This window comes from Chelon labrosus (genome assembly GCF_963514085.1).
Source record: "Chelon labrosus genome assembly, chromosome: 2".
NCBI lineage: Eukaryota > Metazoa > Chordata > Actinopteri > Mugiliformes > Mugilidae > Chelon > Chelon labrosus.
Window position 1 is genome coordinate 22317849 of NC_140338.1, and position 205515 is coordinate 22523363.

At 41.5% G+C, this 205515-nt stretch overlaps 13 protein-coding genes and 1 pseudogene across 18 annotated transcripts; 8 read left to right on the forward strand and 6 right to left on the reverse strand.

Moving 5' to 3' along the window:
• Positions 1–8932: 8932 nt before the first annotated feature.
• Positions 8933–24676, reverse strand: LOC311494620 (C-type mannose receptor 2-like; annotated as a pseudogene). The gene is made up of 8 exons: positions 24526–24676; positions 22859–22984; positions 22098–22197; positions 21756–21824; positions 21403–21494; positions 20681–20794; positions 19269–19368; positions 8933–9062 (listed from the first exon to the last, which is right to left on the reverse strand). The product of its transcript is annotated as a C-type mannose receptor 2-like (transcript).
• Positions 24677–31837: 7161 nt separating this feature from the next.
• On the reverse strand, positions 31838–43458 carry LOC311499983 (ribosomal protein S6 kinase beta-2-like). Its single transcript, XM_084561141.1, has 16 exons — positions 43271–43458; positions 41867–41921; positions 41694–41731; positions 41494–41608; positions 41312–41380; positions 41061–41208; positions 40687–40744; positions 40486–40586; positions 39079–39169; positions 38825–38915; positions 38263–38370; positions 37342–37404; positions 36852–36929; positions 36638–36745; positions 36298–36410; positions 31838–35460 (listed from the first exon to the last, which is right to left on the reverse strand). The coding sequence occupies exons 2-16, from the start codon at positions 41918–41920 to the stop codon at positions 35280–35282; spliced, it is 1416 nt and encodes a 471-aa protein (XP_084417267.1). The 5' UTR covers position 41921; positions 43271–43458; the 3' UTR covers positions 31838–35279.
• Positions 43459–54734: 11276 nt separating this feature from the next.
• kdm2aa (lysine (K)-specific demethylase 2Aa) lies at positions 54735–76748 on the reverse strand. 2 transcript variants are annotated; one of them, XM_084558770.1, is made up of 25 exons: positions 76532–76748; positions 73571–73709; positions 72374–72452; positions 71739–71785; positions 70101–70279; positions 69846–69952; positions 67797–67890; positions 67220–67373; positions 67025–67140; positions 66816–66942; positions 64992–65269; positions 64800–64877; positions 64559–64686; positions 64291–64414; positions 63354–63482; positions 62249–62332; positions 59675–59707; positions 59450–59552; positions 58721–59335; positions 58441–58603; positions 57458–57703; positions 57189–57352; positions 56937–57083; positions 55698–55916; positions 54735–55426 (listed from the first exon to the last, which is right to left on the reverse strand). In XM_084558770.1, exons 1-25 carry the CDS (start codon positions 76535–76537, stop codon positions 55245–55247), a joined length of 3741 nt encoding a protein of 1246 aa, XP_084414896.1. In that variant the 5' UTR covers positions 76538–76748; the 3' UTR covers positions 54735–55244. The 2 variants fall into 2 exon arrangements, with proteins under 2 accessions (XP_084414896.1, XP_084414895.1); XM_084558769.1 differs by lacking the exon at positions 76532–76748 and adding an exon at positions 75547–76415.
• A 1341-nt stretch (positions 76749–78089) lies between these two features.
• stx3a (syntaxin 3a) lies at positions 78090–84547 on the reverse strand (the record flags this gene model as incomplete). Its single annotated transcript, XM_084556462.1, has 10 exons — positions 78090–78693; positions 79323–79433; positions 80887–81021; positions 81425–81498; positions 82245–82353; positions 82823–82893; positions 83493–83567; positions 83674–83773; positions 83865–83939; positions 84518–84547. 10 exons carry the CDS (start codon positions 84545–84547, stop codon positions 78616–78618), a joined length of 858 nt encoding a protein of 285 aa, XP_084412588.1. The 3' UTR covers positions 78090–78615.
• A 1803-nt stretch (positions 84548–86350) lies between these two features.
• On the forward strand, positions 86351–106059 carry LOC311495321 (uncharacterized protein). Of its 2 annotated transcripts, XM_084554730.1 has the most exons (15): positions 86351–86391; positions 86941–87089; positions 90884–90929; positions 91611–91758; positions 91879–91936; positions 92314–92395; positions 94617–94732; positions 94842–95010; positions 100578–100708; positions 101342–101443; positions 101602–101631; positions 101791–101856; positions 102022–102156; positions 104013–104132; positions 105824–106059. In XM_084554730.1, exons 3-15 carry the CDS (start codon positions 90884–90886, stop codon positions 105941–105943), a joined length of 1323 nt encoding a protein of 440 aa, XP_084410856.1. In that variant the 5' UTR covers positions 86351–86391; positions 86941–87089; the 3' UTR covers positions 105944–106059. The 2 variants fall into 2 exon arrangements, with proteins under 2 accessions (XP_084410856.1, XP_084410857.1); XM_084554731.1 differs by lacking the exons at positions 86351–86391; positions 101602–101631 and having other exon boundaries at positions 86876–87089.
• Positions 106060–109841: 3782 nt separating this feature from the next.
• tmem109 (transmembrane protein 109) lies at positions 109842–113770 on the reverse strand. Its single transcript, XM_084556081.1, has 3 exons — positions 113396–113770; positions 112788–112890; positions 109842–111059 (listed from the first exon to the last, which is right to left on the reverse strand). Exons 1-3 carry the CDS (start codon positions 113603–113605, stop codon positions 110686–110688), a joined length of 687 nt encoding a protein of 228 aa, XP_084412207.1. The 5' UTR covers positions 113606–113770; the 3' UTR covers positions 109842–110685.
• A 2323-nt stretch (positions 113771–116093) lies between these two features.
• On the reverse strand, positions 116094–128234 carry LOC311503521 (uncharacterized protein). Its single transcript, XM_084566284.1, has 6 exons — positions 128023–128234; positions 120212–120296; positions 119996–120109; positions 119133–119189; positions 116825–116992; positions 116094–116651 (listed from the first exon to the last, which is right to left on the reverse strand). The coding sequence occupies exons 2-6, from the start codon at positions 120290–120292 to the stop codon at positions 116544–116546; spliced, it is 528 nt and encodes a 175-aa protein (XP_084422410.1). The 5' UTR covers positions 120293–120296; positions 128023–128234; the 3' UTR covers positions 116094–116543.
• Positions 128235–128309: 75 nt separating this feature from the next.
• tmem176 (transmembrane protein 176) lies at positions 128310–135452 on the forward strand. Its single transcript, XM_084555206.1, has 7 exons — positions 128310–128410; positions 129348–129476; positions 130076–130186; positions 130276–130332; positions 130627–130773; positions 132405–132521; positions 133271–135452. Exons 2-7 carry the CDS (start codon positions 129351–129353, stop codon positions 133325–133327), a joined length of 615 nt encoding a protein of 204 aa, XP_084411332.1. The 5' UTR covers positions 128310–128410; positions 129348–129350; the 3' UTR covers positions 133328–135452.
• A 3897-nt stretch (positions 135453–139349) lies between these two features.
• Positions 139350–149435, forward strand: vps37c (VPS37C subunit of ESCRT-I). The gene is made up of 5 exons (XM_084568771.1): positions 139350–139990; positions 140415–140524; positions 142615–142786; positions 143585–143667; positions 144542–149435. Exons 2-5 carry the CDS (start codon positions 140432–140434, stop codon positions 145268–145270), a joined length of 1077 nt encoding a protein of 358 aa, XP_084424897.1. The 5' UTR covers positions 139350–139990; positions 140415–140431; the 3' UTR covers positions 145271–149435.
• A 4145-nt stretch (positions 149436–153580) lies between these two features.
• cd5 (CD5 molecule) lies at positions 153581–165318 on the forward strand. 3 transcript variants are annotated; one of them, XM_084556542.1, is made up of 6 exons: positions 153581–153705; positions 160225–160593; positions 161096–161227; positions 162222–162272; positions 163572–163637; positions 163747–165318. In XM_084556542.1, exons 1-6 carry the CDS (start codon positions 153657–153659, stop codon positions 163815–163817), a joined length of 738 nt encoding a protein of 245 aa, XP_084412668.1. In that variant the 5' UTR covers positions 153581–153656; the 3' UTR covers positions 163818–165318. The 3 variants fall into 3 exon arrangements, with proteins under 3 accessions (XP_084412668.1, XP_084412667.1, XP_084412669.1); XM_084556541.1 differs by having other exon boundaries at positions 163572–165318; XM_084556543.1 differs by lacking the exon at positions 163572–163637.
• Positions 165319–170369: 5051 nt separating this feature from the next.
• Positions 170370–177756, forward strand: tmem132a (transmembrane protein 132A; the record flags this gene model as incomplete). Its single annotated transcript, XM_084570011.1, has 13 exons — positions 170370–170445; positions 171508–171734; positions 171820–172032; positions 172139–172323; positions 172585–172725; positions 172967–173224; positions 173321–173473; positions 174289–174484; positions 174570–174713; positions 174924–175126; positions 175497–175716; positions 175791–175982; positions 176824–177756. The coding sequence occupies 13 exons, from the start codon at positions 170370–170372 to the stop codon at positions 177754–177756; spliced, it is 3141 nt and encodes a 1046-aa protein (XP_084426137.1).
• Positions 177757–187701: 9945 nt separating this feature from the next.
• LOC311494627 (high affinity choline transporter 1-like) lies at positions 187702–190629 on the forward strand (the record flags this gene model as incomplete). The annotated part of the gene is made up of 2 exons (XM_084553769.1): positions 187702–187953; positions 189765–190629. Coding segments are annotated over 2 exons (795 nt in total), but the record flags the coding sequence as incomplete, so codon positions are not given.
• A 499-nt stretch (positions 190630–191128) lies between these two features.
• LOC311494632 (high affinity choline transporter 1-like) lies at positions 191129–192937 on the forward strand (the record flags this gene model as incomplete). The annotated part of the gene is made up of 3 exons (XM_084553777.1): positions 191129–191288; positions 191401–191660; positions 192034–192937. The coding sequence occupies 3 exons, from the start codon at positions 191129–191131 to the stop codon at positions 192613–192615; spliced, it is 1002 nt and encodes a 333-aa protein (XP_084409903.1). The 3' UTR covers positions 192616–192937.
• A 154-nt stretch (positions 192938–193091) lies between these two features.
• LOC311509259 (high affinity choline transporter 1-like) lies at positions 193092–195431 on the forward strand. The gene is made up of 3 exons (XM_084574385.1): positions 193092–193596; positions 193751–193968; positions 194381–195431. Exons 1-3 carry the CDS (start codon positions 193437–193439, stop codon positions 194921–194923), a joined length of 921 nt encoding a protein of 306 aa, XP_084430511.1. The 5' UTR covers positions 193092–193436; the 3' UTR covers positions 194924–195431.
• The last annotated feature ends 10084 nt before the right edge of the window (positions 195432–205515 follow it).

Below are 205515 nucleotides of genomic sequence, written 5' to 3' on the forward strand. Positions count from 1 at the left end.
AGCAGCGGTGCTTCAAAGTACGTTCACTCAAGCATATTTTACATCCACATAATGCTGCTGCAGCAGATTTTTATTAATTGAAAAGCATGAAGTGTTTTTATTGTACTGACAAACCAACAGAAAAGTTGTCCCCATGCTGCATTTTTAGTCTTTTTCCGAGATCTTTTTGGATTCATGTTGCACAACCTCACTGTGTGTGGGCCAAAAGGAGAAGTAAATAACATTGACCATCTTGTGACAATCCAATGTTCTGCTGGGAAACTTTTGGACCTGGCATTCATGTGGATGTTACTTAGACGTGTACCACCCACCTAGACCAGACCAGACACCCCCACCCCATAGCAATGACACTCCTTGATGGCAGCAGCCATCCCCAGCAGGATGCAGTCTGACACGGACTCAACTCAAAAAACATGAAGAACAGCACAAGGTGTTGTCCAAATTCACTAGATCCCAAACTAATCAAGTATCTGTGGGATGATCCACAGAGGCCCCTCCCCTCAACCCATAGGGCCCAAAGGCCTACACTAACAACATTCTGTTGCCAGACACCACAGGACACCCTCAGAATGCCCATGTCCATTCTCTGATGAGTCACAACTGTTTTGGAGGCGCAAAGGAGACCTACACAATATTGGAAAGGTGGTCATAATTTTATGCCTGATCGGTGTATCTTCTGCACCTGCATTAAAGCAAATCACTCTTTATACCAGCGGGTGGCAGTAGTCTGTATTTATTATTCAAAAGGGGAAACTGGAATATCTAGGACTAGCTAGAGCGACAAATCATTGTTCCTGAGGAGCCAATTAGACGAATCTCTCTCACCGACCACTGACTAAACGTGTCCAGTTGGCCAAGAAGCTTCCAACTGGAAATCTAACTAATGGGAATGGTGAAAAACTACACAGGACAGGCAGGAAGCTGTTTTCTTGAAAGAATGATAAATTCACAAAAAACAACCTACTCAACACGAAACAGCAGACGGAAGCGGCGACCTCAAGAACACATTGGACCACTAAAGAGTTTGACATTTCCCCTGAGAAGCTGGTGTACATCAAAGCAGAGTTAAACGCGTAGTAGTCAGATACCAGAAACACGACTCCAGCTGAATACTACCATTACTTTGTTTCTGCAAGAAAAATGCAAGAAAAAGAAACGCCTGCGCTGTAACATGTGTTCTGTGTTTACAGCCAGTTGCGTTGCCTGCGACAGGTCAGAACTAAAAACCAAGGCAGCTGCAGGTTTACTGAGTGCTGCAAAATAGCTAGTACAGTTCATACTATGGCAGTCACGCTGAGATGGACCTGTGCAGATCAACAATACAGCACTGTGCATTGTGAAATAATGAGCTCATACAAAGTAAATGGAGTATAACTGTTTTCTTTTGTCAGGAAGCATGAGTTGATCCAAACTAAAACCTGATAATCATCAGTAAATTCAGTGCATGCCTTGACTGGGGCCTGGTAGCCTGCAGCTATAGTCCTGAAACTGTCTTAAACTTCAGTTACTGCATTTCAGGAAGATGATTTGTAGTTTTTGCAATGGATTCTGGTGATATTACTGACTTCTAGCAGTATCCTCTGACACACTGCTCCTACTACCTGCAGCTATCTTTGACTCTGTTTCTTATTTAATGCCACACTTCAGCGTTTACACGTCACACAAACACTGACTCATCTCCCTCCTCTGGTACCTGGCAGCGTGTCTTGCTGTTTGCAGTAACTGAATCCTTTTCTACTTAATGAGTTTTGGAGAAGAGGCCATATCTGCACCTCCCCATCACCACAAATTCAGTGTCAAAGAAAAACTTAGCAGACTTCAGACCCTCCGCTGAAGCAGCACTTCACTGTTGCAATAACTGTTGCGCAATCTAAGTTCCTGCTCTGGCTACATGAGTCTTGTCTTATCTAAATCAGTAAAGTGCAAATCACGCATGACTTTCATGGCAAGTCTTTACAGTTCCGTTCAGTCACTGTCCTGTGGGATGCTTCGTGTTCATGGTTGACGTATGTTGAAAGATGTTTGAGTAATCTGGGGTCAGTCAGAATAAAACTATGAGGCCAGTTCAGTGGAAGCGTCTCCCGGGGGTTCACCGCTCCACTCCCCCTCTTGGCAAGAGACAGGCGATTCTTGCCAAGACCCAGCTGGAGACACTTTTCTCTCAATCACAGGACTTCAGGGAAAACGAAACTAAAAGTAGACGGTTGAATATGAAGCATGGCCCCGACAAGTCTGAAGAGACAGTCGAGGATGTTTACACGAAGAACTGAGTAACTGTTTAAACTTAGTGTTTTTCTCATTTTGTTTGAACAAAATGTCTTTCATAACACACAGTATGTCGGTACTGTGCACACATTAAGACTGTGCAGGGAAAATGAAGGTACTTTATTTTATAACCCACCTTGGGGCTTGCACATGTCTGGCTTTTAAATGAGATTTAAAATGTCTGAAATAAAACAAATCAAAGAAAGAACGAAATACAATATTTAAAACATCCTCGGTTTGGGGCTCTCAGGAGAGTCCGAGGGCAAAACTCGGGGAGGGAATCTGTGAATAGTTAAATTGGGAAGTCACATCTTCAGATTGTTCGGGGTCTCTGCGATAGCTGCGGGGCAAAATTTTGCAACCTAAAACCCATACAGAGTTCACAGTTGCAGCCGCTTGTTAATAGTTTATATTTTCAGGCCGGTCAGTGGAAAAAATCTGGAGTGTAACTTTAAATATTTCGGACGTGGATGGAAAACATTTTCAGTTTGCTCAGGAGACTATCAGCTCACTAAAACTCCAGGCGACTCTGCTCATTTGTTTGTCCTGTCCTTGATATTTTCCTCTTCTTATCGTTTGTTTCATGTGTTGCATCCATTTAGCACTTCAAAGAGAATCTGTATGACTTTTGGTTTCTTATGAATGATAGAACACAGCGCACTGCAGGGACGTGTGAGAGGAGGAAATCAGTCCACCTGTTCATCTCCTGGCTCACACCAGCCCTGCAAACAGAGACTGTTCAGCCAACATGTCCAGCAGCGTCTGTCCAAAACGCAGCGACATGTCACAGTTCGATTGGTCAGTTAAGGTGAACGACACGTCTGACAGGTCAACTGGAGTCCAGGGCACGTAAGACCTTGAGTAGTTTGGAAACATAGACGGAGTCAAAGGTGGAGCTCGGGGGGCTCGCGTACGGACCATCCACCGGCGATGGCCTCTGAGGGGACCGTGGAGCGGGAAGGGGGCCGGCTGGGAGAGCTCCTTGATGGAGTCCACGTACTCGTCCAGAGTGTGGTAGGTGAAGTCCGGGTCTCCGTCCTCCATGTCGCTTTCCTGCATTTCACTGATGGTCGGAAGTCTGTCCACAGTGGAGCGCAGACATCTGGGCTTCATCCTGCGGAGGAGAGTAGGTCCTTTAATGAATAAGAAAAAGAATAAGAAATTATTTATTGTCATTGTCAGGTAAAAAAACAACAAAATACAGCAGCAATAGCAGCAACACACAAGAAAATCTACTATATATACAAGTAAAAACACACAGTAGTGCACACATGAATGTACTTTAATGTATTTGTTTTTGCCTGTCACAGCTTGTGGCGTGAATTTCTGTAGGAACTCTTCTAGTCAGTTTTTTTTTTTAATGTATTTTGCACCCTCTGGACACCTTCGTCACAAAATGTACACATGCAAAAATCAGCCATAAAATCGTAACGCATACATTTTTTTCTTCTGCTTTTTGTCATAAATCACTTGAACAACTTCAGACATGTTCAAAACTACTACACTGTATTTCAATAGTTTTCAGGATTTTAACCCCTCAAATGCCAGTCTGAAAATATGAAGTATTAAATGTTTTTTACAAAACAAAAAAACACTTTTCCAAAAGAATAAATTAGTGGGTGGATGGGGCTTTGGTGGTGATTAAAGTCTTGGATGTGTCAAAGATTAACAATAAAACTGATTTGATTGCATTAGTATTTTTTATGTAGTGCCAGATACTCCCTCTGGACACCTCCGTGGCCTAAAATGCCCCATTGACTTCCATTCATACCACATTTTTTAACCTGACTGTCATTACAGTATAAAACCGTGCATTCTGCAATGTTAGCATTTCATTTAGAAGAAAACTAGTGATATGTGACATTTTTACTGTATTTGATCAGATTCAAACATTCACCTATCGTAAGCCGATGCATGAAATTCTTGTAAATTTCCCATTTATATTATGGAGCCGTGTGGCTACCAGGGGGCCCCAAGTGTGTGTGTGTGCGAGAGAGACTGTGTGTGTGAATCTGTAGCATGAACTGATCATTTCAGGGTTGATAAAAGGACATCTTCTTTTGAGGGATGTTTTTCACGAGTTTTTGAAGAGGTGTTGAGTAAAACCATGGCCTGTGTTCCACCAGATTCAACTGTTTTCCCATTGTTAGGCCAATGCATGAAATTCTTTTATTACATCTGATACATCTGATTCATCAGTGTGAATATTTAGTGTGCAAACTGCAACAACTTTGAAAAGACCAACAAAAGAGAACACAACAGAACATATGCCCTGTAAACAAAAGCTATATGTGATATGTGATGTATATGTGTTTTAGAGAAACAGATTTTTAACCTGTACTTCGCTGGCTTGCTGTGGACGTACTGTCTGAAATTAGAGGGGCCTCTGAAGGGTACCAGCTGCTGACCAACACAGATGTTGTCCCGCTGGATTGAACAGGACAGTGAGTAGACAGCGAAGAACGGGCAAATCTGGTCCATCCATCTCAAGCTGAGATGTTGCGCTACATTCAGGCATGATGGCAAATCTTGTAGTCCCTGGCATCATGCCAGTGGGTGCCTGAATGTAGCGTAGTGTCTCGGCATGAGGTGGAGACCAGACTTGTCCGTGCTATGCTGTCCACTCATTGTTAGGATGATTATGGTCCACAGTGTCCTCTCCACTTTCAGAGGAAGAATCAGAGGCACTCTCAGAAGTGAAGGACTCCAGTTAGTATTCCAGACTCCCCCTTGAAGTTTGTGGTTTCTTCAGATGAGTCCTGCAGCTCGCTGGCAGATAAAGGCTACATGGCCATTTTTAAAGCCTCTTCTGAACTGAAATGCTGCTTCATTCTTGCTCCTTCTCTTCGCTCAAAGTCTTTCACTGAAATGTCCTCCAGACAAACTGCATGTTTATCTTTGGCTGTGAAAGCACTTAGGTACATATACACACTAACAGTTGTTTTTGTTTTTGAGTACAGCAAAGGCAGGAGGCCATTATTTTACATAAGCACCTCTTCAAAAACTCATGAAAAAGATCCCTCAAGTGATGCCCTTTTATCAACCCTGAAATCATCCCTTCATGCTACAGATTCACACACACGGTCTCTCTTGCCCATGCAGGCACGCACGCATGCACACATTCACATACAAATGTGCACACTTGGGATCCCCCAAAATGGGAAATTTCTGAATTTCATGCATTGGCCTACAATAGGAAAATGTTTGAATCTGATCAAATACAGTAAAAATGTCAAATATGCCTACTTTTCTTCTAAATTAAATTCTAACGTTACAGAATGCATGGTTTTATACTGTAATGACAGTCAGGTTAAAAAATGTGGTATGAATGGAAGTCAATGGGGCATTTTAGGCCACGGAGGTGTCCAGAGGGAGTATCTGGCACTACATAAAAAATACTAATGCAATCAAATCAGTTTTATTGTTAATCTTTGACACATCCAAGACTTTAATCACCACCAAAGCCCCATCCCACTACTGTTTACTTTATGGAAAATAATTCAGTTTTTGTTTTAGAATCATTAGACTAGCATTAAAAGGTTGAAAACCTGAAAACTATTGAAATGTTGGTAGTTTTAAACAAGTCTGAAGTTGTTTAAGAGATTTATGAAAAAGATAGTAGAAAAAGGTGTCCAGAGAGTAGTAAATTTGAGTAGGGCATCTGATTTTTAATCCTTTAAACTTCACTGATGGTAATGATGATGAATGGGCCCTAAACTGTAGAAATGTCTTATTTTTGAATTTACACACAAAAAAATAGAGACTCAATCTGTACAAATGTATTTATTTAGTTATTAAAAAAACAAACAATGTTTGCTTTAAGTTTCTTTTCTTTATGGATGTATTATTAGTTATATATATATATTTAAATATAAGTATTTCGGTAGCATAAAAGGTCCTGGCTTTCGTTAGCTTACTATCAAAAGTAGAACAGGCAGAGAGGATGAGAAAGTGAAGAATATTATTTTCCACGTCCAGACAACAGGCAAAAGTCCAAGTGTTAAATAAACGGCAAATAAATACATTTAAAAAAACATAATAAATGTTGTTTTTGCCATATGTTTGGACACATCTCTAAATCTGAAGTTGGAAACAAGGTCTGCTTTCTGAAATAAATCAGCTTTATTTAGATGGAGCAAGACTTTTGTTCTTCTAAACAAATTAAAATCTCTCTCCCTCGCTAAGCACTGCCAGATTATGTAATGTTCTTTCTCAGAAAAGTCCAAGTGTTCGAGAAGATACAAACCTGTTCTTCTGCAACATGAAGGTGTAGATGCAGTTTTAAAGTCACCACCATGTTGTTTAGTTAAAACACTCTCCGTAATGGTTTCATCCAAACAAACTCACCTGTGTTTCCTCCTGATGTTCCTGTCTTTTTTCTTATAAAGCAGAGCCTACTTCTTCTACTTCTTCTTCTTCTTCTTCTCTCAGCCTTTAGCGAGGATGCCAGCAGTCTGTGGGAGTGAGCTGTGCTTTGCCGAGACTCTCAGCATTTACGGAATATGTTGCGCTTACATGGAGGTGATTGTGTGAGCACTGTGGGAGGATAAGCCAGGACAGGGGAGCTTTTACAATGCATTAGCCAGTGAGGCTAAGAGATCCAATTATAGCTGTTAGAGCTCAGATGGAAAGTCAGGCCTGGGGTGGAGGAAGTGGGTTTGGATGGACTGATCCTCAGGAGGCAGAGAGGGGGGTCAGAGGTGACGAGGTGATCAGTGAGTGGGTTATCGATGGTGGAAGTGACTGTTAGTGGCGTCACTACAGCTGGAAGTCTGGTATCGATTGGTTTCTCTGCCTCTGACAACCTCAACAGCATCTACTGCACATGGAAGGAAGAGCCGGTGAACTGTTGCCCCAGTGGACAAGACCAGGGGGCATATTCCTAAAGATTCTTATCACAAATAGTTGCTCCTAGCGCCCAAATTCAAAGTTAAGAGTAGATCCCATAAAAAGATAAAAGGTATTCCTAAAGAATCTTAGCTCTTAAGAGTGCTCCTAAGGTGAGATCTGTTAAGAGCAGAGAGGAGAACGTTTAAGAGGCTTAGGAGTTTCTTAAGCAGAGGAGAAAATGAGAGCAGAAAGGAGGCATTTATCTGTTGTGCTACATTTTCCCATGCCTGCTTTTTGGCTTGTAGTGTGACACTGGGGCCAAATCTACCTCTCAAAACACTTTTATGTGACCAGTTGAGCCAGAAGCAAACACTGGTCCTCTGTCCAGTTTCCTAATTCTTTTCTTCTCCATTGCTGTTCGGTTTGTGGAAATCTTGAACGCCAGCCAACACTGCTTATTATAGACCCGTTAGCAATCACAGGAACTGATGAAAGCTGAGCCATTTTACCCTTGTTAATACCAAATGGGTGAAAAATGACCAGCATGATAAATGAGTGTAAGCAGATAAATATAACTATGAGAAATATGTGAATATTGTCCAAGTGGGCCTGAGTTTTCACACAATTTGCAGGATAATTTTAAAGTATACCTTACTATTTATTTAACAGAGATTTTCATTTTATGTAAAATATTATTTATAATTACAGTCTTCATAGAGATTAGATTCTACACTGAACAAAAATATAAACGCAACACTTTTGTTTTTGCTCCCATTTTTCATGAGATGAACTCAAAGATCTAAAACATCTTCTATATACACAAAATAACCATTTCTCTCAAATATTGTTCACAAATCTGTGTAAATCTGTGATAGTGAGCACTTCTCCTTTGCCGAGATAATCCATCCCACCTCACAGGTGTGGCATATCAAGATGCTGATTAGACAGTATGAATATTGCACAGGTGTGCCTTAGGCTGGCCACAATAAAAGGCCACTCTGAAATGTTCAGTTTTATCACACAGCACAACGCCACAGATGTCGCAAGTAGTGATGGTGAGATGAAGCCTCATGAGGCATCGAACCACTTGAGCCAACTGGTTCGAGAAAGGGTTCATCTCTCGAAGCTTCATGTGCACACGAAACCACCTACTGGCCAGGTGTATAATCACAGGCAGCTGTAGCTATTAACCACATTATGTGTGATGCATTGAATATTTGTGTCTGTAATGGCTCTTGGGAATGACTATGAATTACAAAAAAAATAAATCTATGACCAAATAATTTCTCTACTTAAATTATCACATGTGTATGATAAAATATTTTTTGAATGTATTCTGTGTGTGTAAATTTTCTCAAGATGGTAGTATCATATGATATGGCAGGTTGTGTAATGTTTTTCTGTCACTTTAGGCAAATGGCATGGAAGAGGGCACTGAATATGTCTCTTCCGAGCTGGCTCCATCCTCTTACCTATCTTTCTCTCCTCACTCTCCTAAATCTTCAAACCATATCTCTCTCTCTAAACTATCTCCAAATTATATAAACGCTATCCAGACTCTGAATTGACCGCAACTCTCTATCAAAAACCCCGAGGGGTTTATATTGCTGTCAAACCTCGCGGCAAAATCCGAACCACTTTCAGTCACGTGGTACAGCCGGGCAGCGAGGCTTCGGACGTCAGGAGGCGCGTTCGACTTCATGCAGATCTGTGCAGATCTGACTTGACGTGATGCATGCTGGGTCGAACAAGTTCATTTTAACCAATCATATTCGAGGTCTATGAGCAGAACAACCCTGCATGCAAAGAATTTCTGCACAAACTGTCAGAAACCGTCTCAGGGAAGCTCATCTGCATGCTCGTCGTCCTCATCGGGGTCTCGACCTGACTCCAGTTCGTCGTCGTAACCGTCTTGAGTGGGAAAATGCTCACAGTCGATGGCGTCTGGCACGTTGGAGAGGTGTTCTCTTCAAGGATGAATCCCGGTTTTCACTGTTCAGGGCAGATGGCAGCCAGCGTGTGTGGCGTCGTGTGGGTGAGCGGTTTTCTGATGTCAGTGTTGTGGATCGAGCGGCCCATGGTGGCGGTGGGGTTATGGTATGGGCAGGCGTATGTTATGGACGACGAACACAGGTGCATTTTATTGATGGCATTGTGAATGCACAGAGGTACCGTGACGACATCCTGAGGCCCATTGTTGTGCCATTCATCCACGACCATCACCTCATGTTGCAGCATGATAATGCCCGGCCCCATGTTGCAAGGATTTGTACACAATTCCTGGAAGCCGAAAACATCCCAGTTCTTGCATGGCCAGCATACTCACCGGACATGTCACCCATTGAGCATGTTTGGGATGCTCTGGATCGGCGTATACGACAGCGTGTTCCGGTTCCTGCCAATATCCAGCAACTTCGCACAGCCATTGAAGAGGAGTGGACCAATATTCCACAGGCCACAATCAACAACCTGATCAACTCTATGCGAAGGAGATGTGTTGCTATACGTGAGGCAAATGGTGGTCACACCAGATACTGACTGGTTTTCTGACCCCCCCAAAAAAATAAAACTGCACGTTTCAGAGTGGCCTTTTATTGTGGCCAGCCTGAGGCACACCTGTGCAATAATCATGCTGTCTAATCAGCATCTTGATATGCCACAAGTGGGGTGGGATGGATTATCTCGGCAAAGGAGAAGTGCTCACTATCACAGATTTACAGATTTGTGAACAATATTTGAGAGAAATGGTTATTTTGTGTATATAGAAAATGTTTTAGATCTTTGAGTTCAGCTAATGAAAAATGGGAGCAAAAACAAAAGTGTTGCGTTTATATTTTTGTTCAGTGTATGATTAAGTCTACTGATTTGACAGTCCATTCTATGCCCATTAGAACCAAAAGTGTATATTTAGGATCAACCAATTACACCTTTTGAAAAGATGACTCATACCTAGCAACAGAGTCAACCTCACCTCCTCACTAAATTAAGAGTTTCTCTCCATTCCTTGCTCAGAGTTCTCTGGGAATGTCCTGGACTCACTCCTAAGCTAAGGCTCCTTGCTAGGCAGACCAGCACCTTCCCATCTCCATCAATGGCCAGATAGTGGAGTGGGTCCCCTCCTTCCGTTTCTTAGGCACCACTATCCATCAGTCCCTATCATGGAACCTGAACATTAGTCTCATTATTTCCAAAGCCCACCAGAGGTTACACTTTCTCCGTCAGCTGAGGAAATTTGGGGTCAGTAAAGCAGGCATGATCCACTTCTATCGGGCTACCATTGAAAGTGTACTCACCTTCTCCATCTTGGTCTGGTATGGTAGTGCCACCAGCCAGGACAAACAACGGCTTGAGAGGGTAGTGCGCAGAGCCTCAAAAATCATTGGCTGTGTTCTGCCTACCATAGCCTCACATTTCATCACCAGAATTTCAAGGAAAGCCAAAAACATCATTTCTGACATCTCCCATCCAGCACACCATCTATTCACACCGTTACCATCAGGGAGAAGGTTCAGGAGCATAACATGTAAAACATCACATTTTAGGGATAGTACCTATCCACAAGCTATTCGCCACCTGAACATGCACTAAGCACTAAGCACTTTATGAGTTAACTCCATAACCTGGTTTACCTCCAACCTTACTGCTGCTTCTGTACACCATGCACTTTTTCTATGTGTGTTAAGTGTTGTTACCTCTGCTATTTATGTGCCTATTCTTTTTTGGCTTTAGTACTGTGATGCTGTGTTGTCATTATGTGTGTTACATGTGAGCATACCAAAACACATTCCACTTTTAGCTCCGTGTTAGAAAGTTCCCAGGTAAGACATTCCTGGCATTTGGCTGTTGTGGAATGAACAAACAAATTCATTTATAATACACTTATAAAAACAAAGTGTCAGTGTCATTTATTTTAATTTAATGTAATTAATTTGTTCTTAATTTGAAGAACAAAGAAAAAAAATATATGCTAAATACTACTAAAGGAGGGTGGCACAGTAGCGAGGTGGTTAGCACTGATGCCTCACAGCGAGCAGGTCACCGGTTCGAATCCATGTGCCGACTGGGCCTTTCTGTGTGGAGTTTGCATGTTCTCCCTGTGTCTGCTGATCCTCCCACCATCCAAAGACATGCTCATTAGGTTAATTGATGATTCTAAATTGGCCGTAGGTGTGAGTGTGAATGGTTGTCTGTCCCTGTGTTAGCCCTGCGATGGACTGGCGCCCTGTCCAGGGTGTACCCCCGCCTCTCGCCCGATGACTGGGATAGGCTCCAGCAGACCCCCTCGACCCTTAACAGGACTAAGCGGGTATAGAAAATGAATGAATACTACTAAAGGACGTCATAGGCATAGGCTTCGTCAAAACTATAGCTGTGTTAAGAGGTGACTAGTCACCCTCTATTGGTTTGCTTTTGTGTTTGGTTTCTTTTTTTTGCCTCAGGTGTGCAGAGTTGAGCTGTGTCTGGTCGGTATGCTGGGGCTGGGCTGCCATCTCACCTAATTCTTATCATCCAGTCAAGCTGAACCATACTTGAGGACTTTCCACTCTTTACCCCCGTGGTACTAACACTTGAACCAGTTATTGTTGTTTAGCCTATTTCCTTTGTGCCCTATCCAACTGACCTGCTTTTCTTTGTTTGCTCCAGGTGCAGCCCACGCAGACACAGGGTAAACATGCAAACTCCGCACAGAAAGCCCCCAGTCGGCCTGGATTCTAACCCGGCCACTGTGGAAAGTGTGAGGCATCAGTGCTAACCAGCAGGCCACTGTTTGCCAGTGACTAAGACCCTGAAACTGTTTGCCTCAATTGCTTTGCAACTGAGGCAGTCCACCTCTGTTCAGTGTGTTTATTCAGTGTGTTCATTTAAGTGTAAATGTAAATGAGGGGCCTTCATGTTGAGGAAACGGAGATGACTGTGTGCAAGGAGGCAGGACTGTACAAGAAGCTTGGATAGTTTAGAAGATAGCTTATCTATCTAAATGAGCGTAGGGAAAGTCCGCAATTGCATCCAAGCTAGTTAATGAGATTGCCGTGCAACTCCGTTTAAACAAACTCTAGGGATTATTTACACTAGACGCTTTCTCCCAAGATAGTTTATTAGAACCATCTTGTTTTGGTCCCAATTTTTCTTTTTCTTTTTTTTTTTTTTTATTTTGAAATAAGTAATTTTTTGCCCTTTAAACTTATTTTTTCCTAAAACTGGATATACTCTTAGTTGTCTTGTTTTCTTACTCTCTCCTCTCTCCTCCATGCTGCTTCTGTTAGTTTAGTTTTCTCTTCATCTCAGGTGTGTCTAATTTATCTCCTCCCTTCAACCTCGTTTCACCGGTTAACTTTCAAACAGACGACATCGGCACCAACTGAGTTTGGAAGACACAGGGGTGTCTGTGAGCTTGAAATTTACAATGAACAGAAACATCTGGAAAACTGTGCGAGGCCTCTTTACCGTCAAACCACCAAAAGTCTCTGTGGTGTTTTCAGTCGAACACAGCGGCATTTTCTCTGTCTGACTGTTGCCTTCGAGAACTGATACGCCGGGCGACAACAACAAATGCGGCTGTAAAGGGTCTTAGTCACTGCTGCTGAATGGACTGTGGCTGCAGAGGAAAACATTCTTTAAGCGCTGACTAACTCTGATATGTGAATGCATCTCAGTTTTAACAGATCTGGACTGTGATGAATGCAGCACATTTAATTACGGGGTGTTTCAACTGATAAAAAAAATACATCCCACAACCAGTCATAAGAAAGAAGTATGTGACATTAAGTGATAGAGGGATTTTCCACAAATACGTGTGACGTGTATGGCTAAGTCGCTGTCACTCTTCAGTCCATCCATCGCTACATAAAGTCCGCCCAAATGATTTGATTGGCAGATCTTTGCGGAGCATGCTCTGGCTTCCAGGTTAAGGCCGTTGGTTTTATAGTGATTAAGCTAAATCAAATAAAACACTATTAAAGTGGTAAAATCACAAATCTGAATACGACGATAAATGCTAGGACATTTATAAACATCTCTCACAATACAATTACTATGCTGAGCTCAGGTTCGTTATTTATACATATGCAATTCTTGTATATTTCCTTTCTGCTTATACTATTGTATTTTATTTATGTCATTATTATTTTTATTTACATTTTTTCATTTTTTACTGTCTTACACATATTTTTGTTTTTACATTCGTACTTTTTTTTCAAGCGTGTTTTTTATGTTCAACTGTCTTTCCTGTTTTCATTATTTCTTCCTTCCTTCTTTACTATCTTCTTTCATCTTTTCTTCCTTTTCTTTCTTTCATTCCTTCCTTCCTTTATTCATTCTTTATTTATTTTCTTCCTTCTTTCCTTATTTACTTTCTTATTTCCTTTCTTCCTTTCTTCCTTGGTGGTGTATTTATGTTGGACCTCTGTGTTGGCCCTCTTAATTGTCACATTTCCAGTCATGTATTCCGGACATGTCTGAAAGCTGAGTCACTGTTCCGGCTCCCTTCTGTGAAATCCTGGATATGAATTCCTTCCATGTTACATGCGGAGACATCATTCACAGCGCATCCCTGGCTTCAACATTTGTCTGTGTTTCACTTTAATATGAGTTCAAGGATGTAAACCTGAATTTCAGTGGAACCGTTTCAGCTTCATACTGCAAAAATAAGTGTGTGAACAAGCACCCTTCACTTAGTCTTACATCTTAGTATGAGCCAAGCAAGTGTCAGTCCGCTTCGTGTTTTCAAAGCCTCTCCTCAGTTTGAACGTAATGCGAAGCAGCAGCTCAAACATTAATAGTGGTAATAGTGATTTGTTAATGCGGCGATTTGTCCTCATTAAAATGCGTTTCTTAGGTGGAAACTTTAATGAAAACAAATGGCTGTTCTGAATGTGTGGAAGAGGCTCAGACACAGCCCCACTGAGAACTGACCTCGGGGACTCACAGCTCACTGTAAAGAGGCATTCACTGAGCTTGCATGCTAATGTGCTATTTGAGGCACATTTCCTTGGCAGCATGGGCAGACGTAAACCCAGAGATTAAGGTCAGGACCGGAAATAGACGCTGCTGTGTTTAAAAGGGCCGGCACACAGATTGAAGGAAGACAGAAATAAATTCACCTGCTCTAATGGCAGTCCACTTTAAGGTTTGGTTCATCTGGTTAATTAGCGCTAGTCAGCATTAGTCAGCATTAGTTTATTGGCATATGTAATATAATCATAATTAGAGGAAATAACATAATTAAAGAATATGTAAATATCTTTGGATATACTGTAAATTGAGTTGCTTTCTTTGGCTGTAAAACTCTGGACACACCAAACACACATACAAAAAAAAAAAAAAAACCTGCAACAAAGGCCGACTGTGACGTCACCTCAGTCTGGACCAAAACATTGCACTTGAACACACCACAAATACTACAGTCAACAACCCGTATACACTCTTCAAATAGTGTATACGGAAAATAGCTCTTAATAACAGTAGATGACAGCAGTCTGGACTATTAGCAGCTATTTGTTCATGTCACTGCAACAGATTTTTTTTGCGAATAAAACTTTGTTGTCTTCATTGTAAATTATTTGAAGGCCAGTTCCTCTCCTTCCTCGGATCAAACATATGCTCAGTAAACATTAAATAAATATGATCCTTAAATTAATACTGAGATTCAGGGACTTGATCTGGAAGTGTCTCTAATGTAGTACTACCTACATGGAACAGAGTTAATTTGCGATTTGCACAGGTACGTTACAGTACAGGTACACTGGAATTCTTGTGCGTTTCCCTGAGTCAAGCTTACTAAAACATAAAAACGCCTATATTAGGAAATGTGCCTAATACGGGCACACAAATCCGTATCAGGACATGGTCTTGGGGTCACCTCACTGAACTTGTGCAGTGTAAACAGTTCGGAGTGGCCCATATTGCACACACACGATTGCACAATGTTATTGTATTGCACATTGTTCATTGTAGCTCATCTTTTAGCTGTGTTGTACGGTGAGTTGTGACATGGGGAGTCTCCTTCCCTCCTTAAAATCCTGTGCCACTATTCTGGCAGTGGCCGTGAAGAAAAGACTCACAACATTAGCGGATTTTCACACAAGCCCTGACAGTAGACAAAGAGAACCCAATCAAACAAATGAAACAGAAACATTATACTTGTGACATTTGTCTTACATTTGTGATATATTCATTTAAATAACTAAATTAAAGATATTTCAAGTTAACAAAAAAAAAAAAAGGGCGATTCTGTTTCACAGTACAAGTTTGCTCATAAAAGATGTGCAGCACTTCCCAGAAGGTGCCTGACGGTATTTCTGCAGAATTATTTAACAACTGGTGATTTAACTGAGTTCATTCTTTTAATGTGAGGCAAACTGCTTTTTAAAAAGCTGTTCACTTTCCAGTACAAAGTCTGCATTGTGGCACAATTAAGGGCCATGTACACTGACAGGTGCCGACAGGTGGGTGAACACAGATGTATTTACAGGAACAGTGACTAAGGAAGGACTGAGAGGGACAATGGAGGGATATCTGACGCAGAGGAAAAGATGACGGGGTGTACTTCTTTCTCACTTCCACTTAAAATGACTTCATAACAATTTAATTTTTGTATCTGTGACTTCACACAAGAAGAACATGTTTAATTTCTGCATAACTGCATAACTGCAGTGGCGGTGTAGTGCCCCCAGTTGGTCAGAAAGCGGTACAACACCCTATTCTGGTTCTTTCCTTGGGCCTCCTGCCCTCTGCAAACACATGGTTAAAAATAAAAGACCAAAATCATATGCACAAAAAAATAAGTCTGACAAGATCAAAGGGACATGCAGCATTCAGCGAGAAAGTGATGGTGCAGCTAAATGCTGCTGATTTTCTCAGCTGAGTGAAAAGTTTATTTCTTCCTCCTCAAATGTTGGCTCAGCTGTAAGGAACCAAAGACAGATGATGTGAAGCAGCTGTAGCTTCACGTCCAACACATTCCTCAGTGGAACAACTCTCCATTACACATTTAATATAACCAAGTCAGACTGCTGTTGCTCAATACTGATCTCCCTTTCTTTCCAGATGTTTTGTTAAGATGCAGGAACAGCTCTTATCTGGCACTGCAGCATCCTGGATCAGTTTTCAGGGTCATCTACAATCAAGACCCCACCGATACAAAAACAAAAAAACACAAAAGTTGCTGTGTGTTCCCAGTGAAGTTACTGTAAGCAGCTTAAACTGTTCTAACATTTGCGAGATGACATTTCATGGACCTGATCTACTCACTGATAATAGTATCAGGTTACGGAAGCCATTTTATGGCTCGTCAGCCACCATTTGTTTTGCAAATCTCCAAAACTTGACATTTGGACTCAATTCCCTGACAGTCAGAGAAGTCTGAACCAGCAAGTGGAGCACTGTGAATGCTTTACGACCGAGTCTTCTGGCATTGCTGATAATCTGAAAAGATCAGATGACACATTCTTTTCCAGCCCTCGTATTGACCTCCGGGTCAAATGCGACCCCTCTCGAATGTTTCTATAGAACATGTTTATATAAATGTAGTTTACTGCTCATGAATTCAGTAAACTACATTTACGGACTTAAGTTGCATGGTTGACGGAAAGACAGTACGATGACTAACACAACTGGAGGCGGTTTCCAGTGGTTGACTGGGGAGGATAGAGTCCTCACAGAGGTTTAGTCTTTTCACTATGTCTTTAGAGATGGTGTCGTGTCTGTTGGCTTGGTCTTTCTGCCATTTTGGTGCCACAAGTTTGGTTCGCACTGGGAAGATTACCTTAAAAAAAGGAAAAACTAGTCAATGAACTCATGGCAAGAGCACCCTTCTACTGAAATACAAACAGGATCATCAGAAGAAAGCCTCACCCATCTCCTCATCGCAAAATCTGACGTCTGCAAAGCATCATACGGATAAAACAGAGGTTTAAAAAATAAATAAAATGTTGACCAAAGTGTTACAAAAATCTGATACAAAATCCAAAAGAAGATGAAGGGGGTTGAGAGTTGTGACTGGGAAAACCAGGAGTAAGCTAGTCAGATCTGAGAGACCTTTGTGGGACGTGTGGTTGCACATTCACGCAAAATCAATCCTAAAACATACTGGAATATAAAAAGGTTTGCTTGATGAAAAGAATATTGGTTCAGTATGGAGGTGGACATATTCTGCTTGTGTCGCAGCCAGCAGACGATGCACAGATCAAAACCACGGGACAGATTTAGCATTCATCTGCAAATATCAGCATTGAGCGCAAAGCACCACAGAGCTGCTAGCATGTATCTTGTTTAACGACAAAAAGTCAAGTGAAATGTTAAGCTAAATATTTGAATTACGTTTATTCTGGTTGCCACAGGGATGCCCCATGACCTCTAATTCAGACAGGAAAACTCAACACACAATGCTTGTCCACCTCCAGTCACTTTTACAAGCTACCTAGCCGGCAGGTGTCTGGGACTGGTAATTAGTACAAATTAAGGTTTGAAACCTAGCAGTTGTGTAGCTGTGTTTGGTGCTTTGGCACCACAGTCACAGACATGAATTAGAGAGCAAAAGTCAGAGGATATGGTGTTTTTAAATAGAAATAAATTAAAATTAAACAAAGACTACACTTGGCCATCATCCCCTTTGGACTCAGGAACTGCCAAACCAGGCCACACCCATTAGGAGTCCATATATGGTCCAGTTCCTGGGGGAATGCGCCAAGTGTAGTATGGATGAGGGGGATTTTTGGGAGATGTCGGTATAAGTATTGATTTTGAGCAGTTGACGGTCATATTTACTCTTTAGAATTATGTCTCAAAGTTTTTTTCACTGTTAACTTATAGAAACGTTTTCAGGAGTATGAATTAATCACTGCCAAATGTTAATTGATTTACTAATTGTATTTCCCTTGTGTAGGCGGAGCCACTATCTATATAAGCAGGAGATGGCGCTTCTCCTGGGGGATTTTAGATGTGACTGGCCAGCAGGCCACAGTGGTCGCCATTGCCAGGGGCCCAGATTTGAAGGGGGCATAGCCTAGTGCAGATTTCTAGTTTGACCTTTAGATTTGTTTGTTTGTTTGTATCTTAGTTAAGTGGATTACAGTTATTTTCTTTTTCATTTCTATTTCTTTAGTCTAGTTTTTCTTCAGTTTGGCCAAGCTGACCTGCACTGTGTATATTGCACCATGCTCACTGCTGGAAGAAAAGGGGAAATAAAATAAATTGTTGAACAGTATAAAGTTCTCATCCTTTTTGCCTTCACCGCTCGACCAACCTTACACTGGTCAGTGATGATTTAGTTAATTCGACTTGGATAGAAAACAACCAGAGCTACTGCCATTATCAAGCAGAGTACAGCTGCATTTAGACAGTTAAAGAGTTCTGTGGGGACTTTTGTTTCCCGAATTTGATCCAAGTTTTGGTGAGGAGGAGGAGGAGGAGGAGGAGGAGGAGGAGGAGGAGGAGCAGCATGGGTGTTCCAGATTAGAACGTCATTATAATTCTGCAGAATTTTCCAACATGAAAAATAACCACCTCAAAACTGTGGAGTGATAAACAACTTTGGATTTATTTGGACACTTTGCACAATGCATTAATCCGGCGGCCCTGCGTGGATTTAAAGTGCAGTTCACACAGCTGCATTCTTCACACAAAATGAAGGAAGGCTCTGATCACAGGCATAATTACTCCAGCCGTCTGTAAAGAAAGAAATGGGATTAAGATCAAGCCATAGCTCAAAACTGCCAGAAAATGTTGAAACCTTTAAATCTGATTAAAAGATAAAGTTTTGAAGAGTTGCACAATGTTTGTGTAATTATTTTTATTTTATATCACCATTTTAAATGTTCTAAACCTGGAAATCGAACTGAGGCACTGGGAGAAAAGTGACAAATGTGATGCTCTGGAAAAGTTTTGGAAGAATATTGTAAAAAGACAAAGGTAAACATTTTAAAAGATTAGCAGACTTGCAAAACTTAATTTTTTTATTTATTTTTTTCTCTCAGTTTCAGCGTTTCAAGAAATATTTTTGGGAGTTTTGAATTATTGCGGGATGTCAGTCCCATAAAGAAAGAGAGAAAGATTTTATCAAGCACTTGCAGTATGATAGTATAAGTGGTTATATATTGGTCACAAAAATAAATCTATATGTGTTATGGTTTTTAAAAAAGACCAGCAGCACATCTTTTTTATGGAAGTCTTCTTACCTGAGGTGTATGTTGAAAGACATGGGCTGGTGCTGTCTGGAGACATCTGAGTAAAAAATCCCTGATAAAACCAGGAGCCATCGAGCCACATCCACTGGCCCTGCAACCAGACAGACGTACATCATCTCTGTTATTATTAAACAGCGAGAAGCAGCATGGAAATTATACACTGGAAGCAGGGGGAAACTGTCCACAGTTCAAAAATACACCCAGCAACTAAAGTTGACTAATCAGCATCCCGTGTCTTATTACGTCATGCACAAAAAGAAATGTAAAAACTACGATTTGGGGTTTTATTATGAGCTGTGCACTGGATTATTCCTTGGAGCCATTTGCAGTGACTTCCAGGGACACAGACTCAGAGAAACCACGTGGTAACTGGTGAGATTTTAGAATTTATCTGAACTTAGCTTGGCTAGCAGATACTTGGATCTTGCTTCAAAGCAGACTGTTCGAGGTGAGAGTTAAATAAATATTTCCTCTTCTCTTGTCGTATAGTTGTCATGAATGGAGAAATTAGCGATAGACGCTAAAACTGTTTTTGAACCAGGCTGTAAACGTGTTTATTTCTGCTATTAAGCTGGACATTTGAACACGGAGGTCAACGGGGATTGATTCACTGTTGGTGCCTCGAGGAGACTTTTACGGGCCTGGAGGTTGCTGTTTGGTTTTGGTTCAGTTGTGTTATAATGACTAGTTTGCTTGTTTGAATTAATTGTGACTTGTTTAATTAACTTAACGTTTTCTAATATTATTGCACATTATATGTATTTTTAGCATTAAGTAAATGTGCAATGTACCTTACCCTTTAGCTAAAATGCTGTTGATGTTGTAGGTGCACTACTCTCCATATTTGGAAGGTTTAACCAAAAAAGATGGTGTTGACCATATTCAGCATTAACATCAGTCGAGGGGAAACCGATCACAAGTGACCAGCGTAAAGTACAGGTGTGAACATAGATCCGATCTCTGACCACATTTGGAGCCAGTCTGGGTCACATGTGTCCTTATTCCTTTCGTAGTGTGAACACACAATGCGTCCTGAGTCGCATTAAAGGCCCTCTACTCAACAGAGGTTCTCCTACATTCAGAAATAAAAACACACAACCAGTTTGACCGTTTGGATTAAAAAATAAAATAAAATAAATAAATAATCCCCCAAGTGTGCCAAATTGAGTTTTTACATCTTGAAAATGGTATCTGGTTACAAAATCCTTCCCACTACAGGAGGCAATGTGCACACAATTCTAAGTCATCAAATCCCAATCACAAACGAGTTTCCAAGGAAAAATACACATCACTGCACTGAATCCTGTTCCGGGCTCACTGGGCGTAAGGGGTTCAATGCCTGTTCTTACACCATTACTTTAAGAATAAAGATGACAAGATAATGTATTGTTAATTATTCTCACCTCAAGGTAGAATCCACCGAGCCAGGTCGAAGTGGAGACTTGCTGATAGAGGAAGGAATACTCCTGAGGACCGTGGACGGACACCAGGCTGGCCTCGAGATCAGCGCAGGACGCCTAGTGCAGAGATAAAACCAAAGCCATCAGTGGAATGAGTAGCAAGCAGAGGAACAGAGGCTGAAAGGAAAACCAGGACAAATGAAGACAAAAGTGAAAATAGAAAGGGATAGTTGTATTAGACCTGGAGGGGCACATGAACCTTCAAATTTTAGACACCTTTTAAAGTCCCCATGAATTCTTATTTGGCGCTAAAGTGTTTCTAGATAGTATGTCTTGCACACACTAACAAAAAGGTTGTAAGAATTCTTAATTTCCTATAAAACCATTTGAAAAGGTTGATGACTCATCCCACACTTGGGGGTGTTTTTTTTTTTTCCAATTTCTGCAACTAGGCCGCTATCAGCTTGGTGAATTTGGTGGAATTTGGTAGGAATCAAAGTTGTGGATGGTGTCTCCTTCAGGTAAATGGTATGTCAATCAACTGTATCAGTAGCTCCCATTGGTCCTCAGAGTTGGGATTAGTTCAGCTTGATACTGCCTACTTCATGTCTCCAAAAGTTTTTTTTCTCCTGATATGAACTCCCCAACTTTCAAACTTACAGATTAGCATTAGCAAATTGCATTTGTAAACACTAATGCCAGTTACTGTATTGTGGTGTATTTACATCAGCTTCAGGCCAGGTCAGAGAGTTATGGTTGTGGTAATAGCATCGACCCTGGAACCCCGTCCAGCCTTCAGGACAAACCGCTCTGGACGCTATGAATATCAAACAAAAACTTAACAGCAGTCATCTGGAATCCACATCATCAGATTTCCATGTAACACAACAACTCAAATACCACACTAAATGTTTTCCAGATGTACTTTCAGTTTGCTGTTTTATCAATTATTAAACAAGAGGCTTAAATAATGTCTTCATTAAAATACAATACCATAAATGTCTTGGCATGCGTGTAACAATAATAATGTCTATTTCTGAATTCACTTGTCTTTTTTTTTCTTTTTTTTCGGACTTACATACGTGGGAGTTCTTTGCACAGATGGAGGCGAAGCCACTAGTGTCGCACGGGGTATTACCCCATGCCTCTGTGGAAAGAGAAAAATAGAAAAAGGCCATGAGAAGAAAGGAGCCTAGTCTTATATAACTGTACTAAAAAGTCACAAAGCTTTCTTTTTTTCCTAATCTGAATATTAAGTCCATGTGTGTGATGAGCTACAACATTCTCACAGAGTCACTTATTGTCCTCACTCTTCTGTTGGCTGCACGCCTTTGAGCATCTTGTTGCTGTGGTGTTTAAAACCCATTTATACAGTGTGTTATTGGGGTCCCTTGGCCACTGTGTGTGTTTGCCTTCCTACCATTAGAATAGAGCATTAGGCAGGGGTTCCTGCTGTCTGGGGACTCGCTGCCCCAGCTGTTGTTGTAGAACCAGGAACCATCAATCCATAGCCACTGGTCCTGCAGGAAAACACAGCTTCATTATCACAGACTTCACAGTTCACTAAATAAAAACTATTAAAATTTGACAAAAAAGGACACTCTACTGGCATGACATGGAGTTTTGCCCTTACTTTGTGACTTGGGTTTCTCCTCAGTGAATCTATCCTTGTTCCCTGTGATAATAAACACACTGAACCCCAGCAGTGTGAGCTGAACAGAGCCAGCAGGATGAACTGACTGAGCCAAGTCAACCTCTTTTAAAGAGTGCCCAAGCTTTGACTACTTGTTCTGTTTCTGAATGCATCCAACAAAAACCTTAATCCTTAAAAAACAAAAAGCCAAAGCTCTCGGCTGTTAATCAAAACAACGTGGTTAACTGTGACTGCGACTGGGCTGATGTAAAGCTTAAAAGCTCCAAATTAGGTTTTAGTATTATTTTCTTTTTAAAGATGAAAGGATAATATTCCATATCTCTCTGTAGAGTTATAACACAAATAAATCTGTTCAGGGTTCCACAGAGATGGGGTTAAAGCGTCATAAAGATAGAAATCAACTAAACATTGATTTCTGTACAAGAGTGTGTGCCCTCATTCCCTCAGTCTTCTCAATCACCTCAGCTGTAAACAGATATGTCTTCGGTCCGCTGCAGATTGTAACTAGCGTGGCTAATGGTCGGTACCTGCAGGTAGAAGCCGCCCAGCCAAGCTTCTTGGTTGCCAGCACTATTGGCAAGCTGCTGGAGGAAACCGTATTCCTGAGCACTGTGGACGGACACCAGCGTGGACCCCAGCATGGCGCAGTTTGACTGGTGGAAGAGAGGACAGGGGGACATAAGGAAAAGAATGTGTCCTGCTCATAAAGACAGACTGAGGTTAAAAAAAAAAACACACTCTACATTTCAACTCAAATGTAAGAAATCAAAGTATCAAGATTACTTTCATCAGTTGTCCTCAACTGTATCAGCCTGATTAAAATAACCACATGCTCTAGTAATTGCAACTTTGTTTTTTTAGTCCTAATAGACGTATGGATTAAAAGTATTCCATGAGTTCAAAAGTACGGACACACCAAACGGACATCAGATAATTAAAATAATCTAGATGTTTCTCATGTCTGAATTTGAATTATCAGAGCATGACAATCACAGGTGGAACACATGTGGTTAAAGGGCACTCAGTTCATTTAAGGATCCAATTAAAGGCCCAGGCACACCAAACCAACATCTAAGAACTACCAGCAACCGAAGACCACCTGTGACGTCTCCTTTGTCCAAAAAGTTCCACTTGAACACACCACAAAGACTACGGCCAAGGGCTTGTGGGTATATACATACGTTCTGCACCTGAGAATAAATAACTCTCCATACCAGCAGGTGGCAGTAGCCTGCATTCATGATTCAAAAGAGGAAACAGGAAGAGCTACGGTTAGGTGGGAGGCTAGGATGAGCTACAAATTGTCAATCAGAGAATCCTCTTTCTTTTTGCGTGCTCTGGTTTTCTAAGCGTATACGAGTGTCAGGTGTCAAATTTTTGACCTTCTGCCTAGAGATGGGCAGATGAAACCTTGTGAAGATTTTGGGGCTTCTTCCTGATTGCACCGAAAAAAGATTCCAAGCCTCAATGACAGAAATGACCAGAAGTGACGTCTAGTGGTCAGCTTCAATTGTAGCAGCCACAAACTTCCAAATGATTTACGCATCTTGTTGATTCCAGTTCCAAAAAAAAAAAAAAGGAAAGGAAAAACAATTAAGTCAGTCTTAAGCAGCTGTGTTTTCATTCTGTGAATCATTGTCTGGTGTCACCGCATTTTTAAATGTCAGATTAGTAGTTTAAATGTGTTTCCCTGTTACTATTACTTAAAACATGATTCAGATGGATATGAGATATGATGTGATAGATTTTTGTTTGCTGTGAAGTGAGATGACAGGTATTTCAGCATCAGTAATTGGAGGTATGACTAAAGGTTTCTGAGAAGTTCTTATGCAACGCTTTGAAGCCGGGAGCAAACACTGAGCGCTTTGCGTCTCCTTATAACAAATGAAGCGGTGCAAATTATTTGAACCAGTCACCTCACATCCTATGTTTCATTGCGACAGTGTAGGAAGCCTCAGACGTCATCAGTCATCACAGAGATCTGATAAGTCTCGACACAGTGTTTCTCAATCAAAGTGAAAACTCCTTCTGATCCGGCCAGTCTGTTCTGACTGAGGTGTTTTATTTATTTATTATTAGTTTAATAGTAGTGTCAATGGATACACAGCTGACTGATGAGGTTTAAAGATCATCCACAGATGAAACTTGTGTTTCAGAGTGTGTGTTTGGTGCTTTAGCCTTGTTCAGTGTTTACCTGAGCCTGAGGCCATGTCATGCCCACGTTCTCAAAGTAGTAGCAACGTCCCTGGAACACCTCCCATCCCTCAGGACACATTATCCGGCTCACCGAGCGAGTTGATTTCAAAGCTGCTGCTCCAACTCCTTTTGTTGCTATAGTTGTAGTAGTAGTAGTAGTAGTGGTGCTTGTTGTAGTTGGTATTGTTGTCGGCGTTGTGGTTGGTGTTGTTGTTTGTGGCGGTGGAGACGTAGTCATGCAACATGTAACAGTGGTGGTGGTGGTTGTTGTTGGAACTGTGGTCGGCGTTGGTGTTGGTGTTGTTGTTGGGGTTGTTGTTGGTGTTGTTGTTGTTTGTGGTGGTGGAGACGTAGTCATGCAACATGTAACTGTGGTGGTGGTTGTTGTAGTCGGAATTGTGGTCGGTGTCATGGTGGTGAGGTCGTAAATCTTCGTCAGTGCAGGGGTTTTCGTGGCTGTGACATTGACGACCTCTAGAGGAAGAGGCACTGTGAGGAAAAAACATCAAATCCTGTATTAGTTCAAAGAGATGATTAAGACCTTCACGACTGTCTTACACATGGCTGAGGGGGAAAAAAACAACACTGCGGAGCCCTCACTTCAAAGACTATCTCAGACCACTTCTGGTGTTGCACCTGTAACACCAACGAGCCCACCAACTGGCTGGGACTTTTCTGTGCGGAGTCTCCCTGTGTATGCGTGGGTTTTCTCCGGGTGCCTCATCTTCCTCCAGCTTCCTCCCACAGTCCACAGATATGCTTGTGAGAGGACTCTAAATTGGCCATAGTCCTCCGCCAGGACCTCCTAGAGGACAAGCGGTTGTAGTTCATGAATGACTGAATTGATTTAGCTCAGGAATTCTGTTTTAATTTCCTCTGCAGTGAATATTCCTGCTGCTCTTGTCAGTGTTCTCCCAGCGAATAAGATCCTGGTCTTTGAATTCTTCATAAATCTTTTGCTCTGCTTTCAGACAGTTTTTCAATCCTTCACCCCGTCGTCACCTCTTCCTGGTATCCTCCAAGTCTCCTAAGGTCCTGTCCCTATTGTATTTCTTTATGTGGGACTCTGCTCCATGATCCCATTCCTCTTTGGAGTCTAATTTCTACTTTCTGCACGCTCATGTTTCTGTAATTATGTTGTCTTTCCCATGTCATCTCTTGTTTAGGTAGCTAACTACAAATGAAACAAACACTCCTAAACTAGCAGATGTTTCCTTCATCTAAAACAATAGCATCTCTAAATCGGTTTGTATGTACTGTGTCTTTAAACAGATTCACCGATTTACTTCCATTCAATTTTATTTATATAGCATCCATAACAATCCAATTTATCTGAAAACACTTTACATAACCCAGAGTCCGAAAGCCCCAGAGCACCGAGGTGACTGTGGCAAGAAAAACTCCCTTTAACAGGAAAAAGTCGTGAGCAAAACCCAGCTCATATATGGGTACCCATCTGCTCGAAGCAGAGACACAAAAAAGAGAGAGAAGGGGGAAGAGCAGATAAATTCATACCTACGTAGGTTTTTAAAGTGTACTTAATTACCTTAAAGGACTCTGTGGTGGTGGTGGTGTTTTAAAGTGCTCACAGCGACAAACAGCACCCTCTTGTGGCCTTCACAGCCTTGTAAGAGGGAATTTAGTTTTAAGCTCAGAGTTCTTGCGTTGTGATATGTTTACTGTCGTCCTCAGAAATGGTCGAGGTGTTTAGTGACTTAATGCGTTCTAATTTAAGTGGCGTTTTTACCTCTGCGGGACATAGACGCCGTAACCTACGCACGTAGCCTACACCAGTGCGAGCGAGCCATTTACATTTATGTGCTCGTCAGTCTGGTTCGATCAGTAAAAACGCCACCCAAACGTTAGTCGTGGCTGTGTCTTTTTTGTCAGTCGGGTTCATTTTTGTTTCTACTTCCTGTCTCACTTTCCACTTCCCGCTTCACTTTCAACAATGACGACTGAAACTTTCACCGAAATCCCGCCAAAATTTTGCCAAAGACAAGTCATACAAATGTTTGTATCTCCAAACCTCCTCAGTTAACCTTTCCTCGATGTGTTCCATCATATCGCATCGTGAAGGAATACTAAAGCGGAAACACGCTACTACCGAGCAGACCAATCAAAGCTGTTGCACTCTGCGTCGCGGCGGCACATAGTTACATTTCTGGGGAGGCGCACGTTAGCTACGGCGCTAGGGTCTGTGTAGGGGTCTGCGTTGTCGCCGTAGCCTCTGCGTCAACTTAACGCAGAAGTATAAACCGCCTATAATTTAGTCGTATAGAGTTTTTCAATTTCAATTGAATTGAAAATGTTGACATTCACAACGGCTTCATCCTTTTGTTATGTCTTTATATTTTCTACATTAAGGTGTCTAATTGTTAGCTTCCATGGCTTCTAGATACACACAGTTGCCTGGCAGCTCAGCATCTACTGAGTTTAACTTCATTAATTCCCATGTTAACCACTTGCTGCAAAGTAACCACACATCACACAGACTCCTGTCTCTTTGTGACATCCAAATACTGTAAATGATTAATCACAGGATTCATTTATATTTCTTTTGCTATTGTACTAATTAAATGTTAATTAATTAATAATCACGGCCTCTGATTTTTCCTTCACCAGCTCCACCTGCATGAACCAAAATAGCTGGTGCACTTGGAGATGCGCCTCCTCTTGTAGGCTCAGTGGCTGTGTTTGTCACTGAGCCTACGTGGTTTAAAAATAATATATAAAACTAATTTCTACATCACTGCAAAGAGGCACCAATGAGATGTTCTTCAGCAGATTTTGGCTTTAGACTTTTGAACCAGGGGCAAAAAAAATTAAACGGAATAATCAGCTTAGTTTTATGCTGCAGGTCCAAAGGCTATATCAGCTTATTTTCTGCATAGCATGGCAGAACAGTCACCTCTAGATCCATTCAGCAGAGGAAAATGTCTTTAGCTGCTGACACAACAACCTAGTGGGTAGTTTTGCCAGTCTGTGGTGAGATACTAGCATACTGTGGGTTTATCTAAATTTTATCCAAAGAATGCTCACCAGAAAACCAAAACAATGAGCTGAATTTGTCTGTTATATGCCCTCAAATGCATTTTCTGTATAGACAGAACTGAAGCACGGTGACAGTTGTGGAGGTGGATGTGTGAAGCTCTACCTGCTGCAGCCCTGACAGAGAGGAGAACGCCCAGGAGAGCACAGAGGACAAGAGACGACTTCATGGCGGCAAACAGAGCGCTCCTGCAATTTAACAAAATGTTCATTGCTCAGCATTTAAGTGTCACTTGTTAAAGTTCTGATGGTGAGGACTGAATGTCTTACCTGGTTCTAGTGAGAGGGAGGTCTTTCATGAGGAGGATTCAAATTCCTCTAGAATTTATACTCTCTCATTATATATGGCCACGTTTCATTCTGATGTGTTCTTAACGTGCTTCTGATAAACTAATCGTCATATCTACATTCACATATCAGTTTATCAGCTTTTGTTCAAACTGTTCCCAGAGTACCTGGAATGAAATTGGTTCCAGGATGTCTCAAAGGAAACCCAAAGACATAATGCTTGCCAAGAGATTTAAGTTTAAACTATGAACATGAGCAGAACAGACTGAGGTGATGACGTGAGTCAGTGACCTGAAGTAGCACCTGCTGACTTCGGCTGCTGGGAAACGAAGTAAATATGAAGCTAATCAGTCGGTGAAGGTCACAGCAGAAGTCAGGTTGATTTAAAAGCTGCACTTTAAGGTGTTTACTGTAGATATTGTAGTCATTTCTCTCTGTGAAAAAAACAATGTCACTAAGTAGTCTTTGTTGCACAGCATGGTGTATGGTTGAAATACGGTCCCAGAACTCATTCCTGATGTTTATAATGTGACTCAACACGTTTGAATTCAAAAGTCAGTAAAGGAAATTCAAATTCTGATTTGAATCATTTAAAATCTTACCCATTTAATTATTTTATTTAATAGTAGTGAAAATGAACTAAATATGATTTCCATACAATATAACTTGGAGAAATCTCGCCCAATACTAACTCAAACGATAGATATCATATTAAAGTAATGTTGGCAGCCTGTAAAAACCTATGTATATTTGAAAAATAGATCTTTCTGAGCTAACTTCAATAACTACAGCATCTAAACCATCAACTTGTCTATTAGACCCCATCCCAAGTCAGAATTCTTCCCACAAATTAACACCTCCATATTAATACCAGATAAATGTATGCTTTATTAACAGAATATGTGCCTCAGTTTCAGTCAGATTCCAGTTTTTTCATGTGAACAATGATTCTTCCACTTATACAAAACTAACTTATGAGGAGTTCAACAGGGATCTGTGCTCGGACCAATAGTTTTCATATTATACATGCTTCCCTCAGGCAATATTATTAGAAAATACTGCATCATTAAATAAATTTGCAACCTATGAAGTCATATAAAACATATCATTTCTGGGTGACATTACATCGCACTACTGTGAGGTACCTCAGGGTGGTATTTGATATTTGGATATGTCCTTTAATTTGCACATAAAACAAGTACTGCTTCTTTCACTTGCATAATATAGTCAAATTAGGAACATCCTGTCCCAAAAACTAGCTGTTTTTTTTCCAGGCTGATTTACTGTAATGCTTTGTTATCAGCTTGTCCAAATAGGTCTCTAAAAAGCCTGCAATTGCTTTAAAATGCTGCAGCTAGAGCATTCACAGGAACTGGCAAGAGAGATCATATTGGCTCCAGAATAGAATTCAAAATCCGTCTTACGTACAAGGCCCTTAAAGCCCCAGCTCCATCTCATCTTAAAGACCTCTTCTTTCTTAAGATTCAGCTCACAGATACATGTCCTGACATTTTCTTTCAGAGTTCACTGGTATAATTCAGAATTCATTGGTCCATCAACGATGACAAACCATCCCAGATGCAGCAAAACAATGTCCAAATAAGGACATTACCACCCCCGTGTTTCACAGACGAGGTTCACATGCTGGAATGCAGTTTTGTCCCCAAACATGATGCCTCTCATTTAAACCAAACAATTCTACTTTGGTCTCATCTGTCCACAAAGGTTTGTGGCCTGTCCACATGATGTTTAGTAAACTGCAGACAGGCAGATTTTTTCTTTCTGGAGAGCAGTGGCTTCGTCCTTGCCACACACAACTACTATGCACCTTGCTTTTGGGGTGATTCTTGTCGGTTAACCGTCTTAAATCTCCATTTGTTCCCAATCTATCTGACTGTGGATTCCAGATTCTTAAGAAATGGTTATGTGGTTTTGTGATTGGTCCAGCCTTTCCAGCCAATGACAACTCTTTTTCTGAGGTCCTCAGACAGCTCCTTAGTCCTTGCCATTATACACATCCACAAACACGTGTTCTGAAAATCAGACTGTGTTTAATTCTTTATTTATTTTAACAAAACTGGCCACTGAACACCTCTGTTTTGTTACACTGATTGGACACACTTCTGAACAGATGGACTTTAATTTCACCTTGAACTTAACTTCCTGGAGGTGCTCTTACTTTTGCATCTCACAGATATGTAATATTGACTATTGATTTTTTTTACTGAATAAGCAAATATGCAAAAAAGTTTGTTTCATGTTTTGAGTCATTTTGGGGTGAGAAGTGCAAATACATTTAAGCGGTACAGTGGATTATGTCCTGCAGATGCTTTTAATGCCAATATTCTTACTTCTTTAACAGCTGTCGGAAGGATGCCTCACAGTTTTTTTCTATTGCCTACAATAATGTTGACAAAGAAAGTCATGAAGTCATTACTACTGAGTCTAAAGGAATAGATGGCTCAGTAGAGCTGTGACTCTTGTTTAGCCTGACTACAGTGCTGAAAAGAAATCTGGGGTTGTTGTTGTTTTCTTCCGTTAATGACGAATAATGTGGCATTTGAACATCAGTGAGGGCTTTCTTTCTTCTTCTTCTTTCCAGGCTGATTCAGCTGTGTCAACAAAATAATCAATTTGTGCTGGAGTAAACTTTGAGTAGCTTTTGCCGAGGATATTCTCAAAAGGCACTGAAGTAAATAATAAAGGAATTACCTCCTTATATCTATAGTGGCAGCATCATTAGAGAGCCATTTACGGTAAGGAAATGTCTTTGCAATTGCTATGGAATCCACTATTAGATCATAAGAACATAAGAGTTGTAGGGAAATACTATCAAATCCAGTTTCTATGCCATATGTCAGAACAAAATCTAAAGTGTGGGAAACCGGGCAAGTCAACTTTACACAGAGGCTCCTCTCCACTTATATTTATGAAAAAATTTTTAAAAAAATTAAACCTTATGTAACTTGTAAGTAAGGTACAGGGTTGTACAAGAGCCCCCTCTAATGAGCGCTGGAAAAATCAACAAGTGGACACCCGATGGAAGTGCTCTCTCAATGATTACTGCACAATCACAGAAAAAATAATTGTCTTTTATATAAATAAATTCATTCTGACCTATAAATAATTCATAAAAGCAGCAGAAACGGTCTGAATGAAACAACTGTTATCGTCACTTCTTTTTCTAACCTCACTGACCCAGTCTGTTAATGTTGTTTTATTTTCATTGGTTTCACTGTGCTCTTTATGTTCTTCTTTGTATGCAGTAATACAGTAACTATTAGTAAAATAAAATAATATAAACTCATTAATTACTTCAGCTTTATCCTTGGTATCTTGCACAGTAATTTGTTACCCTAACCCTAAGTTAAAAAGCTGCTGATTGTTTTAATGTTGGAGTAAGATGCAGTTCATTTATATTAAAAGTCAGTGAAATCCAATTTCAGTTCATCAGATCTGCATTGGCCTGTGGTTTTGTATCAGTGAAACAAGCTGAATAAAAAGTTTGAATATTTAAAGAGGCACCCATCCTGGATAATGACCCATTTCCTCTGTTTTCATCAACAGCTTCTTCTCTTTTTTTTTGGTTAATGATGCTTCCTGATAGCATGCTGCTTTAATTACTGCTGACTTTTTTTTAAATACCCGACACTGACTTTGCGAACGCACCTCCTGATTGCTGCACCTCTCCACTGACTGTCTCACGCGCCGGGTTTTCTTTCCCTCTACGTAATCACGGGTCCCTCTCGAAGCCTGCGTCAAAACACAGCAAAGTCTGCATTTCATTTGTCACGCTGTCACTTCCACCATCTGTGACGACAGTCGAAGTGAAGGAAAGTTTTTAAAAGATGGAAAAGATTTAGAGAGTGACAAATTCTAATGCCTTAACCCATTAAAAACTATATATCTTAGAAAGCGTTTTTTTTTGCGTAATAAGAAATTGATCTAGATGACATGAGAAACAATTGTGACACTGATTCCCGGTGATGCAACTCAACATGCTGTGCTCAACTGTCCGTATAACAGAAACCAGAGAATCGCAAACATGAATTAAGCTCACTTTTATTCTTAACACATTCATCAGTTAGAAGAAAAAGAAAATCACAAAAACAAGCAGTAAATCCACTCAGTCCAAATAAGAAGAAACAGAGATGAAGAATCCTTTTCATAAAGCTGCATATATCAGGCAGTAATAGTTATTAATTATGTAAATAAATCAAAACAACAACAACAACAAAACCTTTGCTTCAGAATATTTCATGAAATAAAAACAGCTTTGCAATACGACTGTGTGCAGTTTAAACAGTTCTTCAGAGTACAACAGTGTTAGCAGACTGTGAGTTCAGTGCTAATGAAGGAAGGCTGGTGGAGGTAGGGAGGAAGACTGTATGTGTCTTTTGAGCAAGAAAACAGGAATCTTCTTCCAAAAAAAAAAAAAAAAATGAATAAATAAAACAACAGCAGCGCAAATCTTTGGAGAACAAAGGAGTCCAGTCACATGAATAATAAATATAAAACCATGAAAACGGTGAAAATAATCCAATTCCCAGCCATGCTACAGGCCAAATGCTAACATCATGATGGCAATGTTTAGCGGGGAATGTTTACCAGATGTTTAGAGCGGTGTAGTTGAGGCTGATGGAAAATTTGAATTGAAATGGAAACCTGGATCAGAACCAGGAGTCTTTAGAGACCGAGGGGTTCCTGAGAACATGAATGTCGGTATCTGATTTATTGATCCATCCATCAGTCATTAACATTAATGAGATATTTCACTGCTAAAGCTCAAAAGTGAACCTCGCTATGGCACCAGAGAACAAAAGACAGAGGGATTCATCCTCTGAAGACCATGAATGTCTGAGCAAAGTTTTGTGACTATGCATCTGAAGAGATGGAGAAAAAAAAAAAGAAAACATATTAGAGTTCATCCTCCAGGAACCATAAATGACGTCTGTACTGAACGTGATTCCAGTACAGCAGTTGTATCCAGCCAAACATGTGTTGGGTGATTTCACAATTTCATGGATTGATTCGATATTATATCGTCATTTATTCACATGATAACTCATTTCATTATTAATTATTTATTGAGGTAACACTGATTCGATCCCTGTACAATGCAAAGGATTTATTTATTTATTTTTTAAAAACAGGTGGTGTAATACATTCTTTATTCTACATACAAACTGTTTAGCCTCGGACTGATATAAATCTGTTTGAGGTTTTCTCCTTTAAGTGGAGTAGACAGTTGTTGTTGTTGCCTGATGAGCAGCAACAACAACAACAACAACAACAACAACTCTTTTTCCGTGGTCTTCAGAAAGCTCCTTTGTCACTTCCACAAACATGTGTTGTGGAGGTCAAACTGTGACAAAGCCCTGATTTCTTTAAACAAAGCAGGGTACTGAAAGACACCTGAGTTTCATTACATCGATTGGAAACGCGTCTGAACAGATGCACTCTAATTTGGCCTTGAAATTAACTTGTAATTCCTCAAGTGCACTTTTACCCCTTATTTACACATGATTCATTTTCTTGATCAAACAAACACAAAAGCATAACATTTCAGTATCACTTGTTTGATTGGGTTCTCATTGTCTACTGTCAGGACGCTGAAGTCTTGAGTCATTTTTATGCAGAAATGTAGAAAATTCTGAAGGACGCAAACACCCAACACTGTCTGTTATCCTACGGGAATTTGTAATATTTGGAACTTATTCTGTCACCGTTTTTCTATTGAACAGACAGAGTGTCTGGATTTGAATTTTCTCAATCTATAAATACATTATAACCTTCCAGTGCTGAATTAGAGCCACTTTAAAATACTTTTTTTATTAAAACTAGTTGACCTATGTGCCATGTGTAAAAATAGCTTTTGTTTGGTAACAAAAAATAAATTTATAGCACCGCCGTGCATCGTACTGATTATATGGACTTATGTGAGCACATGTTTTCCTCTGCGAAAAGAATATTACAACCTGAACCAGGTGTGCAATATGAGGAGAGTCTGTGTAAACGGCTTTGGCAGTAGACATTCAGAGAAATAAGCAACGCTATGTAAGGCTATGTTTACATGGACAATATAGCTCCGACCAGATCAATCATTCTGATCATGGATGATACATAAAATGATCTGATCAGACATGTGTGTTTACGTGCCCCAAAACATTAATCACGGTAGAACTTTACTGATAACATGTGGAGCATCAAATCTGCTGGAAATATAGGGAGGTGGAGACAGAACGAGCAGAAGGAGAAATGGGGCAAGGAGAAGGAGGAACGGAAGGACGATACAGAAGGATGAGGAAGAGGAGGAAAGGAAGGAGGATACAGAAGGAGAAGGAGGAGGAGGAGAAGGAGATGAAGGATGGACTTCATCTCCACGTTTTCCAACATTGCTGTCCACATGGATTCTGGCTTTGTCCATCTTTTCAAGCACTTGTTTAAACTGTTTTTTTTTCTTCCTCCATGTTGACGCTCGTGACCTGATGTTTACCCTACGTGGAGCAAACATGCTCAGAAAGAATGGATTTACTCCAACCAGAGAGAAACCATCAGATCAAGTGTTTGCGTCATTATTAGGAGATCAGCGTTTTAGTTTTATTCAGTTTAGTGGAATACTTTCGTCCATGGAAACACAGCCTTTGATAAAGGTCCCTCGTTTCATATAAATTTTCACGTAAAATCTAATGCGACATTGATGAGTACGTTATCATAAGTGCGCTGTGGCATTTCATCCAGTAGATTTTGTCCTACCTCAAAGTACCTGACAAGCTGCCGCCTGAAGGTCAGCTCCACGCTTCCACCTTAATGGGACTGAATCAGGACTTCATCAGTTCTCTAATTAAAACGTCAGCCGGTGATAACAGACTTCTTTGCGAGGCTGATGAACTAATTAAACCCCCCAAACCATATCACGGCTTTCCTTGGCTTTAATTATACCGCCATGTTCATACAAGATGGAACTCTGTTACCAGTCAGTCAATCATTTACTTGACCTCGACTGCTCCTTTAGAGAGGTTGGTGGAGGAGAATCTGTGTTTCTGTTGGCGTCTGTCTACAAATATCTGGGGGAGTTATTTTATATAGGTTACTGTTCTCTATACATCAGTGCCACAGTGTGACAGAAGTATGGAGCTGTAAATTAAAGCTTTATGAAGTAAAGTGATCAAACAGAGGCTGTCCCTAAACATCCCCTGTTGATCCAGTGAAATCTGTATAAAGGCATGGATGTGGAGACAAACAGGAAATGCTGCCAACTTCCCACTGATGGTTTTGGCTTCTCATTAAACCACTTCAATAAGCATGATACCATCAAAAACACAACACTTCAAAGCCTCCGCACCTCAACGTCGAGTGTACACTATAGAATACAATAACCTGACTGAGGTTAGATCTCTGAAGATTTTCTCTTCATCTCCGGTGTCCCTTCTGCTTTTTATTCCTGGAAGGGGTCTTGATCGGCCGGCTGGCGCCTCCGTTCTCCAGCGCCACAGAGACCGGAGCCGCCGGTGTAGGAGAGGTGGGAGAGAAAAGGTCCGGCTCTCCGTCGATGCTGGACTTAAACAGTCCCGCAGGGGAAAACGTCAGAGGACTGAGAAGAAGAAAAAACAAGAAATACATGATGGAGGTAAAGGAAATAAATAAAAGGTATTTAATTTATCATTTCATCATTAATGACACATCTGATTGCCCTAAAGAGACATGCCTTCAGGAAGAGACTAGCAGTGATGTGCTCATGAGAATCCATGAATGTTAATGAAAAGTGTAGTGGCTCAAACTGATGACCAATGTTATTCACTTCTCCTATCAGTGGTTTTAATGTTGCGGCTGATCGGTGTACAACACCGTAATTTAGGCAGCCAGAGCCTGGAACATCCTCTAGAAACTGTCAGCCACTGAGATGGATGAGTAAGATATGTAGATGGAGTTTTACAGCTTGGAATAACATCTCTGTGTTAAGACAATATTTGCTGCTTTGTATCAAATTAAATATTTTTGGCCATTCTAGCTCTATAAATGAGATAATTCATTTAACACAGTCAAGTTGCTGCCTTATGGGTGAAGGTTCAAAAGTTTGGTTTTGAAATAAAGCTTTTTCTTTGCTATTCTGGGCAGCGTTACACAAATGGTCTCGTTATTAGTCGCTGGAGAACAGGATCATTTCAGGGCTGATTTTCTGGACCATCAACTGATTGTGAATGTTTCTCAATGATTTTATTTGGAGGATTTTTGCCTGTTTACATCTGTCTGGTAACCTGAGAGCCACTTGTTTGTTTCTATATATCTGAATAGCTTTTTTTGCCTAGTGACATGCGGCTTTAACAGCTTTGACTTTTTGCTGTGCTTTGCAGGATTTTGGTGTTTTGTGTCTTTTGTGGCACACATCATGCTCTGCTTTTGTCTTCAACACGCAGTGTGTTTGTGTTACCTGATGGGTGTGCGTGGGCTGCTGTTGTGTCGGCGTACAGGACGCGTCCGGGGCTCGAACGAGAAGCCTTCTTTTAGACTCTCTAGGACCGATGGAGCCACGTAGGTGAAACCCTGAAGGAAAAAGATCACTCTGCAGTCAGTAATAGATGGAGAACTTTTACCATGCTGCTGATAAACACATTGAAACAGATGTGTTTTCTTTCCAGTGATAACACAGAAGACCGTAAAAGAACCTTTGGAAAATAACCAGAAACAATACTAATGTTTTATTGCCAGTTAAGTGCAGTTTCTAGCCTTAATATAAACTTTAAGAAGTCGTATAAGAAAAAGAATCTCACAGCGAAGGCGAGCTCAGCACTGTGACTGAGCGTAGTGTCATCTGGACTGTCCACCGGCGTCTGTCGGGTAAACCTGGTGTCAAACTGACTCACATCCTCGTCCGAATGCTGCAGAAAGAAAACAACGATTTGAAGGGAAAGATTTATTCAATTTAAGATGCAATACAATGTAAGAAAATGTGTTTGAGTGAGGGCAAAAGGAAAACAGTGATACCAGCTGTGGTTTATACGGTGGCTCCACTCTCTTGTGCAGTAGGTCGTCCCAGTTGACGTGCTTGAAGAAGGGATGTTTCTGTAAAGAACACATCTTCTTTTATTACCTGCAAGTTCATGTCTCTTTTGTTTCTCTTACAGGAGGCGTGCAGCATTTTAATCCTAACCTTCAAAATTGAACATTTCCAGGCAATCTGCTAATCTCCCTCACCTAAAAGCAGGCCACCCATGAGATAATTGTTTCCATGGAGGCTAAACAGAATGATCTGATCAGATATATGTGTTTACTCGCCCCCAAACACAGTGGTGGTTACATGAGGCGGTTTTATTCTGATAAATAGAGGAATACCAGGGTCCATATAAACGCAGCCACTGTTCCCATTGTAAATCATGTTCATTGCCGTTAACACTCGCCAGCCGGCTTATTGAGTAACAGGAAAGCAGGTACACAGCGAACATGATGGGAGAATGTGTGTGAATGAAACGGTTACCTGGATATCAGCACAGTCTGCTTTACTAGAGCCCAGTCTTTGAGCTGGATTCTTCTTCAACAGCTGGAAAAACACGAGAGCGGAGCGCGTCAGTATAAAGACAGATGGTTGTGGGTTTTTGTTTCCAAATATAATAATCTGCAACCAATAACTCTAGTGAGCGGTCATATTAACCTGGAACAGACTAACTGATATTAAATAATTTTCTTTCAAGACAGATTTCTTATGAGATGACAAAATATCTGAAAAAAGTTACGTTTGTTTTTCTGGTTACTGATTTTGATGATTCTAAATTAATCTCCTAATTTGTAAATTTTAAGTTTAAATTGTGACAGCTGGGATTGGCTCCAGCAGACCCCGCGACCCTTCACATCAACTAGCGTTTACAGAAGATGAAGTTTAAGTTGTTTGATGTAAATGACTGAGGGTTAATTCCTGACTGTGTAACCAGAAACCTATCTCAACACAACTCCATTACTACCGTCATGGATTAGTAAACCGATAAAGTTTATTTAGATCATTTTTAGCTGACCTAATGTGATTTGGACCGATAGATCTGATAAGAAAATTACACCTAAGCACAAACATGTGTCTGACTTTAATGAACTGATTAAAACCAAGCACTTTTGGTGTGTGATTTATAAAGTTTCAGTTCATTATTTATGTGGTTTAAAACATCCAGAACCCGTTTATGTTAAAGACAAGCAACAAACACAAAACTCACTGAAGGCCGTAGTGAAGAAGAAAACACTGTCAGGGCGGTTAAACTGAAAATATGTGGAGCTATAAACTAACTCTTCATAGAGTTCAGGTCAGTTTATTCTATCCGATATAATACTGGATTATACTTCTATTAATGTTTTCTTTTTGCATAAACAAAATATTTTTCACAAAGACTTGCGATTGTGGTCCGTTACAGACCTTCTTGATCAGGTCTCTGGCGTCAATCGTCAGATATGGGGGAAGATTGAGTTTACATTTCAAGATCTTATCGATGGTCTTCTTCCTGTTTTCAGCCGTGAACGGAGGCTGGTGGAAAAAAAAAAAAAAAAAACAGCGAACACTGAGCAGTACTGATTTCTCTAATGTGTAACAAAGAATCTTAATGATAGAACAAAACTACAAGATTTGATTTAGTTTCTTAAGCACGCTCTGAGGCTTAACAAGCACCAACTCATTTGTGGGACCTATAAAAGGTCTATAAAAGACCTATAAAGTTTTGTTTCCATGTTCTCCCTGTGTCTGCTGTGTTTCCTCTCACATAGACATGCAAGTTAGGTTCATTGGTGATCCTCAACTGTCCGTGGGTGGGGTGCAAGTGTGAATGGTTAACCTCTACAGTATAATTAAATTCTCATTACACTTAAATCAGCCACAACTCAACAGAGATTATCCCAGGAAATATCAGAAAATAAGTGAAAAGGTCCACAGCCCATGACCATCTCCTGACACGGTTTCCTCGTAATTACTAGTTTCAGCTTACCGATCCAGTCATCATGTCGTACATCAGGGCTCCGAGGCTCCACCAGTCAACTGCTCTGTTATGACCCGACCTGGTCAGAATCTCTGGAGCCCTGGGACAGAGGACAGTGAAGACGTTAAAGGAGGAAAAAAGAAAAATACAGAATGCACACCAGATACTGAACACAAGGGTTCACTTACTTTTACAACTCACAGATACGTACCACGTACGTGACTTTAAATAAATGCACAAGTATAATATTTGATGTTACCCACATGTATTCTATGGTGCCGCAGAAGGTGTGCGTGACGGTTCCATCATGAATTGACTCCTTACAGAGGCCAAAGTCAGTCAGCTTGATGTGTCCTGAGAACAGACAAATGATACTGAAGTGACACAGAAAATAAGATGATATAAGATAATCCTTTATAAATCCCACACCGGGGAAGTTTGCAGCGTTGCAGCAGCAAACAGTTTAAGGACGGTACACACAGGAGGAAAAATAAAATATATTCAGATATTAATATTGTTGGGATTGCCCAGTGTGTGTGTGTGTGCATGTGTGTGTGTGTGTGTGTGTGTGTGTGTATGTGTGTGTGTGTCATCTACTGGGAGCAGGCTTGATTGTACCTCACAGCAGCAACATTATCAGCATCATCAGTGAGAGGCTGCAGCTTTATAATGAGTAATCATGATGTTTTAACCATGATGTAAATCAGGAACCAATCCAAACAAACCACTTGTACACAAAAATGGAAACATCCCAAAGTTAATGTCTTTTAAGAGCTAAATTTTAATTTAATAAATGTAGATGTTTCTGTTCCTATTCTTATTTCAAAGCCAACATCCAAGAACTAAGAGCTATGCTGGCCGACATCGCCTCACATCTCCAGTGTCTGGCCCAAAAAATTGCACACCACAAAAATTAAAGCCAACAACCATCTGGTACATAGGTTTAGCGCCTGTGAGGAAATAATTCTTGATACCAGCAGGAGGTAGTAGTCTCTATTCAGCAATCAAAATGGGAAACGGGAAAAGCTATTAGCTGGGGGGCTAGGAAACTAGAGAGTTTATATCAATCTAGGTCATCATGTTGTGGAAATATTTGTGGATTTGAACGTTTAGGTGAGATGAAGCCTCTGTATCTCTGTGTCTAAACCGTCCATTTGTTCACACAGCACTATGTACACTGTGTACAAGTGGGTTGCCACGTGTCTGGCCATCGTCTGGCAACACTTCCTTTGGAATCTGTTATGGGGCTTCAACAGACACACAGATTAAAAATAACTACATGCAATTGGGAGTCCTTCGACCAATCAGAGCCATTTTGTTTTAATTCCACAGCTCTCAGATGACATGTATGACTATAACGATGTTACTCTTCTGTCCATCTCCACATTAAGCCCACCCAAACGATTTGATTAGCCAGGAGATCTTTAGCGGAGCACAATCTTTCAGGCTATACTCAAGGCAGCTCACTGAGACGGACATGGAGGAATGAGAACCTGTAACCTTGCGGTCTCAAAGCTGCTTCTCTAACCACTAGTCCTCAGCCCCCCCCGATGAAAGATGATTGCCACCACATGCAATTAGCTCAGCAGCCCATCACACCTGACTGACTCGTTTACACAGTAACACAGCCCTGTCTGTAGAAAGCATTAGACAAACATGTGGTGTGTTACCTTGGTGACTGAGCATGATGTTTTCAGGCTTCAGGTCTCGATAAATGATCCCATTAGAGTGGAGGTGACCCAGGGCCAACGTGATCTCTCCTAAATAGAAACTACGCACACACAGTATTCATTCAGAGCCATGACCCAAATTACATGTTTGCCCTAACCCCACAGAAACCATTTAATTTCGTCATCACAGCAAATCCTTACCAGGCAGTGTCCTCCATGAATATGCCTTCCTTCTCCAGCTGCATGAACAGTTCCCCTCCTGGTGACAGAGGTGTTAGACATTATTCCTCTCACTCTCACTCATTCCTTACTTTCTCTTCAAACAAGGTTTGTCCACAAAAAAATAGATAAGTAGCGATGGGTCAACAAGAGACCATGAATGTTAATGAAATCTCAACTTCGACAAATAATGGAAGAAACAGACACTGCTGATTGACACATGACTCAATGATGCTGATGAGGCTTCACTCTAAAACTAAAGGGATGAAGGTAAGGCCTCACATCTGGCCATGCAGCCTAACCCTAACCCTAACCCTGTATTCTTCCTCCCTCCATCCACCAGTGCCACAGCTTACCACTCAGACACTCCAGGATGAGGTAGAGCTTTCCCCCAGTCTGGAAGGCGTAGAGCAGATCCACGATGAACGGGTGCCTCACCGTCTCCAGGATCTCCCGCTCTGCTCGTGTGTGTGCAGTGTCTTTAGCATTACAGACTATCTTCGCCTGCAAGAGACGCAGTGATAATGGGCACATTAAAATTCTGAGGGAGACAAAGCTGGGGAAAATATAAAAAAAAAAAAGGAGAACAAACAGAATAACTGAGCACCTTTTTCAGAACTTTCATGGCAAATATTTTCCCCGTCTGGGCACCCTGAACCTTCCTCACCTGGAAAACCTTGGCAAAAGAGAAAATGTATAAAATTAAGCGTAGTAAAAGGGATGTAAAAGAAGATTAGCTGGTCTGTCATAAAAACATTTAGAGGAAAGTGTACAACCACAACCACACACCTTGCCATAGGCTCCTTTTCCAAGCACAGTTAGCAGCTCAAAGCAGTCAGGTCCAACTTTCTCACTATCTCTGTTGACGCTTTCACTGGTCAGCTCCACCTCCTCTGTCTGAACACTGTGAGGAACAAAACACAGAAGAGCAGTGTGGGACACAGGGGGTTTTGTTTTGTTTTGTGTTGTTTGTAATAATTTTAACTTACTTCTCTGGTTCTGTCGCAGTGAACTCGCACACATCGTCCTACAGACACAAAACAGCAAATCAACAACACAAAGTCATGAATTCCTGTCTCACAGGTATTATGTCGTCTAAACCAGTAGAATAATAGTATAATTAAGCGATCAACTGTTGTCTTATCAATAATGTGATACAGACCTCTGTGTCGCTGAAGTCCTCATTCTCCAAATCGATATCGAACACTCCTGCCATCCTGAAACAGAGACTATGTGGTCAACAATCAGTCAAGTTTAATTTACCCATGAAACAATAAACCTGTGATCAGTTTTTCACTGCTGTAAATATCCATTTGAGTGATACAACAATATAAACTTTAAGATAATAGTAATAAGTTGACTGTTCATCACATTAAGATATATATACACACATATAAATATATACACACACATCTGTGAAGGTTCTCAGTCATCCAGGAAAAAAAAAAAAAAAGCATTTAAGAAAGGCCACTGGACTTTTTTTTGAGAAGGCGTGTATCGGGTGTATCTAGAGATTAATGGCCACTAGTCATGACAATTTCTGGTCGTTAAAAGAAACGAGTCAAGCAAGTTTATGATGGGCTACACCCATGAGATGTTCCCATTTAAACCTCATCTTTATGCCAGTCCCTTAGAACTGAAGAAGCTACTTGGATGAGTGGTGAAAAGTCTTCTCAAAAAAACTCCTGTTCTCCATGTTTCTGGCCTTTATGGAAACTCGTCAAGTCACCCGATGCCTGATGTTTACCCCATATTGGGCAAATGTCCGTTGAAAACACTGCCACTATTTTTTAACACTTCATCTGATCAAATCTAAAGGGAAAACCACTAAACTCTTATGTTGATAAGTTATCCAAGAAGAGCTGAATAGTATTAGTAGTAAAAAACATACTTATTTATGTAGTCTTATTCAGTGTGAGTCTACATTACAACATACATTTGGACTACAATAACAAGGGGAAGCCAATCAATTAATTCTGCTGCAGCTGGTTGTGTTTAATAATAAGACATCCACCCTAGCTGTACCTGGCCTGGCCTGGCCTAACCTCCATCAAGTGGCTGTTTTGGCAAAAGCATGGCAGATCTAACGTTACATGTCTGAGCTTAAACCATCTCTAACATCTTTTCAGAAATGCTTCAGGCTTAAGGTATTCCAGCAGACAGTTTAACTTAATATGTTTGTCACTAATGTTCAAAGAAGTCTATCACGCCAACGAAACTGCATTTTATTTATTTATTATTTTCTTATGTTCATTTATTTGTCTTTCTTTTCTTTAACTGGTACGTCAAATCAGAGGAGTCAGACGCTGTCAGACAGCTAGCTTAACTTCTAGCATCATTAGCATGCTACTTACTGCTGAGTAAACCAAAACAACATGACAGTAACTGTTGACTTGTGATGCTCACATACATGGTCTGTAAACATATTACGGAACCACGTTTATCTGGAAAACCCCGACTTAAAACAGATTACAATGTTAAATATTAGCTGTCACTACTCTGACAACTGGTTTGACAGGTAGCGAGCGAAAACAAACAACGTGCTAGCTGTTAGCTAGCGTCTCACCTGTAAACGCTCCCTCATCCGGCGGTCCCCTGGATATCTAGGTACAACGGAAAATAGTAACGCAGCTTTTATACACAACCAGCCACGGCGGTCATTCTTTGTGTGTCGTTAGCTAATCAGGAAGAGCACACAGGGATGTTTGGTTTGCCGTCATGCTCCGGCTTCTGACTTAACCTTTGACCCCTCCCCTTACGTCATCAGCGAGGGACGTAAACAAAATAAAAACATAACAGAGATAAATATTTAATTTATCCCAAGGGAAATTCAATATCCAGTAGTTTCATCCCATAAAAAAGCAGATATTTATTAATAATAATAATAATAATAATAATAATAATAATAATAATAATAATAATCCATTATCCATTATCCATGAGGTGAGGTGTTAGTCCACTCCCATCTCTGTTAGCTTGTCCTTCAGTAACAGGGGCTGGTAGGTGTTGAATACACTGGAAAAGTCAAAAAACATGGTCCTCACAGCAGCATTCCCCCTGTCCAAGTGTGAGAGAGTCCGATGGAGCAGGTAGAGTATGGCGCCTTCCACCCCAACCTTCTCCTGGTACACAAACTGCAGTGGGTCGAGAGCGTGGCGGACCTGGGGCCCTATGTGATGGAGCAGCAGCCTCTGCATGGTCTTGTGGCTTCTTAGGGAATGGCATGATGCAGGCTGTCTTCCACTGCAAGCTCAGGTTAAATACATGCTGTAGAGGCTCCACCGGCTCATAAGCACAGATCCTGAGTAATCATGGGGACACTCCGTCTGGGCCGGCTGCTTTTCTGGGATGGAACCTCCTTAGTTGTCCACTAACCTGAGCCGAAGTGATGGCGATGGTGGCGTGAGGGGCGGCTACAAGCCACTTGTCTACAAGCCACTGTTGTGACTGTGGAAGGTGGGAGTGATGGTGATGATGAGGATGAGGCGCTATCAAGTCTGTTTTTTAAAACAGAAGGAGCAGTAGAGGGGGCAGGACAGTCGAACCTGTTAAAAATGTCATTGAACTGGTCGGTCCTCTCCTCATCCCCCTCCTCCACAGTGCTCCTCTTCTTGGAGCTACTGCCGGTGATTGTCTTCATGCCGTCCCACACCTCTTTAGTGCAGCCATGCTTTTTTAACACAATGGTGATAACAAATCCACATTTTATAAAAGTGAAGAAGAAAGTATAACTTCATCTATTTTGAATTGCTTTTTGGAAGAATAATTATACCGTGAAAAAAAGACTATGCAGACTATACAGTCTATGCTTTGAATGTATACATAAGAATGTATGTAACCTCTTTATTATATTAGGAAAATTGCATATGCATAAATCTAAACGCTCGTGGTCAGTCCTATATACAGTCTATGGGTCAACCCAATCTTTAAGTTATATTTTATTGAAACAGACATGTTCTTTGGGTCTCATAAATGTGTAACTAATATGATTGGCATGTCTTTAATTAATATATATAAATAGTTATCATTTAATTTATTTTATTATTACATTTTTTTATTTTTTTTATTTATTACTCCAACCATTCTCAGTAGTATTAGTAGTAGTGGTACAGAATTATCTTTGAATTTTATAAATTTGGTATTTTACTTCACATCATCTTCCACATCTTCAGGTGTTGTCCACCCTCAGGTCTAATACTAACATGTGTGCTGGCCAACAATGAAGAAAATAGTTCAAATAATGAGCACCATCTAACCTCAAATGAGAAGGGAGGTTACAAAGAAACCTATGCTTTATCTCTGTCTGTGGTGAGAAAGCATAGTGAAAGTGAAGCTCTCTGCCGGATACTACAGGATGTTTTTTGACAAAGAGCTCAACACGTATGTATTTGTGATTTAACTCGTTAAATCCTCCAATGTCTCTGAAGCACTGAGTGTTGGCATTTGCTTCGATTCTGCAGGTGCTGGACAGCTTGGGCATATCAGGTGCATGTCTGTGGGGCAATGGACACCATCATTGTTTGTTTGCACCCTAAAATATTGCCTGTTTGTGTTGTTTGGCCTACACCAACTCAACATCAATGTTTATGTCAAAATCTAAAAATAAAAAGGTATAGTGAAAGTGGTAGAATGAAACTTGTTACATCCTGTTTCCTGAACGTTCACTTACATCCGAAAAACCTTATCACTTGTTAAAACTTTCTATTTCTATATTTCCGTTCATTTAGCTTCATTTTATAGCTTAATTCTCATTTGATGGGTCGGTGGTTACTTGAAACTCACTGATTCCTTCCTGCAGAAGGACAGCGAGCCCAGATTGTCAGCAAGGGTCACCAAGAACAAGAAGGGTCTTGCAACAGAGACTTGTTTCCTCATTTATACAAACATGTGTACAGAAATATCTCAATCTGTACTAAAGAAGGGCAAAGACTCCCTAGAATGCAGTGGGTATCGTCCAGTTAGTCTTCTTTTTTACGATTACAAAATTCTTACAAAAATTTTAGCACACCAACTAGAAACTGTCATCTCAGATCTCATCTCCCCTGATCAAACAGGCAATCCTTTTTTAATATGCGGCGTCTTCTGAGCATACTTCATTCCAATCATTCTTCAGACACACCAGAAGTACTCTCCCTAGATGCCGAAAAGGCTTTCGACCGCATCGAGTGGTCAAACCTTTTCGAAGTGCTTGGTAGATTTGGTTTTGGCCCAACATTTCTCACATGGATTAATCTAATTTACAGCACCCCACAGGCAGCTGTGCACACTAATTTTATAAATTCAAATTTCTTTTCTCTCCAACGTGGGGTGAGGCAGGGCTGCTGTTTGTCACCTTTTCTGTTTAATTTAGCAATAGAACCTTTGGCCATAGCTCTCAGAGCTGACAATAGAGTGCCTGGAATTGTTAGGGGGAGTTCTGCCCACAAGGTTTCACTTTACGCTGATGACCTTCTTTTGTATCTTTTTAACCCAACAGATTCCTTACTTTATATCATCCATCTGCTGGACGATGTTAAAAGGATATCCGGCTATAAGCTGAATCTCTCCAAAAGTGTTCTTTTTCCTATTAACAGTTTAGCACAGAATCTTAATTATAATGCTTACCCATTCAGACTGGACAGAGAATCCTTTACCTACCTTGGTACTGTGGTCACATGTTCTTACAAGACTTTATATGAGGCCAACTTTAAAAAGCTCCTTGAAAATATGAAACTCAATCTGAAGCGGTGGTCTACCTTGCCCATCTCCTTAGCAGGCTGTGTCAATACTGTGAAAATGACAATCTTACCTCAATTTTTGTATGCATTTAAAATGCTACCACTGTTTCTCCTCATCTCCTTTTTTAAGGATCTGCACTCACATCCCAAGAGCAAGTAGGGCTATTTTAGAGATGCCTAAATCAGCTGGTGGACTTGCACTTCCCAACTTCATGTTATACTACTGGGCAGCCAATCTCTCCAAATTGCCCTATTGGATTACATCATTCAGAACAGGGCAAAGCCCTACTTGGGTCGCCATGGAAACTGAAATATGCCCCTCTTTTTCACCGTTACCTAGCCTTTGTACTTCCTTCTCTAAGAAATCTAACTTTTCTTCTTCCAATCCTGTGACAAAACACTCTCTCAGAATATGGCGTCAATTTAGGAAACGCGTTAACCTCACTCATACAAGTGGCTTTATGCCCCTGATTCATAATGATATTTTTCCTGCTGCACAATCTGACCCAGTTTTTTGTTCTTGGTATGATAATGGCATAGTGTTTTTTTAAAGATTTATTTGTAGGCGGCACCTTCCTTTCATTTGAGACTTTGCGTAAGGATTTTACATTACCTCAGGTTCACTTCTTCAGGTACCTACAGGCCCGTAGTTTTGCTAGAGAACACTACCCATTCCCACAACTACCTGATAATGATTTGCTTGACAGAATATTGGGACGTGATCCAATCCTTAAGGGCAACATTTCTTTTATATATATTCTCAATTTCAGTATGCCTTCATCAGAGAAGATTAGATGCGCTTGGGAACAGGACCTTGGCGTCCAACTCTCAGTGCAGACCTGGGAAGATAGCCTAGATTTCATCCATACTTCCTCTTTGTGCCTTAGACACAATCTGATACAATTTAAGATCGTACACAGGCTTCACTTCTCTAGGGATCGGTTGGCTGTCATCTATCTAAACACTGACCCTCATTGTTTGCGATGTCATCAACGCATAGGTACTATTGGGCACATGTTCTGGTCTTGCCCAGCATTGACAAATTTCTGGATCCAGATTTTTGAGGCTTTTACACATATATGTGGCAGGCCCATCTCACCTGACCCTATCACCGCTGTCTTTGGTGTTACAGCTGGGGAGGCTCAGATCTCTATATCCCAAGCACGTGCCATTGCGTTTGCTTCACTTTTAGCTAGGAAACTTATTCTACGGCAATGGAAGTCTGCTAATCCACCATCTTTCCTTTGCTGGGTAAAGGAAGTCCTTGCTTTTCTACCCCTAGAAAAACTTAGATACTCTAGGGGCAAATCCTCTGACAAATTTCATAACACCTGGAGTCCTTTCATACAATTCACAGACAATCTACCCTTCTCCTGATCCTCGACTGCACACAGGACAGCCAGTGTGGCGGGAAGCTTGGTGCAGTACAATTACATTATGTATAAACAGTAACTAACAAAACTTACAGGGTGTCTTTCAGTATGTCAAATTTAGCCTCAAAGGTGGCAGACTTTTTTTTTTTTAATTTCCTTTCTCTTTAACCGTGTGTGTGTGTATTATGTGTACCCTTGGGTGGGTGGGTGGTATCGGGGCTGTGGTTTGTAAAATTGTATTGTGAAAACTTTCAAGTTTCAAAAAAAAAAAAAAAAAAATCTCAATCTGGGCATAAAGACAAAGTCCTGAATGTGTAACCGCAAAACCACAGAGCACAGAGTCACACACGGAGAACTGAAAGATCAATCCACTCAAAACACAGAACTGATAAAGCTTGTGTCTGCTTTAGGACTGACTGTGCCTCACTAATGGGAGGAGATCTACAGCCAGATCTACAGTTTCTAAAATGTTTTCTCTGTAAAGCCTCCATTTGCTAAACTTCAGCTAGCGTTGCTATTATTGCGTATGATCTTTTAGATTGATGCAAAGAAATGGCACAAGGTTGTGTGCTCAGCCCAGCCCTCTTCACCCTCTTTACTCACGACTGCTCTGCCACCCACCCCACAAATATGGTTGTGAAGTTTGCAGACGACACCACCATGGTGGGTCTCATATCCAACAACTATGAGACCCACTACAGAGGAGAGGTCCAGAATTTGACTCAGTGGTGCTCCAGGAATAATCTTATCCTGAACATCAGGGAGACCAAGGAGGTCATAGTGGACTACAGGAGGACCAGAAAGACTATCCTATGAAACCTTGTTGTCTGTGGTGATAACGCATAGTGAAAGTGACCTCTCTACCACACACTACAGGATGTTTTTGACAAAGAGCTCCAGACAGATGTATTAGTATTTAGAGTAGCATTTAGAATACCTATTGTTGGCGTGGTTTTACTTCCTGCATTCTCGCCACATTAGCTGGAACAAGTTAACATTTCCAGCTACCATCAGAGAGGCAGTTTCAGCAGAGGTGTTACTGTTCACAACACAACAAAGACCTGGTCAAAATTCAGAAGTGAGCCTTTAGTGGAAAAAGTGACTTGGCAGACAAAGGGAAGTCGGTGTGGTTAGATTATGTAGTGTCACTGACGGAAAAACAAAGACGCAAGAAGATGAAGTCTCACTGGGTTCACTTGATTCTTGTTGGTAAGTACAGCATTTGAAACAGTAACTTTTATATGTAGATGAGGAACATTTTGTTTTAAAAATGGTTAAAGTTGAATTTGGTGAGCGGGGAGACGGAGAAGATTATTACAATGACCACAGCTTATTGTGGTCTTCTTGTCCTTTTCAAATGTCAAACAGCAGCAAGTAAACTAACTACAGAAAGACCTTCAAGAATACATCGTAAAATGTGCCACTGAATTAACAAATTGAGGCAATAACAACAGAAACAGAAGATCCACAAATCTGGGAAAACATTAAGATGAAATCTCGGGACATCTGTGAATTAATCTTAACCCACTGAAAGAGAAAAAGTGGACACACGTTTCATCCCTGGGGGACAACGGAAGGGAGCGAGTCTGCTCCAGCAACCACCACAGAAAAATGTCTTCAGAATCGTTGATGCCAGAGAAGTGGATTGAATTAGATTAACAAGATGAATTTAGAAATGATTCAGAAATTAACAAGACTACCAACCGTAAATGAATCTATTCTTAATAACACATAGAGACAAAGTTGAAAACAAGTTTTTAAAAAAAATTAAAATAAAATGGAAAATATGTGCAGCCACCCGGGCTCTTCATAAAACTGATATAACCTCTTAAGCCTTATGGTGGTGGGAGTTGAAAGTCGCCTAAAAAGACATAAAAAAGACAAAGAAAGACAAAATAAATAAATAAATAAATAAATAAATAAAAATCAGGAATAGCTCCAAAACTATCGAGTCTTTATACATGACCCTGGTCTCTATGGTAAGGCCTTGAAGAATGGATTCCCAGTGTTCGTAATTGTGGCTGTTAGTAACACACTAACAGTGTTTATTTTGACAACCATTTTGATTTAGTCTTAGTTCATACATTCATTTTCCGTAACCGCTGGTCCTCAAGAAGGTCGTGGGTCCTTGCAGCCTACTACTACTCTTATAGAGGTATTCAACCTCTATAAGCCATTTTTGAGTGGGTTATACCAGGATCTACATTTCTACATTTAAGGACAATTTTAGCTTGCTAAATGTCAATCTATGATACACTGTGCACTGTTTAAATACATGTGTTAAATATGTACGGGCAGCAGAAGGAAATAACTTCATGTAGTACTTACACTGCCTGGCCAAAAAAAAAAAGTCGCCATCTGGATTTAACTAAGCAAATAGGTACGAGCCTCCTGTTGGATAATTACTGCATGGGTGATCATCTTTCAGCTGACAACAAGTTATTTAACCCCAACTGATGCAATGAGTAGCTTCTCATTTCTTAAACAACCATTTCGAAAGACACATCCCGTGGTCGTGGACAAGATGTTAGTGTTTGAGAAGGGTCAAACCATAGGCATGCATCAAGCAGAGAAAACATCTAAGGAGATTGTAGAAACTACTAAAATTGGGTTAAGAACTGTCCAACGCATTATTAAAAACTGGAAGGATAGTGGGGAACCATCGTCTTTGATGTGATGATGTGTTTGATTAAGTGATGATCACTTAAACGTTTGGTGAAATCAAATCAAAGAAAAACAACAGTAGAACTCAGGGCTATAGTGAAAGTAAGAGCATTTCCACATTTACAATGCAAAGGGAACTATTAAAGTGTGTGACCTTTTTTTTTTTTGGCCAGGCAGTGAAAATGAGACTTATTTAACTTCATAGTTTGCTTACTTACAGGAGGCTGCGTGGTTGCAGACTCAGAAGCTGTTGTTGCTGTTTCCTGTATTGAGTCAGACTGTTCTCCTGTCATCCGTTTCAGCATTTGGCGCCATGACCGGGCCTTGGATGCTGTTTGTGCCCGCTGCTGAGGTCCAACATGTCCAATTTGGGTCAACTGTCACTCTAAGTTGTAACATCTCTTATCTTTACGACACAACGTGGCTCAAAAACGACCCAGACCTCGCACCCACTGTGGTCCTCAGCTCCAGTCTTAAGGAGGGACGACCAACTCAAAGTAGGACATGATCTCGAATTTCAAATGAACTCAAGGTTCAGGTGTTATGTCTGGTTGAATGTGGAATGTTCTAAGTCGAGTGATTATTATCTGACGGCATCCCGTATGCCTACGGTGTGTTTTTTCAGTTTTTCAGCTTGACCCTCGTTATTCAGTGATCTTGATCAACCGGTCTCTGGCACTGGTGATCCCTGATGTCGAGGAGAAAGACCTGGGTCTGTACTACTGTATTGCCAATGTGAATGAACGTTTAATAGTCGGGACGGGAACCAAGATCCAAGGTAAGTGTTCTCTGGGATTTTAATTTGTAGTGTCTGGGTGGGGCTTTGTGATGTTATGTGATGGACACGAGCTCAACACACGCCAGTCCCATCCACGTAATTTTATTTAACGCAATTAAGGCAGTCAAGCCTTGAAAAGAGGCCTAGTTCTTGATCAGTTGATTTTTTTGCTGTAGATTTCTCTGCATGTTTCTTTCTCAACCCATCGCCCATACTCGCCCACGCAACCTCCTTCTGCATGGCTCGTCTTCATAGCAGCCATCTGGTTTGCAGGCATCTTCGAGCTTCAGCCAGCACATTGTTTTCTTGCGGTGTATTTTAAGTGCAGGATACGTGGATGGCAAAGCTCCCAAGCTGGTACAAATAACAAAACAACACGTTAAAAGTTGCCCTTTTTGGATTGTCACAGCAAATCAACACAGACACGTAATTAGTAGCAGGCACGAACTCCGAAAACTGAACAAAACCTTAAGTCAATGCAGAATATTCCAAAAGTCGCTACAATCCACGTGCCTTCAAGTCCCCCAAGCTGAAAGACAAATAGAGGATTTGTTTTCTGGAGACTCCCTGTGATTGTGTGGATTCATTAAATGCAGATTTTACTATTAGCTTAGAATTGATTTATCCTCAGCTTTCATTTGAGTCTCCGTGTATGTCCTCAGTTACAGATCCAGATTTCCCCTGGTATCCCGTTCAACAATGGTACTGCGTGGTTGTGAGTTTGGTGTTTGTGATCTTGGTGCTAGCTGTTGGCGTCACTCACTGGAAGGCCAAGACAAGGACGACCTCCAGCACGACCTACTGCTAACACCACCCTCAAGACTGCCTTTGGCAACGCACAAACAACACCTTCAACAGCAACAAATGAAACTAAACTGAGTGTGTGTCTGTCTGTGTGTCTGTTCTTCTCTGTGTTTTGTGGTTTGTGTCTGTGGAGTGGATGTTTTTTTATTGACTTATTTATTGCATTCTTCTGCACTTTCACCAGTATTTCATGAGAAGCTAAAGGAAAGCTCATGTGCAAGATGAAGCTAATAAATATTGAAGCCAATGACAAAATTTTCCACTCTAGACTTAACTAGTGGAAGTTATTTTATTCAAATGCCTCTCTCCCATAATTCTTCTTCAACTGCTTCACCCACAACTATCGTCACATCCTCTTTCCGTTCCTTTCTTTTTCACTCCCAGAGGGACCACTTCTTTTTATTTTGAATCGCTGACATATTTAACTACTTTAAAGAGTCATGCACATGAACTGAGTTGTGTCAGGCAGGGGCCCATTGAAAACTTGCCACTTGCATGTTGCCACTGCTGTAATTTAAAGATTGTTGGTCCTCAGGGGCCCCCTGTTGGCCTGGGACCCAAAGCGGGTTTCTTGCCTTGCCTGTTGTCAAACTGGTCCCCTCTTCATTTACAAAATGAAGACTGTTTTGAGAAGCCGAGCATGTGTTTTGGATTCATTAATGTGTGTTCTTATAAAATACCAACGATAAATACTATAAGGTATGCATTACAACATGTACTGTGAATTATAAAATGTACATTCTGGTAAATAAACCCATTCAAATCAGTGGCTGTTTTTGCTTACATCACAATTGTATCAGCATGTTTTAATTGTAATGCTATAAATCATCTTTCATTTGATTAGAGACATTTCAGTGATGTATATATTTCACTAGGATCTTGATTTTTTTTTTTAAATGCATCTGAAGTTATTTTATATGTCGAAACCATGGAATACACCACGAAAAGAAAAGAAAAGAAAAAAAACCGACGCCCGAACAGGGACTTGAACCCTGGACCCTCAGATTAAAAGTCTGATGCTCTACCGACTGAGCTATCCGGGCTCTGGCGTTGTCCTCAAGACCACTGAATATGAAGCAGTAAGCTGCAGTGTGAAACCTCAGTAGCGGTCTTTAATTTGGTCCGCGGCTCGTCCCTGTCGCAGCGACGTTCTTAGCGATTCTTTGCCAAACGTCAGTCGAAAAGTTCCTATCCATTCTCCGTGGCAATGCTAAACCACTGCAGGTGTAATATACTTTAAGCCACCACGTTCTTGTGGCGCTTTTCTGCGGTTTTTTGAAAGGCTTCTTGTGGGACCGAAAGTCAAAGTCAAAAGTGGTTTTATATTTTAGCAAGATTTTGTCCAACAGAATTGCACTATTACTGTAATTATCTAGAAAATGCCCACTATAGCAATTGGGTTACCAAGCTAAAGTTAAGTAACTGAGAGAATAAAAACAACAACTACAGTGTAGAAGTTGTGAAGGTCGATGAAACGATGGACATCACGAATATCACCAACAACACTGACAACTCCAAAAGAGTTTTGCAGGGTTCCTGTAGGTTATTTTAAACCATTGTTATTGTTTTGTAAGTGTATCTCTTTGATTTTCAGTGGTACCTCACAGGTAGAGGTGGCAAAAGTATTCACTTTCTGTACTTAAGTAAAAGTACGGATACTTGTGTAAAATAAATCTGGTAAAAGTAAAAGTACTGATTCAACTCCTTTACTCAAGTAAAAGTAAGAAAACAGGCTCTGAAATGTACTTAAGTAAGAAGTAAAAATAATTTTGCCATTAATCTAACAATTCATCCGTTGATAATTTTGCAAAACGAAAAATGTTTTAACAGAATAATCTAGACTGAATTGACCAGATCGAGGTCCTGCATGAACATCTGGATCATTTTTAATAATAAATTAAGTGTTATTGGGTTGTTGTTTTTAAACCGAGAGCTAGCTAGCGTTAGTTATAAACGATGTGTTCTCATAGCATTGCTAACATTGTAAACCTGCTTCCAAAAATGCTCAAAAAGCTAATGATAGCAACAGACACCACACCATACCTGAATCAGTTTACAGAGCTGATGGAGGGTATTGGAGGGTATTGTATTTTCCTTTATAACTGTAGGCATGTGCAAAGTTCGCGTTTTTACTAAATATGACGCGATTGGTCTAATTCTAGGCTCAGTTTGTCAGTCCCCTGTGAATTTCCATCGATTGATAACAGGCACCATCAGCATCAGGCCAACAGGTATCACCAACAGGCCGGTCATTTTATCATCGACTTTCCCTCTCTAGTCATGTCACGTCTTTTAACTCATGTCATCCGTGGAGGTTAAAAAAGTAACGAGCCTCTGCTCACAGGCAGTGAATGTAGTTCAGGGATGATTCATTTTGCTGTTTTACAAAAACTTCACACTTTATACTCACTCTAAATGTGTGAGTGTTGGAAAGACCTGTCACAAGACATATTTAATGTTTTTAACTGAAGCATATAACACCCATGAGCGCTTTCATTTTTTAAAAATAAAGTTTTGTCACTGTGGGAAGGGAAACGTCCGTATTTATTATATGTATGTAGTTTCATGAACAAATGATTATGTATTTATGTGATGTCAACATACTTTTGGTTTAGTTGTCCACATCACCCCTGAAGCCTTTTCCAAGAGTGGTGCAATTTCTGTCTAGATTTAAATACCCAGATGTACACATGAAAACTTCAACAATTCACATTTTATTTAGTATTCAAACTGTGAAATGCCACATGTCTAAGTGAAACAAAAACATGACATGGAATTCACTGCTCAGAAACAAAATACCATGATATTAATTACCGACATCCACTTGGTTAAAGTAAACAAGGTTGCCCCCCCAGTATTTTTACTACTAGATACAAGTCCTCTGGAAAGCAGTGCTCCCTCCTACCTCTGTGTACAGAAAAGTAAAGTATGTTCAATAGATGTAGAAAATGCAAACCTACAAGAAATTACAAAAAATTCTGGAGTCAGTTAACTTATTGATTTGAGATTCTGCTCAAGTTCTGCCAAACTGTCTTGCTGGATGAGAAGAGGTGCAAGTTTCAGTGTTTCTCCAAACTTGTCAGAAAGGGAGATTTCTTTATGTAATACTTACACTTGCCAGGACAAGCTGGACTGAGAATATAAAAATATATGTAACAACAAAGGTTCTTCTCTCTCATACAGTACTGTAACTGGGTAATTGTGTTAGTCCAGGCGCTGGATGAACTTCTCCTCCATCATACAGTAGAGTGCGACATGCGACAAGTCAGAGATGAAGGTGTCACAGGCTCGTCTGCTAATGCCCCTGCAACCTCTGAGGTCCAGCAAAGTCAGAGAAGAGAGACGCTTCAGGTAGGACAGACAACCGTCTGTTAACTCACTGCAACCTGGACACAAATACACACACACAATGTAAATTAAGAGTTTTTAGTTTAGCAGACTCAATAGCTACCAATAAGAATCACTAATGACCAGCTGTACTCTATGCTGCAGCCCTTTGAAAGGACTTCTAAGCTTAAGGAATGGTGGCAGGCATCATATAAGACGCCGTGTCATGAGGTAAACGCTACTGTGGAGACAAAGAAGCAACCCAAGAACAAGCAGAATAACAGGTCAGGTGATCATTCAACTGTACAGTAGCTGTGCTCAAACACCCACCTGCCAGAATGAGCTCAGTGAGGTTGTTACGAGTGTGAGTCCCTGCTGCTGCCAGCAGTGCAATGGAGGAATCCGTAATGTCTTTGCAGTGAGCCAGGTCCAGCCTTTCCAGCTGGTGCATGTGGCGCTGAATGAGCCTCAGAGTGGAGTCACTTATGTCCAGACCGGACAGACGCAGTGTCACCATGTTCTTCAGTCTGCTGCGGGATGACTCCAAACCTAAACATATTCAGACAATGGTCATCTGAATTGAACATTTCAGTATGGGAGAATATAGACTTTAGTTGGAGAACCCGCAGCATAGTGCAAACTGACATGTCAGTATGAGGTCCAAGATTTGAAGTTTAAAATAATGAAAACGATGACTCCTTCAGATATCACATGTTTTCTACGTTTCATAGTTCCCAGGTTTGTCCTTATAGTGATCAACAGTCTGCAGTTTAGCACAAAGTGTTGGGGGGAAAATCAGTTAAAGAAAGTAATTCATTTAAATTTTACATTTGTACTAAATTAAGAAAACAACAATGTTTCCAGGAATGTAAAATAAAATGTAACCTCATCGCAGTCATGTGCCTGACCAGTAATAAAAGTGCAATAAAAGTGCAGAGCTACACTGGTTACTCTGAGTTTTGAATGGAGACACTGGTGAGAGAACTAGCAGAGAGGGACATTACAGTTACTAGTGGAGAGAGAAATGTTTATTATGTTTTCAGTGCATTAGTCCGCAGCTCCCTCTGGCACAACTTGTCGAATCATTATCCAAAACAAGTTTGATGTGGCTGGACCTCTCTGTGGTTATTATTCTACAGTCTGGTGCTCATTTAAAACGAAACTAACAGAGTGATGTTTCACACTGTCGAACCACATGTACACACAGCAGATCTGATGGTCTGCAGATGGAACATATACCTTCTGCCTCCAGGTGGCAGTAAAGAGGCTGCAGTGTTGGCTGGATTAGACTCATTCATCCGACTAGCTGCCAAATTCAGAATAAAGTTTATATTTTGTGCTTCATATGGGTGTCCCTTCACCAAATAAAGTGACTAAAATGTTACAGGACACAAATCTGCTGAGTAGGCAGGCTGTGGTCAACAGCACACACACTATGTAACGGCACCAAGATGCTGCAGCACCTCTCCTTCCATTACGGAGATGTTTGTGTAGATAACTTCTACACAAACATCAAAGTAGAGCTAAGAGAATAGCTCACTGAGCCATCTCATTTCTGATGCTACTGACCAGGCACAGTGATGATCTCTTTAATCTGGGCATCTTTAAGGCCGTCACACCAGCGCAAGTCCAGCAGCCGCAGGTGGGGCAGAGTGGGAGAAACCAGCGCCGACAGACAGGACCAGGACAAGCCAGTCACCCTCAACTCCCTAAGACCTGGAGACATAAACACACGCAGAAATATGAGACGTGTAGGGACGCTTAGAAATGTGTGTGTGTGTGTGTGTGTGTGTGTGTTTGTGTGATAGTGTGTGTTTGTACCTGGGAGCCTAGTGAGCAAACAGTTAAGCTGCCTCTTGGCCAGGGGTGTCCAGGACAGGTCCAGAGAGGTGGGATGGCGTTTGATGATGCCTGCCAGGGCTTGGTTACTGAGCGGGCTGCACCGACTCACATCAATGTGGCTCCACAGACGTTTATCACAGCTCCTGCACAGGACAGTGAGGCAGGGTTGGTTAAATTACAAGCTGCGGAGCTCTGCAAATGGCTCCACATATAACGCATATTCATGAGTGTAAAACTGTTCAACGTACCACTTGTACCACGCCTTGCAGACGGTCATGCAGGCCAGCAACTCAGCTCTGGTCAAGTATCTGAACACAGACACCCACACCTCCTTTTCCCCTTCACGCTCATTGCCCACGTCTTTGAAGGATGGCAGATTCAGTAAGGGCAGAGGAGACAGACAGGAGGACGCAGGAGGAGCGGCAGCCTCCTCGTCTGAAGAAGATGATGAACGAGTTCTGCCTTTGTCACCATGGCTACCCCGCAGACGAGGCCTTTGAGATGACCAACAAACAAAATATCAACTGAGTTAAAGACGTCACACGACTACATACCACAGTCAGTCAGACTAAACAGAAATTTAACTGTTATGTCTGTATAAAGTCATTCCCAGTCATTAATTAAAACAGTGACCAAAAGCAGAGCTGACAGACATAATGTGTCGCTTAGCACATGTGTTTGGGGAAATGCTGCCCAACATCGGTTCTTAAATTTGCATTTTAGGTAGGCTGCAAAAGCAAATCAATTTTCACAGGCCTCATGCGAAATGCCCAACTTTACAGAAATAAAGACCAAACAACAATTCTTTATATACAGTCAATGCATTGTACACGGCTGTGATCAAAGGCATTACACAGGACCCACTGTGCTGCGCTTGAATGGGACTTTCCAGATCCAGAATGATTTCCAGAAAGTGGAAGATATAGACATAACCCCCATGTTTTCACGACTGGGTCGTTGTTCCAAAACCAGGACTGTTTGCCTGGTTGGTTCATTTGGACGGGTGTAAACAAAGCAATCACACTCCGTTTTGGGACAAATCAACCACGTTGAGATCAGTTACAGAGGGTGGTCTCAGTCCACTTGTAATTGCTCCTTGAAGGTTTGTTTGCAGTTTGCAAGTGCATAATATTGTGGCTGCGTCAGAACTTTTTCTGGACCGTCCTGGGAACACGAACATGAAACCAAGGTTAAATACACCAATGTTACAATATTGTTTCAGTCACTCTACCTGCCAGGACCTCTTGGGGATATGCCGTCAGATGTGGAGTCGTGTTTGAGTCGTGAAGGTTTGGACAGCGCTGTCTTTCTCTGGATGAAGCCATGCTGAACTCCACCACTGACTGAAGCGCTCCTCTGACCCATGGCTGCTTCTAGCTTTGGAACTATGGAGCCTGCGCAGAGAGTTGAAGTTATTTATGTTGGCTTCACAGATTATGAGAACATACAGTACAAATATTTAGTAGATATTCAAACTGGACACCCTGTGAATCTTTGGTTTGAAGTCTTACCTGATTGTCTCTTGGTCTTGTGGGGGCTCTGCAGAGTGACCGTCAGGTAGGAACCGCTCAGCAGATCGTCATTCAGATCAGACACCAGAAGCACTGGGGGTTCTGGGTCTGAATCCCAGTGCCCTTCGTCCTGGATGTCTTCCTCCTCTTCATCTTCCAGAGTGTCCATCTCCTCCTCCTCAGGGTCAAACTCCTGCCCCTCACTGTCTTCATCATCATCGTCCTCTTCATCGTCAGTCCTGTGTCTCCTCCTACGCCGTCGATGCTGTCGCTCTTTGTCTCCGTCTTCACTGTCCTCCTCTTCCTCCTCCTCCTCCTCTTCCTCGTCCTCCTCCTCGTCGTCGTCGTCATCATCGTCCGACTCCTCAAACTCGTCCCCCCTTCGCTGCATGCTGGAGCCCCCTCGCAGCCTCACGCCTCGCCCCCTCCGCCCAGCCTCCCTTATGCCCATCCCTCGCTTCAGCTTGAGGACAGAGGAGCTGCTAGTCACAAGCCCTCCTCTGCTTCCCCTGTGAGCCGAGCCTCTCAGCAGGCCTCTCCTGTTCGCGCCGAATGCCTTCCTGGATGAGTGGCTCCCCGCTCGGGCATGAAGGGGCATCCTTCTCCGATGAGATGCTGCAGAGATGCACAAATGAATGGGATAGATGATCAGATAAAAATTAAGTAATCACAATCAGATATTCGCATGTTAAAAGTGAACATTTTATTTAGCTTTTAACAAAGACAAACCATCATCGTCGTCACTGGCAGAGTCGTCTCCATCGCGGCTGTGTCGCTGTCGTCTGTAAATCTTAGCTATGCGCGCATCCAGCAGGGAGGTTGATTTTCTCTTCTGGACACGGGGAGGAAGGAAGAGTAGGCAGAATGATCAGAAAAAAATAAAGAAAAAACTATAGACAAGTGCATTTAAAAGTAAACTCAAAATCCTAAAGCAAAGACATGATAAACACTTACCACTGGAAGGCCGTCCCCTCTGTCGCCTTTTGACTGTTGCGGAAAGAGAAAAAAAATAGATTAACAGAAATAACCACTGGGTCTTTGAGATTCTTCTTCCGACCTATTTTGCTTTGCATGAATAAATATTTTGTCATTTACACGTCTGCAAACAACTGGAATGGAAAAGCCTCTCATGAAGCATCATACTGGACCCCACTGAAAGCCATGATAAAGTAAAAGCATAACTGCATGAACATTAAATGGAGTTCAACAGAGAATGACAAACGAGGCGAAGGGCAATGTTGTGAAGTCATGTTTTGTGACCTTTACTGACACTTACAATACACTGACCATCTCTGAATAAAAAAAAAAAAAAAACAACGTATAAACCTATAAAGAGAATTTCTGAAGTACTGATTAGTTTGTTCAAATGTAAAACACTGGTAGTATATACGCTATACTAGTATAGTTAGTAGTATAGTATATGATTGCAGTCAAAAAGTCACTTAATCTTTCAAACGTTCTGAAATACAATTACGCTATAATTCTGACAGACCAGTATTTGTCTGAAGATTACTACAAATTTTCACCTATTAAAATTTTAATTCAATATGTCTTGTTTGGGGTATTTTCACAAATCTTCCCTTGGAGAAGGCTTCTAGTTTTGTGAGGCTGTCTTCCATGTATTGCTCTTTTGAGGCCTACTTGGATTTCCAGTGTTGAGGGACTGTGGCAACAGTGGCGAAACCTGCAGTTTGCTCCTTTTGAGATAGATCCAAAATTCGCTAATTTTGATTTATACCCATTTGTCCTTCACACGGTGGAACATTTCCCGTACCACTGGCTGCAACACAAAACCCTGATTAATTCACCGCCCGGAAAGTAGGAGAGGTGTTCTTTTAAGAAACATCCTACGCCCAGTCCAACAAGTTGTACTGTCATTTATTATTAAAATGCATTAGGCTCATTTAGGTGTTCATTTGCAACCCTGTAGATCATAATTGTGCATGTGTACAATAATTTACCACTACTGAAAAGTCTGCAAAATATTTGATGTTTTTTTTTGTTGCAGCAGCAGCAATCCTACAAGCAGTTCTCAGAAAGTTTTCTTGGTTGTCAACACCTCAGCTTGCTCCACTGTTTAGTATCACAAAAAAATGAAGACCGCTGATTGCTGGGGCATATTTTTGAAACTTTGAAACTGTGCATGTTCCCTTTATGAATCAGCCCACCAAGAAAGGTGCGCATTTGGCTCATCCTTGTGTGCTGCCTGCTACACGGCCACATTCATCGTTTAACAGTCAAACCGAAGCAACTCGTGAATTTGATTCATAAAAATGAAGCCTGCTCAGGGTGAATCGTGGCAGCAACTGAAGAAGGAACGGGAAGGAAGAGAAGAAAAAGAAGGAGAAATTGAGGTGGAAGTTAGAAAGCATGTGTTTTTGGGTGGTGGTCAAAAACAAAAGAAGATGCAGTGGATAACAACATGCGGTCATAAAAATAGTATGGAATGCGGCGATTGTTTTATTTCTAAACTTTGCTAATTTACACAATCCATACGTACACGTGGTGAACATGTGACAGTGAAGCGTCTGGAGACAGCACAGCATGTGTAGCAGCCACTACAGTATCCCCGGTGTGAACTTGACAGCACAGTCATGTTCACAGCAGAGATTTAACACATAAAACTGAATAAAAAAATAAACTACTAATTGTCCATAAAATGACTTGTTTTCTTTGCAGGAACAAGCAACAGAACACCTCAAAGCCTGAGCATGTTCCCGGGGAAACTGGTTCTATTATCACATAAGAGCTACAATTTATTCTTACCTTGTTGTAACCAGTCTAGACAAGGTTGTTTGAGATTAGTCATGAAAAAAAAAGTATTTAGAAAGTATTTAGATATCTTATCTTTGGATATCTAAAGGCAGCTTAATAATTAAAAGAGCTAACAGTGTGGTTGAAGAGGAGCTGCTCTTGTTTAAAATATGAAAAACACAATTCTCAAACAGGAAATTATTATTTTTTTTCTCTATAGCATTTTGAAATTCAGATCAAGCATCCTAAAAACGACGAAAAGGGGGGAAAAAAGTGATGGGGTGCACGCAACAGACGGAAGGATGTACGCAGAGTAGCCGGCACCTCTCACCAGTCTCGAGCTGATTGGCTGAGAAGGCAGAGGGGCCGCCACCAACAGAAGTGAAGCGGAGGAGGAGGAAGAGCAGGATGGAAGAGGAGGAGAAGGGAAGAAACCACAGTGGACAACCTCCCCATCCTGCTGGGAGCCCACAGGACCCCCTACGGTAGCAGAGGGCCCAGGACCCAGCCTGAGGACCAGGGGGCCGTGGGGACGGATGTGCTGTTGGTGGCCAGCAGCCAACGATTCATCACTACCTGATGACTGACGGATTCAAATTAAAGTCAAAGAAAATGGAAAAAAAAAAAAAAGCAACCAAAGTACAAAAGAAAAAAATAAATAAATCATGAAAAACAAAAAGAAGACACACAATACCCATTAGCTTTGAAAGACTAGCCAAGTGTGTGTGAACACCGGGTTTATAGACTGTTGACCATTAATGAGATGTTGTATACCTCTGGATCAGTGATCCCCTGGACACACTTTGGGCACTCCCAACAGCTGGGCAGGTCTTTATTCACCACTCCTTCCCCTTGGACCTACAGGGACAGATGCAGGAAGTTAGGATAGCGATTAGTAATACAACCTTATTTGGAGAAAAAAACAAAAATAATGCGTAAAATGTAGGTAAAACAGAATGCAAATCACTAAATACTACATTTAATTACATTTTGCTTTATGTATATAGTTTTAAGATACTATAATTTTATAATAATAATTGAAAACATGGTTATATTACTGAATATGGTAGTAAAGGAAGCACATAATAAGTACTATAACATTAAGTAATGTACACATGCAACACACACACACACACACACACATATTTATATACAAGATACAGCATACAAAATGTTAATTTTGTGTTGAACATCATCAGTGACATTAGAATGACTCCTAGCGTGGCGGTCAGGTGGCAGACACCCATCCTACTGTAAAGCCCTTAGTTAAACTACTGTTGCTTGCATTTGTCCATTTAAACCAAACTGGTATACTTCTATGAGCAAACAGTATAGCCACTAAGCTATCCTTTACATATGACTTTGATGGCTGTCTCTGTCCATATTTTTTTGTCCTCTGTCGGCCTTGCACACAACAAACATCACCCATAAGTATGTAATTGCATTTTATTATGTACAGTGGAAAACAAAATAATAGACAAACTCTTCTATATTTTAGCCTTAAAATCACATTAGTTTGTGATGTGATCGTAACAAACAAGAATCCTATCAGAACTTTTGCACCGTCAATGTAAAACTTAAATTTGCTTTGGACATAGACTAAGAACGTGTTTTCTACTTTGTGATGCGTTGCCAGGCCAGTACTGTGTTTTACAAGCTGTATGGTTTGGATCATGAGCAGTTACAAGCCTTCTTCAAACTTCTTTATTCCAGTCATTCATGGACATTGTTTGGCCTCGGTCCAAACAATGCTATTTCAGCAGTGCTCTGTTTTTGTTTGTCAAGTCAACTGACAATTACCTTTGGTTATTTTTTTGTGCACATTTAAGAGTGACATACTGCGATACTGAAATATGAAATAGGTTAGTATATGCTGTACCGTGAGGCAGGCAGGATGGACTATCTGTGCACAGTTGGAGCACTCCATCAGAGTGAGGGACGGTTCTCCAGTTTCCTCCTGGTTGGGCTCCTTGCAGATCTCACACACTGCAGACAGAGGAAGGCCCGGCTGCACGAGAGAAGGAGTTAAGTTACACAGCAGGAATATTACACAACATACAAAGGCTTAATTTACAAAAACAAATATCTGTCACAATATCTGGTGTAGCCTGTTGGAAATGCATTGTAAGTTCAGAGAAACTAGACTGCAAATATGTGTCACTTCAACGTCATCTTCATAAGGACAATTTTGCAACAAATTGAGGAAACTGTAGAGTTCTCCGCCAAAAAGAATAACGACTTGTCACTAGTTTGTAGTTGTGATATAAACCTTGTTGCCTGTGAACTCAAGAAAATGTTTCTAGTGTCCACCAAGGAGTTGATAAACACTGAAAACAAGCATTTTATTCTCCTCCTGAATAACACTGAAATACTAGACACTGAATTATACAAGGAACACTAAAGAGAGAAGTCATTTGGACTCAGCATTCAATGAGAAATTACTTTAAGGTATGTCAGCAGTTTATGGTGAGGACAATGGGCATTAGTTATTGAAATTACAGTAAGGACTTTCTTTATCTCCTCACTTTCTATGACACAAAGTCTACCTGCTATGTCTATAAGCAGCAGGAGCAACAACACAACCAATTGCAGAAGTGCTTGCTCCCTGTCTGGTTTCCCCTGACCAGCATCATCTGAGAATATTGATTGGTTTTCAGCTGGTTCGCTTTTAATTTGTTTAATGGGATAGGGGATAGCTGTTTTGAATAAGTAAAAATAACTATGCACAACGGTTTGACAGTCCCTGGATTGCACTACGTAAATAAATGTCTGGTATTGCAAAGGGCTTGTGTGTAAAAATAAAGTGTGTTACTCACAGAGAGACACTGTCGTAGCACGCAGGTCTGCTTGAGCTTCCCTGGCCCTCCAAACTTTTTCATGTCTCTGCAGAAGTTACAGTCTCCACACTCTGGTCTCATACAAGCTTCACAGCGCTTACATCTGGAAAGGAAAACACTGATTTACTGGAGATAAACTGATACCAGCCTGGATGCAAACATAACTGAAAGTGACTTAAACAACACTCAAGCCCATCTTTATGTAAACTCTCTCTTTCTCCATTATTTTTTGTGCACATGTTGTTACCTGACCCTGCGTCGCCTCAGTACAGACATGGAAGAAGCTGGTTTCTGAGGCCGTGGAATGATGGGAGTGGAAGCCAGTTTAGGCCGAGGGGGTGGAGGTGGAGGAGGAGGAGGCTGGTACCATGACGGCTGGTAGAGGAGAGGAGAAAAATAAATGTTTTGGGGGAAGGAAGAAAAAAAAAATAACACAAGCACAACATGACTGCTAATGTAATATTTGTCTAACAGTGAAGACTGCTTACCCGCTTTGGCCACTTAACAATGGGTTTTCCCATATAGGACAGTTTGGGACTGTCATTGGCGTGTTCCTTTAGTAGTGCCTGCAGGAGAGCAGAGTGGCAGAAAAGGACAAATGTTGACATGACTGCATTAAATATCAAGAAAAGAGCTTCATTACACCGCCAGTAAGGTGACACAGACACAAATGGATATACCTTGATGTGTGTAATGAGAGCTGGCGCGTTGTGTATCCCTGCTGGAACACACTTTTTGTTGGAGGGCAGAGACTCCAGTTTACCCAGCAGGTTCCACAGCCCCTCCAGCTCAAAGGGAGTTACATAGACTTTAGGCGGAGGCTTGTCAGACTGCTGCCCTGAATCTTCTTCCTCACTACCACTACCACTACCACTACCCTCCTCCTCCTCCTCCTCCTCCTCCTCCTCCTCTTTCACCTGCTCACTGGACGGTCCTGGGCCAGTGAGTTTCTTCAAACCTTAAAGATGGAAAAAGGAGACATTTATTTGCAAATAAACTACAGAAAAGTGGTCTAATGGTAGATGTATTCATTTAAAAACAACTTTGTGTGTGACTTCTATCAGGCGTGTCCTGTAGCTACAACCTACAATAACATGAATCAGTTACATAGGCCACCAAGCGGTGCTTACACTGAATGTAAGCACCAACAAACCACTTGTTTTGTCCAGTGACAATTTCAATTAAATGTAATCAAACAAGATAGATGTGTTACTTCGTGCAACACTAAAGTTGATACTGAACTGATGGCTTTAATGCTGAATATGTTTCACTTATTAACATTTATTTGATTTGTTTTAGAGCTGAGTATACAGGTTAATCAGCTTTGGGTCATTTGAATCCCTCATCTAATGGCTTCAAGGTGAAAGGGGTTCAGGTTGAGTGGGTGTGAGGGTGGATTCTTTCTGTGACCCGCCCATTTATGTTTTAACAAGGATTAAAGTTATACATAACTGAGGGTGTGGCAGGTTGACACACTGTTCCTGTCAGAGGCTGCTACTGTTATGCCTAGGAGGCATCTGCTCCCCTCATTTCCTCTTACTCTGCACCTCTCTGCACATTTTTGGATTAGCCAGGAGTTGGCTGACTTTCTCCCTCTATTATCTGTCTTGCATGCAAAGATGTGCCGGTGCTTGTGTGGGTTGGTGATGAAGACTGACACCCACCATGGGAACGCACACCCACTATGGGAACCACTGGTGTAGGAGGTAATGCACGCAGTAACTGCTTGCGATTCTAGTTTTGCTTTGAGCGTTTTTCCTGTGAAATGTGTCACTTTGTTTTTTGTAATTTTTTAATATGATTCATCTTAATCAGACTGTTTTTACATCACAGAAATCTACACTTTTAACAGACGTGTATATTATAGATGATTTATATCCACTCTACCTGGCCTCTGAAATACAAACTGACCGAAATTTGTTGTAGCTATGTTGAAGTTTAAGTGTCACTAACTGTGTTAAAGCTATCAAAAAGTGTTTTCTAGTTTTTCTGGAGGATTTATGACTTGCTGACTAACTGTTCTGGCTGACAGCCCTTCCACCTGAACCTTTCTTTGGTACCACACTGTAACTAAGACAGTCAGGAATGGGACGACTACGCACAACACAATGGCATCAGTAATCTACTACAAAGGTCTAGGTTGTAGGAATCTATTAGCAGAAATTGAATATTGTATTCAAAGTAATATTTTCACAAGTCTATCATCCCACTAACAGTTACCTTTTCATCTTGAATGAGTCTTTCACATCTAGATAAGGCACTCTTCCACAGAGCCTACCGTGTTTTTAAAGCGACCGAGAACAGACAAGCTTAACACTGGCTCAGTAAATCCTTCACGCTAGTCCTTTCTCATGCCATGTCAATAGATAACATTCATAGATGTGAGAAGTTGGACACATAACAGTCTATATTGCTTCAGATATCATTAACTAGTCCTTGATTACTAAAAATTGCTTTCTGATAGAGATAACAGTGGCTGGGACGTAATATGTCTGTGTACATACCAATGCCCAGTGAGTGTTTCTGAAACTCTGGCGTCAGGTAGGAGGTCTTGGTAAGACTGAAGACGTAGCGCTCCAACACATACCAGCACATCTCGTAGTAGAAAGGGTAACGAAATTTCACTGGCACCTGAGGTAAAGGAGAAAGGTGCACTCTGACATCCATCCCCTGCTGTTATTTAAAGCTTATAAGAGAGTGTGTCTGCACCTACCCGCGTTCTGTCTTCTATGTTGCAGATATTGAGTTGCATAGGGATGTTGAAGCTGTGGAGGAAGTTTCCTCCAAACACCATAGAGTCCACAGGGGTGTAGACAGCATGAATCCAACCTGAATTTTTACACACAGATTAACATTGTCCTTCTGTCACATCATTAACATTCAGCATAATGGTGAGTTTAATGCACACCTGAGGGGATGAAGAAGGTGCAGCCCTGCTTCAGTTCAATCCTTTGACAGTCAGATGCTCTGTCTCCCAGGAAAAGGTCTCCCTGTTTTCCTGACAGCACCCACTCCTCATAGAGCTGCAGGTTCTGGGGGGTCGGAGGGATCAGCCAGAACACCTGCAAACACACACCTGCAGTTCAAAACACACGCCGCTCTCCGCACTTGGTTAGAGTATGATGTCTCTTTCTAGCTGAAAGACCGGTCAATTTCTAATCAATTACCAAAGTTTAACACGTAAAAACATGACTCATGTTTTAAGTTCAAATGTATACTGTAAATGGTCTTATAGTTATATAGCATTTTTCTACCTATTACTACTTAAATCGCTATACAGTCACAGTGACATATCTACCCATTCGCTCACACAAGTGCCAAGCATTCGGACTAACTAGGGGTTCCATGTCTTCCTCAACCCTTCAAGAAACCCTCTAACCCTCCGGTTTGTGGACAACTTGCTGAGCCACAGCTTTTTAATGAGCTTGAATGAGAATCTAATGGGCAGTAACAGAAAAGATATCTATAACAGCTTCAGTCCCCACCTTGCTCCCTCTCAGAATGTGGTACCACACCGAAGTCCCTCCAAAGTCAATGTGGAAGTCTGTGTAACAGCCCTCAACGCTCATCAGACAGTACCTGCAAAGACACAACTTAATTAGCAACAACACGGAAATTAATGTAAACTAAACTCAACTAACAAGATAAAATTCATTATTCTGACACCAAAATGAATAAATCAATGAAAAGTTAATCTGTGATCACTTGTTTACTTTTGTGGAATATGTTGACGTGTCGCAGTGTTTACTAAAGAAGTCAAGGCCACATATCAAATGTGAAGAAATTCATCACTTGGTCTTGTTAACAAGTTTATCCTGCAGAGGGCAGTAATTCAACAAGTATCTATGGAGCTGCTGTGTTTCCTCACACATAAACATGTACACTATATTACCAAAAGTATTCGCTCACCCATTCAAATGATCAGAATCAGGTGTTCTAATCACTTGGCCTGGCCCCAGGTGTATAAATTCAAGCACTCAGGCATGCAGACTGTGAAACAAGACATTTGTGAAAGAATGGGCCGCTCTCAGGAGCTCAGTGAATTCCAGCGTGGAACTGTCATAGGATGCCACTTGTGCAACAAATCCAGTCGTGAAATTTCCTCGCTCCTAAATATTCCACAGTCAACTGTCAGCTCTATTATAACAAAATGGAAGCGTTTGGGAAAAACAGCAACTCAGCCACGAAGTGGTAGGCCACGTAAAATGACGGAGAGGGGTCAGCGGATGCTGAAGCGCATAGTGCAAAGAGGTCGCCGACTTTCTGCACAGTCAATTGCTACAGAGCTACAAACTTCATGTGACCTTCAGATTAGCCCAAGTACAGTACGCAGAGAGCTTCATGGAATGGGTTTCCATGGCCGAGCAGCTGCAGCCAAGCCACACATCACCAAGTGCAATGCAAGGCGTCGGATGCAATGGTGTAAAGCACGCCGCCACTGGCCTCTAGAGCAGTGGAGACGCGTTCTCTGGAGTGATGAATCACGCTTTTCCATCTGGCAATCTGATGGACGAGTCTGGGTTTGGAGGTTGCCAGGAGAACGGTACATTTCAGATTGCATTGTGCCAACTGTGAAATTTGGTGGAGGAGGAATTATGGTATGGGGTTGTTTTTCAGGAGCTGGGCTTGGCCCCTTAGTTCCAGTGAAAGGAACATTGAATGCTTCAGGATACCAAAACATTTTGGACAATTCCATGCTCCCAACCTTGTGGGAACAGTTTGGAGCGGGCCCCTTCCTCTTCCAACATGACTGTGCACCAGTGCACAAAGCAAGGTCCATAAAGACGTGGATGACAGAGTCTGGTGTGGATGAACTTGACTGGCCTGCACAGAGTCCTGACCTGAACCCGATAGAACACCTTTGGGATGAATTAGAGCGGAGACTGAGAGCCAGGCCTTCTCGACCAACATCAGTGTGTGACCTCACCAATGCGCTTTTGGAAGAATGGTCAAAAATTCCTATAAACACTCTCCTCAACCTTGTGGACAGTCTTCCCAGAAGAGTTGAAGCTGTAATAGCTGCAAAAGGTGGACCGACATCATATTGAATTCTATGAGTTAGGAATGGGATGGCACTTCAGTTCATAGAATGAGTAAAGGCAGGTGAGCGAATACTTTTGGTAATATAGTGTATGTTAGGTTAACTGATCATCATTGACCATAGGTGCATGTGAGTGTGAATGGTGACCCTCTACGGGATAATACAGCTACATCTTTCCTAATTACACCGAATATATCTGAACTTCTGTGATGAATACAATCTAAGGTAAAAGTTCAAGTTTGAAATGGGTCCTTCATACTTGGATATTGTGTTAAAATATTTCACAATAGTAAAAGTTCTGTTATTTATTTAGTTTTTTAACAAAAGATTAATCAACTACTCAGAAATGATTGGACAGATTAATCTAAAAAAAAAAAAAAAAAAAAAAAACTTCAATAGATTAATCGTTTGATGCAGGCCGAGTAATCTTACAGCGATCTGGTATATGCTCGACTCCGAACAGTCAGGAATCAAGTCTCAATGAGGGACTTACTTCTGTACTTTGGGGTACTGCATGTCATTGATGGAATTGGTCGAGTCTCTCTGTCTCTCTTTCAAATGTCGAGGCCACATGTTGTCCACCCAGTCTATGAGATCTACCTACACACGAACATAGAAGACGGGACATTAAAACAGACGGTGAGAGAAAGAACTGCACACAGCTCAAAGACTTTATACTTTAAACTAGTGTAAAAGTTTAAGAGGTTTAATACACAGATACATATTCGTGAAGGGTGTATACACGTACTGTGGTTGGTCTCTTGACCAGGTTCTCCAGTTTGGTGTGGCTGAACTCCAGGCTGATAACATTATAGATCTTCTCTCTCTGAGACGGAAGGGTCTCATAGTAACGTGTCCACTGGGCCATGGACATCTCTGTCCCCTTCTGAGTGCTCACATCCATCACGTCTATCATGCGTCTGCTACCTGAAAGTGGGGGTTTTCTATTAGTGACGTCATGCTGTAAAAGTGCAGTCGAGAACACAGTTAGGGCGTATTCACACCAGGAAGGTCCGTTAGTTCACTTGCTTTGGTCCGGACCAATTTTTTTTTTCATTTTTTTTTTTTAGTGCGGTTCGCTTTCACACTGTGATTAATTGCAACCGGACCAGAATTTATAAACAAAAACACATGTGCTAAGGTCGTTCAGCCATTGGCTGGTAAACGTATAGACGGGGTAAAGAAGGAAGCCAAATGTCCCACATGAATAGGCTACAATGGAGACTTTGCGTACTGTAGGTCTACTTGTTATTATCCTAGCAATATGGTTTATAAACTTACAGCTTGTGCTCGAGCGTCAACACCGTTTGATGCAACATGAGTTTAACCATATCATGCTCGTTATTTTGCAACGACGAAGACGTGCAGCAAAACGGCTGAGAAGGAGAGCTCTCATGTGTGTCCAACATGCTACTCTAACAGCAGGCCTACTGTACAGAAGACGGAACAGGTACGCTATTTATTTATATCCTACATTTCCCATAATGCGCGAAAACTACGGGAGCTCGTCAAATCCAAAAAGGTAGATTTTTGCAACTTGGGTCGGATCGAGGTCGGGCTGCTTTCACACCATAAAGGAACCGCACCAGGGTTCGGTAGGAACCGCTCCGAGACCACCTCCTCAGCTGGGTCTCGGTCCGCTTGTTTGGTCCGCACCAGAGTTCGAGTGATTGTATTCACACCAGTCAAAAAGGTCCGAACCAAGCAGGGAAACGAACTTGAGTTCGTTTTAATCGAACTAAACAAGGCAGGTGTGAATACACCCTTAAAGAGCCTGGTCTTCAGTACATAAAAACCAGTCAGTCAGCCCACTGATGTGAGATCAGTAATTAAACTACATTTTGTAAGATAAATAATATGACAATACAAGGAGTTTAAAATGAAAAAGGTGGACATATGACAGATTCTACTGGAATTAAGTGGTTTAGTCCAACTACTGCTCAAGGCAACAGGATGAGCAGAAAACTCCCCCTGTCTTCTTTTAGCACTGTCATATGAGAGGCCACACCAATCTTAACATAATCACTTTATTCATAAAACAGTAATCCTATTGTGGATTCCCCAGTTTACTTTTTGTCTGGGGAACATAAACTTTTCTTGAATGCTTCATAGAGTCTATTTTATTCGTCCTGACCTCAATTCACAAACCTTACTCATTATACCTTACTTATATTTGTAACTTCTCTTCAGCTGTGGCAAACAATCATTGCTGGTTGACCTCAAACACCACAAACTAATTAAAAAATCCTGTATGCTGCAACGTGTTTTAGTGACTGCAGTGAAGACCACAGCCTCAGTTAAAGGGAACCCAGCTGAACAAGGCAGTGTCAGGGTCGACATCCATTTATATAGAATGAAAAGTAAAGGTTTATGTCTGGAGACTCACCAACAAACGTCTTGACGTCATTGACACTGAAGTCAGGATCTGGCATCCTACACAAAGAGAGGTTACTCATCACGAGGCTGAAGTTGTTGGGTCACATCAATTCAGTTCTTTATTTATACCGCGTCAAAAACTATTCAAACTGTCTCACGGTGCTTTACAGAAATTAAAAGCGATGACAAAAAAAATAAGCTATGATTAAAAAATAACTGTATGTTTACATCTGTGTTTATGCAACTCATATAATTTGTATGAAGACTTTCAAGGAATTTAATGAAAGTGTTTTTGCATGGCATGGTGTAGTTGACCTTGGAGCTTTTGGATATGCATTGTCTTCACTTCCTAGTTTATCCTTTTAGAAAGATTTGTGAAACTTTTATGTAGCATCTGAATTCTTTGGCCAAAAGCATATTTAGTTGTGTCAGTGACTTTTGGCCACCAAACTCTAGATCAGTTTATCCTTGAGTCCATTTTTGTAGCCATTTGTAGCAAATTTGAAGAAATTCCCTCAATGTCTTCCTGAGATTCTGGGACCGGCAACAGCTGTTACTAGTGTGTAGGCATAAATGAATGAACTAGTAAAGCACATGTAGCTGAGGAGACAAATGAAAGAACAGAAACAAGAAGAGAAAGCCTACTTGATTCCAAGTCCATCGGGCTTCTCAAAAAGGATTGGGTCCCTCAGGCCACCTCTCTGGACGAACTCATAGGAAAAGTCTGAGAAATACAGAAACACAAACAACTCAGTGTGGCAGAGAAAAGACATACAGTCGTATTATCCCTTTCTATCATGCACTGCGTGGCAGCATCATTTATGACTGAACATTTCTGACAGATGATTGTGACAGGCAGTGATACTACAACAGATATCATGGCATGTGGCACAGTTCACACTTCAGTCATGATGATCTGGAGTCAATAAGGGTCCTAGGTGATCCCATCACACATAGACGGCTCTAAGTACGTATGGTTACACCCAATATTAAAATGCATCTCCAGATGCTTCTTGGGTAACCATCTGAGATCAGATTACAGCTCTGTGCTATATGCAAGCAACACATGACCTACATGATGTGAGGGGCAGTAGAATATTGTGTGAACAGCAACACAATCCTACCACCTATAAATAGCACAGTTTGCTTTGTGTGTGGAAGAGCTGTGATGTCTCTCTCACCTAAAGAAAGCACACATGTTTAGTCACTAGTTCAATATGTTATATATGTATGTGTTATTTTAAAGACCCATACAAAGCTCAAATTATAACTTGAACCATGGAAGCACAGTTATACAGCCGTATGCTGCAGTGAAAATAGACAATGAAGTCATTATTTTTGTTTATTTATATCTGTTTATTATAGATAATAGATTATTAGATATTATAGTTTATTCTCCCAAGGTGGAAAAACTACTTGTGCATTTATATCAGCAGGTCCACGAAGAAATGAACTATCTAGACCACTATGCGGTGTAATACACTTACTTGCCAAAACATTAGGTACACCAGGGAAAATGAATCCCCCTTCATGACTGTCCTTTGATTCAGTTAATGGTGAAACCATTCAACTGGATGGTGATTCTGGAGGATGTACTTCTGCATTGACTTAAACACTGACTGGGGTTGTCAAAATAACAGGAACATGTGTCGGTAAAACACAGTTTAATTCAATTGTACTACAAACCACAGCCTCCACAATGACAACACACCGCTCAGTTATTGTAAACAAGTGTGACGGTGTAGTCCTTGGTTGCTCGTGACCTGAGGGTTAAATGGGCCTTTTCAGCTTTTACTAACTTTAGTAGAGTTACACAATTTTAGGTTCACAGTGACTGCCTACCTTTTCCCTCCATGCGAACAATCCGGTCAGAGCTGAACCTCTTACTGGTGACTTTTTCCTCCAGGTCAAACATTCTCCTTCCATCAATCTCCTCATCTGAAATGCCGTCATCATGGTAACGTCGCCGGGTACCAGACCGCTAGGGAGGGGGACAGAGAGGTGAACGGGTGAATACAAAAGTGAAGGGAAAGCACACATCAGGTGAGACTGACATGTTTACACTCTGCTCGCAAACAAGTGCAAGGGAGTTGGGGTGTGGAGGGGTGGGATCAAGACACATGGCTCAGGGCTAATCGTAGGCTGAGCCACCAACCCCCCTGGGTTCCCTAATCTCTTACACCTTGTTACTAGAGTCCGTGCTGCAATGAACCGTGCAATAAGCTTAAGTTAAAACAGTGTACAACAGGTATTATATGTGACCTTGTGTACATCAGGTCCTGCTTGCCGGTCAGTTACGATTTAAAATCTCAACGCACAATAGTTCATAAAGATATCAAGTCTCACAAAAACAAATCTCAAACTACAACGATGAATTAATGCCTGGCACTGCATGCTGGTACCGGATATAGTTACATCAATATATATTCTATACATGGTATAAGAATCAGACCATTTTTACAGGGGATCAAATGTAAATGAATAAATAAAACTTGTTATCAGAAAACTAACTGTTAAATCCACTGATAATCATCTGATGCAACCCTAAACAACAGCTTTCCTAATAGGGTCTGCACAGAATAAATCTGAAATTTACAGATGAAACAAAAGCAAAAGTCTGAAACGCTTCCTTCATTCAATTTTATGATAAAATATGAGAGTAAAAATATGAGAAAGAGGCTAATGACAGAACATACGGTTGTTATTTTGTGGTAAATTAACAAAAGGATTAATCAACTACCCAAAAAGTAACTGATAGATTAATCAAAACATTATTTATAGATCAAAAGGTTGGAAAAAATATTTGTTGCAGCCCTAGTTTAGAGTGTGTTCATAAGGTTATGTTATAAGTATAAATAACAGCCCTGAGGCTGACAGTAAGGAATGACTAACTCTGGGGAGGTTGGTTGGGCCTGGTCTGCAGATCAGTTCAACTCACGTGTATTTATAAAACGTTATTAACAATCTATTTCCTTATGCTTTACAGAACACAGGGCCTGAAACACCTAGACGAAGCATTACGATGACGGTGGAAGAAACCTTCAGCAGAGCCCAGCACATATCGACACATAAGAAATATGCGGCTTCAATAAATTACATTGGTGGGCTCCTGCTCCTTCGTCTTTACAATACAACCATTTAAATCATTTTTCGCTGACAGATTCTCCCAAACAGATGAAATAAAGTGAAATAAAGCATGTTGTTAATACATCCCAACATTCTTTGTAAATCCAACTCCAAACCCGTTGGATGTTAATCACAGAAAACATCCTGCTCTTTATTAGTGTTCATGTCTACAGCAACAGTGAACAACAACCATGAGAGCAGTGCCAACGACCTGGATCTGAAACCCTGGAAGTCCTGTGGACCCATTCCTTGCATACTCCTTTTTTTCCCCCTCCAATAACCTTAGTAGTAAAACTCTAGTTGAGTCACTCCCCTTCAGGACCAAAACCTCACTCCACTCACTCTCCGAAACTGGACACATGAATAATCACCCTATTACACGCACAAGCAGACTCTTATCCAGCCTCAATAATAAGTCAATACACATTACACTTAAGTGAGTCACTCACAGACCCGCTTCTGTTGTGAGTATTTGCAGTGCATCTATTGTCAAATTGTATCTTAATTTGCTTGTGTTTTGCAGATTTGCACGTGTTTTCTTTAAGTTGCAGTGCGTTGAGCCCTCTCGGCCACCGTACACCCACAGTTTAAAAGTGCGTGACAATGTACGTATCATATTATTACATACAATAAAAGCTGCGTATAGTGTGAGAATAAAATGACCAGATCGGTCACCTTCGCGTGAAACTTACCAGCCTTTTGCTGCACCGAGGTTTGGTATCATCCATTGTCACCGCAAAGAGTGAGATGTGTCCCACCGAGAACCAAAACACCAAGGCATTCAACGATGCAGAGTTTACATGGAGACCCACTAGAAAAGTCCACCTTAAACAACGCAGTGCCACATGGCCTCACTGGATAGTAAGCACAGAGCTGGAAGTAGTAGTTTTAGCGTTAGCTCTGATGTTAGCTTGAGTTGTAACAAAGTAGTGACCAACTCTAACACGCGTCTAACGTTAACGGGTCCATGTTTACATTTTCCACTAGCAGGTTTCACACAGGTATTGGTCAAAAAGCGACGCTTAGGATATGAAAAGATGAATGTGGAGCCTGCTGTGTTAAAATATGCTATTACTTCAATGTGGTGAAACGGTTCGTAACGTTATTAATGTCATAAAAATCAAGAGCGTCTCAATACTCAAACTGGGTTGCCTTCAACAACTACAGTCGTGCAAAGATAATGTTAGCTTTTGGGAAGGCGTCCTGTTATGCCCAAATTAAACCACAACATGCATGCAAGTTCTATTTTATTGTTCTAATAAATTACGAGAAGATTATTTATTACTGTGGTTATTACTCGCATAGTATAAAGTTAATACCATCTACGAACAGCCGCCATTTTCCATCTCGTCACAAAACATCACTACGTCCCGCCCACAAACCTAAATTGGACCAATCACGGGCAAGAGATGCCCTCACGTGACATATCAGTGAACTGTAATTGGACGAGAGTAACCAATACATATAAAGGAGTTGGCAAGCTACCAATAACATCACAAATCGAAAAGCATTGCATATGTGGTGTTTATCAGTGGATAATTATATAGATGCTGAATAGAAGTAGCCAATCGCGTGATTATAGATGACCCAAACCATCACCCAGTTTCCCAATACAATTCGTCATCACGCTGAAATAACCACGATCACCTCAAAAATGACGCGTTTCACAATGCTTACCCCCATAGGCACACGGAGTCGTCCACTTACAAACCCTCGCAGTAATACCGAATATCTTCTGTGCCTCTGTTTCCCCTCCAAGACACTCACATCGCTGGGGCACGTTTTGTATCCTTCATGTCAATGGGGAAGTGTCTGCTGCCCCATGAATGGAAGAGCACTTTGAACAAGCCCCTGCCGGTTGGCTGGAAAATGTTGCATGGTCCACGTGATTGGTGGCAGGAACCTGTCTTTCAAACACGCACAGCCTGAGTACGGCGAGCGAGAGGAAAACGCGAAGCCGTGACCAATCAGTACACAATGAAGACAAAACAATGCAAAGTAAGTAATAAGTTCATTTTATTATTGGAAATGGACAAAGCTACGAAACGCTACAAAAGATACAAATTACTGTTTGGGGTTTAAACCCAAGATTTGCTACAGAGTTTACACAGGCGTTTATTAAGATTTAAGCAGGAAAAGGAAAGCCACACAGAAATCACACAACTTGAATTAAGTGTCACACCAGCTAATAATAACAAAGAACTGAACGGCCAGTGATGACTGAACCATGGTTAACCATTTGTCTTGTCTGATTTCCTACCCTCCCCTTTTAATCCTCACTTCAAACCCAGGATTGTTATCTTTTCAACTACTGTAAAATCAGAAAGTTTAAGCTATCATATAGCCGATCCACGCTCTAACTGCAAAGATGACACGTTACTTTACAGTTAGGACACACATTTATCCTGGTAATTTTACCACTACCGTAGAAAACTGGTCGTTAAATCAAGTTGTATTTTAAATTTTGGATGCCAGATGAAACAAGCAAGGTGCACTCGATAGCGGCGTGAGCTGCTCTCCCAAATAATAAAGCAACACGTGACGTTTTTCATGATGATGACATGCATGTTCTGGGCTAAAATTTATAAAGATAAAATCTGAGAATTGGCCTGCAGTACAGCGCCATACTTCACCTACCCACTACGTGTCAATGTCCAACCATGGCATTAAACAAGAATGATTCATTTTTGTAAACACAGCTGTAGTCCTTTAAGAAATAGGAGGGAAGGACACATACACATTTGTAACAAATACACAAACAACGAAGACCCAAAGCAGTAAAACACCCTCAAGGCAGTGTCTGTGGAATCACATGAAACAGGGTCGTGTTTATTTCCAGGTCTAGTCTACCACATTCAAAATGATCTTCTAATCTTGGGTAGCACAACATCTAGAATCAATCCATTTTTAATCAGTTCAACACCCAGACTATACTATGTGAATTTTTAAACACATTTCCATTCATCATTAAATTAAGAGATCATTTGAATAAAGGCCCACTAGGGACTTATAGGGGGTGCGTATCCGCAATATGATATGAATTGTGTAATGAGATGCAGTCGATAGCATAAGTATTGGCACAGAAGTATGGTTGCACATAATAGCGCACATACAAATATACAAAAAAAAAAAAAAAAAAAAGAAATAATACAACAACAACAGCTGTTTCAATACTTACGATACTGACTTTGGAGATGTGCATCAGGATGCGGGACATCTGTTCTGAGGTTGGTTTCACTTACGTTAACAGCAACAACTTTTAATTCCTCGTGTATTCATAAAACATTTCAGTTGTTTCATGGATATGATATGACAGCCTTTTTTTATCATCTCATTCATGGTTTCATTGTGATAGTGAATCCTGACTGACTCCTCAGTGTCACTGAAATACTCTTTGATTATTGGACTCATTCATACGTTACACACCAGCAAGAGAAACTTTAACACCTAATACCATAAAAATACTGCAACAGGGTGGATGTGGGGCAGATATCCCTCAAAGCTCAGTTCCATTTGAATAGAACTGCAGTGATTCAGAAACTGTGCTGAATTTAAATCTGGAAAACCATGTAAAGGTTAAGAAGGTTGCCATAAAGAATTTGATAAGGAAAACTGATAATGAATGCAAAGATATGTGCAGCCTTTATTTCTATTGTTTTGAAATCACAGTAAACTGAGATTAGGATCGTGTGAGAGCACTTCTGCTCCAACTTATCCCGTACAGCGGAGACTCAGCCAGAGGGTACCCACATTCATGTTTTCTATTTGAAGAAGCTGTAGACAAACGAACCAAGGATGAGGGCCAAAATCGCGCAGCAGCAGAAGATCATCATTTGTTTCTGGAAAGTAGGTAGTGGAAGGGTTAGACAAGGTCAGTGGGTCAGTGTCAACACATGAAGAATTATGTGGGAGATACAGCATAACTCTTTTAAAAGGCCTAAAATAGTAGGGGTTAAAAAGCAACTGGACCATGTAAGTGAAGAAGGTTTGCTACAGTTAAACAATAGGGTTTGTTCATCAAAGGCAGGTGAGAAACAGCTGTTCTCTGGAATAGAGAAAATTATTTGCATGACTGAGAGAAATGAGAGAAATATTTATAACTGCAAGTCAAGATTGCTCTCTGGGAACGTGCGTCTTTGTCCAGCATTCAGAGAAGACTTCATGAGAAGGACACCAGGACTTAGCTAAAATGCAAGCCCGTTGTAAGAACATAAGCAAAAAAAAAAGGCCTTTTCTGTTATGGTCTGGACATATTGGACTGTGGCTGACAATGGAACTGGCATTTATTGAGGATTTTGAAGCAGAGCATTGCGTTTGCTCAGATTAAGCCGAATACTTAGAGGCCCACTGGACAAGGTTTCATTTTCCAAGAAAAGACTTGCCACATCCTCGTCCTAAGTCAGATGCACCACTGTGTTTGGTTAGACGAAAGACAGCTCATAAATGAGTTAAATTAGCTCCGACTCACCCTGCGTGCCTCCTGCTGGTATTTGGCTGCCTTCTTGGTGTCGGCCACTGCCCTCTCTACAAAGCCCACGGACTGGTCCATGTTGCTCTCAATTCTGTCAATCATGCCACCCTACCAGGGGCACAGCAAGAGGTGAGAGGAAAGAACACAAAAGACAGAAAGATCGACCCTGTGCATAAATATAAAAGTGGTCTGACTCATGTTTTTTTCTTTTATGGCCTTGTTACATAGGAGGAAGGAGTATGTCACAGGGCTACAACTTAGTAATAGCAGAAGAAGAAGAATATAAAGAAGAAGAAGAACAATACATCTCATTTGGGGGTACTGTTACCCTTAACAGTAATACAAAACAGCAAAATATAAAACAAAAATCAAACAATGTAATAGAATAAAAGTTAATTAAAAAGTATACTGAAATAAAGGCATAACAGCTTTAGACAGAGTAAGCAGGTCTAAAAATATATGTTTTGAGTTGTTGAGATGATTTGAAGTGTTTCAGTCAGTATGTTTTTTGTCCTTTACCAGAAAGTTTTAACTGGACGCAGCAAAAACAGAATAATCCTAACGGCACCATAAAGGGACCGCTTTATCCTGACCTCACCACCGGGATGGCAGATGTGGATGGATGCCAACACAGATGCTTGACATCGCTGACATGCTAGCCAGCTGATGGTGTAAAGCAAAGCTACAAAGTCTGATTTAGTTGGTTAGTTTCTGTTCATTTTCACTTGCATTAACAAATAAACCTGTTTAGAGTACCGCAGTTCAAGTGTGATAGAACTAAAAACGGCTGTAAAACCTGTTGTTTCCCCTGCACTGACCCTGTTCAAGCATGAGGCACTGCAGCGCGTGGCAGCCAGACACAGCTCGTTACCCTTTTACTGGTTTACTGTTAACTAGTTACCTTTTATGTCGCTGCATTTATATTTTATAGTTGTATTTGTTATAGAAAGGGTTCTGTAAATCGTAGTTTTTAGTTTTAGTTTAGATCCACTCCGATCAGCAGAGCCAGGGAACTTGACGTCACCCCAAAGGAGGATCTGGCAGGAGTGCTGGCAACTTTCTGACGTCTCCCAGGTGCTACAAAGGGTGGCCAAGCACTGAAAGACATCCTGCATAGTACCAGGGCCCAAGAATAAATATCCCACAATTTGTAGTGACTTTAGACCTTTGAGAGGCAGGCCATCAACCACCTCTGGCCTAGAGGCCCTAACTCTACTGTCGTCATAGACTTCAGACTTCTCAATTGCTGACTCTTTATCTTGTGCCACTGACTGCAAGCCGAGTTTCCATTCTGGATAATGAATGCCTGCATTGAACTATAGGCAACTGGAAAAAACAAGAACCTATACACCTAAACTCCGTACCAGTCATTTAGAACTAAAGAAGCCAATTAGATGAGTGGTAATACATCTTAAAGTAAGCCTTTCAAGGTTTGGCAGGTTTGACAGGACAATGAGCCCTTCTTCAGATTACAAGGAGAAATCTTCAGAGTGGACTATTCACGTGTTTGCAGGCTCACAGTGTAATGGTGTCATTGTGTGTCACTGCTGTATGCATGTACCTGGTTCTCCACCAGCATAGCGATATCGACAAACATGTCATGGAGCTCTTTTATGCTGCTTTCCAGCCTCATGATGTCTTTGTGGCGAGCCTCGATCTCATTCAGGGCCTGCTGGTTGATCTTAGAGTCCATAATCTGGGGGGCGGGGCAGATAACAGCAGCAAAATGACAAGATTACTTCTAATGGTTAATTATTGCCTTGTTATAAAGTAGTTGAGCGCATCATACAATTTTGTTTAGACAGTTCCTCGGAGTTACTAAGTTCCATATACCACAAATGTACATGTTTTGTTGTTTTAGTTCCTGCACATTCATTGCTCCATGTATATAATGTTCAAAAATAGTAAGAACGTTCACAATTTCTCTGACTCAACAACAGAGTTTGTTTTCCATCAAGTAAAACAAAGAAAAGTAGAAAATTCCACCATTTGAAAAGGTCAGGTTAACTGATTATAGAAATAGTTTCAGCTGTGGTTGTGTTATTTTTCATAGTGTTGCGTATGTATGTTGTATTGTATACAGATCCTCGCGGTCTTACCCCAGCAGTGAAGACAGCCGAGTTGCCCCCCTCCAGCATCTCTTCCAGTTCGTCGTCAGTTGTTGCTTTCCCCGCTGTTGCACGATAACAGAGTTATGCTGGTGTTTTAAATAATTCAACGTCAGCGGTCATGACACGGAAATCTGTTGCTGCCCATTCTGGTATAATATACATCATACTGTACTGTGGAGATGTACCCTGACCCTTTCAGTTTTCATTGGTTGTTCATTGTTTCTAATGAAAACACCACATGTCTTCACTTTGTTGTCTGTAGCATCCTCTAATCTATATAACCTACAATATGCCCTAATACTACAATAGACACCGATGTAAAATGTGATTGCATACCCATTTAGTGTTAATACCATTTGGCCCTTGGGAGATTTGGTTACAACCAAGCCTGCTCCCAGTAGACCACACATACTGTTGTATTTTATATACATATCAGGCTGTAGTTTCTTTAAAGCATCTTTAGATAATATGAATTGTTATTGATGCAACATAAAGAAAAGGGAAAGGGACTGAAAGATGAAATTCAATAAAAAACATATCAAACAATTTAAAAATGTGCATAGTTGCATGTTATAATACACCATGAAAATGGTAATAACTCTAAATTACTGTTGTACAGTGAGTAGAAGACCAATCAGACCACTATGTCTGATTGAAGATATAAAACCATTTCTGACTGTACGACTATGAATGTGTTGCTGTGATGGAGACGGGGACTGAAACTCCCCTGACTCCTAAAACTGTGTCCAAAATAAGCAAAGAAGTGTGTCCATGTTGAGGTTTTACAAAATAGTCAGCTGTAACTCACTGATCTCCAGCTGTCTTGCGATTCGTCCTTTGCTCTTGTCTCTGAAGTCAACTTGAGCCTCATTGTACTTTGTCATCACCTCTACAAACTTCTTGGCCAGGATCGCGTGCTGCGGGGAAAGAAACACAATTTATAACATGACAAATGTTTTAATTAATGCCATTTAAAAACAAGCTGACCATTTTATACCAACAATAAATAATATATAACAATGCTTTATACGCATTGCTTCTTACACTGCCAATAAAAAGTATCCCACCTCTTGAATAGTTTCCAGAGCTTTGGTACATTTACTCATATTCAATGTAATAGATGGAACAATATATGACGCTTGTGGACCAGTTTGACAGTAAACCAGCAAGCAGCAAAAAATACACCAAAAAATCATTTTTCTTTACAGCGGACATCATAGGAAGACAAAAAGCACAGATTACATTTCTTGGCACATTTGAATTTCCACCCTATTTAGAAATAAACAATATATGAACACTATAGGTGAACGGACACATCTTCATGTTTGAGCTCCACTTCTCTAGACTGTATAGGTTAGGTCAAACAAAGTGGATTTAATGTCTAACCTGTGACTTGCGTATCCTGAGGTCGGCTGAGGCCCTCTCATCTGTGTTTGACTCAAGCTGGCGTTCGATACCTGATGGATACACACACACACACACACACACACACACACACACAGTCCAGTTAACTACACATACTTGTCTGTTGTTGACTCAGAAATAAACTTCAACTGTTGATTCAACATAATGTTTTGACTGAGTAGGCTCTCCTGTGTTGTGCCATGTGCTCGTGAAGTGATTGTTTGTTTTCCCAGCGTTCTGAAGTCATCTGCTTTACAATTAGAGATGAAATGTCTTTAAGACACTGGTTACTTACATGTTTGCCAGCATTTAAATATCCAGTGTGTAAGATTTAGATGCAGCTAGTGCCTATAATCAGCTGAATACCCCTCCCTCAACTCTTCCTTTCCATCCTTTCACAGGAGAGTATAACAACCTGTGACTTAAATGAGATCCTATTGCACCACCAAGCACATGAATAAAAAACAAACAAACATGTGAATACATAATTATGAACCGTATTCCACTTATGCTGGCATAGCTCTCAAAGTTTTTCCTTGTCCACCATCACCTTAGTGCTTGATCTGATGGTTTTAGAGAATTTGGATTGTCTCAAGACGCACGAAAAAACAAAAAACATAAGCACAATAACATAAAAAGAATAAATACTGACTCTTAAGTTTGTTTCTTGCATTGTTGGCCGACTTTTTGATCTCATTGGTGAGGGCTTCAACATCATCCTGTGTTTCTAGAAGAGAAAGTGGGAACAAGAAAATTATTAAAGAGGTAAAAGAGGGCAACAGACATGAAAACAATAATTCCAACTTGTGTTTGTGAGTGTGGGAGACATTCACTCTGATCAGATGTGGGGGCCGATAAGATTGTGGAGTAGAGTTTTTTGATTTCTGTGACGCTCTCATCGATCTTGTCGATGCTCGTGCGGATATCTTCAATCTGAAAGACACACACACGCAGGTCAGTAAGCAAAAGCATCTGTTTTTTTAAAAAATGTGCAGTGCAATAGACAGACATAGTGTGTTATTACCTGAGCAAAGAAATCATCCATAAAAGCCTGGTTCTCTATGGGAACCTCAATATCCTCGCCAGCCGTGTCACTCTTCTGTTAAACACGTACACACATTTGTTAAAAACAGACACACGTTTGAAAAGAGGATCACCTCTGAACTTGAGAATTAGGAATTTTGACCACCTTATGTATTTTTGTAATAACACAGACACGGACCAGATCAAAACAATCCAGTTTGATCAGATCCCCACAAATCTCCACAGCCTTCGCTTCGAAGGCACTTTGGTTCATCTGCAGCTACATGTGTGCCACTGTCATGTGACACCTTTTGCAGGTTAAATGGATGTGTGCCTCACATGCACTCTTGCCATCCTTTGGCACACCTCTGATTATATTTTAAAGCTGTTCAGCTACGCCGTACGTGACTCCGGAAACCTCCCCAATATGTGAAAATGAATGTAGTCAATAAGAGAGTTACATAGCTTACTTACAAATACGTTTTATTTGTAGTATTCCCTAAGGTGTGGTCTTTAATAAGATTCTCTGTCAAATAGATTCCTTCAACCATTAGATTCACGTTACAGGCGAGGTAGGGCCTGTACTTGCAACAGGTGCTTCCACAGAGTAAATATGACAAATAAGTGGCCCAGGTTTAAATAAATGTTACCCACCTCCTTGAGCTGTGCCAGTCGGTCCTTCATTTTGAGAAGTGTTGGTTCAATAAAAAAAAATGTAAATAATTGATATATAGATAGAAGGAAAAGCCCTGGACTCAGAGAGCTATGTTTCCTCTAGCTGACACGGCTATTAAAATGGCCTCCAAATTAGCCCCGTGGAAAGAAAACGCTCCTTCAGTTACTCCAAGAGATTTGACCTGAAGAAAGTTGCCGGAGCCAGAAAACCAGCCGCAGACACGAAGGTGTGTTTATCTAAAAAAATAAATAATTCAACACCGTACTTGAAAGAAGAAAATAAAAAGGTCCTGGATGTTTGGATAGTTGTCTCTTAGACAAGTAGTGGTCAACACAACCTGAAGTCCCACTAAGCCTCTATCCTCTAAGAGCGGATTAGGACAACTGTGTTCAGGATGATAAAACCCCCACCCCCCACCCCCCAACGTCCAGTGTAAAACTCTGGGTGTAGCCCGCAGGATTTACTATTAGTCTGTCAAATAGAAATAGGAATGAACAAATGTCTCATTATTTACGGTGTTTTTATATAAGTATAAGCCAAGGTATTTAAATTAGGATACAATTCAAATGGCAGGTTCCCCTGTATTCTGACATTGTTAGTGTTTATAGATGAATGTTCCTGGAGGCCAGTCAAATAAAACTAAATGGTTTATTGTCCTTTCCAAAACTTTCTCCAGCCAGCTGATAGGGCACATATTCCAGTTAGAAACAGTTGCATTAATAGCTGCTGTAACTTTGGTCTTGAAACTGCTTCTCAAAAATTGACTCTACTAAAGACAGCCCAACTTTATTTGTGCACCAAAATATGAATAATCCATTGCTATATTTTTACTGTTTGGAAGTTGCTTTGAGCTCTTGGTTACAAAATATCTAATGCTCTGTGAAGTCCACTGTGTCACAGGTAATGCTTAATAGATTCACATAACTTGTCATGGATAATCTATGCGGTTTAAAAGTGACATGATTAACTGTGTCTTTGAGCTATTTGGTGATCAGAGGGTAGGCATCTATTTAATGTTTTTTGTCTGTCTATGGAGCATGATAAGGTTATGGTAAGGGCTTGGATTGTCCTCTGAAGTGGTTTGAACACAACTGCGTGTGTGTCAAGTTAGATATTGGACACGCCGTTGGTGACTGTCAGATCAGAAACACAAGAGAACAACATAATATAATAACGGTGAGAGAATGACAAGAGACTGTTCTTTGCTGCTCGTCTTTTATTACGTCAAAGCACACAAGAGTTAGACAGATCTGTCTACAACAAACCACCTTGTACCTTACACACCCGCCATCTTTTGGATTTTTTCACTCATGAAGTAAATACAACATGATGGTGAAAACACACAGACATTCTCGTGATCCTCTATTCCGAGGGTCACAGGAGGCTGGAGCCTATCCCAGCTGACACTGGACAAAAAACAGGGTACTCCCAAAACAGGCTGCTGTCATAGGACTAAAATAAAGAGACAGTTAAACATTCAGAGTCCCAACCACACCTACAGGCAATTATTTATTTGAAAGATGGGAGGAAGCCCATATAGAACATACAAACTATGCATAGAACGGTCCTAGTCAGTCTGCAAGTTATAAAATGCAATATTTTTATTATTATTAATAATAATAATAATAATAATAATGATGTTTTAGTGACATTTACAGGAATGTTGTGGGGGTTAAAAGAGGCAGTCCTACAGACTACAGTATGGCAGTCTAGTCTCGTCAGTACGTTCTTGCGCATATACTAACTTCAGTACGGTAATGCAGGCGAAGGTGGGGCCTGGGAAGACGGGCGGGTGTTTAGTTTGATGCTCACTTGCTGCTGGACGGTTTCAACAAATCTCTGTCTTAAATTTGTAAGTGCCTCATTCACTATCATTCATATACACTAGGTAAAATTACCTTAATGGAAAAAAGCATCCAGGCTTTCTACAGAGCCAGGCGATCCTTCTTGGTGCATGCCCAACCTTCAAAATAAAATCCTCAGTTAGAGCACGCTTACCATTCTTTTATATGCACTAGTCTGTGGGTTACCATGATGCTCAGCAGTGATTGCCGAATTGTCTTCCTCGGCCATGTTGTTTGTAGATGCGTTCATGTGCCTACATAGTGGCCGCGCTGCCTCAGCGCCATCTAGCGACGGTAGTCCGACCAGCACCAGAATCTGGTCGGGTTTTAATAATCTGCGTTGTGCAAGAACAGTTCAGATGAGAGGGAGGTGGAAAACGGTGATGAACATCATGATAAACATCATTTTACGATGCTTGATATCTATGTAGTGCTCTGGAATTCGTATCATAGTATTTTTTGATTATGTCCGTCCGAATGTTTGCAGTTTGTTTCACCTCCACCTGTTTTTCAGATTTGTAGTTTTTCACATAAATGCTTAATGTTTTTTTCTGTAGTCCTGAAGGTTGCACTTCTTGGCCGCGCCTCCACCCATCTCCACTCCATAGTGAGATCTGTCATTGGATCAGTCAGTCGGGTTGCTCTGACAGTCGAACCCTATCACGGTGAAAGGAGCTCCATATACGCACACTGTTCACAATAGAGGGTAAGTAGTCGACTGCTGGTGAATAAATGCTGCCTTTGCTTGTTCGGTTTTGCAACACTGCTGAATTGTTTTGCATGGCACAGTTTGTCCCTAAACAAACCAAAGCGCAAATGACCGGAGTGAGTGAGGCTATTCGGCATGAGAGAAGTCGTGTTACCGGCAGTCATAAAAGAAGTCCTATTGCACTGGAAACAAACTTATCATATAGGTCTGCATGTTGTGCAGGTGTGTGTAAAGGTTTTTCTTGAGCCTATAACGTGCACTCGGAGCAGACACATTTCTCTGCCGTGTGTCGCTGTCCGTCTCCAAGGTCTGCTGCTCCGGTTTCTAAAAAAAAAAACAAAAAAACATACGAAGCAAGATCACGCTGTTAAAGTTTGAGGGTGTTATTCGCAAAAGCCTTTAGGTGGTTTTGCCGCCCCTTCAGACCGGTTCTTCCCCCCGTGCCGCCTGCGCCCGGAGGGAATGCGTGAGGTTGTGATATGAAGGAATTGGACACAGATTTATATTGTGCCGGCGGCCACACCTCGCCGCTTTGTGACGGCGGCACATAGCGTTCAGTCTGGCAGATGCAACGCTGAAAAGAGTTGACACAACAGTCGTAAGAACGGAGCTTATTGCCTCCGCTCTTTGTTTCCTCTCACCATTGACGGGCACAGCTTTAGCTCTCAAAGGGAGGAGATCACCTCCCCCACCCATGGCTGCGGCCTGTGAGGCTGCCAGGTCACGCCAAAAATATATCGGCAGTGAGGAGAGGCCAGTTGTTGCATTAAAGGTTGCCCCACCATGCATTGCTCGACAGTGGTCGAACTAGGCTTTTTTTTTTTTTTTTTTTCATTGGATTAAATATTTGCTTTTAAATTTTGCGGTTCAGTCCAGGTAGGGGTACCATCGATATACGCACTGGATGGCTACATAACTCAAACATTTCTCCCTATTCTGCAAACTACATATTTGTGGAAAGCTTCATTTTCAATTTATGTAATAAGTGCCGTTATATGCAGTGATTTATTTATTTATTATGCATCAAAATCCATCTTCACTCGCGTCCCCAGCCTTCACCCGAGGCCCCGTTCAGACCTTGCATCAGCATCCGTCCGGGGAAATCCGATCGCAAAGTGACCAGTGCAAAGTACAGGTGTGAACAGGACACACTGAGATTGCATTTGATTGGTCCCATCTCTGACCTCATTTGGGGGGTGGTCTGGTTGGCATCTGTCTGCATGTGACCACATTCCTTTGGTAGTGTGAATGCACTATATCCCCGAAATCACATCAAAAGCCTCCTGCTCAGCAGAGTTTTGTCTCATTCATTCAGAAAAGAAACGCGCCACCGGTTATAACTCTAATCTTGGCAGCTTCCATTCGCATGGTAGTCTTCTGTGTTGAAGTTAAAGCGATTTAAGACATCAGTGATTGATTAACTCCACCCGGCTCCTTATACATCATGATCACATCAGTAATTAACTGCATGCTAATACGTTATTTAATGACAGAATCACAGACTGTGTACTTGTATTAAATACTTCCATTTGTTAATTCTTGATTAGATTATTTATTATTTGGTTACAAGCTACAAGGACAGAATATATTAAAAGGCTCTCATTACTAATGAACATGCTTTGCTTAAGAGGCTTTTTCCTTTTCAGGCGATCATTTCTAATAGAGGTTGGTGTTTTTTTTCTTCTGAATGAATAAGCGAAAACTCTGTTTACGCAAGAGAACCTTGTTGGGTAGGAGGTCTTTTGCAAAAACTTTTCCAAAGTTCCGTATGGCAGTGGAAAAGTTAAGTTAAAGCTTAGGAGCTACCATCCTGAATAGCTCTTATGACTTGTGTAACTTCTGTTTTGCTTCAGTTTAGAAGTAGAAAGTTACCAGTTATCCAGACTTTCTTTGTGTTTTCCTACAGTTAATCAGTTGGCCTTTGAAAAACTGATTTCATGGATGGCTTCACCTTCATATTTTTTTAAGATGAAATCCCAGCGTCTTTAAACTAGTTCATACCCGTGTAGTAAAATACTGTGTATATTGTCTAATGCAACGTCAAGATCTAGGAGAACAAGTATAGAGACAAGAAAGTTGTCTGAAACAATGAGACTATGAGTGGTAACTTTTACTTGAGCACATTATGTCTAGTAGATGGTCTAGTAGTAGTGCTAGAGCTTGCGAACTTCCAGTGTGTCTGTGATGTAAAAAAAAAAAAAAAAACCTGATCCAAAGTGAGGACTGTACAGAGTTGTACATTGGGGAAACAAAACAACCCATCCACAAACGCATGTCCCAACACAGGAGAACCAGCTCATCAGGAAATTATTCAGGAGTCCGCCTACACTGGACATTAGACAAAGGACACACCTTTGAAGATAATAACTTCCAAATCTTGGCAAGAGAAGACAAATGGTTTGAAGGAGGAGTGAAGGAAGCCATCTGTATCAGATTGGAAAAACCTTCTCTAAACAGAGGAGGTGGACTGAGATAAAGTCTGCCATCCATTTACAACACAATCTTAACCTCTGTTCCCAAGAAGTTTCAGCTCCATTCATACCTTCAGACTGGAGCCTCTGACTGATAATGGGTCCACTATCCATTAGTTCCATTGGTATTAGATTATAATTATGTTACTAATTTGCAAAACTGTCTGATAGCTAGGAAGATATATGACATATCAGCGACTTCCCAGTATAAATATCAGAGCAATGGTCAACTGTTGCCTGTAACATTATTAATACGGCAGCAGCAGCTCCTCTGGCCTGGTTCCACTACCAGCTCTAGTGCGCTGTTAAAATCGGTCTTTGTCCATTAAGAACTACTGTCTGAGTAGTTATTACATATTCTTCTTCTTCTTCTTGTCCCTGGAATAGTTTTAATTCATCTCAAGGCTGAGCACATGTCTCTGTGATTTATTTACTGAAGTGTTTTTCTACAATTAAGTCGTGTCTGACCTTTTCATTAATCTCCAACCTTTCTGCGGTTGTCCTGCCTTTCTTTCTCTGGAGGATGCGCTTCAAAGCTCTTGTTTCCCAGAATTTATTGTTTGGAAAAACTGTAAATTTCTTAGACTGTACCTATCCATCGCGCCACGAAAAAGAAGTTAATGACATTGACTTGTTGATGAATATCAAAGCCTGGCTCAACGAGCGCATACTACAGAATTATAGAATTATTTAATAATGCCTTTACACTTAATTATTTTCTTAATTATTTTAGGTCGGTAGGTCCTGTTGGAGACACGGCAGGCTCAAATCCAGAATCCGGAATCACTCGTGGATCTTATTACATTTTTGGTGTAGTCCCGAAGCACGACGTAAAGGATAGGATAGCCAGTGCAATGATATTATGCAGGCAACGCGTCATGCAGTGAACAGTGGTTCATGAAAGCCATTGTTTCTACAAATCACTGAATATGTTTGAGCATCACTGTTTAATCTAGAGCTTGCAACGAATGCATGTAGCATATCAAAAAGACACAAGCAATACTACGGTATCTGTATACCTATACACATGTATCTGCTATTGTTACTGCTGTAATTGCAGCCATTACAGTTGTGCATCACACGGGGCGACCTCCCTGTTAACGGCAACGGAGAGGCAACGGAGACAACAAGCACTTCCGGCCACTTGAAACGTTGTACACCACCACAGTGGAGTGCGGTCTGCTGAAGCTTGTGGTGGTGGCGACCATAATGGGTTGTTGACAGACAGACAGACTGAGCATGACTTACAAGGAGTGATTGCTCTGTATTGATGCCACTGTTGATTTCATCTTTAACAAAATCTCACTGACTTGCTTGCAGATGATTTGGAATGTTGTGATCCTGCTGTCGGCCGCCGTCGTCGTAGGTGAGTATCGTCTCACTGCTCCGTCACATTTTCTCCCGTGTGAAGTTTGGGATGTCAGTCCAACATACAGCTGGAGGAAGAACCTTTGTTTTGTATTGGCAACACTCCAATAGATATGCCAAAAAGGGTACCACACTGTAGACTTTAGCCCTATTCGTGATGGACTAGTTTAGCAATTTCTAATAACTGACCTGAATCCTGTGTGTATCGGCCATAATATCCGAAATTTGTGAAGTTTTCTGCCACTTTTTTTATAATTAAGGCTCTGTTATAGATTAAACTTTGGACAGCTGTCCAAAATGCATAGCATGCAGACCCATTCCCTGAAGGAGATGGATGACATGCGTAGTTAATGCATGCACCACTAAAAGATTCATTGATAAAACTATAAATAACTTACAACATTAGGTACACCAGTGAATGTATTCTTCTATTACACTATTCCTGCACCTAATCCCCTTTCATGTTATTCACAGAATTATTGTTTGTCTATAATGTTCCTGTTATTAAGCCTAGCCTGCTGACTAAAATGGGGATGTCATAATAATACATGTGTCAGTCCAGCACAATACAGTGGTGCTACAATACTTTGAAAGTATCGCTGCATACCATAAATTCCATTCCTGCGCTATATCCTAGCTTCAGCAGCTCATTGTCCTTCATGTCCTGCCTTTGTCTCAGAGCCTTATGCTGTCCACGACCTCCATGAGCGCTTGGCCCATGGCCGACAGCTGAAGATCTACATGCTCAAGAATGCGGAGAAGCTGGAGTTCAGCCCAGCCGATGAGTCCAGCAATACCTTTTTGTACTGGGAAAAGAGCTTCCACAGGTCAGAAACGCTAAGGAACAGCCAACGTCCTGGTTGTAGACAGGATAGCAAGATGTGAATTTCTTTCAGTACGGTTGCAGGAGCTGAACTTCTGTGTGGCCATTTTGCTGTCCCCTATAGGCTGAACAAAGGCAGGGTGTCTGGCACAGGAAGTGACCGACGCTGGTATATTGACAAGGTAATCAAGGTTTTATTTTTATCATCAGAATTACTCCTTTGATTGCTGCAGTGGTTAATGTTTATAGTAAAGGCATTGCACTTCTGTCCAAACCTAAATTAGTCCGTTTTCTTTCAGGTTATAGGTTCGATAAACGGTAAATGGACTTGTATATGTGAAGCACCTTTCAATCCACTGGTATCACAGTGCTATATAGTCACAGTGACATGTCTGCCCTTTTCGTTCACACACATTCACACACCAGTGCCAAGCACCTGGAGCAACTTGGAGTTGGGCGTATTGCTCAAGGACACTTACGCATGCAGCTCATACACCTGGGGATCGAACCACAACCTTCACTGTGCACTGATTTGGTCTGTATTTTGTTTTTCTCTTAGGTGACGTATGAGGACCAGGGGACGTACATCCAGAGAGACTTCTGGAATAAAGAGATAGCCAACGTGAAAGTGGCAGTAACACGTGAGTTAGTTACTTACTAAACACGAGCCTCTGTGATAAAAATCACTGTAGGTTTTTTTTTTTTCTTTGTATCTGCCCGCTTCATGCACATTTTTAATTTGTGGCACAGGGGAAACAGCAAAAAACACATGCAGAAATTGATGAAAAATGTGCATGAAGCTTGAATTCAGCGTCGACTGAAGCTTTCCTGGGAGCGAGGAGAGGAACTGATCATTTCACAGTGATCAGGAGCCTTAACCCTGTCTCAAAACACAGATGAAGCAAACTGAATTTTGTTGTTCAAATTATGAGGTTAAGTGTTGCCTCCTGTTTAGTTGCACCTTCTTCTCGACATCCATTTTTTTTTTTTTATTTCACAAACCCACAACAGCAGTGGAGTGAAACTGGCATTAACATTTTTCTTTATGTTATGCATTTGCACACATTTGGATAGAAACTCGGAAACTCAAAATTCCAGTGGGATTGTAAAGGTCTGCATCTTTTCCACATCTCTCAACATATTTAAAACTTTTGTTTTTTGATTCTGATCCTTTTGGGATCATCTGTATGAGGGCTCTCCTTCTGGGGTAACTTGTTAAGTGACATAATCAACAGCATAACCATCCACACATGCTGGGTTTTTCCAAGCTCTCAGTTTATTTATACGATTCGGATTTTGTTCTCTCCTTTGTCTTTTCCTCTGTTGTTCGCGAGAGAGAGAGAGAGAGAGAGAGGGTGCACAGATGTGGTAAGGCGAACAAGAGAGGGAAAGCCAGTGACGAGAAGAAAGCATTGAATCCTTCGTGGTTTAGGTCTAAAGCACAAATAAGCTAATCACCATTCTAATGTAAAGGCACATGGCTGTCACCTTCTGAGTTGTGAGGTAGGACCCAAATGCAGGAAACGGAATGACTTTAAATAATGGCAGCTGTGGACCAGACGAAATACAAAATCCTAGATCCAAAAACACGTGTAATCCAAATAACAAAACCATTACAAAACCCCAGGAACATGAGAAACTGTACAAGAACACAGGGGGACATACACAGGGGTGAATTCACAGAGGCACACAGGGAGAAACCAATCCAGCGGTCAAAGAAGGCGACCTCAGGAAGTGAAGCAGGATAAGAAAGACCGAGGACAAACAGGAAACACAAAAACAAACAAACAGGATTACAACAGAGGCCCATAAGAGAGGAAGAGAGCAGGGTACGGCACGGCCGCTCAGCCTTGCTGCTAATTTGTTCCCGTGTTCCAGATGTTTCGGCGTATGTGCCAGGCAAGTTATTTTCAGTAAAAAACTGTTTGTCCCATTTCTGAGGAAGGTCTTGTTCCTATTGCGCAACATTTGGACTCTTGACACTTAACACTTTACGGGGCACTCATTGAAATACTTGGACATTCTAAATGTCAACCCCAGAGTGTTATTGTAGGGTGTAAGAAGACTTTTTTTTTTATTTTTGTGACATTTTGCAAAATTTTTTATTTTCATGGAAAAAATCAAGATCAGTGAATTACCATATATAGTTCCTTGACCCCTTGAAGGGGTAAACAAACGTAAACATGTATTTAGACTATTAGAACATAAGTGCTGATTCAGGGACTTGTCAACATACACATTATCACATTAGACAACGTTAGGCCACTTCTTCATGGTCCCTAATAAAGCAGTTAAGCTCCGTGTTCGTGCAGAGGTGGACCTTGCAGACCACATTAGACCCTGAGAATGTTGCCTTGACCTTCACTGATTGGCTGGGTGAAAACCACATACCTCTAGACCTCACTACGTGGCACAGGGATGCAATTTAAAATGTGTGGAAGTTACCGTATATGGTTACTCGTCCCATGAAGGGTTAACAGAACTTCCATTTTCATTTAATTGTCTGTAACCGCTTGTCCTCTGGAGGGTCGCGGGGGTCTGAGCCTATCCCAGCTGTCACTGTACCCAACTGAGGGAGAGCATGTAAACTCCACACAGAAAGGCCCCAGTCGGCTGATGGATTCAGTGCTAACCACCACACCACTGTGCCGCCCAATCAACAGGTCTTGCGTTGTGACAGTCTGTCAACACTGTCAAGTTGATCATAAGGTGTTACGAGTCCCAACCGCTCATGATTACAACTGCAAATATACTGTGAAGGTTTTTTTGTCCAGATGATGATGCCTAGATGCCAAAGTGTCACTCCACAGAATAAGATTTGGCTTTGATCTCTCCTTTTCTTTATCCTTCTCTCCACTCAAGCCAGACATAACTATATGAGGTGTGTAGCAGGCGAGAGTCTCTACATCTCACTGGAGGGAGTCGACCTGGCCGACTCTACCCTCTCCTTCTCTGGGGCGAGTGCTAACGTTACGCTGGTGAGATGGAAGGCCTTTCATTGTTTTTTGCACAAAATTCTGAGTTGTCCAGACAGCGATGCAGCGGCGATCCAGTGATCCAGCCCAACATGTTTGTTGTTACCCAAAGGTGCGCGATGGTGCCAGGGTGTCCGAGGACCTTCCGGATTACTGGGACCGGGTTCACACTCACGCCACGAAAATTGAGATCAGGAACGTGAACTCCAGTGATGAGGGACGTTACACCTTGAAAGATCGCAGGGACCGGGTGGTGTCGATAACCAAGATGGACCTGACAGGTGGGTCCCCAACAGATTTCTGTATTTGTCACAGGTGTAGGGGAGAAAGGGAGGACCCAAATGCAGTATATTTATATATTATATATTATTATATACCGTAAATCCTCTAATATTGGCCTGTATTCCATTAGCGGCCGGGTCTCGCTGTCAGCGGAGGTAAATAAAGGCCGGTCTCTAATAGTGGCCGGGGCTATTATTAGAACCATCTCGGCGGGTCAGGGTTTCGGCGGCACGGTGTGCGAGGATCCCCTCAGCGGGACCTCTCCCCGGCGTCTGCCGGCCCCCGCCGGGCGCATTTCCTCCGTGGCGGTGCGCCGCGATTGGCTCTGGGTCGGCCTGGAAGTGCTCGGGGCGAAGGTGGCTCGCCGGCTCCGGCCGCGAGCTTTACAGCGACCCCCCGCATCTCACCTCGCCGCTTCCCTGGGGTCGTGGAATCAGTGCTCACTGCGCCCTCTCTCCCTGCGGGGAGGGACGGGGCCCCCTCGCTCCCGGCGCGACTGCCGACCGGCGGCGGACTGTCCTCAGTGCGCCCCGACCGCGTCGCTCCGCTCATTTGTTGTTAATGTTCTGTATGCATACCAGGTTATGGTAACTGTACGTTTTCAATAAATGAACCTAGTATTTTATAGGTTCAAATAGACACAAAATCTTGTTTTTATTCATTCTACTGGTAGTTCGTTTTGCTCAAATAGAAATTGAGGCCTGCCTCTAATTCTGGCCTCCTTCGAATAAAGGCCTGGACCGCGATGCGCTTGAGTAAAATAAAGGCCCGGGCCTGTATTAGAGGATTTACGGTATATATATTATATACACTACTCACAATAAGTTAGGGATATTGTTATTTACATGAGTGCTTTTGCTATTTGGTCTGAATTTTAATGAAATAAGTAAAAGTTCCCTTTAATATTACTAATAATGAATGAAAAGAAACACCATTTTCATTAGTTTAATATTTATTACCCCAAAAATTTAGACAATAACAAGGATAGCCCCAAATAACAAAAACTGACAATGTCAGTAGCGGGTGTTTCCACCATTTGCCGCAATGACAGCTTGACAGCGACGTCTCATGCTCCTCACTAGCCTCATGATGTTGTTCTGAGGCAATGCGTTCCACTCTTCCACAAGTGCTGCACGCAGTTCTGCCAGGTCACGTGGGGGTGGGGTACGATCATCCAGTCTCTGCTTCAGCTGGTCCCAGACGTGCTCTATGGGGTTCAGGTCAGGGGACATCGCTGGCCATACCATATGAGGCACTCCGACTTCCCGAAGTCGAGCTGTGACAATTCTGGCACGATGTGGTGGAGCATTATCATCCATGAACAGAAAGTTGGGGGTGTGCTGGCGGAACTGGGGGATGATGATGGGTTCTATGATGTCTCTGAGGTAAGAATGTGCAGTGACTGAGCCATCAACAATAACCAAATCTGTTTTGCACTGACTGGTGATGCCTGCCCAGACCCTGGGGACCCCGTTGACCTCGGCGTATCGCTCACCTCGCCTTCTCCAGCAACGCTGACGACCGTCAGTTCCGTGCAAGGTGACCCGACACTCATCAGTGAACAGGACGGTAGACCACTGCTGAATGTCCAATGATCTTGTGCCCACTGCAAGCTAGAGATGGACCGATTTATCGGCTGGTGACCGGAATCGGCCGATTTTCACGTGATCGGCCATGACCGGAGACCGGCCGGTCAGTCTGACATATGCCGATTTTGTGCCGGTCAAATGCACTCGGGCGCCGCATGATTTACATCGCGCAACATCATCATCACACGCAGGCCAGCTGACAGTCTTGCCTGGGCCCGGGACGAGATAATCATAAGATGCCCCCTCCGCGGTCCACTGTGACCTTCTCTCTCTTCTCTCAACGGTAGCCTGACTCCGTCCCTCCGCTCCGAGACAGCGGGCCCCTCCCGCATCACTCTCTCTGTCACCTGACTGCAGCCGGATCTCTCTCCTCTCTGTCTCATCCTCTCTGACGGAGCTACCAAACTCAACTGTTTCTGTCAAAGATAACGTGTTGTGTCGGGCTTTTATACAAGCTAATGGACGTTAACATTAGAGCTAGCCTGTTAGGTTACGTTACAAGGCGATATTTATATTATATATATTTTTTTTTGTTGTTGTTGTTTATATATTATTTTATTGCCATTACCTGTTTTCCCTGTTTTCATACAGAAGTTTAGTTTGCTAAATATATCACATTTCTTTAGTTGGATATTGGATATGAAAAGAAAGAAATGGTTCTTCTATAACACTGCACTTTAGATGTGTGTGAACTTCCCACACCAGGAGTAATTTATATAGTTCTATTTTTATAGTGATAGCGATTATCTGTTCAAAAAATGTTCTATTAAAGAAAAGATAATATTAATATTCTATTAAAGAAGAGAAAATAAATCTTTGTGTGTGTTGTAAAGTGGTTAGAAAAAATGAAATCGTAATCGGCTAAAATCGGTATCGGCAGGTCAAACTCAATGAAAAATCGGAAATCGGAATCGGCCGGGAAAATTGTAATCGGTGCATCTCTACTGCAAACGTTCACGGCGGTGTCTTGGTGTCAGTGACGTCGTGTGTTCATGGCTGTTTGAATGATGAACTTGGAATGACTTACTGACAATACCAGCTTTTTATACCCACAGAATGTTGAAGTTGATGCCACATTGAAAAGGGTTGTCTTTTAGTATTTTTTGGTATTGGCCCCAATATGTAAGGCACACTGTACACAGTGAGACCATTACGTGGAAAAAACAAAATGAGGTGTGTCTATCACCCCAATACAATTGCCTCCCTATCCCAAAAATCTCTGACGTGAAACAAACACCGTCTGTTCAGTGGTTGCTTTGTTCCTATTTGGCGTCATTGTATCTCCTTACAGTTCTTTGCATAGCTATTCAAACAGGTTTACGGTATTTCTCTCGAACTTGTTTCCTGTTTGATTTAGAAATTTTGTTTTTTTTGTCTGTTTGTTTGTTTGTTCTAGTCCTGTCCGTTTTGTTTTATCTGCTTTGTTGATGTTTACTTGCTATTCATTTTTGTCATTAGTCCTTTTTGTCAGGGTTTACCTTTCTCATCTTCTGTAAAAAACATGGAAACATAATTGTCAACTGTTAATTTCTCTGTAATGTGATCAGTTTCCTAATAAACATATTTGGAACGATTTAGAAATGAGTGGTCCGAATGCTTTTCACTTGGTCCTGTATCCCGTCATTGTGTATAGCTTCCAGACAGTTTTCCTCACTACCATGCCAGTTTCTCACCTCAGTGTATAATATACCTCTTGTAGATCACTAGTTAGTTGCAAGATTGTCTTTGTGCTACCCATTAGTCAGGCCTTTTTAAATTGTCCATCACCTTGTTTGTTATATTATATGCAGACTGACTATTCACTTTCAAGTAAAGATTTTGACATGGCACATTTTTTGAGACACACATACACCGATCAGGCATAACTTTATGACCACTGATAAGTGAAGTGAATAACATTGACCATGGCAGCAGGTCTTGACCTGGGGGGTATTCCAGAAAGCAGGTTTAACAAACACTGAGATAAAACTTAACCTCTGGGTTGTCTGAACCTGAGGCGACTAAACCCGAGCTGTCGGTTCCAAAACACCGGTTTGCAATCAGTTCAATCAACCCCGGATTGTTTAACCTAGAGTTGTGCGCGATCACGGCGAAGTTATAAAGGCATCATCTATTGAGAGTCGAAACCATGAGTAAAAATGGCAAAGCGCAGAGCAGCCTATTTTTCTGAAGCGGAGCAGCAAGTTCTGCTCGAGGCGTACGAGGAGGAAAGAGCGATAATCACGAAAAAAAGCAATACTTGCGCGTCTGCAAAGGAACGAGATCTTGCTTGGCAGAGAATTGCCGACCGCGTAAATGCGTAAGTTTAGTAGGCTATAGCACACTAATGTGTCAGAAGCACAATAATTCAGTAGATATTAGGCTACATATTAACTGCTTTGTATGAGACTTTCTTATACTATAGACTACCTTGTCATATATTGTATTATTTTTAATTAGATGTAACCCGACTGCCCTCAAGAGAACGTGGCCGCAGGTCAAAACAAAATATAAAAACATTGTCCAAGTTGGTAAGATATATCTGGGTGCATCATCTTAGACATCACTTATCCAGTATTATATTCTTGAATTGCCATATTGCAACAAGTTACATTCATTTCAAAGCCAATAGGAAGAAAGCAGAGGAGAGGAAGACCGGTTCTGGGCCAGCGGTGTCCCCCCTCACCCCTGTGGAGGAGTTGGCGATCAGTATCAATCGAGGGCGTCCGATGATGGAGGGGATTTCTGGGGGCACGTCATCGGAGCCCTCAACCTCCCAGGAGGAGCAAAATTAACAAGTGCAATGCATTTTCCCTAATAGGCCTACGCCTAAATCACTTATGTCTAATTTGTGTAGCCTTGCAAGTTCGAAAATGACCAATTTATGAACTTCTCAGTTGTAGGTGGAGGTGGAGTGGTGGAGCCCGCACGCGCAACAATTACGATGAGCGAATCCACGATGCGTAACGTTCGAAATGTGGGGATGGAGAATGTTGTTTAAATATATTAAAGATTCCGCAGAAAAACAGTAGCGCTCTGGCAAAAACTCATTAGGAAAAGAAAGGATATTAAGTCGTGGTCTTATCACCCTCTCACGGTGAATAGCCCGAATGATTTGTGCTTCAATGTCAATTGGATCTTCCTCAAAAGGAAACGTCATTGTGTGACAAGTGTGGAAACAGCGGTCTGGCTGAACGTGCACTTAAATACCCGAACATAACCTGAACAAAACCTACCCCTACCAGGTTAAGTTCAGAGCCTATGTTACTATAGTTACTTACATAGCCTGATCATATTTGAGCGTTCTGGAACCGAAATCCCAGGTTTACCGCTAACTCTGGGTTTACATACCCAGTTAAGTTCAGAGCCTATGTTACCATAGTTACTTACATAGCCTGATCATATTTGAGCGTTCTGGAACCGAAATCCCAGGTTTACCGCTAACTCTGGGTTTACATATCCAGTTAAGCCAGTAAACCTGCTTTCTGGAATACCCCCCTGGCCTCCAAATTCACTAGATCCCAAACTGATCAAGTATTTGTGGGATGATCCACAGAGGCCCCTCCCCTCAACCCATGGGACCCAAAGACCCCCACTGACAGCATTCTGTTACCAGACACCACAGGACACACAGGACGCCCTCAGAAGGCCCATGTCCATATATGCCTGATCAGTGTATAAACCTCTCTCAACTCTAGGGTATTTATAACTTGATCAGTCACTTCACCCTGGAAGTTTCCCTGGAACCCAAGTGTTTGAGAGAGGCCACTGTCATTTACTTTCTTTTAACTAGACTGAGCAAATGGTAACCTAGCAGTGGTAATGACAATAGGAGGAATCTGACTTTAGCTGAATGGCTAGCCAGAAGTGAAGAAAGAATTGTTCAAATGAGTAAACAAATACCCCAGTGCTGGTAAAAATAAGTTTGGCTCGTGAAGTTCTGCTGTAAAGTCTAACAATCTGTGTGTCCCCATCCCATCCTCTTGTTTCTTCTGCAGACCACCATGACGCCTCACAAGGAAACCCTCTCATGGCTCTGCTCTTACTGCTCGGCATCCCAGCTGGAATTTGCTGCTGCTGCCGGAAGAAGATTTTCAAAAAGAAACCCGCCACTGCTGCAATGCTACAGGTACAGCTGTTACACATGTAATGTAACAGTTGCAGATGTCAGGATTTTGTTTTATTTGGCAATTTATCACAGGAGAATGTTTAAAATGGCCAAAGCAAAAGGCACAAACATGAGCTATTAATTGTTAATGCAGTTTCACCAAGACGGCAGCACTTTTCAAAGGATGCCAAACGTTGCCGTACGCTGTCAAGTAATACGACAACTAAAATGAATGTATCCTTAGTTGTACTCGATATTTGTAGCATCGCATTTGCAATTACGGATTTTCCAAATGGCTTCAGCATCTTCATGACAAGCATATTTAATCTAATGTAGAGCCTTGATTGGTGAAGTTAAAGTCAGTTTTTATTCGTGTTTTTTAAATCTCACTCTTGCCTGGTGATAACAATAATTAGACTTAATAAAATGCCTAATATCAAAACATGATTTCAGTTTTGAAATGAAATTAAAATAATAGCAAGAGGAGTTATTTTCTTTTTCATTATAAATCTGCTTGAGCCTTCAGATCCCTTCTCCTTCAGCTATTTCAATAAATAGCTTGTGTTTTGCGTGTACAATGAACTTAACATTAAAACTAAAGAACTAAAATTAAAACTACCGTAGTAATCATTATGTGTGTGTATCTCTCTGTAGGCGTCCCCACAAACCGTCCATCCTCCTCCCGGTGGTCCCGTTGGACCTGCTGGACCCGTTGGACCGTGTCCTCCCTACAACCCCTCTGGACAACCAAATGCTGTGAGATTATACTAATAATTTAATCATGGATATAATTATATATTTTATAGCAGAGTTATCTGTTGCCTGCAGTAAACAGCGTGAATGCGTAGTATGCTTGTGTTAAAGTCAACCTGGTAATGACTTGTTGATGTTTACTGGTTGAACTCTGTTTGCAGGTGTACTACCATAGTCCCAACCCTGGCATGGTGCGTCACATGATATAACACACTTTACTACATAATACATGATCGTTATGCAAACACATCACTGTATTTACTGGATGTTTCTGATACATGGAGGAGAATTGCTGAACTAATTGTTCGATGGTAATCTGACAAGAATGTTTTTACATACATCCTGTACAGGATCCTACAGTACACCCCCCTCCTCCAACTACTGGCCCAGGACAATGGAATGGTAACGCCTCCTATGTGAGTATCATGAATTAAGCTGGCTTTCAGAAATACAAACACACTTGACTTACCTAGCCTCGTATCCTCCTGACTACTCTGAATAAAGACCTGTTGGAACCTGCAAGTTATTAAAGATATATAAAAACATTTCCTGGTTTAACTCCCGATTGTCTCCTTCCACAGGGTTTTAACCCAGCCTACCCACCCCAGAACCCTTCCTACCCTCCCGCTGGCCCAGCTATGATCCCCCCTCCCCAGGCTCCACAGTGGAATGGCCCACCACAGGGCCAGTACCCCCCCGGACCTGCAGCACCAATGGTACGATTTAGCTGTTTGATTGACTAGGGTTTAGATTCCTGAGAGGAGTGTTGATTTGAACGTCGATATTTAACTCCTGAGAGGAACCTGTGGTGAATGAGTGTATGAAAGAGTGATGACGACCCCATACTACTGACAGGCTCTACACATTTTCTCAATTCAAAATGAATATGTTTACAAAGGTCCTGGTGGCTTGTGGCTAGAAACCCTAATAGTAAGTCATCCCCCTCATCTGTCCTGTCTGATCTGATATTGTGGATCATACTGTGTTTTCTTGCCTGTATATTAAGAAAATGTACAGATGATAATACAGTTGTTCTCACTATACGAAGCTTTATCTTGATTGCAATTCAATGGAATAAGTCAAAACCATGTGTGTTGTGTGAGCAGACACAAGGCCGATTAATGAGGACCAAAGACGTGTCCCAACGCAGCTTTTTGATAACTTGAAAAACGAATTCTGCAAAGAGGAATCTGTTGGCTGACGATCACCCACTCTCATGTTGAATAGGGAATAGGAAGCAAAGTCAACATACACTATATTGCCAAAGGTATTTTCTCATCTGCCTTTACACGCATATGGACTTAAGTGACATCCGATTCTTAATCCATTGGGTTTAATATGACGTTGGCCCACTCTTTGCAGCTGTAACAGCTTCAACTCTTCTGGGAAGGCTTTCCACAAGGTTTAGGAGTGCGTTTATGGGAATTTGTGACCATTCTTCCAGAATTTGTGAGGTCAGACACTGATGTTGGACGGGAAGACCTGGCTCGCAGTCTTCACTCTGATCCATCCCAAAGGTGTTCAATCAGGTTGAGGTCAGGACTCTGTGCAGGCCAGTCAAGTTCTTCCACACCAAACGCTCTCATCCATGTCTTTATGGACCTATCTTTGTGCACTGGTGTGCAATCGTTTTGGAACAGGAAGGGGCCATCCTCAAACTGTTCCCACAAAGTTGGGAGCATGGAATTGTCCAAAATCTCTTGGTATGCTGAAGCATTCAGAGTTCCTTTCACTGGAACTAAGGGGCCAAGCCCAGCTCCTGAAAAACAACCCCTCACCATAATCCTTCCAAACTTCACACTTGGCACAGTGCAGTCAGAAAAGCACCGTTCTTCTGGCAACCACCAAACCCAGATTGGTCCATCAGATTGCCACGTCTCCACTGCTCCAGAGTCCAGTGGCGGTGTGCTTTACACCACTGCATCCGGCGCTTTGCATTGCACTTGGTGATGTATGGCTTGGATGTAGCTGCTTGGCCATGGAAACCCATTCGATGAAGCTCTCTACACACTGTTCTTGAGCTAATCTGAAGGCCACATGAAGTTTGGAGGTCTGTAGCGATTGACTCTGCAGAAAGTTGGCGGCTTCTGCGCACTATGTTCCTCGGCATCCGCTGACCCTGCTCTGTCATTTTATGTGGCCTCCAACTTCGTGACTGAGTTGCTGTTGTTCCCCGCTTCCACTTTGTTATAATACTACTGACGGTTGACTGTGGAATATTTAGTAACGAGGAAATTTCCCGACTGGACTTGTTGTACGGGTGGCATCCTATCACAGTACCACGCCAGTATCCACTGAGCTCCTGAGAGCGACCCATTCATACACAAATGTTTGTAGAAGCAGTCTGAATGCCTAGGTGCTTGATTTTATCCACCTGTGACCATGGAAGAGATTAGAACACCTGAATTCAATTATTTGCATGGGTGAGTGAATATTTTTGCCAATATAGTGTAGATGTTTTCATCCCCCAGAGTGAAGTGGCTAATGTAAGTGTTAATAGGATAAGGATAAGAGAGTGTAAATTTCCCAAAAGTGAGTTTTTTGTTTTTGTTTGTGTTGTGCGTGTGTGTAGGGCTACGCTCCAGTCATGTATAGCGCTCCACCACCATCAGGTGAACCGGTGAAAGAGTCGGTAACGATGGAGAATAAGGCTTCCTCACCTGCGGATCCACTGCTGACTGCAGCACCACAGGTATACACACACACAGTATGGAGAAATGAGTCATCTCACCGGCTTGTGGAGATAATATATTGTTTCAGACTAGTCTCTCTTAGAGTTTGTACAATCAGTGGGCGCTGTTTCTGATTGATTGTCTCGTTTGAATTTGCATGGCCTCTCACGCGCCAATCAAATTAAACTAAGCAACCTGATTTTTATGTATCTACAACTAGCACACCGTGTCAGTATGAGTAGAAATCTTGTTGGACAAAAACAACAAACAGTGAAATCAAAGAAGGACTCTAACATTTCTGTACTGTGCAGTTTAACTTGTTTAGAAGTTGTGAAAATGTCAACAACGAAATGGTCAGTAGACCTGAGGAAACATCCAGGATAAGTTAATATAAATACATCGGTCACATTAGCTCTATATTTAACTCTATAATTAACTCTATGCAATAGCCTAAATTATCTTAGTCTAGTCTTAATTCTGTTTATACTGAAGAACCATTATTAAAAGCTTGACAGTAACAGGTGTTGAGTACTGTTTAAATGTATATTTTTAGGAACATTTCAGCTTCAATGCCAGTTCAAAATGTTTTGCCAGAAAGCTGATGAAAAAAGTAATGGTAAATGGGTTTGTGTTTATATAGTGCCTTTCTACCTATTGGTATTCAAAACACTTTACAGTCATAGCGACACATTCAGATTCAGATTCAGAAAACTTTGTGTGTCCCCGGGGGGCAGTTTAAGGTCCATGTGAGCAGCATTACGTGCAAAACAAGACTCTTCTAAAGATAGAAAATAAAGAAAAATACGAAAACTATGCTAAAAATTCTTACCTCACCGTGTGGCACGTTCCAGAGATCAAACCGCTAACCCTCTGGTTCGTCGACAACCCGCTCTACCTACTGAGCCACAGCCGACCCCAGATGCAGTACATTACATTAATATCAGAATTCTCAAAAAAAAAAAAAATTCTTTGGTGACTCAAACCATAGACTGTAAATAAAGATGAACGGAAACAGCTCCTCAAAAGTGAAGCCAACGCAAGTACAGCTCCCCCTGGTGTCTGGCTGCAGTATAGGTCATAAGCTCCACCTCCTCCATAGTGGATGGGACTTAGGCCAAACTAAAACACTGAAATACATTTTTTTCAAGGATGGTTTCAGTCATTTTAATTAGTTTAGGTAGTAGTATTATATAATTTTTCTGATAAGTTTGTTATTTGACGCTATAGAAACAGGATATGACATCATGATGACTACCAGTTGCCATGCCAACCACTCCATGAAGCAGCCCTGTAGGACTGTGAGAGTTGGAAAAACTAAATAAATAAGTAAGTACAGTGTATAATCTAACATTTCCTTGTAAGTGGTGGAGGTGGAGCAGAGCGTAGTATTAATTAAACGAAAACGCGAGTGAGTCCGCAGGAAGTGTGGGTGGGTCATCAATAATTTAGCTCCGTGTGGCTCCACTCTCATACTGTACTGTGCAGACTCTAGTTCCAAACTTGGCGCCACTCGTCTCCCCGGCAAAGTAACATCAGTTTAGTCAAGGAAGTGGGGACGCCTTGTCCATTTTTATTTACAGTCTAAGAGTCAAACCTACATAACTTTAAAAACTCATTCAATTCCAGTGGTTCCAATGGTCTTATGCTCTCTCTCTCTCGCTTGTTGAATTCTGAACGTACAAAGTCAACATACATTTGTTTTTATCCCCAGGGTGAAGCTGCATCTTCTCCTGTAGCTCCTGACCCTTCCCACTCCACCAACGTCCTCAACTCCGCCGATGGTGCTTACAAGTTCCAAATTGAGGATGGGAAATCCTCCAGCTTCCTGTAGGAAATCGGACCCCTGGTGCAGTTTCTTACGTCTTCACCTTGATGTTACAGTGCCACCGTGTGCATTTAAAACATATATATATATATATATATATATATATATATATATATATATATATATATGTACGGTATAATGAATAAGTGGTGTAGACTCAGCTTTGATTTGATGAATGGTTTAGAGGGATGGGACAAAACCATTTTAGGAACTACAACCAATTGTATACAAAACCAAAATATTTTCAGGGCCTTAAATGTAATAGGACAAATGAAGAGAATGGTCAGGTTTAATACTATAAATTCTTGGCAGTCTGAATGCCATAGAAAGTGAGCAAAGAAAGGCTTTCCTCCTTTGTGACAATTTGCCGTAGCTGTCTTCATAATGTTTCCAGTTAACTTTGCCTTATTTGTCTGAATCTGAACGGACAGCATATCCCGATACAGTTCAGGATTCATCGGACTGTTTCTGTCTTCTCTCACCACATCATTAAACACTAGTTACCCAGTGTCACTGTAAGCCATGCATGCACCATGCTGCCCCCACTGTGTTTTACAGATAGTGTTCATATTTGATGTGTTTTTTGAGCCTTTTAGGACTAAATATTAAAGAGGAGTCATTTCTAAACCCGTCCTCCAATTTGGACATGAATATCCTCAAATTAGAACTGAGTCTGTACACATATTCTATATTCACATATTCATTTTCTGTTATGTAGTTTTAACTATGTTATACTTATGTTATATGGATGACAGCACTAATTTCAATATGTTTTGGTAACCAGCTGAAATAACAAAAATGGTCCCAGTGTCCTAAAATGTATGTTTTCCCACACTATATCATCATCACATATATATACAGTATATACATATATAGACTGATCAGGCATAACATTATGACCACTGACAGGAAAAGTGAATAACATTGACCATCTCGTGACAATACAATGTTCTGCTGGGAAACTTTTGGACCTGGCATTCATGTGGATGTTACTTAGACATGTAGCACCCACCTAGACCAGACCAGACACCCCCATCCCATAGCAATGACACTCCTTGATGACAGCAGCCATCCCCAACAGGATGTAGCCTGACACAGACACACACAAAAACAAGCCTCACCTCAACCTATAGGACCACATGCCTGATATTTTGGAGGCCTCCATTGTGCTAGTAACATCCACATGAATGCCAGGTCCAAAAGTTTCCCAGCAGAACATTGCATTGTCACAAGATGGTCAATGTTATTCACTTATCCAGTCAGTGGTTTTAATGTTGTGGCTGATTGGTATGAGACTTTCCTCAAGGTGCAGCTCAAAACGCCTGCTTGTATCGCAAACTAACTGTATGTGCCTTCCATATCCACACTGATTGGATATCCTGGAGTAGGACCGAGTTTCGGTGTCCTCAGGAATCTAAAGCAAGTCCAGTTACCTTAACAGTTGAAGACACAGATCAATCTGGAGTGATTTTGCAGACAAAATTGTTGTTTTTATTTTTATTTTTTTTACATGAATGTACACGCAAGGTGGTATTATGCATATTCACAACTTACCAATAATAATCAAACTGGAAAATACTGATCTTGGGGGTTTTGAGGTCCCTGGGATCAGCAGTCCTGATGTTTTCCTGGTCTGTAATCCAGCACAGGCACCGTGGAGTGAAGTTGGCATCACAAGTTTGTCAGCACTAGCAGAGAACTAAAAGATACAGGTGTGGTCCAGGATCAAGCAGAACTCCAGATATGATGGCTTTCCGTTTACAAAGGGGCTGTGGAAAACAGCATTGCTTAAACAATGTCTACCTCCTTTTTGGATTATATGCCTCTTCATAAAACAGTACTGTCCAGAATTATATTGGTCAGTACTATTAATCCAGCGGCAAACTGAATTTGATACAGAGCCCCTGGATTCTCTTTAAAGGAAGCATGTTTGATGTCAAGTCTGGCTTCTGTGAAAAGAAAAAAAAAAAAAAGCTTACAAACTTTACGATTGTAACTAGAAGAAGAACTTTAACTGCCTTTTACAGTGGCTTCATTTTCTGCTTTAACAGCAGAAAAGCAAAAATACAAACCATTATATCACTCATTCTCCATCTGAGACTTTGGTACCTCTGTCCCATCCATACAGCATCAAATCAGTCGGTCAGTCAGAATTCACACAGGGCAAACACATGCTTAGTGTGTAGTTACCCTGGTTTAATGGTTGTATTAACTTCTGTTTTAAACTTGAAAGTTGTTAAAACCAAATGCACCTTTTCAGCTGTGGTGCTTTATTGATGATACAGTGGTTTACATGAAACTATATAAATGTACAAACAGACTGACTGTACCTGTCTGATTGTTGCTTTGTCTGCCCTGTTGTCTATGATGGAGATGTGGAAATGTTCTCAAACCACTGACTTACTGACCTTGTACTGTAACTAGCATCCTGAATGCCTTTCTCTTTAGTTTGTCATTGGGGCAGCTGCATTTTTGGAATCTTGTCTGAAATTGTAACACATAAGCTCTGAACTCATCTCTTGCCATCAGCTCGTAAAATAAGCCGATGGAAGCCTTGGTTTAAATTTTAGTTTTCATGAACCTGACTCACACTCTGTCCTTAAACTCAACTACTCACATCCTCGCTGTCTGAACATGGAGTCATCTTTCAAAGTAAAGGTGAACATGGTCTCTTTTTTGCTTTGTCATTGTGTTTTTAGGTACATTTTAATATGATCTCCACACATTAAGATCGGTTTTTGACATTCTGTCCTAGACTTGTTCCTTACAAGTAGCAATGTTCAGTGTCTTAACTGTGGAGTGGAACTTGTAAATGTGACCAGTAATAGTCGTAGTTGATGGAACTCTCACATTGTTCTCCTACCTCTCATTTACCACCTCTTCATATTGTGTCTGTATGTCCAATTCTGTTCCAAACATGTTACACGTAAATAAAGTGAATTTCTTTTCATTTTCCTTTCATTTTACAAAGCAGAGCTGCAGTTGGCTGCTCAGGGACTGAGAACAAACAACAACTCTGCCCTGAGCAGCACTTGTGGGGAGGTAACACTTGCTTTCATTGGAACAGAAAATGATGGGGGGACTGATGTCTGCCTGGTCTGGTCGGGGTAAAGAGGAGAGCAGAGAGTGAGAGAGGAGAGCAGAGAGTGAGAGAGGATGAACATTAGGAAAGACTCTTTGCTATAACTATCCTGGAACTATAATAATCAGGAAGAACATTTTTCCTAAACTTCAGTGTTGTCAATCAGGACGGATATCTGCACCTTCAGGTTTTTACACAACAGGAGCAGGATTGTGTACTAGCATGTCCTGATCTGTGTCTAAATACACAGATGCAGTGGGGCATGTCTGTGTATAATTGACAAGACTGGCTTCCTTCCAAAGGGCATGCAGCTCATGCTCAAGCGAGCAGCCGACTTGGCATTCAACAATTAGTTAAGGTGAACGCAGTATCGTGTCCACCATGTCTAAAAGTCCAGTAGACAATCTTGTCTTCGTTCACATGCTTCAACGTGCTATTCATGTGTGGGCCTTGTAAATCCCACACAGATGAATGAGCCAGCAGTGTTTCAGGTAGGCTGAGAAATATCAGTGTTGCTGGCATGTTGGGATATATATCAGCACACATACAGACTTAGTGCTGCATATACTGTAATTAACTGGAGATGTCTTGTAGATGTTGTATGGTTGTATAGTATATTGCACCCTAAAGCAAAACAAAATTTACTTGGAAATGTGACCAACGCATCCTACCCAGCTAGGCGGATATTTATTCCCCCCAGCCTCACACTTCTAATTTTATTTTTATATACAAATGACACACGATACGAAATGCAAATTACTTGATGGATGTGTGCAGTATGTTTGGTGACCAGAGCAATAATGACTGGAACTTTATCTTTACGACAGACTGCAACTTTATTTATCTGCAAAACCAAATTTGAAATTGTACACGAACATGGTACGTCTAACTCAAGGAGCAATTCAAGCTCGACTTCTCGGAATGTAAAAAGTAAAAGAGTACTGTATAGGCCGGCACCAGCCAAAACGTAGTGACTAGACTCACCCTAAGAGACAGAGACAGGTAGCGGGGCTCAGAAAAGACAGGTACTACTTTGTATTGAAAGGTTGTAGCTGAGGTGGCACCACGATACGCAAGCCGCTACCTGCAGGGAGAGGCGTTGGGCGGAATGTAATCCAGGCGGCAGTCAAAGGCCGAGTCCTTGATGTGCACACCTTTGACATCACGTCTAAAGAATTCATTAATCAAGATGTTTAGGACCTTCAGCATTCTGCAAAAATGTCAAAAAGTGTTTATCGTTCTAGCAGTACATGTTCACGTCACAAGATTAAAAGTTATCTTGTCTTTGGCTTCATTGGTCTAAAAAGGCTTTTAAATAAGCCAGCTACATGTGAGGTATTTCCAACAGCATAGAGGATTACTAAGCACACATACAGTACATATCAGCATAGTTTATATAAATCCATCACAGACAGAAGATATATTGTGAATCAATAGCCTGGTACATTTCAAGGGGGAACTCGACCCCCTGCAATCTTAATCCGGTCCAAATATTGTGTTTTGTCAGTTAAAAATATTAAGTAAGCAAAACCTCTTTCAACACATTATGGAAAGTGGCTCAATTGTAAAAACCTATTCTTCCGCCAGTTTACAGAAACCCTGAAAGAGTAAGTCATCCGTCAAAGGATCAATGATGACAAACCCTTGATTTCTAGCGCTCCCTCCTTCACTCTTTTGTCCCCGTCCACTTCTCCATCTCTCTCAGCCGTCTCTCTAGGATGGTCACCTGCTCCTCCAGGCGAGCAGTCTTATCAGCGGCATTAGAACCCCCCGAGGTCCCTACTCCCAGAACGACGCAGATGCACACCAGGAGTGCTAGTCGCATCGCCATGGTCTCCGTGCCCGCCTGGTGGTCCCTCAGGATAAGTGCAAACAAAGCCAAAGCCAGGGCCCATTTCAGCACCCTCAGAGCCTGCCTCAGGGTGGAGGCAACCAACCGGAAAGCAAGGGAGATAAGCCAGTAGCCGATGAAAGCCACGAGAGCCCACTGAGCAACAAAGGTCAGCCCCTCTGGAGTTACTTTGTCGATGGGGAAGCCAACTGTTAAAAAAAATAAATAAATAAATATATTTGATATAATACTGCTAAATCTAATAATTTCACAATTTATTAAGGGTCACAAAGAAATGATAACTTAATTCTAAATACTAATAAACCTTTCTCATCTCTTTAATTATATGACATATGGTGAAAAGACAGGCTCTTCTGTTTCTTCTGTGGAAAAGCTAACATGAGTAACAGATTTTTCTGGGGATGCACAAAATCACACTGAGCTGATTTTTAAAGGTTGTCTTGTGTATTTATCGGTGCAATCAAATGAACTGCCATCGGTATACATCTCATTATAATCAATGACTGAATTTTTAATCCCCTGTCCAACAAAATGACGGGACAAAGTCTGACACAGCCTCTCCACAGAGAAGACTAGTTTGTATTTTCAATTTGTGCATAAAGACTCTTACACTTGGCTAAGGTGAAACAATTGGTGCATTAACACCAGCAAAATGTGACAAAGTACAGAGTGATTAAGCAAATAAGAACAAATTCATGAAGTGTGTGACATGAAACAAAGACATGCATGATTTCCACTGGATGACTAAATTCTGTTTTGCAGTTTCTGGTTTTACTATAGCCCTTTCATTCATGTCGTCTCATTGTTTCCTCTTTAACTGCACTGATTTAATGGTGTATCAACAACGAAAATCATTAACTACAATAACTGCATTTAAAAAAAATAATTATTAAAATCTCTTTACTTAAAACTTAATGACTGAATAAACTGATGAGGAAGGCTGGCTCTGTCATTGGCTGCAGACAGGAGACTTTTGAAGCGGTGGTGGAGAGGGGGACACTGAACAAACTGTTACTGATCACGGATAACCATGACCACCCTCTCCACCAAATAATGGACAGAAAACGGAGCACCTTCTCTAAAATGGCCACTACAGGAAGTCTTTCCTGCCACAAGCCATCAGTCTGCACAACTCCTCATATGGGTCGTTGTCATATTGTTATCTCATCTTACAACACAGTGTGGAGCACTATTGAAGGCTATTGATGGTGCTGACTTGCAGCCTGTTTTTATACAGGCTATAAATATCTGCAGCACAGTATGTAACACATAAGCTATCTGTTCTCAGCTTTTCTATGTATTCAAGTCAAGAATATAGATTCAATTTTTGTAAGCAACTTTCTACTGCAATTTTTATTAGTGACATAATCAGCAACTAGTTTGTGTCAACATGACTTTCATCACATAACAGTCTTTACTTTAAGATTTTAAAAAGTCTGAAGGTGTATAAACCCCTAGTAGCTAGCTGGAAAACCAGCGGTAACTCGTCATTTTCATTGAGAAGATGAGCATCCACCATAATACAAGGCACTTAATACTTGTGAATTTCAAGGTGTGTGCACTCATATTTGGGCTGAACAGTGATCTCGATAACACATCTATCATTCCTGAGCAGCCTCTAGATTTAAATGACCACCAGCAATAGGTTTCTGCTCCTATTTCCAACATATTTTAGCCTTACTTTAGTACAATGAGAGGAAGTGGTGACGCACCACACATTTTTATATACTGCACAGTCTATGCTTAGTATGCAGGGGCCTTCAATGCATCCATTCCTGAAGTTAGAACGGGTGACCCCCTGCACATGTGAGAGGGGGGCCAAGATTAACAGCACCACAGTGTGAGCAGACCTGATATTTATTCATAGGAACTTCTGGTTTCACTCTTTACCGGGCCGTTGGTGGGAACAGCCTTACCTTGGATCCCAGCGGCCTCCAGGAAGTGGGAGATATACTGGAGTAGTGTGTTCATACCAGCAGCCAGACTTTCAGCTAGAACTCCCAGAACCTGAGAGAACGCCTGGTGGTCAGGGTAGTAGTTAAAAAAAATAATAATAAAAAAAAAAAATAGAAGAAGAAGAAAAAAAGAGGTTTAAAGACAAGACAGTGAACAACAGCTTTGTTAGCCTGCAAGTTAACACTTAAAATGAATAGAGATAACCAGGAAGTTCTACTTATCAACATAAAGCACAGTTGTAAAGTTATAAAGTTACATGTCAATGTTATGCATTGACATGTAACTTTATAACTTTACATTTTATTAATATTTACAGTGATTAAGCCATGGTTTAGCCAGTGTTGCATATTAGCATACACAGGGGTCATAGGTTACAAGCAATGGTTACAAAAGTGAGTTAACACTTCCGGTTTGGAACACTCTATTGTTCTTAAAGTGTATAATGTGGCCTCCATACTTCTGTTCCCCTGTCAAACGGACAAAACAGCAAAAAAATAAAACTTTATTCAGAGAGAAAGAAGGCAAAAAAATAAACCGGCTACTAAACGAAATTACATATATATTTCACCTTCTGCACCGACAGCACCGTCTGCTCCCCCGCCAAACCGCTCAAGTAGGTCTTTCCCTCCCCGGTCAGGTGAGCCAGCGCCGCCCGGAGCTCCTGCATCACTCCAGGAGGTCCATCCTGGGACACTTTCTCCCCCGAAACAGAAAGCACGAAGACACCGAGGACACACAGCAGACCAAATGTAGCCCTCCCGTTTGAATGAGAGCACATTGTGAGAGCGAATTTGATGACGGCGACCTCCCTAGAGAAACACACTTACGAACAATATAACATTACAAACATATGGGCCTGTAGTCGAGGAGGAAGAACTACGTGAAGCTACATGTGAGTAGCCACGGAAGAACACGCAACAAAGTTTCTTCAGCAAAGACTGAGAGGAGCTTTTTGTGAATGAAAAGACGAAACTGCCACCTACTGGGCTGAGTGTGCAAGTTAGGTTTCCATGACGGATTTACTCCCTTTTCCTCATTTGTAGTGCTGCGTTCAAGTACCAATCCTTCAAGTCCGTGAGCTATATACAGTGCTGCTCAGGATTATTTGACTAAAAAATGACTTCAGACACAAGCGTGATTTCACACTTGTCCGGACAGTAGACAGAGAGAATCCGATCAAACAAATGAAGCAGAAATATTATGCTTTTGTGTTTGTTTATTCAAGAAAATGTTTCATTTGTTCGTATGTGAAGATCTGGTGTGACCCCCTTGTGCAGCAATAACAGCAACTAAACATAACTTCTGATCAGTCGACTACTGCGGCTCGGAGGAACATTAGCCACTTCCTCAGTACAGAACCACATGAACTGCTTTCTTCAGGTCCATTCACAGCATTTCTATTGGATTAAGGTCAGGACTCTGACTTGGCCGTTCCAAAACATTCATTTAGTTCTTCTAACCTTGCTTTTGTTGTGCAACATGTGCTTGGAGGCTTTGTCTTGCTGCAAGGCTCAATTTCTCTTAAGATTCATCTCACGTACAGATGTCCTGACATTTTCTTTTAGAATTCACTGGCATAAATAAGAATTCACTGGTCCATCAGTGATGGCAAGCCGCCCTGGCCCAGATGCAGTTAAACAGGCCCAAACAAAGACATTAACACCCCAGTGTTTCACGGGCGACATGAGTTCCTGATGCTGGAATGCAGTGTTGCTTTGTCACCAAACCTGACGTCTCTCATGTAAACCAAACAATTCTAGTTTGGTCTCATCAGTCCACAAAGCATTTTCCCAATTGTCTTCTGGCTTGTCCGCATGATGTTTAGCAAACTGCAGATGGGCAGAAATGTTCTTTTTGGGGAGCAGTGGGTTTGTCCTTGCCACTCTACCATGCACAACATTCATTCATGAACATTAACATTAGCCAATGTGAGAGAGACCTTTAGTTGCCTAGATTTTACCCTGGGTTCCATTGTGACCTCTCAGACTGTTACGTGTCTTGCTTTTGGGGTGATCTTTGCTGGTGGACCACTTCTGAGGAGGTTAACAGTCTTAAATCTCTTCCATTTCTTCACAATCTGTCTGACTGTGGATTTGTGGGTTCCAAACTCTTTTCCAGCCTGATGAGCAACACCAACTCTTTTTCTAAGGTCACCAGAAAGCTCCTTTGTCCATGCCATCATACACTTCCATAAGCATGTGTTGTGAAGATCAGACTGTGACAAACACCAGATTTTTATTTATTTATGAGCAAAACAGGGCACTGAACGACACCCGGATCTCATTACACTGATTGGAAACACTTCTGAACAGATAGACTCTAATTTGGCCTTGAAATGAACTTGTAATCCTAGAAGTGCACTTACCTTTGCACCTCGCAGATGTGTAATATTGGCTCCTGCATAAACAAATACAAAAACACGATATTTCTTTATTTGGGTTCTCTTTCTCTACTGCCATGACTTGTGTGAAAATCTGCCGATGTTTTGATCACATCATCACACACCATAACAATAAAGGGCCGATGCAGCAATGTAGAAAATTTCACATACTTGTAAGTGTCACTGTATATTGGTCGCAATACTATTACCAAAGGATAAATAATCTTTTATTCATATGGCAAAAGACGAGCAGTAAACGATGAGAAAATTCTGTAATCGTCTTTGAAACTTAGACACGCCTGATAGGACAGGTTCTAGACGGTATTTTCTTAAAATGGTGCTCCGTATTAAAATTAATTCCATATTTAAAATTAGCATTGACACGTTGACCACACGACAAGACGCTGAACCTTATATTATCCTTGTGTGTGAATGTGTGTGTGCTTGGGTGAACGAGTGGGTAAATGTGACTTTAAGTAAAAAGGTAGAAAGCGCCAAATAAATACACAACCATTTACATCTCTGGCAAAGAAACTGTAAATAACCGTTTTTGTTATTCTTCATGAAGTACTACACTTGTGGATCATAGTTGTTAGTTTTTAGGATAGATTTCTTTTCATGTGACTCTTTTCTGGTGACGCTTTTTATGTGTGTTCTGAAGCCTATGACTCAAATACACAGAAAGAACTAAAAGTGTTATTTCAATGTGTGTTGCTCCAGCAGGATATTTCCCTCAACCGACGTTTTCATTTTATCCCTTGTCTGTCAAGAGGCTAATGTAATCTTAGTCCTGCCTATACATGTTTTAGAACAACATATTTTTGGAAGCAGTTTTAGTAAACAGTGTTATATTGAGGGGAGCACACGATTTATCAGACAACAAAGCTACAGAGCATCTTTATTTCCTTCACTGATTTGCATGAGCAATGTACTGCTGTGATCCAATCTACCGATTATTCCAAACGCGTTGTCATGCTGCTGATTGTGTGTTTGTGAAATAAAGAATTGCGGAACATTTGATTTGAGCATTTTGCGGCCCGCTCTGTAAGAAATTAAAGTTATTTAGTTGTGTTCAATTTTATTTATGTAGCGCCAATAACAATCCAAACTGTCTCAAGACGCTTTATAGAACCCCAGAGATGCATAAACACTGTTTCGGTCATAACATGTTAAGCCCAACACAACAACATTTAACATTTAAGCATTATTCAAGGAATGTTCAGGCACCTGTATCCATTGCATTATTCATCCATACAGATAGAGATTACAAATGCATTAATTCCTCTCACCCCAACCCCCATCGTTCTGTGTGTGTGCATGAGTGGGTGCATGTGTATTAGTCAGTTTTAAGTGTTTTGAAGGCAGAGACCGACAGGAGGCAGTGCAGGACGGCAGCTCCGGTGTCATAGAGCAGCAACAGCAGTATCACACTTGAGGACAAGTTCTGCAGAAGTCAAGAAAACACATCAAACAATTACACACGTTGCTGTGACTGAAAATACGTTCTATATATTACCGTATGAGAATCTGTATGAGGTAAAGAAGCAAAAACAAAAGAAGGAAAACAAATGAAAGCAAAAGAAATGATAGACAGAAGACAGCTTTGATGACACTAACCACCAGGCGTTGTTGTGGACAGCCGTAACGTGAGTAGACGTAGCGGTCCATTGAATCGGACGAACACAGGTTTTCACTGTGTTGATTGCTCAAGGTGTAGCAGTAAATGCAGAAGGCAAGCAACGCCCCAATCAGACCGACCACATTACTGCAGGCGCAACCTCGAAGCTGTGGAGGGGCAGTCAGTTAAAGCAGTTATACAGTCAGCTGTTCACTCATGTCTTAGATCAGTGGTGTCAAACCCAATCAGAGAACTCACTCCAAATCACGGGCCAACTAGAGTGGATATTTATTTAAAATGAGACACGGTTCGTCTTTTCAGATATATTATCAGAAATCATTAATACATAAATATGAATTTAACTTTTTCCAAGCCATAATAAAGAATTTAGAATAAAACCAAGCTCACTGATTAAACAAGCAATGAGAACAAATTTCCAATAAAACACATCTGTGGCCTTTTACTATTATTACTATTACTCTCTTTTGGGCGATTCTCACTGACTTACTGCAAATGAAAATGTTTCTTCACACAAATTCAACAGATTTAAAGGGGACATGAAGGCGGATAAAGGGGATGAAAATGTCACTTTTTTAGCCTTTTCTATATTTAGTAGGGAAGAAAAGCTGATTCAAAAGCCATGTAGTCAGTTTGTTATGAGTGGTCTGAGAGTGAAAATGTGTCCTTCAACAAGCCGTTTCAAATTTGACTGATTTGTGACGTAACTAGCTTGACCTGCCCTGTCGGTCAATGGTCCCTACACGGCTTCAGACAGCCTCCTCCTTCCGTGTGCACGGGTAGCGACGACCCTGGCGAAGCGAAGCCACATTTCGTTTCAGCACGCATTGCATACACATCAAAAATGAAGGCGTCCTGGAATGCAACCTGTAAGCTCACATGCAAAACCTGCGGGTCTGTTCCAAACACTTTCCCCCAGAATGTTTCACCAACTGGGGCCAATACAACGCTGTTTTTCAGAAGACATTGTGAGATTAACAGTCCACAGTGTAGTTTCCCAACATTATCTGTATGTTGTATGAATACGTTGTTATCGACACTGAATCGGCGCCAGAATAAAACATAAAAGAGGGGCTAATGTGGTGGAGAGCAGAGCTAACCAGGGAGCTAAGTTAGCATGTTAAGGCCGTGTTAAACATGCTGCTGTTATTTGACTCATGGACACTTTGTGTGTCTGTATGTTAGTATACGTTAACTGACTGGTGTTTAGCTGTAGTAGTGTTGTCATAAATATTTTAGTACGTTTTCTGATAGCCGTGTGTGCTACCACGGAACAGTAGGCTAACCAATTTAGCCCGTTGTCTGCTAACTGGTACAGCGTAACTACAATCTCTGTTCACATATTTTAGTATTTAGCACTCTGATACTTGTGGCCTGAGCATTTATGGGTCAACCGTATGGACTGATTTTCATGCTGAACAGTTGCCGAGGCAACCATGGCACTGATGACTTTGTCAATAAAGTTGGGGGGGGATTGACGTACCTGTCTGCCAAAAGTTCAACTATTGCAATGCAGTGTGGGACTTGTAGTATCAATAGTGCGCACGCAAAATACCTGCGGTCCAATTCTGAGAGATATAAAATATTATCTTGCGGGCCGGATACAGTTGTCCCACGGGTCTTGAGTTTGACATGCCTGCTTTAGATTTACTGGTTAGTTCACAATATATTTGCGTTTATGTGAAATGTCATTGCTGCTTGTTTTTTTTGTTTGTTTTTTTAACATTTCTTTATTAGTACCAAAAACTAAATTTGAAGTGCGGATGGGAGCTTCAATGATCCAGAGTTAAAAAAAAAAATAACAAGACATCACAACAATAAAGAACCAGACAACTGGAGTAAAAGAGGTGGAGTTAGGAGCAGTCTTGATGAGTGGAGACTCACATACATTATGAGTTTTTTTAAACCACTTTGGTTAAGAGAGTTTCTGTATTCCAGATATAGGATACCAAATGTTGACACAAGGGATTAAATCATTGTCAAAATTTTCATCAGTGAGAAAATGTGACCATTTCTGGGTCAGAACAAATGCTGAAGGCCCCTTTCAACACACTACCTCACAAGGTGGTCAAGAGTCATAGCCATAGCCATAGTCACAGCCTAGTCTTTAAGGATCATGGTGTCACTGTTCTATAATCCATTGTCAAATCTTTTGTAGGTGTCATCATCAATGACTGAGCCATGACTTGACTCATTTTCATGTAACAGACTCACAATTAATGCACATTTCATACTCTCAGGAAATAACAAGTAAAGGGATTAGAAAACTTTTTTGTTATGTTAACCTACCAGTAATCTGCTTGGGTTCCTCTCATTGGCCATGGTGAAGGACCCTCCTGCCACAATCTGCAAGATACAAACAATAGAGGCAGAGATGAGAAAGAAGGAAAAGCACGAATCATATCTGTGTTAAATGCACCAAGATGTTAGCAGCAGATTGTTTAATACTGTAAGATGGAGCTGAAGCAACCACAAAACCGGCATCTCCAGACACACCTATTGCTAAGCTGATTTTTAATCTGATTTTCTGGGTTTTCTGGTTATAACCAGCCACAGAGAACACTCGTCTGCCCATAGGTAAGTAAAAGATATTATGTAAATATGTCATTTACTCCCACCTCTCCAGCAGAGGCCAAGAGGAAAGTTATCTACAGCCAGACACATATACAAACCAGTATGCAAGGATAAACATGAAGATCAACCTAATGAAGGGTGACGATGTGAGCTCAAGCTCATTCTACTGCTGGTTCAAATTATTTCATTCAGTTCAAACTGACACATATTCAGATCTTGCCTCAGTTCATGCTGTCTTTCTATCAGTTTGTAACCAGGAGGTAAAACATGTGGCTGTTAACAAGAGTAACTTATATAAGTTGATCCAGCATTACTTTCATTGTTAGCGCCATCCTCTATCATGTGCTGAACTGGGGAGCTGTAAAGGCTCAGTGATGTGGATGATTGATGAACATTTGTACACTTAAATAAATACTCAAATTCCCATATTAGTCTATTGGGATGCGTATTTCCCGCATATTAAATATATTCTGCTGTGTTTGTTCATGTTATTTTTAAGTATTGCATTCACTGGAAGATTAGAGTTGATGAAACTACTGACAGACTAAGAACCAGAGTCAGAATCATGAGGTACATACTAGAAGTCCTAAAACAAGCGGCAGTATGAAGAGTTTTGGTAGACTTTGGTAGTCTGTTTGAGAAAGCGAGGCAGACAGCAGCACCTGGAACAGTCCCAACAGGATGGTCGTCACCTGCACGGACACAGAGATGCAAAGAATGTCAACTGAATTGTAATTGATATGAATCTATGAGTTAAATTAAAGGGTTTAGGCTGAGTGGTGTCTTGATCTCACCGCAGCACTTTCTGGGTCAAACCAGGAAGCGAGGCGATGTAACCTCAGTTGACCTGATGGCACCATCTCCGCAGGAGTCATGTTTCTGCAAAGGAGAAAACAAAGCCAAGATGCCAAGACAAAGACTAATTAATAACAGAGGCTGAGTTACAGAAGATGGGCTGATAAAATGCCAGGGCGTTGTACAATAGTTGCCTCGCTTATAAGTGTAATTTTGTGGACTAGTTTTAAAATGCTGTCCCTATTTTTACAAATTATAAATGATCAGCAGCAGATCATAACCAAATAGGAGCTCTAAAAACAATCATAAAATCTTAAAAATCAAGGGGGACCAGTGCAGAGAAATATCAAGTTACTGCTTACTATGTTTCCACAAACAACACTCCTTTAAAGTAGTTATGCCCTTGAGAATTTTCTACATTTCTGCATAAAAACGAATCAAAATATCTGACACAAGTCCTGAATGTAGACAAAGAGAACTAAACACATGAACATGTAATATTGTACCTGTGTATTTGATCTGTGAGATCCAAACGTATGAGACTGTAATGAGTTATTGTTCAGTGCCCCACTTTGTTTAAAAAAATCAGGGATTTTTCACAGGCTGATCTTGATCTGATCCACATGTTTGTGGAAGTGTATTATGGCACGGACAAAGGAGCTTTCTGAAGACCTCAGAAAATTTGTTGTTGTAGCTCATCAGGCTATAAAAGTTACAAAACCATATCTGAAGAGTTTGGAATCAACAAATCCACAGAGACAGACTGTGAACAAACGGAGGAGATTTAAGACTGTTAACCTCCACAGGAGTGGTCCACCAACAAAGATCATTCCAAAAGAAACACACACAAAAGTCTGAGAGGTTGTTGCTTAGATGTTGCTAACATCTAAGCAACTAAAGGTCTCTCACATTGGCTAATGTTAATGTTCATGAATGAATGGTGTGCATGGCAGAGTGGCAAGGACAAAGCCACAGCTCCCCAAACAGAACATTTCTGCCCATCTGCAGTTTGCTAAACATCATCTGGACTAGTCAGAAAACTATTGGGAAAATGCTTTGTGGACTGGTGAGACCAAACTAGAATTGTTTGGTTTAAATTAGAGATTTGACGTCTAGAGATAAAGCAACACTGCATTCGAGCATCAGGAACTCATGTCGCCCGTGAAACATGGGGGTGGTAATGTCCTTGTTTGGGCCTGTTTTACTGCATCTGGGCCAGGGCGGCTCGCCAACATTTACAGAGCAATGACTTCTGAATTACAGCCAGGACATCTGTACGTGAGATGAATCTTAAGAGAAACTGGGCTATGGCAGAGACTTCAAGCACACAAGTTGTACAACAAAAGAGAGGTTAAAGAAGAGCAAAAGAAACGTTTTGGAACGGCCAAGTCCTGACTTTAATCCAGTAGAAATGTTGCGGAAGAACCTGACACAAGCAGTTCATGTGAGGAAACCCTAGTGTCTCAGAACAAAAGCAGTTCAGTACTGAGGAAGTCAGTTCAGCTGTAGATGACTGATCAGCAGTTACTGGAAACATTTTGTTCCTGTTATTGCAAGGGAGTCACACCAGATACCGAAAACAAGGGTTTGATTACTTTTATAACTCACAGATATGTACAAATGATTAATTTTCTTTAACAAAGAAATGCACAAGTATAATATTGCTGTTCCGCTAATGTTTTGGGTAATTCTTATGAAGAAATGTAGAAAATTCTGAGGGGTGCAATACTTTTAAGTATCACTGAGTGGAACTGACTTGAGCGTGAGAACATCCTTCGCGGGCTTCAAGTTGCTGAGTCCCTATTGATCAGCAAAACACTTACATTCATTCATCTTCTATACCCGCTTAGTCCTGTTAAGGGTCGCGGGGGTCTGCTGGAGCCTATCCCAGCTGTCATCGGGCGAGAGGCAGGGGTACACCCTGGACAGGTCGCCAGTCCATCGCAGGGCTGACACAGAGAGACAGACGACCATTCACACTCACACTCACACCTACGGCCAATTTAGAATCACCAATTGACCTAATGAGCATGTCTTTGGATGGTGGGAGGAAGCCGGAGTACCTGGAGAGAACCCACGCAGGCACAGGGAGAACATGCAAACTCCACACAGAAGGGCCCAGCCAGCCCATGGATTCGAGCAGGTGACCTTGTTGCTGTGAGGCATCAGTGCTAACCACCTCGCCACTGTGCCGCCCCAAAACACTTACATACAGACCAAAATTAAACTAAACTGATAAAACACAACTCTCCATCAAATTTTCTCAAAATAAACAATTTAGAAACTGGATCCAGATGAGTTGTGGTCCTTCTCCAAGGCACTAGAGAAGGGCAAAGGGAGGCCCATGTTCGTTAAAATTAACTGACAGCAGGAAGATAGCTTTTCCAGGGAAAACCACAGGAAAACAAGAGAAGAGCAAGCTATACAAAAAAAAAGAGACATTAATAGACCGCGAGACACACCACTAACTGATAAAGAGAGTGAAAAGCAGATAAAATGAAGAGGCATGTACTTGTTGTTGTGCAAGTGTATTTGCGTGTATTTCTGCTGTGCATGTTTGGACAGGGATGCAGGAAATGAGGAATGGAGAACAAAATGAGGTAGTGAAAGAGAGAAAAGGGAACTGAGAGAGAGAGTGTGCGCCCAGTTCATCAAAACCACATGTCAGAATCCTCTTAGGAAAGACATGAGTGCTACAGGATGAGAAGCAGATGTGGTGAGAGGAGGAAGGCAGGGAAAGTAAGAAGAGAGTGGGAGGTGGTGGTGGGCAGGTTGATGAACAAATAGACTGACAAGGCCCCACAGATGTAAGGGGAACATTGTGTCCTTTACTAGTCTACAAACAAGGCCACTTATTTTTCTAAGTGCACAAGTTTGACCTCTGTTGGTTGAGAATATTTCTGCCACTATGTTCAGTTCGGAGTGTGGGGTTTTGAAAGTCAATGTTAACTGAGGACAGGCTTATCCCTTAGATAATGTAAAGACATGAAAAGACAGAGTTAATATAAGCACAGTCAGGGTTATACAGGGGTAGAATGGGTGCACACAGATTAAAAAGGTAAATACAGTGAGCACTGAAACTAGAACAAATATGGTTCGTACTGGTATATATAAAGTGTTTTTGCACATTGACGGAATAAATCTATCCAGAAGTAACAGAGGTTAGCTAGCCCACTGATGTAGGAAGTCCAAGCCAAATGCCCTGCTTTCTGATGTGAAAAATAAAAAGGGCTTACTAGGAGAGGAAATGTTTCTACAAGTCAATAAGACACTGAAGAAAACTGAAATTCTAATGTACTAAAGTATTAAGCCACTTAGATTTGGTACTAGAGGGACAGTGTAGTGGTGGTTAGCACTGATTCCTCATAGTAAGAAGTGTCTGCGTGGGTTACCACCTTCTTGGGAAACACACTTTGAGATTGACACACACGACTGGAGTTCTGCAAAAAGACATCAAGTTTTATTTTATCAGACCTTTTTGCTTGTGTTCACAGAGCTTGTGAAATGCCGTTTGGCCGTTTGGCAAACTCGGCCTATGTCTTCTGTCCAACATAGCGACAATAGAGATGAACAGTCATTAGCCCTGTTCCTCATTTTAGCGTAGCTTTAGAAATGGCTTTATACCCATGTCCTGATCTATGCCTCACAGCACCCTGTTCTACAGAGGGTTTTTTTGGACTTCATGACTAGTGTAGTGTGAAGTATGGGACTATACTGTGACAGATGTGTGCCTTTCAAAAAGGCCTTTCTAAACCAGAACCCATTGATTCAGTTTACCAGTGGTGGAGTCCTGTTCTAGACACATCATGCAGTCCTTTGAAAGGAAGAGACAGCACAGCACCCCAGTACCACACAGTACCACGCACCTAGACCAGACCAGGCACCCCCTCCCCCCAGCAATAACACTTGCTGGGGGCAGATACAGGAGTGTTTACCATTACCAACCCCTACATGCAAGAGGAATTTGGTCCCAAAGTAGTCCAACAGTCTAACGTATACTAAGATAGGGAGGCTAGATGCTAATCTAGTTTATGTGGTACATCGAAGGATCTTGAAAATCATGCAATATTTTATTCACATTATATTATTATCAAAGCACCATTCACAACCAGTACCTCCCTCAAGAATGGAACAGGAAAGATTTTCTTAAACAACACGTTTTAAGTCCATCATCTAAAGTTTCTCACATGCTCTTGAGAAGATTTGACCTTCGTGTTAATGATGCTGTGACAACCAGTATAACAATGTTTTTAAGGACCAAATAAAAAAACAGAATCCAGGTAAAATATTAATCCATGTATGGGCAGCAGGCCTCATGTCCAGATCCAGGCAAAGATGGTCCAACCCAAACATGGCACATTACAAGCCACACTAATGGAATAAAATAGTAGTCATGTCTCCTACATTGGCAGCGTTAGAAATGTTAAGGACATGGTGTGGATGAATGAAAGACACTTATATAATAACACACGTCCACATTTAACCTAGCTAGGGTGTTTTTACATGGTTTGGATAACACGTGGTAAGAAACAAAGCTAATCCAATATGTCCAGGTTAAACAAAAACCCACATTCATTATCGTTTGAGCAGTGGTATTTTATTTATTTTTGGAAGATCTTGTGAGACCAGGCAGGTCTCAGTTCAAGAATTTAATTCTAATTTGTCGTTGTGCTGTTGTGTGTCTGAATGTGCAGAGGATGTGTGGCTTGTGAAAACCAGGTCCAATCTTTAGTTGAATGACTACAGGGCAAAAGAAGAGATCAAAACTTAGCTCATGCAGAACCTGCTGCTTGTCTACTAAAGGGCCAGAGCAGTGGTGATGTGTACTTACAGGAACTGTTACACAATACTGTTTCTGGACTGTGTCTGATCTGATCTCCTCAACGTTTTCATGTATAAACAGGAAATATGTGAGTGACAGCCCAACACAGAAAACCTGCTGTTTTCAACTTTTGGCTCTTCTTTACTACTTCTACTTTTTTGGCACTTCTGAAAAATATCCTAACTAGTTGTATTTATGGTGTCAATAGGAGTAACTGTTAGATTTAGTTTTGTTTGAATCAAACTAGAAGTGTGTAGTAACAATGTGCAGGACAATGGACATAGGGACAACCAAACAACTTTGGTCTACTCGTGTGAAGTGCTCCTTCAGCTCTGGGAACAATTGTTGGTCCTAAGAATATCCCTGTGGACATGGAGAACCATCTGTCTGCTTTCATTTCCCATGGTTTGATTGATTTTAATCATGTTGAAACTTTGACGACTCTAACAAACTACACCAGTAAATGACACACAACACTAGAGAGGATATGATCTTGGGGTTTCTGTGTGCCAATGCTAAGAATGTTTTCATACAGCATTCCTACACACAAGATTGTGAGGAAGGATCAACATCAAACTTTCCAGCAGTCTGTGAAGGCAGAGAAGGTCCTGATGTAACGTTACAGGGTAAAACACAAGGCCCAAAAACATGGCAACATCAACCCAAGGGTGATAAAGGTGTGCAGAGCAGCTGGAAGAAATGTTGTGGCATACTCTTGACCTCTTCCTGGGGCTAATAAAGGCGCCCGTTGTTTTTTTAAGACATCCTACATAAATTCCTTGCTCAAGAATAGGCATCCCAGTGACGTCCCAACAATTTCAAATGGCTAAGGCCAGCTCTGTTGTGGGAATGAAACTGGACAGTGTACAGGAAGTGTCAGAGAACAAGAGGGAAGTTAAAACAGCATCATGGACAACCCCTCTCATCCTTTTTATGTGGGGCTGAAGCAGCCCAGGAGCACATTCTACCACAGACTCATTCAGTCCTGTACCCCAGAGCGTTTAATGGACTCTTTCTTGCTAACAGCCATCAGACTTCAAAATGCCACAGAACAGAACCTAGTACCTAATTTACACAATTCACAGTTAAATTGCAAATATGACATACATTCCTGTAAATATACCACATATTTGTATTTATTTGTATCCAAGTGCCACTCATGTGACAGAATTGTCTACATTTCTGCATAAATACGACTCAAAACATCAGCAGACTTTCTCACAATCCTCAAAGTAGACAAAAAGAACCAAACCAATCAGAAAAAGACATGTTATACATTTATTTATTCAAGAAAATTAATAATTTGTACATATCCGGGAGTGACAAATGTAAGTTAACCCTTGTGCAGCGATAACACCAACCAAACATTTACAGTTGTCTACAGCAGTAATTCCTAAGTACAAAACCACTTCAGTTCTGAGATGTTGGTGGGTTTCCTCACATGTCCTTCCACAACATTGCTATTCCATCAAGGTCAGGCCTTTGACTTGGTCATTCCAAAACATTCATTGTTCTTCTTTAGTCATTCTTTAATTTGTCCATCAATGATGGCAAGCCGTCATGGACGTGATGCAGTAAAACATTCCCAAACAAGGAACATTTTCCCAATAGTCTTCTGGCTTGTCCACATGATGTTTGGTAAACTGCAGACAGGCAAAAATGTTTTTTTGGAGAGCAGCCACTCTGCCATTTACACCATGGTTGTTCAGTGTTCTCCTGATGGTGGATTCATGGACATTAACATCAGCCAATGTGAGAGAGGCCTTTAGTTGCTTAGAAGTCACTTGCTTTTGGATTGATCTTTCTTGGTCTTTGCTGGATTCCTGTGGCGGGTAACAGTTGTCTTAAATCTCCTCCGTTTGTTCACAATCTGTCCGGCTGTGGATTTGTGGCTTCCAAACTCTTTAGAGATGGTTTTGTAATATTTTCCAGCCTGATGATAGACAGCAACTCAGCAACTCCTCAGAAAGCTCATTCATCCATGAGGCTCATTGCACTGATTGGAAATACTTCTGAACAGATAAGACTGTAACTTGGCATTGAAATTAATTTATACTCCATGAGGTGCACTTACTTTTGCAACTCATTCATTCATCTTCTGTATCTGCTTGTCCTGTGATGGGTCGCGGGAGGCGGGGTACAGGCGGGGTCATTGAGAGGTGTGGTACACCCTGGACAGGTCGCCAGACTATCACAGGGCTATCACAGACAGACACCTACGGCCATTTTAGAATCACCAATGAACCTAGAGAGCATGTCTTTGGACAATGGGAGGAAGCTGGAGTACCCAGAGAGAACCGAAACATGCAAACCCAGAACCTTCTTGCTGTGAGGCATCAGTGCTAACCACCACACCACTGTGCCGCCCACTTTTGCAAGTCACAGATATGTAATATTAGCTCATTTTCCCGCCTAAACTAATAAACAAACATAACACTTTGGATTCATGTATTTAATTATATTCTCTTTGTCTATGTCAGGATTTTAGTCATGTGATGTTTTGAGTATTTTTTATGCAGAAAAGTAGAAAATTCTGAGGGGCACAAATACTTTTAAGCAGCACTGTTGATGAATCCACACTCATGTATGGATATATGAATAAATGTAGAACTATACCACAGACAGTACATACACATGTACGTGCACAAACTATATTGTGGCACCTATGTATAATCAATCTACACATTGATTCTGTTTTTCTGTTATATCTATTGCTCCACTGGTCCACATATTCTGTTTCTGGTGTTGACGCTGAATAAATACAATATAGACTGAATTTCCCTGTTGCATCTACATGAAAAACGTTATCCAAATGTATTTTTCCAACTCATTTCTGTCCCTCTGCATTGTTTAACACGTATATATCCCCATGTAGGCTACCTTATACCCGTCTCATGTAATGTTGACATGTACATTTAGGGGGACGATCGACGTCTAAAAACCCATCAAAACATGTTTTGTGTTATATGAAGCAGGAGGGTGACTTACCTTGACTAAAAGTCAGGGAGGCCACTCGATGGTACCGACAAACGTTTGCGCGTCACAGCGAGAGAACAGATTTCGCTTGTCCTTAGCATGAACTTTTCATGGTGAAAAATCCCGACATTAAAGTGATATTTGGAATGCGCGAAAACTGGGAGAGGAAGCGAAGGAGGAGCTCTCGGCTGAAATTAACCCTTAGACAAAAATCTCTCTTTCTCTCTCCCTCTCTCTCTCTCTCTCTCTCTCAAACACATCCCCTCACACATCCGTCTGCAAAAAAAAAAAAAAAAAAAAAAAAAAAAAAAAAAAAAGGCAGGGAGGCGAATTAAATAACGATCGTGGTCGACAGAAGGCCAGACAGACTTGTCAAGAACGACAAATTACGGAAAAAACGGTAGGGTTAAGTAATATTTTCTTTCCTACGACACCTTGACCACATCTCGTTGGAAAGAGGGAGAAATTGGGCGTGGTTGTGCGTAACGATTGAATGATTTTGGAGACGGTCAAGCCAGACAGTTTTGTTGTTGTTGTTGTTGTTTGTAGGACCAAATAAATGTGCCAGTCCCGGCGTTACGCAATCGGCTCCGAGCGGTTCGTGCGTTACGGTCAGACTACGTCGCTGCTGCACTTTGTTTGATGCCTGAATTATCACCCACCCGTTGTTAAGGTTACATTCAGCCGCATTTGGTCCGACTCTATTGCAGACAAACATGCCGTGCCATCGGGTCACACAATTCTAGGAGAAGTCAAACTCATCACGTGTAAGGTGGAGACGCTTGGCTGAAAATAAAGATCATTTAGTCTAATGTTATCTGTCAGATTGTAAACGTGTGGTAGCATCCGATGTATATTGTGAACTCTCGGGAAGTTCCATACTGCCTCTGTGTGTGAACAAGTTAATACCAACGCGTTTCAGCGTCTCAGCTGCAGACCATGTATGAAAATGGTCTGCTCATTCCAAATGGCCTTAATTGATTTAATCGTGACATTGCACATGCAGCTTTCGTTCTCGTCCATTCCTCATAGAGATAATAATATAAGAGGCGGACAGACGCTTTTGTGTTTGAGAAACCCAGCGAGATGGTCTGTTGCAGTGCATGAGCACTTTGTGTCAAATTGACTCAAACATGCAAAACACAAGGTTTGTGACAAATGAAAAGTACACGTGCAAATAAAACTCATGTCTGTCATTCAGTGGTAGGGAACAGGTGATGGACAGAGACGCTACAAGTCTGCTCACCCAGACCTGCACCATAACTCCTCTTTAGATTTTGTGTGATCTGATTCACAACACGAGGACGGCACACAGTGAGCTCTGCTGTCCTCTACAGGTGATGGCGGTGTCAGTCTCCAGGGATCTGACAGTGCAGGTGATGCCAGATGCGAACACTGTCAAGCTGGCTGACAGACAGCAGGCACTGTGCGCTGCCATCCAGAGAGGGGAGCCCAAATGTCTCGGGGTGAGTCTAATGCACCATATTTTTATTTGATTTAAGTGTCAAAAGTATTTATCTACAACTGACAGCGTGATTTCCATCTGCTTTAAACATAACTGGAGAGGATATTTTTCAAGTTTGTATTACTTTTCTTAACATCTCAGCAACTCAGTTCATGACTTTGAAGCCTATCCTGCCGTTCGAAAGACACGTTTCTTTATCCATTTCTGCTCGTGTGTTTCCGCTTGCTTTCTTCTTCTGCTTCTTTAAAATTTTTGACACTTACTTAGAAGGGAAAACAATTTACTATGACCGCACTTCAGATTCTGCTTGCTTTCCAAGCACTACTGCAGCTTTGATCTCTTCCCGATCTTACAAACTATGAGGCAAACAAATGTCATTATGACAGAAAGTGCTTGTGTTAATCAGTGGCATCAAAAGGAATATGTTTCTTTTGACAGCCCTAATTGAAAAATCATAAAAACAATAGAATATGATCTAGTAGACCATTATTACACTCTCTGTATAGACACCACTTTGTAGCATGCCACATGCAACTGATTAGACATTTAACTATAAAAGCTGGTGGAGCAATGGAGTTTGCGCCTGTGTGTTTCTGCCAGGTTAGTCAGGTGATGCTTGGGCTGATGGTCATATCCTACTCCATTCCTCTGCACGTCACCGAGTTCACCGAGGTAGTCAGCCTGGGAGTTCCTTGGTGGAGTGGCCTCATGGTGAGTTTCTTGGTTAAAAGACGTTTGTCAGCTGGTCAGAGGGATCCTAATGTATCTGCCTTTTTATCTCCTTGGCTGTGTGCACCCAGTTCATCACAGCAGGTGCGGTCGCTATCATGCTGGACAGACGCTGCACCATGAAGATGGTAAGTCTCTTCAACCTGTAGACATCCTCTCCGTCCAGTCATGCATATTAATTAGGTATTGTCCACTATTGTCTTTAGTCTCAAGTTCACGACGTTGTAGCTTTAGCATCGGAGGTCTATTGTATATTACAACATACACAGCATCTTAGTTGCCGAGGTTGCCATGAAAAACAAGTAAGTACGAAGATACTTGATACAACCAAATATACAAGCTCACATTACTGTTACTACTACTTATCTGTCCCCTCTGATGTTTAGAAAGATAAAATGTGTTTTGTTTTTTTTGTTTTTTAGTTGAAGGTGTGTTTGATAGTGACCGTGGTGTCCATCGTGCTGTCAGCGGTAGCTGTGATCATCTATGCTGTCGACATTGACAAGAATCACGACGTGCCCTGTCCCAGTGAGACGCAGAGCACGTGTACCGACCAACATTTTGCCATGGTTGGTGTCAGATTCGTTTCATGTCACCGTGATATCTTTGCGTGCCTTTTCTTTGCTTGTTTTCTGTTTATTTGCAGTTGTTTTCTGTATCCTTGTTGTGTTGTGTCTCTCTGTCATCATTTCTTCATCAGTAACCTAATTATATGGAAGTATGCAACAGTGTATATATACACTTAAAGCCTGTGGCCTCAGTGTGTGCAGCTGAGGCAGCACATTAAGTCACAGACTCATCCAGCTAAAAGCCTCACAGCATTTAAGAAGGCAATTTCTATTTAAAAAGATGTGTTATTGTATATAGATTGCATTATTATGTACAAACACGCGTAGACATGTCGATATAGTTCTATGTGTGAATACACCTGTGTGCAGGTCTCCCTTGTGCCTCTATAACAGTTGTGACTCATCAGAGAATGGACATGGGCCTTCTGAGGGTGTCCTGTGGTGTCTGGCAACAGAATGTTGTTAGTGGGGGCCTTTAGGTCCTATGGGTTGAGGGGAGGGCCCTCTGTGGATCATCCCACAGATATTTGATACTCAGTTTATGGAATTTGGAGGCCAGGTCAACACCTTGTGAACTTCTTCATGTTTTTTGAGTTGTTCCTAAACTGTGTCTGTGTCAGGCAGCATCCTGCTGGGGATGGCTGCTGCCATGTGTCATTGCTATGGGGTGGGGGTGCCTGGTCTGGTCTAGGTATGTGGTATATGTCTAAGTAACATCCACATGAATGCCAGGTCCAAATGTTTCCCAGCAGAACACTGAATTGTCAGAAGAGGGTCAATGGTATTTACTTCTCCTGTCAGTGGTCATAATGTTTTGCCTGATAGGTGTTAATATCTATAATTCAGTTTTGTCATGTTGGATTTTCCCTACTGAGATCAGTAAAATCTTATCTGTAAAAAGCAGAGCCTCTCTCTGAAGATCCTTTCCATAAATATCATAAATTGCATTAGAGACTTGCGGCAGCCTTGGCAGAGACTTGGCCCTGACTGCCTGTCTCTGCAAAGATAGCGTTATCTAAAGATTAAATAAAATGAATACCACGGGGTTTTCAGGTGTAGGAACAGAGCTACATGTGACGTGCTTCCTGGGCCTTGAGAATGTCCAGAGATAATGAATGAATGAATGCCAGCTTGAAATTAAACAGGATCTGGGGCAAGCTGTGTAGCAGGAAGGAGCCTGACTTGAGTCTGGAAAACAGGATCTGTAGATAAAATACAGTAAAATATTAGATTTTAACTTCAAAGTCTTGTTTGGCAAAATACAGCAGCTGAACTGTGTCTACCAGGCAGCTAGAGACTACAATCTGGCAGTTTGATGGAGTATGCCTGGTATTTGGGGCTGTTGTTGATGACAATTGCTGGCAAGTGGTAAACCTGGCTCCACTTCTGCAAATTAAACACATGACACAAGGGAAAGAGAGAGAGAGAAAAAAAAATGAAGAAAACCTCCAGATTAGGGGAGGAGACAGGCCGTGACAAGACATCAGGAATGGGTCATTTATACTTACAGATACACCGAGTCCAGAAAACCTTCTCAGGTCCTGGCAGAAGGGTTTTGTTTTCAGACACGAATAAATGAGATTTGTGTGTCTTGTAATGACTTTTGTGTGTCGTCTGCCTTTCTACAACAGAGGCTCAGCAATGGAGTGAAGTCGTCCCTCCTCCTCTTCACTTTGGCTCAGACAGTCATCTCTGCCATTCTCTGCTTCCTGCTCTACAGACAGAAAAGCGCATTTGGACAATATGCGGTAAGAATCCAGCTCTCGGTCAGGAAAGACAAAAATGATTTCATCTACTCAAAGTCGAATCAGAACGGCTTCAACTGCAGTTCCTGCCTCGGGATTACGCATGCTCACCGCGCTCACTAGAATTATAAAAGCTGATCCGTCAGTGTGGTCCTCTCCTGTTTTGGTCAACATCACAAATGTGTAGTACTGAGGGATTTCGCCTAAGATTAGATTTTTAAATTGCAAAAGTCAAAAGCTGTACCAATCAGTGAAAGACCTATAAAAGTACGCCGCAGTACGACAGCTCTATTAACATGTGTGCAGTGCCGTAGCATAGCGATGCCTTGCTTTCAGGTAGTAACACGATGACAAGGCTCAGTTCATTCATGAAACATGCCAAAGGATTTATGTCACTGTCTAGTGGCCATTTCTATGGTGATGAAGTAAACATGACGCGACACAGTTATAAGGCAAAAAAAACTGCAGATTTTCTGAGCTTCTTGCTAATTGGAAATAGCTGAGCTTAAGTGGTGAAGTCACATGCGCGGCAAATCAGGCTGCAGTCGTCAGCGCACTAGTGAGCAGGACAGTGCTTAAAATAATCTAGGGAGATGAAATGTTCACATTTCAAGTCGGAATACAGTACATACCATAATGACTAGACAGGGCTCATCCCTGCGCATTAGTGCATCCTAAGACTTTGCAAATTGTCAAACAACAGAATGTACAGAGAGCTGACTAAGTCTTTTTTTTTTTTTTTTTTTTTACAGTTTCTAACTCAAGATGCTCCATCCTCCTCCACGCTTGTACCCCCTGACCTGAACTGATCAATCACTGGACCAAAGATCACTCAAGGATCAGATCATGCCACTAAGATGACTGATGAGCTGTGGCCCTGACGGCGGAAAGCCTTGAAGTTGTCTTTGTATCTATAGAGTTATCCTACTCACTTAGCTTGCTGCGATAATGACACCATTTTTTTTCATCAGTCAGTCATTCAAATCATGAATGTTCAGATTTCAGTCAAACTGATTCAAACCTGGAAACAATAAACAACAGAGCTATTGTAAAAAATACAAAGAAGGGAGTGAATGGCGGAAGCATTGACTCTTAGACACTGGTATGATACATGTACAGATGTAATACAAATGTATGAAATGAGACGGGGCGATTGTATCCTGATAACGTCAGTCGGCTTGCTGCTTTGTAGCTGCAGGTCCACGAAGCACCTGGATTAAAGATGATGGAATCGGGAAGCGTCCTCCAGCTTTGTGACACACCTAATCCATCACCGCATAAAACATCCTTCACTCGGTTACAGGTGGTTTTAGCTTAAACGCTGTGTAACCGTATTTGGAAGGACGGACAGCCGACTTCCTCACGAAACCTTTGTCATGTACAGTATCTGTCCTTTCTGTTTTAACCCTGATGATATTGCTTATTTTATATAAAATAAACCCATGCATACATACACTGTATATGAATGAAAACGTCCAGTGAGATGTGTTTATTCAATTGCACCATATGGCAGCGTTCGAAGATGTACTGACCTAAAAAGACAGACAAGGAATAAACTGGACGGAAAAGTCTTAAAATGCATGGTCTATGTTAGATAGCGTAAACAAAAGAATAAATACACATGTTATGGGGCAAATGCTGCCTTTGTCTGGGGAGTCAACATGCCTGAGAATATGACTCGAGTGGAAATAAAGTCCGAAAGGAAAATTTGTGTGGTGAAAAACTGCTGAAATTCTGGGTTAAATTCTAAGTTCTCAGAAAAGTACGATATATATTTGTCTTTATTCCTAACAGAAGTAACTCAAAAGGCGTACAAGAAATTTTGATGGGGAAGATGACTGCTGGGTGTTTAATAACACAAGCTTGCCGACCAGGACCTATGCTTTCACTCTCTCAGATACAGATCCTGTCGTTTCAACAAGTGTTGAGGCCTGAGCACACACTCAGTTTGACTGAATTAGGACATGGACTTGCTCATAATGATGCTCAATTTGTCCAGCTTGCCAGATAGCGAGGGGCTCACCGGGTCACTCTCGGTCCTGATCACTGGACCATAAGCAGCTCAGCAGTGGGGGTCCAATGGTTGTCTGAGGGGTTGTATAGCACTTGAACTGGAACATGATGAATAGATTTGTTTCCACTTGATCTCACATGAAATCACAGCAACAGTCATCGGTTATTTGTAACAAGTTGTCGTTTGTTTGAGTGAGAATGTGGGACAAATGATGTTATTTCTCAGGACTGTCTGTCTGTAAAATGCTTAAATGAACAGTGGCATGTGGACACTTTCTGAGAAAAACAAACAGGGAACTTTGTACTTAACAGACTTTGGAAGATGTCCATCTGACTTATTTGCTCAGACAGAGATTCGGTTGTTAGTACAGTCAGTAAACATATGACGTTTCACAATCTCTGTCTCTTACCCCACTTGTAATTCATTCAGTCTATGAACTATTAGTAAACTCTGGCCTGCTTTCCTTTCTTTTTAATACCCTACTGATTACTAGTTAACCTTGATTAGTTTCTGAGACATTTGTGAAAAAATAAACGCAAATTCTAACTGGACACTGTTGCCACCTGCTGGATCATCTCCAGTCGCATGTGCAGCATATCAGTGTATTCAAAGATGAACTGTGCTCGAGTCAAACCCCTTTCCTTACTGTGCGTTGTATCTGTGTCTTGCTGCCCCCATGTACCCGTTCAGTGTAGTGCAGTCTGGCCGCTTTTTGATATTTTATCTTTCATGGAAGTTCATGTGTATTAATCTCATCGTATAATCAAGTTTCGCGAGTACGACCAGCACAAATACAACAAAGCCTACATCAGATTACCAATTCAGTCAGGTATAGTCATCGCAGTCGCTGTTCTTTCCATGGCTGACTGACTTCTAGCTGCGGTGTAGCTGTTACCTAAGGATAACAGTCACTTAAATCTCAAAGCTGCTACGGGTGAAAACAAGAATAGTTACAACTACTTCAGGCCAGAGTTTCACTCTGTTTAAAAGTGACATAAACCCTTTAAGTAATATTAATCAGAAAGATTAAAGCCTATGTTTAATCCCCACCCACCAAAATCCAAAATCAACACAAGTGGTGTTATTCCATGGTGGCCAATCCATGTGTGAACCACTCTTTCACAATTTGAGCCCCATGGATCCTGGCATTGTCCTCTTGGAATATGCCCGTGCCATCAGGGAAGAAAAAAACCATTGATGGAATAATCTGGTCATTCAGTATATTCAGGTAGTCAGCTGACCTCATTGGGCACATAATGTTGCTGAACCTAGACCTGACCAACTGCAGCAACCCCAGATCATAGCACTGCCCCCACAGGCTTGTACAGTAGGCACTAGGCATGATGGGTGCATCACTTCATCTGCCTCTCTTCTTACCCTGATGCCCCCATCACTCTGGAACAGGGTAAATCTGGACTCATCAGACCACATGACCTTCTTCCATTCCATCTTTATCCTCCCAAGCAAATTGAAGCCTTTTTTCCCAGTTAGCCTCACTGATTAGTGGTTTTCTTAAGGCTACACAGCTGTTCAGTCCCAATCCCTTGAGTTCCCTTCTCATTGTACATGTGGATATCTTTTAAGCGATCGTTTAAGTGATTGCTGATCACGATCAATCAGGACTTTTTTCCGACCACATTTCTTCCTCAAAGACTACGGTTCCCCACTATCCTTGTAGTTTTTAATGATGCGTTGGACAGTTTTTAACCCATTTTTAGTAGTTTCTACAATCTCCTTAGATGTTTTCTCTGCTTGACTCATGACAATGATTTGTCCCTTCTCAAACAAACAAACATCTTTTCCACGACCATGTAATGTGTCTTTCAACATGATTGTTTAAGAAATGAGAAGCTACTCATTGCATCAGTTGGGGTTAAATAACTTGTTGCCAGCTGAAAGATGATCGCCCATGCAGTAATTATCCAATAGGAGGCTTGTACCTATTTGCTTCGTGTTACGCCCCTCTGCTTCCTCCATTGGCTGTGCAAGTCTTTGGCTTGTGCTTAATCATCTTAATCAGCCACACCTGAGAAGACCAAATAAAGGGCCTTGTTGAAAGAACCGAGGAGGATCACTTTAGCTGCAGAGGCTCACCATGTTTGACCTGTTGTCTTTTTGTTTTGTTTTTTAATTAAATACACCCTTATTTTTCTAACTCCGTTATTTGTCTCCACTCTCACACCTCTCGAGCTGGGTTGTAACATAAATGGGGGCTTGTCTGGGATCATTTTGAGAGACTGAATGCTGGAGTTCTTTTTTCCTTAGGGTGAGAATTGGGGTTATTTGAAGCCTCGTTTGCAGTTGATCTTTTTTTTTTTTTCTTGGAAGTTAGTAGAGTCAAGTTAATGTTGCCACGTGAGGTGAATTTGCATGTTTTAGAACTTGTCTGGTATAGAAAGCCTCAGGGTGTTGGTGTGACCATCACCACTTTATTATTGTTTGTGCGGTAACCCTGGGGTGGCCCCTGGCGTGGCCGGGAAAGCCGACGAAGACTAGGTGAGGTCTAATATTTAGAATTTGTCTGTTCGGTAGAGAGGAAACCAGGGAAGTTCTAGAACAGGTTAACTGTGAGCAAGAACCTCTAATGTTGTGGTATGTGGTAGAATTCGGTGGTCTTAATTTTTACAGTATTCTTTGTCGGGACGGTGATATTTTGGATGAGCTGACAGGAGGAATTATGTGTGACCATGCCCACTGTGCGAACATCAGCAAAAACAGGGGCTTTGTTTTGTGTGTGTGACCTTTAGTTTTGTAGGGAAGTCGGCCCAATTTTGGTGGCTACCATTGTGATGTTACTATCTGGGTGAAGGCAGTAACTATGTGTGGTGCCACATTCGTTGTGGGTGTGACTTTTCCATGTGTTCAGTCACTTGGCTTCATTGACTTTGTAATTTGCATGTGTGTGACCATTAGGCTGTGGTGAGGACAGTTCACTGTGTTGCGATTACTTGTTGCTAACCTTTGTCCAAGGTAGTAACTTGGTTTAAGTAATCACTTGGTTTGTGGCAGTTCTCCATGTTGTGTGGGTCACATGTTTTGTATCTCGTGTCAATGTTGTGCTATGTTCAAAGGCATTAATTTTTGCACGTCTGGGAAGATGGGGACATGATTGCAGAGGGGCTTTGTTCATTTTCAGGGCTCCTGGAGGATCCCTTTTGAGGGTGGAGGTGTTACGCCCCTCTGCTTCCTCATTGGCTGTGCAAGTCTTTGGCTTGTGCTTAATCAGCCACACCGGAGAAGACCAAATAAAGGGCCTTGTTGAAAGAGCCAAGGAGGATCACTTCAGCTGCTGAGGCTCGCTATGTCAGACCTGGTGTCTTTTTGTCTTTATTTTAAATTAAATAAACCCTTATTTTTCTAACTCTGTCATTTGTCTCCACTTTATGTTGCGCCTCTTGAGCCGGGTTGTAACACTTGGTTAAATCCAGGTGGCGTGTATATCGGTGTATATCAGATATAAAATCTCCCTTGTTCAAATCTCTACCGCACTCCTCTTCAATTTGGGAGGAAGACACTTTTAGTGACACTGAGCCGTTACTTATGCTGCTATATAAGTACAGCCCAGCCCTGTTCATTCCTTCAGAGTACATCCACACCAAATAGCCACTTCTGAGTCTTTTTTTTTTTTTTCCACTCTCAATTTTGATTCCACGCAACAAATATTCTAAATTAGCTGATGTGTTGTGAAGGCTGTATAAAATCATCTGCTTAGAGAGGGTTTCTGGGAAGCCAAAGCAGCACCTGGCCTGCCCAGGAAAGGCTTTCAGTATGACTGCATATTTTACCATAGGCCTAGCAGTTTTAATTCCTGTTCTTCAACTACAGTACTTGCAAGCATTTTTTTTTTTTTTTTTTTTTTTTTTTTTGGCATTTCTACAGAAACCACTACCATTACCTAGCTCACTGGACTTGTTCGGTTAACATTAACATCCATCCTGGGGAATCTGATCACAAGTGGCCAGTGTAAAATACAGATGTGAACAACCCCAGGACACATGAGAGATGGACAATCTCTGACCACATTTGAAGGTCCTGGAGATGATCTGGTCACATTCCTTTGGTAGTGTGAACACACATGAATCACATTAAAAACCACCTGCTCAACAGGGGTGCTGCCTCATTCATTTAAAAACTAAACAAAGCAAAACAACAACACACAACCACTATTATATATGATCGGCAGAAAACGAAAAAGCACCGGTTCTGAAACAGCGGTAGAGATCCATTAGAGACAGCAACTATTACAATATTCTACTGCGTCTCGTTTTTTTTGCATACAGAGCACGAAACTGAGATCAGATCTGGAGAGCTGGCTGGAGACGCATTTAGAAACGCATATTTACACTAGGTGTCAACACACTTATCTAAAGCAGATCACAAGGTCTGAACAGGGCCTGTGTTGCTGCCACTATCGCATAGCTAAAACTACATATGAAATATCAGTTACAGACATGATCATTATTCATGTTGGATGGATTCGTTGAAAATCCAAATGTCTACACAGGAGCTGAGTATAATGATGGACAAATCAGTCAGCATCTATATATTTTTGTCCAAGCCTGATCTCTGTGTCCTCTCACGTCTCTAGACTGGACTGAGCGGTGGTAGCAGCAGTAGACAGCACTAGTTTGGACTCTTCCAGAAAAGCAGGGTGACGGATATGTTGCCACCACTGGAACCGTTGGAGGAACACTGGCAGCAGCTGATGGAACATAACCGTCACATAGGGGTTTCCCTTATATCAGCTGAGCACAGGACCATACCATTACCCTGCAGTATAGGAGGCACACGAGGGAAAAGGGCACAGTGAAATCACTCACAACTACGTACGTCGGCAAAGCACAGCCATTTTAAAGACTTATAAATAATTATAAACCACGATGTCGACAAAGTTGACCGGTGCGGTTTCAAAATATTTTTTGTTTTGTTTCGTCCTCCCGCAAACCGTGGATGGTTCCAAAGATGGCGGCGGTTTCTGTCAGTGTGGAGTGAAACTTTCATATTTTAAGGAGAATTTTCCCCTATTTGACATCCCATTATGTCGACTGCAGTCGCCTGATTACTAAAATAAACACCTCCGGAAATACGTGGACGTTTGACAGAATTCGCCACGACCGAGCAGCCTCCTCCTGAGTTCCGTTTTTGATCGCAAACCACCGGGCTTCCTTCGAAGTTGATGGTGGCCGAGCCACCTGACATTGCGATCATACCGACTCTTGTTGTGGTTAGGTAGCTCAAGGCGGAACAGTCGGGTGAGATTGGACGTCGAGCTGAGTAGCCAGCTAATTTGTCGGCCCGAGTGCGTCGAAAACTCGGTCGGTTTTGTTCCCGCTGGATTCCGTCAGGGCAGGTCGGAGATCCTGAGGACGTGTCACGTCACCGGTCAGTGAAAATAAATAGGTGGTGTTGAATGTCACCACCAGCCACTGTCGGACTGAATTTGGTTTGCTAGCGTCATGTAAGTACCTGCTCATTTCCACCGGTTTCCTTGTTTCACTGTTCGCCTAAAGAGCGTGTTTTGTTTTGGGGCCTGTAGTCACTTAGCTCGGTAGTACGGCTATGTTATGACTTGTAATGTTTGATAGTTATTAACAAACGCTGCACACGATGTAGCTCTCAAAATGTGTTCCTATTATTTATATTGGTTAACTAAATGCCTATATTTGTCATAATCCTCCTACATTAAGGGAGTAGCTGTCGGTTACATGGTTTGTTTTGTCTTGAGTTGTCAACTCTGACCTGGTGAGTCGCTGACTAGTTATTATCTACTCACGGTTAGTAACAATAAAATGTGAATGAATTGAAAGGAAAGGCTCCTGCGGCCCACTTTGTTGCCAAACATTGTTTTAACCCTCACTTCCTGGTTCCTGTGTGACGGACAGACATCCTGGCAAATCAAATGGAGAAGCTCCAGGATCTGAGCCAATCAGAGCTTCAGGAGCTCCTGGACAACCCAGAGAGAGTGGAGACTATGGCTCTGGAGTCTGACGAGGTACCAATAATGTTTTACACAAAGAAACTATTTTTAGTTGGCTTCTGCTTTGAAACCGATTTGTAAAACCCTAAATTAAACACTACCAGTGTGGTGTATATGACAATTAAGGTTGTCATTATAATAAACATGCAGTCATTTTCTATTTAAACATTCAGTGGGGTAATGTGGGGAAAGAATGCTTTCTTTTGTATCCATGAGTTGCCTTGAAGTAAGTTTGATTTCTCTAATAACATGCATTTAAATATAGCTAGCTACTTCCACCTTAATATGCCTCCACCCTGAGTGTGGGGTCTTAGTAGGACCTCTTGGTTCAATATACCCTCAGAAAACAATGTCTTCTCAAAGTCAGGCAGTCTGAACTAAATAGTAACTTAAAAGAGGGAGTATAAAATTTGATCTGGGGTTTCACTTTCTACACCTAAGACAACTACAAACCTTAGAGATCAACTACCGTAGGCATTCTGTTATACAAATAAGAGTGTCTTCTACAGTTCTGGATAGGTGGTATTGTGTGCCGGCACATTTATGAGTGATTGTCTGGAATATACTTGGTTAACTAAGTCACCATATAGGGCCTTTTCGCACTCTGTATGCAAATAAACCCTGACATCATTTGGGCCGCAGTAGAATATTTACAAAGTGCCCGTCTGAAATGGATCACTACCGCTATTTCAGAACCAGGAACAGCGCAGTTTTATTTGTGTGCACACAGTTGTTATTTATTGAGCTCCACCCTGAAGTTAGTTAGATCTGAACAAAACTCAGATTGTAATTACAAACCTGGAAGTTTCCATGTGCACCATTATAAAGGTAAATAAATACACTGGTGGTTATTGAGGAACTAGTAACCTAACTACATGCGGTCACAGATCAGATCTCTCTAATCCGATCTCAATGTGTTCGGGCGTGTTCACACCTTTGCTTTACGCTGGCCACGTGGGACTGGAATCCTCTGGACGGATGTTAATGCAGCGTAGATCGTTGTCCAGTCTCTACTTAACGTCTCAGAGAGTGAGGTTGTGGAATAGGATCGAGTAGAATAGACTGAGTACATTTTATTGTGAATGCAGCGAAACTGCTGCGTCTCTATTGGTGCAATAAAAGAAACTCGGGGAATAAAATGACCTCAAATCACATCTCATGACTGTTAGGTCAGATAGAGAGGTAGTATAAAATAGATCACAGGAGTAAAGTATGACACCAGTATATATAAAACTGTTTCACCAGAATGATGATGATATGGGTGTAATTACTGATATAATGTTATTATGGTGTTGTATAGTGTCATCTTGCATGTCATTGATCCATGCTGTTAAGGTCCTGTAACACCTGCCAGAGGGTCAAACAGGTGGTATTTAGTATGTGAAGTGTACTTTAAAATGTTTATGGCTCCGCAGAGGTTTCAGGAGCAGCGGTGCTGAACTGTGAATGTACTAGTGCTTGCTCGTATGTAAACAGGACTCACTCCTTCCATAGAAAAAAATAGAAAACAGACCCAGAAAAATGTTTTGACTAGGACGATAACAACGAGGCCAGCCACCTAGCCAAACTAGATGATTTACAGGGTACTTGGGATCTCTGAGAGTATTTCCTGATTACTGGAATGCAAACATGCAAATCATTAAAGGTACGCGTTGTTCTCCACAGACAGCTGCACTGAACTCAAGGGTTTGTTAGTCAGGCACGGTTCAGCAGGTTCAAGAATGCCAGTATGCCAGGTTCCTGAGTCTTAGGAGACACTGGTCTTCTGAGATTAAACGTTTGGCCAGTGGTGATTGGTCAGTCAAGAAATCCTGAGTTGGCCACATCATGGGGGAAAATGCATGTGTTTTAAATTGGTTGACTGAATTTAACAGCTGTCAGTTTAACTAAATAGCTGAGTAAATGAGTGGCACTATACTTGAAGACACTGTTGTTTGTGACTTCTGAATTGTCCAGTTGGGCAAGTAAATAAGAATCTGTTTATGTTTGACACTCAGCCATGTCCTCACAGAATGATATATAACTTTCCATAAAAATACAATAAAATAAAATGATAATTCTCGCGCGTTACAACCCATCATCTGATGCCCGTCTCTCTGTTTCAGATCCAGAACATCCAGCTGGAGAGAGAGATGGCTTTGGCATCAAATCGCAGCCTAGCTGAGCAAAACCTGGACATGAAACCTCGTTTGGAGTCACAGAAGGTGGTTCTGGTGGAGAAGTATTCTCAACTAGAGGCTGTCAGAGAAACATACAGACAACACTGCTCCTTGAGAGGTAGGAGCAAAAACGGTTGATAAAAGGAAAGACAACAACAAACACTATGCAGGCTACTTAACTTTGGTATAATCACAAAAATGAAGGAAAAACAATCAAACCAGCAACTTGGCGACATTGAGACAAAAGCTAATGTGTAGGTCCGTCTTTTGTTACCAAAGCAGCCCTGACCTGTTGAGGCATGGACCGCACTAGACCTGTGACGGTATGCTGGGTTATCTGGCAGCAAAATGCTAGCAACAAAACCTTTAAGGCCTGCAAGGTGTGAGTTGGGTCCTCCACAGATCTGACGTGTTTGTCCAGAATTTATGAATTTGGAGTCAATAACTTGAACTCATTATTGTGTTCCTCGTTGCTTTGTGACTCATTGGTTCAGTTCTGATGCTCATATGTTCATTGTAGGCACCATATGCAACAAACTGCTCTCATCTCCCTTCTCTCAGTAGCTCGTCTGTTAAGTTGGACTACATTTTCCTTTGAATAAATAAACCTTTATTCAAACATAATCATAACATATTTTAACAGTGCCTTCAGTCCGTTTACAACGTTTGTATAGTTTGTATAATAGAAACATGCCTCAGGATTAATGTGCAAATCTAAGCAGTAAACACAAAATGCAGTCATCATGCAAGATATGCTTTGCCTCCTTCCCTTTTTTTAATTTTGAGAGGTTGTTAACCTATTTGAAATGTGAACTTGTTCATTTTGGTTTAGTAAGTAGTCTCTGTGTCTCTGTCTCTCATTCTTCTGTGTTCTCTTGATGTCTCTCTGCCTGATTCTTGCTCTTCTCCTCTTCAGATGGGAAGGTGGGGGAGGCCTCTCCAGAGGCATTTTTCTCAAGACTACAGACAGAGGGTGGAAAAACGGAGGCAGAGTCAGAGGTCAGTGTCTATATATATATATATATATATATATATATACCCATATGCATATGCTCAATATGCAATGTGTGAATGTGTGCTTATGCATATATGTGTAGGTGTTGCAAAAAATGCACACAAATAGGTATGACACGTTAAATACATTTCAAATACAGTGCTTAAACAGCCAGAGACTTGTCGTAACTAGACTTGCAAGAGATGATCAGAAAATATATCAGATGTAGATCCATATAATAATAACAATCATAATGAGACATTTTATTTGTGGGCGCCGTTCAAAGCACTCAAGTTCACCTTACAAAAAAAACAGAAATGCCTAAAACATAAGATTCAAACAAACAATGATATAAAAGTGAAGTAGATTTAAAAGCATATAGAATGGAGTAAAGGGAAAGCAGGTGAAATGGAGTAAGCAGTTTTAAAAACACGTGTTTTAAGTGTCGAATGGAAAAAAATGTCAGAGAGTCTCAGTTTTGGATGTCAGGTGAGAGAGTGAGAGAAACCCATGGTAGACAGTGAGGCAGGTGGTGGAATCTGAGAGTATGGGTGGGTGTGTATAATAGGAGGAGTTCAGACAGATACAATGGCGTTTGGTTGTGAAAGGCTTCAAAGGTAAGTCGCTGGATCTTGTGATCAATATGGGATTTTACAGGAAGTCAGTGGAGCTGCTAAAGAACTGAGGTGATGTGGTTTATATAGGGAGTTCATACGTGATGATATGAGCTGTGGCGTTTTGGACAAGTTTAAGTTTATGAAGACATTTGGAGGGTGTTAGCAAGTCTAATTAGATTGTGGTGACATAGTAGATGATCAAGCGGGAGCTTGGCTCTTGCTCAGCAGTACTCCTCAGTGTTACCGTTACTCTCGTCTGCAGGCTCTAGCTGATGAGTTTCTGGAGGGCTCGCTGCCACTGGAGTCCTTCCTCGACCAGTTCCTCTCCCTGCGCTCACTCGCTCACAAAAGACGTGTGCGAATAGAGAAACTCCAGGAGATCATGCGGCAGAGGAGCGAGTGCAACCCCACAACCATGACATCATCAACAGGCCCCAGCCAAGACCCCGCGGCCGTGCCCTCACCGTGGAATCAACAGACCACAACAGCCGCAACGACAAATCAGCACCCAAGCTCCCAACCTCAGCCCTCCAGCTACCAGAATGCCTCCCAGCCAGCCGCCTCATCTGCAGGGGCCCCCGCCGGACTCCCCTACAGCCCGTACCCTGTCTCTCCAACCCACGTACCCGCTGCAGCGGCGGCAGCAGGCCCCGCCGCAGCCAAAGTCCCGTCACAGTTCACTCCTTACCCAGGCTCTGCCTCACCTTTCACGCCAACAGGGAGCTACTCCGGGCCAAGACCCACTTTCGGGCCTCCAGCTTCGGCCGCTTGTCCATACCCAACCCAGCCCTCCTTCCCTGCCCCGCATCCAGGCTCAGCATTTGGCCAGTACACCCCCAGCCACGCCCAGAGTGGCCATGCACCGTATCCAGCCTCCTACAGCTACGGGGGCTACAGCTACCCAGGCGGGCCGGCCTATTCCAATTCTCAGTCACCAACGGGGAGACCCATCTACAGACCAGGCTTTGGAGTTCCACAGCCGTACTCCTGAAAGTACAGCTGCTCCTCTGTCTCAGTTCTTTTGAATTCTTCCATTCTGTGCTGTCTCACTCCCTCCCCTTCAACTCCACTCTCCTTGATGTAATTCCTTTTCCTTCTCTTGTCCTTTTAACTTTTCCCTTCCCCTTCCATTCTCCCGTCTGCCCAGGCGCAAGAGGTCTCTTGCTTTATTTCCCTTCGTTGCGTTAATTCTCTTTGTCTCAGTCTGTTGTTTTTGTCCTGCTTTCTTTTCCCCCCGATCTCCTTGACCCACCAGCTCCCCGACACTAGTCTCAGGTTGTTGCTTTGTGTTTAAGTGTTAAAACATTTGTATCTGGCCCTTCATACGCGTCCTCTCCTCACCCTGTCCGTTGCTCCCTCATTTCCCCACCTTCATTGCAAGTGTGCGTGGGTCGGTGCTTGGCAATCAGAAAATCCTTTTAAATATACAAGTGCACTCCCTCTTATGACAAACGGATGACAAAAATCATTCTGTGTAACACTACATCAGTGTACAGCAACTTTCCGACCAGTGTCTTTCTGCTACACACGAGCACAGTGGGCACTACGAAAGCATCTCCTCCATAACATCTCATTATGGACGGTTTATGTTCAAATCTTATTGCCGTAAGGCTCATAAAATGCAATTAAAATAGAAAAGCGAAGGACTGGTATGATGTATGGCTCTCTTTAAGTGTTAAGTTATGGTGAGGTGCAGGGTTTTGAGGGAACCACATTCTCGGTTGTAGTTCCCAGAGGCAGGTGAATGACTTTATGTACAATTACTTTGTTTTTCTTTTTGTTTTGTTTTTTGGCAGTGCTGAAATCAGTTCCACTTAACTTTCTTTAACCAAAGAAACTTCTGACGGTGATTTGTTTCCCTTCATTTAATTCTGACAGAGGAAGTTGGCTGCAGCTGTGTGTCAGCACGTCACTGTGCTCGCTCCTTTCACTCCAAGATCAGCACTGCACTGCTACCGGTCAGAGTTTTACAAAATTGCACTTGCTATTTGTTATACCTCTTTTTTTCAAGATTTTTTTTCTCAAACACCCCAAATTAGTATTGATGATAATAATAATAATAATAGCACAGGTCCAGCAACAGGTTTGGAAACAACCCGAAGTCATGTTCTAAGTCCCCATGAGTTAAAGCGCTTGTTAACCCGTTACAAGCTCCAGCATTAATTTTTTTCTTTGGTTGATTGGAGGGCAGCAGAAAGCTTGTTATTCTGTAACACTGACATGTTACCATTATCAGACTATCAAACTATTGTCTTTTTCCACATTTAGCAGACATGGAAAAGAAAAATCTATTTATTTGGATTGGTGTGTTTTCCACCCGGTCAGTCCAGTATCCACAGTCTTGCTCCACTATGTTCACAAGCATGTCTGTGTTTGCGCGCGTGGCATATGCATTTATGCGTCCCGCATCCTCCACACCGAACCTTTAAAAGATGGTTGAGCAGATAGAAGCTGCTGTGTGTTGTCGTTGTAATAATCCTCCGTGGGCAAGCAGCACTTTTCACGTTACACGCCGCGTCCTCTGATGCGCCGAAACGATGATCGGTGCAAATTTTAAGAACCCTTCCTTCCCGTGAGTGTTCAGTTCAGATGTGAGTATTGAATTCAGATTTTAGCTCCCACAGCTAGGTGTCTCCATACCCTCACCTGAATGCAGATGGTAAACTGGACACGCACTCTAGGCGGCTCTTCGTATTCAGTTTTTAGCACCCTTGCTCGCACATCTTACACTGGAAATAATATGTATGTATTAAGCAAAAAAAAATAAAAAAATAAACGGCTAGCAAAACAAGGCACAAAGAGAGTTCTACCAGATGTTACCAGTCAAACTGAGATGATCCATTTCCATTTATAACAGCAAGTAAAGTAATTAAAGTGGGTTAGAGGTGTTGGTGATTAAATATACATTATCTAATGGAGATTGAGAAGGAGTTATCTGACATGAGACTGTCGTGGTGTACCTGCAGAAATCTCCTTCACACACACACACACACACACCACTGAATCAACAGAGTGATGTTCCTTTGTCTGTATTGTTCCCACTAACACTCCTCCCCACAGTCCCTTCTTCCACACCTCCTCTCCGTCACTCCCCGTTTTCCACATCTGTTTGTCGAACCACGTACTGACGCTTGGCAATGATTCCCAGATGGAAATAGTTTTCTTTACTCCGAGGTTCACACACTCGGTGGAAATACGTGTGGTGTGCATAGTTCAATGGAGTGATAATGTTAAGGTTGGCCATCAGCTTCGTGTCAGTTGAATCAGTTCAGTTAATCAACCAAACTAAAACATGGCGTGAGATCGCTACCCTGAAAGTGAATACTTTGATGGCGAGTTGTATCGATGTCTGAAACGTGTGGAAACTGAAACTGGACCCAGTCTCTGAAATACTATACTGCTGTTACCAGCTTGCCAACATCAAGACAAGGGAATTACTGAAAGAAGCTCAAAGTGAGTCGAGGCCGTTCAGTTACTTATTACTTAGTGGAGAGAAGTTAGACGGCCGTTTTATTGTAGCAATTAGTGGCTGTGTGATTGAAGGGAAGACAGTAGCTTATAAACACAACCACAGGAACAGTTATTGTTTTTTTTTTTTTTATTTCACATCAATGCATGTGAGAGTGTAACAGAATGATTGTGCCCTTCTTTAGGGCTCTTCTCGTTTGAAACATCCTTTTGAATGATATGTTGTGACAGTGTCATGGATCACAGACACGCTCGCTGCAAGAAAGGACAAGTATTGGAAGGACACTCAGTCATAGGCCTGGTCCAGTTTAACATGAAGGTTGTGATACATGTGAGAAAAAAGAAAAAAAAAACCTGCCCCTGCCAGTCTGGAAGAGTTAAATCAAGAAAAGTTTAGAAAAGAAGAATTGTTGGCTGTTTGTGTCAGAAGTTGTGCACCACTAACAGCAATTATATTGGGTAGTAGTCAGGTTAACACCTCTAGTAAGGCACTCTTTATAAAAAAAATAAATAAATAAAACAATGAATGCAACACATCATTTGGAGGAAGTGAGGCACACCTCCACTTACACGCAAAAAGACTTTGGTATTGGAAAAAAAACAAAGTGTCTGTTTCTGGCCTTTTCACCAAATACTGCAGCCATAGATTGATTGATTTTTGAAGAAAAACATCAGGACTGTGTGGAGCGGTGAGGAAACCGTAACCTTCTTCTCACTGACTCATGAAACAAAACTACTCGCACCACATTCTTTGTCGGGCACAATTTCAATCTTGTCATCTTGTGTCATTTAATAGCACAACCTGCAGAATTAGGGCCACTTGCCGTCTGTAGTGACAAACAAATCTTAATATCAGCAGTTAGGGAATGGATAAAGGCATTGATATACTTTCTTTTGATGATTCAAATTTGCATTTGTTCCTACATTGGGCTGGAAACCTTGCTTTACCCTGCCTTTCCAACTAGGTCCAACTATAGGCCATTTGGTAAAATTTATAAAGGTATGCCTTACTAGACTTTATTCACATACGGTACACAACCGAACATGAACTCATCAGCAGGTTAAACATGGACATTTTGTCAGAGCCGTGCATGCTCCACCTGCTCTTCCTCAAAACTCCTCAGAGTGGCACCGTCATCCATGAGCTGACGGCCTGGATGTGACACATTACGTGAGGCCCGTTGATGTCCTGATGCTACATTACCCCTGGTGCTGATGTAATTTCCTTTACTTCTGTCCAACCCGTGCTTTGGTCTTAGGTTCCACTCACCCCATACACACACACATACACACAAACACACACACACAGATCAGTGTCTCGCAGGTTGGAGTGAGTGAGCGCGTAAATGTGGCTTCACCTCAGACGAAGAGGCTGAAATACTCCAAACATTGTCACATCAAGCTGAAACGTGAAGGATAGGCCGGCTTTCTCTTGATGACTTTAGTGTCCCATAGAGAGAATGAGAATAATAATAGTATTACAGTGTTTTAGAACAAGCACAAGGGTGATGTCCTTATATATATATAGCATAGGAATAATATTATTCAGAGGGAAATAACATTCAGATGGATTCATCTGGTCTTCTGACGATGAGGAATTAAATAATGAAACTGATGACTGGATTGTTGCCTTTTCTTTCTTTCTTTGGGTTGTGAATAATTAAACTCTAAAGTTGATTTAAACTAAACTGACCTGAGTCTGAGTTTTATTTCCAAGCGTTGGAATTGTATTTAATTTAATTAGGAATAACAATAATGACATATTGTTTTTATTTCTCTTGCACAATTCGTACATGACGTGCTGCAAAAAACACAAGAATTATTGCATCTCTATTGTCCATTAGTTACTGATAATGGTCTCCTCAAATGGTATTATCCTGTTTATACCAAGGTCTTTTGCCTTGTCTGAAACTCTAGTTCCCGTTGGTGTAGCGTTACAGCTTTACAGCTACTGTATGTCTGGTGAACTGGTAATAGATTTCCATTTCTGCGAGCTGCCTCATGGCTCTATGGAACGCACAATCCTCCAGCTTACAGATAAAGGGTTTTTCCTATACTAGTTAAACACAACCGGGAAGGAATATTGGCTTGTTCGGTTAGTTTTAAAAGAAATATGTAAATCGATATTCTAAAAGTGTAAAACGTAAGCAAACCCTCGGCCTGAGAGGCTACTTTTCCCCAAGTTACTAGTTGAAGGCGTTTTGCATTATTTATTCAGAGTTTCTCACATTGAAACCGAAATTCTTGGCCACTCTTCCAGGAAAGTTCTTTTAGTTGAGGGTTTTGTGATGTTTGCGTATCAGAAAACCCGGGGGCCTTCTTTCTGATCTTTGCGTATAGGTTCATTTGCAAACTGTTGCTTTGTTCTGATAGCCTTCACAGCTACCATTCTCTCATGTAATTTTGCGGTTCTTGGAAACTTGATGTCATGATTGCGGCATAAACAAAGAGAAGGCTCTAGTTGTCAGAGATTTCCCATTTCGCTCAATCTTTAAGTATGAAAATGACTAGGAACGGATATTTGCATGTAGAAACTAACAATATCGTATGTAGACTAGCTATTGTTTGTATTCTTCTTCATGTATGTCATGGTCTGATGGGCCACTCCCGTTGGGGGAGTCTCAACATCATATCAAACAACTTCTGTTTTCTGAGAAGTGTGCGTGTGACCTAGACACCGGCTCCGAACCGTGGTCGCTTCCTCCGCATGAGAGAGATGATGCAGAACAGAGAAGATGAGGAAGGCGAAGTGAAAGAATGTTGGGCCGTAAACCGCCGCCAACCAGAGGTGGAGGATGAGTGAAAACGAGAGTGACAGAGATTATAGAGCGGAGCACCGTAACTAAATACATGACGAGCTTGTTCCACATAACCTGGTGTCGGATTCATGGTCCTCCGATACATCCACTCTTGGCCGGCCACAATTATTCAGAGCAAGATCTGTTTGGGCTTTTTAACAGCAGTAAATTGTTTAAACTGATGAGAGTTACTGTGAGTTACCTCAAATAAGGTGATAAACCAGTTTCTGAATTAGATGGTCACACTGCAGTTGTATATAACGTTATATTAGAAAAAAATACAAGACCAGGCTTATAATATATAATATAAATATAAACTTTAATCCGTAATTGGAAATTGATAAATACCGTCAGATTGCCGTGTGTTCTAGTGGCTGATTTGAGCCTGAGAGTTGTTAACTACAAGTTGATAAAGATGCTAATAATATCAGTAACAAAGAATAGTTTGATCTACAATTCATGTAGGTCTATAAGTAGTGCTGTAAAAGTATTCAAATCCTTTACTTAAGTAAAGCTATTTACTAATAATCAACAGATTACAAGTAAAAGATTGTATAGATAGTAATTATTAATAATCTAATTATGTATAGTCGTGAAAATCTGTTTAAAATATTAAAAATAAAAGTAGTCAGAGCAGATGAATGTGTGTATGCATGTGTGACTGTAAAATAAGGTAACCTTTGTTATATGTTGACATACAATGATCATTAAGGCATTAATTCATCCAGTCAAATGTCTCCTGTGACAGTGTCTCCTGTGATAAATGTTGTATAACTAGATTATTATTACTGATTTGAAATGTTTGTAAAAGACTGATAATTATTTTTATTACGGATTCATCTGACGATTGTTTTCTCCATTTGTTTCGATTTGAAACGAATGAAAGCAATTTGTGAGGCTGGAATCATACATTTTTCTTTCTTTCCTTCCTTTTTTTTTTTTGAGCACGAAAAATTTGCTTAAGTGTCGCCACTTACTTGTGACTTGCAAAGCACAGACTTGAACCGCTGGTTCAAACAAAGCTCTTCTTGACAGGGATCTCCTTGTTACATGAAAGCATCTCAGTGATTTCACATCATGAAGGAGCTAACTCGGCTTGTTTATTTTTTATGTATAGATGTGTCTGGTCTAGCTGTACAAAGTTGCAATAAGCCTCCAAAATAAACTCACAGTCAATATATATATAAATAGTAAATTAAGATGCACAATAACATAATCTGACTGAACTGACTCAGACTTAGACAGATTTTATTCATTTTATTCAAGGGAAAGTGCTTGGTCACAGTAGCTGAACATAAAAACACCTGTAAAAAGACAAACTGGTGAAGATAACAAATTAATAATAATAATAATAATAATAATAATTTAAAAAAAGTACAAATCTAGTAAAATAAAATAAAGTAGTATTAGCAAAAAAATGACAAAATTTGCAAATTAACAAATATACAAGAAATAGAAGTAAATATATATTATATACATAGGAAGGATTGATAAGATGCAAGAGAGAAAGATGAGGTGTTGTACAGCTGGAGGGTACGACGGGTATGAAAGTAGTCCTGTAGCGATCACTGTCTGTAGGAGAATGAGCTCCACTGTCCCTCCATAGTCCGGTGAAGTGGGTGTGACAGATTGTCCATGACGGAGAGCAGTTTGTCCAGTGTCCAGGGGATGCCAAAGAATAAAAATAAGTTACAAGACAGAACACCTGGAAGCAAGTGGTAAGCAACGGGATGTGTGTTGAGCTTCTCCACGGGAGCTAGGAACTAGAGGCAGAGACTATCAGCATTTAATGTACGACAACAGAGTCTTCAGTGTGGCCAGACGAGACAGATTCAGCTCTAGATAGAATCAGAGAAATATACCGTATGGTCTTTGGAGATTCCTTTATCATGTTTAAAGGACAATTATACATTAAAGCCCAGCATTTATTGACATTATCATATCAGCCAAATTGGACAATATACTGTAAACAAGTCGAGGTAAAGAAAAGGATTTAATAAGGAGTTCCTCTGTTAAAGAAGATTTACAAGGCTTTGAGACCAATAACCTCTTTCTTGTTGCAACATTTTGCTCCGTCATTCAGCCAACATTCAGGAGATCAGAGAGATATGTTGGAGCCAGTTCATTCAGCGGCGTGTCATTTTAAAATCAATACAAAACATACCGGGGAGCGAGTTAAGGGAGGTCTGTAGGTGAAATGTGTTGCTTGATTGCTTGTTCTCATTAAAAGACGAGCTGCAGTATTTTGCACAGACCGCAAAGAGGCCCGGCTGACACCAACGCACGGGGCAGCGCATTGTCAAAGTGTCTGCAGAGGTGATAAACAAAAATACATACACCATTAATAACCATTTTAAGAGTCAGATTTAAACGGCGAGACGCAAAATGAAAAATAAATACAAAAACACAGTTTATGAAATAAAAAGCTTTATTCCTGTGGTATGTAAAACAAGTAAAACAAGAAACGAGAGAGGCAATTTTCACTCGTTCCAGCATTTTTGCAATAAGCCCCCAGAAGCCTGCAGCTGGACCACTCATTGCAAACTAGGGGTGACAAACATCCTCATGCACCTCTATATGACCAAACTGAAATTCAATTATTGCAAGCACAAACATTTAGTAGTACTAGTACCAGTACTCTGAAATGCAAAAATTCCTCGGGGAAGGGGGCGGGGGGAGGTCATAACAAGTAGCAAGTGATATAATTTGCAGTATAAAGCCATTAAACACGTACACATATGTATGCAAGTATGCAAAAATGTTGAAAGGTGGATTTAGTCTTGAGTCACACAACCTCTTCCTCGTACCTCCTCCTCCTTCCTCTCTTCTTATCATTGTTTGCCTCGCTTCACCCCGCTCACTTTGAAGGGAGGAAATTTGCAGGTTTTGCACAAGCAGCAGCAGCGGCGGCAGCAGCAGTAGTTCAGGGATGAAGTGATTCACTGCATGGAGAAAACTCGGGCGGGGGGTGGGGCTTTAAGGGGTGGTTACACCTCTGCATGATTTCCTCTCTCATCAGTTTTTCTGTTGTCGGCGTCTTGACATGATTTGTGTCATCTGTTCTTTTGTCTGTCTGTCGTCTTCCCCTGCTTGTCTCACGCTGATTCTGTGATGGACGTCAGCCTGGTTGTGATCTCGGCTCTTTTGCTTGTGACTGCTGGTGAGTCTGCGTTCATTTTGCCTCGTACTGAACTTTGACAAGTAGAAGAAGCGGGCAGCGGGTAGTTGGCCTCAACCACTACGATACAAGGACGTCCTAAAGGCCCAAACTTCTAAATCCTATTCACAACGAATGAGACAAATATGGGGTTGGATGCAAGAATGTGACTTTTTAACATGATGAACTGTCTATTTTATATGTGAGTTTACATGACAGGCCTGTCCTGGGGGGAGTTTGGTGGGACCTCTGGACTAATGCTTAGAGAAACAGCTTTGGGGCAGTAAGGTCACTGGTTTATGACCCCAGGGGACTTACAGCTCTAAAGTTCTGTCTTCACCAAAACCTTTCGAACTGAGGTGTGGTCTCTCATAGAAATACTGCGTCAGTAACGATTACGCAGATTACTGTCTTAAGTCACAGTTCGGACTAGTCTTGTCTTTATATTAAGTGAGTAAGACTGGAGTAACCTAACCGACTGTAGCTGCCTTGGATACTTCCTTCTTATTGTTACATGCCATCCTGGTATCATGCATGTATGAGCTAAAAAACAAGAAGAAGAAGCACCTTCACATTCTAAGTTTTGGTCAAATTGAACTTGAAACTGTGAGTGAAGCCTTAATAACTCATTTAGAATTCGCTCTCCATGCTCCTAACCGGAACCAGGCCGAGAGAGCACACGCTCCCCACATAGAATACATATTTTCACTTCTTTGTAAATAGTTTAATGAAAAGAGGACTGGTGACAGAGGTAAGGCCTCGGCTATGACTGTCATTAGCACAGCATGAAAAATGCAGGACCCTGATTCAGTTCCGTGAGATCACCGTCAGTGTACCTCCATCTTTGACTCCTTTTGTTTACACGCATCAGAACAGACTTCCTTCCTCAAGCATTGAACTTCATGGCAATGGCAGATGAGAGAAGAGAAGAAATCTAAAACTCGGCGAGAACGCTCATGTTCTGAAATCTGTTTTCAGAACGTCAGTCTAGATCTCTGCGGAGGAGGACCAGATAAAAAAAATAAATAAAAACAACTCCAATTTTGGCATAGAAAGCTTGGGACGAAAAATGTGTTGATACATTATCACCACGCAGACACTGTGAGATCAGTATGGGAAAAAAAAAAACTTAAAACAGACTAAACCTGAATGTCTTGTGGGTTTAACAGAAAAAGCACCAGAACCACTGAGACATTGTGATGTGTTATGTTGTACGAGACTTGTTGCACACCTACGGTGCGAAAACTCTCAAGAAATAGACCCCAAGGCTGTTCACAAATCACACTTTTTTTGTTGCACTTTTTTTTTTTTTTTGCATTTCTTTGCTCATTTCCTGCCACAAAAAAAAAACACATTTGCAATGCAACCTTATTTATAGACACAGAGTCATGTCAAACTGATTTACAGGCAAAGAGAATAAGAATGATATATACAAAAGTAATGGGCTGTCGAGAATGGAGAAAAATCCGTTAATCGATTAAGAGTTAAACGAGACTTAAGCTAGTTTTGAGCTAGACATGAACTAGAACGGAAAAAGTGGATCATGTAAAATACGTAACGCGAAATGAAATACGAACAGACAGACATATTAGGAAGATCAAAGACACGGAATAACCATTTTATTCGGATCTGAGTCATAGTTTAGGCTGCTTAGCCAATGCAGGGCAATTCTGGAGCTAGTTTTGAACTTGCGTGAAAACACATTCTGACCAACTCTACTCACAAAACTGGTAACAGCTGACAGTGTTGATACGTTCATCCATTGTTTGAATAATTTGACAAGGCACTGGGATTTAGTCTAAAAAACCCTATACGTTTGTCTGTCCTTGGATATTTTTATTTCCTTCATCGGGTCATTTGGACTACTATTTTTCATTTTCACTCATTTGGAGTTTGTACAAACATGCTGAGTTTTATGGTTTGGCTCCGTCTGTATTCATTCGTGTAATGACAGTTTTTCCTCTATTGATGCCTCGTGGAAATTCTTTCTCTGCGTTTAACCCATCCATGTACTGACACAACAGAGTGTACGCTCGGAGCAGTGGGCTATCACTAGTGTGACTCCTGGGGATGGGTTTGGGCGTTAGGAGCATACTCAAGTCACCTCAGCCACGGACGTGCGAACCTATGACCTTATGGTCCATTGTCTGCTTCTCTCACCAGTACTCCACGACTCTGCCTCTTTATCTACACTGTGGCCCGTAAAATTGAAACCATTTTGATTCCAGACACATTCCTCTTTTTATTCCTATTTCTACACCTCAGTTATATGTTTGGAAGAGATTTATCGATAACGTTTTTAGAAGATTTACACTTTAGCCATCAAGAATAAATCCCATCGTCACAATCATTCCAGGAGAAGAGGTACAAAATATTTTACTCCCAACTGGTAATGATCTATAGTGTACATCTATCTATTAACCAGCTGTGCTCATATTCCCGTACCAGTAACATACAGTAGTACACGAGCTGCTCATTGTGCCACTAACAGCGTGTTGAGAATGGACGTATTTTGTATTAACGTTGGGGATGTTGCGTATTTTTTTACGCAACTTTCCAATATCACCAGGACCCTGATGCTGATGTTACAGAAAATAAGAGGAGGACAGGAGTGGTCATTGCACTGCAAAAAATAAAGGAATATCAAGACAGTAGTTTTATTTTAATCTTGTTTTCTCTTCAAATATAAATAAACATGTCAAGCGCTAGATGCACTCAGTAATTAGACAATTTCACTGTAGGTACATAGTAAGCTGTGACCTGAATTAATAATCAGTATTTTTTATTTTAAATAAATATATATTATTATTTGTTGTTAAATTATTTTAAGATTAAATTTTTTTGTTATTGTTGTTGTCTAGTTTCAAATTCCTAAACTTCCGAAACAGACGCGAAGGTTTAACGAATCAACAATTCACACAGGTTTCAATCTGTTCTTCTTTTAAATTATAATATATTATTAAATAGAGTTGCGTAATCTTTTTGTAGACATTTTATCAATCTTTTCCTTGAAAATAGGAAATTTCACTAATATATTCGGTATGTTTTAGCGGTCAGCCAAAGGACTCATAGGATCTGGGTTAATGGAGACTTCAGACTAGTGATTCCTTATTCAGTACGAAGATTCGTATAACTTGGGTGATTCAGGAACCGACCAGCTCAAAAAAGACAGAAGAATTTAGAATAAAATACTTGAAACAGGCCGACTGCACATTTTTATTACTGAGTGAACTTTTTTTCTATTATTAAGTGCAAAACACTTAATAGAAAAAAAATAGTAATATAGAATATGTGGCATTGAAAACACACTTATACTGTATTTAAAATAAGCATCACAGTCACAGAGCACAGCTTAAAATGATACGCCGATGCCTCTTGTACAAATAAGTTTTTACGAAGGACAGCACACATAGACTAACTCAACAAATATGTGAAAAATAATCAAATGAATGCTCGGAGCTGCACAGCAAACCAACAAGCAAAAACACTGATATTCCTAAAGCATGTCATTTATGTCATAGTTAGAATCTGAATTGTGAGCACACGTCTCCAAGGAGTGTCACCTCCTACAGAGTTCGTCAGACAGCGTGTCTTGTGCAAATTATGAGCTGACAAAAGGATTTCCCGCCTTATCATAGTAAAACTTTAAAAACGTTTTGCTCACCCATTTATTGATCGCTGACGAGCACTTGATATGTGTCAATAGCATCATCATACAAACTGTCATTTCTCTCTCGTAAATTCTGATTTACTCAGTCCGAGTTGTTTCCCAGTGATAAAGAACTAACCCCATAACTACCAGGTCTTATTATTTACTCATTGAAGGCCTTTAAAAAAAACAAAAAAAACATTGCAGGGTTAGATCAGCTTGGGAATTCAGAAAATTGCAGCATTGTCTGAAACAGGTGCCAGGGTAGTGTAACAAGTCTGGCAAAACATTCATCTGAGGAAGAAAACTGAATTTGTGAGTTGTTGCGTTTGGGGTCAGTTGTGGGGTCTTATCCTGGTATTTGGTATGAAAGCCCTCAAGACCTGTTTTACACCAAACCATCAGTAATAATACACACATGATATATTATACTACTATAAATTATACCACAAGCAACAAAAAACTATAAATTCTGTTTTTTAAATTTTTGTTAATTCGTTGCATTGTTGTGTTGGGAGGTATTTCTCCTACACTGAATTGCATTAAACACATTTAAAGCTGCAGCTTTTTCAGATGTCTGTAATTTTACTGCAGATCCTGACAGTATTTCATTGTTGCTTGACGTACTGAAAGAAATCCAATTCAAATACGAAATACTTATTTTCATCGTGCTTATACAGTGTGTACGTTATCACAAAAATAAGCTAGACACGTGAAACAGAAAGAAAGAAAAAAAAAAGGGAGAACTTTTTAAAGTTTGACACAAAGCTGAGTGGTGTGACATGGAAACAAACCACGAGCCACACAGCAAAACTTTTAAAGAAAAAAAAAAAAACAAACAAAAAAAACAAACAAAATCACTTTTCCCCACGGTGGCGTCGAGCCGTGCGGATAGTTTCAGTTATGTGTGTGGAGGCTTTGAAATCTGCGCCACCACCCCCACAGAGCGGCGCTGAATAGAAAGGGGTTTGTGGTGTTCAGAAAATGAAAAAGTGACATTTGAAAAGCTGTCTGAGAAACCTATGTTTTCCCCGAGAACCTGTTTTGTCAAAAAAAAAAAAATTCTACTTAAAACAAGAGTATCTTTGTGGTTCCACACCACGTGAGATTATGTTCTGTGTTATGTTGAGTTTGCTGTTGCTGATTCTTAAATTAGAAAAGTGAAACGGGAGAACGGACACAATTAAACACATCTGCAAGATAAATAAAATAAAACAATGACTCAGTCATTAAGACATATTATATCAGTTAAACCATGTTAAGGTATAATACTTACTACTCTGAACTGACTGCTGGTTTGGCTGCATATTTTTCTCGTCCTGTTCAACAGGAACAGCAAGGTTCAACAACAGTACTGCACAACAGTACTGTTTATATATATACTGCTATCATGTTGTTCTGATCAGTAGAGCAGTGATTATCATCCCATTGTCAAACATATAGATGTCTTCAGTAATCATTCTTACGTTCCCTTTCACGGTAAACTCAAAAGTTTGTGTGCTTCCCTCCGTGGCCGGCCACGCTCCCGAGCTGCTCAGCCAGATAGTCGTCCTAATTTCTGCTGCCCAATCTGAGCTGTTTCACTAATTAAAAACTAAACTGTACAAGTTGCCTAGACCTGAACTTGACAGTGCTGTAAGACCTGAAAATGTTACAGTCATTATGTGAAACACGACGCTGCATTTGTAACCTGGGTGTAATGTCGTCTGCCAGTAAGTAGCGTTCGCTTTTGAGAAACGCGCCCCTGGACTACCGCCGCTCACGCTTCGGCAATCTGCATTTTGGTTTTTTCCTTGGATCCTCCTGTAATAAGTGTAACAAAGGATGATCATGTATTATAATATTTTCATGCCTTTGTGAAGGAATATTGTTATTTCTTGTGCAGACACTGACAAATGTGTTCACTATATATTTATGCACACTGCCTCCTGTACAGTTTGAAGGATGTGTTTCCGCAGATTTTAAATAAAACATGCGAGGCAGCGTACAAGCTTTAAACACTTGGATGAGAAGAGAGAGGACGCTGTAAAAACATTTTAGTTCTTTATAATCTACGGTACATTCGTACTACGCACACAACATAATAATTATTAAAGCAGACTTTTGTTTTGAATACTGAATATTGATCAAAATACTGAAGTTTATATACTGACATGAAATATCTTCCATCCCACAGAGTAAGTGGTTAAAAATAACTACGATAAAGCTTTCACTCACGCAAATCTGATGAATACATTTGTGGTTTCAAGCCGTATTGATATCTTCCGTACGGTGGACAGATATTACTGCTAGAATGAGTGGACTAGTCCTTATGAATAAATGAAATATATTAGTTTCAAATTATCCTGTATACTAAATCTATTTGTCTTTGCAACTATCACAAGATTCTATTACTATACTTCTTTTACTATATTTTACTTGAGTACATTGAGGACATCATCTACATTTAAACACAAATACTATAGCTGTACTTTCTACTCCTCACATTGTCAGAAGTAGAACACTACTTTGGTTTCAATAAATGTTTAGAGGAATTATCAGTCATTTTTATTTTGAGCCATCGTTTGCTGCCATCCCAAAGTCAGTAACCCCAAGGGCGAAACTGGATTCAAATTACTCTGAGAACTGTCTTCTGCTGTGACTGAAAAGCAAAAAAATTTGTGTTAATCCAAAAGACAAAAAGGCCCTAATGAGACCTTCAGATGTGTTTTGTTTTCTCATTTTCATTATATGTTGCGAGTGATGTTGCAGACTCATCAGATGGTGAACAGTGAGCGCCGGGACAGAGCCCCACTCTTCACATAGTCGTTGGTTGTTTTTGACCGGTGCATTCATCTACCTGTTTTCCATACTAACTCATTTCTGTCCCCTAGGAGCGGCACATGGTCAGAACCACACAGGGAACAGCTCCACTCCAACTCCCAATAATTTGAGTACCGTTGTTACTCCAGCAAAAATCACTGCCACCACCACCACTGCTCCACCTGCCCTGGGACTCGTCACAGTCACCTGGACAAGTGAATGTGAAGGCCTTGTCTACGTGATGCCGAAATCTAAATCCCTTCCTGTCTGTCACAGTCCGAAGATAAATGTCTGGGAGATTCTGCATAATGTGTGTCAAAACAAGAAAGGCTGTTATGACAAACCGTACTTTGGCAAAGGCAAAAAGATGCGTGGATATAACATCGAAGACGGAGCATACAACAGTTCCCCGTGCGAGATACTGGCAGTCACATGCAGAGGTAGGTCTACAATCTGTGTGCTGCTGCTCGTCTGTGGATGTGCGTGTAAGTGAACCAATATCATGTCCTGTTGCGGTTTGACATTTTAGAATCGACAGTCTGTGATGCACTATATAATCGTAGGTGATGTGTTATTTAAAGATACACTCCTTGATTTAATTCTGGTGTGCAAACAACACGGTGAGCAACTGTGAGCAAATTTCTAATTGGAAATGGGAGCTATACGATCAAGTAAAGTAGAAATAAGCTTTCGGAACGTGACAGTTTTTAATGCATGTTATGAACAACGTCCACTCACCCTGAGGCAGATGGTCTTCCACCCTGAGCCTGGTTCTGTCAGCAGTTTCAGAGGAAATGAAGAGTAGTCTGAACTGAACTGAATTTAATCATGTTTTGTTGAAAATTATGGCTGAAGCCAGACAGTGTACATACAATAAAACATGTTCTGCATACCTTCTCTCTCTCTCTCTCTCTCTCTCTCTCTCTCTCCATGTGTTTACAGCTGAGATTCTCCCAGATGTTAATGGGCAGCTGCATACCTACAAAGTTGTGACAGCTTTGCTCTCCTGTGTACTGCTTGTCCTTTTACTGATCCGATTCACCAGACCCACCATAAACGCTCTGCAGAAGAAATGTGAGTACACGCACAAACACACACACACAGGACGAGAGAGCAAAAGAGCATGTATGACAATTGCAACTATTTCAATAAGTTTTGAGTGAAAAAAAAAGAGAAGAAAATAAAGAAAGATTGACAATAAAAATGTAATCCTGGTAGTCTAATCTTAACTATGGAGAAGAGACATCTGAATAAATCTGAATAAAAAAACCTTCAGTAGCATCACATTATTTCATTTGTTTCATTCTTTGATGCTTAACGTTACTTAGCTAGTTAACTAACAGTTAACAGTACATGGACCACACACCGAAGCTGAAGCTGAAGATGCTCGCAGTGGTGTGTGAACAAACAGGTTGATGTGTCATGTATAAACACAAGACCATTTACCATAGCAGTGTGTGCAGCTCTGTTCGTAACCACGTATAGTTTGAGCACCACCGGGAGCTGAGATACAGCAGAGACTGTAGTTAACACATCAATGCTTCACAACCACTAAGGCTCGCTGGCGAGGCGTGCAGAGTCCCGATAACGGACCTTACGTCTGCTGGAGCAAATTCTCATGTAGGTGCTATCTTAGAAAATTTAACTCAGACTGTGAGGTAAAATTTCACGTCACATAAACAACAGTAATTCCAAATTTATTTATTTATGTTTTTTCTCCTCTTCAACAATTTTAGATTAAAAATTAAATTTGCCTGGTTATACATGTGCTCTTCTTCATATGAGCATAAAATCTGAAGCCTGGGAACAGATTACATTACATTAGATCACATTAATAAACAAATAATAATAATAATACAATTTTTTTTAATTTAATTTTTTTTTTTTTTACCAATTTTTGTTTCTGGATTCTTGATGGAATGTCAAATGAACAAATGGTCTAGTCTTGAATTATTTTAATACAAGACCTTGTACTGTAGTGAGTAAAATCATTTATAATTTTGTCACCTATGATCACAACAACTTTCTACTATGAATGTGTTGACATGCATGTATTATTAATATTCAGTATCAGACAAGAGGCAGAATCGCTGGATTGGGCCAACCCAGAGTCACAGTGGTGAGTCACACACTTAATTATTTTTTTCTATTAGTGTTGTCTGTGAAGGTTCTCAGTCATCCAGGTCATGGTATATCCAAAAAAGATTAAAAAACTTTTTTTGGATATTCTATTAATTTTGTGTCGTCTATAAATTGTATTCCACGCTTTTGCACTGTCTGACATATTCCTCCATTACCTACCTCAACACACACGCTGTAGTTTTCTTTGACCCGGACCCACATTCATCTGCTGCACTCTATACTCTACACAAATAATCCATAACAAATGTCCTCATTAACAGCAGAACTTTTTTTTTATGTGACAAAGAATGCCATCTTGTATTTGAGTTAATTATACTTATTATAATAATGATGTGGTTCAACATAAAACTAAACTTCAAAGTTGCATCTGCTGTGTTTCATCTGGATGTACAAAATTTGATAAACACGTGTTTTATATTCATACTTTGAACATAGCCCAAGGTTATTATTAATTAAAACTACCCTAAATACTACTTGTGTGTAAAAAAGAAAGAAAGAAAAAAAAATGAAATGTAAACCGTGTGCAGCATGGTGCGATGCAGCTTTCTGCTTTCTGTGAGGGTAATTATAAAGGTTTACACCTTCAGCAGCAAGCAGTCGGCTTGGAGCTGAGAACCGCTGGACTTGCAAACTGTTAGTGTGGATCTGCACTAGGGGTTGAACGACTTACAATTTTTTAAAGTCAACTAATATGTGGTGAAAGTCGAGTCAACTGGTCAATGACGTCGCTCATGAAAACACAGTAGAAAGTAATACTTTACAACAATGAAATCTATGTTCATGACCTGAATACATATTGTAACGTTTCACACAGAAGAAACTACTGAGGCTTTTCTGCAAGGTTATTGAAACTTGAACACGAGCTACTGTAACCCACGTCGACATCATAGACACCGCTAACCCTAACCCTAACGCTTCTAATATGTAGCTCTCGCTCGGCAAGAAAAAAAAAAAGAAAATAAGAAACACGCTCTACAACCACAGCGACAAAGTCAACTAATAGAACACAACAGAACTGAACATAAACACATGCGCTTATTAATATTGTGCGCTGCAGATACGTTTAACCTGTATAAATCTGCACCATCAATAGCGTTTAATAGTACTTCAGAGCGTGCTGCAACATATGGTAATGTAGCTGAGATAAAAAACAAAGCTACAGGGCACAACAGTAAAGTCAGCTAGTGGACTAGTCAACCCCTAGTCTGCACATGGGAGTTGATGTAGGGGATAGGGACTAATATAAACTATGATGTTTGTTATCTGTCTCGGTCAGTGTCTTACCATCGGGGGAAAACTACCGCTGTAAACAATGAAGGAGAGAAGAGACTGTCCTATCCTGGTAACACTCCAGTATATACTGTATACATTCTCTCAGTGGACTCGCTTCTCCTTCGACAGCCATTGTATTGCTTTAAATCTGTTTTCTCTCCTGTGTCTTGTCGAATCAGCTCTGGAGCGTCTGGCAGTCAGTAACAGCAGAGAGCCTTCGTCGAACAGGAACAGCGGCTACAACTTCTGACACGCCTCTGCCCCCATCATCTTCATGTGGCCTCAACGTGTGTTTCCGTGTGTGACTGTTTCTGAATTATATTGTAGACCCCCTTGTGCAGCAATAACAGCAACAAAACATTTCCGGTAACTTCTGATCAGTCGTCTACAGCGGCTTGGAGGAATGTTTGCAGACTCCTCAGTGCAGAATCGCTTCAGTCCTGAGATGTTGGTGGATTTCCTCACATCAGCTGCTTCCTACCAGTCCTTCCACAACATTGCTATTGGATTGAGGTCAGGACTTTGAATTGGCCGTTCCAAAACATTCATTTGTTCTTCTGTAACCATTCATTTGTAGAACGACTTGTATGGTTGGTGTTTCGGAGAGCAGTGCCTTTGTCCTTGCTACTCTGCCATGCACACCATGGTTGTTCAGTGTTCTCTAACCCAGTGTTCTCTAACCCAGTGTTCTCTAACCCAGTGTTCTCTAACCCTATTCACTCAGCTGCACAATTTCACATCCAATGTATATTCAAATGTTCATAATAATGAAACTGCAGCAGCCAGCCTCGGGTTAAGTCCTGAGATCAATCACAACTGTCCTTGGGGTCCCTTTTTTGATATTATTATTATTTTTTGTAAATACTATCTATATAAAACAAGTCATGTTATATACACTGATACTGAATGGAGGGGAGAACTTGGTGTTCTGCTGATGCAGATTGTGTCTGATTTACCTAACTTACTTTTTTTTTTTCAAGGTAGCCGGAGGTCACTAGCTTAGTGATAACACCACCATCTACTAATGGAGGGAAGAATGATTCCAAACATTTATTTCAGCCATGATATAAATTTTCAAGAAAATCCCCTCAGAAAAACATTTTAGCCAGCGTGGGGTTCCTTTATGACCTCTCAAACTATTTTGCATCTTTATCTTGGAGTGATCTTTCTTGGTCTTAAATCTCTACAATTTATTCACAATCTGTCTGACTGTAGATTTGTGGAGTGCAAACTTTTTTTTAGAAATGCATGTGTAGCCTCTTCCAGCCAGGCTGTTTACTGGCTGAATTGCAAACTCCAGCAGCAGAAGTTAGCTCGTGTTAGCGCCATTTATGTCACTGAAATGACGCAGCGCAATCCAGAACAACTTTGCTCGATCTCTTATAGCATAACGTTCTAAAGGAACAACATAGAAAACACATCTTCTCAGACATTATGGTTTCACCACCGATGGGTTTAGTGACACAACACAGCTGTTCAGATACTGTGTGTTTTTCACGTTTTAGCTCGGCAAGCAGTTCCCTCTTCTTCCAGTCTTTGCGTGAAGCAAGTCGTACTCCTGTCGCAACCTGAGATCTCTGTGTGTAAATAAAAACAGTGATCAAACTGAGAAAAGTAAATGTGTTAACCAACACGTTGGAATGTTCCATTAATAAGAAAGACTCTTCTAGAAATGTCCTGATTGTATTGAATTATTAACATCTGTTTTACTGACTGAAGTTATTTGAATTTCAATAAAATGATGCAGCCAAGTCGTCTTTGTCCTGATGTATTGTCTTTGAAGCACTACAACAAAAACGCTGTAATTTGAAGACAGAAAGAGCAAGAGAGAGAAAAGAGGAGGAAGGAGTGTGAGACGAAGGTGGTTACGGGGAACAGAAATGTGGTTTCCTTTGCCGTTGACACCAACATCCTGTTTGTATTATTTCTGGCACAACATGTATGACCTCTCTTTTACATTATACTTCTCTTGTCTCTCTCTTCCTTCTCATGTTTCTTTTAGTGCCTGTTGATTCATTTTGCTGATCTCTTTTGCCTCTTATTTTCCTTTCTTCTTCAGAATATCACTTTTGTTTCCTGCATGGGGAAGTCAGGGTGGAGGTTTATTCATCCATTCATCTTTACAACCTGTCTAAGCTATCACTGATGGATTTGAACAAGCTACTAATCGATTAAACATTTTGTAATGGCAGTGAAGAGACAGTCCACTGAACATAACATGGCTTATTTCTTTTGCCACACTGTGTCCACTTGGGACCATCTGTTGAAACCATCCATCATCAGGATTTTTCCTGACCTCTCACGGAGTCTCTTCTTATGCACCGTTTTATTCCTTTTAAGTCACACATAATTTCATGCTTTAAGTTGAAATGAATTCAAATAGCCCACAGGTAAGCATGTAGTTTGGAAGTTTATTGCCCAGCAAACAAGCCAAATTAAACTGCTGATATGATGCTCTTTTGAATCCACTTCTGGGTTGTGAACCATTGCTTTTGTTTCCCCGTTTTTTGTTTTTTTTTACCGTGAACTCCTAAGTCCTGTGTTTGGTCCAACAAGGTCCTTGTCCTGGGTTTTTGAGTCCTACTCAACATAACGCACTGGCCACAACATGGACCCAGCAGGCTCACATCCACCCACGCTCCTTTGCAAGGCCGTTGTCCTCTAAGGTACTCACCAGGAACAGTCGCTTAACTCTGTGAGGAAAGAGAACCATTTATTCATTGTCCTGTGAAGGGTCACGTGGGGGCTGGAGCCTATCCCAGCTGTCATCAGGTGAGAGGCAGGGTACACCCTGGACAGGTCATCAGTCCATCACAGGGCTAACACAGAGAGACAGACAACCATTCACACTCACATGCACACCTACGGCCAATTTAGAATCACCAGTTAACCTAGAGCATGTCTTTGGACGGTGGGAGGAAGCTGGAGTACCTGGAGAGAACCCACGCAGACACAGGGAGAACATGCAAACTCCAGAACCTCCTTGCTGTGAGGTGTCAGTGCTAACCACCACACCGCTGTGCCACCCAAGAAAGAATAGTCTCCTTACTGATTTAAAGTGAATCTTGGACTATTGAGGACACCATTGGGCACACTCTGGGCACTATTCATGTCAGCGTCGCTACACTTCAGAACAACACACTACAATGTGGGTATGCTGTTGCTAGGCTATACTGAGTGCTGCACTCAAGGTTAATATTGCGAAACGAGGTGCCCTCTTCAGTTCAGTTAAATCCATTCAGGCTGGCTGGGCCACTCTGAGTTGGTTCTGGGCCACATGTGGGTCACAGGCCTGTAATTGAATAGGCCTCCTCTAGGACCTCAGGAAAGGGTAGTTCCCGTAAAAAAAACACCACTGAGCTGGTTTGGAAAAAATGTCTGGCTATACCCTATAAACTTGTATATGTGTGTATGTGTGTGTGTGTCTGTGTGTGCGTAGTGTCCATCTGTACATGCGTGGGTTTTATTTTACCTTGTCCTCCCTGGTCAGGTCATGCTATGAGATGATAATCTGGCCTCATTGCAAATGCCCCAACCAGAGGTACAATGACAGATGACTGCAGATTACAACTGCAGATTATCCAGCAGGGGATTGAAATGAGGGGACAAATATGGAGGGGGCGGAGAAGAAAGACAGCAATATGTAGGACTGACACATATGGCCCCTCAGTGTGAGATATATCTATTATGGTGTATGGAGAGGTTATAGCAATAACATTTCTGTGGGTGACTTTTTGCATTATCATACCTGTTATCTATTCCTTCCTAAACAGTGTGCATAATTCTCCAATCTGCGTATGAAACCTCATATATTTGTGCCTGCCAACTCACTCGTCCTAGTACCACTATTGTCCCTAACGTAGCTCTAAGTCCCTATGCTCTTGTTTATTCTCCTAACAGTAACTTAATGAGTACACTGTATACGCAGCATTTCTACAATATTCTTTTGATTCATTATCAGTCTCTCATGTTACATGCATCACGTATGGTATCGTCTCCTCTTCCTTTTCCTGCTGTCCTCTCTCTGTTTTTGTGTCTACCTGGCTGTCCTCAGGCTAGAGACTGGTGAATTGATATTGTTCTCTCAGTCATTTTAGGTTAATACCGAGTTCTACCACTGCCTGTCACTGCCAGTCCACTCTTTAGGCATTTGTCCAAAAAGCAAGCAATATTCAATTGTCATGATATTGGGCTTTAAACGTTTCTGTTTCTTCATGATATTGAGTTTTGAACATTTTCTGTAGTCCTGTTTGGTTTCCCTTGTGCTCCCTGTCTTATTTTGTAATAGTCCTTTACCCTGAGTCTTGTTGCTTTTCTTTGGTTGTTTTCTTCCACTATTGTGATTCCTCTCAACAGTCTTTGTGTCCTCCTTCTGTCTTTCCCTCATTCTTCATTCCCTAGGTCGACCTGTATCCTAGTCCTGTATGTATATATAGTCCTGTCAGTTCATCTGTTTGTCCCTGTTGGTTTCCATATGTCCTTCTTTGGGTTTCCTTGCTGTTTCTAGTTGATCTCCTAGTTGTTTCCCTGTTGTTGATATTTTTGATTGTGGATTATTCTGGAGTATCTTTTGTTGGACTACTTTCCATTGGAAAACAAGCTGCTCCTATAGCTATACACCCCATGACTAGGGACAGTTTGGACAGGTCACAACAAGGCCCAGGAACTTCAACAGCACTTCTTCTTGAAAGCAAGACAGCAAGACATCAGTTTCAATCTACAGAGACTTTTTTCAATGACAATAACATTCTCCATCTTGCTTCCCACTTTCCATGAAGATGATCTTCACAGAAACAGGCTCCAGATGTTGCAGAGCCCAAATGCATGTGGGTGTACTGACAGTGGTCACATCTGGTGAGGAATACCATCTTCTTGTGGTCTTGTGGACTCTACTGTCAATAGTCAGACGGTTACTCACAAAATGATGGAAAAGGTTTAATTATTGCCTGGTTTCTTCATGAAAATGACAGTAGTATGTTTTGTTTCTCCCAGACTTCTGTGACCTTAAATATTAAACCTCATTTGCTGTTACAGTGTAATCTAAAAAACAGACAGATGTATAAGACGACAGATACAGTATATAAGAAAAGGCAGGGGTGAGAAAGTGCAAGAGTAGGAAGAAAAAATAATTATTTCACAAAGAATAGAAGGGAGGAGGGACACGGGGGGATTATGTCCTATTTTGAATAAATAAATCCTTACTGTGCGAATCTGGCACGGAGAGGGAGGGAAAAGAGAGTAAGCGTATATAGAGATTTAAAGCAGAAGCAAACCAGCACAGACAAGATTGAAAAAAAGACTATTTTTAAATAGTTGTTTGAATCACTAATATGGATATGAACTATTTTAAAATGCATCCAGGAAAAGATGGAATCTGGACCTGAAACAGACAGACATTGGTGAGTAAGACGACAAGAGGTGTGTGTGTGTGTGTGTGTGTCGTGTTGAACTGTATAATATCACACAGCTTACTCACACTGCCAAATGGGAACATTCACACATATTTTAATATATTTTATTGTGTGTATTTTCACAGAAGGTGCTGACTTTGTGTCGCAATATATTTGAATGCACGTTTTATACTGTGTAAGAAAATGTTTGCAGAATCAAACAAAGTGTTCTGGCCTTTTTCAAAAATGAGTCAACATGCTACTGGGAGAAGGACACAACATTTGTTGTTATGTTTGTTATGTTAAGCTTTTTTTCTTGAGAACCTGAAAGCCAAACTAAGAAGGATATTGGTGATTTGGAATCAGTTTCATTGAATTTTATGGAAGGTGGGTGGCTGGAGATGGGTTCTGGTGGTTGTTGCCAAGACAGAGTCAGGCTTTTCGCCAATCATATGCAAAATGGAGCGTGGCTGGTTAAGCTGAACAGATGTGGTGAAGGCTGCCGGCTTGAATTTCGGTGCACAAAGAAACACCAAATTCATCAAATGGCTGGCAACTCAAGAAAACCTTATAACTGGGCTATAAATAGCAAGACATTCGACTCTAATGCAGCCACATGTGAGGTATCAGTACATCCACTTACTGATGACACCACACAAGCTATGGTTTACTATAGTATTTAATATATTATATAATTTAATATACTCCATTTGCACCAAAAGAACATATAATGCAGATTAAATCATTGTTATGTTTGTCGCTGATTTACAGGGATTTATTGGGCTACAGAGTTGTGGTTCTCCTTTTAACGCCATTGAATGTTTCTTGTTATAGCCAATCAGAGGAATAGCCACTCAGAGGACAGAAGGTTTTTTATTTTCATTTAACCAGATACAGCATTTGCAGTATGAAGTAAAATGGAATTAGAGTCTTCAAGGACTGTGGTTCTACATAACCTCTACACACAACCAAGGCAGGACAACACAGAACTAAGTCATCTCTATAGAAAGGGACTGATGGGGTAACGAGACACAGAGGAAGCCAAAGAGGAGGGAGCAAACAATCACACAGATGGGAAAACACAAGGGAAATAAAACTGTGGGCAGGCTGAAGTCAACAAGATTCTCTGTTGTCTTCTCAACAGTCAGAGACAGGTTGTTGGCTCTGCACCAGGCTGCTAGCTGTTGCTTCTCCTTTCCGTGTACTGACTCGATGTTCTTACTGCTGACACATAAATTGTATCACCCAATTCTGTGTTACACATTGTTAGCCAACTTCTTTTCAACTAATTACTATGTACTGGTTACTTCTTTGCAACCCTGAGTCCACTCCACTCTCCAGAACTTAGCAACTGATGAAGGTATCTTTTACGGAATAGTTCTGCATAACTGTGTTGCAGGAGGTCTGTAGCGATGGCAGGTGTCAGCTTGTCCTCTGCATGGCGGCTCAGAAGAGGAGAGCTCCTGTTTTTTTGGCTTTCCATAGCTGGTGAGTCAGTGATTCAGATCTTTGGCTGTAGAACATTAGTGGTTTGTATAACACACCTTTCTATACATGCGTGAGTAGACATTGGGCGCATGTGTGACAGTACATATGGTCTCTTTGTCGCAAAACATGAAAGATACAGGTAATTCTTTTGGTCATCAAACTCCATATTCATGGCACGGAATAAATGAGGTCTTCTAAAAGAAAAATGCTACTCCCAAACAACAGTTCCGAAAACATAAAAAAGCGTGATCTTTGTAGTAGATGACTGAAGACCCTCTCATTCTGTTTTTGAAAATTCCAGGAAACACAGGTGGTAGCACAGGTGTGTTAATAATTGTGCTGTGAGGTTAGATAACATGGAGCTTAACCATTGGGGGCCTTGAAAGTAAGCAAAATGGTTTTAATCTACATGCTAGATTTTACAGGGATCCAATGAAGAAAAGTTATAATTTGAGAAACCATTCACATCAAAGAGGTATCAAACATATGGCCTGTGGACCAAAATAGGTCCGCCAAAGGGTCCAATCTGAATTTGCAAAGTGTGAAAATGACACATTTTAATTTCTAGCAATAGGTAATTTCTACCTATTGCTACATAAAACACTTTACAGTCACAATGCCACTAATTCAGAACAACTCACACATTCTCACACCAGTGCCAAGCACTTGGAGCAACTTCGGGTTCAGTGTCTTACTTTTTTTGTCTTGAAAATTCCTGGTAAAACTGGTCCTATGTGGTTCTTGACTATCACAGAATACAGACTTAGATGCAGTACAATAAAAGACAATTCAACTGGATATGTATGATATATAAGATACGACAGTTTTGATATTAAACTGGCTTCTCACCTGGAATATTTTAGGTTTTGTGGATTAATGATTGTTGTAGGACAGGAAGGGATCTTAGTATGCAATATATTAAAAATTTTCCGGATTACAATATGTCTTTAAAACTACAGGGTCGTTTTTGGGGAGCAAAGTTTATGTTTCCATGACCTTCTAACTTGTGTCAGTCAATACTACTTCACATCTGCTTCCTCTCCCTTCAATTATTTCCTTCAGTCCCTTCGTCCCTCCTGCAGTCTCCACCCTCTCTCTCCCTTCCAGTCCAAATGTCAATCGTTCCTCCTCCCTGGCAGATCTTCCCTCTGTCCCAGGCAGATCTGGGCACTCTTTTCTCCAACTCCAGCCCCTTCTCCTACTCCCAGAGTCTTTTCACGGTATCCCCGTCTGATCAGTCCTCCAGACCGAGGCTTCAGGCTTCGTTTGGCTCTCACTCAGTAACGCAGGTAAGTGGAAAAGGACAGATGATCTGTGAGAGAGGCGACTGAAGGTGGCGCAAACTCTTTCATACCTTTCTGTCTCTTTCCACAGCTCGTATCAGAGTCTGTCCTTCCTTTACCTCCCCCTCTGTCCGCATCCGTCCTCTCAGACAATGTGGCGAGAGAGAGGGATGAGCAAGGGCAGGAGACGTTCAGGGTAAGAGCCCTCTTCCACAAGCGAGGCATCGTCAATACCGAAGGGACCTGCATCACCCTGCATGCTTTCAAGGATACAAAGGAGCACAAGGCCTCCTGTATCACACAGGTAAGGATGCCGTTCTCTGTGTTTTCTCTCTGTCTTTCACCCACTCATTTGTTTCACTGTTTCCCTCTGCTTCTTTTTATCAGTTCAACATTGTCATGTTTCCCAGCCTCCTTTAGGATTGTGTGTGGTTACTTTGACGCTGCCCAGTGACTGGTTTGAGGACCAACACGCCAACCAGTCACATCTGGATCTGAACGTTCACCTCAGCCGACGGGCACAGAAGCAACACCGGGGCCGGCATCATAATGGCTACTTCGTCAACCGTCAGCGTAGATCTTCTCTCTCTCTGAGGTGAGGGGATGAAGTTGAGCATTTATTCTTTTAGTTGAAGTCAAAAGAGATGAATCATCACAATGTGATGTCTGCCAAAATGGTGGTAGCCTCTATTGTTTCCACTCTTCATATCATATCAGCCCTCCTCTTCCTCCTCCTCCTCCTCCTCTTTCTCCTTCTCCTCATCCTCCTGGAGCAAGTTGCCTTGAAAAGACCAACAGATGCATTTCAGAAGAGTTGTAGTTCCCTGATTTACGGATGGATTAATGCCTTCTTCAGATACCGTCCAGGTGCTGATGGAGATGCTCCAAAGGATGCTCTACGGGCTCCCATATACCAACGGGGCCCTATGAAAAACCAGATACAACTTTATTACTCATCCTTCGATGCAGTGGATCACCTAAAGCCGACACCACCAGGGTATGTAGCAGAAGGGTAACATGTACAAAGACGTCCTTCTCACTTACATGTGGTATTTACATTTCTATATGTGTGCGATGCAAAATGTATACAGAGTGGAAATTATCTGGAAACCAGGAACACAATGCAAACAAATCATCTGAACTATATTTGAAGGTGGCCACACCCTGATCGGTTGTCAGTATCCAGATCACATGTTCATACCAAGTGTAAAGAGGACTCTCACTGTTCCTCCTTTCAGATGTGTTGAGGGCAGAGCAGCTGAGTCCCAGAGGCAGCTCTTCCATATTAAAGCAGTGACACTAAAGGAGCGGCAGGAGGACAAGGGAAGAGATGAGAGCAGGACAGATGACGCCTGTTCGAGTGAACTTGAAGAGGAGCTTAGTGTGGATTCCCATGTTGTGATTCGCTATCACAAGGGACCGGTGCTGATAGGCCAGCCACTAAAAGTGTCTGTGAATTTGAGAGCCAATTTCAGTGGGCAGTTTGTTGTCATCAGGTAATTACAGAACGACATCAGTGCAACCGTTGTTTGTGCGTCTTGTATCACTGAGCGCCAACAAACACTTGTATTATCATGTGTGTGTGTCCTCAGGCTAAAGGTGAAGAAGGGTTTGGTGTCCATGGTGGTCCAGAGGACTTGGACATCTGACCTGTGGGCAGTCACCTTGGAGAGAAGTCAAGGCTCCAAACACGATGTGGTGTCCATCTTCTGCCACAAACACAGCCCATTAAAGAAATTTCAAAAGTAGGTTTTTAAGGTGATTCCACCTCAGTTCTATGTGTTTATGAAGTTGAAGTGGTAAACACAAGCAGGCAAATAGAGTGAGTTCCTCGACCTATTTCGATTATATTTCAACCCTTTTATCATGCCAGGAGGATTTTGAGGTGGAGGAAAAGGGGGGCTGAGTGGGAAATTTGCCTTTGAAACAACACAATAGGTGAAAGGTGAGAAGGGTCATAATCAGGCAAGAGCTTGGAGCCACTTTACACTTGTAAGGCTTTCTTACAGTGGAGAGACCACAGAGAGTTGAATTCACAGAAGTAAGATATGTTGTCATTGCATGGGTTGGGAGTGTTGAGGTCTGTAGTTGGTGTGTTGACTTGACGAAACCAGCTTATACCCTGGAAGGTTTACTTTGCAGCAGCAACCATAACAACAGTTTGCTAACACACTACATAACCTGCTGTGTCTTTGTTCATTCTCTGTGTCCATAAATTACGGTGATCTAGTTTCCGAAGAAGCACAGAACGCTGGGGTCTGTTTGCTGAGTTCAAATATCAATAGACTTTCTCAGGAATGGCTTACTTGTCTTTGATACTCGTTCATGACGTACCCGTAATGCACAGGATAACTTTCCAAATTAATAGCCAAAAGATCTGACCACCGCTAGAAAGAAAGGAAAGGGGTGCCACTATGACAAAGCTGATGGCTGCTCTAACAGCCCAACAGTTAGAAGAAATACGATAGGCGTGATTTGTCTGAATCTGAGAACACTTTGGGTAAGGGGAGTGAGATCTGTTGTACTAGCAGCTCAGTTGCTGATGTCTGTCGGCCTGCAGTCCAACTATCCTCCAGCAGGTGGTATGTCTGTCAGTCGACGGCCTGAGGCAGAGCTTTGGCGTTGCCATGACAGTGACTGCTAAGTGGTGGGTGGAGTACTCCGGGCGTGGTAACCCCCTATCATCACATGGGACAGCTCCGACAGTCTTCTCATTCGCTGATCGACATATCTTTGGCATTGTACCCATCACAGAGGTATTTCGTTATCTTAAGTTTTTAAAGATTTGCTTAATGCCATCCAGTTATTTTGATTGCCTTCCTTCTGATCTTTTGTCCTCAGAGTAACACAATTATCAACACAGCCATACTAACCAACCAGCCGGTGTCACTTCCTGTCATTGTGCTGGCCGTGAGCAACGATGAGATGGTGTCAGATGTTACGTCTGCAGTCACTTGTCACTCTGCCAGCGAGAACACTGTGAAGGTGCAGCACAGTTGACAACACACATTATTAAGATTTGACTGACATTTCACAAAAATCCAGGTACACTATTATGACACATATTGTCATCTTGACTGGCCTTTCACTGAAAATATTTACTGCTGGAAACAAATTTGAAGAGGACATCTCTACACAGTCACAATTAAAGTAAACCAATTTCATTGGCACTGCATCTGTATCTCCTCCACACAGGTCTCCAGTGATTGCTCCGCCCTGTTTGTTGATGGCAGTGAATCCAGGTTGGGCAACACCTGTGCAGTGGTGGAGTTCTCATTGGGAAGATTCAGAGGGTCTGTGTGTCTGGAGGTATGGGCTCCAACTATGCCCCTGCGAGTGTCTTTGGAAGATCCCGTTCTCAATGCTATCGATGGCTGGAACCTATTCACAGAGGAAGGGTATGAGACAGAATCAGTGTCTTCATATAGCTTCAGTTGACTTCTCCATACGCTCTCATTTGTTTCTCTGCATAACAAAATATATGTTTGGCGGACACCAAACACTGCACATGACCACAAACTCACCGTCCCCACCATGAAGCATTGCGGTGGCAGCATCATGCTGTGGAGATGCTTCTTGCCAACAGGCTGGGGATGGCTTGTAAAGGCTGAGGGTAAAATTAATACAGCAACATAAAGGGAAATCTTGGAGGACAATCTGATTTAGTCTGCAAGAATTATGAGGGAAAAGCTTTTCAAACAAGACAATGACCTTCAGCACCCAAACATTTAATCTATGAGGTTTTTTGTTTTTCTTGTGTGTCCACAGGTGTGTGCCGGTCTATCAGCGCTCCTCAGTCCATGTTCTAACTCAGTTCACAGCTCAGGACACCCACGGTAGAACCACACACCTGCTGGGCTCTTTAGATTGGTTCATGGATGTGACAGATCTCGTCAGTAACTGGCTGAGAGTGGAGGATCCCCAAGTGGCATCCCTTGGCCCCCAGAACATCTTGATTGGTTTACGACCAGGAAAAACTTCCCTGCATGTAGGTGACAGATATCTGTTTACTTTGACATCGTCACTTTCTGACCGTCGTCACACTGCCTCTCTCTTTCTCAGGTCATCTCTGAGCAGTGGGATGGTGTCCTGGGCAGATGTGATGTCACTGTGACCTCTGATGCCGTTACTCCAGGTGACCTGTCTGTGCAGGTGGTCAGTGGCCTTGGCATGTCAGTCATGACCAGCCCCGCCCACTCCTCCATTATCACAACAACAGTGACGGCTTACAACATCCTGTACAATCATCACCAGGTGAGAGAGCTGCTATTTATTCACATAGTGTAGGGATTTATGTGAAATGCCTCTTGAATTACTGGACAGATATTTCTGATCCCCAGACTGTGATCCCCAAACCTCTACCACTCTCAGTTTATATATGTATTTGCTAATTTATGCAATAGTCATGGCATCTGCTCAACAAATGGGCGAACAGCCGCAGAAAATATGTACCTTGGCTTCAAAAAGCAGCTGGATTTAATAAAAGTTCTTGGTTTGTCCAGAGTCAGAACAGCTGCAGCTGAAAATATCAGCGATGCCTCATCTGTCCATCTGCATTCTGCTACAAAACACATTTTGTGCATTAACTGCAAGCATGTGCTCAGTGATTACTGTGCTGGTTCATTTTGGTTCAAAAACAATCCATTTGGTATTACAAATGTTTGCAAATGGAGGCTGCATGGCTAGGTGCTTGAACTTGGTACGTGGCAATGGGTCTGATTGAAAGGCCTGAATTAAAGAATTAGCAGGTGTGGCCAAACACTTTTGTACATATAGTGTATCTTAGCTTTCATATTGCTACTGGAAGTATTATTTTAGATGAAAGCATGCTCCCATGACGCCAGGTTTATGCTCCCCCAACAGCGTTTCACACTGTCTGAATAGAATTCACAACAGTATTGTTTTTATGTTTTTTTTTTTTTTTTTTTCACTAGTGAGTATAACATGACATTAGTTGTATATGAATTGTTGAGTTGAGCCAAACAAGCAGGCTTCTGACTAAAATAAGATCACAAGCGGAAATGATAAAGGTCTGGTTTTCTCTGACGTTGAGGTTAATTAAGGACCTAATAAACTTTCCATCATGTCTCTGCAGGAGGCGTCCATCAGCGTCTGGCTCCAGTTCAGTGATGACACCGCCTCGCTCCTCTCCTCCTTCGATGACCTGCCCTTTTCCCTGCATCTCTCCTCATTGGCTGAGAGCGTTGTTGTGGTGACACCGAGCCCCAGCCAGCGCATCTTTGCCCAGGGCGATGGAGGCGGGCCTTTACTGCAAGCAGAACTTCTGGTTTCTACCTGTGCTGACCAGCTCATCACGTCCAACTCTATCAGAGAGGGTGACAGCGAGTGGACTGACTCCAAAGGTGGAAGAAGCACCACGAGGCTGGCAAGGGGATCTGGGTGGATAAGAGTGAACCTAGACCTGGGCTTGGGCTTCCTGCACCCAATAGGGAAGAAGGATGAGGAGGGCGAGGAGTTTGAGTTTGATATTTCAGACATGTTGGTTGATTCAGACAGTGTTATGTACACATCAAACAAGGATGAAAGTAGGAATGCGAGCGACTACTATGAGAAGATCAGGATGCCAAACGGAAAGTGGAACGAGGGCAATGGAGGGATGGTCAGTAGGAACACTCTGGAAAGAGCTGTGCTGATGCCAAGCCTGGAGGAGGGCACTGTGTACTTCTCCCCAAGCAATGAGAAAAAAGGACTGAGGGAGGAGGAAAAGGGCGGGTGGGGAGATCACGATTTGGAGATCGGCATGGGCGCTGTACTCTCTCTGCTCTGTCTCTCTGTTGTCCTCTTTCTGGCAAACTGTCTCCCCTGTGCCCTGCAAGACAGGAGGAGGACAAGAACAGTGGAGAAGAGAGAAGGAGAGCTGGAAGGAGGTATAGTGAAAGAGGAAGAGATAGAAAGGAACGAGGTAGAGGACGGGAAACAAGAGGAGATGAACACAACTAAAGACGAGCTAACGATGAAGCAGGAGGAGAACAGTGCAGGTTATAAAGAGCAAGAGATCATTTGCTAAATTTTGTTAAGCACAAAAAACCCACAAAGCTGCATTTGAATCCAGTAAGTTAAGCTCATCAAATTCTACCTGACAGAGCAGTCGTATTGATATATGTTCTCTACTCTTTCTGGCATTGGATCAGAAGGTAATAAACTGAAACTATGGTATATTGTTGGGAACAAAGAATTTTATATGATTCCTTTAAGTATGAGTGGTGGATTCAGCAAAGCCTTTTTCAGCGAACTGCAGGTCAGAGTTCCAACCCTGTAGAAAATCACACCACACAAGAACAGGAGAAAAGAATATCCGAATGAAATATAAGAGTTTGGGGGATTTTTTTGTTTTAGTCATAAACCCATTTTCCCACGCAGTACCTTATCGACACTATGTATATAGAGACATCAAGTCACGTGTTGACCTGGTCTCCAAATTCACTAGATCCCAAACTTATCAAGTATCTGTGGGATGATCCACAGAGGCCCCTCCCCTCAACCCATAGGACCCAAAGCCCCCCACTAACAGCATCCTGTTCCCAGACACCACAGGACACCCTCAGAAGGCCCATGTCCATTCTCTGATGAGTCACAACTGTTTTGGAGGCAACAAGGGAGACCTACACAATATTAGGAAGGTGGTCATAATGTTATGCCTGATCAGTGTACTTTGACATCAGGTATAGTTAGCAGATGGTCGACCCACAAGTCATAATCAAAATGTCAAATGTCTGTGGACATTATTTCCTTTTAGTGTGTTTTTTTTTTTAATGTGTGAATGATTGCCACATGTGTCAGTGTATGTGTGTACAGTAACTGAAATGTGCGAACACGAGACGCTGACTGCTGGTTTCTGGGTGACAGCCTCCTGTCCAGTGATTATGAAAAGTCAAGATAGTGCCATCACTAGTTAGGAGAGCTTATACGTAAAGCATTTTAACATGCACACGGCTTTGAGGATCTTTAGGCTTTTGTAGGGATTTGACCCTTTTTTTCTAATGTTTATGTTAGGCAGAGAGAAATTATACTTTGGTTTGTGTATTTTGATTGGATTATCTTGATAATGTTTCTTTAGATAGATTTCTCTGTGTTATTTTGCCCATGTTGAAGTTCCAACTCCTTATAGATTTGTAAATAATGTTGTGAATAAATACCTCAATGGTTAAATCTCAGCAATGTGTCTCTGTGGCTCTTTGGAAGATGGATTATTATTATTATTACGTTGTGTGATAACCAACTGGGGTCTCACTGTCTGCATTCTGTACCATCCTGAAACAGCATACTGTAAAAAGCTTGTTGTGGCTCTTTTTTACGGCACTCAAACAGCTTAAATGCCCGAAAGCAGAGCTGAAGCATGTTCTTTGTGAAAAGATGATGACAAAAAAGGTGCACTCCCCTCATCTGCTGTGGCTGTGAGAGAGATCCTGGGTCAGTTGGTGGACATGAATACATAATGCTTGTCTCTGGTCAACTCGTGTCAGAGCTTTAGACAGGTATGTCCACCAAGTATCTCGAAAATGTTATGTAACTTGGAGAGATTTTTCATAAACTGCAAGCCGTTTTATTCATCAAATGAGATTTCCTCCTTCATTCAGGTGGGTATTCACATCCCAGCTAAAGCACATGACAGACTGCAAATCCTTGCCAACCAGATAACCTCAGTCATAGGAGATCAGAGTGGCTAAGTAAAGCTCCACTAAAAAGCACATGCGGAGATAGGGTCTGCAGACTCATATCTCTGCTCACACAAAGAAAAATAGTCGAGTCCCAAAATAGATAAATAGCCCTGGATAAGATGCAGTAGGCATTTTTGAGGAAAAGTACTTAAAGTGTTGTTTCTATATGATTTTTAGGCGCTGAATCCATTTCTGCCGTATAACAAGTTGTAAACATCACCGTTTTGGCATAAACAATAAAAACAAAATGGCTGCCAAAAAAAACGTTTTTTAATGCAGTTATTGCAGTTTAAACATTAAACAATAGAACTAAACTGTACATTCTCAGAATATTTAAACATGTAAATGATGAAAAAAACAAAATTAACATGAAAGGGACAGTTTTTAATGTTTAAATGGCTGCTGGAACTTGAAATTTCAACAAAATCAAGCAACAATAGTGTGATCAGAGATACAGTATTCCAAAAGTTATTTGTTCATACAAGTATCATTGGACTTTCTGCATTTGCAAGATGCAGTGCATGGATTAGGCTTGCAGCCGCACCGGGCTGTCTTGCACCCAGTGGTGCAGGCACAGGTGATTAACTCCTCACATGCATCTGGAACTGGGGGTAGTGACATGAGTTGAGGAATAAGGGAATTCCCTTCTGTCTTCCATCCCATGGTTTGAGGGGGTGGCAGAACTGGCTGCTGCAAGTGGGCCTGCCGCCAGACCAAAGCCTGGAAGTGAGAGCGCTGAATGTGGAAGTAGAGAGCGTCTCTGGTTGGGGGCAATCTTTCTATTGTCATGCCCTTGACAAACATGCTTGCTCGAACTTCATTGATGTTATCAGCATCCTTTACACCATAGAGTTTGCAGAAAAACTGTTCTGCATTCTGAATGGTGTGGTCACTCAGTTCAGGACCTTCGCCAAGCCCCGTTAGTAGATGGGAATACTCATTGAAAACTTCCCAGCATGTCTTCTTTGAATGTCCTGCAATGTATGAAGTTGAGTCACTCCCAGTGAGAGCATGGAAACTAGGAAGTAGCTTGAGGACCTGTGGCTCCATCTGCAGTTGTTCCACTACAGCATGAACTGGGATGTACTTTCTCTCCTTTGTTGTACCTGTCTTCATCCAGATCTTTTGGCACGGCATCATGTGGAAGTGGGCAATCAGCAGTACCAAGATGTCAGTGTCTCTTGCAGAGACAACAATGTTTGATGCTTTGCTTCTGATGCAGTGAAGGATAATTCTTGTGTCTGCTTCTTCATGTTTAGCTTCCAAGCTGTCAGTGTTTAGGGTTGTATTAGATGCTTCAACCCTCTCTTCATCGCTGAAGCCACCTGCAGCAACTATAATCTTGGTGTCTGGTGCTCTCACAATCAGCTGTTGTGATAGAAAGCGAGCAAAGTCTGCCTTGTTGTCCTCGTGAGCGATAAAGTTCTCCCATTTTGTGGGAAGAGGTAAATCTCTGCCCTCAACTGGTCTTCTGATTGCCACCAAGCCTCTTCCACGCCGTTTACGTGTTCCACTCTTGATTGAGTGTGTGTGCAAATAAAATACACAATACAAAGCACAACTGTTAATTTCACTACACTTTGTCTCTTCGAGTCTGTGGATTTCAGTTCAGATATAAAAATTTTGATTATGCAAATTAGCACATATTTAAATAGATAATGCCTAATTTGCATATGTAAACATTACATTTAAGAAAACTTGTAATACAATTTTTTTTTATCTCTATGTAAGTGAAAAACTGGAAAAGTTTTATGGTAATATCTATAACTTAAAAATTTTACCCTATCTACCTGTACTGTTTCGGCTGTGAATAATGCACCTACCGTTTCGATAACAACTACAAGAAAATGGGACCCTTATTTCAATGTTATACGGTGGATCCTTATTCAGGAAACATTGAACTTTCTAAAAATGAGGTATAACAACTTTTCCTCAAAAATGCCTACAGGGTTACACAATCTTGAAGATTCGGACCTGACTAAAATTATTAAGGTTTAGGTTGTAATGTCTTGGGCCACTACATTCCAGAGGTGGGACGTAACCAAGGACGAAATTTTGATTTCAGAAGTGGGGGGGACACAAGTATTTTTAATAAAACTCTAATCTTTCAGTTCACTGTGTTTTCTAGTAGTTCTTCTAGTTTTCTATTGCTACTTTTAGATAGATAGATAGATAGATAGATAGATAGTTTTTTTAATTAATCCCAAACTGGGAAATTTCTCTGTTGCAGCAGCAATGTACAGGCATTCAACACCATACATAAACTACAGTTCTGTATTCTATCTCGTGTGTTGAACACAGTGACATTTGTGAAAGATCTACAGTAAGCATGAAAGACAAAAGGAGTGCAAATACAACCAGGATTTTAATGTAATATTTAAAAATATTTGTTATAGAACAAAAGAGAAAAAAAGGGAAGAAGGCCTTTCCACTGCAGTCCACCCCAGCCAAACCAACAGATGAGGACATCCGGCAGACTGAGGTTGCTTCCCATGGTGGTCGCAGCTCTAGGCCCCACGTCGTCACCAATTATCCACACTGTATCTATGAAAGGAAAAAAAGTATAAGTAAAACTAAACTATTATGTCACATTTGAAGGGTTAAATGGAAAAAATAATACCACTACATATATTGACAGTCTTTAAATAAAAATTGTTTGTCCTTTTAAGACACTGTAATATCAGCAGTCAAGTATCAAGCCAGATGATACTTACAGTTCCTGCTCTGTGTAGCAGCTAACATAGGCATGGAGGAGACATCAAGGGTAGCCATGACTTGAACCAGTGACTGAAAGAGAATCATCTTGTAATAAATATAAATGTACCCTTTTCAGATCATAATGTCATTTATAGTAAGAACTTTAAACAGCAACCAGCACACGTAACGTTGTTTATTAACGATAAACACATTCAAGGAACATCCAATCCACTAAAGTTGTGTAAAATCTGAATTAAATAATAAAAATATAACTTAAAAGTTTAAATGTTCAGTTATTTGATTCAGGTTCGTTAATGCTGTAGAGTATTGATATTTTACGATAACTTGACAAAGTTCTGCAACACTCGACAAAATCTACAGCTGTAATTTAACCAAGTTATTACATCTATTTATTTGTATAGCGTTCTGACTCCTGTGTAATTGTTATTTTTCTGTCATGTTTATGTTGCTATGGTGACACCTGGTGCTAGAATGTGGTACTACATCAACATGTATTCCGTTGTAACGGAGCCGTTGCCGGTCAGTTACTCGTCAGTTTGATGAGATGCGTGCAACAGCCGTTTCCTCGTTTGATCCTTGGAGTAAATACGTCCGTAAGTGTTCAATGAATGAGATACTGCTAGTTATGAAAGAGTTACATAACTGTTATAGCGTAACATTTCTAAAGATAATAAGTAACAAAATGTTCGTTTTAATGTATGAATACTTGTGTGTTAGCATGACATGTCTAGCCACTCTGTGTATTGCTACCTATAGTAACCTAGCAAAGAAGTGAAATTAGTTCAAGTAAAGTTTCATGGAAGAACGCTCTTCATTTTATTCTCGTTAGCTATCTGTCAGTGCTTTGTAACGGACACAACTGCCAGGACAGAATAGTATAACTAAAAATAAGACATAAATCATTATTTCGAGAGTTATACAGCTTTGGGTGAACTTACCTCAAGCATGGTGTGGTTTCTGTTGCTAATTGCTATCATTAGCTTTTTGATGATTTTTTGGAAGCCAGTTTACAAAGTTAGCATTGCTATGGGAACACATCGTTTTGATAGTATATAGCTAACGCTAGCTAGCTCTCTTGTTTAAAAAACAACAACCCAATAACCGTCAATTTATTATTAAAAATGATCCAGATGTTCATGCAGGACCTCGATCTGGTCAGTTCAGTCTAGATTATTCTGTTTGAACATTTTTCGTTTTGTAAAATTATCAACGGATGAATTGTTTCATTAATGGCAAAATAATTTTTACTTTTTACTTAAGTACATTTCAGAGCCTGTACTTTCTTACTTTTACTTGAGTAAAGGAGTAGGGGTGGGCGATATGGACAAAAAATAATATCTCGATATTTTTGGCGATTTTAACGATAACGATAATTAGACGATATCCATTAAAAATGTGTTTTTAAAAGTCTGAGTTACTTAATCACTGATAATAATAATGGGCACAATGTTGAATGAAAACAGTTCTTATTTATTTTATTTAACATGTAAGTATTCAAGTAAAAACAATTCAGACAAAATACAAAATACCAATTGAACTAGTGTAAGAACATTGACCTCTGAGTAAACATGACTTTTATGAGACCTTATAGCAATTAAAGAGAGTAAAATCAACGTCTATCATTTATTTTGAAGTTTCATTTCCGTCATGACCGTGGATAACCTCGTTCACTTTAAAGTAGCGGCTGCACGCTGGACGCTAGCTAACGCCCGTTAGCTTCCAAGCTAGCGCTAGCTGACACAATATGGAGCGATCAGTTTGTATGTTCGCCCACATCAATGTCGAGACAACGGATTTTCTAGAGTATGCGGAACAGTTCAAGTGTTATCAGACATGCTGTAAGGAGGGAATTTACATTGTTCTCGGGAGAGGCCTGTGATAACGGCCGGGCCTCGGGATGCAAACAGCTCAGCTGACAAAAAGCAGTCGGGAGACAGCGGTGCGCCCTGCCGCTCCACTCACCTCACTCATATTCCCCGCGGTAACCATGCCTGTGTCAGAGATGATGAGGTGTAGGCCCACTACAGCAATCACGTGACGCCCTGCTGCAGCCAAGGGCTTCTGCTGCACGCACCTCTGAATGCTTGGAGTTTTAATGCGTGTTTTGGAGTGTTTTTTTCGGACTAATTTAAATACTCGATAATGTGAATTTGCACATCGTTAACACAACAATCACGATATTATCGCAGACGATATATATCGCCCACCCCTATAAAGGAGTTGAATCAGTACTTTTACTTAAGTACAGACTGTGAATACTTTTGCCACCTCTGGTGTTATATGACAAGACATTGAAAGAAATTGTTAATCCTTTGGTTAGCTTGCCACCAAATAATAACTTTAACCTTAACTTCTACCATTAATATTTCAACCTGCTATTGAAATATTGTCTGACATATTTTAATGTAAAGTCTATGAATCAAAAACCATTTCAGACTTTTAACTAATGATACTATTCACATCACAAAAGTTTTATTCAAATCCTAACTTTAACTTTATTCAACTCATTATTTCATTAATAAATCTTAAGTGAATAGTCCCAATGAATGTATGAACACAAATCAATATATTCATGCAAACAATGACACTGATTGGTCGTTAGAGCCCTAATTGGAATTAAATGTTTTTTGCAACTAAATCTAAACTGGTGACGCATTTAGAGCATCACCAGATGATAACCACCTTGATAACTTAAAAAATCATTCTTAGCCTTATAAACTATTCACAAAACAATGTCCCCACAAGATCCATTTAAAAGCTGTGTTTGAGCTTTCAATAATTTCACATGATCTTCATCAGCAGATGAACCCTAACATCAAACCCTTTCAATTTTATGAAGACAATAAATGAAGAAAATTTGATATGATTAAAATCTCCAGAACAGTAAAAGGATCTTGTGGACAAAAATGTTTTGGTGAAAGATGTTTTGTGGTCTAATAGTGATATGCATTGAGACTAATAAAAGATTTGTGTCTTTGTATTCTCAGCCTCTTAATATTTCCAGATGACCACACCATTCAAGTTCTATTATGCTGCACTGTCTGGAAAAAAGTACGTGTGCTATCATTTCATTTTCAGGCTTTCTTGATTCAAATTGTCTGTTCGCTCTCAGTCGGCTCGCAAAGCTGATTTTTAAACCCATTCATTATCTACCCTACGGCTGTAGTGACCGTCTGACTTTTCAGTGATATATCTTCACATGCACAAAACTGTGCAGACCTTAAGGCAGCAGGCTTTGCTGATTCTGTAACTTTTCATCCTGAACGATCACATGTTCAGCATTTTTAAGTAAAGCTAGCGTGCCAAGCTAAGATGCAGAACATAGTAAACATGGCAGTGCATATGGTATTTGGGATCGTGTCAGGAAGCTATACTGTACTCTCACAACAAAAGCTGGAGGCAGTAACAAAGTAGCATGCTTCACATATTGTAAAGAAAGCCCACAGTGTCAGACTGAGTCTTGTTTGTTATGTTTGATCTCTAAAAACAGTGACCTATTTCATTATTTCAACCACTAAGGAATGTCCCAAACAGTGGTCTCTAACAGTGCTGTCCCTTTGGCGTTGGAGATTATTAAGACAAGGCGCTCACTAGATCCATATGTTGTGCTGCATGGTGTAATGTAAAACCTCTCGTCTTTCCTGTTCTTCCCTCTGCCACTTCAGGCCTCAGACCGTGAGATGCAGTGGGTGATCCGGATATCTGTGGTGGTGGTAGGTTTGGCAGGGACTGGCCTCACCTTCCTGGACAGCAGTGTCCTGGTCTTCTGGCTTGTGGGTGTAGACATGTCCTACACTATCATGTTTCCTCAGCTGGTCCGCATCCTGTTCTTCAGTGTGTCTAACGGCTACGGAGCCTCTGTGGGCTACCTGATGAGAATCATCATGAGGGTCCTGAGTGGTGAGCCCCTCATCGGCCTCCCACCTGCCATCCAGTTCCCTGGCTACCGGCTGGACTCGGAGGGAAAGCTAACCCAGTACTTTCCCTTCCGCACTGCCATCATGGTCATCTCGCTTGTGTCCATTCTGCTTTTTTCATGGCTAGCCTCATTAATATTCAACAAAGGTCTGCTGTCTGAGAAGTGGGATGTCTTTAAGATAAAACGCAAGCAGCAAGTGACAGCCAACGTCAAGGATGTCAAGAGGACCAGCACTGAAAATGAAGACGCCTCTGTGGACAAGCAGCTCCTGGATACCACCAGCTGTTGAGGAGGCTCAGAGAGGACTTCATTGTCCACCGGGGTGGAAATTTGTCTTCAGCTCACCAACACAGAAGACAGGCAGTACTAAAATACAAAAGTTAACATAAATACAGGCACACAGCATTGCATTGACATAGTAATAAATACAGTAAAGCAGTGGATGGCAGTTCAAATCACTATATGCCTATTGGTCACTTAGTTGTGTTAAGAATGCCAACGGCATTAGGGATAAAAGACTTTTAAAAAAAAAAACCTTGGCCAGAGGGACATCTGTAGAACCCAGCGTATGCCAGCCATGTCGTTGGCGTAGGCACGTACAAAGTACCCGGACATTTCACTCTTGATACATCGGAACTTTTCTGTGAGCGAGTACGTACGGAACATTTCTGTACGTACGCAACCTTCGTACAGGATTGTTCACAGAATTAAAAGCTGCACTGAAATCTACGAACAAAACCCCTGCATATCCTTTAGGAAGTGTAAGCTACTATGAGACTGAATCTAACAGAGTCAGGACAGCATCATCCGTACCTCTATTGCTTTTGTAAGCTAACTGGAGTGGATCAAGTGACGTGTTTCGCCTCTTCAGCCTTCTGCCTGGTTCTGGGTATCCCCTCTATCCTGGTCGGGGCTGTGGCTGCGTCTACAGGTGATTCCATTTAACTTACACCTCTGGAAAATTCTTAAGCTGAGGAAATGCTTGCCTCAGCTTAAGCCCAAATTATGCTTCCGCGTTGACACAGCGCGTCCGTGCGTACGGACCTATTACGGACCTATTGCGTCCTTGCGGACCCCCGTGCGTCCTACGCAAGGGCCAGACGCGCACCTCCCAAAAATCCTCGACGCGCGTCGAGGCGACGCAACAGCAACGCAGCAGCAACGCAGCGGCAACGCAGCAGCAACGCAGCGGCATTGGCTGTGATTGGTCCGCTAACTACATCCGCTGGAGACCGCTTTTCCGGTTTCCACTCATAAACATCATTGTCTCCTTTGTCGTGCCCTAATTTGCAAAAGAAGTATTTCTTCCTCTGCTTGAATAATTTGGAGCTCCAACGCCAGTCTCTCTGTCTCGGTGTCCATCGTACACTGTGACTACGGCAAAAGCCGGAAGGTAAATAACGAGGCGAGATAGTCACAAGAGTCTCGGTTGGTCGGTCACAAAAAATTATAGCGCCCTCTACCGGTGTGGCATGAATTTCGACACATAAACCCCACGCAGAACCATCACGGTCTCACGACTGCGTCCGAGCAACTGCGTGGCCATTGCGTGACCATTGCGTGATCACTACGCGGAAGCATAATCTAACCGTTAGTGTCTATGCTGTCTTATATTTTTTCATTTGAAACAAAAATAAGTTACTAATCTTTCTCCTGTTTTCACTGCTCTGCACTACTCTCCTTACTCTCAGACTGGAACTCTACCAGTTATGGACTACCCACCCCATATGAGTGTGACCAGGCGGGATCCATCCTCCCGATTGCTCTGCAGTACCTCACACCCCCCTACATCTCCATCTTTGGCATTGGAGCAGTAGCTGCTGCTGTCATGTCGTCCATGGACTCAGCCCTGCTGTCCTCTGCCTCATTATTCTCCTCTAACATCTACAAGAACATCATCAGGAAGCAGGTGAGAATTGTTTAACAAGATGTCAATCAATTTTATTTTGGCCAAATGTACATACACACAAAGGATTGGTTCTCACTCGCACATGCACTACTTGCTGCATGACTTTGCAGCAAGTAGCCACGCAAGCTCAAGGGCCCTTCATCCAGGGATGTAGTGGGAATTTGAACCACTACAGTCTCAAGTCCCAAAGAGATAAACATAACTTTAACGGGCCAACTTACTGAAAGATCAGTTTAACTGTAATCAGAAATACAACAGGGAAAAAGGTTGTTGAGCTTTCTCTATAATGTCAAGACTTGCAAGTGACACTTTCTTCTTGCTCCCAAAACAACCCAGTAATGAGAAAGAAACGTAAAGACATTCCCTGATCTATATACGCTGTTCTAAAGGCTTTGGGATGTAGGGATGACTTCCTGATGTACTTGGTAGCTGGCAAGCTAAGCGCTAAATCACTACGCAACAACTCAAACCGCCACCAAAACAGACAGAACGTTCAAGACTGACTCGTGTCATAATGATGAGTAAAGACACCTTTTCAGATGTATGATTCAGTTTTATCAGATAGGAGTCCTGAATTGAGATTAAAGCTCGGTCATAGAAAGAGATGGTGTGTAGGAGACAGTAGGAGAGACAACTTTCTGTGTTTGTCTGATGGCTGACAGACATGGAGGAGGAAATATTGGATTTCATGCCCATCACAGTTGTTGTGGACGGCACTGACACAACATGTAGTTACCATGCCACAAATGTTAGAACTATCCAAAATGTCCATGGAGAATGTAAAGAGACTGTATGAGTAAAGTGACTGAAGTTCAAATGTAAACAGGAAGGTATGGAGCTTCACAATACCTACATCAAAGGTGTGACACATGACCATAAATCTGGCTTAAGTCAGCCGAAAAAATCAGAGAGGTAGGCTTGGCAGGACAAAACATCTTTCACCAAAACATCTTTTAGCTATTGTAGCAGAAAGGTTTTTGTCCACCCAAAAGAAAAACTCCTCTTAAAGGTAATCATATGTTATTCAACTAAATGGCTGAAGTCATGTCCACAGGAAAGTAGGACATGTCGTATGTGGTCTAATAGTGATATGCATTGAGACTAATAAAAGATTTGTGTCTTTGTATTCTCAGCCTCTTAATATTTCCAGATGACCACACCATTCAAGTTCTATTATGCTGCACTGTCTGGAAAAAAGTACGTGTGCTATCATTTCATTTTCAGTCTTTCTTGATTCAAATTGTCTGTTCGCTCTCAGTCGGCTCGCAAAGCTGATTTTTAAACCCATTCATTATCTACCCTACGGCTGTAGTGACCGTCTGACTTTTCAGTGGTATATCTTCACAGGCACAAAACTGTGCAGACTTTAAGGCAGCAGGCTTTGCTGATTCTGTAACTTTTCATCCTGAACGATCACATGTTCAGCATGTTTAAGCAAAGCTAGCATGCCAAGCTAAGATGCAGAACATAGTAAACATGGCAGTGCATATGGTATTTGGGATCGTGTCAGGAAGCTATACTGTACTCTCACAACAAAAGCTGGAGGCAGTAACAAAGTAGCATGCTTCACATATTGTAAAGAAAGCCCACAGTGTCAGACTGAGTCTTGTTTGTAATGTTTGATCTCTAAAAACAGTGACCTATTTCATTATTTCAACCACTAAGGAATGTCCCAAACAATGGTCTCTAACAGTGCTGTCCCTTTGGCGTTGGAGATTATTAAGACAAGGCGCTCACTAGATCCATATGTTGTGCTGCATGGTGTAATGTAAAACCTCTCGTCTTTCCTGTTCTTCCCTCTGCCACTTCAGGCCTCAGACCGTGAGATGCAGTGGGTGATCCGGATATCTGTGGTGGTGGTAGGTTTGGCAGGGACTGGCCTCACCTTCCTGGACAGCAGTGTCCTGGTCTTCCGGCTTGTGGGTGTCGACTTGTCCTACACTATCATGTTTCCTCAGCTGGTCCGCATCCTGTTCTTCAGTGTGTCTAACGGCTACGGAGCCTCTGTGGGCTACCTGATGGGAATCATCATGAGGGTCCTGAGTGGTGAGCCCCTCATCGGCCTCCCTCCTGCCATCCAGTTCCCTGGCTGCCGGCTGGACTCGGAGGGAAAGCTAACCCAGTACTTTCCCTTCCGCACTGCCATCATGGTCATCTCGCTTGTGTCCATTCTGCTTTTTTCATGGCTAGCCTCATTAGTATTCAACAAAGGTCTGCTGTCTGAGAAGTGGGATGTCTTTAAGATAAAACGCAAGCAGCAAGTGACAGCCAACGTCGAGGATGTCAAGAGGACCAGCACTGAAAATGAAGACGCCTCTGTGGACAAGCAGCTCCTGGATACCACCAGCTGTTGAGGAGGCTCGGAGAGGACTTCATTGTCCACCGGGGTGGAAATTTGTCTTCAGCTCACCAACAGAGAAGACAGGCAGTACTAAAATACAAAAGTTAACATAAATACAGGCACACAGCATTGCATTGACATAGTAATAAATACAGTAAAGCAGTGGATGGCAGTTCAAATCACTATATGCCTATTGGTCACTTAGTTAGGGATAAAAGACTTTTAAAAAAAAAACCTTGGCCAGAGGGACTCTATAGCGTCTCCCAGACTTCAAAAGTTCAAACTGATTAAAAAGAGGGTGGGAGCTGTCTGCCAGGACTTGCTTAGTTTTCCTCCCCGTCCTTGTGGTATAAATGTGGGTCAGAGACTTTGGAGGTTTTCCCACAATTTTGCTTGCCATTGCCACAATCCTATTTAGTTTGTTCTTACACTTACAGCTTTAGTGACCCAACCAAGCAGAGAGATGAAATGTTAGGACACTCTCTATGTGTGCAGTATACACAAGCTCCAGAATCACCGGACTGACCCCAGTATTCTCAGAAGGTGAAGCTGCTGTGAACATGTCTTAAAAACAAAGTCTGTGTTTTCAGAGAAGTGTCGCCAAACGACCGACATCTGTAGAACCCAGCGTATGCCAGCCATGTCGTTGGCGTAGGCACGTACAAAGTACCCGGACATTTCACTCTTGATACATCTGAACTTTTCCGTGAGCGAGTACGTACGGAACATATTTGTACGCACGCAACCTTCGTACAGGATTCTTCACAGTATTAAAAGCTGCACTGAAATCTACGAACAAAACCCCTGCATATCCTTTAGGAAGTGTAAGCTACTATGAGACTGAATCTAACAGAGTCAGGACAGCATCATCCGTACCTCTATTGCTTTTGTAAGCTAACTGGAGTGGATCAAGTGACGTGTTTCGCCTCTTCAGCCTTCTGCCTGGTTCTGGGTATCCCCTCTATCCTGGTTGGGGCTGTGGCTGCGTCTACAGGTGATTCCATTTAACTTACACCTCTGGAAAATTCTTATGTTTGCTTGCCTCAGCTTAGTGTCTATGCTGTCTTACATTTTTTCATTTGAAACAAAAATAAGTTACTAATCTTTCTCCTATTTTCACTGCTCTGCACTACTCTCCTTACTCTCAGACTGGAACTCTACCAGTTATGGACTACCCACCCCATATGAGCGTGACCAGGCGGGATCCATCCTCCCGATTGCTCTGCAGTACCTCACACCCCCCTACATCTCCATCTTTGGCATCGGAGCAGTAGCTGCTGCTGTCATGTCGTCCATGGACTCAGCCCTGCTGTCCTCTGCCTCATTATTCTCTTCTAACATCTACAAGAACATCATCAGGAAGCAGGTGAGAACTGTTTAACAAGATGTCAATCAATTTTATTTTGGCCAAATGTACAAGCTAAGATGCAGAACATAGTAAACATGACAGTGCATATGGTATTTGGGATCGTGTCAGGAAGCTATACTGTACTCTCACAACAAAAGCTGGAGGCAGTAACAAAGTAGCATGCTTCACATATTGTAAAGAAAGCCCACAGTGTCAGACTGAGTCTTGTTTGTAATGTTTGATCTCTAAAAACAGTGACCTATTTCATTATTTCAACCACTAAGGAATGTCCCAAACAATGGTCTCTAACAGTGCTGTCCCTTTGGCGTTGGAGATTATTAAGACAAGGCGCTCACTAGATCCATATGTTGTGCTGCATGGTGTAATGTAAAACCTCTCGTCTTTCCTGTTCTTCCCTCTGCCACTTCAGGCCTCAGACCGTGAGATGCAGTGTGTGATCCGGATATCTGTGGTGGTGGTAGGTTTGGCAGGGACTGGCCTCACCTTCCTGGACAGCAGTGTCCTGGTCTTCCGGCTTGTGGGTGTCGACTTGTCCTACACTATCATGTTTCCTCAGCTGGTCCGCATCCTGTTCTTCAGTGTGTCTAACGGCTACGGAGCCTCTGTGGGCTACCTGATGGGAATCATCATGAGGGTCCTGAGTGGTGAGCCCCTCATCGGCCTCCCTCCTGCCATCCAGTTCCCTGGCTGCCGGCTGGACTCGGAGGGAAAGCTAACCCAGTACTTTCCCTTCCGCACTGCCATCATGGTCATCTCGCTTGTGTCCATTCTGCTTTTTTCATGGCTAGCCTCATTAGTATTCAACAAAGGTCTGCTGTCTGAGAAGTGGGATGTCTTTAAGATAAAACGCAAGCAGCAAGTGACAGCCAACGTCGAGGATGTCAAGAGGACCAGCACTGAAAATGAAGACGCCTCTGTGGACAAGCAGCTCCTGGATACCACCAGCTGTTGAGGAGGCTCGGAGAGGACTTCATTGTCCACCGGGGTGGAAATTTGTCTTCAGCTCACCAACAGAGAAGACAGGCAGTACTAAAATACAAAAGTTAACATAAATACAGGCACACAGCATTGCATTGACATAGTAATAAATACAGTAAAGCAGTGGATGGCAGTTCAAATCACTATATGCCTATTGGTCACTTAGTTAGGGATAAAAGACTTTTAAAAAAAAAACCTTGGCCAGAGGGACTCTATAGCGTCTCCCAGACTTCAAAAGTTCAAACTGATTAAAAAGAGGGTGGGAGCTGTCTGCCAGGACTTGCTTAGTTTTCCTCCCCGTCCTTGTGGTATAAATGTGGGTCAGAGACTTTGGAGGTTTTCCCACAATTTTGCTTGCCATTGCCACAATCCTATTTAGTTTGTTCTTACACTTACAGCTTTAGTGACCCAACCAAGCAGAGAGATGAAATGTTAGGACACTCTCTATGTGTGCAGTATACACAAGCTCCAGAATCACCGGACTGACCCCAGTATTCTCAGAAGGTGAAGCTGCTGTGAACATGTCTTAAAAACAAAGTCTGTGTTTTCAGAGAAGTGTCGCCAAACGACCGACATCTGTAGAACCCAGCGTATGCCAGCCATGTCGTTGGCGTAGGCACGTACAAAGTACCCGGACATTTCACTCTTGATACATCTGAACTTTTCCGTGAGCGAGTACGTACGGAACATATTTGTACGCACGCAACCTTCGTACAGGATTCTTCACAGTATTAAAAGCTGCACTGAAATCTACGAACAAAACCCCTGCATATCCTTTAGGAAGTGTAAGCTACTATGAGACTGAATCTAACAGAGTCAGGACAGCATCATCCGTACCTCTATTGCTTTTGTAAGCTAACTGGAGTGGATCAAGTGACGTGTTTCGCCTCTTCAGCCTTCTGCCTGGTTCTGGGTATCCCCTCTATCCTGGTTGGGGCTGTGGCTGCGTCTACAGGTGATTCCATTTAACTTACACCTCTGGAAAATTCTTATGTTTGCTTGCCTCAGCTTAGTGTCTATGCTGTCTTACATTTTTTCATTTGAAACAAAAATAAGTTACTAATCTTTCTCCTATTTTCACTGCTCTGCACTACTCTCCTTACTCTCAGACTGGAACTCTACCAGTTATGGACTACCCACCCCATATGAGCGTGACCAGGCGGGATCCATCCTCCCGATTGCTCTGCAGTACCTCACACCCCCCTACATCTCCATCTTTGGCATCGGAGCAGTAGCTGCTGCTGTCATGTCGTCCATGGACTCAGCCCTGCTGTCCTCTGCCTCATTATTCTCTTCTAACATCTACAAGAACATCATCAGGAAGCAGGTGAGAACTGTTTAACAAGATGTCAATCAATTTTATTTTGGCCAAATGTACAAGCTAAGATGCAGAACATAGTAAACATGACAGTGCATATGGTATTTGGGATCGTGTCAGGAAGCTATACTGTACTCTCACAACAAAAGCTGGAGGCAGTAACAAAGTAGCATGCTTCACATATTGTAAAGAAAGCCCACAGTGTCAGACTGAGTCTTGTTTGTAATGTTTGATCTCTAAAAACAGTGACCTATTTCATTATTTCAACCACTAAGGAATGTCCCAAACAATGGTCTCTAACAGTGCTGTCCCTTTGGCGTTGGAGATTATTAAGACAAGGCGCTCACTAGATCCATATGTTGTGCTGCATGGTGTAATGTAAAACCTCTCGTCTTTCCTATTCTTCCCTCTGCCACTTCAGGCCTCAGACCGTGAGATGCAGTGTGTGATCCGGATCTCTGTGGTGGTGGTAGGTTTGGCAGGGACTGGCCTCACCTTCCTGGACAGCAGTGTCCTGGTCTTCCGGCTTGTGGGTGTCGACTTGTCCTACACTATCATGTTTCCTCGGCTGGTCTGCATCCTGTTCTTCAGTGTGTCTAACGGCTACGGAGCCTCTGTGGGCTACATGATGAGAATCATCATGAGGGTCCTGAGTGGTGAGCCCCTCATCGGCCTCCCTCCTGCCATCCAGTTCCCTGGCTGCCGGCTGGACTCGGAGGGAAAGCTAACCCAGTACTTTCCCTTCCGCACTGCCATCATGGTCATCTCGCTTGTGTCCATTCTGCTTTTTTCATGGCTAGCCTCATTAATATTCAACAAAGGTCTGCTGTCTGAGAAGTGGGATGTCTTTAAGATAAAACGCAAGCAGCAAGTGACAGCCAACGTCGAGGATGTCAAGAGGACCAGCACTGAAAATGAAGACGCCTCTGTGGACAAGCAGCTCCTGGATACCACCAGCTGTTGAGGAGGCTCGGAGAGGACTTCATTGTCCACCGGGGTGGAAATTTGTCTTCAGCTCACCAACACAGAAGACAGGCAGTACTAAAATACAAAAGTTAACATAAATACAGGCACACAGCATTGCATTGACATAGTAATAAATACAGTAAAGCAGTGGATGGCAGTTCAAATCACTATATGCCTATTGGTCACTTAGTTGTGTTAAGAATGCCAACTTCATTAGGGATAAAAGACTTTTAAAAAAAAAAACCTTGGCCAGAGGGACTCTATAGCGCCTCCCAGACTTCAAAAGTTCAAACTGATTAAAAAGAGGGTGGGAGCTGTCTGCCAGGATTCGCTTAGTTTTCCTCCCCGTCCTTGTGGTATAAATGTGGGTCAGAGACTTTGGAGGTTTTCCCACAATTTTGCTTGCCATTGCCACAATCCTATTTAGTTTGTTCTTACACTTACAGCTTAAGTGACCCAACCAAGCAGAGAGATGAAATGTTAGGACACTCTCTATGTGCGCAGTATACACAAGCTCCAGAATCACCGGACTGACCCCAGTATTCTCAGAAGGTGAAGCTGCTGTGAACATGTCTTAAAAACAAAGTCTGTGTTTTCAGAGAAGTTTATCTGGCAGTCCAGTTCAAAAGTTTCCACAGTTTCAACAAGTTGACCATCAAGTGAAATCGACACTACTGTCAGATCTCGTTTTGTGCAGATAACCAACTTTGTTTTTGAAGCATTGATTTCCAGCTTGCTATCTAAGCACCATGCTTCAAAAGCTTTAATGTGAGCAAGATAGGAGCTCTCGCCAGAAGAGTCCATCCTTGCTAACAAATAAACTAAGGCCATCTCATCTGCATATCTAATCAGCTTGGAGTTATAATCATTAAGTGCGAATTCATTTGTATATAAGGAAAAAGGCTGAGGTGAAAGAACGCTACCTTGTGGGCAGCCTGTGCTTATGACAGCCTCTCCTGAAAGAGTACCCTTAACAAAACACACCCTTTGAGGGCGGCAGGAGAGAAAGTCTGTGGTCCAAAGAATCAGGCCCTTGTCAACATTTAGATCGACCAGCCTTTTCAGAAGGATATGCACCTGATCCTGAGGGAAGATTTTTACAGATCCTGTCACATTCAGGCGTGTCATCCTCAGTATTGAATCTACAAAAGATTTAATTATTATTTGGGAATACCTATACAGCCTTTGTTTCAGACACATGGTCCTCACATAACTTAATATATGATGTGATGGCGTCTGTGAGTTCGTCCCCATCCTGACAGGACTCAAAGATGATGTCCCAGTTTGTTTCATCAAAACAGTCTCTCAGTTGTTCTTTACTATTGTTGGACCACAACTGTATCTGCTTAGTAACTGGTTTCACTCTTTTGACGACGGCCTTATATTTAGGCAAAAGGTGGACTACACTGTGGTCAGATTTTCCAAGAGGCGGTTTGTATACCGCTTTAATACGCCTCGGGATGTTGCCACAGCAACAATCAAGCGTCCGTTGTAAGCGTGTGGCACAATCAACATATTGCTGAAGCGTAGGCAAGTGGTCAGACAGATTGCAAGAATAACCGTAATCTGACCGTACTCCCGCGGGAGTTAAAATGGTCTCAAAGATACAGTTAATATTTCATAGTCCGGAGTACACACTTGCTCACATATGCGGTATTGTGCCCAGCTGTTATCCACGAACAAACACAGCCCCCTTCCGATGGATTTACATGCGCTGCGCTCGTTCCTGTCAGCTCTTATAGTGGTGTACCCCACCAGGCTTGGAGTTTCATGGTGGTCTTTAAGCCATGTCTCTGTTAGACATACAAGGTTACACATGCAACATGCCATCTGCATAGGAGCCATAGGACATCGTAAAATGTACGTACAATCTAATCACTGTTCAAATACCTCATGGAGTGGTATTGTTGGTTCTTAGTACAAAGAATAGAAACTTTAAACTTTGATTCTGACTTCCTTCCAAAGTCTACTGTGTAAATGTCCACGAGATATGTCTCAAAACAGGACGCATGCAAGACACAACGCATGCATCATTTTATGTGTGTGATGGTGGTTTCTACCTGTATTATAATCTTGTACTGTAAAGTCTAATCCTGATTTGTATTCCTACACTTTCTTTTCTTCCTCCTCTCTTTTTTTTTATTTATGTTTTTTAAATCAAATGTGTTTGCTGTGCATTGAGCAAAAGTAAAATTTTCCTTGGGTTTTGCAGAACATAAATATAAAACATAGTTTCACTTCCAACTGCTGCTCATGTGTACGGAGAAAATTCAAGTGACCGTACACGCCTACAAGAACACATCTGGCCCTAAAGGCAACAAAGCCGAACAATGCAGCGTATGGGTCATTCTTAGCAAATGGTGCCATTTGAGGGTGATAACCTTGCCTAAAAAAAATTCACATTTTCATTGATTTTATCATTTCATCTGACGAAGGACATATTCAACTATGACAAACATATATTGGGCCAGCTCAGGATGTTATGACATCAGAATTTTGATCAGATTTGTTGCACATGTGTATACACAAATGTCCCCCCGCGTTACTGGACATTTTCATATCCATTAATGAATGTTTTTAATGGACAGTTATTATAATATTTACATTTTCTAAGAGCTCAACTGTCCCTCACCTTGCCCCTGTAAATATATTTTAAGAAGGTTTTAATAAACACACACTGTATATAAAATACACACTCTGATTTAAGACTAGATGGTAATGTCCACACAATTGTTTTAGAAAATAGGAAATTCTATGGAATTTGGTCAGATGTTTAAGATATTTGATTTTGCCAGTTCTTGTTCTGCAAGTAACCACAAAGATATGCAAAATATTTATTGATTTTATTTCATCAACATAAAAAAAACACACAGCACACAGGTAACAATGTTGGTAACGGGGTGGACAACATTTAAAAGGACAAATGGGTGGTCATGAAACCCCTGAACAACAATATATTTGAAAGGCAACTCACCTCACCCCCACCCCACCTTCAGTCATGAAATGTATTACACTATAAAGAAATATCATGAACATTTTTTATTTATTTCATATATTGCAAAGCTATGAAGCAGACCAGCAACCCAGGTGTTTTTCAATGAAATTCCACATCGTCTTCTCCAGTTGCATGGATCTCTTATTCAAAGGTTGTGGCTCTTTCATGAAGCACACAATCTGTTCCTCTCTATACCAGCTAATGTCGTCTCGTAGAGTCGGCCAGCGGAACTTATTTGTGCCGTTCTTGTGCATGCATTTTACTTTTACATCTTCCTCAACCTCCATAATAACTCCTGGATAGGCATCACCATCATAATTCACAATGCACCACTGCCCAATGTGTTCCCTGGTAATGACCTAAGGTCGAGATGGTTCTTCATGGCCATGTGGGGTTGTCTCTCCTGCCATAGCATGCACAATCCAGTATACCTCTGTCTGCCTGACAAAGGCATGTGATGTCCCGGTGTTTAATTGTCCCCGGAGAGGTACTAAGGACTTGATGCATTTTCATTGTTCCCTTGACCGGAACCAGGGCAGGCTCATCATTCATTTCCTTTACTTTTCCCTCAACCTCTTGTTCTCCCACCCAAAAAAGTTCTACTGATGTGCCCGTGTTCATCAGCTGGTGGAACATGGCCTCTGCATTTGGGATATCTACTCCCTGGCGATCAATCTGGTCAGCTGATCTTTTCAGGCACCCCCCCACTCCATCTGGAGCCCCCTTCCCATGGTTGGCCTCGAAGAAGTTCCAGCTGATATCTTTGAAGCCTTTCATGAAAGGCTCTTTTGACATCAAGTAAAAGTTTCCCTTTTGTCTATACTGTGTAGCTGGACCATCGCTGAATACATGGAGGCGATTGATGAGAGGGTATCGTTCCCTCACCATGTCTAGCACAGGACTGAGATGGGCCCAGATGGCAGGGGGATCAAGCCGTCTGGAAGGGGAGATTGAGCAGAAAGTTACTGGAGATTTTTCAGCTGCAGTGTACACCACTCCAGTATGAAGGGTTGCTTGTTGGTGCGACCCTCCAAAATGGACTGACTGTATTTCTTCAGAGTACTTGCAAGAGTAGTTCTCACTAAAATCGACACGCAGTAGACATTCATTGGTCCCTAAGTTTTCTCTGACCTGTCTGTAGGCTCCATACTGCCACCGGATATTAAAGACATGCCGCCTAAATCTAAATAGCCTGTCCTGGAATTCACTTACAAGAGCCTCTTCAGTTATCTGCACAGTTTTTTTTACAGTGATCAATGATCTTTTCCCAGTCCCTTCTCCACTGATAACTTTGGTATTGTCTTCCAGAGACCACTGAGTAAGAGCTATCTCTGTGTTTGCAGGAGGTCTCAGAAGTGTGGGTGTTGTGTAGACACAGTCTTCACACTCACCATATGCACAGAGTTTGGATTTGGGATTGCACATTGTTGCATCTACCATCTCCTCCAGTTTCTTTCCTGCCAACAGACCATGGCTATATAAGCTATTTGCTATGAATTGTAAGTTCTCGTGAGTTTTGCATTGGCAAGTTTCACGGTCAGCTTCTCTGGGCACCACAACCCAAAATGGTCTTCGATTGCAAAATCGATTGCAATGTCGCCCTGGCTCTCTGCAGTCTCTTCTTTTCTCGCCATTTTTCTCTCTGTGCTTTTTTTTCTCGTTCACTGAGGTCTGACACTTTCTTTTTCTTTCCTTTCTCTCTGTCCCTTCTCCACCTCTCCCTCTCTTTCCTGAGGTGTTCCTGTCTCTTTTCTGGATCAGTAAGGACAGTAACGCGGGGGGACAGTAACACGGGGGGACAAATTATGCTGAAGTCGGCCATTTTTACTCATGTAATGAACAACAGGCTAGCACATGGTGACTACACAAGAAGATTTTGTGTATATTAATTAGCTATATCTTAAAACTCACAAAAAAATATCAGTTTCCAATATAAATCTGAGTAACATAGGGGACATGTTATGCTTGACCGCATTAGTAAGCCACTCTAAAACATTAAAAAAAAGTGTTGATTAAAGAGAGATACTTGGAACTAATCCGATTTTCAAATCCCGGAAGTAGGCGGTTAAAAGCGCCGCCATTTTTTACAACGGAGGTCCATGGGAGTGTCGCAACTCTCTCTCTCGATGGCACTGGCTGTAATTACACTTTGTTAGTTGACTGGGTTTGTTTAGGGGCTACCGGTTAGCCGGTAGTCTTGACACGAGTGGGCTGTTGTTTGTGCAGAAGGAGCGTATCCGTTAAGTTTTGTTTGACCGAGGCAAGTTTTCTTTCTTTAACACGTATGTAGGTTTTTATTAGCATTAAAACTCATAAACTATCGTTACTGAGGCCTTTTTATGCTAAATAAAGTACTCCGAAAAATAACTGCGCATTTAAGTGCTGTAGCTTCTAATGTGAAGGTAGGCTATCTCTTGTAAGTCCACAAAGTTGGGGCTTAACTTGGTTCTGAGAAAGTTTTCGCTAAATAAAATATACCTTTATCGTTAATCTGGAAGCTACGGAAGCCGTTAGTGGCAGCGCATTAGTTTGAAGTCAAGACGAACACATTATGAATTAATTTGTTATCTCGAGATAACGATCTTTGTTATGTCGAGATAACAAATTAACAAGTCGTTATCACGATATAACAAAGATCGTTAGCTCGAGATAAATTAATAAGTCGTTATCACGATATAAAAAATCCATGGCCGTTCTCGGCTTCCGTAAAATCCTCCTTGTCAAAAATACTATTTATATTTGTGCGTTTGTGTCAAAGATGTGTTAAACACAAAGGGAGGGAGTGACAGATGTTGCGTTGTGAGCTGAAAGATTTGCGAGCTGTCAAGTCATCCTGGAGTTTCTGAAAGAAGCCAGCAGGCTGCAGTAGGGAGCCACCACTTTCTTCAGGATGAGCCAGATCACCCTATTCAGTGTATGTGACAGGGTAACCCGGGTGATTCAGGAACCAACCAGCTCTAGCACGAGTAGAGAAAATTGATCACTCAGCTCTGTCACAGTTGATGTCCACTGTTCTCACTGAGGATGATGCTCATCAGAGTACAGAGTCACTGCATCTCCAGCTCACTGCCATGACATTGGAATCATGTACTGTACACTGTAAACCCGGATAAGTTGATTCTACTTAAACCATTTGTGTCAAGTGATGGTTTAAGTAATTTAGAGTAGAGAAAATTAATTTGTTCAAGTATAGTCAGCTTAAAAGTACAATAGTCAGAATTTAACAATTTTAAGTTACATATACTTAAATGGTTTAAATAATAACTAGAAAAAATTGTGGAGTCTACTTAAAAGTCGTACGGTCAAAACTTAATATGATAGGTCAAATACACTTAAAATTCTAATTACGAATATGTTAACTTTTAAAATATATTTTTCTTTTATTAGAGACCACACAAAGCAGTACATTTTATTAATCATTCAAAAATTAATTCTTATTTCACACAAGAATGCAATGCATTGACCTGAATGAATATCGACAAATATTGCATGAAAAAAGTGCAATACCTTGTCGAGGTTGTGGACTCCCTCTTGTTCTTGTTATAATCAAGGATGATCTGGGGCTGTATTTATAATCTCAGATTTTTGTTTATTGTTATCTTGTCCAGAATTGGAGAAAGACACATCACAGGTGTGAAATTAACATGTTCACAAATGTTTAGCTTTGACATTTTGTGTTGTCTGGAGGCCGAATGCACATCAGAGACTGGAAATATTACACTGTGTGTGTGTGTGTGCGTGCATGTGTTTATACATGTGTGTGTACGTGTATGTGTGTGTGTGTGTATGTGCGGGGGTGGCAGGGGTGTGTGGGGGCGTGGGGGTGGCTGTGTGTGGGTGGTTGTGTGTTGTATGTTGTATATGACTGGGTCAAATTGACCCGGGAAGACAACCGGTGTAAATATAGTCATAATTAATTTGAGCTGTAAAGAGCATAGCAGGGGACCATCCATGTAATTTTCAGGCAATTATATGGAAGAAAAACAAAGTTATGACAGTTTACATTTTGAAATCGGGTCAAATTGACCCGAAGACAACAGGAGGGTTAATGTAAATTTAAAATGATGTGACAATATGTAAATGTGGGAAAACCGGAGTGCCCGGAGGAAACCCTGTCACAATGATACAGTCTAAAAACTAAGCCTAATTCTCGGGTCAAAAAAAAGTAAATTACGGTAAAATCAAACTAAACTAAACTCTAAGGACTGTGATTCAGTCTTCTAGTTAAATCAAACTAAACGAGGAAGAAAGCAAACAAAAACATGCAACAGAATGCACCTAACGCCAGCAGAATAAGCTTAATCGCATCAAACGTCATGCGTTCACTGGGGTTGTAGTTCTCAAGCCGGTCAAAGAGCTCTTTGATACGGGCTTGCAAAGCCTGGACAATCGCAGTGTCCTCGTCTGGAGTCACAAACTCCAGACGCTTACCTTGGAATACTTTCTGCAGGTCTTTTACCACAGCGTTGCGGGTCTTTTTGGTGCTCTTCTTGTCGGGGAAGACGTCGCGGCAGGTATCGAGTCCCTCCATGGTCTGGTTTATTATATGTTTGACGTGGGGGTTCCACTGCTTATACGTGAAGTTTTGGAGAGCGCCAAATTTGTTGAGCACTTTGATCGTCAGCATGGAGACAAACAGCCGGAGCTGGTCTTTGGCTGTCCCCGATGTGGCGTCAGTGTCGGAGGGAGAGCAATCGGTCCAAGCTGTCCGGGAGGATTTCCTGATTTCCTTATTCATAATGTTTGTGTTTTCACTTTAGTCTCTGAATTGTCTGTCCTGACGTTGGTTTCTGCTGAAAATGTCAACGATTACCTAATACACGAATAAATTCACTAAACTATTAATCCCTGACTCCTGTAGCCTATAAAGTAAAATCTGGCGCCTTTGATCTGACGCATGACGTCATGAAGTTTTTGGCTTTGATCTGGCTTTGATGCGATCACCGGCGACATCGCGCTCACGCATGCGCACTCGCCCCCTGGCGTTCTCTGACACTGTGTCCGAAATCACTCACTCATTCCCTACTCCCTACTCCCTAAATAGGGAAATAAATGTAGTGGACTATATAGTGAGCTCAACAGAAAAAAATGTCGGACACTTTCAGACACTTCTCTTGGCCCCGGTAATTACGTCATCGCTGTCGCACAATTAAATTGATTGTTGATTGTTGAACTGATTTGACACTTGAATGTAATTTCGCTAACGTTACTTATTAATTATAATAGGCTGTAGTACATTTTTACTCCAGCTTAACATGAGAAACAGCATTAAATTACCCGTAGTAGGCTACTGACCTCGGTCGCTAGCCACGATTGGTGCCGTAATGGCTGTGTACCCTCCAGTAAGTTTTTAAATAGTATTGCATATTAACAACCTGTTTTAAAACTCGGAATCAAACGTCAAACAGAAAAATACTTACATTTGTACACAGTCTCCCGTCCGTCTGCCATATTTAATTTACTTTCCGCGCCAAGAGAACTTCTGGCAATGCATGATGGGACATCTTGCTCCGGTTAGTGACCATCGGATGTTCACTACATTTCGCGGTGAATTGTGGGATACATGCAGTGCACTATATAGTGGACACTAAACATTCGGACACCACTACAAAATGGTGTGGTCACTATATAGTGCACTATATAGTGGTTAGGGCATACCTGTCAAGTTTTGGATTTAAAAATAAGGGAAATTTTCCGGCGCCCGCCGCAAGCAGTCCCACCACCCCAACCAAGCTCCAGTATCCCTTATATCAGGGGTGCCCACATTTTTCTGGCTTGCGAGCTACTTTTACAATGACCAAGTCAAAGTGATCTACCCGTATATATATATATATATATATATATATATATATATATATATACACATTTTTTTTTTTAAATTGTCATATTAATAGTTGTTACAGTGTTAAAAGCTCTATCCATCTTTGTTTTTATTTTTATCAAGAAAAATTGGTGCACTGCACCTTTACAAAAATAGCGCTGTCTCTTTAAGAAAGACGGTAGTCTGAAGTTGCGTGGCTGTGGATGTGTGCCTCTGAACTGAGGGCATGTTGCAACTATAAAGTAAAAATAAAGATGAAGGTTTGTCTTGCTGTTTGTTTTGGAGTTGCAATGGATGCATTTTTTAGACTAACATCAAATAAATAAATAAATAAATAAATTCAATGGCACGCGATCTACAGAGGGAAGAGAAAGGGATAACAACTACCATCGCGATGTACAGTAGCCTACCTGTAGTATGCTACTGCAGGTGGCAGTTATCGCGAGGCTAGTGACAGAGCTCAGATTGGGAATATTTTTATTTTATTTTTTTTACTCCGCCCGGGCCCGGGGTATTATTATTTTTTAATAACGCATGTTAAAATACGGGAGATTTACGGGAAAATACTAATACGGGAGGACGGCGGGAAAGAAGGGTAAAATACGGGATTTTCCCGGCCAAAACGGGATGCTTGACAGGTATGGGTTAGGGAGTGATTTCGGACACAGCCTGATAAGTAAATATCAATACAAACGCATGCGCACTCGCCCCCTGGCGTTCTCTAACACTAAATCAGAATCAACTTTAATGACTTAGTATGTGCACATACAGAGAATTTGACTCCGGTAACTTTACTCTCTTGTACATAAACACATGAACTTAAATAAGTGAAAGAAAATTAAAAATAAGATAAACTAAATCTCAATCTATACACATAAAATATAGAATAAGAGCAGATATGTACACCAAACCATTTGTACAGTGACTATATACAATAGTGCAGAGTTATTTGTTCATGTAAATGGTCTCGCACTCTGTGACTGCTCAGAGTTCATCAGAGCGACAGCCCGGGGGAAGAAACTGTCCTTGTGGCGGGGTGGTTTTGGCGTACAGTGCTCTGTAACGCCGGCCTGAGGGGAGGAGTCTAAACAGATTGTGACCAGGGTGTGAGGGGTCTGTGGAGATTTTACTGGCCCGCTTCCTGACCCTGGACCGGTACAGGGCCTGGATGGAGGGAAGGTCTGTACCAATGATCTTCTCTGCAGACCTGACTGTTCTCTGCAGTCTGTCCCTGTCATGCCTGGTGGCAGATCCAAACCAGACTGTCGGGACAGACTGGACTATTGCAGTGTAAAAGATGATCAACAGCTCCTGAGGCAGGTTGAACTTCCTGAGCTGACGCAGAAAGCACAGCCTCTGCTGGGGCTCCTTCCTTACAGAGTCTATGTGGGAGGTCCACCTCAGGTCCTGTGAAATTGTGGACCCCAGGAACCTGAATGACTCTACTGTAGGGACTGTCCTGTTGAGAATACAGGACAGATAATACAAATAAGTAAATATCAACACAAACGTTTCTTCCTATTTGTTTGTGTAGTCGTTTATTTCCTTGTTTGTGGGAAGCGCCCTCCAAACTGGTAATTACAGTTGTAAAAGGTGTTTTTACATTTTCAAGCATTTGAATTGTAGATCAAAATACCAATATCCATGACGGCCCTCTGCCCAGCATCAAAAATTGCGTGTTCATTTCAACATGCTCAATTTTACAAACAGCGCCCCATATCTTAATCTTTCACTACCCCTAATTATGGTTTCTCATACATTAATTGTCGTATAT

Bases quoted from the DNA above. Each gene is read 5' to 3' on its own strand.
- cd5 (XM_084556541.1), top strand. From the start codon at position 153,657: ATGGACGTCAGCCTGGTTGTGATCTCGGCTCTTTTGCTTGTGACTGCT. The intron at 160,594-161,095 runs GTAGGTCTACAA...ATGTGTTTACAG, and splicing joins ACTGGCAGTCACATGCAGAG to CTGAGATTCTCCCAGATGTT. The intron at 161,228-162,221 runs GTGAGTACACGC...ATTAATATTCAG, and splicing joins AAACGCTCTGCAGAAGAAAT to TATCAGACAAGAGGCAGAAT.
- vps37c (XM_084568771.1), top strand. From the start codon at position 140,432: ATGGAGAAGCTCCAGGATCTGAGCCAATCAGAGCTTCAGGAGCTCCTG. The intron at 140,525-142,614 runs GTACCAATAATG...TCTCTGTTTCAG, and splicing joins TGGCTCTGGAGTCTGACGAG to ATCCAGAACATCCAGCTGGA. The intron at 143,668-144,541 runs GTCAGTGTCTAT...TCTCGTCTGCAG, and splicing joins AAACGGAGGCAGAGTCAGAG to GCTCTAGCTGATGAGTTTCT.
- LOC311503521 (XM_084566284.1), bottom strand. From the start codon at position 120,292: ATGACTCCTGCGGAGATGGTGCCATCAGGTCAACTGAGGTTACATCGC. The intron at 120,110-120,211 runs GTGAGATCAAGA...GTGTCCGTGCAG, and splicing joins TTGACCCAGAAAGTGCTGCG to GTGACGACCATCCTGTTGGG. The intron at 116,652-116,824 runs GTTAGTGTCATC...TGACTTCTGCAG, and splicing joins GTCCACAACAACGCCTGGTG to AACTTGTCCTCAAGTGTGAT.
- LOC311499983 (XM_084561141.1), bottom strand. From the start codon at position 41,920: ATGGCAGGAGTGTTCGATATCGATTTGGAGAATGAGGACTTCAGCGAC. The intron at 38,371-38,824 runs GTAAGCTGAAAC...TTTTTCCACCAG, and splicing joins ACGACATGATGACTGGATCG to CCTCCGTTCACGGCTGAAAA. The intron at 37,405-38,262 runs GTCTGTAACGGA...GTGTTTTTCCAG, and splicing joins CCAGAGACCTGATCAAGAAG to CTGTTGAAGAAGAATCCAGC.
- tmem109 (XM_084556081.1), bottom strand. From the start codon at position 113,605: ATGTGCTCTCATTCAAACGGGAGGGCTACATTTGGTCTGCTGTGTGTC. The intron at 112,891-113,395 runs GTGAAATATATA...CCTGACCACCAG, and splicing joins CGGTGCTGTCGGTGCAGAAG to GCGTTCTCTCAGGTTCTGGG. The intron at 111,060-112,787 runs GTAAGGCTGTTC...TTTTTTTAACAG, and splicing joins GGAGGCCGCTGGGATCCAAG to TTGGCTTCCCCATCGACAAA.
- tmem176 (XM_084555206.1), top strand. From the start codon at position 129,351: ATGGCGGTGTCAGTCTCCAGGGATCTGACAGTGCAGGTGATGCCAGAT. The intron at 130,333-130,626 runs GTAAGTCTCTTC...TTTGTTTTTTAG, and splicing joins GACGCTGCACCATGAAGATG to TTGAAGGTGTGTTTGATAGT. The intron at 130,774-132,404 runs GTTGGTGTCAGA...TTTCTACAACAG, and splicing joins CCGACCAACATTTTGCCATG to AGGCTCAGCAATGGAGTGAA.
- kdm2aa (XM_084558769.1), bottom strand. From the start codon at position 75,582: ATGGATGATACCAAACCTCGGTGCAGCAAAAGGCTG. The intron at 73,710-75,546 runs GTAAGTTTCACG...CCCCCTCCCTAG, and splicing joins CTCGGTGCAGCAAAAGGCTG to CGGTCTGGTACCCGGCGACG. The intron at 58,604-58,720 runs GTAAGACTTCAA...CTCTCTGCGCAG, and splicing joins CAAGACCAAGAGACAATCAG to GCTCCATAGTTCCAAAGCTA.
- LOC311509259 (XM_084574385.1), top strand. From the start codon at position 193,437: ATGAGACTGAATCTAACAGAGTCAGGACAGCATCATCCGTACCTCTAT. The intron at 193,597-193,750 runs GTGATTCCATTT...CCTTACTCTCAG, and splicing joins GGCTGTGGCTGCGTCTACAG to ACTGGAACTCTACCAGTTAT. The intron at 193,969-194,380 runs GTGAGAACTGTT...CTGCCACTTCAG, and splicing joins AGAACATCATCAGGAAGCAG to GCCTCAGACCGTGAGATGCA.
- LOC311495321 (XM_084554730.1), top strand. From the start codon at position 90,884: ATGATTTGGAATGTTGTGATCCTGCTGTCGGCCGCCGTCGTCGTAG. The intron at 101,632-101,790 runs GTGCGTCACATG...CATCCTGTACAG, and splicing joins ATAGTCCCAACCCTGGCATG to GATCCTACAGTACACCCCCC. The intron at 104,133-105,823 runs GTATACACACAC...TTTTATCCCCAG, and splicing joins TGCTGACTGCAGCACCACAG to GGTGAAGCTGCATCTTCTCC.